Source organism: Phacochoerus africanus, chromosome 1, assembly GCF_016906955.1.
Source record: "Phacochoerus africanus isolate WHEZ1 chromosome 1, ROS_Pafr_v1, whole genome shotgun sequence".
NCBI lineage: Eukaryota > Metazoa > Chordata > Mammalia > Artiodactyla > Suidae > Phacochoerus > Phacochoerus africanus.
This window is the reverse complement of record NC_062544.1, coordinates 114,717,287-114,979,279: the sequence shown is the minus strand read 5'-3', so window position 1 is coordinate 114,979,279 and position 261,993 is coordinate 114,717,287. Positions and strand designations below refer to the sequence as shown.

At 52.7% G+C, this 261,993-nt stretch overlaps 9 protein-coding genes across 21 annotated transcripts; 4 read left to right on the top strand and 5 right to left on the bottom strand.

Moving 5' to 3' along the window:
• Positions 1-412: 412 nt before the first annotated feature.
• On the top strand, positions 413-21,069 carry NT5DC2 (5'-nucleotidase domain containing 2). Its single transcript, XM_047776311.1, has 14 exons — positions 413-751; positions 16,371-16,555; positions 16,709-16,783; positions 17,050-17,105; positions 17,242-17,335; positions 17,549-17,677; positions 17,789-17,849; positions 17,933-18,035; positions 18,152-18,253; positions 18,442-18,523; positions 20,190-20,276; positions 20,364-20,504; positions 20,585-20,649; positions 20,730-21,069. Exons 1-14 carry the CDS (start codon positions 427-429, stop codon positions 20,989-20,991), a joined length of 1,767 nt encoding a protein of 588 aa, XP_047632267.1. The 5' UTR covers positions 413-426; the 3' UTR covers positions 20,992-21,069.
• STAB1 (stabilin 1) lies at positions 20,966-48,749 on the bottom strand. Of its 2 annotated transcripts, none has more exons than XM_047776226.1 (71): positions 48,658-48,749; positions 47,982-48,134; positions 47,737-47,841; positions 43,562-43,698; positions 43,132-43,247; positions 42,864-42,949; positions 42,723-42,792; positions 42,268-42,363; positions 41,859-41,969; positions 41,405-41,601; positions 41,055-41,185; positions 40,761-40,888; positions 40,389-40,468; positions 40,027-40,164; positions 39,748-39,888; positions 39,546-39,608; positions 39,134-39,247; positions 39,004-39,057; positions 38,689-38,769; positions 38,139-38,297; positions 37,654-37,716; positions 37,323-37,418; positions 36,985-37,071; positions 36,087-36,198; positions 35,429-35,615; positions 35,236-35,329; positions 34,968-35,126; positions 33,588-33,683; positions 32,565-32,660; positions 32,386-32,433; positions 32,132-32,262; positions 31,851-31,962; positions 31,354-31,431; positions 31,167-31,265; positions 30,938-31,036; positions 30,670-30,801; positions 30,311-30,439; positions 30,092-30,148; positions 29,664-29,747; positions 28,983-29,178; positions 28,767-28,862; positions 28,630-28,675; positions 28,456-28,532; positions 28,143-28,268; positions 27,878-27,951; positions 27,650-27,724; positions 27,284-27,406; positions 26,928-26,975; positions 26,640-26,717; positions 26,374-26,520; positions 25,899-26,039; positions 25,737-25,796; positions 25,235-25,411; positions 25,065-25,151; positions 24,805-24,954; positions 24,648-24,704; positions 24,360-24,561; positions 23,918-24,067; positions 23,721-23,825; positions 23,468-23,575; positions 23,194-23,387; positions 22,954-23,098; positions 22,737-22,870; positions 22,483-22,648; positions 22,292-22,401; positions 22,077-22,196; positions 21,846-21,995; positions 21,662-21,766; positions 21,431-21,577; positions 21,238-21,354; positions 20,966-21,155 (listed from the first exon to the last, which is right to left on the bottom strand). In XM_047776226.1, the coding sequence occupies exons 2-71, from the start codon at positions 47,997-47,999 to the stop codon at positions 21,099-21,101; spliced, it is 7,752 nt and encodes a 2,583-aa protein (XP_047632182.1). In that variant the 5' UTR covers positions 48,000-48,134; positions 48,658-48,749; the 3' UTR covers positions 20,966-21,098. The 2 variants fall into 2 exon arrangements, with proteins under 2 accessions (XP_047632182.1, XP_047632188.1); XM_047776232.1 differs by having other exon boundaries at positions 21,431-21,574; positions 48,658-48,748.
• A 1,293-nt stretch (positions 48,750-50,042) lies between these two features.
• NISCH (nischarin) lies at positions 50,043-85,018 on the bottom strand. Of its 8 annotated transcripts, none has more exons than XM_047776245.1 (21): positions 84,863-85,017; positions 82,720-82,803; positions 81,813-81,995; positions 72,474-72,522; positions 71,308-71,471; positions 70,842-70,937; positions 69,196-69,291; positions 67,819-67,971; positions 66,957-67,025; positions 66,262-66,447; positions 65,976-66,104; positions 64,732-64,845; positions 64,293-64,404; positions 59,297-59,421; positions 58,141-58,190; positions 55,855-57,276; positions 53,484-53,880; positions 52,859-53,015; positions 52,324-52,452; positions 51,630-51,791; positions 50,043-51,245 (listed from the first exon to the last, which is right to left on the bottom strand). In XM_047776245.1, the coding sequence occupies exons 1-21, from the start codon at positions 84,956-84,958 to the stop codon at positions 50,635-50,637; spliced, it is 4,584 nt and encodes a 1,527-aa protein (XP_047632201.1). In that variant the 5' UTR covers positions 84,959-85,017; the 3' UTR covers positions 50,043-50,634. The 8 variants fall into 8 exon arrangements, 5 of the variants coding, with proteins under 5 accessions (XP_047632201.1, XP_047632212.1, XP_047632234.1 ...); XM_047776256.1 differs by having other exon boundaries at positions 53,484-53,874; XR_007134413.1 differs by lacking the exons at positions 50,043-51,245; positions 51,630-51,791; positions 52,324-52,452; positions 52,859-53,015 and adding an exon at positions 54,013-54,892 and having other exon boundaries at positions 53,772-53,874; positions 84,863-85,018.
• A 1,503-nt stretch (positions 85,019-86,521) lies between these two features.
• Positions 86,522-89,466, top strand: TNNC1 (troponin C1, slow skeletal and cardiac type). The gene is made up of 6 exons (XM_047754463.1): positions 86,522-86,599; positions 88,021-88,051; positions 88,268-88,414; positions 88,695-88,809; positions 89,035-89,171; positions 89,255-89,466. Exons 1-6 carry the CDS (start codon positions 86,576-86,578, stop codon positions 89,284-89,286), a joined length of 486 nt encoding a protein of 161 aa, XP_047610419.1. The 5' UTR covers positions 86,522-86,575; the 3' UTR covers positions 89,287-89,466.
• Positions 89,467-95,167: 5,701 nt separating this feature from the next.
• Positions 95,168-106,711, top strand: SEMA3G (semaphorin 3G). Its single transcript, XM_047776214.1, has 16 exons — positions 95,168-95,368; positions 97,088-97,248; positions 97,359-97,421; positions 97,609-97,728; positions 98,000-98,090; positions 98,221-98,337; positions 98,556-98,701; positions 98,914-99,028; positions 99,121-99,190; positions 99,465-99,609; positions 99,899-100,130; positions 100,213-100,301; positions 100,925-100,966; positions 101,706-101,934; positions 102,423-102,562; positions 103,877-106,711. Exons 1-16 carry the CDS (start codon positions 95,260-95,262, stop codon positions 104,321-104,323), a joined length of 2,316 nt encoding a protein of 771 aa, XP_047632170.1. The 5' UTR covers positions 95,168-95,259; the 3' UTR covers positions 104,324-106,711.
• Positions 106,712-115,223: 8,512 nt separating this feature from the next.
• On the bottom strand, positions 115,224-128,231 carry PHF7 (PHD finger protein 7). 2 transcript variants are annotated; one of them, XM_047776190.1, is made up of 11 exons: positions 127,522-128,231; positions 126,235-126,346; positions 125,469-125,521; positions 124,217-124,308; positions 118,907-119,008; positions 118,406-118,530; positions 117,785-117,944; positions 117,111-117,217; positions 116,558-116,674; positions 115,999-116,123; positions 115,224-115,787 (listed from the first exon to the last, which is right to left on the bottom strand). In XM_047776190.1, exons 2-11 carry the CDS (start codon positions 126,276-126,278, stop codon positions 115,558-115,560), a joined length of 1,155 nt encoding a protein of 384 aa, XP_047632146.1. In that variant the 5' UTR covers positions 126,279-126,346; positions 127,522-128,231; the 3' UTR covers positions 115,224-115,557. The 2 variants fall into 2 exon arrangements, with proteins under 2 accessions (XP_047632146.1, XP_047632155.1); XM_047776199.1 differs by lacking the exon at positions 126,235-126,346.
• Positions 128,232-128,475: 244 nt separating this feature from the next.
• BAP1 (BRCA1 associated protein 1) lies at positions 128,476-137,394 on the top strand. 2 transcript variants are annotated; one of them, XM_047776157.1, is made up of 17 exons: positions 128,476-128,662; positions 128,761-128,790; positions 128,900-128,954; positions 129,937-130,069; positions 130,741-130,860; positions 131,171-131,232; positions 131,314-131,456; positions 131,719-131,797; positions 132,272-132,395; positions 132,684-132,831; positions 133,335-133,519; positions 133,949-134,082; positions 134,534-135,012; positions 135,127-135,287; positions 135,560-135,652; positions 135,785-135,857; positions 136,074-137,394. In XM_047776157.1, exons 1-17 carry the CDS (start codon positions 128,626-128,628, stop codon positions 136,205-136,207), a joined length of 2,190 nt encoding a protein of 729 aa, XP_047632113.1. In that variant the 5' UTR covers positions 128,476-128,625; the 3' UTR covers positions 136,208-137,394. The 2 variants fall into 2 exon arrangements, with proteins under 2 accessions (XP_047632113.1, XP_047632122.1); XM_047776166.1 differs by lacking the exons at positions 128,476-128,662; positions 129,937-130,069 and having other exon boundaries at positions 128,755-128,790.
• Positions 137,395-137,817: 423 nt separating this feature from the next.
• DNAH1 (dynein axonemal heavy chain 1) lies at positions 137,818-217,473 on the bottom strand. The gene is made up of 77 exons (XM_047776179.1): positions 216,811-217,473; positions 215,738-215,810; positions 213,394-213,568; positions 212,143-212,299; positions 211,089-211,221; positions 208,588-208,749; positions 207,774-208,026; positions 188,938-189,095; positions 187,488-187,699; positions 186,622-186,920; positions 185,045-185,195; positions 184,112-184,305; positions 183,793-184,018; positions 183,185-183,304; positions 182,730-182,812; positions 181,578-181,719; positions 180,943-181,098; positions 180,307-180,505; positions 179,975-180,228; positions 179,197-179,409; positions 177,503-177,667; positions 176,414-176,535; positions 176,176-176,281; positions 175,217-175,396; positions 174,420-174,560; positions 173,647-173,810; positions 173,299-173,412; positions 172,343-172,531; positions 171,708-171,813; positions 170,936-171,049; positions 170,355-170,504; positions 168,796-168,882; positions 168,515-168,701; positions 166,083-166,174; positions 165,736-165,890; positions 164,437-164,614; positions 163,394-163,588; positions 163,185-163,304; positions 162,784-162,942; positions 162,520-162,627; positions 161,360-161,500; positions 161,077-161,237; positions 160,546-160,703; positions 159,809-159,982; positions 158,985-159,023; positions 156,346-156,524; positions 155,156-155,386; positions 154,244-154,440; positions 153,656-153,791; positions 152,534-152,742; positions 152,154-152,325; positions 151,703-151,894; positions 151,205-151,315; positions 150,794-150,979; positions 150,191-150,382; positions 148,801-148,968; positions 148,523-148,714; positions 148,225-148,356; positions 147,645-147,770; positions 146,913-147,032; positions 146,644-146,793; positions 146,362-146,522; positions 145,297-145,522; positions 144,986-145,181; positions 144,513-144,664; positions 143,661-143,857; positions 143,269-143,413; positions 142,864-143,022; positions 142,648-142,779; positions 141,345-141,515; positions 141,068-141,247; positions 140,822-140,998; positions 140,022-140,192; positions 139,738-139,868; positions 139,069-139,420; positions 138,539-138,773; positions 137,818-137,990 (listed from the first exon to the last, which is right to left on the bottom strand). The coding sequence occupies exons 1-77, from the start codon at positions 217,144-217,146 to the stop codon at positions 137,869-137,871; spliced, it is 12,801 nt and encodes a 4,266-aa protein (XP_047632135.1). The 5' UTR covers positions 217,147-217,473; the 3' UTR covers positions 137,818-137,868.
• A 26,941-nt stretch (positions 217,474-244,414) lies between these two features.
• On the bottom strand, positions 244,415-250,996 carry GLYCTK (glycerate kinase). Of its 3 annotated transcripts, none has more exons than XM_047776128.1 (5): positions 250,815-250,996; positions 247,064-247,485; positions 246,674-246,825; positions 245,913-246,088; positions 244,415-245,650 (listed from the first exon to the last, which is right to left on the bottom strand). In XM_047776128.1, the coding sequence occupies exons 2-5, from the start codon at positions 247,438-247,440 to the stop codon at positions 244,784-244,786; spliced, it is 1,572 nt and encodes a 523-aa protein (XP_047632084.1). In that variant the 5' UTR covers positions 247,441-247,485; positions 250,815-250,996; the 3' UTR covers positions 244,415-244,783. The 3 variants fall into 3 exon arrangements, with proteins under 3 accessions (XP_047632084.1, XP_047632101.1, XP_047632092.1); XM_047776145.1 differs by having other exon boundaries at positions 247,064-247,481; XM_047776136.1 differs by lacking the exon at positions 250,815-250,996 and adding an exon at positions 248,517-248,590.
• Positions 250,997-261,993: the final 10,997 nt, after the last annotated feature.

Below are 261,993 nucleotides of genomic sequence, written 5' to 3'. Positions count from 1 at the left end.
GGGCAGAGTCAGTCATTGGCAGGAGGCTGGGAACAGGACCTCTACTGCAGGACTGGGGGGAGGGGGGGGAATCTAAGGTCAGGAGGACAGGAGGTGGGGGAAGGGGCAGAAGGACCTGGGAGCCGAGGAGGAAAAAGACCAGGGACCAGGGTGGACTCGCCGCTCTCCGGCCTTCTCCTCTCTGAGCCCAGGTCGTCCGGAGACTCGCGGGGCCTCCCGGGAGGAGAGCAGAAGAAGCTGCCATCGCTGTAGTAGACACCGAAGCGGGGGGGGGGGGGGGCTCGGAGTCCTCCTCCGCCGCGCCGGGGACTGGGGGAGGGGGCGGGGGAGCCCGCCCCGCCCTGCCCAGGACCTCCCGCCCCCTGGGCCGAGGGGCGCACCCATTGGCCGCTGGGCTCTGGGCGCCGCGCCCATTGGCCCGCTGCGATGAGAAGCACGCGGCCACCGTGGCGGGCGCGCAGTCAGACGGCGGTGGACTGGACGGAGCGCCGAGGGCTGTGCGGGCGGCGCGCAGCGGGCATGGCGGGTGCCGGCTTGCGGGCGGCTGCTCGGCGCTACCTGCCGCGCCGAGACCACGGCGGGCCGCGAGCCGCCTCGTCCTCGCCCTCCTGCCCTGGCTGCGGCCCCCCGGGTCCCGGCGTCCACTGCCCGGGCGTCCCGCGCTCCACGCCCTCCCCGGCGCCCGCGGGCGCTGCCGAACCTAGTGCGCACCTGTGGGCTCGATACCAGGACATGCGAAGACTGGTGCACGGTGAGTGAGCCAAAGCGGGACGAGCTTCGGGGGTGTAGCCCGAGGGACGGCACACGCGCGCCGGGAGGACGGACAAACAGATCGAGCGCCTGGGCGCCGCTCCTCGGGTGAAGCGCCCTGGTAGGGCTCGCCAGGGCCACGGAGCTTCAAGGCCAGGCAGCTCTTCTGGAGGAACCGCGGCGGGTGGTCCTGGGGGCCTCCGGGGACGCCCCGACGACTTGAAGCGGGCGGGCGCGAGGTTCCTCACGACGCCGGGTCGGCAGGAGCTCGGGGTTCTCCGAGCAGCCGCCGGAAGGCGAGGCCCCGCGGTCTTTCCTCAGGGTCCCGCCTGCTGGGAGACGGCTGCGGAAACGCCCCCAACCTCTTGTTCTCTTCGGGGCCCTTAGTTGGGGCGGGAGTACCGCAGACAAAGCCAGCCAGCCGACCGGCGGCGCTGGCCAGAGCGGGCTCCTGGCAACTCCAGACCTAAGGGTGGCGACTAGGCTCTTCGGACCCTCTGGAATCCAGCGGTCTTAGCCCAGGAAGGGAAGGTGTTGTTTGGAGAAAGACATCAAGTCGCCCCAGTCCCCTGGAATACAGAAAGGTTGCTGCTTCCTTGACCAGGGCGCTTACTCCTCTGTCCTCTCTCCCTCAGCGAACCAGGCAGATGAGGCCCCAGGGCACCCTGGTGAGGCCAGAGGGCTGAAAGGGCTGAATATTTGCCCTGGACTCGGGGGCCCTGTCTGCAGCAGACAGATGTCCTCGGGTCTTGGTCCTATCACTGACCAGCTGGGTGGCGCTCTGCAAGCCTCGTTTCTCTCATACCCTCAGCGTCATACCCTCAGTGTCCTAGGGCCCCTGTTACAGAGCTGTGGTGATGACTTGGAAAGAGTCAGACCAAGAAGGAAGAGGGGAACTTCCAGGGGAGCCCCTCAGGGGTGACGTGGCTTTCATTGGCTAATGAGACAGAGTAGTCGTATCTGGAAGATTCCAACTGCCTGAAGGATAGATTTTGCTCCAGCTGTGGGGAGACCTGGGAGTGGTGGGTGGACATGACTCCCCTCTTGAGAAACTGAAGGCAGAATAAAGCCCCTGAAAAATGGTGATTTTGAAGCCTTTGAGCCTTTATCAGGACCCCCACTCCTCCAGTGGACAGGGCACACCTGTGGTACTAATTAAGGAGATGTCGCTGGGCCTGGGGAAGACCCTCTGTAGAGCAGCTTGAGAAGCCTGCCTTGTAGGCATTGGGAGGGAAGTCTAGTGGGGTTTGTCATTCAGACCCCACCTGGATCTTCAGGTCTTCACAGAGACAACCCCTGCCCCCCAGGTTCCTCTTTTTTTTATTTTTTTGCAATTAAAGTATAGTTTATTTACAATGTTGTGTCATTGTAATTTCTGCTGTACAGCAAAGTGACTCATTCTTTTCTTTTCTTTTTTTTTTTTTTAGGGCTGCTCTTGTGTCATATGAAAGTTCCCAGGCTTAGGGGTCAAGTCAGAGCTACAACTGCTGGCTTACACCACAGCCACAGCAACGTCAGATCCTTAACCCACTGAGCAAGATCAGGGATCAAACCCACAATGTTCTCATTGATACTAGTCGGGTTCGTAATTGATGAGCCACCATAGGAACTCTTTATTCTTTTAATATATACATGTATGTGATTTTTCCATTAAGGTCTGTCCCAGGAGATTAGACATAGTTCCCTGTGCTATATAGTAGGACCTTGTTTATCCATTTTAATGTAATAGTTTGCATCAACTAACCACAAACTCCCAGTCCACCACACTTCCTCCCCCATCTTTGGCAACCACAGGTCTCTTCTCTGTTTGTTAATCTGTCTCTTTTATAGTCATGTTCATTTGTGCCATATTTTAGGTTCCACATATAAGTGATATCATATGGTATTTGTCTTTCTCTTTCTGACTTACTTAGTATGAGAGTCTCTAGTTGCATCCGTGTTGCTGTAAATGCATTATTCTGTGCTTTTTTATGGCTGAATAGTATTCCATTGTGTGTGTACCACATCTTAATTCATTCATCTGTTGATGCACGTTTAGTTTGTTTCCATATCCTGGCTATTATGAATAGTGTTGCTGTGAACATAGGCGTGCATGTATCTTTTTGAATTACAATTTTGACCAGATATATGACCAGGAGTGGGATTACTGGGTCATATGGTAATTATATTTTTTGTTTTCCATAGTGATTGTATCACCTTACAGTGCAGAAAGGTTCCCTTTTTTCCATATCCTATCCAGCATTTGTTAGTTGTAGGCTTTTTGTTTTGTTTTGTTTTTTTGGCCACGTGTATGGCATTAGAAGTTCCCATGCCAGGGATCAAACCCAGGAGTTCCGTTTTGGCACAGCAAAAACGAATCCAAATAATATCCATGAGGATGTGGGTTCGATCCCTGGCCTTGCTTAGTGGGTTAAGGATCTGAGGTTGCTGTGAGCTGTGGTGTAGGTCACAGATGTGACTCAGATCTGACCTTGTTGTGGCTGTGGTGTAGGCTGGTAGCTGTAGCTCCGATGCGACCTCTAGCCTGGGAACTTCCATATACTACAACTGTGGCCCTAAAAAGGCAAAAAAAAGTGGGGAGGGGAATCAAACCCATGGGACATATGCCACTGCTGCAGCTACCCTGGATCCTTAACCTTCTGTGCCCAATTGAGAACTCCTGTAAACCTTTTCATAATGGCCATTCCAACCTGTGTGAGGTGTTATCTCATTGTAGTTTTGATTTACATTTCTCTAATAATTAGTGATGTTGAGCATCTTTTCAGGTGCCTAATGGATATCTTTATGTCTTCTTTAGAGAAATGTCTTTTGTTTCGTTTTGTCTTTTGTCTTTTTAGGGCTGCCCCCACAGCATATGGAGGTTCCCAGGCTAGGGGTCTAATTGGAGCTGCAGCTTCCAGCCTACAACACAGCCACAGCAATGCCAGATCCACGCTGTGTCTGCGACCTACACCACAGCTCATGGCAACACTGGATCCTTAACCCACTGAGTGAGGCCAGGGATTGAACCTGTAACCTCATGGTTGCTAGTCGAATTTGGAGAAATGTCCATTTAGGTCTTCTGCCTATTTTTCAATTGGGTAGTTTGTTTTTTGGTTGTTGAGTTATATGAGTTGTTTGTATATTTTAGAGATTAAGCCCTTGTTGGATGCATCATTTCCAAATATTTTCTTTCATTCCATAGGTTTTCTTTGCAGGTTTTTTTGGTTTTTTTATAGTTTCCTTTGCTGTGCAAAAGCTTGTAAGTTTGATTAGGTCCCATTTGTTTATTTTTTGTTTTATATCTATTGCCTTGGAAGAACAACCTACAAAAACATTTGTAGGATTAAGTTAGAAAATGTTTTGCCTATGTTCTCTTCTAGGAGTTTTATGGTATCTTGTATTATGTTTAAGCCATTTTGAGTTTATTTTTGTGCATGGTGTGAGGGTGTGTTCTAATTTCATTGATTTACATGCAGCTGTCCAATTTTCCTAGCACCACTTGCTGAAGAGACTGTCTTTCCCATTTTATATCCTTGTCTTCTTTGTCAAAGATTGTCTGTAGGTGTCTAGGTTTATTTCTGGGCTCTATACTGTTCCAGTGATCTGTATGTCTGTTTTTGTGCCAATACCACACTTTTTTTCTTTACTTTAAATTTATTATAGTTCATTTACAGTGTTCTGTCAATTTCTGCTGTACAGTCGAGTGACCCAGCTTATACCTATAAATACAATCTTTCTCTCACATTATCCTCCATCATGTTCCATCACAAGTGATTAGATATAGTTCCCTGTGCTATACAGCAGGATCTCATTGCTTATCCACTCTACATGCAATAGTTTACATCTACTAACCCCACACTCCCTAGTCCATCCCACTCCCTCTCCCTCCCCCTTGGCAACCACAAGTCTCTTCTCCATGTCCATGAGTTTGTTTCTTTTCTAAAGATAGGTTTATTTGTGCCATATATTAGATTCCAGATGTAAGTGATATCATATGGTATTTGACTTTCTCACTTCACTTAGTATGAGACTCTCTAGTTCCATCTGTGTTGCTGCAAGTGGCGTCATTTTGTTCTTTTTTGTGTCTGAGTAGTATTCCATTGTGTATATGTACCACATCTTAATCCATTCATCTCTCAATGGACACACTTAGGTTGTTTCCATGCCTTGGCTATTGTGAATAGTGCTGCAGTGAACATAAAGGTGCATGTATCTTTTTCAGTTCAAGTTTTGTCTGGGTATATGCCCAGGAGTGGAATCATATGGTAGTTGTATATTTAGTTTTCTGAGGAAACTCCATACTGTTTTCCATTGTGGTTGTGCCAATTTACATTCCCACCGACAGTGAAGGAGGGTGCCCTTTTTCTCCACAGCCTCTCCAGCATTTGTTGTTTGTAGACTTGTTGATGGTGGCCATTCTGACCGGTGTGAGGTGGTACCTCATTGTACTTTTGATTTGCATTTGTCTGATCATTAGTGTGCCTGTTGGCCATCTATATGTGTTCTTTAGAGAAATGTCTATTCAGGTCTTCTGCCCATTTTTCAGTTGGGTAGTTTGGGTTTTTCGTTGTTGAGTTGTATAAGTTGTTCGTATATTTTGGCGATAAAGCCCTTGTTGGTTTCATCATTTGAAACTATTTCCTCCCATTCCATAGGTTGTCTTTCTGGTTTTTTGGGGGGCTGAGTTGTTTTTTGTTTGTTTTTGTTTTGTTTTTTGTTGGTTGGTTTTTCTGTTGGTTTCCTTTGCTGTGCAAAAGCTTGTTTGATTAGGTCCCATTGGTTTATTTCTGTTTTTATTTCTATTGCTTTCAGAGACTGACCTAAGAAAACATTTGTATGGTTGTTGTCAGAGAATGTGTCCCTTCTGTTCTTTTCTAGGAGTTTTATGGTATCTTGTCTTATGTTTAAGTCTTTAATAAACCATTTTGAGTTTCTTTTTGTGCATGGTGTGAAGGTGTGTTCCAGTTTCACGATTTACATGCAGCTGTCCAGTTTTGCCAGCACCACTTGCTGAAGAGACTGTCTTTTTCCCATTTTTGATTCTTGCCCCCTTTGTCAAAGATTAATTGACAGTAGGTGTCTGGGTGTATTTCTGGGTTCTCTATTCTATTCCATTGGTCTGTATGTCTGTTTTTGTACCAGTACCACACTGTAGCTTTGTAATATTGTCTGAAGTCTGGGAGAGTTATGCCTCCTGCTTGTTTTTTGTCCCTCAGAATTGCTTTGGCAATTGTGGGTCTTTCATGGTTCCATATAAATTTTTGGATTTTTCTAGTTCTGTGGAAAGTGTCATGGCTAATTTGATAGGGATTGCATTGAATCTGTAGATTGCTTTAGGTAATATGGCCATTTTAATGATATTAATTATTCCATTCCAGGAGCATGGAATATCGTCCCATTTTTTTGAATCCTCTTTAATTTCTTTGATTAATGTTTTATAGTTCTCAGCATAAAGTCCTTCACGTCCTTGGTCAGGTTTATTCCTAGGTATTTAATTTTGGGGGGTGCAATTTTAAAAGGTATTTTTGTATTCCTTTTTTCTAACATTTCATTGTTAGTATACAGAATTGCGACAGATTTCTGAGTGTTAATCTTGTATCATGCTACTTTGCTGAATTTGCTGATCATTTCAAGTAGTTTCTGTGTGGAGTCCTTAGGGTTTTCTATATATATATAGTATCATGTTATCTGTATAGAGTGACAATTTTACCTCTTCCCTTCCAGTGTGGATACCTTTTATTTCTTTTATCTGATTGCTGTGGCTAGGACTATGTTGAATAAAAGTGGTAAGAGTAGGCATCCTTGTCTTGCTCTAGATTTGAGCAGGAAGGCTTTCAGCTTTTCTCTGTGGAGTACCGTATTGGCTGAGACTTTGTTATAAATGGCTTTTATTATGTTAAGGTAGTTCCCTCTATACCCATTTTGGTAAGAATTTTTATAATGAACAGAAGTTGGGTTTTGCCAGATGCTTTTTCTGCATCTTTTGAGATCATGTGGTTTATGGCATTGATTGATTTGCATATGTTGAACCATCCTTGTGAACTTGGGATGAATCCCACTTGGTCATGGTGTATGATCTTTTTTATATGTGGCTGGATTCAGTTGGCTAAATTTTTTCAGAGTTTTTGTGTCTGTGTTCATCAAAGATATTGGCCTATAATTTTCTTTTTGGTAGTATCTTTGTCTGATTTTAGTATTAGGGTGATGATGGCTTCATGGAATGTCTTTGGGATTATCCCTCTTCTTTGGCCTTTTGGAAAAGTTTAAGAAGGATGGATATAAGTTCTCCTTTGTATGTTTGGTAGAATTCGCCTGTGAAGCCATCTGGTCCTGGACTTTTGTTTGTAGGGAGTGTTTTTATTACATGTTCAATTTCATTTCTAGTGATAGGTCTGTTCAGTTGATCTATTTCTTCTTGATTCAGTTTTGATGGGCTGTATGTCTCTAGAAAGTTGTCCATTTCTTCTTGGTTGTCAGATTTGTTGGCATGTATTTGTTCATAGTATTCTCTTATGGGTTTTTTGTTTTGTTTTGTTTTTGTTTTTGTTTTTCTACAGCATCTGTTATTTCTCCTTTTTCATTTCTTATTTGATTTGAGTTCTTTCTCTGTTCTTCTTGGTGAGTCTGGCCAGAGGTTTGTTTATCCTTTCAAAGAACCAGCTCTTGGTTTTATTGATTTTTTTTTCCTCTCTGATCTTTATGATTTTCTTCCTTCTACTGACTCTTAGGTTTTGTTTGTTGTTCCTTTTCTAATTCTTTTAGGTGGTTAAGTTGTTGATTTGAGATTTTTCTTCTTTTCTGAGGCTGGCCTGTATCACTATGAACTTCCCTCTAAGAATTGCTTTGCAGGGGAGTTCCCGTCGTGGCACAGTGGTTAACGAATCCGACTAGGAACCATGAGGTTGCGGGTTCGATCCCTGCCCTTGCTCAGTGGGTTAACGATCCGGCGTTGCCGTGAGCTGTGGTGTAGGTTGCAGACGCGGCTCGGATCCCACGTTGCTGTGGCTCTGGCGTAGGCCGGTGGCTACAGCTCCCATTCAACCCCTATCCTGGGAACCTCCATATGCTGCGGGAGCAGCCCCAAAAATAGCAACAACAACAACAAAAAGACCAAAAAAAAAAAAAGAACTGCTTTGCAGCATCCCATAGATTTTTGAATGGTTGTGTTTTCATTATCATTTGTATCAAGACTTTTTTTTTTGTCTTTTTGTTGTTGTTGTTGCTATTTCTTGGGCCGCTCCCGCAGCATATGGAGGTTCCCAGGCTAGGGGTTGAATGGGAGCTGTAGCCACCGGCCTACGCCAGAGCCACAGCAACGTGGGATCCGAGCCACGTCTGCAACCTACACCACAGCTCACAGCAACGCCGGATCGTTAACCCACTGAGCAAGGGCAGGGATCGAACCCGCAACCTCATGGTTCCTAGTCGGATTCGTTAACCACTGCGCCACGACGGGAACTCCTCAAGACATTTTTTAATTTCCCTTTTGATTTCCTCATTGACCCATTGGTTTTTTAGTAGCATGTTATTTAGTCTCCAAGTAGTCAGCTTTTTCTTGTTTCTTTTCCTTGGTTGATTTCTAGTTTCATACCATTGTGGTCAGAAAAGATACTTGAAATCATTTCTGTACTCTTAAATTTGTTGGGGTTAGTTTTGTGCCCTAGTACGTGGTCAGTCCTTGAGAATGTTCCATGTGCACTTGAAGAAAAGTTATATTCTCCTTTTTTTTTTTGGATGTAATGTCCTGAAAATGTAAATTAAATCTAACTGTTCTATTGTGTCATTTAGTATCTCTGTTGCCTTATTGATTTTCTGTCTAGAAGAGCTGTCTTTTTTTTTTTTTTTTGTCTTTTCTAGGGCTGCTGCTGTGGCATATAGAGGTTCCCAGGCTAGGGTTCGAATCAGAGTTGTAGCCACCGGCCTACACCAGAGCCACGGCAACACAGGATCCAAGCCAAGTCTGCAATCTACACCACAGCTCACAGCAACTCCTGATCATTAATCTACTGAGCAAGGCCAGGGATAGAACCTTCAACTTCATGGTTCCTAGTCAGATTCATTAATCACTGAGCCAATGTGGGAATTCCTGAAAGAGCTGTCTCTTGATGTGAGTGGTGTGTTAAAGTCTCCTACTATTATTGTGTTCCCATCATTTTCTCCTTCTATGTCTTTTTGTGTGTGTTGTGTGTATTTGGGTGCTCCTTTGTTAGGGGTATATATATTGACAAGTGTAATATCCTCCTGAATTGGTCCTTTTATCATTAAATGTGTTCTTCATTGTCTTCCTTTCTTTAATTTGTCTTTCTTTATGGCCTTTGTTTTAAAGTCTGTTTTGTCTGATATGAATATTGCAACTCCTGCTTTCCTGTCTTTTCCATTCACATGAAATATCTTTTTCCCTCCCCTCACTTTTTCTTTTCTTTTTTTTTTTTTTGTCTTTTGTCTTTTGTCTTTTTGGGCTGCACCTGCTGCATATGGAGGTTCCCAGGCTAGGGGTCCACTTGGAGCTGTAGCTGCCAGCCTGCACCACAGCCATAGGAACACCAGATCAAAGCCACATCTGCAACCCACACCACATCAATGCTAGATCCCCAACCCCCTGAGTGAGGCCAGGGATCGGACCCTCAACCTCATGGTTCCTAGTTGGATTCGTTTCCGCTATGCCACAACAGGAACTCCTCTTTTTTTTTTCTTTTTCTTTTTGTCATTTTAGGGCCCCACCCATGGCATTTGGAAATTCCTAGACTAGGGATTGAATTGGAGCTGTAGCTGCCAGCCTATACTATAGGGTTTTCTATATATAGTATGTCATCTGTATAGAGTGACAGTTTTATCTCTTCCCTTCCAATTTGGATACCTTTTATTTCTTTCTTCTATCTGATTGCTGTGGCTAGGACTTCCAGTACTATGTTGAATAAAAGTGGTGAGAGTGGGCATCCTTGTCTTGTTCCAAATTTTATCAGGAAGGCTTTCAGCTTTTCTCCATTGAGTATTATATTGGGCGTGGGTTTGTCATAAATGGCTTTTATTATATATTCCTTCTATACCCACTTGGGTAAGAGTTTTTCCTTTTTTTTTTTTTTTTTTGGTGACCCCATGGCATATGGAATTCCTGGGCCAGGGATCAGATCTGCGCCACAGTTGTGACTTACACTGCAACTGCAGCAGCACCAGATCCTTAACCCACTGTGCCAGGCTAGGGAAGGTATAGAACCTGCATCTCATGGCTCCAGAGACACGACCAATCCCATTGTGCCACAGTGGGAACTCTGGTAAGAGTTTTTGTCTTGAATGGATACTGAATTTTGTGAAATGCTTTTTCTGCATCCATTGAGATGATCATGTGGTTTTTTACTTTTTTTTTTTTGGTTAATGTGTATTACATTGATTGATTTGCATATGTTGAACCACCCCTGTGAACTTGGGATGAATCCCATTTGGATGAGGAGGATGATCTTTTTTGCGTTATATATGTTATTGGATTCAGATTGCTAGAATTTTGTTGAGAATTTTTGCATCTGTGTTCATCAAAGATATTGGCCTGTAGTTTTCTTTTTTGCTGTTATTTTTGTCTGTCTGTTTTTGGTATTTAGGGAGATGATGGCTTTATAGAATGTCTTTGAGAGTGTTTCTTCCTCTTCAATCTTTTGGAAAAGTTTGAGAAGGAATGGTATAAAGTTCTTCTTTGTATCTTTGGTAGAATTCACCACAGAGCCATCTGGAACCGTGTTTTAGGGAGTATTATTATTATTACATATTGTATCTTCTAATGATCAGTTATCCAGATTATCTATTTCTTCTTGATTTAATTTTGATGGACTGTATGTTTCTAGAGAGTTGTCCATTTCTTCTAGGTTATCAAATTTGTTGTCATATAATTGTTCATAGTATTGTCCTATGTTTTGTTTTGTTTTGTTGAATTTTTGCTGTGTCCATTGAGATTGCTCCTTTTTCATTTCTGATTTTTGTTTATATGGGTTCTCTCTCTCTTTTCTCCTTGGTGAACCTGGCCAGAGGTTTGTCGATTTTGTTTATTATCCTTTCAAAGTACCAGTTCTTGGTTTTATTGATTTTTTTTTCTGTTATTGTTGTAATCTCTGTTTTATTTCCTCTCTGATCTTTATGATTTCCTTCCTTCTGCTGACTTTAGGTTTTATTTGTTCTATTTCTAACTCTTCTAGGTGGTAGGTTGGGTTGTTTATTTGAGATTTTTTCTTGTTTTGTTAAGAAAGATCTGAACTTCCCTCCAAGAACTCCTTTTGCAGCATCCTGTAGATTTTTGAATGGTTGTGTTTTCATTGTCATTTGTCTCAAGGTTTGTTTTTGTTTTTTGGGTTTTTTTGTTTTGTTTTGGCCTGGGCCCAGAGCCGGGGATCAAATTTATGCCACAGCAGTGACCCAAGCCACTGTGCTATCATTGCTAGATTTCTAACCTGTTGTGCCACAAGGGAACTCCTTGTTTCAGGGTATTTTTTTTAATTTCCTTTTTTATTTCTTCCATGATCCTTTGTTATTTTGTTTTTTCTTTTTGGCTCTCCTGAGCCATATGGAGTTCCCAGGCCAGGGGTCAGATCTGTCCTGGCATCACAGAGACACTGCCAATTCAGTTTCACCACAGCAGGAACTCCCCATTGTTTTTTTAAAATAGCATGTTGTTTAGTGTTCATGTGGTCATTTTTTTTTTCTCATTTCTTTTTTGTGGTTAATTTCTAGTTTCATGCCGTTTTGGTTAGAGAAGATTATTGGAATAATTTATTTATTTATTTATTTATTTATTTTGTCTTTTTTGTTGTTGTTGTTGTTGTTGTTGTTGCTATTTCTTGGGCTGCTCCCACAGCATACGGAGGTTCCCAGGCTAGGGGTTGAATCGGAGCTGTAGCCACCGGCCTACGCCAGAGCCACAGCAACGTGGGATCCGAGCCGCGTCTGCAACCTACACCACAGCTCACGGCAACGCCGGATCGTTAACCCACTGAGCAAGGGCAGGGACCGAACCCACAACCTCATGGTTCCCAGTCGGATTCGTTAACCACTGCGCCAGGACGGGAACTCTTGGAATAATTTCTATATTCAAATTTGTGGAATTTAGTTTTGTGCCCTAGTATATGGTCAATCCTAGAGAATGTTCCATGTGCATTTGAAGCAAAAAATGTATATTCTGCTTTTTTTTTGATAGAATGTCCTAAACACGTCGATTAAGTCTGTTCTGTTGTGTCATTTAGTATCCCTGTTGTCTTTTCTGTTTTAGAAGATCTGTCCATTGATGTGAGTGGGCTGTGAAAGTCTCCTACTATTATTATATTCCCATCCATTTCTCCTTTTATGTCTGTTAGTATTTGTTTTATGTATTTGGGTGCTTCTATATTAAGTCCATTTATGTTGATGAGTGTAAAATCCTCTTCTTGTATTGATCCTTTTGTCATTATTGAGTGTCCTTTATCTTTCTTAACAGTTTTGTGGTGTTTTGTTTTTGTTTTTGTTTTGTTTTGTTTTGTTTTTGTCTTTTTAGGGCCCCAACTGCAGTATATGGAGGTTCCCAGGCTAGGGGGTCTAATCGGAGCTACAACTGCCAGCCTCCACCACAGCTCACAGCCATGCCAGATCCTTAACCCACTGAGTGCGGCCGGGGATCAAACCCGCAACCTCTTGCTTCCTAGTCAGATTTGTTTCTGCTGCACCACAACGGGAACTCCATGTTTTTTGGTTTTAGTTTGCTTGTTTTTTTTTTTGTTTTTGCTCATCCTTGGCACATGGAAGGGTGAGGAAACCCATTCTACATTTGTGACCTTTGCCACAGCTATGGTGGCATGGCTGGATCCTTAACCTGCTGGGCCACAAGGCAGCATCCTCTTCATGGTCTTTGTTTTAAAGTCTGTCTTGTCTGAGATGAGTATTGCAGCTGCCATTTTTTCATTTTTGTTCATATGAAATATTTTTTCCCATCCCTTCACTTTCAATCTTTGTGTTTCCTTTGCCCCGAGGTGGGTCTCTTGTAGACAGCATATTTGAGGCTCTTGTTTTTTTTGTCTAGTCTGTGACTATGTGTTTTGATTAGAATTTTCAGTCCAGTGACATTTACAGTAATCATTGATACATGTATAATTATTGCCATTTTAAATTTTCTTTTCCAGTTGACTCTGTTTCTTCTTTGCTCCTTTCTTTTGTGTTTTGTGGTGTTATTTCTTTTTGTCCTTTTTTTCTTTTTCTTTTTTTGCTGCACCTGTGACATGTGGAAGTTCTTGTGCCGGGGAATTGCAGCCATGCCACAGCAGTGACCAGAGTTTCTGCAGTGACACTGCCAGATCCTTAACCCACTGCACCACAGGGGAACTGATGATGTTTTTAATTTTATTCTTGTGTTCTCTTCTCTTTGTTTTTTTGTGAATCTTTTGTGGGTTTGATTTGTGGTTGCCTTGTTTTTCAAGTATGCTTTATCTGCTTGCTTTAGACTAAGTCATATAATCTCATGGATGTTCTTTTTAAAAAAGTGTACATTTTTTTTCTCTCCTTCCCCATATTTTTTGATTTGAGTGACCTTTTTTTTACATGTCCATGTTTATCCTTTTGCTTTGCCTTGTGTTTATCATCCCTTTCACAAATAGTTTTTTCTTTTCTTTTTGATCTGTGTACTGGCTTGTTACTTTCCAGTTGTCATTTCCTCCTTCCTGTGTCTTCTTGCTTCTTTTCTCTTTAGAGGAGACCTTTCTTCTTTTTTTGGCTGCATCTATGGCAGGTGGAAGTTCCCAGACCAGGTATCAAACCTGTGCCACAGTTGTCGCCTATGCCACAGCTGCAGTGGTTGTCAGATCCTTAACCCACTGAGCCACAAGGGAACTTCTAGAGAAGACCTTTCAGTATTTCTTTTAGAATTTTATTATTGCTGTATTCTTTTTGCTTATCTGAGAAATTCTTTCTTCTCCTTTTTTAAATGATAATCTTAGAGTTCCCATTGTGGCTAAGCGGGTTAAGAACCCAGCATTGTGTCCTTGAGGATACAGGTCTGATCCCTGGCCTCACTCAGTGGGTTAAGGATCTGACATTGTCACAAGATGAGGCGTATGTTGCAGATGGGCTGGGGTCCATTGTTGCCATGGCTGTGATGTAGGCCAGCAGCTGTATCTCTGACCAACCCCTAGCCTGAGAACTTCCATATGCCATAGGTGCAGCCATAAAAAGAGAAAGGAAAAAAGAAAATAATGATAATCTTGCTGGGTTGAGTATTCTCAGTGGTAGGTTTTTCCCTTTCAGAATTTTTTTTTTTTTTTAAATTTCTTCTCCCCTGCCCCCTCATGGCATATGGGATTCCTGGCCAGGGCTCAGCCCTGAGCTGTAGTTGCAACCTATACCGCAGCTGCAGCAATGCCAGATTCTTTTACCCACCATGCCACACATCTGCAGTGACCCAAGCTGCTGCATTCGGATTCTTAACCCACTGTGTCATGGCAGGAACTCATCCACGAGCTCCTTTTGATGTGTTAAGGGCAGAGTCATTTCCAAGATGCCATGATGAGTGCTAGTATTGACCAGTCTTGCACCCCTGGGTTGTAACTCTCCCTCTGGCTGAGTTTTCTTGGAGGAGATAGCTGATGCCTGTGGGCAAAACTTTGTCAGGGAGCCAGGCCACAGGCTACCCCCTCCCCTCTAGCCTCACTGTGGTGACACTGGAAGGGTAGGCCAAGGGGCAAAATGATTGAGGCAGGTGGGGTGACCCAATTTTAAATCTTAGCTCCAGAGCCTACTGCTAAACAGTTTAGAGCAAGTGACTTCACCTCCCTGTGTTCCAGTTTCTTCCTCTGGATGATGGAGGAATGTGTCACCACTTTGTAGTACTGGAGTGGCTGTTAGAGTAAGAAGAGCCTCTGAGGCAAACAGCAGCAGCTGGAAGGATGGCCCCCATAAGTGACTCTCATGGTTGCCACGGGGAGGAGTTGGCCTAGAACCTGGAATCTTGGGAAGGCCTGAAAGCTGGGGGTCTAGACAGTGAAAACCAGTGAACTTGGGAGGCTAGTGTGGGTACGAGGCCTGTCTCCTTCCCTGGCCCTGTGCACCAGCACAGCCCTGTGGAAGAAACTGGGTCCTTGTGGCCAGTGGAGCTGTGGTTTTCTCAGTATGGAAGCTGGGTCAGGAGTCCAGGCCTGCAGGCTGCTTCCTCATCCTGCTTTGTTCCTAGGCAGACTGTCCATCCCTCTGGGCATCCTCAGTGACAGAGGCCAAAGCCTGGATTTGGCCAGAACGCAGTGCGAGCAAAGGGCTGCACTGCCAGGCATAGCCCTCCCCTCCTGTGGAGCTACTGGACTACCAGGAGTCATGGTTGGCACCCAGGAACTCAGGACCATAGGAAAGGACATCTCAGAAGCATCTCCCTAGAGGGCTGAAGTCAGCTGTGTCTCAGGTGCGCCCAAGCGAGCAGTGTTCTCTCTGCACTGAAGCAGCTGCTCTGCCAGGCCTAGGGCCACCAGAGGAACCAGCCACACCTGTTATCCCACCCACACTTTGCACTTGTCTCCAAAGGAAAGGGGGTAGGGGTGGAGCCGGTGTTCAGAAGGGACCTCTGTGGTGAATGCCTGCTGCATGGCCAAAGGCTTCTGCCTTAAGGTCACGACTAGTTGTGGCTGAGACAGAAATTCCCTGCGGGGCTTGCAGTATTTGGGCCTCAGCCACAGACAAGAGGTCACAAGAATGGGGCCACCCGGAGCCCCTGCAAGAAAGTGCCCTGTGTGTGCACCTAGTCTTACTTGCTCCCTTCTCCGTGCAACCCATTTCCTCGAGGGAAACTAGGGACAAGAAGATGTGTGTTCCAGAGGTGCATTGCCCATTTAATCCTACATTTGTTGCAGGTGCAGAGTGAGGGTGCTTCCCCAAGCATGTTCTATATAACCCACTTAATTAATTCTCTAGGTTGCTACTATTACTCCCCTTTTAGAGATAAGGAAACTGAGGCCCAAAAGAAGAGTTGATTTTTCCAAGGTCAAAGCCATGAGAGGGAGGACTTGGTCTGGTCTCTGACCTCAAAGCCCATGCCCTTTCTCCATCCACCTCCCCTGCTGCACAGACGGGGAAACCAGGGCAGATGAGCTTGGGACTCCTCAGCCCCTCAGGAGCAGCCAAGAGCTTGGGGCGCCTATGACTGCATCCTCAGAGGGGAGCAGCCTGGGTAATGGCCCAGAACCCGACATCACATGTCCCCGACGCTTGTCGTAATTAGCAATGTTCCCTGGCTAGAGGCAGCAAATGTCATTATGTGGACTTGGTGGCAGCCGAAATCTGATTAGAGGGGCCTCACTATGAGGGCTGTGGCAGGTGCACAGAACTGGGAGCCTGAGCAGCAGAGGAGCTGCCCAATTCCTTCCCACCCGATAATGTTCCTAAGTTCTAACCCCAGCTTCAGGCCAGGTGGAAAGGATCAGAGCATAACCAGGTGTCCGATGGGGCTTATGAGAGCCTGGAGGAGACAAAGCTCAGAGCAACTGGTGGGCTGCAGGTGATGATATAACCCAGGATCCATAGGGTCCTTTCCTCACCCATGTCACTGAGTGAGCCACCTCTGAGCCTCTGTTTGACCTTCTGCTGCATGGAGCTGACAGTACCCACCTAGGGTGTTTCATGATCCTCATCACACTTGAACTTCCTTTCTCTAGACCTCCTGCCCCCTGAGGTCTGCAGTCTCCTGAACCCAGCAGCCATTTATGCCAACAACGAGATCAGCCTGCAAGATGTCGAAGTCTATGGCTTTGACTACGACTACACCCTGGCCCAGTATGCAGACACACTGCACCCGGAGATCTTCAACGCTGCCCGTGACATCCTGATTGAGCACTACAAGGTAAGGGTAGACAGGCAGGGGACCCAGCTTGGCCTAATGCCAGACTGGAATCACAGGGCTCCTCTGGTGTCTGAATTGACCCCCTGAGGCAGCTGCCAGCCAGCAGGTCTGGCAGTGTCGCTGGCTCAGGCCGGGCCTGATTTCCCCCAACAGTACCCAGAAGGGATTCGGAAGTATGACTATAACCCCAGCTTTGCCATCCGTGGCCTCCACTACGACATTCAAAAGGTGAGTAGCTAGACCACTGACTCTCCCTGGCTCCTCCTAACTGGATATGTATTGGAGCTACTTCCTTAGCACCCCCACCTCCTTTGGGGGGGAGGTCCCTTCATCTTTCTACTCCCTTGGCCTCAAAGCTCTAAGCTTCCTCTTGGTATGCATGTGATGCCCTTGGTATCATCCAGGTTAGGGTCTCAGCGTTTAGGGGAATAGGCTGGTTAGAGCCAGTGCAGAGTCCTTCCCCATTGCCCATTCTGCTCCCTTGTTGCCCGCAGAGTCTTCTGATGAAGATTGATGCCTTCCATTATGTGCAACTAGGGACGGCCTACAGGTCAGTGCTCATTCTGCCTGACCCCACTCCAGCCCACTGCTCCACTCCACACTGTCCCACCTTGCCCCACTGTTCCCTACACTGTGGCCTGGGCTCAGGACCACTTTGGACTGGTGATATCTGTGCATCCATGCAGGGGCCTCCAACCTGTGCCAGACGAAGAGGTGATCGACCTTTATGGGGGCACCCAGCACATCCCACTGTACCAGATGAGTGGCTTCTATGGCAAGGTACTCACTCCATCTGCAGATGCCCAGAGCAGTCAGCTCAGTGACCCTGCTATGGGTGCTGCCTCCCTGGAAGGCAGTGCCCACATCCTGGTGGGCAGCCCTGACCCACAGACTGCATGCCTCCACTGGTGTCCCAAGACAGATTCCGAGCCCTTGGTCTCCAGAGCTGATGGTGGGGCTGGAGGGGTGGCTGAGTCAGTGGTCCCTCCCCAGGGTCCCTCCATCAAGCAGTTCATGGACATCTTCTCGCTGCCAGAGATGGCACTGCTCTCCTGCGTGGTGGACCACTTCCTGGGCCATGGCCTGGAGTTTGACCAAGCACACCTCTACAAGGACGTGACGGTGAGGACACTAGGCCTGCCTCCCAGGGCAACGGGGAGTGTGAAGTCCAGCCACAGTGGGGCAGGTCCCCCTGGCTCCACTGTGCTCTCACTGTCCCCCAACTGCCCCCAGGATGCCATTCGAGATGTGCACGTGAAGGGCCTTATGTACCAGTGGATCGAGCGGGATATGGGTAAGAGAGAACAGACACCCTGCTGTGGCCTGCCTGAGCAGGGGACAAGGCTGGCCCTCACATACCCGTCTCCGCCCCATTAGAGAAGTACATCCTGCGAGGGGATGAGACATTCGCTGTCCTGAACCGCCTGGTGGCCCATGGGAAGCAACTGTTCCTCATCACCAACAGTCCTTTCAGCTTTGTGTGAGTCCCGTCCACAGTAGGAGGAGAGAGCAGGGCAGGGGCCCAGAGCGGGCGGCAGGCCTGGAGCCTCCCTCAGATACCTAACACCTGTCCCGCTCTGTCCCACCTCTGCCCAGGGACAAGGGGATGCGGCACATGGTCGGTCCCGACTGGCGCCAACTCTTCGACGTGGTCATTGTCCAGGCGGACAAGCCCAGCTTCTTCACTGACCGGCGCAAGTATGGGCCTGGCAGGGGCGATGGGCCCTGGGAGCAGGGACTAGCCTCTGCTTGCTGCCTTGTGTGCTTGGGGTGGGGACACCCCCTTGCTGGTAGGCAGCCCCCATGAACAGGTGGGCCTTTGCAGAGTGGGTGGTTCTGCTGCAGCCTGGAAATCAGGCCCTTTCCCACTCCCACCCCCCCGCCAGGCCTTTCAGAAAACTCGATGAGAAAGGCTCACTGCATTGGGACCGTATCACCCGCCTGGAGAAGGGCAAGATCTATCGACAGGTGAGAACCATTTAGGTGGGAATTGTACTGGGCGGGGGCCCCAGGCTGTGGAAGGGCAGCTGCACAAATTCTTGGGCCCTGACCAGCCATCACACATCTACTGTGGATCTGTCCCTTCACAAGAAGTGGCTCCCAGGACTGAGGCCCAGGCAGTGTCCAGGGCCTGGCCCAGTCACATGGCTGTGTGCCATGCTTTCCTCATCTGTAAAAGAGGTGTAATACTCTACTTGAGTGATGGTGTAAAGCTCTTAGATTGGGCGGAGGTTTGCTAAAGGCACAGTTAAATGGCCCTATTTTCATCTGGGGCTGAGCACTCTGCTGCAGCCAGCCAGCCTGGCTGGGGCTTCTGTGCTGAACTGATGCAGGGGCTCCTCACAGGCCTCTGGGGAGACCCCGTTTCCTGGCTGGCTAGCAAGATGAGGAGGGGCCTCGTGCTGGGGGAGAGGGATTCGATGGCTGTGAGTCGTAGGTGATTAAGGCATTTGGCTCTGGATGGAATGCAGAAATCCTGGCTGGGTGGGGCTTCTTGGGAGATAAGGGTTCCAGAAGCTGGGGGGAGGTAGCCACAGGGAGCAGAGGCCTGCAAGCAGTAACCCCAGCCCTTCCCTTCTGCCCGCTGCTCAGCCTCCCGCCCTGCTGGGCCCGAACTATCCGTGGCTCCCCTGGGTGCAGACCTTCCCCTCGGTGCTGAGGGCGATGCTCTCCTTTGTCTTGGATGAGTGAGCCTGAGGAAGGTCATGCACCTCTGTGGGAACAAGTGTCTTTCTCTTCTTTGGCAGGTTTTAGCCTGTTCTTTTTGCCTCATGATCTGCACTTTCATTGTGTACTTCGTTCTCATCTTTCTTTGCTTTCCCCTCTCCCGTTCCTGGAACCTCAGGCTCCTCCTGCCTGACTTGGCATCTGCATCACAAGATCTTTTCTCTTGGCACGTTTTCAGGGTTCTGCCCCCTCATTATTCCCTCTTCTGCCAGGTCCCCTACTCCTCAGCCTCTCCATTTGGACTTGTTTAAACAATGAAGTCCTCCACCTGTTTTTCCTGTGGTGTTCATCTTCCCAAGCCTCTTGCATGTACAGAATGCTCTAGTAGCTCCTTTTTGCTGGGTGTATTTTCTTCTCGCTTTTGGGCTCTGGGTTTTTGCCCTGGAGCTGCTGTACTTCCTGCACTCCCCCTTCCTCTGTTTCTGCTCCCCTGCCAGCTTTCTCTGCTGTGTTTGGGCCTGGTGTTTTCATCTTTTCTCCAGCTTTGGTGCACAAGGGGCAGCCAGCCTCACAGTAAGGTCTGCCATTGGTCTGCTGGGTCCCTCTGGGTTCAGGCTGGGGAGGCTGCTTACTTTAGGGCCTTGGGGGTCACAGCTGCAGTTTGTTTCCCACAGAGCGGACTCAATCCCCAGCTTGGGGTGGGTGTGAGGCCCTGGGGAGGGGAGGCCCAGGGCACCAGGCCTGCAGGAGACCTTCCTGTGGCGGGCAGACCCCCTTCCTGAGTGTGAGGGGAGGTAGCAGGGGTCAGAGCCCAAAGGGGACAGTGAGGCCATGGGAAAGGGCAGCCCAGCATCTGGCTGGAACGACCTCACTGCCTCTGGGGAACGGGAAAAACCGGTGGAGAACAGCCCCATGGAAGCCCCCTCGGCACTCTGGGCTTAGTGCTGTCCTCACTACCTCTCCCCAGGGAAACCTGTTCGACTTCCTGCGCCTGACAGAATGGCGGGGCCCCCGTGTGCTCTACTTCGGAGACCATCTCTACAGTGACCTGGCGGTGAGGGAGGCATGGCCACAGCGGGGAGGAGAGTGGAGGGGGCTCTTCTCGTTGGCGGTGAGCCGTGACCTCCACCCTGCCCCCCAGGATCTCATGCTGCGCCACGGCTGGCGCACGGGTGCCATCATCCCTGAGCTAGAGCGCGAGATCCGCATTATCAACACGGAGCAATACATGCACTCGCTGACGTGGCAGCAGGCGCTCACCGGACTGCTGGAGCGCATGCAGGTGCGGGCTGGCGGGTGTCTGGCGGGAGGGATGGTGCTGCTCCTGGCCACGCACAGCAGCGTGCACCTCATCTCCCCCAGACCTACCAGGACGCCGAGTCACGGCAGGTGCTGGCCACCTGGATGAAGGAGCGGCAGGAACTGAGGTGAGTGGTGGGGCCTGGGCAGGAGTCCCAGTCCCCTCAGAAGCCCACCTCGAGTGCTGTGTGTGTGTCTTCCTCCCAAGGTGCATCACCAAGGCGCTGTTTAACGCTCAGTTTGGGAGCATCTTCCGCACCTTCCACAACCCCACCTACTTCTCACGGCGCCTGGTGCGCTTCTCCGACCTCTACATGGCCTCCCTCAGCTGCCTGCTCAACTACCGCGTGGACTTCACCTTCTACCCCCGCCGCACGCCCCTGCAGCACGAGGCACCACTCTGGATGGACCAGCTCTGCACGGGCTGCATGAAGACGCCCTTCCTCGGGGACATGGCCCACATCCGCTGAGGGCACCTTTATTATCTGGACGAGGCCCAGCCCCTTCAGTCCCGCCCACTCTGGGCAATAAAAGCCGTCTCCCTCCTGCTTGTGCCTCTGCTTCAGCCCAGACTGCGTCACTTGACTGTGAGGGTCCTCTGGGTGTCGGGGAAGTCCTCCTCCAGGAGCGAGTCCTGCAGGGAGGACTGTTTGTTAGTGGCTGGACTGAGACTGGGCCCTGGGGCCCTCTCCCAACCCCCTGAGCCCCACACTCACATCAAAGGGCTCACAGAAGGCATCCTGGCTACCAAAGACCGGGTTGGGGACAGTGACCAAGGTTGGGCTGGTCCCTTCCTGGCATGGGGAGAAGTCATCAGCATCGTTGTCTTCCTCCTGCGGAGAGAGGTGAGTAGTGAGAATCTCCAGCAGCCGGGACCCCACAATTCCCTCAGCCCCTGGCCCAGCCTACCTGGAAGGCAGAGAAGCCAAAGCCTGTGGCCCTGCCTCGCGCACGGAGGTAGAGGGCTCCGGCTACCAGACCAAGCAGCGCTCCCGCAGCTAACACAGCCCCCACGCCTGCTGCCACGGGTGGGGCCTCAGCGGCCACCACTGCCTGCTGCCAACAGAGAGCATTAGGGATCTGGCCAGAGCGCTCCCCTCGCCCCTTGCCAGATGCTCTGCCCACCTCTGGCCAACTCACAGGCTGTGGGGGTGCCAGGAGGGGGCTGGCCAGAGCGTGGATGATGCCATTGAAGGCCATGATGTCCCATGCAATGACATGGCTAACGACAACTGCCCCTGGGACCTGTAGGGAGAGCAGTCAGTCAGGCCCAGAGGGAAGTGAGGGCTGGGGCCAGTAGAGGAGGGGCAGCCACCAGACTTACCACATGAGCCCAAGAACCATTGTCAGGGCCCACGTCACTGATGACAAGGCTGAGGCCCGAGTGGGCAGGAAGCAAGGAACCCTGGCTGGCGTTGGTGCTCAGGAAGGTGGTGTTGGAGGCATGCAGCTCCAGGTCTGGGCCGCTCAGCGTCTGAAGGCAAGCAAAGCCAAGGTCTGTTGGCCCGGGACAGCCACAGGGAGCAGAGTTGGGCTCGGTACCCCTGCTAGTTACCATGTTGTCCACAAAGCCTTCGTTGACAGGGACGAAGAGTGTCTTGTAGGTGAGCTCGTCGTCCAAGAAGTCCAAGAACTCAAGACCCCTGGGGGTGGCATTGGCATAGCCCAGTAGCATCTGGTAAGATGGGGAAACAGGTTTGTGGGTGGGCTCTCTCCCCAGAAATCCCAGCTGCCCCACACCCATGGTACTGAGCCTGAGCTCCTGCACACCCCGTAGAAGGTGGAGAAGTTGGCGGTGGTAGCCAGTACATCAAGCAGCTTCCCGTTGCATACACTGATTCCATCACCCACGAAGCCATCGAGGCATCGGCAGGCTACATCTGTGGGAAAGGCAGCTCAGTGAGTCAGGGCGTCGGTCAGAAGAGGCAGAACAAAGAGTGGGGCTGTGGGGGTGACTGCACCTTGTACGCGGTAGCAGTAGGCGTCCCAGCGCTCTGACAGGTTCACCCGGGCACCCAGGCTGACCACGCCTACCTGACCCTCACCACAGTCAGCAGTGGGGAAAATGACAGGGTGGGCAGCCGAGCCATTGGCCAGCCAGCCCACGAGGCAGAGGTGGAAGCCCAGCTGTAGGGACACAAGTGGATACTGAGACGCAAGGCCCAACTCTAGGGGTCGCCATAGGTGTGGCTCAGGACTCCTGGGCCCCACGCACCTTCTGGGCAGCAGAGAGCTGAGGGAGAGAAGCAAGAACAGCTCCCTGGGCCCCACAAGCTGCCTCAGCCTCTGAGAAGTTCAGGCCATAAGGGCCACTGGAGGCCTGGAGGTGGAAAACACCCGCACGTTTCTCTGCAAAAGGGAGGGACGCACAGTCAGCGAGGCGGCAGCAGCGAGGAAGAGCTGGGGTGCGGGGCGGGGGCAAGGAAGCACACCTTGGAAGTGCAGGTCAGTGCACACGGCATCCCTGTGACAAGGTGGTGGCCGGTCTAGGCAGCGGTCCACGGGTGGCTCAGGCTCCTCCAGACACTGCAGCCCGTCACCCACATAGCCAACATGGCACACACAGCGCCGCACATTCTGGAATGGGAGGCCAGGTGGGTGCCATTCAGGGACTGGGGCCAGCTACTCTGGGGGCCCCCACCACCCAGCTACCTGGCGTCCCGCCTGCTCACCGGCCCAGTGATCAGACAGTCAGCATGCTCGCTGCAGCCACCATGGTGGCCATCCTCACAGGGGTTGCGGGCCCGGCAGCTCCAGCCGTCACCCTCGTAGTTGGGCAGGCAGGTGCACGTGACCACTGTGCCTGCCTGGCTGCAGTGAGCATGCTCACTGCAGCCACCGTGCCCATCCTGGCACAGGTCCACCACTGGAGGCAGAGAGAGGGTGGTTAGGACAGGAGGGGAGGGTGGGGGGCCTCCTGCCTCAAGTCCCTGCCCAGCTGCTCACCTGTGCAAGTGCGGCCATCCCCTTCATAGCCCAGGCTACACTCACAGCTGTTGCCCACTCGGCACACGGCCTGGGGTGCGCAGGGTGGGGCACACACAGGCTTCAGCTCTGTCCCCAGGGCCCACCCCACATATCCAGGTTAGTGGCTACCCTCCTGGGCCCCCTCCCACCTGAGTGTGCAGCTGGGGCCCCCACTGGTGTGTGCATGTGTATACAAGTGGGCAGGGTGAGCACAAGGACAAGGCTCACTTACCCAGCTGCACCTCGCAGTGTGGCCCAGTCCAGCCCTCATCGCAGAAGCAGGAGCCAGAGCCCCCCAGGCCATCATCACAGTGGCCATGGGAGGTGCAGTTGCAGGCTGGGAAGAGGGACGAGCAGCAGAGGATGGTGTTGGTACATGGGCCAAGGAAGAGGAGCAGGGTGGAGCAGGGTGGGGGCAGGACAGCCTACCTTGGCAAAGGGGCCCAAAGGCACCTGGGGCACAGAGCTCACATGCTGTCCCAGCAAACCCCAAATGGCACCTACATTTCCCGCTGCCGCTCATGCCGTCCACACAATCACCATGGTTACTGCAGGGGCTGCTGGCACCACCAGGGCAAGCTAGCAGATGGGGTGGGGCTGAGTGAAGTGGGACTGGGGACTCTCATCAGGAACCCACACATGCATCGCCAGCCTAGCTACACTGCCCATCCTCCACCCAGTGGCAGCCAAGGCTCTTGAAACAGCAGCAGCCCACCCAAGTCCCCATGCCCCCGGTACACCCCACCAGCTCCTGTACCATCTACACACACACACACACACACCCCCGACCATCCCAGCTCCCCCTCTGAAGCACAATCTCCAGAACTGTGCCCTTGGCCACCAGCAGCATCTGTAGCCTCAGGACACTCACCTCGACACTCACTGCCATAGTGACCAGGGCAGCAGCTGGGCTTCCAGGTGGTGGTGACACAGTTGCGATAGCAGCCCCTACCCAGACCTTGGGGCTGACCCCAGTGGCTGGACCGGCTCCAAACCCTGCGTAGTGCCAGGGAGTGCAGCGGAGGGGCTGTCCAGAACTTGGAGAAGTAGGGCCGGCAGGCCTCAGGGCTGCCCTGGGCCAAGAGGAGGCAGGCAGCAAACTTGAGCTTGGTGGGCCCTGGGCTCTGCTCCAACCCCCACCCAGTTCCCAGCCCCTTACCTGCTCCTTGGAGCCCTCAGGACAGGGGGGTTCCAGCCCACAAATGCTGCAAACCTTCTGAAAGGAAGGGAGGCCAGCACCGCAAGGTCAAGCAGATAGACAGAACAGGTGGGCCTAGGCCCCAGCCCATGCACCTCCAGCCTGTAGCCTCCCTCACCAGCCACAGAGGCCGAGTCTCAAAGCTGTCACAGCGGGCTCCAAGGCCAGGTGGCTCCAGCAGCTGGTCGATGCCATAAGCTAGGCCACCTTCAAAGGGCAGGTGCCGCTGCACAATTCGGGCATCCTCCTCTCCCACCATGAGCTCACCCTGCAGGAGGAGGACACAAGATGCGTGGAGGTCACAGGTGTACTGCAGCTCCTCCCACCCCCAGACACTGCCTCCTGCTTCCCTCACTCGAGCTTTCTCCTCAGACTCACCGGCCGGGCACGGCTGCAGGAGAAGGAGATGGGGGTCCCATGCATGGTGCGCAGTGGGCCCAGGTTGGGCAGGTCAGATGCCAAGGCCTGAGCAGATGAAGCCATGGTTGGAGCTTGGTGAGCAGGTTGAGTGGCAGACAGTGGGGGCCATGGTCTGGGGGTGTACCCACCGCAACATTGCGGATCACGTGGCCCCGCAGAATGGCTGCCAGCTTGTCACGATGGTCCTCGTGGTACAGCCAGACCTGGCGATCAGGAGGCAATGCCCGCAGGGCGGAGTCTGTGGGCCACAGCATTGTAAGAGGCCTATGGGATGAATCTTGAAGCAGGGGTAGGAGGCCAGCCATCTGGTGGGACAGAGGTGTGGTAGTCACAGCCCAGTCAGAGGCTGGTGGGCTGACGGAGCGGGCTGGACCCCAGAGACCAGAAAGGGCTCCAGGCACCTTCCCACCAGCCACACTGCTCTGTAGCCATCCCAGACCGAAAGGCACACATGCATGTTCTCAGGTAGCAGGCACACATAATCACACCCTTGTGCTCACTGGGAGGCTCACGCACACAAATACGGCCAGTGCACAGACAGGTGAGCACGCTCATTGACAGGCACCCTCAAACACATACCCACACGTGCACATATGCACACACTGAAAGGCTCACACATAGCAGCAGTACCGTCACAAGGCCACTGAAGATCTTGTAACCGAAGCTCTCGGCGGCAGCAGTGACGTTTCTCTGGGGACAGGTGCCCGTGAGCAGTGAGGTCAGGTGGGTAGTGAGGATTCCAGGCCCCCAGCTGCCTGCCTTCCAGTTCCCGGGCCCACACCCAGGTCATACCCGTGGGATCAGGGCAGTATCCGGCTCCCAGTGCAGGACTTGGGGCGGCAGCAGTACACGGTCAATGAAATGCAGGACACCATTCACTGCTTCCTGGTCGCTGCTCACCACTCGAGCGAAGTCATTGATGTATATGCTGCCCTGGAGGTGGGCCCAGGACCAAATGTAGCCAATTGATGGGGGATGCAAGTGGGGCTGAGGTGGGGGCAGAGTCTATGGTGCAGGGTCAAGGCAGAGGGCAGGTCTCCCCTCCTGCCCAGAGAAAGAGCATGAAGTCCTGAGCCCCAGACGGAGGAGGCTAGAGTAGCCTGTGGGATCCAGGATCAGACTCATGTCCACCTCAGTGAAGTCGGCCCTGGCCCCGGGAAGGTGAGAGGTCTTACAGGCATGGGGACAGGACACAGACGTGGGCCTGGGAAGCAACTGAGTCCTGGGTCTGTGGACTGCCCATGGCAGGGGTGGGGCCCAGGCCCACCTCCCTCTCACTGAAGCGCAGCGGGTGCCCCGAGAGTGTGGTGGCATAGCCCTCTTCCAGCAGCTCTTGGCTTCGCAACTGCCGGCAACCAACCACGTGGTAGCGGAACACAAGCTGGCGATTGGCACGAATTCGGGCCATCTCATCCTGGAGTGGAAGTCATGAGGGTACAAGGGTGACCCAACGGTCACCTCAGTCCAGGCAGTGCCCACCCCACACCTCCAAATGCCCAGCCCTCCCTACCCTTGCTCTGGGATCTGGATTACCTGTGACAGATTGGTCATTAGATCAGCATGTGGCACAAAGATTGTGAAAGGCCCATCCCCCTTGAGCTCTTTGTATTCCTGGCAGGAGAGGGAAATGGCTTCAGTGGAAGAAGGACAACCTGGGACCAACTCGAGACTTCTACTAATCTTCTGGGAAAGACCCGGGCTCTGAGAAACTCTGGCCGGCACTCTGACCAAATGAAAATTTCAAGGTCCAGAGACAGAAGGGATGTGCTGGTCAGAGAGGCCAGGCTGGACCAAAGGTGTGGAGGCCAACTGGTCACTCACCAGGAGGTAGAGACTGAAGAAGGAGGCTTGCTTGTCCCGAAGGAGCTCCTAGGGAAGGGGAGGCAAGGATCAGCTCAGGTTTTGGTTGGCCCCCATTCAGGGCTGGTACCTGTCCCAGCACCTGTAGCCCAATTTTCGGCCAAGGCAGAGATGAGGAAAGGAAAGCCAGGCTGGTCTGAGCTGAGGTCAGGATTGGGTTCATGGACCATAGTTGGGTCAGTCCCAGGTGGAGTCAGAGGTCAGGCTGAAGTCACGGTCAGGCCAGGATCAGGATCCAGTCTGGGGTCTTAACCAATATCAAGGGTCATGACCAAGGCTGGGTCAGGAGGTCAGGAGTCCTACTTGGGCATCATTACCAGGCCAACTCGGGCACGGCAGGTGAAGCCATCACCCACAGTGTGGGCTGCGTCGCAGGTACACGTCCTCTGGCCATCCCCTGTGCTTTTGCACACAGCATGGAGACTGCAGCCTCCGTTGTTCTGAGGCAGGGACAGAAGAGAGAGACATCAGGGACTCTTCTGCTCCAACCAGCCCTGGTGGAGGCGTTGTGAAGTTCCCTACCCAACCCCCCGAAGTCTTCTTTCCTACTAATCAGTTAGACCTGAACTTGTTGGGAGGGTGACTCAACCTTCAGAGCCAAGACCCTGCTGGGGGTGAGGAAGGCTGGTTCCTGCCTCAGTATCCTCCCCCTGTGAAGCTGGGTGGGACTTGGGGGGTCTGACCTGGGAGCAAGGGTCCAGGAGATCACATGTCTGGATGCCGTCCCCACTGTAACCCTCACGGCAGCTGCAGGAGACCTGTCCCAAATCCTAATCAGTGGGGCTGCTGGGACTCAAGAGTGGGCCAGCACCCTGGGCAGAAGGAGCACCTTCTTCCTGGGCCTGGTCTGAGGAGGGCCACACCCTATGAGGGAATGGCATGGCCCCAGGGTCCAGCTCTGCTGTGCTTACCTGCTGGGGGCCTGTGGGGATACAATCGGCATGCTTGTGGCAGCCCCCGTGGCGGATGAGACAGCTGTTAGCCTCTGGAGGAAGAGACATGGGGATGAGAGGTGGCCCTCAGTGGGCCCTGTCATTCTTCTGTCCATCCGGGTGTTCAGCCCCTCGTCCATCAGCCCCGCAGCCCTGTGTACTCCCCAGCCCTTCCTGTTCTAGCTCTGATCTCTGAAGCCAGACCCTGAGCCCCAGGTCCACCCCAGCGGGGGCCCAGCCTCACCCTGGCATATCTCCCCGTCGCCCGTGTAGCCATCCCAGCAGGTACATGTCCGCTGGCCAGGGGCCACGTTGGTGCAGTTGGCATGGGGGGAGCAGCCCCCATGGTCCTGGGCACAGAGGTCCACCTCTAGGGGTAGACAATCCCAGGGAGTTATGAACAGCAGATGTGGGTCAGAGTGGGGCCAGGCGAGGAGGACGTGGGAGGAAGGGGAAGCGACAGGGATAGAGACTGGACCTCGAGGGAGTGGGGAGGGCTCTGTGGGGAAAGCCACCCCCAAATTCCAGAGGGGCCCGGGGCAGCAGTGTGGCTGGACCTGAACAGTAGGTGCCGTTGCCCAAGTATCCTGCAGCACAGACGCAGGTGGGGGCGGCAGCCGAGTCCTGAAGGCAGCTGGGAGGGACGTCACGGCTTAGTCTATCTGCCCAGCCCTTGCCTCCATCCTGGTCCCCCATCCCCTTGCCCACCTGGCCAGGCTGAGCTCACTCACTTGGCATTGGGGTCACACTTCTGTGGGCACTGAGGGCCAGTGATTTCTGTGGGGTAGGAGGATGGTTCTGACCATTTGGACCAAGGAAGCGTCTCCCCAGGAATCAACCGCCTCTCCCCACTGGAGTCACTCCTCACCCTGGTCACAGCGAATGCCTTGCCAACCCACGTTACAGACACAACTTCCATCCCCTCGAAGCCCCTCCTGGCACAGCCCGTGGGCACAGTTGCACACTGGGAACAGAACAACAGAGGAGAGAAGTTACCCAGTGCCTGTCCCACCTCTGCCACAGTGTCTCTACGCCTGCCGTCCTTGGCCGGCTTGCCCCCATCCCTGCCCCCTCCCATCCTCACCTCCGGTGCAGTTAGGCCCATAGCGGCCCAGCTCACACATCTCGCAGGCTGTTCCATGGAAGCCCTCATGGCAGCGGCACTCCCCACTGCCCAGGACCCTGTCCTGGCACTGCCCGTGGCCCGAGCACACACCACCCAGACCCCCTGGGCACGGTTCACACAGTGTGCCAAAGAAGCCAGGGCAGCAGTCAGGCACCTGCGGGGAGGGGTGTAGGGAGGGGCCGGGCAAAAGGACAGACATCAGGGGCAGGGAAGGGGTGGGGGGTCAGGGGAAGGGCATCTTGGGGCCACAGAACAAAGCAAGTGGGACGCAGGCACGTGGAGGCGGCCTTCTTCAAGCCTGCCCATGGCAGGGGTGATGAAACAGACCCCACAGGGAGGGGCAGAGCTGAGCCCCGCTGATGCCCCCAGGGCTTGGTGGACAGTGTCAGCTCCAAGGTGAGCCCCTTTCTCTCTCTTCCCATACCCGCTCCCTGGAGGCATGGCCACAGGGACAAATGCTGGCCGCTCTGACCTCAGATCTCTCCTTTCCCCTTCCTCCAGGCTTTTGCTTCCCTGGATGCATCAGAGTCCCAGCCCTGCCTCTGCCCTTGAAGCCTAATCTGGGCTTCTGCCCTGGGCCCCCACTCCCACCTTCTCTCTGGTCAAAGGCTTGGGGCTGGGGGTTGCTTCAGGGCAAACCTGGATCTTCCTGGCACATGTGTAAGAACAGCCCCGGGAGAAGGAGTAGCCAGATCGATAGACACAGCTCTTTTTGGGGGTGTCCTGGAAATGGGGACAGGCAGGACTCAGCCAGTGGCTTAAGTAGGGCAAAGGCAGTGAATGGGGGGGATGGACAGACTACAGGTATCAGTGGATAAGACAGAAGAGCAAGAGAGGAAAAGGGTCAAGGAACGACCAGGACGGGTCTGAGGAGAGCGAGGGCAGGACCCAGGCGTAGGCCCAGGCCACTGGTCTCAGTGAGGCCTCCTCTGGGCAGACCTGGGCCTCATCCAGGGAAGTCAAGTGGCCCACGCTGTTCCAGGTGCCCATGCCTGGGTGAGCAGAGCTGGGCCCTGGGAGTTCGAAAGCAGGTGAAGCAAGGAGGGGATGTGCTAAGCCCGCCTCACCTCCAGCTTGTAGCCCTTATTGCAGCGGAACTTCCGAGTGCAGCTGACACATTTCTCCTGAGGGGGAGGGCAGGGCATCAGAGGGTCCTGAGGTGGGGGTCTCCAGACCCACCAGGGCCAGCTAAACAGCACTCCCACCAAGTGCCCCTCCCTCCAGCCAGGCCAGCCTGCACCTCCAGCTCTTAACTCCCCAACTGTGTACCCCCCCCCACCTCTTACCCGCAGGGCCTCTGCATGGCTGTGCAGGCAGCGGCTTGAGCTCACGTTTAGGACCCCCGACAGGCCGAACAGGGAGCGGCCAGGAGCCTCCAGCACAGGGCCTTCCAAAGGCACGTGGTTCACCTCAGGCTGTGGGGAGGGCAGGAGGCTGAACCACCCCCACCACCACCCCTGCCCCTTGGGGCTACAGGCCAGGGAGACACCCCAGGCCTGGGGTATCTCCATGGACCAGGGGCTCCCATGATGGGCAGACCCTGGAGCAGAGGTAGGAGGCCCCCAGGTGGCGAAACTAAAGACAAGGGATATTCAAGAGCAGGGTGCCTGGGGAAGGGTCTCCTTGGCTGCCTCCCTACACCAACCTCGCTGCTATGGTTGTAGAAGACAAGCCAGTGGGCGGGGCCCAGGAGGGAGTTTCGGTGTCCCCCCCTCCGCAGGGCCTCCATGGAGAGCGCCTCCCCCAGGATCACGTGGTGACGCACTGCGTCAGCATCCTGGAGCAGGAAGGAGAATCTCAGGGGCTGCAGGACTACCAAGTGCCCTGGACAGTGTGTCCGCTGCTGCGTCCCTTTGCCATGGGATGGGGGGCTCACCCTCCCCCCATGGGGGCCCCCATCCTCGCGATCTCACCAGGTTGCTGCTATTGGCCTGGGCTTCCAGAGAGCGGTTGGTTGGCACGAAGATGGTGTAAGCAGTGGCAGCCTCGATCTGGGGTACCAGCCTGTGGCGCTGGGGGCAGGGGCAGGCGTCACAGATGGGCATGATGGCCCTCAGTCCTGACCCCAGGAGCCAGCAGCTCTGACCTCACCTGGGGAGGGGGCCCCCGACCAGGCACTCCCTCCTCTCCCCTCGCCCTTACCTGCAGCAGCTCCCGGAACAGGTGGAAGGCAGGCACGGAGTCCAGCTGCTGCAGCAACCCCTGCCCACCCAGCACATCCCCTCTTGGAGGCAGTAAGACCTGGCACAGAGCATTGGGGCTGGTCAGTATGTCCTTGCCTCTGGGCCTGCCTGATAAGTTTTCTGCACACACAGCCTTCTGGCCATACCTGACTGAGGATGTGGAGGACACCGTTGGTGGCAAGGAGGTCAGCCACATCCACGCTGGCGTTCTGCACCCAGACCCTCTGGAAAGCAGCAGGCAGGGTTCAGGTGGACACAGGTAGACACTTAAGAGTGGGTGTAGTACCAATAGAGAGGCTGCTGGGCACACGGGCACCCAGCCTGACCCAGACACCTTCAGACTCAGGACCTACCAGATGGGCACACAGACCCTCCCTAGGGCCCACACATGAAAGAGACAGGTGTGCACATGCAGACAAAGATGGACAGACAGCCCCTGGCAGGGCAGTCACTCTGGCCCACAGACACTGCCCAGCAGCATGTGTGTTGTGAGCATACCCTCTGACCTTAGCCCTGGGCACGGCAAGGGTACCTGATCTCATCCCCTGGGACCCCAGGCTGCGAAGCCCGCAGCCACTCGAGCCCCCCAGCCCCAGCCTCAGCCCCATATGGTCCCTTCTTCTGCCCAGAGTTCACCACATACCCCGCTGATGTTGCGGATCTCCCAGCGCAGGGTGGGGCTCAGGGTGGCTACACTCTGCCCGTCCAGCCGGGCCAGCTCCTCCTCAGAGAGGGCGCCCTGGAGAAAATGGGCCCTGAGGGGGCCCAGTTTAGAGGGGCCGTGGAACCAGGTTAGTGTAACCTACAGAGACCCCTGGAACTGGGCTCCATCCCAAAGGGTGGATGCATGCTAGGCTGAGAACCTCAAGGGAGGGGCTGGTCTCACATGAAAGCCCCTCCCACAGCCCAGCCCCAGCAGCGCACCTGACCAGTTGTGGCAGCATCCTTGGCTGCAGCCAGAAAGCCTGGTCCTCAGGGCTAAGCCTACTGATGGCAGATTCGGAGGGCACCAGGGCTGTGACTCGGCTGTCAGCAGGAAGAGTGATGCCGGCCCCCTGTGCACAATGTGCAGGGGGACAGGAGTGATGAAGTCACCTCTCCCAGCCTCCAGGTCTGCCCCCAGCCCCCAGCCCGTGGAGCTATTACGTGGCCTCCTGGGTTTGAGCCCCCAGTCCTACCTTGATCCACTGATAGAAGACAGAGAAGTGGGCATTTGCCTCCAACTCCTGAGAGGAGGGAAAAATCTGACATCACAGTCCAGGGACAAACTTGAGTCCCCTCCCACCAGGACCCTGAGGACAGCCCCTTCCCACGAAGACATGGCAGTGCTCCTCTGCAAGCATAAGGAACCACTCACCTGGAATATGTTTCCATAGCAGCTGAAGCCATCACCCCCATAGCCAGGGGGGCATGTGCAGACCCGCTGACCTCCCCCCACTGCCCTGCAGGTGGCCTGTGGTTGGGGGGGGGCAGAGAGACACAGCTTCCATTCAGCACCCATGTGGCAAGTGGGACAGCACACATCCTCCATCTCCCTGTTCACCCTGGCCCCTCCTCCTGCTGTCTGCCTGTCCGGCTACCCCTCCCCACCATCTGTCTCTCCATCCATCCAGTCCCTATGCACGTTCCTCCTTTGCTGTCCCTGGCCCTGCTCTCCAACACCACTGAGCATCTGACATGAGTTACCCCCACCCTGTATGACAGGGGACTCAGAGAAGCCCAGGGTGTGTGGGAGCACCCAGGAGGCCCTGGGCCCCCAGGAGAGGCCTGAACTAAGAGCAGGAGGAGCCCAAGATGCCATGAAGGAGGCCTTCTGGAATACACAGGCAGAGGGGTGGCAGTGTTAGAGCAGAGGGAGGTCAGGGACAGCAAGGAGTTTGGAGCAGCTGGAGGAACATGAGTCAGGGGTGGGGGGCAGGGGCTGGGGCCTCATAAGGAGGAACAAAAGCTCTGTCCTGTGGGTGAGCAGGTGACAGGTTTGGTCTTGAGGTTTAGAAAGATCTCAATCCCGGAGTTCCCATCATGGTGCAGCGGAAATGAATCCGACTAGGAAACATGAGGTTGCAGATTCAATCCCTGGCCTCGCTCAGGGGGTTAAGGATCCGGCATTGCTGTGAGCTGTGGTGTAGGTTGAAGACGCAGCTCGGATCCCGCATTGCTGTGGCTCTGGCATAGGATAGCGGCTACAGCTCTGATTAGACCCCTAGCCTGGGAACCTCCATATGCCTCAGGTGCAGCCCTAAAAGGACAAAAGACAAAAGACAAAAAAAAAAAAAAAAAAGAAAGAAAGATCCCAATCCCGACCAGAGACGGGGACAGTGCTGCAGCTGAGGCCTATCCCTGAAGGCTCCCCTGGGCCCAGAGCCCGCTCCCTGCTCACCAGGTCATGGCAGCCTCCGTTGCCTGCCCGGCAGGGGTCAATGGGACTGCACATGTAGCCATCCCCTGCGAATCCCAGCTTGCAGGTGCACCGGCTCTGGAGAGGATGGGGAGCAGAGGGCTTCATCTCACCAGAGGCACGAAACCTCTTCCTCGTCCACTGCTCAGCTCTCGATGGGCGCATTTCCCTTGGAAGGCCTGCTCAGACCCCAGAGGCGTTCCCCCCAGCCCCACTCTTGGAGCTTCATGTTCTAGACATGTTGACTGAGGCCCTTAGGGGAGGCGGCTCCTGGGAGGAGTCCGAGGCAAGGAGACATCCTTGGAGACACGGCACCACTTGGCTCTCAGACCTGAGCCCTGCCAGGCTGTTGAGGTCAGCCGTGTGTGGCGAGTGGGCAGGTTTTGCCAAGGCCAGCCCCAGGGATGGTGCTCGGATCCCACCTCCAAGCCCACCAGCCACCCCGCTTGGCTGTCCTGGTCCCGCCCGCTCAATGCCAGTGTCCCTGGGCTTGTCCACCCTGGAGGTGAGCCAAGAGTAAGACTCTCGCATCTCAGTGGCCCCTCTTTGCATGCTGGGACATTTCCACCTCCTTATTCCACCTCAGGTCTGCACTTTAAAGCTCCTGATGCACTCGCAACACCAGCTCTCAAGCCCATCTGAGTTCTCACGGCTGAGGCCCCAAGGCCGGTGTGCTGGGCCATCATGGAGCAGGAAGACAGGGAGCCCCGCAGGTCCCTGTACAGGCCTGGGCCACGTGGAGGCTGACCCTGAGCCAGTCAGATTCCTAAGTGTGTATTAGCTTCTTCAATGCCAGCCCATCCTCTGGCTCATCAGGCCTGATGGGCTGCATGTGGAAGGCTCCAGGGTCTAAGATCCTGTGACTCGAGTCTGAACACAGAGCTCCATGAGTCTAAAGATTTGAGGAAATCACTCCCCTTGGATAGGGGTCTCTCTCTGCTTTGCTCAGTATTGAATTCCTAAATCTCAGTAGCAACTAGTACATAACAGGTGCTCAGTGACATGTGGGAAACCAGCCAGTGTGTGAATGTGCTGTCAGCAGCCAGTGGCCGCAGTGGCCACTTAGAGCAGAGAACTCGTAGATTCTCGGTTAGGAGAGTCCACATCACTGAGAGATAGGAGTCACAGCCTTAGACTGGCACTGGCACATGGCTTCCTTTACAACTATTGTGACCTTCACGTTGCTTCCAGCACCTATCCGCTACTTCCAGACTGTACAGTATTTCAGGGCTGGATGTTCATTTGTGTCTGATGTTTGAGACCTTGAGCTTGAGATCTTGGAGTGGACATTCCTAGAGTCACATGGGCTCAGGAGAGAGTCCCCCACCCCACCTTGCTCTCTTGGGGTCCCTTGCACCTCACCTGCCCGGGACCCACATAGCTGCAGAGGGCGTCAGCATGGCAGCCGCCTCGCACATCCAGCTCACACTCGTTGATGGCCACGCAGACACGACCATCCCCACTCCAGCCTTTGTTGCAGGTGCAGTGGTGGGTTCCCTGGGCCCCAGGGACACACTGAGCCTGTGAGAGCCACAGACGCAAGACTCAGTTCTGCCAGGGGCAGGCAGAGGACAAGGGAGTCCCACCTCTCACCCCTGGGTGGGGACATCAGGGAAGGGGCCAGACTGACATTCTCCGAGCATCCGCCCCTGTCTGGGCGGGAGCAGGGGTGGATGGGTGTGCAGGAAAAGCCGTCGCCCTCAAAGCCATCGACACAGAGACACCTGGGGGGTGCATGAGGAGCCTCGATGAGCCTCTGGAAGCTCAGCGCAAACTGACAAGCACGGTCACGCACAGGGCAGGGAAGACATGTGCACACTTACCTGGCAACACCCCCCTGGTTAACACAGCGGGCCAGCGGATGGCACTGCTGGGCCTGTTCTGTGGGCCCACAGTTCATCATGGACTCATTGCAGAAGCGACCACCGAAGCCCGGGGCACATGTGCCATGCTGGCACACACCCCCACTGCCTGGACGGTTGTCACATAGACCATGGACACAGCCGCAGTCTGCAGGAAGATGAAGCAGGGAAACTGAGGCAGGGGCAGGGCTGGCTAGGAGCCCGGATGCAGCTGGGCACCACTAGCAATGGGGCAGCCAGGATAGATTTGACTGCAGGGTCACAAAATCAAAGGTTGTCCCAGACTGGATGGGTGAAAGGAAGCCATGAGAGGGCATTCACTATGTCATGTCACCTTATTCTACCTGCCCTGCTCCCAGCACCACCATCAAGAAGTTCTTCTGTGTGTCTGACCCAAATCCTGTATGCTTTCTATTAAGCTGAGGTTTTCTTCCTGGCATGAGCGAAGGAGACATTTACTTCTGTTTCCAAAACCTTCTTCATGACCACTGGCCTTAACCCTTTCTCCTGAGGCTCTATTTCCCTTCTTGGGAGTCCCCAGCTCCTGCCACCCCCCCCCACCCCCCACCAAACAGACCCTTTTTCTCCCTGGCAGGGAACATGGACCAGGACCACTCACCTTCCTGGCACTGAACTCCATGTTTGTTTGGGTTCGAACAGATATGGCAGGCGACACCCTTGTAGTCTGGGAAGCAGAGGCAGGCCCCATTGCCCTGGACCCCATCACTGCACTGGGGGTGGCCAAGAGGCAGGATCAGTCACAGGGAGGGGATTATCCACATCCTCTCCCCCAACACCCCCTTCTCTCCCCACAGGCTGACTCTGACTCTCTTCCCCTGGAAGAGACCTTCCAAATCACTATTGCTGCCAAAGAACCAGTGCTTAAAAGGCATCTGGTCCTGCAGGTTTCACAGGTGACTTCTGTTTAACCCAGAGACAGGTAACTCCTTTGTCCTTCCATAGCCAGATGCTAGAGCAACCCTCATATTACAAAGTGGCAAAAACACAACACAAAAGAAAACTACTGACAAATAGCCTTTATAAAAATAGATGTAACAATGTATTAATTAATTATTAATTATATTTAATTAATTAATTATTTCTAATTAAAATAGTAAAAATGAAAGTTCCTTTTGCAGCTTAGTAGGTTAAGCATCTGAAATAGTGTCAGTGAGGATGCAGGTTAGATCCCTGGCCTTGCTCAGTGGGTTAAAGATCTGGTGTTGCTGTGGTGTATGTGGCAGACTTGGCTTGGATCTGGCATTGCTGTGGTTGTGGTGCAGGCCTCAGCTGCAGCTCTAATTCGCCCCCTAACCTGGGAACTTCCATATGCCATAGGTGTAACTGTAAAAACAAAAAAAAATAAATAGACATAATTTGGTCCAATTTCCATGTCAAGATGTGAAGAACCCGAGGCTAGAGGCAGGCTTTGCTCAGACACAGAGCCAGTCACCGGCCAACTCAGGAAGGAGCACTTGTTGCCCCCATCCCTCACCCCAGGGAAGAAGGAAACTCACATTGCCTTGGCCATAGCAGGGGTTGGAGAAGCCCCCAGGACACTGTGCACAGTCAGGTCCAAAAAACCCTTTGCAGCAGCCAGGTTTCTATAAGAGAGAACACATCTAAGGATCTGTCCGGAGCCATGCCATACCTCCTGGCCAGGCTGCTTCTGCTCCCTGGTCCAAGGTCTAGAGCAAGGGGGTGGGTGAGGCCCCTCTGACACCCCTTCTCTACCACTGATGTGCAGCACAGCTCTTGGAGGATGGCAGCCCGCCCAGCCCCAGTCTGGGGATCCCAGAGGAGAAGCAAGTGCCCCAGGGCCCCAGGGGGGTGAGTGCCCCGTGCCCAGGCTCACCAGGATGGTCTGGTTGCAATAGTGGGCACAGCCCTTCTTCAGGACGTTGAGTCCGGTAGGGTCATGGATGTAGACACACTCCTCAGGGGAGATGTCCTAGGTGGGCGGTGCCAGGCTGGTCAGCAGGCATGGCTCCCAGGCTGGTCCCCTTCACCAGGCAGCCCTGGTCAAGGGACCTCAGCCCCCTGGGCCCAGCACTCCCACTGTCAGTGGGGCTGAGCCTCCGGGTCCAGCCAAGCCTCCCAGCCCTGCTTCCCCACCCTGGCATAGGGCAGAAAACTTGCTGGGCAGCCAGGAGTCAGCCCCAAGGGCTGGGCCAAGGGATGCTCACCAGCTTCGTGCTGTTGGGGGGGCACATGCTGGTGTTCAGGGCTTGGCAGTCCACACAGGAGCCCTGGGTGGGGCAGGGGAGCAGGGAAAAGGGTGAATCATGGTTTATTTATTCAGCAAACACTAAGGAATTGGCACTGAGCTAACGCCTGAAGTCTGGGAAGGAGTCAGCTCAGGACCAGGGGATGGTGTTCCAGGCAGAGGAAACAGCACAGGCAAAGCCCTGTGGTGGGAGAGCATCATGGGAGAGCAGCACAGGCCTGGGCAGGGAGGCTGGGGACAGGGCTGGAGATGCAGGAGTGATGGCAAAGGGACAATCAGTAGGACTACTGACGGCTGGCTGTGGGGCATCTAGGTGGAACCGTGGGGAATGCGCCCGAGCCCCAGAGCCACCACCAGCCCACCCACTCACTTGGGGAGAACGGAAAAAGCCCTCCGCCCCCGGGAAGATGAGCTCACACAAGGAGGGCTGGGGTCTCGTCTCACCGCCACGACCTTGTGCTGCTCCTCGTTGCAGATCTTGGGCAGGATGGGCAGGATGGTGGGGGGCAGCAGGATGCCCTCCAGCATGTGGATCACACCGTTGGCAGCCAGCACATCCACTCTCCGTAGTGGGACGCCCTCAGGTCCCAGCAGGATGCGTCCCTGTAGCAGAGCCCAGCGTGCATCCTTGGTCTGGCCCCCATCTCTACACTCCGTGTGCTGTCGAAGGCCCAGCCCGCCAGCTACCTCTTCTTCCCTCTCCCTGACAACATCTCCTGCTCTGGCAGAACCAGCTGCCTCCACACTCTGACCCATGTGTTTATGCCGTGTGGAACCCCCCCTCCCCCGTGTGCTCACCCTCCTTCTCTTTGGAGCCCTCCCAGCTTGCTGGGCCCCAAGAGAAGGATTCGATCTATGCCTGCTCCCACATGACCCCACCAAGGCTTGCCCACTGCAGGGCTTGGGGAGCGAAGATGGGTCCAAAAGATGCTCAGCACCTGGCTGGTCATCTCCAGCCCCTCCAGTGGTCCATCCCAGGTGCTGTGATGCTCACCTCCTCAGAAATGTTCACAGCCAGGACCTGGTTTGCCATGGTGAGGACACGGCCCTTGGAGATGAGCTTCTCAACAGTCAGCTAGGTGGAGGAGAGGGTGGCTTAGACCGGGTACTGGCCACAGCACTGGGGCCACTCCCAGTCCTGCCCAGGGGACTTGTAGCTACTGGCTTAGTCCCCAGGCTCTCCTCTGCACTATAAGACTCCAGATAGGTGTGGAGAGGAGAAGGGATCCCTGGAAAGATTGGAACACATAAACCCTCTCATAGCCTAGCAGCAGGTGCAAGCCAGCCCCCCTCCCACAGGACCTCTCACCTGGCCGTGGCTGTAAACGTGGTACCTCACGAGCTCCTGCAGTTTGGAGAGACCCTGACAGGAGAGAGCGCTGGGCTGCTAGAAGCTCTGGTGCCCCATATCCCCAGCCCCTTCTCCCCAGAAAGCTTACCGCCGTGAAGAGGTAGACCAGGCGGCCATCCCGCAAGCCATCCACTGCCTCATTGCTGGGGGCAAAGACTGTGAAGGGCCCAGGCCCATCCAGGAAAGAGGGCAGCCCACAGTTCTGTGGTGGTGAGAAGGCGACTCAGGGGGCTCCGTGGCCAGCCGCCACCTCTGAGCCCTGCCTGGGCCCTGCAGCCCTTAGTCCCCAGGGAAGCCCCACCAGTGTAAGTGGGAGACACTGGCAATAGGTTCATGCTGCCACAGAGCCTCAGGATGGTGACGGGTAGGTTCTAGGATGGATGTGTGGGCAAAGGCCTGTGCTAATGCAGAAGCCCAGATCACTGAGGGTCAAATTCTGGACAATGAGGGGATCCTGGCCCCAGAGATCAGATGGGCTAGGACCTTTCCCTGAGACTCACCTCAAGGATGGTTTCAAACCGGGAGAAGGCCTCGGTGGAGGCAAGGATCTGGCTGATGGTCCTCTGTAGGAGGGGACAAGCATGAGGGCCCCAGAGGGGAAGGAGCTGTGCTCCAGCCCCGGCCCAGACTGCCTCTTGGAACTCAGTGGATGTCAGAGGCCACCCAGAGGCAACGGGCAGGGAGGGGAGGGCACCAGCTTACCGTGGGGTCCTCAGGGAGCTCCGGTGGGGGCTGCCACCGCAGGGCAGTGACCATGTGGAAGACGCCGTTGGCTGCTGGGTAGTTGGCTTTGTGGATGGTGAATGTCTGCTGGGGCTGGTCTTTGTACTGGTAGGTGTATTTCTGCCGAGACATGAGACCTCTGGCTCGGACTGCAAATGCCCACACTTGACCAGAGTCCCACCTTCACACCCACTTTGTCCAGGCTGTGCTCCCCACCCCTGTGACTCCTCTGGCCCCCAGGCTGAGGTCCCTGCTTACCCTGAAGCGGTTGAAAGTGACTGTGATCTCCTGCCCAGCCAGTGTCCACCACGTGCGTGTAGACCGGGTCCCTGATTCCTCTAGCAGGTGCTGCCCTGGGATGATGTGCTGTCTACAGAGCTTCTGGGCAAGGGAGGCCTGCGGGCGCAAGGGGGCTGGGGTGTCGAGTGGGCCCAGGATAGGCAGTCCGCTTCAGGCCACGCTGCCTGAGCAACAGAGGAGACAGGTGGCTTCCCAGGCCTCAGTCCCCCGGGGTGTTTACTGGGGTGGAGAGGGGGGTGGTTAACAGCCCTGAAGCCTGGGGCTGGGGCAAGGGAGGAGGCCAGAGCTAGAGGCCAGCTCCTCGAAAGGCAGGGCCTCACGTTTATGGTCCTGGAGGATATGGACGGCGCCAGCACGGTGAATGGGCCCGAAGTGGTGAGGATCTCCCGGCAGCCCTTGTCTGGAGGCAGGAGAGGGTGCATCAGAATGGGTCTGGGGAGGCCCTCAGGCTTCAGTTTTGGGTTTTGGAGGAGTTGGGGTAGGGGTGTCGGCTCTAGATCTAGGGTAAAAGGGGACATCAGGATCTGGGGGACTAGTTCCCACCTTCATCATGAACCCCATCACAGCCCATTCTCTGCATCCACTGCTCTTGGGCAGAGAAACAAGGCATCTCTGGAGCGTCAGCCCCTCCAACCCTGCCAACAATGCTGGGGCCAAGGGGCAGATCTCAGGCAGGTGGTGGGGTCACACACCCAGCATGTCGAGGGTCACTCTCAGCCGCAGGAACATCATGTTTATCTGGCTGGCCTTCTGCACCTCATGGAGCAGGTGTCCGTAGCAGGCACGCCCATCCCCCACCTCGCCCTCCTTGCACACGCAGCTAGGGGCATGGGTAGATCTGGTGAGGGCAGGGGGCGTGGCCAGGCTCCCCATCCTGGCCCTCACCCACCATCCCCACAGGGCCCTTGAGGTGCACACATTTGTCCCTGCCCAGCCCACCCTTTCTGCTCTGTCCCCGGTGCCCAGCCTGAGGCCCCTATGCCCACCTGGTTGTTCCATCAGGGGTCACCTGGCAGGTGGCTGACCGGTCACAGGAATAGGGGAAGCAGTAGGCAAAGCAGCCGGCGGAGGGATTGTTGTTGATGCTGACCAGGCCCGGCTTACATGAGCAGGAGACCTGGGCCACCCAGCAGGGGCAGGAGGGTGGCAGCACATCCATGAGAATCATGGCATCTGCCACATCCACAGAGCTCTGCTGGGCCCCCACATCCGCCCTCCCAGAAGAGGGCTGTCATCCACTTCCCATTTTACAAATGAGGCAGCTGAACTCCTGGGAGGCCCATGACTTGCCTAGTGGTGAACTGTGGGGCAGGCCCAGCCCAGGGCCCCAGCTCACCTGGCCTGGCCTCCAGTACAGGCATAGGGTGGAGTTGCTGGGGCAGCCACCATTGTTGGTGATGCATGGGTCCTGGGGCATACACACTGTTCCATCACCATAGTAGTTCTCAGGGCAGCGACACTCTGCCTGCCCCCTGGGGCTCACAGAGCACTGGGCAATGGTAGAGCAGGGCGATGACCGGCAAGGGTCAAGGGCTGTCAGGGCAGAGAGCGAGCCCCAGTGAGCCGGGCGCCCAGCAGCCCCATCTTCTCCACAGCCTCCAACCAGGAGGGCCAAAAATGGGGTGAGCAAGATGATCTAGACCTTGGGGACAGGCCCTATTCCCCACCCTCTGGGACAGTTCTCCCTGCCTATAAATAGTAAGCTCTCACTGTTTTGCTGGCTTAAAAAGATGTCCTCCCAGCGCCTGCTCCTCCTGAGCTGGGCTCTGGCCTCTAGGTCATAGACATACCTTCACATTTGCTGCCCTGCTGGGTGTAGCCAGGCAGGCAGCGGCAGGTGGGGGCCTCAGCAGAGCACTGGGAGTTCTGGGGACAGTTCAGGGCTTGGCAGACGGGCAGCTCTGAATAGAGAAGGGAGAGTAATGAGGCAGCTCCAAGTCCCAGGTTGGGGAGGAACGCAGGAGTGAAGATGCCCTGCCCAATTTGCTGTGTCTCTGGCCAGGGCTCCACCCTCTCTGGGCCTCTGGCCAGCAAAGGTTCCAGAGTCATCTTCTTCCTGACAAGCAGCTATGTGCCTATCATACTTTGAAAGAAATTAAGCTGCAAGCAGAGGCCATGCTGAGGCTCGGGTTCCATCCATCCAGCCAGCCTCTCCTGCCCTGGCCACTGCCAAGACCTGCTACCCCAGCAGCTGCTCACCTTGGTCACAGCGGGGTCCAGTGTATCCAGCAAAGCACAGGCAGCTGCCATCCCCGAGCGGGCCATTGAGGCACACGCCATGCACACAGCTGCACACTGGGAGGGACAAGCAGGGAGAGGTGGGAACCTAGCCTCACCCAGAGGCACATGGGGACATTGAGTCCCGGCCCTCTGCATTCCCAGAATGTAGTTCCAGCAGGCACAACCTCAAGAACACAGAGTTGTGATGTAGGACCACAGGGGTGGGGGGACCCAAGGGGAGGCATCTGGCCTGGCCTAGGAGTCCAGGGAGGCCCCCAAGGTTGGCATGTGCAAGGGCTGGAGGTGTGTCCCTAGAGGGGAAGTGTAGGCTGAATAGCTGGAAGGGAGTCTGGGAGGGGCTGGTTATAGGGACTGGGTCCCTGCTGGTCCCCAGGTGGGTGCTGGCTGCTCCCTCCTGCCCCACTGGTGCTCACCCAACTGGCAGTCAGGCCCGAACCGGTTGGGGTCTCTACACTCCTGACAGGCTGAGCCACTGAAGTTTTCCTGGCAGAGGGACGCACCAAGTCAGTGCAGCCCCTCCACGGCCTCCCACCCTGGCCCTGCTGGGCCCTTACCTGGCACACGCAGGTCCCATTCCTGTCTATGCCGTCCAGGCAAGTCCCATGGCCGTGGCACGGGGTCTCAGCACCCCCAGGGCACTCTGTGGATACCCCCAGAACTCAGCTCTGCCCCAAGAACTCTCAATTCACCTGACCCCAGTAGCTCTGGGCAGGGCCCTCCCCCGACCAACTTGGTCCCTCCCCTGGGGGTAGCCAGAGCCAGGTGGCCAAACTGTGCCAGTTGAAGGGGAACACAGGTGGCCTGTGGGACCCTCCCCTGTACCATAGCACTGGGACCCCCAGTAGCCAGGGCAGCAGGCCTTCTGAACCACGTCCTTCCAGCACTCCAGGCTACAGCCGCTCATGGACAACAAAGAGTCCCCCAGCTGCACCTCGTATCTGGGGACAGAAGACAGGCAGGGTGATAGGAGGGGCTGTCCTCTGCCCCATGCCCCGTGGTCTCCCCACACTGGGTTCCCGGGCTCTTACTCTCCCCTCCCTCCTCTCTGCCTGGTCCACAGCAGACACCCAATGAACACCCTTTGCCCCGTACCCTTCTGCTCCTTCCTCCCTGCCTGTCTCTCCCATGGGAGGGGCCAGCCGAGATGCGGATGAGACTCCCTGCCCCACTCCCCAGGCCCGCCAGGCTCTCCTAGCTGCCTTCCACCCCACAAGATGCCCCTGGAAGCCACAAGGATGGGGTGGGTCCCCACCGGCAGTCCTGTGAGATCTTCTCTGGGAACTCCCGAAGCCAGCCCGAGGGACACACCCGCTTCTTGATGGCAGGGCACGGGGTGCAGGGTATACGCGTGACCAGCTTGGTCTTCACATCGCAGCGTCGGGACCTCACCTGGCCACATGTGGGGTTTGGAGTGAGGGGCCTGTGCTCCTTGCAGAGTCCTGACTCTCTTGATGCAGCGAGGCCTAGCACCCCTCTCCCCGCCTTGGTTTCCTGCCTACTCAGCAGGATACAGTGAGGACAGGGGGGAATTTGCCTCTCATAGGCCATCCTTGCCACAGCGTGGCCCTATGTCCACAGCCACGTACCTCTGCCCAGGCCACCACCTGCCTTCTGATGGGAAGAGAATCTGGCCCTTCTGTTCCTCCCCAGCCCAACTGAATCCTGGGTGGGTGGCCCTTGTCCACAGCCACCCAGGAACTTGAACCTAGACTCAACCTAGTGCTCATGTTCACTTTTCATTTAAAAGTCCACACCAAGTGACAGGCTGACACTGTTTGGGAGAACATGGCAAGGCCATCCTCCATCCTTGGGAACAAGCAAGATGTGGACTTTGGCCACGTACCATGGGGCTGGCTCTCTGCTCTGAGCATATCCCCATCTCACTGCCAAATGATCCCCTCGGCCGGCCCAGGGCCCTCTCTGCTGCCCCATGGTCAGAAACCCAGACACCAGGCCCAAGACCCCAAGGCTGGCCTGCACGAGCGGGCATGAGTTTAGGCCAAGCAGTCACATTCTCTGAGCCCTTGTCCAGGCCTGGCCCACAGTCCCACATGCCAGCCAGAACCCATGGGTCCACTGCCAATCACTGGATGGGGAGTACTGGCTGTGAGGGGGCTGAGAGGTCTCAGGGGGCTTCCTGCGGGGGGGTGACAATTGAGTTGGGACCAAAAGGATGCATGAGAATTGGGCAGGGGCAGTGCTCCCACCAGAGGGGACAGGAGAGGCAAAGGCCAGGAAGTTCGAAGGAGAAAACGGCCGTGTGCGACGGGGCAGAGACAGCTGAGGAGAGGCTGGAGAGGGGATGGTGGTAAGGCCAGTGAGGGGTGCTGAAATCAGAGAGGCCCTAGGACTCGGAAAACAGGGGTAGGGCAGGGGGAGAGATGGTGACCTGAGAGCCAAGAAAGCCCTGGGCCTTCTGTCCCACTGGCTGGCCTGTCACAGCTCCACCAAGCCCACCATCACTGAGGCTACCATTATGGCAGCAAAGTCCCAATAAGCTATAGCACTGACCCTGAAGGGGACAGAAGCTAAATTCCTGGTTGTCAGTGGGAGAAAAGGCCACAGGAAAGTGCCTTTTGATGAGAGGTTTTGTGGGCTTGCGGCACAGCCCGGAAAAGCTGACAAGCTCTTATTTAAAAAATGCTGAGCACACTCTGCTCCAAGGGAGGTGAACTCAGAACATCTCTTTCCTAGAACCCAGCCACAGATGTACGACTCTCACGGCAAGAGAAAAGGAGAAATAATGCCTCGACACTTTATTTTGGCATGTGGGCCCCAGGGTCTCTCTCCATTACTGTGATTTGGGCTTTTCCGCTCATGCCTTTGTGGTCTGCAAAGAGGGAAGTTGCTGTGGGCAGCTTCGGGCTGAGCTGTGAGGCTACGCGCTGTGGCCCCACAGCTGAGCCAGGGAGTCACTAGGAAGTTGAGTAACTCCAGGGCCAGGCAGCTGCTGGCTTAGAGCAAAGCTTCAGCCGGCTCCCCTGAGGACCACCTGGCCAGCCAGCCAGAGCTGCCAGTGCCATCACTAGTGGCCCGGGGACCAGCTCTCAGAGGAACATTGGTCAGACTTGGATAAGGGCTCGAGGCAGTGAGAGAGCCCTGTCCTCACTCTTGGGCAGAGTCAGGGAGTTCCATCAAGTCGTGGGTGAGTTAAGGGCATGGGAGGAAGTTGTAGCCTTGTGCCCTGTGGTGGGGTGGACGTTCACAAGGTGCTGCACCTGCAAAGTGCACAAGATGGCTGCACAATGAGTGGCCAAATTGTATTCCTCTCTGGGGACCTCCCTGGAAGTGGGCACTCAGGCCCCTTTGCCCGGTGGCCTAAGAGCACCAGGCCCAGCCCACAACCTCACAGCTAGTCCTGATTAAGCCTGGATCCCGACCAAGGGCTGAATCAGATCTCCACCTTCCCTAAGGCACCTTGGGAACTGTCTGAGCCAGGGGGTTGCTGCCCACTCCCTGCCCTAATTCAGAATTGACTTTACAACACCAGCTCCCCACAGAGACACTGCTGGGGAAGTTGACGAGGCACAAAATGTTAAACCTGTTGTGAGAAGGTGGAAGAAATTCTCCCAAGCTGGGGTCCAGAACCCATACTTCCTCAGAGAGGAAGGGACCCCCAAACTACTTCCCCTTGCCCTGGATCAATGCCCCTCTCCCTTCAAACCTCAGCTTGAGACCACAGGCTCCATAAGCAGCAGCTCACACCTAGCAGAGGAGGTGCCTGGTGAAAAACTGTTGAATGGACAGGTGTTAAGTACCCCTCCTCCAAGAAGCCTTCCCTGCTTATATTCCCTGAAACGTCCTGTGTATGGATTCTGCTCTTCACCGGCTGTGGGACCCAGCAGTCATCCCCTTCCCTCAGAGCCTTAGTTTCCTAATGTTTGCAGTGGGTCTCACCTGACACAAAGTGCTGGGAGTGCTGAGGGACTGAGGGATTGTGAGGGGAGGCTGGCGTTGCTGTGTCCCTGACAGGGACCTGGGACCCTCTTCTCTGGCCCAGGCTGGATGAGTCCCAGCCCCAGAATGCAGACTTAGGTGGTCAGAGCCAAAGGTCTCCAACAACAACAAATCCCTGACCAGAACATGAGGAGGTGGCCTTCGAAATTCCCTTGCATTGTACCTATGACAAAACTGAGGCAGGGAGGGAGCAGAAACCACCTGCGGGGCTTAGCACAGCCTGAAGCCTTCGGCTATTCCACCATCACTGCCACTTTTTCAGCCTCAGATCTGCCTGTCCCCAACCCTGACCTGGCCCTGAAATTCTGGTAAGGGCCTTGTCCCTGCCCCTTCCCTGAGGGACCATAAAGAGGATGAGACAGCACCCAATGGTGGCACACGGCCTGAGTCCCTGTGTTTGTTCTGTCTGGTAGTGGGATCCTGGGCAAGTCCTTTCCTTCTCTGGACCTCAGTCCACCATCAGCAATGTGGGGACAGTAGCAGCTGCCCAGAGTATCAGATGAACTTGGCCTTAAAGGAGAGGATCCTTCAGGCGGAGGCAGGACCCAGCCTGGTGATAGTGGATAGTGAGTCCAAACCTTGGATGGGAGGCTCCTCCAGAAACTCCAGTTGGGACAGTGACCCTACTGTGGGAATTGGGTGGATCTGCAGACAGATCCAGGCAGACTGGAGGGGGCTGGCTTACATGGACCTGAGAGCCGCACACCCAGACCCTGTCCAGGCCTCCCTTGTGGCCAATGGGGAATTGCAGACAGTGGTCCAGAGCGTGGCTCCAGAGTGGAAACGACTTGCCCCTATCATCCTTGGGCCTTGGCTTCTTCAGGCAGAGAACAATAGGGCCCCATTCTCAGGGGCCAGAATGATTTCAGGGGATAATGTCAGGTGTGCCCAGCTGTCCGCTTGATAAACAGCAGCTCTTGGGCTCGAGGGCATTATTGCTGGCTCTTGTTTGCCCAGAGGGCCTGGGGGTGAGTGGACCCCCGCCTCCTCTGGGCACCCTTGGGGCAGGACACAGGCACACATGCACACACACATGTAGCATGCCCACCCAGTGTCCACATGAGCCTCTTGATTTGTCAGTCCTGTGAGGGCTGGGGTGACCACATCTCCTATCTCCAGCCAGGGTGAACTGGACTGCAGTGTGGGCAGGGAGATGGACCTGGCTCTGTACCTTACCCTGTCCTTGGGCTGGGGAGCTCTGGGATGGCTGCCCCCATGTCACCTGGCTGGCTAGCCGGACACAGAGGAGGGCAGGCTGACACATCCTTGCCACCCCAAGTGGCGAGACACAGACCTCAGCCTGAGGAGGTGGGCACAAGAGCCCAGCCCTCTGTCCAGCTCAGAGGAGGTCAGACAAGAACCATCTGTGTCCCCAGCCCCGCATCTGATCTGGACATGCTCCCTCCCTGCTCCCACCACTGGCCAGGAGGTCCTGGATACCACGGCCGCCTGCGACAAGCTCACACTCACCTTCTGCCCCATGATGAAGCTGGATACTGCCAGGAAGAGGGCCAGGAAGCCGAGCAGGAGGCGGCTCCGGGGCCCGGCCATGATTGGTGGTGGCTGGCTGGCTTGCTGTGTAGGACAGAGTCAGGGTGGCCAGTGTGAGGAATGAGCTTGAGGAAGCAGGAACAGTGTGGGCAGGCGGGGCGGAGTGGGCAGGCGCTTTAAAAGCAGTCAGGAGGCCCCGCCAGCTCCCCCCGACAGGAACCCACCAGGATTTCCTCCTGCATATCAGCAGGCTGCAGGCTGAAGGGAAGGTGCTGGCCACTGACCCCCACATGGATGCCTGGGCCCTGCTTGGAGCTTCCTGGCCCAGGACCTTCCTCCTGGCATCACAGCCTCCGAGCCCATCATTATCCACAAGCCTGCGGGATATCAGAGGTTGTGAAGAACGTTCCAGTGTAGATGCAAACAACTCCCCACTTCAAGCACCTGAAAGCCCAGGGTGTTTCATTCAGAGGCTCTGGAGTGAGGGTGGGGATAGGTTCTGAGGGTTGGTGGGGGGGAGGGGGCCCCGGAATCAAGTGTGTCTGCTTCCACCTTTCCAGCTGCTGAGGGCTCTCAGAGGCCTCTGAATCCCTGCTAGCCTCTGTGCCAAGTAGACACCCATCAGACTGCTCCTTCTCTCCCCTGTCCTGCTCGGCCTTCACTGCCGCCGGATGCCCATCCCCATTGTGTTCCCCTGCTGCCCATCTGCCCCAACTCATTCTCCACTCTGCCCTGAGGCTTCCCCCTGCACTCTGGACCCCACTCTGTGCCAGGCTGGCCCCTCTGCCCTCATTGCCTGCTCCCCCACCCCCACTCTGCTCCACCACACGGGCCTTCCTACTCCCTAACCACAGAGTGAGCTCCCTAGGTGCTTTTGCCCCAGATCCTCATAGGACTCACCACAAGGTCCAGGTTAAAGTTCTCCAGCCTTCGCCTTCTCGTAGCACTGGCCACCAGCCGGCACTGGTTTAGTTTATTTTCTGTCTCCCGCTGGAATGTCAGCTAAGGGAGAGCAGGGACAGTGATTGGCTGGTTCACACAGATTTGTGGGATGGATGAATGAAGGGAGTTACTTTTATTATTCTGTTACCAATGGGGAAACGGAGGCTCAGAGGGAACTAGGGAATTCTCCTAAGATTGCTTAACCAGAGTTAACTCCAATCCCAGTTCTGCTGCCTGAAGGGCACCCCGCCCCTGACTACACTGCACAGACTCTCCCCATTAGGTCCTGTCCTCACGACCCCTCTAGGCTGGGGTCGGCTATTATATGCTGAGGGCTGGAGGGCCTGGGAGCAGGAGTCCGTCTAATAGGTGAGGCCTATGTGCAGTGGACCTCGACTCTGGTCTATAAATCCGCATTTGTCAATGACATGACTGAGATGGAAACAGGGAGATGGCCATTTGTACAGGCCTTTGATAAAGGCCTGATTGGGGGCAGGCTTATCACTGTCCCCTCCCCCACCAGCTGAGGGGCATGGAGCTGGTCTTTGAGAGCTGGCTGGGGGTGTGTGGATAGGGAAACCGTTCTCTTGGTGGTACCCCCCCGCCCCAAGCTTTCCTCCAGGCCAGGATTCCCTTTCTGCTGCCACCAAGGGCAAACTGAGGAGAGGCAGGCCTGGGATCTGGGTTAGCTAGCCACTTCCCGTCCCCCAAATGGCCCTGCAGCCTTAGGGCCCAAGGCTCCTGACTGGGCCAGGATGAAAGAGAGGCAAGTGAGCCTCAGAAGCCCTGCTGTGGAGGGCAGGAACGGGTTGAGGAAGGATGGGGCACAGAGGCTGGCTCCTAAAGAAATCCTACATCCTACCTTAGCTGGGCTCCCTGAGACAACAATCTCTCAGGACAAGGAACCCAGACACGGACGGCACAGGGCACTCCTCCCCACACTCCAGCCCTGGGGCCACCTCCCTGTAGGCTTTTCCCCCTGCAGGCAGACCTCACAGAGTAAGCTATCCCAGGCTCCAGGCCTAAGCCTCACAGCAGGCCCAGGTGTGAAGGTGGCAGGGCAGCAGCCAGTGTGCCAGGTATGCCTGAGGAGCTTCATGCCCCTTGTTTGCCCTGAGGCTCTGGGTTTAGCCCTGGCCCAGCATGGCCCTTTCCCTGTCCCAGGTTCCAGTGACACCGATTCCGCATCTGGCCCTGGGAGAGCCACATACTTTCCCTTCATCTCCTCCTCCCTCCTTGCCTTCCCGCAATATCTCACCTTCTTGATGGCACCCTCTCTCTCACCACGCTCTGCCCAGTGCCCTGCTGGGACCCCAGTGGCCCTTGAAATAAAAGAGCCAGACTGTGTCAAACTTGGCTTTATGGAATAGAGAAAATAGGCAACAGGAATCACACTTGGGGCTGGCAGCTGTAGGTCCCCTACCCCCAGCCCTCTCAGCCTCAAGGCCTGGGGGACTCCTGCCCCACAGGGCTCTCATTCCCACTTGTCTGGTCCCGGAGAGGCTTCCCCTTTGGAAAACTGCACAGGGCAGGAGCTTTCAATGTGCACTGTGCGGCCAGCTTCATAATTAGCAGCAGGTGCCCACAATGACAACAACAGTAACAAGACGACTTGACATCTCAGGAAAGGACGTGTAAAAGAGTAATCCAGAACCACGGTGCAACGTTAACAACAGTCCCACGACAGAAGATACGACACTGGTGTGCCCGGCCACGTGGCACCAGGGACAGACAGATCCACGGGAAGCTGATGGTACCCGGAGACCCTGGAGGGGCCGGCACTTTCACTCTCAAGACAGAACCAATTGAACACACAGTTCACATTCTCTGGGAGGACAGTCAAATGAAGGTACCAAGAGAGAAGAAAACATTTTTAAAAGAACAAAGAAAGCCTCCTTTCCCGCCCTGAGTGGACACCAGGCCAGACACGGTGAGCTAGCCAGTGAGTTCCACGGGCAGCTCCCGGCCGCACAGAGCCTCCCACTGGCGGGCTAACAGCGAGATGAGCTTCTCGCGGCTCTCAGCGCTAGGGATGAACACTTGCCACTGGACCTCGCGGCCCTGGCCAGCTCTGGCTGGGCCCCCTGGCTCCTCCCCAAAGTGGTCCAGGGTGACGCTGCCCATGAGGTCGTGGCCCTGAACATCATCAAAGACCAGGGTGAGGGCCTGCGGGTATGTCTGGTAGCCCATGAGCACGCGGTCCAGGTCCCGGACGCGGCGGCCATCATCCAGTCGGTACCGGTCCCTCTGTGGAGGCTCCTTGGCGAACTCGGGCAGCGGGTAGTGGACGAAGTCCTCATCCAGAAGGAAGATCTCGGCGCTGGTGAGCAGCAATGTCTTGGGGCGCAGCAGGCCCCTACAGCGCCCAGGTAGTGGCATGCCCACCTGGAAAGCTTGCACGTACAGCAGGATGCTGAGGCCCGGTGCCTTCTCTGGGTCAGCCATCTTCTGGGCCACAGTGAACGTCAGGTCCCCGATCTCCTCCTCACTGGGGTAGGTGAACTTGACGCGGCTCGAGTGGATCAGCTCGTAGTTCTCCACTTTTCCTGCAGAGAGATGCCAGTGGGGCTGGAGCCTGGAACTGGCCTGTGGTGAGGCTGGGAGCACCAGTGGCCCCAAGCCACCCAGAGGCAGCAGCAAGAGCTGAGTGTCTGTCAGAAGCAGGAGAGAGGGCTCCAATCCCCCATATTTAGGCAGAGACCCGCAGGCCAGCAGCTGAGACCAGAGTGGAGTGGACACTGAGAAGCACCCACTGGATGGCTGTGGATTTGGTGGCATGGGGAAGTTCACGGAAAACCCTAGTGACTTAGCATGAAAAGAGACAAAGAGGAGAGACAGAAGCAGAGATGGGGCCGGGGCACAGAGAGGTTGCTCTAGGGCCTGCTACTGCTCTCAGGGTTGGCCAGGAGACCCAAGCTGGGTGGGGGTACCTGTGGTCTTGTTTCCAAACTCAGAGTAGAAGTCTTTGTCGACAGGCTCAGGAGAGGGTGTGCGTTCTAGCAGGGACAGCACAGCCATGACGTGCTGGAGGAAGCAGTGTGTCAGGTAGCTGTCCCGCGTCAAGCATGTAACCACCTGCGCCGGGGAGGAACCTGTGGAAGAAAGGCCAGTCACGGCTGCAGGCTGCTGCTCCCCCAGCCCCCGTCCCTGCCCCTGGAGCCACCTCTAGTCTCTAGCAGATCAGCCTGGACCTGCAGACCACAGAGCAAGGGCCGGGAGGGCCCATGTGGGAAAGTAGCATGGGGTCTGGGGAGATGGCCATTTCTCAAGCCGGAAGGGTTGTGACATTTCTCTGGAAGGGGATACAGAGGCATCAGGGAAAGAGCTTAGCTTTCTCTCTTCAGGAAGTATGAGTCAGAAACATCCTGCCCATAAGCCCAGGGCCCACTCTGCCCTGCCTGCCCAGCACTTCACTGCCTCTGCCCCCGGCCTCCCGCTCCGAGTCCTGGGGGGTGAGTTCTGCACTCTCAGCAGTTCCTGAAGCTGCTTCCTCCCACTCTGGTGAACTGGCTTGTGAACAAAGAGATAACTCTGCCTGCGATAATGCACCCCTATAGGACGATGGAAGCCCACTGGAGACACTGGCCTTCACCCAAGACAGGACAAAGCACAGCAGTCACTCACCAGTCAGCCGGAAATACTGGTCGAAAAGCCCAACGTTGACTGTCTGCAGGTCGCTGAGTTTTAAAACAAAGCACTGGGAGATGTGGAATGGACTGTTGTTGTAGTCGGTGTTTTTCTGATGCCAGAAATCTGTGATGGAGAGAAAGGGACTGAATGTGGTTGTGCTGGGTGAGCAGCTGCCTTGAGCAGGACTGGGTCCCCCCTGATTGGCCTGAGGCATGGTGTGGAGCCACCACCATTTCTATGCACAGAAGACCTCGTGTGCTGGAGTCACCGGGATCCCTAAGACAGGCCACTGGTTAGAGCTCTCACTGAGGCCCCGGGGGCAGAGGCTGCCTAGCCCCTCCTCAATGTGGCTAGTTCCTGGGCACTCACCAGACCCTGGCTGGGTGTGTTCATGCCTGGCCTCACTTCCCAAGAGCTTGAGAAAAGTGCTGTCACATACCCCCTTCCCCAGAAAAGAGATTCTCAGCCTGTGCAGTCAAATCACTGTCCCCTCAGAGCCCCGTCTGTCTGCTCAGGCCCTGGTGCCTACCCTGCAGCGGCTCAGAAAAGTAGCGGCGGAGGCCGTCATGCAGCACAAAGTACACAGCCTTGGTGGAGAGCAGCACGCAGGCTGTCACCTCCAGCCCCGGGGTCTGGTAGAACACCACTGATGACCACAGGAGGTGTCGCAGCTCCTCATTTTCCACCTAGACACAGATGAGGTCGGTCAGGGCCTGCAGGAGAGCAGGGTGGCCAGGGCCCCCTCCTCTGCCAGCCCCACCACCCAGGAACCTATCCGTCCCAGGGAAGAGCCCACAGCCTTGGATGGGGAGACATGGGACCTCCACTGCATCTTGATGTATTTATAAACTTGTCAGCAAAGAGGAGGTGAGGGGTGGGAGAGGGGTGTGCTGTGGGGTCTGCCTCAGGCCTGAGGCTAGGAATGGAGCAGAGGGTGACAGTGATGCAGGGGACAACTGGCCAGGGGAGGGCAGCCCAAGTTCTCCCTACTCAGGTCCTCCAAGCTGTCAATAGCTGAAGCTGGCTGCAAAGCCAGCACAGAGAGGTCTGGGAACCTGGGGCTGGCCTCGAGGCAAGCCTGCCACGGCCCCAGGACAACCATGCCACCTTCCTCCACACACACACCAGCCAGTGAGATGCACGCTGGGCCCTACCTCAGCAACGCTGTTGTGGAAGAACTCGACGACGGCACTCCCCTGCAGACTGGCAATGTGCTGGAGGGACGGGCAGGCAGGCAGGTGCGAGGGAATCTGATTCTCCTCCGACATGGACTGGATCAGGCGTTCACTTGGGTACTGGGCAGGGGCCTCAGCTTGTGCTGTGCCCTCTGCTAGGGCCGGGACTGAGGCCCCTGCTGAGGCCTCTGCTGGGGTCTCCTCTGAGGCAGAAGCCTCTGTGGGGGCCTCTGGCAGGACCAAAGCTGGCTCTGAGGCCTCCGCTGGAGCTGGGATCTTTGCCAGGCCTGGGGCCTCTGCTGGGGCCAGAGCTGGGACTGGACCTGGGGCTGGAACTTCTTCCAGGGCCTCCTGGAGATGCTGGTCATCGCTGCATCTCCCAATCCCCCAAGAAATACCAGATTAACACACAGGCTCCAATTGGAGGTTCCCATCCCATGTGTCACCTCAGAGTGTAAAGGGAACGGATACACTACACATCACCTCTGGGGTCATCTGGGAATCTCACCTTGGTTCCTTATGGGAAGAGCAAACAGCAGAGGGAAAATGCCTGGGCCCTTTCTCCTGAGATGGAGATGGCAACATGGGGCAAGGCTGAGATAGACACGTCTGACCCATGGACTCAAAAATCATTTTGAGGAGTTTCCGTCGTGGCAAAAAAAAGACCAAAAAAAAAAAAATCATTTTGAGGTGGTGGTAAAGGTGTCAGAAATGCCATTTCAGAGGCCAGAACACAGACCAAGGTCCCCAGGGTTGGAACCTGGAGACCCACAGAGGTCAGAAGCAAAAACTCTAATTGCTTCTCAGTTTGCTTTGGGAGCCTCCTCAGGGGGCCCACGATCTCACACCACTGCAGGTGGCCACATAGCATTTCCCTGGTCTGTTCCAAACACGGATGAAACAATGCTCCAAAGGAACCCTCATGAAGGTTGGGGGCTCCCTGCAATCAGCTACACTCCTATGTGCCCAGGCTCATGTTAGTGGAGAGTCTTAGATGTTGTCCTCTCAACTGGACACTCTGGCTGTTGAAAGAGATCCCTGGGCTCCTGATCTTGCACTGGGTCCAAACCCCCAAGCCTTCTGAGCACTCCTCCTGCTGTCCTGGAGCAGAGATGCATGCAGCCCCCACTGAGGGCAGGGTCCATCCAGGCTTGGGGTGGCAGGGAACCTGAGACAAAGCCTCTTCATAGAAGTTGGGAGATGCGGAGAGGGCCCTGCAAGGCCACCTCTGGCATAGCACCTGGAGGCATCAGGGTTCTCTACGGAGGGCATGGCACTTGTGCTAGGCATAAGAAGGGCCCCTGGTTCAGCCAGGAAGAGGCTGGAACAACAGCCAGATCTGGGAGCAACAGCTGAGGGGCTGGGTTGAGGAAGAAGGCTGGCAGGCCCTGTAAGAAGAGAGTCTCCACTGTCCTCTGTCCTCTGCCCACCAGAACAGAAGACTGCGTCTTATGGGGCAGGAAAGCTGATAAATGAAGGGCTTTCTTGCCCAGGTGGGGAAGCCCCAGCATATGTCAAGCTGGTGGCAGTGCTAAGAGAAAGGGGCATCCTCAAGGGCAAAGGGCCCTCCTTGAGCCCCAGGCAGAAGTGAACTCTGGGTGTGACCATGGCCCCCCATAGGCCACTATACTCCAACCCCAGGTGGCCCTGAGGGAAGCCAGGCTCAGGTGGCAGAGGGAGAGGCAGGGTAAGGAGAGGAGTGCGAGCAAGAACAGGACAGGGCTATTAATTGCTCCCTCCCTGCACCTCAGTCTCCCCTCAGAAGAAAGGGAGCTCTGCAAGAAGGAACCACTTGGTCACACACTCAGACCTTGCTGCTCTCAGCCAACAGGTTCCTTTGGAGGGAACTCATAAAATTACACACACAGAGGGCCCCTGAGCACTCCAGGTCTTCCTGAGAGGGGGCGTGTGGCTCACCAAAGGGTAAGGCTTGGAGCTAGGATCAGAGGCTAGTGGTGTCTGAAGCAGCCCCCCAGCCTGCAGAGCCAGCTGTGGGATTCCAAGCCCAGGAGGAGGGGTGTGGGTGATACTAGAGGTCGTGCTTAGGCTCAGTGTAAAGGGTCAGGCAAAGTGGGAGCAGGAACCTTGGCATCCAGCCACACAGGGCTCTAAGTGGCACAGAACTGGGCCAGCCCAGCTTTGTGGAAACACAGCTTTCCTGGGCCTCTCCTGAAGCCTGGGGAGACAAGCAACAGCCCATCATCCAGCCTGAGGGAGGTAAGGGCAACACCGAGCAGGGTCAGGAGCTGAGGAGAAGATGCAAGAAATCTGCTTGGGTGAGTGGTCTCAGACATGGTGCATACATCAGCCTCCTGCCCCATGGCCCCCAAGAGCCTGTGCTTGGTCTCACCTGGCCCTACCCTCTGTGGGCTGGCCATCCGCGAGGGGGCTCTGAGGCCTGCCCCCGGTCGCAGGGGTCTTGGCGATGACCACGGTCTTCAGGTCCTGCAGTGAGGCTCGCAGCTGGTTGTAGATTCGCAGAAAATGGAACTTCTCGTGGGGCAGCACAAAGATGGCAGTGACAAAGCGGTAGCCCACCAGCAGCTCGAGCACATGGCCATCAGCGAAGGCGCCCCGTGGCTGTGTGCAGCTGCGTGTGGGGTCCAGCAGCACGGTGGAGAGCGGCACACGGCTGAGCTTGAAGCTGTTGCGGTTGCGACAGTTGTGGGTGCCGCGGTTGGGCATGGGGTTGAAGTCGGCCTTGATGACGTTGAGGTGCTGGGGTGTGAGCAGCAACCAGTAGGGGATGGCGGCGGACTTGACCGCCTCAGAGGGGGCACAGCAGGAGCGCCGCACGGCTGAGCAGAGCGTGCAGCTTGCCCACTCGATGTTGCCCGAGTAGTCCCCGGCAGCTGTCTGCACCATGCGCTTGTCACTGTAGACCAGGTAGACGGGGAAGCAGCCTTGGCTGCGCTCCTGGCAGCCACCCGCCACTTTGTAGAAGGTGAGCAGCTGGCGCAGGAACTCCTGCAGGCTGGTGTGGCTGCCATAGAGCACGGGGCTGCACAGCATGGCCATGTGTTGTGGTGCGAAACACGAGCGCAGGTCAGCGTGGAACTCGTGCAGGTTGGTGGCATCTGAAATGATGAAGAGCGTGTTCTCACTGTGCCGCACCTTGAGCACCAAGCACAGCTCCGGCATGAGGAAGCCGAACTCGGTGAGGTCGCCATGCGGGAAGCAGAACACAAAGCGCAGGGAGGAGAGGATGTGCTGGCTGCTGCCCCTGGACTCCTGGTGCGGGATCTCGAAGACCGCAATGCCAAAGTCTGTGAGCACGAGGCAGGCGGCGAACTGGCGGATACTGCCCTGCACATGGATCAGGAAGCACCAGAGCACCTTGAGGATGCGGATGTGCTCCAGCAGGAAGTCCTCATCTGCGCCTAGGGCCCACTCCAGAGCCAGCCTCTCCTCCTCGCCCTCCTCGCCCTCCTCCTCCTCCTCCTCTTCCTCCTCTTCCTCCTCTTCCTCTCCTGGCCCACCCTCCTCCTCTTCCTCCACGTCCGGGGGCCCCATTTCGAAGTAGCGGTTCTCGGCAACATCCTCCTCCTCCTCTTCCTCCTCCTCCTCGCCCTGCTCGCCTCGGCCCTCCTCTCGCTGGTTGGCAGCCTCGATCCAAGCAGGCAGCTGCCGCTCAATGGCTTGCCGGATGAGCGTGCTCAGGCGCTGGATGAAGTCCTGGTTGGTAGCAGTGTAGCCAATGCAGGTGAAGGGCAGAAAGATGATCTGGCCGGAACCAGGCACCACCTGGACCTCTGGCTCTGAGTGCTCCGGGCTGTGCAGGGAGAGGCCAGGTCAGTGACATGCTCGGCTGGGACACCCCCAACTCCCACACTGGGATCCTGCTGTTGTTCCCTGGCTCCAAAGAACCAACCCATGGGTCTCCCAAGCCTCCCAAACAGCCAAGCCTGCTTCTAGCACAAGTACCCTGCTGGGGAGCAAAGGTGCTGGAAAGCTGGGGCCACCACACTCCCAGGGCCCAGATCGCAGGCATCCAGAGCAATCCTATCCATGTCACAAGGAATTCTCAGTCCTCAGATGCTGGCCAGAAGCCCCAAAGGCAGTGAGTATTCAAAAGCCTGGACTCATTCGCCAATTCCCTTCAGGGGCGCCCAGGGGCCTTCACGAGTAAGAGGGGTGGGGAGTGTGGGGAGTGGGCTGGGGGTGGAGGGGTCTTAAGGACTTTCACATCTAAATTCAAGCTCCCATTAGCCACTACTGTCCTTGTGAAAAAGGGTATGGAGAATGAGGCGGGGAACCTCTTCTGTACTAGATCAGAATAAACACTTGAGACTTTAAGGGTCACTCTACCCATATCAACTCCTCCGTGCCCCCCCCCTCTTTAAAAATGGAACAATCTTTTTAGCTCACAGGCTATACAAAATAGGTAGTGCACCAAAATGGTCTTGGTCTGCTGATTCCTAGTATAGGATAATACATATTGTCAAAGCAAAGTTTAGGGATTAGACCTTGGAAACAGACCAGAGCCCATTCCATCTGTGTTTGTTTATTTAAAGGAAGAAATAGTTCTGGAGAACCTCCGTGGAACTGATTTTTACCAAAATCTTTGTTACCACTAGTCAACAGATGAGTGTGTGCAGAAGGCCCAGCATGCCTTCCGCCACAGCCTCTTCCTTACCTTGCACCACCAACAGCCCCCGGCACATCCCTTATCTCATCGCAAAGTGCCTGTGAGAGAAGGAAACTCAGTCATTCTCTGGCATAAATGGGGTGCCGGGCCCTGAGCCAGGTGTCCCACCCTCCCTCATGGCCCTGCGGGAGGTTCCTCATCATCCCCACATTCCACCCTGGGGTGGATTCTGGAGCCTGAAGAGGCAGAGAGACTCACCCAGACATCCTGCTAGCGCACAGCAGGGCTGATCCACATGGGTCTGTCTACACTCCTGGCCCCTGGGCCAGAGCCTTTCACCCCTCTGCAGTTCAGCCTGTGCCTCTGGGTCTGGCATCCCAGGGAATCCACATGGACCATCTACCAAGTTACTAACTGGGCAGGAGAGGACACAGCGAGCAGAGCAGGACACACTCTGTACAGTGCCTGGCAAGCCCCCCACCCCAGTGGTCTCTGGACAGTGGGGAAGACCTGGGGCTTGAGAGCTTCCTACTGTGACCTGAGGAAGGGAAGGGAGAGTGCTGTGAAGTCCCGAGACAGAGGGAGGACTCTGCCCACTGTCCTGATGCCACATGGCCATGACACTGTGTTGATGAACAGAGACAGGGCTGGGGAGGCCCAGGCACGAAGCACACTCCCTGCGCACACAGCAAATGAGCCCCTCACACCACACATCATGCCACCTTCCTCTCTTCCCAAGACACAGAAAGCAGCTCAGGGACCCTCAGCAGCAGCCAGAGAGGAGGTCCCAGAGTCACGTCGTGTTCTAGACTACCAGGGAGACGTGCAGGAATGGGCAAAATAGCCCAGGGGTGCCAGGCAGCAGGACAGAAACTCCTGATGGGTTTGGAACCCAAACAAGCTCCCCCGCGACACGGCCTTTTGAACTGCTTTCCCCACGGAGTATGTTCACTTGCACTAAAGGTCATCTAGCTTGCCTCCCAAGGCCCAGTGAGAGGAAACTGCCTACTCCCATCAGCCCAGAGAAAGAGATGGAGAGACAGATGATAACTGAGCAAAGATGCTTAACCACAAAGCAGGGCACACCAAGCACTGGTTGCATCTGCCACAACTCCACCCAGGCCACCTCCCACTTCCAGAGAGCCTTAGGCAGAAGAGGTGGCTGCAGAGGTAACCAACCCCCAGAAGCAGGAGAGGATGTTACCTGTCCCGCAGGGATGGACTCCAAGGAATCGGAGCAGCCCCGGGCAATGGGCCGGTCCTCGGGAGTCAGACTGTCTGTGGATGAGAGGCTGCTGGCCAGGGCCTCCTCTTGCACGAACATGATTCCTGGAAGACGGGGGCAGGCAGGTGGGGCAGGCAGGGCAGGGAAAGCAGCCATTCAACAATTGGGGCTGGGACCTTGGGCTACTGGCATGGCTGGGGGCTAGTCAGACCCCCAAACCCAGCCACATGGATTACAGAAGAAAAAGTTAAACCTGAAATCTTAAAATAAGTAGAAGAACAAATGACTGCTTATCTCATCTTAGGGTAAAAAGGGACTTTCTGAGCCTAAATCCAAAGGAAGAAACTACACAAAAAATAAACTTCGCAGAGTTCCTATTGTGGCTCAGCAGAAACGAACCTGCCTAGTATCCATGAGGACTCGGGTTTGACCCTGGCCTCGCTCAGCTGGTTAAGGATCCGGGGTTGCCATGAGCTGTGGTGTAGGTCTCAGATGTGGCTCTGATCTGGCGTTGCTGTGGCTGTGGTGCAGGCTGGCAGCTGCAGCTCTGATTCAACCCCTAGCGTGGGAACTTCCATATGCCGCAAGTATGGCCCTAAAAAGCAAAAAAAGAAAAAGAAAAAGCAAAAAAAGGAAAACAAAAACACTTCTAAGTAAAATAAGAAACCTAAGATAAATCAAAATCAGATGAAATAAGAAAAAAAATCCTTGCAATGTTTGACTTTTAATCTATAAAAACACTCTTTAGAGATCCCCAAGGTATGGGGGGAGAAATCCCATTTGGAGACTGCAAAGAATGAACAAACATTCCACCAAAGAATGGCCAATGGACGTAACACACAATACAAGCTCAACCTCCTGAGCCATCAAAGAAGGGCCAAGTTTTGCCTCCTACTCTGCCAAAGGTCAGACTGTGTGGCCTAACCCGGCAGAGGCAAGCACTGGGGTGTGAGCAACCCTGCCCTACAGAGAGCAGTTTGGCAATATGTCCAAGAGCCTTAAACACGTTCACTCCGAGAGCCTCTTCCTGGGGAAATGGTTGAAGGCCCACCCCCAAATCCCTGACATGCCTACAGAGTTTCAGAGTCACAGGGGCACCAGATGCCTCGGAAGGCTGGGCCTTCTCGGAGGCTCTGGTTTTCTCCAGGGCTGGTGAGGATGACCCATGCCCAGCTTCTCAAAGGACACACTCCACCGGCCCTCCCCTGGACAGCACATTCTGATTCATGTACCCCTGAAACACGTGACGTTTTTAAAGCTTCTTGAGGCTGTTTTATGAATACAGCTCCTCTGGGGCCATTACTTCGCTCATTTTCTAGAATGGTTGAGGCTAAAGCCTTTTTTTTTTTTTTTTTTTGTCTTTTTGCTATTTCTTGGGCCGCTCCTGCGGCATATGGAGGTTCCCAGGCTAGGGGTCGAATCGGAGCTGTAGCCACCGGCCTACGCCAGAGCCACAGCAACGCGGGATCTGAGCCGCGTCTGCAACCTACACCACAGCTCACGGCAACACTGGATCATTAACCCACTGAGCAGGGGCAGGGACCGAACCCACAACCTCATGGTTTCTAGTCGGACCCGTCAACCACTGCGCCACGACGGGAACTCCTAAAGCCTTTTTTAAAACTTTCTCCTGAATGCAGTCGGCTAGATGAATGCTGGGCTTCAACTCCATTTTACAGATATCTGGAGTAGCCCAGGGCTTTGCCTCCACAGCCTGGCTTTACCACCAGTCATCGAAGCCCAATAAAATGACTCAGAGCCCCAGAGGTCACAGACCCTTGCTGAGCTCAGCTGCTGCCGAGGGACAGGACAACTCACACAGCCCAGGGGCTGGGCGGGCAGGTGGCTCAAGCCCAGACAGCCCTGAGGGCAAAGCAGCTGGGGTCATGCGCAGTAGGAAGGGCGGCAGGCACACAGGCACACAGTAGGCAGGACACATGCTGTTCTCTCCTGGAATCCACTCCCCTGCCCTCCCATGCTCAATCCTACTATCCCTTGAGATTCACCTTGAATAGGAGTTCCTATTGTGGCTCAGTGGTTAACGAATCCGACTAGGACCCATGAGGTTGTGAGTTTGATCCCTGGCCTTGCTCAGTGGGTTAAGGATCCAGAGTTGCTGTGAGCTGTGGTATAGGTTGCAGACGTGGCTCGGATCCCACGTTGCTGTGGCTGTGGTGTAGGCTGGCAGCTACAGCTCTGATTAGACCCCTAGCTTGGGAACCTCCATATGCCAAGGGTGTGGCACTAGGAAAGACAAATAAATAAATAAATAAAAAGATTCACCTGGCATACTACCTCCACAAAGCCCTCTCGACCTCTCTCCCTTCCACAAATGTGCCAAACGTTCTGCCCACTCTCCCTCGGGCACATAGGTCAACTTCACAAGAAGCCTCAAGTTCTTCAGGGGCCCTGTCCTGGTCATCTTGAAACCCTCCAATTAGGATGCAGGGAGGAAGCCCTTACCTCCGATGGACCAGGAGCAGCACTAAGCGCTTCCCTAGCAATAGTTCATGCGCAGCCGCCCCCACCGCTGTTATTTACCACAGTTCATCAAATCTAAGATGCATAGACGTGGTGCCATCTTGGTCTTAGCAGGTATCCATGGAAGGCTTTCACACAACTTCATCACGAATAGCAGCTGGCTGAGAGTGACTACGGGATGCCACTGACTGAAAGATGCATCTCAATTTCAGAGAGGTCACAAGGTGGGAAGTATGTGCATCTTAGAATCGATGAAGTAGGGTAGAGGAAAAAGAGCTTCCTGAGGCTACAAGGTGCCTGAGGGAACAAGGTCAGGGAAGCTGGGATGCAAACTCGGGTGACCTAGCCTAGGCGCTTGCTCCTCACCACTTCTCTAGAGCCTCCTCTCAGCCCCTAGACCTAGCTGGAGAATCAACTCTGGCATTTCACACATCACCCCCTGTGGCCACAACCCTCCATGGTTCCAACAAGCTGGCTAACAGCTCCTGAGCTGACCAGAGGCCTAGTGTTTGCTGGACAGCGCTTCCTCCAGGCAGGCCCCCAGAGGCCCAGTTTATTCACAAGTTTGTTTACTCCTACAGAATCAGGCTGGGAACAAAGCTGCTCCCCCCAGGGAGAAATCCTTGTCCATCCAAGCAAGATTCAGTAGCATAGGGCTGAATACAAACATCTGTGGATTCCTCCACATTAGTGAGAAAGAGCAACATTTTCCTGTCACTAACTGCCCCCCCCCACCCAAGCCCTGTTTGGAGCTGAGGAAATGTGGACAGGGACAGTCTTTCTGCTTCCTTCCTGGACCGGGGTCTGTACAAACAAGTGGTCAGAAAGGGCCACTCAGAGGACAGGACAGGAGACATGAGAATGCTTAGATGGGGGCCCAACCTTCGTTGTTTCTCACAAAAAGGAAAGAGATGTGCACACAGAGACATCCAGTGCAGCTTTATTCATAAGAGGTGCAAATCTGGAGACAACGTCTAAATGTCCAGGAATAGGAAAGGGGAAGACTACAGTGAGCCACTCTGTGTCATGTCCCCAGGAGCAGGACAGTGAGGAAGCAGGGCTGAGGCCTGAGTCTGGCTGGTGCAGCTGCAGCCTCGGGGCCGGATGCCTCATGTGCTGCCTGCAGCTGGCTGGTCCACTTACATACTCACTCGCCCCTTGACTAACAAACGCTGACTGAGAACTGGCGGGTCCCTGGCCTCTGGGACCAGCCGTGCCTCCCTGTCCCGAGCCTCATCATGCTGTTCCCCTGCAGGCCCCCAAGTGCTGTGACAGGCAGCGTGGGGCTGCTGGGTCCCCGAAGGGCTCTGGTCCTGCAGCAGCAGACAGGGTCAGGGAAGTGTCTTCACAGTGACACAAACCCCCTCCCCTTTAATGTAAAAGAGTAAAACTGAGCTTTCTCGGTCAAGAGTGTTACAAAAGCAATCAGATGACTACTCCAGCACTAATGTCACTGTCTGTCCTCAGGAAGTCTCATTCTTGCCTCACGGTTGGAACCCTGGGGTGCTGTCCTGTGGCAGGCTCTCTGCCTCAACCCCGTGCTCCTCCCTTCTCAGCCAGCCTTCCTCTCTTGGATGCAGCGGCTGCAACGTACTTCAGACCACCCCTTAATCACACACGTTAATGTTTGTCACATCCCATGTTTTGCTAGCATAAGTAGTACTGCAGTGAGCATTGCACCTCCCCCTGCCCCTTATCTTCTGCTAAGATAAAATCCCCACCAGTGGGGTTATCAGGTCCAGGGGAAGGAATGTTTTTCTGGCTCTTGAAACATAGGGTCAAACTGTTTTCCCAAGACCTCACACCAAGTTCTCCATCTCCAGGAGCCCGGGCGGGCGGCGTTCTTTCCTGTGTGTCCCGAGCCTCGGCTCCACTTGGGACGGCACACCCTCCCCTCTTCCGTGGGGGCCGGGCCAGCAGTCACTCATGGGACCTGCTTCACTCACTCATCTCCGAGGATGCCTGGGTTCAGAGGTGAAAGCCCTTTGAAAACGCTAAGACAATGGGTGGGTGAAGGGGATTTGTCTTCCATGGGTCCATGGACAGCCCATCTCAGCCCCACCAACAAGGGCTGAGGGCCACCGTGATGAGGCAAGCTCCCCATACAGGGATCGGGGCTCCCAACCTTGGGAAGTAACAAAGCCTGGCTTCCCATTAACAAGAAGCCAGCCTGGCCACACTGCCTGCAGGGAGTGGGGTCCTTATAGGCCAGCAACCCTGAGCCTATTTACAGAACACACCCCACGGTACCCTAGAGGAACTAGATATGGGTGTCAGAGCAATTGGAAGTCCTTGCTAAGCAAATGACAGAAATCAAGCCAGGCACTCAGGCCATGTGCCACCCTGAGCAGCTGGTGTGTAGACAGCAACGTGCCCTCCCTGTACCTGAACCCTATAGGGGATAGGTGCCGGCATCTCTCCCCAACCCCAGCCCAGCCAGGGCCCCAGGCAGGGCATGTGGGGCTCTGCTAGGCAGAAACATACACACGATTACCTTGGTTGGAGAGAATAGGCTGGGGCAGGGAGGCTGAGGTGGGAGCCACGGTGGGAGGGGAGCCACTGGGTCTGATGCAGGGGGCAGCAGAGAGCCTGGAATCCTCACCGACCTGAGGAGGAGTGCTTGAGTCAGACCGGGAGAGAAGAGGAAGATGCAGAACCGAACTCAACAGAGCTGGAGATGTGAGAAGCTCAGAAACCTCAGTGCCGGGCAAGGAGATCTCCATTAGCCCTTAGCAAGCCCCCGTGGCAGGTCCTATCATCAGCCCCATCTCACGTTTGAGAAGAAAAGGACGTGACCTGCCCAACATCATGCAGCCTAGAAGGGGTGCAGCCAGGACTCCATGGGTCCTTCCAGGCCCAGCTCTCCACAAGCCAGCTCCTCCCTGGGCTGGCTCCTTAATGCCTGTCCTCCCACCTCCCACGCAAAGACTCACCTTCTTCTCAGTGTTGCTTAGTTTGGACTTGACCTCCTTGGCTTTCTGAATCGCTTTTAGCACTTCCACTGTGTCCAACTCCTTCTCTGTGGTCACTGTGTTGTCCAGACAGACCTACAGTGACCAGAAAGTGGCTATCAGTGTAGGGGCTGGCAAGCACACAGGAATCAGAATGGTGGGGTCCTGCCAAGGTGTGGGCCAGGCCCCTCAGGATATAGGACACCATGGAGGCTCAGCCTGCTGGGAGGCAGGCTCACCACCCACAGAAATGACCTGGGGGCTCCTTGGAGAGGCCTGGGGAGGTCTCACACTGTCTTGCCTGTCTCTGGGAGTCCCTCTCTAAGAAGGGAAGGCAGGACTGCAAGGTCCACTGAGAAGGCCTCTCAGGTGGCGGGGTGTGGGGGAAGATGGTGCCTTGAACTAAGCCTCCAATTATGGTGGAACTCAGATCTGCAAAGAGCAAGAGAAAGGTCTTCTGGGCTGGGGAACCAGGAGGGCAAAGGTATAGGAAGCAGGCAGGAAGGCAAACACCCCACCTGCAAACACAGGGCGGGAGCTATGGGCCAGGAGGCATTGAGGGTGGCAGTGGGGGCAGCAGTGCAGTCAAATGAGGGAAGGTCTCGATGGCCTGGGAGTTGGGGAGAGGAATAGGAGGTGACATCCTGTGAATGTTGCCCTGGTGACAGTGTGAAGAAAGGGGCACTTGTGGCTGAAAAGAGATGGAGGGTGGTGGTGGGGGAAGATACAAACAGACTTCCAGTTACCTTCTGGCCTGGGATTTGGGGTGAGTAGGGGAGGGCCTGCTCAAGGCTGAGGAGACGAGTGAACAGAGGAGGACCTATTACGTTGGTGAGTGGTGGATGGCCATGCTGCAGGTGGCAGATACTGGGTTGGGTGACACTGGCCAAGGTGGGCAAACCCTTCAGGTCAGTAGTCAGAATGAATGGCCAGGCACTGTCCAGGAAATGCGATTAAGTGTCTTATTCCTGACCCCTGCCTTTAATAAACATTACTCTTTAACAGGTTGCAGACAGTCCCTCCACACCTCAGGCTGTGTTTGTTGGTTTGTGCGGTGCACCCCCAAGCCTGAAGCTCTGACAGATATAAGGGAAGCCTACTGGGGAATCATAGCAGCCAGTGGCCCCCTGTAGGAAAGGAGTGAGGAAGCCTTCTCCCAGGGAGGCAGCCGACTTGCCAACATCAGTGGACAATGCCTTGACCCACCTGGTGCCCGAGCAGCTTACCTCAGACGCCCGCTCTCCAAACTGAGCCAGCACCTTGGTCCGGTAGTCTGGGATGATGCTCAGAGGGTTGTTCAGCAGAGCCACGTGCTCCAGACACGGGAGGCTGCCAATGCTCCTGACCTCCTCCATCTGCAAGGCATACCCAGCGTCCCCTCTTTTAACACTTCAGCTACATGACCACAGACCTGACAGCCATGAGACAAGTCAAGCCTACCGTTCTCCCTAAAGCGATAAATGCCAAGGCCCAGCTATCCCACACCCAAGACCCTCTTGGGATGTGACTTACCTGCTCGATTCTGTTGTTGCTGAGATCCAAGTTGACCAGAGAGTAGAGCTTGTGCAGGCCACGCAGACTCCCCAGGAGGTTGCCCGCCAGGTTCAGGGTCTTAATGTTGCCCAGTTTGGTGTGAACGCCTTCCAAGGAGGAGAGCTTATTGTAGGACAGGTCCAGGTGCACAAGGTTATATAGGTGCTACAGCGGCAGGAAAACAGGGTGAAATAGTTCAGGTCAAGGCTCCAAAGAAAGGGGATGAACATGGAGGGTATGATGAACAACCAGTTCCACATATCGGCTCTGTCCCCTCTGACAGTTATTTGGAAGGGAAATCCTCCTTTCCTGCATGTCACACACAGTGGCACCCCCACCCAAGGGTAGGCGTGGGCTATAAAACGAGGCTGTGTTCATGATGGAGGCACATCATCTCCCATCTGCTCAATTTGTATCCACACATCTTTTCTAATTCTTGGGAACTAAAGCAATGATTTTGCTGTGCATTACTGGGATCCTCCAGGGAAAGGCAGCAGCCCCTGCCTTTGCAAACCTCTGGTGCACCCAGACCTCTCAAGGGCCTATGAGAGAAACCCCAGAGGATGGCCAAAGGCCCAAGGCTGCATCTGTCTCCTAAATCCTGCAAGAATGGTGGTGGTGGGGGGATCATGAGAAGCATGAAGGCAACGATGGTTTCCAATGACATGAATTACCTGCAGATTATCCACAACTAGCACTCCATTGTGACTCAGATCCAGGAACTCAATCTTTGGAATAAGTTTCTTGTGGAGAAAAAAAAGACATAATCTGCTATTACCCTAGGAGGCTAGACCCTACGTGGCCCCTGCGCATGGTGGACAGACATCTTAGGATGCTTCCTCCTGGCCACCACTTCTGGGCTGGGCACTTATGCAGGGTCCCTGATGTGACACCTACCAGTGCCCACCCAGCAGCATGTCCTCAGGAGCACACAGGGACTCCAGTGCTAACCAAGTGTTCTTTTTATGGAACATTTGGCTTGTAAAAAGGACCAACAGCAAGGTCGCAGGCAGAAGGAAGTGTATCCTTCTTCAACCCCACCCACATCCCTCGAGAGGCACAAATACATGAATCACACCCCTACTGCCCAAATACCGTCTGGATGTCACTCTTACCCAGGCACATCTGGAACCTATGGACTGATTTTTCTATTCCACTCCCTCGGGAATGAATTTCACCACTTACTGTGTTTCTGTTCTATCAAAAAGTACATGTAATTTTTTATTTTGGCCACCCCCATGGTATGTAGAAGTTCCCGGGCCAGGGACTGAATCGCCCCACTGCAGCAAGCGGAGCCACATTAGTGACAATCCCTGACCCTTAACCTGCTAGGCTACCAAGGAACTCCAAAAGCACATGCAATTAATATGCTTCATTTGTTCTAAGTACTATTTCACCTAGTTTTAATAATTCCATTTTGAAATAAAAAATTACAGGCAATGCACAGAGCACTGGATACAGGTTTTCAGTGGTCCTTCTAAAAAAGCCAGGCTAAAAACCCAGCCCTAGAGTCTGGTCAGGCTGTGGAGAGCGTACCACAGACTCGTCGATCTCGGAGATGCTGTTGTGACTCAAGTCCAGAGCAGTCAGCGCCTGCCATGTGGGGATGATGGCAGTCACAGGGCCCTCCAGGGCTGCCCCTGCTGGCTCCCACTCATCAAATTCTGAGGCTTCAGGAACAAGGACTTCCTGTGTAAGAACATCTGGTGAGCACCACACGTGGGCCTGCATGCAACACTGACTGGGAACACAATCATTGCAAAATTTCAGGAAGGGCTGGAGCATATTTAGTATGTGGAAGTGATCTTGCATTAAAATGCTGCTTTGGTTCATATGTCTTGAAATGATTGTGAAATAACTGAAGAGCTTAGGAACATAACAGCCACTTGGAATATATTCTGGCCCTGCTTTAGGAGCAAATGCTTTTCCAGCTCACAAGACCTTTTGTTATATGGTGATGTCTTTTCTGGCTTAAATCTTAAGAGGCTGAAGGTCAGAATTTGCAGTGTTTCCAGGCAACTGTGCTTTACAAGCTGGCACTGTGGTCCCTACAGCGGACCATAAGTCCTTTAACCATTACTTCACAGGGTAAAATCCAGCAGCACTGAGGCAGGGGAGCAGCATGGAGCACAGGGCACCATCCGAGGGGAGGGAGGCAGAACTCCTCATTTTGACTCCTGATGCCCTTGGATAAACCCTCTCCTCTCTCAATGAATTATCTTGGGCTTCGTGAGCCAGGAAGCAGGGAGTGCCTCCGAGAGGGGTGAAGCTGCTTGTAAGCCTCCTTCTTTCAGCCAGTAGCCTCAAGAGAAAAACTTCACCAAAGCCAAATCAAGCACTGTGAGTACTGCCAAGTAGCACTAGGTTTCTTTCTATATCTAGAGAAGAATTTTAACATCATTAAGATGCAATTAGTAAAAAGGTAAAGAGAAGAAACCTCTTACATTCTCAGTTTGAGTATTCCTGTCACTGACATACAGACAACAGGGCCCGACATACACAACCTTGCCTGTGACTTTAAGTCCACTAAGAATAAAGTAGGAACAAGTGCTAAGCCAGGCCTTTTCACACCAAGAGAAACATTTCTATGAATCCACTTAATACACTGTTCTGCTGCTTGTCACTGCTAAACAATTTAGCAAAAATCAATAACTTTTTGGGGGGCAGGGGAGGATTACTCAGTTCCTTAAAATCTCTTATCAGTGTTGATTTTTGATGAAGATGTGGACTGAAGTGTCCCAGGGACTGTCAAGCACTGGGAGGTCCCACGTGAATGGATGGCCGCCCCAGGGGAAGGTCCGGCCTCTGGGTCCTGAGAGACTGCAGCAGTATTCACATGATCCTCAGTGGGAGGGACAGTGCAGGACCCTGGCCCTCAGATGGAGCCCTGGGCAGGTCACAGGTGGAGCCTACCTTCATGGAGGTTGCTGAGAAGCAGACGCTCATTGTGGCTAAGGTGGGCTTTGATGAGACCAGCCCCCGGATGTGCTTGGCATCACAGTGACTTATCTGGAATGAGGAAGAGCTGTGTCTCAGAAACCGCATTGATGGAGTTCCCATCGTGGTGCAGTGGTTAATGAATCTGACTAGGAACCATGAGGTTGCGGGTTCGATCCCTGGCCTTGCTCAGCGGGTTAAGGATCTGGCGTTGCCGAGAGCTGTGCTGTGGGTCGCAGACGCGCTTGGATCCCGCATTGCTGTGGCTCTGGCGTAGGCCAGAGGCTACAGCTGATTCACCCCTAGCCTGGGAACCTCCCACATGCCCCGGGAGCGGCTCAAGAAAAGGCAAAAAGACAAAAAAAGGAAAAAAAGAAAAAAGAAATGGCATTGCTGCTCAGTTTCTTTCTATACCTAGAGAAGAATTTTAACCAGAAGTCCTGGGAAGTAGGTGTTTACGATTCACGCGCAGATGGAGCACAACCATCGGTGACCCCAAATACTTCGAGGCAGGAGGTAACTCAAACCCTAAGTTTCTCTTTCTCCCAATTTTTCGTGTTAACTAAACATTCCCTGAAATAGCTTGTAAGACAGTGGGCTCGTGACTACCATGCATTCCATTTTTTCTGAAGGGCTGCTTGGGGCTTGGTGGGTAGACAGAAAACTAAGGCCAGGACACCAGAGCTGGAGAGTGAGGGGCCTCTGCAACTTCACTGCCTTGCTGCATTGGCCTTGGCAGCCCTGCAGGCCAAAGCACCCTCTGCATCCTCCCTCGAGCCACCTGCCTAAGAGCTCACAGATGTGGACTCCATCTGGTGGAGCCTTGGCCTGCCCAGCCAAGTACTCCTCTAACTCCCAGCCACTACTCGCCTGTGCTGGTCAAGGCACAAATTCCCATCAAGGGAAGGGTCCTCAAGGTCTCTGAGACAAGCCGAGCATGCTGCAGTGAGACTTGCCTTAATTCAGATCCTAGCTTCCCCCTCATTAACTGTGCGATCCTGACCAAACTTCCTCACTTTCCTAAGCTTCAGTTTCGTCAACTATAAAACAGGAATGTAAGTGCCCATTTCACACAGCTGCTGAGAAGATTCCATCAAGGTGTGTACATCAGACTTGGGGCACAGGAATAAAACACAAAGCCATACTTGAGAAATCGATGCATTTCAAGAATGGTATCAAAACTGGCATTGTGAACACAGGTCTTTACTAGTGAGTACTACAAATTATTTCTTGTTAGATGTAGGCATGCCAGAGAGCAGAGAACCCTCCAAACCCTCTGTGGATTTGCCCTGGGAGACAGAGACTTGGAATTTGCTCTGTTAGGTCCTCAGGAGGGCTTCCTAGCACTTCAACTTAAATAACGAGGTGGCCCAGAAGGAGTTGGGCACTGTTGCTCCCTCCTGTCCAAATGCTGCAGGGGTGGGGTCATGCAGACCAGCCAAGAGCAACAGAGGCTTCTCTTTCTCTGACTTCAGATGGGCCTTACTCACCTAAATGGAATCTGCCACATACTGACAAAAAAGCAACAGTGCCTTCAATTAAATATAGACACAAAACATCAGGAACATCCCGTAGTCACAGATAGGATAGTCAGAAGCATCCTACACAGGGCTGGGCCTTACCTCAACCTGATGAAGAGACTTGAATATTGACAGATCAAAAGGCAGGTGCTGCTCCTGAATGTTGCTGGTCCCAAAAGGTCCTTCTGTGCCAGAAACCTACAGCCAAATTAATGACTTAAATCAGGGATGCTTCTGCAACCACTTTCTACCCATGTTTACAGAACAGTGCTGCAGCATCTACCAAACCCCACTTGAAGCTTTGTCAGGTTGTGTGAGGCATTCTGGGTATGTACTCTCACTCACCACTTCCAGTCAACAAAGCAGGCTAAAGCCAAGGTTTAAAACAAGGGAAACATTGGATCATGACTGCCCCCTGGTGCTCACAGCCAGAAGCACAGTGCCAAGATCATTAAACATTGCCTTCCTTCCCCCAGGACCTATACAGTCTCCACACACACACCTCCAGGCAAGAAACTGCATGCCCATGACTGAGCAACCTTCCAAGACCAAGCTGCCCCAGCTTTACCTTAAGGTACTTAAGGCGACAGGTGAAGTCCAGGATGTGCCCCAGGTCAGTCTTGGCATCCCCACTGGCGCACGTGGGCTTTCCCTGCTGCAGCTGCTCAGTGACCGCATAGAGCTGCAGGGGCCCGATGGCAAAGACCTCACCGGCCCCCAGGAGCTGTTCTCCTGCAACAGCCACACCCCAAGGGGTGAGCACTGGGCCCCGGCCCCATCCCTGATGTGTGGCCAGAGCAACTGTCCACTGGGCAAACAGTGAACAAGCACTTAGCCAGTGCCCATTATGTGTATGTACCACGTCAGGATGAAGCCGGAGCCCTGAACGCATATAAGCAGCCACCCTCTTGAGCTGATGGGCCCACAGTAGACCCAGAACATGTGATTACAAAGGAGGGAAGGGCCTCGGGAATGTACAGCTGGGAAGCCTCTCTGAGGTGAGGCCAAGTTACAATCTGAGGCACTTGGCCAGGAGAAAGCTGATGCAGGCAGCCCTGTGGACAATGGGCAAGGCTGCAGCCTCCAAGATGTGGACGTCTTGAGGTTAGGCGAAGCCTATGGTGCCAGCATAGTGCAGGGCCTGAGAGCAGGATGGGGTTCTGAGCCAGACACACTGGCATTTGGCCCTCACTCTGCTCCTTCCAACCATATACCCTCTGGCAAGTAACTGGGCCTCTTATCCTCAGGGTCCTTTTCTGCACCTCCTGGGGGGAAGCAGTAAGATGCAAACACAAGGCTAGCTTCCAAGCACTTACTGCATCTTAGCTACTGCTACTGTGCTCTCTGGAAGGGTTGTGACCCAAAGTCAGCTTCTGTTCACTATCTGAACCCTTTCAGGTAAGGACAAACCCGGAGCAAGAGGGCAGCATGCCACTACCTTCCAGAACTCTACCATAACGCCCTGGAATAGATCCTGAGTCTGGGGCCAGCCCCTGAAACAGGAATCTGGGGGTTCTAAGGCGAAGGACCCAGCTCCTCAGACCTGCAGAGCAGGTAGGTGGTCAGGCGTGGCTGAAGATCAGGTCAAAGGATTTGGGTCCCAGGGAGGTGGGCCCTGGCTAGAACTTACTTGGCACAGAGCACCTGATGGAGTTCTGTGCCACTCTGAGCCCCTGGTCACCTACAGAGCTAGGCAACTTACACCCAGTATTTCAAGGTCCCTGGGCCATATACCTTTTTCAAAAAGCTCCTCAGCCAGTGCTGCAGTGATGCCATTAATCTCCTGCAGAGGAAAAAAAACAAACAAAACAAAACCCACAGTCAGGAAGTCCACCAGCTCCTAGTCACCAAGACTTGTACATTCCCTGCTATCTATCCCATCTGCTATTGCAATGCCAGCTCTCCAGAAAGTGAAACAAAATGGAGAGAATAAAATCTACAATGATTCAAGATTCTCAGAGAGGGAAACAGTATTTCCAGTTACATGGACATTTGACATATCTCTTCAGAAGCAGAAGTGGGAGCTCCTGGCCTGGCTCAGCGGAAACGAGTGTGAGTAGCATCCATGTAGATTTGATCCCTGGCCTCTTTCAGTGGGTTAAGGATCCAGCGTTGCCATGAGCTGTGGTATAGGTCACAGACATGGCTTGAATCTGGTGTTGCTGTGGCTGTGCCTGGGGGCTACAACCCCTAGCCTGGGAACCTCCATATGCCAAAGGTGCAGCCCTAAAAAAAGGAGAAGGGAACATGGAGTTCCCTTGTGGTGTATCGGTGGGCACTGCTGTGGTGCTGGTTTGATCCCTGGCCCTTCTACATGCCACAGCACGGCAAAAAAAAAAAAAAAGAAAGAAAGAGAGAGAGAGAACAAGCACCATCAGTACTTGCCAAGCCCAGGAGGAGGCTGTGGTAGAGGCAGTCCTGTTTCTTCTGGAAAAGAAGCTCCCATCAACCTGGTGGGGGAAAGGGCCGCCCCGGAGCTAACCCTCCCTGAGTGACTGACATAATATTCCTGTTTCATAGCTGTCTTAGGAAAGAGTGAGCAGCCATTCTCTTCCTGTGGTCATCCTTCCAAGCCTTGCAACAGTATGACTAGGCTGAGGGTGACCAGAAAGAGGCAAGGATGGATTTCCTTTGAGAGTGATGGGATGAAGGGGGCACAATAAGAACAAGACTTCAGTCACATGAACAGTTAATGTGCTGGAGTCTTATTTCACTCTAACGGCCAGAGCACTCCCTACAGAGGGGCTCACTCAATCCTCTCAACGCCCTAGGTGAGCAAGCCATTATCTTGAATCTTGTTTCATGCACACAAACTGAAGTGGAAAGGTCCTACAATCCTCAATTTTACATGGCTAGAAACTAGCAAAGCCACACTCCCAAGCACTTGGCCTTGAAACCCCTCTCTGTACACATGCACCTCAGTATTTCAGTGGTGTAACCATGGGGTTCTTACACCACATCCTGCAGGTAAGAACTGTAACTAGATGACAAGATGTTCGTAAACAAGTCCAGATGGAGGCTGCACAATTACCTCAGGAATCTCTCTGCCACCAGGACACTCAATCCACATGTTTACAGGACTTGAAAGGCACCACGTTGCAAGAGACAGGGTGTCCTTTTTCTGTTTTTCTTTCTGCTGTTTGTCTCTTCCTCACCTTTTTACATAATGAATACTATTTTTTGGCCGCACTCATGACATGTGGAAGTTCCCAGACCAGGGTTCGAACCCGTGCCACAGCAGTGACCATGCTGGATCCTTTAACTGCTGCACCACCAGATATTTTAAAGGTTGTTTTTATGCTGGAAATAATCTTCTCCCTATCTGCATATGCCTTTACCTGTGTTCACAGCATTCTGACAGAGAGGTTTGTCAAGTTTACACCGTTTAATCTGTGATTCTTTTCCTTTGCGACTTCTCAATCTTTACCCCCAAGATTATAGAAACATCCCCCTAATTTCTTCTTTTAGTTATCTGGACACCCCCCCCAAATGTGTTTATTTCTTTCATCTGCTTGAAATTCATTTTATATACAGTATGAGAATAACACCCACTTCTTCCCACAAATGAACAAAAAGCCAAAGGGAGAAAAATGAGCCAACACAGCTCCAGCATTAAGAGATTTAGGCCTTTCAGTCTGGCAAGATGCAGGGTCAAATGTAAAAGGGCCACCAGAGGGGCAAGGCAGGCTCTGCACCGAAGAGGGCTCCAGCTAATGACAGAAGAAGCCATGAGTTCGCTGGAAATTCAACTTGTTTCCTGCAACTTAAACTCAATTACATTTTCCTTGGCTGCTTTGAAGAATTGAAGATCAGTGAGACCTTGGAATGATCCACGGTCTCATTTCTCTATCTACACTTTTAAGAACCAAGCCCTGTCTCCAAATCAGCACTTCCCCATCTTGGCTGCAGGCTGAATCGCCTGGAGAGCCTTGACAAATACAGATTCCTGAGAGGATCCCAGGAGCTACCCATCTGCACCCACTTCAAGTCCCCAAAGGTAGCTCCTCAGCCTCTCCAACCCCATTGGTGACAATGGGGCTCCTAGAAAGTCTCACATGGACAAATGGCTCCCTGCCCACCCTTAGTACTCAACAAGTCTCACCCTCTGAGTTACACTTCTTCAGGCAGCTGGCGTCAACGCCAGCCCTGCTCAGGAGATAGAACTGGAATTTCCCCAAGACAGGAAGCTAAGAGATAGTGAGAGCCAAGGGCTCATGCTAAGCAGGACACAGGTTTTCACTTCCAGAGCAATCTAAAAAACACACAATGTAACAATTTCTTCCCCCCCTCTTGGGCCCCAGGAAGTGTGCCCTGCTGCAACAGTATCTACTTAGTTTCTCAGGCTGATCTTCTTCACCTTGGGAGACTGAACAAACAAAGAAATGCCTCAGCCCCCAAATGGAGGTCCATGGTCCCTTTAGAGAAGCATTTTGTTTGCCTCCTCGGGGTGCTCTGGCTGAACTGTGGCCTTGTGTGCAAAGGTAAGCAGAGTCGGGCCTCCCTGAGCCCTCTATCAGGAGGAGACGAGCTCAGTAGGCCCCAGTCTAAGCTCCTGCAGATTCTGCCCAGAGGTTACCTGTGGGTGACACCACACACACACTCCACCCAATCCGTGCTGAAGGGACTTAAAGTGCTTCAGGGTGCCACAGATATCTGAACTGCAATGCATTAAAACAAATAAACATGCAACCGACAAGGGCTTAATCTCTAGAATATATAAACAACTTATACAACCCAACAGCAAAAAAGCCAATCAATCAATGGAAAAATGGGCAAAAGACCTGAATAGACTGTTCTCCAAAGAAGATATACAGATGGCCAACAAACACATGAAAAATTGCTCAACATCGCTGGTTATAAGAGAAATGCAAATCAAAACTACCATGAGATATCACCTCACACCAGTCAGAATGGCCATCATTAATAAATCCACAAATAACAAGTGCTGGAGGGGCTGTGGAGAAAAGGGAACCCTCCTGCACTGTTGGTGGGAATGTAAACTGCCACTATGGAGAACAGTTTGGAGATACCTTAGAAATCTATACATAGAACTTCCATATGACCCCGCAATCCCACTCTTGGGCATCTATCCAGACAAAACTCTCCTTAAAAGAGACACGTGCACCCGCATGTTCATTGCAGCACTATTCACAATAGCCAAGACATGGAAACAACCCAAATGTCCATCGACAGAGGATTGGATTTGGAAGATGTGGTATATATACACAATGGAATACTACTCAGCCATAAAAAAGAATGACATAATGCCATTTGCAGCAACATGGATGGACCTAGAGAATCTCATACTGAGTGAAATGAGCCAGAAAGACAAAGACAAATACCATATGATATCACTTATAACTGGAATCTAATATCCAGCACAAATGAACATCTCCTCAGAAAAGAAAATCATGGACTTGGAGAAGAGACTTGTGGCTGCCTGATGGGAGGGGGAGGGAGTGGGAGGGATCGGGAGCTTGGGCTTATCAGACACAACTTAGATTAGATTTACAAGGAGATCCTGCTGAATAGCATTGAGAACTTTGTCTAGATACTCATGTTGCAACAGAAGAAAGGCTGGGGGAAAAATGTAATTGTAATGTATACATGTAAGGATAACCTGACCCTCTTGCTGTCCAGTGGGAAAAGAAAAAAAAAAAAAAAAAAAACAAAACAAATAAACAATGACAAAAACCCAAAACCATTTCTTCATACTTCAGAAATCTTTTCAATTAAATAAAAACAATTAGCTATGTTTAAAAACTTCAACACCTACCCCTAACATGTCTCAGACCAGTCAGTCACCTGCCAGGATCATGTGTTGGTTTGCAGCCTTGGGCAGCGATGTGAGCTGCACACACAAACGCACCATGGACTAGTACGGCTGTTCTAATGATCTGAACAGGTCACAATCAAGTGCACCTTGCAGCACAGATGCCTGCTCAGTGAATAACCCCAGGCTAGCCTGATACTCCTGCTTGGCACTTGCTCAAGCACAGAGTATGTATCAGTGGGACATTAACAACGTACTCCATTACAATTCACTGTGTGGTTTACACAAACACGGTAAGGGTTGGGAGTCCTTTTATGACTTTTATTTCATGCCTGTAATGAGGCATTCTAATAAAGTCAGGTGCCTAATTTGCATAACAATTCCCCATTGAGAGATTCAAGCTTAAACTTTGGCTGAAGAGAGCTCCAAGACTGAAAATAAGTTGCAATGATACCTGTTATCATTTACAGTATCTGTACTTTGCAACAAAAAGAAATGAGGGCTACAAATGCAAAGGCTGCCTTTAAGATGGTAACAATTCTTTGGTAACAGTTCTATCTCCTGATTTCAAATTTCAAAAAGTGCCTTTGTTCTAGCTAGCTAGCTTTAAAATAAGAAAAAGATATAAATGCCACTGATGATAAGAAGTGAGTGCCTTTCCTCACTAAGACAGCCTATACTGCTAGGGACCTGGTGAGCCCCCACCATGGGCCTGCTGCTCTTCTAGGCCCTTCACCTTCACTCCTACAATCCTCAAAGGCCTGGGTCATCACCCTCCAGATCACGAGAGGAATTGGGACACAGAGAGGTTAAATGACTGCCTTTGGAATGAACTGTCAGGAAGCAGCAGGGCTGGGAGACAAACTCAGCTTTGCCTGCCTTCTGAGTCCACTATTAGACATCCTGCCCCAAAGTGATGTGCTGGAGGTCTCTATAGGCTTCTGCTTCACTGAATTTGAAAACCTCTGCTCTCAAGGTTCTGGGATAAGGTCTGTCCCTCAGGGTGCTGCAAGAGTATCAGGGCACAGCCATTCGGAGGGAGACAGCACAGCAGGACAGGGCCGAGGTGTGCCCTCTCATTGCAACCCAGGGCTGCAATGGCACTGAACACCCCATCTCAGTCGGCTGGGGAGAGAAGTGGTATTTTCTCCCTTGCCATTAAAATCCACACTGCCCAAGAATGAAATTGGACCTCAACCTCACATCATACACAAAAATTCACTTAAAATGGATGAGAGACCTAAATATAAGAGCTAATATTGGGAGTTCCCACTGTGGCTCATCGGTAACGAACCCGACTATGTCCGTGAGGGTGCAGGTCTGATCCCGGTTCGCTCAGTGGATTAAGGCTCCAGCATTGCCATGAGCTGTGGTGTAGGTCACAGACTCGGCTTGGATCCTGCATTTCTGTGGCTGTGGTGTAGGCCGGCAGCTGTAGTTCCAATTGGACCCCTAGCCTGGGAACCTCTATATGCTGCCGGTGTGGCCTTAAAAAGCAAAAAAGAGATAAAAAGAAAGAAAGGCAGGAAGGCAGGCAGAAAGAAAGAAAGAGAGAGAGAAAGAAAGAAAAGCACAGCTCTGGAGTTCCCATTGTGGCTCAGCGGTTGACAAATCTGACTAGTATCCATGAGGACGTAGGTTCGATCCCTGGCCTTGCTCAGTGGGTTAAGGATGGGGTGTTGCTGTGAGCTGTGGTATAGGTCAAAGACGCAGCTTGGATCCTGAGTTGCTGTGGCTGTGCTGTAGCCTGGCAACTGCAGGTCTGAGTCAACCCCTAGCCTGGGAACCTCCATATGCCACAGATGCAGACCTAAAAAGCAAAAAAAGAAAAAAGAAAAGAAAGAAAAGAAAACCACAGCTGCAAATCTCTGCAACCTTGGTTTAGGCAATGGTTTCTTAGATATGACAGCAAAAACACAAGCAACCAAAGGAAAAAAATAGACAAACTTCATCAAAATATTCAAATAATACTATCAGGAAAATGAAGACAATCCACACAACTGGAGAAAATATTTGCATATTATTTCTGCTAACGGTCTAATATCCTGAGTTTATAAAGAACTCCAACTCAACAACAAAAAGAAACCTTATCTTTGAAGTACAAAGGATTTGAATATACATCTCCAAAGAAGATATGCAAGTAACCAATAAGCATGTGAAAAGAAGCTCAACATTATTAGTCATTAGCCAAATGCAAATCAAAATCACAATGAGATACCACTTTACACTCACCCAAAAAACTGGACAGTAACAAGTGTTGGCAAGGATGTGGGGACATGAGAACTTATACACTGCTTGTGGGAGTGTAAAACGGTGTAGCTGCTATGGAAAAAAATGTGTCCGTTCCGCAAATAAAGTTACCATAAAACCCAGCAATTCTACTCCTAGTATATACCCAACAGAATCGAAAATAAAGGTCTACACAAAAATTTATATATGAATGTTCAGAGCCGCGTTACTCACAAAAGCTAAAGTGGAAACAAGCTAAATGTGCAACTGATAAATGATAAACAAAATGTGGTGTACCCAAACAGTAAAATATTATTCAGCCATAAAAGGACTTAAGTAGTGATTTATGTTGCAATATGAATGGACCTTGAAAATACTATGCTAAGTGAAAGAAGCCCAGCCACAAAAAGTCACATATTGTAAGATTCCATTTATACGAAATGTCCAGAATAAGCAAATCCATGGAGACAGAAAGTACATTAGTGATTGCTGATGGGTAAGCAGTTCCTTATTCGGGTGATGAATGTTCTGGAATTAGATAATGGTGACGGATGCACAACTTTATTAATATACCAAGAGCTAAGGACTTGTACACTTTAAAAGAGTGCACTTTATGGCAAATTATATCTCAATTAAAAAAAATCCACTTCAGCCAAACAGGGTTCCCTGGGTCCATCTTGTGTAATGTCAGCCCCACAAGAGCTGGAGCATGTTGGGAACAATTTCAGAGAGGACAATAATGGTGCAAAGGTGACCATAAACATTCCTTAAGGGTTCCCAAACTGTAAAAAAGGCTGACAAATCTTCTGGGCCCTCTTCGTCCAAAATCATTTGAAGATCTAATCTAGTGTTTCTCAATCAGGTACAATTTGTCCCTCAGGGGGATATGTGGCAGCATGCGGAGAGGTTTTTTGGTTGTTACAGCCTGGAGGTAAGGTAATGGGGGCTGCTACTGGCATCTAGGAGGAAGAGGCCAGAGATGCTGCTTAACATTGCACAGAACAGCCCCCACACAATTGTCCAGCCCAAAATGTCAACAGTACCATCGCTGAGAAACCCTGATTTAGTTTAATGAGTCAATTATTTTTTCTAAACCTTAAATTTTTATAAATCAGAGGCCCTTTTGATAACAGCCATTTCAAGTATGTCCAAACTGCTCCAAGCAATAAAGCCTGCCCTAAACAGAACCACAGATGTGGGGTAGGCCCTAGGCCAATCTCAGGCAAACCTATCTCAGAAGAGCAGTTCAGGCCTTTCCATGTTCAGAGACAGCGAGGAGATCGCCTCAAAGGCCCAGGTTTTAAGCAGTGAATTCTATTTGCGAAGGGCTATTTATCAGGTCTTATCCTTAAATAGCTAATCAAAGCTTTCTTAAAGTACAATTTCTTAAAATACTAACCAGTTAGGTTCATCTGAAAGACTCACATAAGGAACGGACATTTTTTTTTTCCTAAGGAAAGAAAACATAAAAACAAAACAAAACAAAACAAAAAACCCCACAAGAGTTCCCATTGTGGTGCAGCGGAAATGAATCTGACTAGGAACCATGAGGTTGCGGGTTTGATCCCTGGGCTCACTCAGTGGGTTAAGGATCCGGGGTTGCCATGAGCTGTGGTGTAGGTCGCAGACGTGGCTCGGATCTGGCATTGGTGTGGCTGTGGTATAGGCCAGCAGCTACAGCTCAGATTTGACCCCTAGCCTGGGAACCTCCATATGCCACGGGTACAGCCCTAAAAAAGCAAAAAACAAAAGCCCACAAAAAGTACAACAGGAAACTACTGCTAACCCCAAATATCACTGGCATATGCCAAATGAAATCCAAAGATATATACACAAATATCCCACTTATAAATGCCACCTTTTTCTTCACATGGCCCCTCCAAGCCGAGCCCACTGCTAGCACTATCACCAAATTTCCAGGCTCCTTCTAATACTTGAAGAAAGGTTCAGCTGTCTTATTCTGATAACACCTCAAGACAGTTACCTGTTGAGCAAGCCTGGGCCTTTAAGACCACAACCCAGAGGTCCCTTCCGAAAGGGACTGGATTTTTTTCCCCATTGTCATCACATAAAGAGGCAATTAAATGTAAATCATCCAAAAATCTATCACCCAGAGACAACTACTCCTAGTATTTCGACATATAACCTTATAGGATTTTCCTAGACAAATACATTCATACATTTTTTTTTTTAATAAAAATGGGACCATATCCTTCATAACATTTTCTGGCCTGCTCTTTTCATATTGTAATATTCTCATTTTCCTATGTCAACAAATCCACAGCTACACTGTCATTTCTCTAGCAGCAATAATACTCAATTACATGGTTGCACCCTTTAATTTTTTTTAAGTCACCTCCTGTTGAGCTTTTGTCTTCAGTATCTCATTATAATCCTGGAATTACTACATCTGTACCCATAACTTTTTCTCAGTTTCCCAATTTTTCCCTTTTGAGTCAATTCTCAGAAATGAAATTGATGGCTTTTTAATGTTTTGGTTTCACACCGCCAAACTTCCCTCCTTGAAGTGTGACAATGCACCCTGTCACAAGCAGCCCATGAAAGTTGTCCCTCCATCCAGAAGAGAGTCCAGAGCTGCCCTGAGACATAAACTTCCACCGGAGGAAGTCATCTATCCTCACTCAGCACCCCTGGACTCTGATGATGCCCTAAGATGGCAATATTCTGCCAACACATACGACCTCCTAATGAGTCTTGAACCAGGAACCAGCAACTCAACAGTCTATGCCAGGTGTCAGTTGTTTCCAACCTGACCCCATCCATTTGGATGGAAACCTTGTTCAAACACCCACCAGCTGTTTTTGCTCAAAAAAATACCTTGTGGTGGAGGAAAACGTGGCCATAGCCAGTCAGCCTGATGTAACACATATCTGCTGATGAACATGCTTCTGCCCATACTCCAACACCGCTAAGGATGTTCCTCCATCTCCTAACCTAAGGGTCAAACTCCAGCCTACCTTTCCTTAAAGCTGAGGTCTACAAGGATTTGCTGCTGGGAGCTTTAGCGGTTGTGGGGTTGCAGGCGAAGAGAAAACCTGAGAGGAACTTACGTAGAAGTGGAAATGCAAGAAGTGGGCCAGCACTCGAGGGGCCACATCAGGGAAGGTGGCCAGGAGTGTCTGGAGGTAGACCTCCAGATCCTTCTCCCTCTTTTCCACCAAGCTCCTCGAGTTTTTCCCAATTATCTTTTTGGGCGGAAGCAGACTTTTATCAATCTTCTTCTCTGCAACAAGCTGTAAGAAAGCATAAGCACATCAACCACTGACCAAGAGGGACTGTAATTGAGCTAGGCCAACACAAGCTGCCTGAGGGCAGGTGCTTGTTATGACTTCCACAGCCCCCTGGGCAGTTGTATCAGGATTAGTGAACCAACTAGTGCACCTGGGATCTGTCAGCAAGTTCAATTAGCACTAGAAACACCCATTGAATTAGGAAAGAGGAGCTCCATCTTCGAGACATTCAGGAAAAAGAATACCTGTGGGTCTCTAAAATCACCATCTTTTCCAAGCCAGAAAGAAACCCAATCAGAGCGGTGGCCTATCTTTAAGACACTCGTGATAAACAACCCAGAAAAAGGCAGCTCTTGCCAAAAACAAAGAAATGGAATCACAGCCAGATATTAAAGCACAGGTTCTCGAATAGGTATAGTCAGGTGGAACAAGTTCAAACCTGTTCCCTCCCCAGGAAGCTGTCCTGGCACCTCACATCCAAACTAGGACTGGCAATCTTAAAACTGAAGTTAAAATTTGTTCTTTGAGCACTGCCTCATGCAAGGGTTGGACTCCCAGGATCTAACAGGTTTTTTTTGGTTTTTTTTTCAGTTACATTAATAAACTGTTTATTAATGTAACTGGCACGGAGCCTGTTTTGCCCTAAAACCAATGCATGGCACAATGGGGACTTGGCCTAGAAGCCCCCCAAGGCCTCAGACACAGGACCCCAGTTCTCAAGGGTTACCTTTTCATGTAGGTCATGGAAATCACTGTAGCGGTGCTTGACTGTCCATTCATGGCTCCCATCAGTGACTTGGATGATGTAAACCTAAAAGGGAAAACCGACAGCCCTTGCCTAGCTAGCAACAAGAAGTCCCTGACCCCTACTGAGAAAGCAGGGCTCCCTCTCAGCCTCTTCCACAGCCCTAGAACTGGATCTGGCAGGCACACTGGATAAATGTGAGTTCTATCCAACAGTGAGGGACGGAAAAGGTGGCCATTATACTGAGCCATCTCTTTTGTTTTTTAACTCCAACTTTCATGTAATTCAAAGCCCAATCCAATCTGAGCTGCAGGCAAAGAAGGCCATTTCCTCTAAGGGAGACAAAACAGGGTCAGGTTTGGCAGCACCAGCTTTTCTGCTATAATTCTTTCCCAGGTGCTCTGCATATATCCTGGAAGCAAGTCCTTTTCCAGTGCTCTCAGCTGTGGATTCATGTTCATGGCTGTTATTTCTGCTGCTGAGCTAGGAGTCAAGGCACTAAGAAGCTGAGGGGAGGGTGGCAGAGAACGGTGATAGACAATCAAGCCCTAACAGAAAAGAAACGGGTCTTGGAGTCAAGGAAGATCTGGGTTCAGAATCAGGTTCTGGCATTTCTTGGCTATGGTTTATGTATGTCACTTACGTAAGTGGCTGAGAGCCTAAGTTCTCCCTGAGCTTCAGTTCCTCCATCTTAAAATCTGGTCGATTTAAGAATCAAATAAGATAATGCATTCAAAATGCTTTATATAAGGCCTGACATGTAGCAAGTGTTCAACCAAAGGTAGGTGCATTAATATTCAACTCAGCATACCCGGACAAAAGGACACAAATCGGTATGGTCAGTCTAGGTCACCATCTCCCTGACAACCATTCAGAGGAGGGACTCAGCCCTGCGGAATAAGGAGAGCTTTCTGGAGCTTATCCTCCAACTGAATGCAGTGGCTGCACGACTGCCGGCCAGGCATCAACTCAGAGACCTCAACTTTCACCTGGATGAGGACCCCTGGTCCTAGGGTCCCGCCCCTCTCTGAAGCAAGCAGGGAAGGGGGAGGAGAAAGTAATCAACTCAGCCTAAGAATCCATGGAGGAGCAGCCATTTCTCCAGGGCCTGCCTGTTGCTACAAAATTAGTCCCCAGCCTCTCTACCCAGCCTGGCAGTTTCCATCCCCTCCCTCCAGTACAGGAAAGAATGACCCTGGAGGAGGGTTAGGATGAGGTCCAAAGGGATGGGGCCAAAGCCCCCCACATACTTCCCATCTTCCAGGAACAAAAGACAGGAGTCTGGGAGGTGCTCAGATGCTCAGTCCCTGCCAGGCAGCCAACCTGGCCTGTAGGCCAGGTGCCCAATCCCATCCAGACCCAGGAGGGCCTCCAACTCATCACAGTCTGGAACCTGCCCCCTTTGCTGTCCTCCATCAACCCCGTAGCTCTGAAGTGTGCGTGGGCAGTTTACAGCACCAACTCACCCCCATAATCCAAAGCCATGAAGATCCCTAAGGTTCCCCGGTTTTAAGCTTTCAGCCCTGAGCCACCCCTTCAATTGCCGGTGTCTAGGCTCCACCCTTACCCCATTTTTGTTTCTGCCAGAGCCCCAAGGAACCTGAGCCCCCCTTCACTTTTAGAGCAAATCTCAACTGCAACCTCAGGCCTCCCACATCAAGGCCCCGTCTCCTCCGCCCCGGCCCGCAAGGCCCTGACCCTTTCTGTAGATTTCATCCATCAGAGACCCTTTCCCTAATTCCCCTCCTTCCAGACCCCTTGTCACGTCCTCCCAGGCCGGCGCCTCTCAAGGCCTAGAAGATCTAGAGGGACCGCCGCCTCAACCCGACTCCTGTCTTCCGCAGACCCCCTTTATCCTCTAATCTTTCCCCAACCCTAGCCTGCTTTTCTAAACGCGTACACTTCCCAGGCCCCCTCCCTGGGCCCCACCCCAGGACCCTCTTTCCCTAACTGCAGGGCCCAGGGTCCTTCCCCAGATTCCGCTATTCCAGGTCCCCACTTCAAAATCGCAGTCCCCCACCTCCTCCTCTTCAGATGCTGGGCCCAGATCCCCTCCCCAACCTCCCAACTCTGAAATCGGTTCCAGCCGCCACCCCTAGTTCAGGCACCGGGGCCCTCGGCACACCGTATACGTGTCCACGAGCTCAGAGCCCACGACGCGAGCCTCCTTGGCCGGCTCGGCCTCCGGTTCGGGCCCGAAGCTGCGCGCCGCGGCCGCCATGTTCCGGGCTCGGTCGCCGCCGCCGCCCGGCGCAGACTGGCAGCAGCAGGGGGCGGGGTCAGCGTCCCACCGCCCCCCGACGGCCCCCGCACCCGCCCCCGCTGCTCACCGAGCAGCCATCTTGGCCCGGCCGCCTCCTCGCGCCCCGCCCAGCTCCGCCCCTCGCGCGTAATTGACAGCAGCTGCCAATGGCGCGCGTGCGCAGGCTGCCCGGGACAGTCCACTTGCGTAATCTGTACCTGCCTGGCCCCGCCCGCCGCGCTCCTAGCAGCCGGGGGGAAACTGAGGCTCCGGGCGGGCGGGAACTGCTCTGGGAATTGCCAGTCAGGGCCCAGGAAGGAAGGACCAATGGCCCCGCACCTTCCGGCGTACCTGAAGCAAGTCACTGCTTCGCTTGGTCTCAGTTTCCTTCTCCAGAAAAGAGGCAGTGGTTACCTCTCACCTTGCTCTTGGGCTCATTCCCAGTTGAGCACGAGAAGGCTAAAGGAGAAGAAAAATTTGGGCTTAGAGTGCAAGCAGGACAGAATAACTGTGTCAGTTCTTAACCTCTTCAAGACTCAGATCTATGTCACATGGGCTTCCAGAGAACTGAGTGGGCTAGTCCACGCAAATGCCTGGCAGGCAAGGCAGGGAGCTGGTGTGAGTTCTGCGAGAAGGTGTTGAGTTAGGTGGAAGCAATGGCTATGTGCTGGCCATCTGGCACAAGACCCCCGCTGGTGTTCTACTAGAGCTCAAAATGAGGGGGCGATAGATTGACTCCGGACCCAGGAACTGCAGTGCTGGAGCGCAGGCAGAGAAGGAGCCTTAACCCAGGGGAAGACCCAGATCTAGAAGAGAGAGGTGGTAAACCAACTGCAGGGGGACAGTCTTACACAGATGGGGCATCTGTAGGTGAATTTGTGGAATGACTGATTGAATGCAGTCAAGCCCATAGCTAGTACTTCTCTCCCTGGGGAGATGAGAGGTCTCAGGCAGGGCTTCTCTGGCACCCTTGGCAGAAAGGCTCCAGCCCATACTCTCCTGAGGTAGGTCAGTGCCTTCCTTCTCCACCAGTACCACAGCACCGTACTCTGAGCTTGGCATTCGAGGCTTCTCTGAGGGTTCTGCTCTCCCACCCTCTGCTTATATAGTGCTGCCCCTGCTCCAGAGAGGTTTAACCTAAGTTAGGAGCTGCCACCTCAGCCAGACCTCAAGCAAGTCCTTCCAGGAGCCTCACCTATTCCCTTGGTTGGATAGGGGTTGAGCTGCTGTGTATAGGGGCCTCACCTCTGGGGCAGACAGGAGCTGCAGTATAGTGGGCCCCAGGCGAGGCCCCTGTACACAGCTCCCATCTGTCCTGGGCTTATGTTTTCATTTTTTCAAAAAACTTTTCTGGAGAGTCCCTGGGGAGATGGAGGACAGAGGGAGAGAGACCTGGTCCTTATAGCCCTTCATCTTCTCCTTGCCCTGGGCGGAGGACACAGGGACTCAGGCCAGTGTGAGATCACCAGGTCCAGGGGAGGGAGTGGAGGATACGGCAGGCAGGGGTGGGCTGGGCCGGGAATGTGGCGGGGCAGGGCTATTTAAGCCGAGGGCCGCTGCTGGCAACCTCAGCAGCCTGCCCTGTGAGCCGCCAGTATGGATGACATCTACAAGGCTGCGGTGAGGGATGGGCCTGGGCAGGGCTGGGGTGGTGGGCCCACAGGGGGCTCATTCAGCTCATGATGGGGGCAACGTCACCTGAAGGAGATGGTGGGAATCCAGGCCCTCAGGGGCTGGTGGGGCTGGCATTCCAGGGTGTGGAAGGGGTGAGGAGTTTAGGGTCTGTGGGTAGCTGTCAGGGTGGGTGGAGGAAGATGTCGCAGCTTTGGCATCATGTCTGCCCCTGTCTCCAAATGTCTCTAGTCTATGTCACTGGTCTCTGGACTTTTGCTGTTTCTAGTCTCTTTCCATCTCTTTGTCCCTTCCAAGTTCTCCCTCTGAGGCTCTGTTGCTGTTTCCCTGTCCCCACCTCCCCCACTGCTACCCCTCATATTCTGCTTCTCACATGTCCACAATCCCCCACCCCCTCCAGCCCCTTGGCTGGCTGCAGATGCTGTGGAGAGTGGGATAGGGGTTGTGAGGAGGGGGCTGGAGAGCTGGAATCCTGAGCTGGAGAAGGGGCTCTGAAGTTTAAGGCAGGCAGGGAGGGACTGGGCATGGGGGTGGGGAGCTCGGAAGAAGGAACAGAGAGCTGAGGCCCCAGCCCCCATCCAGCTTGGCAGGCTCCGGATCAGCGGCTTAGCCAGGGGTAAGGGCTGGAGGGTGGTCACTTCAGGTCCCTGCAGGGCCCACTGAGGGGCTTCAGATGTGATTCCATGCCAGCAGGGGGGTGTGTTACTGACCTCCTCCCACCGTAGAGACAAGGACATCTGACATGGACAGCTGCTCCCAGGGGAACCCCTCCCTCAGCCCGGGGAAAGGAAGGGGGTGCTTCTGCCTATTCTGCAGGAGTCCATGGAGCTGGGGGGGCAGTCCTCCACCCCATGCCCATACAAGGCCTGGCGGGGCTGGGAACTAATTTTGGCTCCTGAGGCTCCAGCAGGCCAGGGGGCTAGATAACGCTGCCCCACCCCCTGCATGCCAGAGTCCCCAGAACAATCACCAGGTTTAACTTTGTCCCCCGTTAAAAATAGCCCAGTGGCCACCCCGGTCAGGTTACAGTGGGTGGCTTTGCCTAGCCCCACTTTGATTTTATTGTCCCAACCTGAGGGACAGCTGTCTCTTGGGCCACCCAGCTTGGGTTTCAGCCGGGGGTTGGGGGTGGGGTGGGGAGGGCGATGACTATTGTTACTCAGGGTCACCTTGGTCCTGGAAGGGGTTCCCACCTGTCACCCTGGCCCTGAGCCCAGTCTCAGTGAGGCTAGCCGGGTCACCTCAGGGCTTTGGGGGGCAGGGAGGGAGAACTGAGGCCTCTTCTGCTCCGTGACCTGGGAATGGCCTACCTCTTCCTGGCTTTAGTCTTCCCAGCTATGGAATGGGTTGATTTCCTCCACAGCAGCGAAGGCCTGAGCCTGAGTCCTGAGACCTCTTTTCCTCTCTAGGTAGAGCAGCTGACAGAAGAGCAGAAAAATGGTGAGTGCCCAAACACGCATGTAGGGGAACAGCAGGGCTGGGCTGGGGAGTAGGAGGACCCCAGGCTGGAGGCCAGAGGCCAGAGTCCCTCTCTCTCTGACTTCAGATGTCAGAGGGAAGTGGGTAGGTTAACAGGTGGAACTAGAGGTCTGACCTTCCAGGTTTCTGGCTGTTGAGCCCTGGCCGCTCTGTTTCTCCTCTTCCCCTACTGGACAGAGTTCAAGGCAGCCTTTGACATCTTCGTGCTGGGCGCCGAGGATGGCTGCATCAGCACCAAGGAGCTGGGCAAAGTGATGAGGATGCTGGGCCAGAACCCCACACCTGAGGAACTGCAGGAGATGATTGACGAGGTGGATGAAGACGGTGAGCCCCCTCCCCTCCCCACCCAGCCCCAAACCCATAGCACCCCCAGCTCACTGGGACCCTGAATCCTGGATTGCTACTTATTACTCTGTGTCCTTAAAGGAGATCTTTAGCCTCTCTGAACCTCAGCCGTCTCATGTATAAAATGGGCCCAAGGACCACACAGGCCTCACAGAGTTAGTGTGAGGATGCAGTGAGAGCACTGGGGTCTAGTGTCAAGGGCAGTGCCAGCCATTCTGACCATCCTTCTCTAATGGCTGTGCCACACCCCTCCCTCCAGGGAGTGGCACAGTGGACTTCGATGAGTTCTTGGTCATGATGGTTCGGTGCATGAAGGATGACAGCAAAGGAAAGTCTGAGGAGGAGCTTTCTGACCTCTTCCGCATGTTTGACAAGTGAGTGTATGACCCTTGACCTCTGACCCTAACCCTAGCAGAGCTGGGGAGAGGGGGACAGTCTTGTGACCTCAAGGCCTCAGTCTCCCATTCTGTACAGTGAGGGAATGGGATGCGCCACCTCCCAGTGGCCCTCCCCTGCCTCCCGGGGTCATGAGCAGGGCTGCCTCTTCCCCTCTCTGTGCCCCCATCACGGGCTCTGAGGCTCCCCTCACCCATTGGCAGAAACGCTGATGGCTATATCGACCTGGAGGAGCTGAAGATAATGCTTCAGGCGACAGGTGAGACCATCACAGAGGATGACATCGAGGAGCTCATGAAAGATGGTGACAAGAACAATGATGGTCGCATTGACTATGACGGTGAGTGGGGGTGAACTGAATCCCTGCTGCCAAGAGGCCAGCACCCAGCCACCTCTGACCTATGCTCGCCCCTCTCTCTGCAGAATTCCTGGAGTTCATGAAGGGGGTGGAGTAAACACCGACCTTCGTTCAGAGCTGCCTGTACCACCTTCCAACTCCAGCCCAGCCCCGGGGTTGTGGGCAGGGAGCCAGAGTCCCCAGGATATGAATTTGGGTATTGCTTGACCACAGGCCCTCCCTGACTACCTTACCCAGCCCTGTCCTAGAGAATGCAAATAAAGCCCTGCTCCTTGGAGCCTGGTGCCTGGCTTCCATTCATGACTCTTCACTAGGGTCTACTCCTGCCGCAGCAGTTTCCTTCCCCGTCCCAGACCCTAACCACCCTTGCACACTGCCTTCTGCAGGAGGGGCTGGATTAGATCAGAGACTACCACATTCCGTGCCCCACTGTCTCTTTTCTATAACTGCTGGTGCCCCAGCCCCACCTCCAGCAATTCCACATCTGAAGGCTGTGATGGCCCAGGAATCTGTATTTCACAGGCCCCGTCAGGGCCATAGTTTTGGTCAGCCAGTTGGCAGGCAGGGATCCACTACTTGGAGACAGAAGTCACTGCAGCACAGCAGCCCCAGCCCTTCCTCGGTTCTGGTTGGGGAGAAGCAGAGCACATGGGAGCTCAGCTGGCCTGCAGCTCCAGGCCATCTGCCCACTCAGTTGGATTTCCTGCTGGCGGCATTGGCTTAAGGGACCGAGGGGCATATCTTCTACTCTGCCTCCCCTTGGCCATTTGACAGGTGGGGCCCAGAGAGGCTCCGGGCCTGTCAAGGTCATGCAGTGAGCCTGGGAAGAGCAGAGCCACCTGGCTCCCCAGCCGAGGACTCTGTCTGATGGACCAGGTCCAGATGGGCATGATTTCTAGTTACCATGAACTTCATCAGCTGCAGCAGCCCACTTTTCCTCCCTGACAGGGAATAGATGCAGAGGGCCTGGTGGCTCTCAGCCTAGTGGGGGCACCCAGGCCAGAACTATAGACAGAATAGTGAAACTGGCCTTGGGGAGGTAGAGGACTGCAAGGAAGTGGAGGTGTCAGCAGTGGTGCTTGCAAGAGGGACAGCTGCCACTGTGCCTAGGCTGCAGCCAGAATGTCAGCAGCTGTCCGTGCTCCACCCAGCCACTCCACAGCCTCTGCACCTGTGCCCCAGCCTTGGCATTCCCCAGACAGGCCCAACATTCCAGAGACGGTCTTGGAATTCTGGAGATGCCTCCAGTGGAGGTCAGAGCTGGCAGTAGCTGCCTGATGCCTAGAGAGACCAGGGGTCCCCTAAATCCTGGCTTCAGGAGCTGGAAAACTCAAGGACCTACATATACACCCAGGAATGATGACACTTCAGAAGAGGAGGCAGTGGCTACTGTGGGTGCCACCACCTGCCAGGATACCATTCCGGGGTTTAGTCACATGCATATTCTGTGTCCAGCACTGGCTGAATGCTGAGATCCTCAGTCCCAGTCCCTAATTTTATGGAATTGATAGTAGACTCAGGAAGACAAAGAGGGAGAGGAGTGCACTGAAGAAACCCGCATAGTGTTGGAATGGATTGTAGAAGTGTGCTGGCCATGACATAGAATGGTCTAGGAAGGCTTCCTAGAGGAGGTGGCACTGAATCTCCTCCACTTCCTGGAGGAGATCTGAATCAGCCACAGGAATCAGCCACAGAAGGGCACGGGAAAAGACTGCAGCTTTGCAGGAGTGGAAAGGCAGCACTGGGCCGGTTGCCAGGCCTTGGCAACTTTAGGGTGAGAGGTCTGGTGGCCCTTAGCGCAGTGGGGAGAGAAGGGTGGAGGAAGGTACACAGATTGAGGGCATGTTTTGGAACTAGAATGGATAGAACTCACTGGAGGATTGAATGGGATGTGTGAGAAAGGAAGGAGTCGAAGTCGAAACTGCCATCTCCAAAAGATAGGAGAGACTGGGGGGTCGGGGCACAAGTTTGGCAGTGGAATATTGGGAAATGGAGGTTCCTCCTTTCCTTTTGACTTTTTTTTTTAACAGTTCTTAACTTTTCATTTTGAAATTCTAGACTTTCAAAAATAGCACAAACTCCCACTTATACTTCACAAGAGCTTCCTCAAATGTTAATGTCTTAAATACCCACAGGAAAAGATCAAACCCAGGAAATTAACACTGATGCACAACTACTAACTCACCTGCCAACCTCCTTCAGATTTGTCAGTTGCCCTATGAAGTTCTCTTTCTGGACCAGGATCCAACCCATGATCCTACACTGCGTCTTGTCGTCCCATTCCCTTACTCTCCTCTGATCTGTTTCTCAGTCTTTCCTTACCTTTAATGACCCTGACGCTATAGAATTGTGCAGGCCAGTTATTTTGTAGAATCTAATGAGATTTGGATTTGCCTGGTGTTTCCTGAGGACTCAATTCAGGTTATGTAATCACAGGAGAGATGGAAGGTCCTTTGTCATTGTCAAAGTCGAGATACCTCTGGGACAGGTTGGTGGGGACATCAGAGCGAGGCTAGAGCTAAGCAAGAGGGCGGAGGAAGGGCTATGAAGTCAGGTGTCATCAGAGTAAGAAGTGCCTTCCCAGCCCTGGTGCTGGAGGAGGCCCCTAGGGAGAGGGTGTGTAGGGAGAGACGGCCCAGGACTGGGCACTGGGAATCCCACCTGGGCAATCTGGGTGGGGGGAGAAGTGGCCAGTGGGGTGGGAGAGAACCTGGGTGAGTGTGGGGCCTCTGGACCCAGGAGGGAAGGAAGGAGGCATTGCAGTCAGCTGATGGATGCTCATGGAGCTGGGGAGCTTTGAGGCCTTGTGTCCAACTTGGTCATCTGGACACGAGGGTTTCACTGGAGTGGTGGGGTGGGAGTGCAACTAAAAGGACCAAAGAAGTAAGGCAAGGTAAATGGGAGATGGCAAGTGCAGACAGCACTGGTGAATTTTTGCAGACACTCAGGGAACAGAGAAATGGGCTGGAGCTAAGGAGAGATGTGGGGTCCAGGGAAGCGCACTTGATGATAGGAGCAACCTAGTGAAACTGAGCAAGGGGTGAAGCGAGATTCAGGGGCAAAGCTGCAGAGGGTGAGTGGCTGGGGTCTCTGGGAGTGTGTCTGGGGCATGGTCATAGCTCTGGGACTGGACCCAAGCTGGGCAGGGAGAAAGGGTTGGCTCGAAAGGGAGGGGAGAATTGCAGCAGCGGGGACACTGAGCACAGGAGGTGGGATCAGAGGAGGGATGTTCTGAATGGGATGCTGAAAGTCATGTCATCGTTGGTGGTGACATGGAGAATGAGTGGCTGAGGTGGGAAAAGGAGGACAAGGGCCTCAGAAGCTGAGGGCACCCAGGGGATGTGAGATCCTGATGGGATTGGGGAAGAAGAAAAAGCCCCCAAGAGTTAGGCCCTCTGCAAACAAAACGGAGGATAACTGGGCCAGCTACAAAAAGGGTGCAAGGAGGGTGGCTGGCTGGTACCTTAAAGATAAGGGTCCACAAGTAGGAAGCTCTTTGACACTTTCCCAATATCTCTGTTCCAGAATGAGGTTGGTGGGGGAGGGACTAAGGACATCTATTCCTTCCAGTGATGCCAACCCCAGAGTTCTGGGCTGGACCCTTTCACATGCCTACCTGGGGCACCTGGTACATGACAATACACATCACCATGTACACCACCAAGGGCTGACAAGCTCCAACTAGCACATGGTACTGCATTCTCCTGCACACATCACCCAATTCTAACTGTTTTGCTATGTTCAATCCTCTCCACTTCTTCTGGGCTATGTCATCCTTTGCCTAGATAGTATTTCTTTCATGAAGCCCGCCTTGTCTTCCTCCATAAGAAGCAACCACTGGAGCATCTCCCACTGCCCCTGCCTCTTCATATTAGGGGTTGCCTTGTTACTGCCTGCTATCCCAAGAGTCTGTGCTGTGTACCTGTACCTATCACAAGGGCCTGACAAAGCAGGCAGTTTTGGGGCCTCCTGCAATTCCCACTTTGTCCATTAGATGGCACAAGATGTCTGTGGCTGGGCCCACTGATCCCAGCAATCAGAGGGACCCTTGGGAGTCTTTTCCCCACCAATAGCCCCAAGCAGAGATCTTTACCAAAGGACGATCCATACCCCTTTCCAGACTGGGAAAGAGGCCCAGAAAGGAAGAGTATCTGCCCAAGGCTGCATGACAAGTTTAGAACTGGGGGTCCTAACCTCTGGCACAGGCTGCTTTTTGCAGCGTGGAGTAGTCTGTACCCACATGCTGCTCCAGGAGACCTGAGCCTCCCCTGCAGCCCTAGCTGGAGGCCTGGCTGAGCTTAGATCCCCAGGGTGATCTGGAAGTTCTGAGAAGTTTTTGGGTCTACCGCCCACAGCTGCTGGCCACATGCTGGTTGAGAGGCTGTCCAGCTGAATCTCTAGCCAGACATTGACTCCCAGCCCAGTCTATAGGCTGAAACATCTCTCCAGGGAGATGGATGCAGAAGGCCCAGGATGTGATCACTATCACGGCAGCCCCTGCACAAGTACTCCTCTAAAGTTTATAGAGCCTTTTATAACCAAGGTGGCTGGTCCCTGACTCGGCAAGGAGACTGAGACCCAGAGAGGGAAGGGCCTTGGCCAAGGTTCTTTGGGGATACATGCCCAATCCCAGGTCAGGAGGCATGTATGTGTTGAGGAGAGATGGGGACCAGGAGACAGGGTTCAAATCGCTGGGTCTTCCTCATGTTAACTCAAAGGGCTGATCTATTTCCCTTTTAGGAATGAGATAGGAAGGGAGGTGGGGGTCCTAGGACCCTCCGGAGCCTAAGAAGCAAAAGAGAGACTCAGAATGGGGCAGGACTGAGCAGGACCTGTTCTCAGGCTGCTATGTGGCCTGGTCCACATCCTTCACTCTCTGCTGCCCCATTTCCTAATCATCATTATCATTTGAGGGCTCAGCCTGGCCCATCTGGGAGGCCTAACTTGCAGGAGTTTCCAGAATCCTGGGAACACCAATTTCAATATCTCAAGGTTGAAATCTTAGCACCCAGGGCTACTGGGGTCTGCATGTAGGAATCTGGAATGGGGTAGAGTGGCAACTGTGGAGGGTAGAAATAGGGCCAGTTTTGGTGGGGTGGGGGAGAGGTCTCCTCACTTGCCCTTATTCAGCCCTTTAGCCTCATCCCCCCTTGTCCCCCTTCTATGACTCTCCTGTTCCTTTGTTCAGAGCTCAGAGCAGAGGGAGTAGGGGTATGAGCACCTTCCCTCCACCATCACTCTGGAGGAATCATAGGGGTAGGGTCTATGGGCAGAAGGGGATTCTGGGAAGAACCCACCTCTCACCCGGTGACACCCTGGGCCCTGAGGCTCTGGGAGGACTGGAGGGCTGAGGGAAGCAGGGCAATGGGGGTCTCCCTTGTATGGGGTAAAACCTGTCCCCTGCCCCAGCCTGGAGGCCAGAAAGGAACAGGTCTGGTAGAGAAGTCTGAGCATTCATCTCTTGCCAATTTCACATCTGTGAAGTGTGGCCAGGCCTCAAGCCCCCATCCAAAATGCAGAGCCCCTTGGGCTGGAATGACTTCCCCAAGGCAAATTGGGCCCTACCAGGGGAGTTGTGAAGCCAGGCCAAGACTTCAGGGGGCTGGACCCTTGGGACCTAGGCCCAGAATCAGTTTGCGGGGGGCTCTATCATGAGCACTGGAGGGGCAAGGAGCAAAGGAGAGCCCAGCTAGAGCCCCATCCAGCCCATCAACCTCTGATCTCTAATCTTTCTTCCAGGCTATTTCCTCCCTCAACAGTTTGCAAGAGCTTGGGGTCTTGCGTTTGTAGACATTTCTGCATAACCCACCCACACCCCAGCTGGGAAAGAGTCTCCCCAGTGAGGAACCAGCCATTCTGACACAGGCATCATAGGGCAAGGAGGAGAGAAGCTGCAGGTGGACAGCGGCAGGGCTCCTGCCCCCTCCCTCTTCCTCCCCGCCTTCCCTGCCTGGGACTGGGTGGAGCCGCCGCCTTATAAGTGGCAGGCCTGGCGGCAACAGAGCAAACTACAACCAGCGGCAGGACCGAGGGCAGCTGTCCAAGTAGCGTGGTGCCCCTGGTTCCCCGCATGGCCCCCTCAGCCTGGGCCATCTGCTGCCTCCTGGGGGGCCTCCTGCTCCACGGAGGCAGTCCCAGCCCTGGCCCCAGCGTGCCCCGCCTGCGGCTCTCCTACCGAGGTAGGGCAGTGTGTACCCTGTGTGTGTGCGTGTCTTGGGGGGTGGGGGGGGCTGCACCCTGGGAGACTCCAGCCATGGGGCCCCCGGCAGCCCCAAGCAGTCTGTTCTGCCAGCCAAAGGGATACGGTCACTCCCTGCACAGCCCTTGGGAAGGACTTTAATCATTCCCCACGGGCGGTGTGGTGCTCCCAGCTGGCCGCCAGAGGCAGGAGCCAGGGAGGAAGGCAGGGGGAAGGGGACAGGTCCTGGAAGAGGGGCCAGGGTGAAGACAGGAGAGAGACACACAGGGGGGAAAACCTGAGGGGGCAACTGAGACAAGAAGTGAGACCTCAGTAGAGATGGGGAGGGGGCAGAGGGGGCAGGTCTGGAGGCTCTGTCTGCAAGCAGCCGTGCTTCTTGCCCAGGGCAGACAGTGGGAGAGAGAGCGGCATCCTGTCCCTCTATCTGCCCTACAGTGGGGTCTCTCACCCTATCTCCACAGCCTCAGTCCCCTCCTGCCTCTAGCAGCCCACTTTGCAACGCTGGCCGTTCCTCCTCCCCTCCATCCAAGAGGCTCTTCAAAGCCTACCTTCTTTGCCCATCCTGGCCCAGGAGGTTCCTCTGCAGATCTAACCTGATCCGCTGTGCTGCAGCTGGCACAGGCCTTCTCTGATTTCGTGGAAATGGTCCCTGAGACACAAGCTCTCCACAGATATTTCTTGGGGAAACCAGATGGGTGATCACCTTCCCCGGGAACCCTTGTCTAAGGTGGGGAGACCCAGGCCTGCTCTGGAGTGTTTGAGTGGGGAGACATGGCTCTGCTCCAGAGAGTTCGAAGGGATTTGGGGAAGGGAGATGTGGACTACCCTGTGACTGGGGGTGGGGGTAGTCAGACTACAAGAAAAGGCCCAAATAGGGCCAATCCCCCTACAAAGTACTTTCAGCCATGGAGGTCTTCCTAGAAGAGGCTGTTAATGAATTGGGGAATAGAGTGGGTGCTGGGACAAGGATGACCTTCCCCAGATTGGCCATCACCCCTTCCCACCACCTCCTGCTGCCTGCCCTTGTACACCCAACTACCTAGCTGGACCCCAAGGACCTATTTCAGGATCCCTACCTCCTGGGATCATCATCTCCAGACAGCCACCCTCATCCCCAGGGGCTGGGTGGGCAGCATCTATGGAGGAGAAAACCCTCTTTATCCACTTCCATGGCCTGGAGCTTAGAGATCCACCTGGCCATACCTGGCCTCTCCTACACCCAGGCCTTAGCCACATGTTCCCTGCTGGGAACGCTCTCCCCTGCCTGTCTGCCTGTCCCACTGAGTCAGTCTCGCACGCTGCTCAGACCACCCACTCTTCCTCCAGGCTCTCCCAGCACTTCATCCAGCTTGCTGCCATAAGTGCCGCCCATGGAGTCATCTTCCTTGGGGACTGGGTTGGGCACAGATGGGCAAGTAGGAAGGAGACGTTAACTGAAGACCAGAGGGTCAAGGAGTGGAGGGGGAGGGGGGCAGGCCCCTGGGTGGGCTGGGCGGGGTGGGAGGCTCAGAGGCCCCCTCTCCCACCCACCCCCAGGAGTCATTTCCCAGAAGCTCTCCAGCAGTCCTGTGGATGCAAACTTTTTCCAGATGTGAGTGTGTGTGGAGGGTGACTGCGCAGCTGGGACCCTTCACCTCCACACATTGGCTGGAGAATGGGCTGAGCAGTAAGCCCTGATCCCCTCCTCACCCCCTCCTAGACCTCCTTTCTGTCAACCGCTCTGCCATCTTTCTGGGTCCTCGGGGCTCCCTGGACCTTCGGGCCCTGTACTTGGATGAGTACCGGGACCGCCTGTTTCTGGGCGGCCGAGATGCCATCTACTCTCTGCGGCTGGACCAGGCATGGCCAGATGCCCGGGAGGTGAGCTGGGCTGAAGGGGAAGTGGGTCTAAGGGCTAGGCAACTCTGGATGGGAGGCCAGCTGGGGAAACTGAGGCTGTGAGGTCAGTGGTCAGCCAGGCTGTGTTTCAGGTCCTGTGGCCACCGCAGCCAGGACAGAGGGAGGAGTGTGTTCGCAAGGGAAGAGATCCTCTGGTGAGTGCTGTTGAGTGACTGCCCCCACCCTAACCTAATGCCCAGGCCCTGAGTCCCAGGAGAGCTTGGGGATGCTCCCTAGGTGCCTGTGCTGGGGACACTTGGAGCAGATCTTGAAGACTCTTGATGGTCTTGAAGAATGTGCCCCCACACTCGGTCCATCTCCTCCCCTCCCCTCCCCCCTCAGGTGGAGTGCGCCAACTTTGTGCGGGTGCTGCAGCCCCACAACCGGACTCACCTGTTGGCCTGTGGCACTGGTGCCTTCCAACCCACCTGCGCTCTCATTGCCGTTGGGCATCGTGGGGAGGTGAGCCAGATGGCCCCACAAGGGATTGGGAAGCAGTGACATTTCCTCCCTGCTGCCTGAACATTCCCCATTGAGCCTGGGTCAGGACAGAGGGGCTAGACACTGAAAGGCGCCTTTGTGGTGGAGCTGACCCTGCTGGCAAGGCTCTGAATGAGGGCGCCTTCTGCTCACCCCCACTCTCCAGCTGCACGCAATGGCTATTCCCTAGGAGAGGGCTGGTGCCCCTGTCTTAGGTGACACCTCTCCCTCCCATCCTCCCTCCCTTTCCCAGCATGTGCTCCATCTTGAGCCCTACAGTGTAGAAAGTGGGCGGGGGAGGTGCCCGCACGAGCCCAGCCGTCCCTTCGCCAGCACCTTTGTAGGTGAGTGATGCCCAGGCCAAGGCAGATGTGGCAAGGGTGGGAGCTGGCTCATGTCATTGGGAAGCGGGGGGGGACCCAGGTCCAGGGCCTGGCCTTACTCCCCTGACTGTGCCCCCAACCCTCACCCCAGGTGGGGAACTATACACGGGCCTCAATGCTGACTTCCTGGGGCGAGAGGCCATGATCTTCCGGAGTGGGGGTCCCCGGCCGGCCTTGCGTTCTGACTCTGACCAGAACCTTCTGCACGGTGAGCCCAGGGGTCTGCCCCGGGAACTGGCAGTGAGGCGGAGGAACTGACTCTGGAGCAGAGACCAGAAGGGTGGCTCATCCCCACTCCTCTGCCTGGGACTTCAGCCTCCAATGGGGTCCCTGTGCCCCTTCCCCTCCTCATTGGTTCGCCTCCACCAAACCCCCCTTCCCTTCTGTTTGAGGGCCCTGCACCAGCTTCATCCTCTCACCTTCTAGATCCCCGGTTTGTAATGGCCGCCCGGATCCCTGACAACTCTGACCAGGACGATGACAAGGTGTACTTCTTCTTCTCGGAGACTGTCCCCTCACCCGATGGGGGCCCGAGCCGAGTCACTGTCAGCCGCGTGGGCCGCGTCTGCATGGTAAGAGCTGTGGAAGGGGCAGTGAGGTTCAAATCCTGGCCGTACCCACCTTCCCAGACCTGTCCCCCATCCTGCACTGGCCCCCCGCAGCAGCAGGGAACCAAGGCAAGGGTGTGGAGCTGACATCCAGGCCGCTCCCCAAGGGTGAGGGTGGAGGAGCAGGAGGAGGGGCCCGTCGTCAGGGCCCATGCTGACTGGCCCCCACCCCCCAGAATGACATGGGCGGCCAGCGGGTGTTGGTGAACAAATGGAGCACCTTCCTCAAGGCCAGGCTGCTCTGCTCGGTGCCTGGCCCTGGCGGTGCTGAGACCCACTTCAACCAACTGGGTAAGGGCGTGGCCAGGGCAGGTTGGCTGTGGGCTGGGGAGGGCTCAGGGCCAGTGAGTAGGGGGCATTGGTGGTGGCCTTCTGTCTCCCAGAGGATGTGTTCCTGCTGTGGCCCAGCGCAGGGAAGAGCCTGGAGGTGTACGCTCTGTTCAGCATGGTCAGGTGGGCTTCCCCTCACCCCTACCCCAGGCCCATCTCTGCACCCCCCAGCCTCCTCTGTTGAGCCTCTGCCTTCATTTCCCAGCCTCCCCATGGGCGCCATCTCTGTCCCTGACTCAGTGACACCATGGCTGTATTCGCTGCCTGGATGTCCTTGTTTTCAGGTCTCTGCTGACTGCAGGCACCATCATCCTCCGTCCTACGTAGAGAACCAAGCTGCCCCCTTCCTGCCTGTGACAGCCACCCTAGCCTGACTGTCCCTGTTCGTCCTCTGCAGTACTGTGTTCCAGGGCTACGCCGTCTGCGTGTACCACATGGCAGATATCTGGGAAGTCTTCAAGGGGCCCTTTGCCCACCAAGATGGTCCCCAGCACCAGTGGGGGCCCTATGGGGGCAAGGTGCCCTTTCCCCGCCCTGGCATGGTGAGTAGTTGGCTGGGACAGAGCAGGGTGTGTAGATGCTAGGAGGGGCTCCACCAGGGGATAGGACTGTGACCGCCTGCAGCCCCAGGGCAGCAACTGAGCTGGGCTCCAGAGGACCTGGGCGGGGCCGGGAGGGAAGCTGAGCCTGACCACATTGAGGAGTCTCTTCTACAATGAGAGCAGTCCCTGCGAGGCTGGCGTGCCCAGCCAATGAGGCCTAGAAACAGACTGGGGTGGGGAATGTGCCATCCCAGGGAGCTTCAGGTACTCCCTTTGCCACTACCCTCAGTGCCCCAGCAAGATGACCTCACAGCCAGGACGACCCTTTGGCAGCACCAAGGATTACCCGGATGAGGTGCTGCAGTTTGCCCGAGCCCACCCACTCATGTTCCGGCCTGTGCGTCCCTGGCGGGACCGCCCTGTCCTTGTCAAAACCCACCTGGCCCAGCAGCTGCGTCAGATCGTTGTGGACCGTGTAGAGGCTGAGGATGGGACATATGATGTCATCTTCCTGGGGACCGGTGGGTGGCCTGGGGCTGGGGAGGTTTGCAGGGACCCAGACTGTCCCTTCCTCTCCCACTGACCCCTCCCACCCTGCCCCAGACTCTGGTTCTGTGCTCAAGGTCATCGCCCTCCAGGAGGGTTCTGCTGAGCCTGAGGAAGTGGTTCTGGAGGAGCTCCAGGTGTTTAAGGTGAGTTGGGGGCCTGATAGGAAAGGACCCCCTCAAATTCAACCCCGGGTGGAGGCCTGACTATGAGGAAGCAGCAGCAAAGTGCGAGAGGGAGATGGGCCTGTCTTTACTGAACCTGCCATCAGTGGGGAGGGGAAGTGATGGCGCCCCCTGCTGCAGAGGCCTTGCTGATGCTATTAATTGATGGTGGGCCTGGAGACACCTATCTGTGAGCTGCGATTTGGGGGACCTAGAGAGGGATGGCTGAGGAGATTGTCCCTTGACAAAGCCCTGCCAAGCTCAAGTCCTAGTGAGATCCCAAGTCCCCAGAGGGTTCTGTTGGCCCCTTTAGAGGGTTAGACAGCAAGTCTGTTGTGTGTCCCACATGGATGGGTGATTTGAGACAGCTGCCTCACTGCTGGGGACCAGGGCTGCGGAGGGGACACTGGGGCTTTGTGCTTTTAGTTAAGTCTTGGAGGCCAGTCAGGGCAAGGGGACTCTTTTAATGACCTGACATGTGGGAAAGACTGTCTGGCCTTAATTGCCAGAGAGTGCACTGACCTGGGAGAAAGGTGGCCTCCACCGAGAGGCTAGAGGAGGCCGAGAGCAGGGTTACAGGGAAGGTCTTGCTTCTTCTTCCCCAGGTGCCAACACCCATCACTGAGATGGAGATCTCTGTCAAAAGGGTAAGAGCAGCTGCCGTGGCTCCCTACTGCTCCAGCTTCCCCACCAGCTCCCAGAGTTTCCCTGAGGGCTGCTGTTGTCTAACCAAAAGCCAAGTCATGGCAGGCCCTGGGGCTGCCTGATTAGGCTCTGCAAGGAGGGTTGAAAGTCCAGCTGGGAGCTGAGATTCCCATGCAAGAAACCAGGGAGGGGGTGGGGCAGTGGGAGGCCCCAAGTAAATGAGCCTGTGTTCAGATAGGGGGAGATACACAAAGGCCATTATTCCTCAGGGGAGACAAAAATGTGCTTGAAAACAAAATCCAAATTTTAAATCAAATAGGGGAGTCACTTTTTAGAGGTCGGCTGTGTGTCCTTTTGTGAGGGGCAAAATCTCCTCCAACTTCATCTGCCCCAGTTTATCTTGGAGTAAATCTTGTCTTTCTACTGGGATTCCTTAAAGCACAGAGCTCATCTCTAAGGTCAGAGGCAAGGCAGGATAAAGGCCATTGGGTAGAGGGCCAAGGTCAGCTGCAGGGAGGGTCTGGAGAAGCCCCTTAGAGGAAAGACTCCAGGTGTGCCTCATCCCCTCCACGCCCTAACAGGATCTGATGTAGATCAGGTGAGCTTCTGGGAATGCACCCAAGAGGTTCTGGAAGACTCTTAAAAATAGCAGGGGTCTCAGGAAAGCCAAGGTGGCTGAGAGTCCAGCTGCTTCTAGGTGGAGCACAGACTCACCTTGGGCTCCCTCTCTGTCTCTCTCAGCAAATGCTGTATGTGGGCTCGAGGCTGGGAGTGGCCCAGTTGCAGCTGCACCAGTGTGAGACCTATGGCAGTGCCTGTGCAGAGTGCTGCCTGGCCAGGGACCCGTACTGTGCGTGGGACGGTTCCTCTTGCACCCGCTACCGGCCTGGCACCAGCAAGCGCCGGATCCGCCGGCAGGATATCCGTCACGGCAACCCTGCCCTGCAGTGCCTGGGCCAGACCCAGGACGGTGAGTGGTGACAGGCATGGGGGCGCCAGCGGGGCTCTCACATGGCCCCCACTCACCCCAGTGGCCTGGCATTGATCCCGTGAAGTGTGGCTTCAGGCCACTCCTCTAGTAAGCACTCCTCTTCAGGCCCACCATCATTTAGAAGCATCAGCAAGGCCTCTGCAGCAGGGGGCGCCATCACTTCCCCTCCCCACTGATGGCAGGTTCAGTAAAGACAGGCCCATCTCCCTCTCGCACTTTGCTGCTGCTTCCTCATAGTCAGGCCTCCACCCAGGGTTGGATTTGAGGAGGTCCTTTCCTATCAGTTTTCCCTTGTGTGCAGCTCCTGTCCATATGCAGGTGTAGGATCTTTGGGCAGAGTGAGCTGCTTGGGGGGATTGATAGACCCCCCAGTTCCCTGTCATATTTGTGGGGGTTTCTGGGCTGTCAGTCGGTGGTCCTGGGGGTCCTCCAGTTCCTGAGCTGAGGCCACCTCCAAATCCCTCCAGAGGAAGCTGCGGGACTTGTGGCAGCCACCACGGTCTACGGCACAGAGCACAACAGCACCTTCCTAGAATGCCTGCCCAAGTCCCCCCAGGCCACCGTGCACTGGTTCTTGCAGAGTCGGGGGGATGAGGGACCCAACCAGGTGAGTGAGGATCCTGCCTCCAGCTTGCATGTGTCCTGAGGTCCCACCCCTCCCTAAACCCCAAGCTCCAGGAATGGACTCTGGGGGGAACCTGCCAAGATCAACTTAAGAAAAGTATGCGTTAAGCTCATGGGGTGCCCATAGGGAGGTGCCCCTGTTCCTGCCATCTGGGAACACCCAGGCCAGATGTGGTAGAACTGCTCCAGTGACAGGGAGCCCACACACTCCCAGGTAATGAGCTGAGCTCTATCTGAGAGGGGATAGCTGAGATGGAAGGGAGGGCAGGGGGTCTGAGCTGGTCAGGAAGACCCCCATGCTTACATATATGGCTAGTCTTTGAAAGAGTCTCTTTCCCAGGGATTCCTCCTCTGCCCTAGGCCCAGACTCCTGACCACTGGTTCTCGCGTGCGCGCGCGCGCACACACACACACACACACACTCACACACACACACACACACTCTGCATGGTCCCATACTCCCTCCCTGGAGTCCAGCTGTCTGCCTAGACTCTCTCCTCCCCTATCCAGAAAGCCTGTCAACCCCAGAGATGGCTTCAGTCTGGGGTCTGAGGCTGGCGTGGGTGGGACAGGGTGAAGAACTGTTCTCAAGCTGCTCCCACGGGGCAGGGAAGGGAAGGGAGCGGGTTCATTATAGGAGGGGCTCTCCTTCCAGCTTGGGAAGTGGGGGAGGCCAGCCCTGGGCCAGCTGTTGGGCTGGGCACTGAGAAGACTCCCCCAGGGGGCCAGGGAAGCCATGAGATGGAGTTACACAACACTCACCACCCAAGCAGTGCAGCCTCAGTGTACACACATGTGGACTAAAGCCCAGACAGGGTCCAGGCCACAGACGGGGCTGGATCAGAACCGTGTCCCCACCTCCTACACTGTAATGGGGCTGTGGGCCCTGCACTTCAGGAGGCGCGAACAACGGAGACAAAGACAGGGAGAGTCCTGTGTGTGTGTGTGTAAAGTGGAAGGCAGTTCGGGTCCTGGGGCCAGAGTAATAGCCCATAAATACTCTTTAACTTACTCTGTTCCCTGTGAATGTGTGCTAGGGTCCCCCAAGGCCAAGGTAGGGGTCCCGGGTGACTAGGGGAGAAGCCAGTCAAATCTTGAGAAGCTCCCTTTGGAGGCCCTATCCTGGGTGAGGCCCTGCCTGCCAGTAGCTCATAGTCGAGGAAGCTGAGCCTGCCAAACTACTAGGAAGGGGAGAATGAGCACCGAGATGGCAAAATTTGGATATGCAGGTAGCAGAGAAGTTGAAGGTGGAGGCCCTGCTTCGTGGCCTGCTCATGCCTTCCCACACCCTCAACAGGTAAAGACAGATGAGCGTATCCTGCAAACAGAACAGGGGCTGCTGTTCCGCAGGCTCAACCGCCTGGATGCGGGCACCTACACCTGCATGACGCTGGAGCATGGCTTCTCCCAGGTGGTGGTCCGCCTGGCTCTGGAGGTGATTGTGGCTACCCAGCTCGACACTCTGTTTCCCCGGGGGCTGAGGCCAGAGGAGCCTGCAACCCGGGAAGGCCTGGCCTCCACCCCCTCCAAGGCCTGGTATAAGGATATCTTGCAGCTCATCGGCTTTGCCAACCTGCCCCGGGTGGATGAGTACTGTGAGCGTGTGTGGTGCCCCTCCCGCAGCCGGAGCCGCAGCAAACAGGCCAAGGGCAAGAACTGGGTGGGGCTGGAGCTAGGCAAGAAGGTGAAGAGCCGGGTGCAGGCCGAGCGCAACCGGACGCCCCGGGAAGTGGAGGCCACATAAAAGACAGAGGAGGAGGGGTGGTCGGGATGGGCCGAGTGGCCAGCAGCAGCCCCCAGCATCTCCCACCCACCCAGCTAGGAGAGAGGGGGGCCAACATGCCTGATTGCCTCTGAGAGATGGGAATCTTTATCCCCAGATGCCTAACAGGCCACCCACAGGATAGGCTGGGCCTGATGGAGAGCCCTGTGTCCTAGCCTGTTCCCTGCCTCTCTGCTCTCCATCCCAGGCTAGAGCCAGCACCCTTTGGCTGCTGGAAACCCCAGTGGGCCTGCTATTTGTTCTCAAACAAGGCCCCCAGCACACATTTCTGCTTGTGCCTGGAGGCGAGAGGGCTGGGTGGTTCTTACCCAGTCCGCAGAACATTGGCAATTCTGAGTGGCCCTCACAGTGGGTGTGTGGGTGCTTCTGAAGAGGTGTTGGGGCAGGGGGCCTTCAGGAAGCTGAGGACAGTAGAAGTTGCCTATAAGCAAGCACCGGTCAGGAAGACCTACCCTGACTGAGGTGGGGAGGGAAAGCGGAGGCACCGAGAAGGTGGAACAAAAAGACCCCCCTCACACTTTGTGCCCTTATATCTTACCTTGGTGGATCCTTCCACTGCCCAACACCTCTTCTCCATCTCAGAATTACAGAAGCATAGGCTGCCAGAGGTCCCTGGGTCTGGTCTGGACCTCAGGCCCCACTTCATAGATGAAAGGGGTAGGGACATCACACAGCCTGACTTCCCTTCCCCAGGCCCAGGCCCTGGAACTTCCAGGCTGGGTTTCCTGGGTTTTCCAGGGTTCCTGGAAGGTGGGCCAGGCCCACAGCTCCCAATGGAATCTCCCTTGCCCACCATCAGGGTCTCCGTGCTGTTGAGTGGGGAGGAGGTGGATTCTAGGAGTGCATTATCCCCCATCTCTATGGACTAGAGCTAGAGAGGGGGGAGCTTTGGGAAGTGTGGGGGTGGTTGGAGGGGTGGGCTGTCTTAGGGCAGTGCAAGCTTGCCCACAGCCTGGGAGGATGGGATGAGGCAGCTTTGTGAGCAAGCTGCAGGAGCACGGCAGAGCTTTGCCTAGGAGACCCTAGAGGATTGAGACTTTTGAGATGGGAGAGGGTGGAAGACCCTAGGACGGGTTAGGGGACTCAAGGTCAGGCATTCTCAAGGACCGAAGAAGGCATCTCTTGGCCCAGGGGCCAGATGTTTCCCACTCTGGGATCTTTGGTTTCTGCTAAATAAGACTTTGTTATGGATGGTTCATTTATGAAGTATTTTTTCTTTTAAGGGAAAAAAAATGTAGGGGCAAGTGCTAAGTCCTGCTGTTTCTTGCGGTGAGTCTCAGGTGGCCAGGATGCATTCTGTCTGGGTGTGTAGGGAGGTGTTTTTGCCATCAGCAGTAATGTGTTCCTTGGGCTGGGGAGCACAAAGGGGGAGGAGGAGAACTAAATGAAAAGTTGCTCCCAGCCTGCATATGAACAAGTCAATGACGCACAAAACTGACAGGAAGGAGACAAGAGCATCAGGTTCCAGATTCCCTCCATTAAACACCAAGATGAAAGAAGGAGGAAAAAACAGATATAAAGCAAGACAGGGCTTCCTGCCCCCACTGAACTCAAACGCAGACCTTGTCTGCCTTGGATTTGACCGAGCCCCTGCATCCCCCCACCCCTTCCAGGGAACTCCAGTTCCCTGGCAATAGAAATAGAAATCCCCCATCTGCACAGAGAGTGAGCCAGAAGCACCGAGATAAACCTGACAGCACTTTGGGAAGCCATTGGCCTGGGGTGGTTGCGGCTGGGATGTCAGCAGAGGAGAAGAGGACCCTGGGGAGGGGCGGGGAGAAGAGGTAGGAGGAGATAGAGGCCATGGAAGAGGATGGGGAGAGAGCTTAGAGCCCCAGCAATGGGCGTCAGAGATGCAGCCAGTTCTGCCCTTCTATCCCAGGAAGAAGCAACCAGGCCCCACAGTGGCCTCTAGGCTGGGCCCAGGCATGGCCAGCTCCAGGCAGGCTCCTCTGGGGAAGTTACTCTGGAAAATGGAGGGAGAAGGAGTTAAAAACAAGGGACACCTGCACTTGGAAAATTATGGCCACTTCTACTGATCGCCATCCCATACCCCATGGTACTGTGTAGTATTCACTCCTGGAAATGCCTCTGTGTGTGAATTCTATTTTTGTATTCATATGTTGAGATGCGTTTTGTGATTTCTCTGTCTTCAAAGCACACTTCTTATAATTACTATTGCTCTTTTAATTGTCCACACCGCCCCAGAGCGGTGGTGCGGACAATGCAGTGGTTTACCAAACCACCTACAAGGAAAGGGATAAGGTTAATATTTATATGGCATAATTACATCATTATTGTATCTGTGTATTTCTGTAATAAATTGGTGCCATGTGTGTGAGCTGGAAATGAAGAGCCTTCCCTGTCCTTTCCTGGAGAAATTACCCTGGTGGTATTTTCTAGAAGGGAAGGAGACAGGTATCAGGGGAAGGAAGGAGTCAGAGGGCTTTGCCTATAAAGCTGGAATTGCTTATTAAATTAGGAAAATCCTGTCCCTTGAGCTTCTGAGACTTCTTGGAACTTCAGGAAGGTTTTGAGCCAGGAAAAAAAAAAAAAATGCTGGCAAAGGGCAGCTGGGCATGTAGGCAGCCCTGCTCCTTTTTCACAATAACACTTGACTTTGTGACAGCAACACTTGGCCAGGCGCCTGTCTCCATCAGCCACATACCAATGTGTATTAAGGGCACTGTGCTCTTGCCTGGGGAGCCAGGCTGTGCTGTGGGAGCTGCAGCTTTGGGAGAGGAGGGGGAGCCCCAGAGTCTGGCCAGCTGGGCATGCTGCAGGACGCGCCTCTCCCCCAGCCCCCACTCCCTGTGACATCATGCTCCCCGCCCACAGAGCAGACTCCACTGGTGCTAGATGGAGGTGGGAAAAGGCTGGGGTGCTTTAAAAATGGGTGGGGTATCACCCCACCTCACCTGGGAGACCAGCCTCTAGCTGGCATGGGCCCCTCAATCCCTGCTACAGACTAGAGGGCTTAACAGGTTAGTCATCAGTCCCAACTTGCAGCCTGGGCCCTGGAGTGGCCCCCGGCTTTCACCCTCTGGACCATGCAGAAGCACCCAGGCCTGGCAGAAGGTGAAAGCTTATTGCCCAGCCCCGAGCCATCCTCACCCAATCTGAGAAGCATCATTAGAGTACCTCTTAGTGCTGAGTGCTCAGCTGGGAAGGTGTGGGAATGTGACCTCATAGCCCCCTTCTCCCCAGGGTGCCCTGTATCTCTGCTCCCACATCACCACCACCCACACCATGAAGACCCTTTGGGCCTGAACTTCCCCCTGCCCCTCACTCCCCTTCTCGCCTCCCATCTCCAGCCCTATTTCCTGCCTCAGGGGTTTCACACTATCTTCCTCTCCCAGCTTTTTCCTCTAGGTCTCATACTCCTCCTGGTCTTTGGGCCTCTTTCATGATTTCCTGAACAGATTTAGAGCTGGAAAGGGGCTTAAGAAAGGGACTAGTCAAATGTTTTCCAAAATGGCATCCTTTGGAACAACTGTCCCATGAGATCCTCAATATGGTCAAATAAACAAGGGATTTTTACCCCCTTAACCCCCATGGAGCTATGCACTGCCTGCTTGCTTGCCCTGGGAAAACCCTGAGGAGCCCACAGTGATCTCTTGGTGATTTGCATGCCTACTAACATGCTACATGATCCTCCAAAACATGGTCCTCTATCCCTTTTTTTCCCATGGAATGGTTATCATCTCATGTTTCTAATGTTTTGAAGAGCATACTTTGGGAAAATGTTGGTTAGATTAATTCCCTCCCTTGGCATGTGAGATTAATTTATTAATCTCTGCCTTTGATGCCTGTAAACTCTAGAGACCCTGACTTCCAAGATGGAACAGCCACATCTTTGTTTTCCATGGCCAGCACCTAAGCAGGACCTGCTACCCAAGCCGCCAGTCTGCTCTCCCTTGGGTTTGGACTCTGCCCTGCCTCTAGGTCCTGTTCTCCCACACCCAGCCTGCCTTCCCAGCCCACTTCCTGCTCCCCCTGTGTCTGGCATGGTCCTCTGTGGAGGGCTAGCGTTCAACCCCAAGTCTGTGGCTGTCCCTCAGTCCAAAAGACTAGTTTCTAAGGAAGGGCTGGGGCAAGATGGGGGCAGAATAAGGGAGGAAAACAGCCCTTTTCACTTTATCAAATGGCTTCCGTGCTTCCTTTGCATTTGGTGAAGCCTGGTCAGGTCCCAGATACCCCTAGAATCCCCCAACTGCAGGAGTGGACAGGCACCAGTCATCAGGAACCAGGCTTGCCTCCTGCCAGGTTATCTTCTCTGTGGGCTGGCAAGAGCCCAGATGCACCTAGAGCCAGGCGGGTCTCAAAGAACTTCTTATATGCCTCTGCTGGTCCAGCAAACAGAGGCGTCTCCAGACAGCCATGTCTCCTTCTTAGAACTATCGAACAGTTGCTCAAAAACAGCCCAGTTTTCACCAAAGTTAAGGAACCACCCCAGCCTCACCCAAGTCCTGGTCTACAGAGCCTCCAGCATGGAGAAAGTTGAACACACACCAAGATTAAATCCCCAGGGATTTCTGAGATTACAAACTTGGCCCTGGTGTTCAGAAAGAATGAATGGGTGGAGCTAGGTTTGTATATTATACCTGATAAGGAGCTCAAGGATTGTTGGGCCCCCACCCAGGCTCCTCTTCCGGACTCACCCACCCTCCTGGTACACAGGAGATGAAGTAACAGCAGCTGTGGCCCTGTGCCCAGTTCAAGCCTGCCTTCGCGTGGGTACCACTGCTGGGCCCCTCTCTGTTTGAGGCTGTGTCCTTAATGAAGCCTTTCACTTTCCCCACTGGGTTGTCATTAATGCAGCCTTTAAAAAAAAATCATTCTCTGCTGAGGATGGGAAATGCTGCACAGTCTCTGGGGAGGCCTCATAAAGGATGCCCACCCTCATCACCCCAGGCCTCCAGCAGTCAGGGTTTCTGTTACAAGGACTCAGGTGACCAAGCTTGACCTCTCTCCCCCAGGGAAGAAGATGACTGGAGTGCACCCTAATCCATCCCAAGGTGGTGTGTTTCACTGCCAAGAATATCCCACTGTGGAGAGACCAGGGCAAGGGGACAGTGTGGGCTAGACAGGATTCCAAAGTGAATCCACAGAGGCCTGGAGCAGAGTCCAGGTGGCTGCCATCAAATGGAGAAGGCAGTATTAGGGACACAAGAAGCCCAGATTTGCCTGTTGGGAGGACAAGGGGGGCTCTGCTCTGACAGATAAAGGTAGAGAAGAATGACGTGGCAGACCAGCAGCTTGCTTTATGGGCATGACCTCATCTGTTCACTGCTTACCCCCCCTCCACCACCTGCCCCCAGCTGATAAGAATCTGGTGCTGTTTCCTGTAGTCCAAGGGTCTCAGACAATGGTGTGAACGGCTGGCTCTACTGGAAAGGACATTGTTCAGGGAAGAAAAAAAAAAAAAAAAAAAAAAACCCACCAGCACAAAGCCAGGGCAGGACCTGTCTAAATGTAAGGGCCTGTTTACAAATCTATGATTTCCAAGTGGAGAGATACAATGGGGAATTGTTTCTGGTGAGGCTAGAGTCCCCTCCAGAGTACTCCTGGGGGTTGGGGATGGCTTTGATGGCCCAGACAGATCTCAGATGCTCTGTGAGGGACAGACACTGATGGCGTATATGCCTTCCTGTTTATCAGAGGGGCACTTCAGGGAAAGCTCAAGGGACAAGTTTATACCAAAGACGAGAGGGATGAACTCCTGGCCTCACTCCCTCTACAGGGGCCTCACACTCTCACACTGCTCAGGGAGCCCAGGGCTAGAGGTGGTGTGCCAGAAAGAAAAAGTGAGATTATTTTCTGAAAGATATCAACTCTTTAGTTTATGGCTCCCCCTGCCATGTTGCTTTTTAGAAAAATGTACAAGGCACGAGACTCTTGCAAATAGCCAGCCCCTCTGGAATGGGGCCCCCTGGTTTAGTTAGGGAGCCTTCTCACACCTAGGAACCCCTGTGATGCTGCAACTCACTTCCAGCCAGCCTGGGAGCACAGGGAGCTGACAATGTATCCCTGGGGCAAGACCAATGGAGGTGCTTTATCTCATAGCAACCACCCACCCTGCCCACAAGAGGTTAGAGCCTTTGAACCACCAACCAAAAGCCCTGATGTCAGAGCATGTGTCGTGCATTGGGGGTGAGCAAGAGGCTGGGGCAGAAGAGAAACAGAACCATATCACCCATTCTCCTTGGGACTGGCAGTCCCCATTTTTAGGGGTAAGAGGAGGGCAGTAAGGATTAGGAGGATCACTTCGGGTTTAGAGAGACCAGAAGGCAGTCTGAGGATCTGACCTCTGATAGAAGTGTCATTAGTAACTTTTATACTAATATTTAAGTACAACAGGAGCATAACTTATGAGTAAACTTGAAGGATGTGTTTAGAATAAGTGAAGAGCAGTAAATCCCGTGCAATCCCCAAACAGAAGCATGCTTTCATGGGCCTTTTTTGGCTTTCCAAGTCAAAACAGTTATAATCTTCTTTCTCAACATGCTCAGAGTGCCCTCTGGTGTTTTGACAGTAAAACAACAATCATATAAACGCAAGGTTTGAGCACTTCCAACCATGCAGTAGACATAAAACTGCCTCTGAATGTGGGGTCCCAAGTCAGACACCATGAGGGGGAGAAAGGTCAATAAGACAGACATGTCCCTTCTCTTTCCAGTCTAGTGGGAGAGACAATCATGGGACCAGATGAAGAATGAAGCAAGCTATAATAGGGGTATAAGCAGAGCTCAGGGAGAGTGCCTAGGAATGAAGAAGTGGCCCTCGCGCTGGATTCATCATGCCGAGGGTGGAGGTTATGGCTCTCCAGGCTGCACATCTCATGCTCTTTCCAGGGCAGCCACGGCAGAGTGCCGGTGGTTGGGGTATCCTAGGAGATGCAGCCATATGTGTGGGGTCACATTTGCGGAAGGCCTTAGATGTTCATCTCAGTGGGGGCCATCTTGAGTAAAGAGCTAGCAGATGTTTTATGGTAATTAGCAGTTGGGGAGAGGGTGGACATGTCAGCAAAGCGAGTAGATATAGGAAACCAGGCAGAGAAAAGGCTTTTGTTACAGTCCTGTGAGGCACAGGGGTCTGAGCTGAGCATTGGCAGTGGGATGAAGAGGAAAGCAAACATTTGAAAAACAGTTAAAATGACAAGAAAGACGTGGTTGAAGAGAAGGAGAAACGTGAGATTCTGAGGTTCCTGGCCTTAGTTCATAGTTTCCACAACAGTAAGGATTAGAGGAAGGGGAGCAGGTCCTTTGGGGAATTCTTATTTAACATCTATCCCTACCCTCCCCAAGTGCACTATTTGTTCCAGGTCCTAGGCTATAAAATGGTACTTAATTCTTTTTAATTTTTCTTCCTTTTTCAGCTGTACCAACTGCAAATGGAAGTTCCCAGGTTAGGGATCAAATCCTCAGCTGCAACCTACACCACAGCTGAAGTAACACTGGATCCTTAACCCGGTGCTCCACATTGGGAACTCCATGGCAGTTAATTCTAATAGACACATCATTTGTGAAAACAGATACCTAAAATATACAAGAAGAACCCAAGGCATTTTGTAGTGCTAAAAAATAAAGAAGTGCTCAAAACCAGACCAAACCAAAACATAGAAAATAGTACCACGTGAAAAAGAAGTCCCCAAGGCCAATGCTAGAACAATCTGAGCAATAAAATATGGTAGAACTGAATTATAACCCAAAGTATAATATACATATCCGTGAGTCCATCCTGATACAAATGATTGAATAAATAAATAAGTGGGATAAGACAAATAAATCTCCCACACAGATTTCCAAATAACACATGAAGCTACTCTCCTTAAAGAGGGAGGGAGTATAGATTCCCAGTTATTAATCGTAGGATACACAGAGTGATTTCTTTCCAAAATTTACAGAATGGAAAGTGGGGTGGGGGGTGGGGAGAGTAACTTTTCTCTTTCTAGAAAAACTTGATAAATACCAACTTGGCCAGATAAACAAGATCAACTTCAACAGTGATGTCATGTTGATCGTATGTAACTTCAACTTGATGGAATGAAAGTGGCACTTTACCTGTGTGGTCTTCCTCCCTCAAACCCATAACTCCAGTCTAATCATAAGAAAAACATCAGACAAATCCCAACTGAGGCACTCTACAAAATAGCTGACCAGTACTCCTCACAACTGTCAAGGTCATCAAAGACAAGGAAAATCTGACAAATTGTTAGATCCAGGAGGGACCTATAGACAAGGACTCAATGCAGTGCAGTATCCTGGATGGGCTCCTAGAACAGAAAAAAAAGACATTAGGTAAAAACTGGGGAAATGTGAATAAAGTATGGACCTTATTTATTTAATATAATGTATCAGTACTGGTTCATTAATTGTGACAAATGTGCCATACTGATGCAAGATTAACAATGAGGGAAATTGGGCCTAGGATATGTGGGCACTCTGCAGTATCTTCACAATTTTTCTGTAAATCAAAAACTATCCTTAATTAAAAGTTTAAGAAAAAAGCCCAGAGTGGAGAATGACTGATTAGGCACAGATGAAGAAGAGAACATTTCAAAGTTGGGCTTTCTAGCCTATAAGAATGGGGTTAGCTATTACCATCAATGGAAAGTAAGGGTACACTGATTAAGAAATAATTTAAAGGGATGTATGCACACACGTGCACTACTAGTTACCAACTGCACAAAGAGATTGGGCAACTGAACGTCCAGGTGACAAAATGCACCCCTGCCACCAGCTCTCCCTCCCACCCACTGCAGCTGGAGTCCAGATGGCACTGCTAGGAGGCTACTACTTTCAAGTCCACTACTTGAGTAGCATACACGTGGACTCTTTTTAAAGAGAAAGATACTACCTCAGATGTTGGCGACCCAAGTTATAGGAACACAAAAAGAAATCAGTCAATTTTGGAAATATCTTTCAGTTGTGAATTATCACGCAAGAGTTGAGGCTTCCTGCTAGATAACAAGGGGAACTATATCTAATCACCTATGATGGAACATGATAGAGGATAATGTGAAAAAAAGAATGGCTATATGTATAACTGGGTCACTTTTCTGTACAGCAGAAATTGCCATAGCACTGTAAATCAACTACAATAAAAAAAAAAAGAGTTGAGGCTTTAAGGAAAGTAAAATATTGTTTTTGAAATGAAAACCTACCATTTTAAAAACTCTCTTGCCATTTGCAGAGCTCTGACAGTGTCCTTGGATATCCAGGTTAGGAAGCACAGCACAGAGTCACCAAACCCATGGGAGAAAAAAATGAAGAAAAAAGGCCTAGTCATGGGGAGCCCTGTGATAGCTGTGCAGTGTGCACACGCAAGATGCAGCTAGCTCAGGAGTAGGCTCTAGGAGGCAGATCTTTCAGAAAAGAAGTGCCCTTGAGAGTGATCTGGTACTCAGCTTATGAGAAAATTTGTATTTTCAGACAACTGATCATGTGAAACATTTGGGAAGAATTAGCCATAGGTATAGTAAATTGATCAAATAAAAAGAGAGACAGGTATTTATTTAAGGGAAAAAACAATGTAAAGAAAAGGAAAGATAATCATAGCATATTGAGCTTAGCTCAATAGTAAAGATCATTTACAGAGTCATAAAAAACCCTGAAGATTAATTTAACAAAAACTGTGATGCAATTATGAAAGACAGAGAGAATGCAAATGGGAAGGTTTTGTTTGTTTGCTTTTTTAGGGCCACACCTGTGGCATGTGGAGGTTCCCAGGCTAGGGGTAGATTCAGAGCTATAGCTGCTGCCCTATGCCACAGCCACAGCAACACCAAATCCAAGCTGCATCTGTGACCTACACCACAGCCCACAGCAATGCCAGATCCTTAAATAACCCACTGAGTGAGGCCAGGGATCGAACCCGAAACCTCATGATTCCTAGTTGGATTTGTTTCCCCTGAACCACAACGGGAACTCCAGGAAGGTTTTAAAGATGCTAGACCTTTATGTAACATAATAGATCTAAGATTAATCTATGAAGAAATGACTAAGAGAGTGGAAAGTAGTTGCTTTTAGGGAGGAGGAATGGGGGTAGGAAAAGGTAAGCCAAGAGAATATTTTTCATTATGATTCTTTTAGCACTTCTTGATTTCTTTTTAAAGTATTACTTTGTCCTCCCCCCACCCCCTGTGATTCTAAGTTAATCTGGTCAAAACCAAAGGTGATCACACATTCAGATGTAAGTCTTGAGAGGTCAGCAACATTTGAATCAAGAATCCCGTCCTCTGCCATCAGTGACAGTGACTCAGTGAGACCCTGAGAACTCAGTATCCGGCAATAGTTCTGAGTTTCCCCCACTGATCCAAATCCCACAAATCATTAAAAACAAACAAATGTGCAATGGATTCTATTCAGTTTCTCCTGAGACCTTCTGCCAGATTCCTATCCTAGCTGCCTTGCTCTCTTACCTGACCTGGAGATGCTTGAGCCACCAGAAGGGAGGGTTTGAGTGGAGATGTCTTCACTCATACTGGGAGGTATGCTGAAGACCAGGTCACCTGGAGTGAGTGGAGCCCATTCTGCCCCATGCGAGCATGGCAGTCCCTGGCCTGTTTGAGTCCAGGGTCTCAAGCCTTGCAATAGTGGCCTATTTTCAGTCCAGTGTGGACAGCTTTGATGGCTCGTCTTCCTGATGAGATCCTGTGTGTTTATTTGTACAACAATGAAATCTGTGTCCCCATAAAGTTGGCTTCCCTCCAGAGCTACATGTCTTAAGTTGAAAGTTCTACTTTTAATTCACTGAATTTTATAGGTGAGAAAGGTAGATTTTCCTTTCCCTCGCTCTACCCTCCAGATTTCTTAGTATGCTAGATAAATTCCAGAGTGAATTTATAAGGAGACACCAATGGAGAGAAAAACCTTTATTTGCATAATAACAAACATGGGTAAAGAACCAGATTAAGGTGGGAGAACCTCGGTGGAAAAAAAAGAGAAGAAAGGGCCCTCTGGGAATAGGGCAGAAAGAGCAGAGTTGCTCCCATAGCCACAAACACATCCCACAATTGGCATCACAATTCTGTTCTGTCCTACGTCTCCTGGGACTTCTCTTTCCTTGGTTCAGAGTCTGACTGCTGGCCCCCTTTCCTTGTCTCACAGTCCCAAAGTGCTCCCTCCCCCAGATCTGATGGAGGAGCATGGCTTCATACCCAAATGTGCTTGTTAGCAACTACTCAGAAACTGTTACTTGGGTTTTTTGCAGCACTTAATGATTTTGACGCCCTTGGATTTCCAGGAGTGGCCCCCCCTCCTGTGACCAGAGGACTCTGGTTTTTCTAATAAGGTAGGTCCTGGCCAATCAGTCCAAGAAGGGCCCGGATTCTCTTCCAGGCTGGTGTCTCTGCAGAAATGTTCCCTGGACTGGAAGGTGCTGCTGCAACAGGGCATGTCACCTGAGTTTTCAGGTGTGTAGTCTGTGGTGAAAGAAAGGTGGGAGAGAAAAACTTGCCCCTCTGTCTCTCTCCCAGGCGCAGGTCCTTAAGCCCCTCCCCAGCTGCTTCCCTTCCCAAACTAAAGTACTAACTAAAAGTCCCACCTGGTAATACTCTCTCCTACTTTCCCAGGCACCACAAGTCCCCTGAGCCTGACCCCGGTTCTTAGACCAGACCATCCCTCCAGACCCACCTGTGGCTTCAGCAGAAGGTGCACACTCCTTGCACTCCCATTTCTTACAGTTGGATCTGAGAGAGGAGCAGTCCCTATGGGTTCCATGGGAGCCGCATGTAGTACAGAGAATGAGGCGCCACCTCCTAGAGGAAGAGCCACGGGAGGGTCATGGGACAAACATACCACTAACTACCACTCTCAGGATGTTCGCTGCAGGCCAGGCCTCTGTTCAGGGCTCCCTAGAAAGTTTTCACTGCACATTTTACCAGAAACAGAGGTGTGGCTGAGTGCTGATTCTAGGACCTGTGGTCAGGTACAGCCACTCACAAGGTAGATTTGGGAAGGAACTTGCCCTGAGTGTCTCTCCACTGGGCACAAGTAGAGCAGACCCTGCAGAGAAACCTTTTCACTTATACATGAGTGAGTCCCAAGCTGGTCAAGAGGGACTTGGCAACTGTGTTCACCCTGAGGTCTGTAGGGTGACAAAGGCAATTTCCTTGCACCTAATAATTGTGTCAAGCTCTAACTCTAAATTGGCCCTGATGAGAAACCTTTCAAGGTAGAAGGCTTTCCTTACCCTTCGTCCTCAAAGCTGTCTCTGCCTTGTTCATACAGACAGATGGGGGCATCACAATGCTGATAGCGCTGATACAACTCTGAGAAAGCCCCTGGCTCGAGTTCCCAGGCAGCATCTCTGCAGTGGGAGAAGAAACAGTAAGGGACATATGATCCATTGGGAAAACTTCTGTCTATCTGGGAGCATCTCGGAAGAACTCAAGCTAGCACAGCAAAAGAGTTCAGTAGGCTGCCTGAATGCTGTCGTGAGTGGCCTGGCAGAGGAAGAGGGTGGAAGCAGATGAGTGGAACGGGGGGTTCCTTAGCTCCACACTGGCATTTAAGAACCCAAGGAACTCTGACTGCCAAAGCACCTTTTTCAGAAACATGCTAACCACCACCCCCACTTCCCATCCTCCTCTTTATAATTGAAAAGCTCTCCCTCTACCCTTCCCTCTTCACTATAAGCCTCTGCTGCTTCTTCATTCTCTGAACTATCCTCACACTCACTTTCTCTCTAGGAATCTAGGCAACCCAATCCCTGGCTCAATTCCTGCTGTAGAGGTTCCCACTACCTGTCTGGAATATGAATTCCCATTCTTAGCATTTCTTGAGGAAACTCATCTCGATTGTTGCACTGTGGACACTTGAAGAAATGCTTTGCTGATGTGTGGGCATATTTCTGAAAGAGAAGCATGGAAGAGTTTTGTATCCATAAAAGCACTACCTATGATCACCTTCTTTCACTCCCACCCTCATCTCACAAAGAGAATGTTGCTAAGAGGGCGTGACTGAGGGTTATGGGCCAAGGAATTTTGATGGGCTAGTGTGAGAGCTGCAAATCCAGGTGTCAGACCAGGGACCAAAAGCTCAAGAGAGCACACAGGAGTGCCTCAGCTGTCATCTCCAGCCATGGGACCTGGTAGTGCTTGACCCAGTGGTGGTCAAGCATCCGGATACATGTTTCCCTTTCCTTCAATTCGAGGTAGCATGGCTGATTTTGAGGCTACTTGACGCGTTCTAGGATGAGCTCATTTGCTCTAGCCATCCTGAAGATTTTGTTCAGTCTAAATCTTATGAATAAGGTCCTACAGGTCAAGGATGACCAGAGACTGGGCTGACTTTCCTCTGGAACCAGCACTGCATACAGTCCTCCGGCACACACACACATGCTGGGATTGCCTGAGCATTCCCAGGGTGCTCAGAACTGAGACAATAGGGAAGGCCCCCAGCACAGAGAAAGCCCCACCTGTATGCACTTGCGGTGGTAGATAGTTTGACTACAACACGGGCTCTGGATGTTTTCAACACTTGCTTGGGATAAGTCTTCACAACACAAGACGCAGCTTTCCTCCCCCATGTTTCCCCGTTGGATATTCTGTGTTGGGCGATGTTTCCCACAAAATGATCTGTGGCAGAGTAAATAGATTCAGTTTCTGGTTTGTCATTGATGCAGTTTTCCAGCTGTCCAGCTTAGGAAGGGCAATCAACCACACAGGCCGTGCCCAGTGAACTTCCAGGCTCATGGGGAAGAGGAGGAGCAGAGTGAAGAAGAGCCACATGCCTTCTCCCAGCTGCTTTCCCACTGAGCAAAGCTCTGGGGACTATCTCCACAGCCTCCTGTTCCTGAAAGCCCCACTTAGTTCTGAGCAGCTAAGATCCCCAGCTGTTTGTAATTTAAGGAGGGGATGGGAAGCAAGAAGTAATCCCTGTGAAATTGCCAAGTCAAGACACTGTTACTCATCACTGAATGAAGGGACAGAGTCTCTAATGAATCGAAAAAGGCCTGTGAAAACTGGACTCTGATTTCATTAGATGCTAAATAACAAGTTGCAAAAGAGCAGGCTAACTTTCCCCCTTCATTACTCACTTGTACTCTCCAAAAAATTGTGAAAGGCAACCCCTTTCTTGGCCACAAGGAAGATGGAAGTTTCTGACGCAATGATCCTTCTGGCAGTTGATGGCAGCTCCCTTTTTCTTACACACAAAGCAGATCTGCAAATGAGATCCCAGGCAGTGCTCAGGGCCCCAAGACAGACAGACAGATAGAAATTCTGTGGCACATAGTTCCATGGGATGGAAATTCTTTGAAGCAATGCCCATTCCTCTTCCTCATTGGACTTAAAAGCTCTAGGGCATGCTGAAGCTGAGCTACGAGCAGCACTGAATTCTTTTTTGTTTGCTCAGGATGTTGCTCCCTCTCCTTATGTTAAGTACTATACCCTCGAGAAGCGTGGAAATTAAGAGAAGGACTAGTTGGGAAATCCAAGAGTCCTTTGACTTTTGAACTAGGAACTAGCGAAAAGAACAGAAACAGGGGTGATGAGAGAAGTGTGAGAAGAGGCCCACCCCAAGGTCTCCCATTTCTAACCTTCCTAGAAGCCCGGGCTGCCTCCTTTTTGATGTCTTCAGGCAGGAATCCATGGAAACCTCTATTGGACTGGCCCCTCTGAGGCAGCTTGCTAGATAGGATCTAGAGGGGCAGCAGAACCAGGCTGTCAACAGTGATGATAACTGAAACAGTGCAGTAAGGTGAGGAGGATGACAGGGTAAGGGAGCTAAGAAATATAACTTGGTGGAGTATACATGCAATTATTGGGTCATTTACTTAACAAAGGCTTTAAGTGCTTTTTAAACATTAACTCATATAATCCTCATAAAAACCTTAAGAGGTAGGTACTATTATCACCTCATTTTATGGGAGAGATTACATGACTGGCTCCAGAACCTCAGAACTCCAGAAGCTGGGCCCCTACCCACCTTTGTGCTACACTGCCTCTCATTTACTGAAAACTGCTTTTGTGTGCTGAGCACTTGGAGAAACATTCCCTGTGTATTGATTCATTTTCTGCTCACCACAACCTTGGGATACAGGTGCCATTGTGATCCTCATCTTAGAGATGCCACTGAGGTGTAGTGCGGCTGCAGTCACACAGCAAGGAAGCGACAGAGCTGCATCCACATCTGGGCCCACATGAACCCACTCTCTCCCCACCCGCTGTACTGCCTGCCCTGCCTCTCCATGCAGAGTAAATACTCTTCTCAGAGTATACTCTCCACAGAAATGGAAATGGGACTTTAAAATCTCCTGACTATAGTCATTCTACCTTATAAAGAAAGGGGAGGAATTGAATTTTTCTTTAAAAACACACTTTAAAGGATTTTTGTTTCAGAAAAGCCTCCAAAGCAGAGTTTAGAATGGGAATTCAAGGGAAAAGAAGCTAACCTGTTATGTACCCATGATAATGAAGGTGTACATACTTTGGAGGAACATCACACTTGAGTCCCATCCCAAGAAGCTTCCAAAAATTTTAAGGAAGCTGCTGGACTTGCTGCAGCAATTATGTGTAATGAGTAACGGGGGCTGAGGTTATTTTCCATTATAGAAAAAATGACTGTACAAGGTTGATAACTTGAGGATACTTGGTTATAGCCATATACTTCCAATTAGGCTTAAAACTTATCTATTTTAACACTGTCTCAGAGCTTTAGGACTACATTAATGATTTCTATTTACACCTGTGGGTGTTATTAATGTTTTCTGCAATGAGCATGTATAATTTCTACAAGAAGAAAGATCAGTAGTGAAAGATTAAAAACAATCTACATGTCCTTTAATAGGAAGGTTTTTTTTTTCCCCTTTTATGGCCACATCTGTGGCATATGGAAGTTCCCAGGCTAGGGATCGAGTTGGAGCTGCAGCTGAGGCAACACTGGATCCAAGCCGCATCTACGATCTATGCTGCAGCTTGCAGCAATGCTGGATCCTTAATCCGCTGAGCAAGGCCAGGGATTGAACTCGCATCCTCTCAGAGACTACATTGGGTCTTTAGCCTACTGAACCACAATAGGAACTCCTAATAGGAGTTTAATACTTTTTGGCACACCTATAACATGGAATACTAATTAACCATTTTAAAAAAACTAAGAAAATGGCACAACATTATAAATCTATACTTCAATAAAACTTTAAAAAATGAAAGAAAAAAAAAAACCCCAAAAACCCTAGACTGCAGTTCCTGTGGTTTAGTGGTTAAGGATCCAGCATTGTCACTGCTGTGGCAAAGGTACAATCCCTGACCCGGGAACATCCATATTCCATGGGTGCAACTAAAACACACACACACACACACACACATGCACGAACTAGATCAATATGTTCTATATGGCTGGAGTTCCCTTCGTGGCTCAGTGGTTAACAAACCCAACTAGGATCCATGAGGATGTGGGTTCGATCCCTGGCCTCGCTCAGTGGGTTACAGATCCGGTGCTGCCGTGAGCTGTGGTGTAGGTCACAGACGTGGCTCAGATCCCACATTGCTGTGGCTGTGATGTAGGCTGGCAGCTGGAGCTCCAATTCGATCCCTAGCCTGGGAAACCTCCATATGCTGTAGGTGCGGCCCTAAAAAGCAAAAAAAAAAAAAAAAAAGTTCTATATGGAAAGATCTCTGTAAGTATATGAAGTTTAAAAAAGTAAAATACAAAACACTGTGTATAGTACATGTTTATTTTTATGTTAAAATGTATATGCTTACATATGCATTGAAATTAAACAAGACCTAACAGCAAAACAAAATAGGACTTAGAAGAGCAAAAAATCACAGACCACTCTTTCTCACAAGCACAGATATAAAAATGAAACAAAATATTGAATCCAGCACCATGTAAAAAGAATAGCACATCATGACCAGAGTTTGTACCAGAAATGCAAGGTTAGTTTAACATTATCCAAGTAATGTAACAGACCACATTAACAAAATGAGAAAAATCTCAATCATCTCAACAGGTGCAGAAAAAACATTTGACAAAATTCAGCACACATTCATAATACCCTCAGCAAATTAGAAATGAAAGAGAATTTTCCCAGTCTGATGAAAATCATCTAAGAAAAACCTCCAGGTAATGTACATCATATCTTAACAGTAAAAATTGGAATCTGTCCTCTAATGTTAGGAACAAAACAGGATATCACTCATATAACTTCTATTCAATACTAGACTGAAGGTCTCAGCTATTATAATAAAGCAAGAAGAAGAATTAAAAGACATAAAGATTGGAAAGAAATAAGTAGAACTGCCTTTACTTACACGTGATTGTGTACACAAAAAATTCTAAAGCATTTACCAAAAAAATTTTAAATAAAAACAACCACTGAACTAGTAAGTGAATTTAACAAGGTTGCAGATACAAAATCAATATACAAAAATAAGCTGCATTTTTATATTCCAGCAACAAACTTGAAAATGAATTTTGAAAATACCACATATAATGGCATAAAAATCAAAATATTTAGGAATACATTTAACAAAATATGTGTAAGACTTCTTCACTAAAAAACTGCTGAGATAAATTTTAAAAGGCCCAAATAAACGGAGAAATATAACATGTCTATGGATTGGAAGATTCAATATTGTGTCAATTCTTCCCAATTGATCTTTAAATTCAATGTAATCCAAATCACTATCCCAACAGATTTTTTTTAAAAGAAAAATATGAAATTTATATAGAAAAGGAAAGCACCTGATAGCGAAAACAATATTGGAAAATACTGCAGAACTTACCCTATTTAATTTCAAGACACTGTAAAGCCACAATCATCAAAATAGTGTGGTAGTAGTATAAGGATCAACACACAGATCAATAACGTAAAATAGATCAACCACATCCATAGGTGGTCAATTAATTTTGACAAAGGCACAGAGGTAATTCAAGGCACAGACAAAAAAGATTTATAGAGAAACACAAACAAGCACTAACCATAAGAGGAAAAATTGATAAACTGGACTTCCATCAAAATTAAAAACTTCTGTTCTTCGAAGACATCATTAAGAAAACAAAAAGACAAATCACAGACTGGGAGAAAACAGTCACAGCCACAATACACATAACTGAAAAAGGATTTGTAGCCTTGAAAATATAAAGAGCGCTTATAACTCAGTAAGACATAACAACCCAACTTTTAAAATGGGCAAAATATTTGTATAGACACTTCATGAATGAAAATATATGTGGGGCTAGTAGATGCAAACTATTGCTTTTGGATTGGATAAGCAATGAGATCCTGCTGTACAGTGCAGGGAAATATATCTAATCACTTGTGATGGAGGATAATGTGAAAAAAAGAATGTATATAAATGTATAACTGGGTCACTTTGCTGTACAGCAGAAATTGACATTGTAAATCAACTATAAAAATTTTAAAAAAGAAAATATGTGACTGGCCAATAAGCACACAAAAAGAAGCTCAACATTTTAGGTCATCAGAAAAATGCAAATTAAAACCACAATGAGATACTAATATACAACTAGTAGAATGGCTAAAATTAGGAGAACTAAACATATCAAGTTTGGACAAGAACATTGTGCAAATAGAAATCTCATAAATTGCTAGCGGGAGTATAAACTGGTACAACCACTCGTGGAAAATGATTTTGCAACTTCACATAAATTTAAACATAAAGTTAGTAATTCCACTTTTTTTTTTGTCTTTTTGCCATTTCTTGGGCCGCTCCCACGGCATATGGAGGTTCCCAGGCTAGGGGTCGAATCAGAGCTGTAGCCACTGGCCTACACCAGAGCCACAGCAATGCAGGATCCGAGCAGCATCTGCGACCTACACCACAGCTCATGGCAACGCTGGATCCTTAAGCCACTGAGCAAGGCCAGGGATTGAACCCACAACCTCATGGTTCCTAGTCGGATTCCTTGACCACTGAGCCACGACGGGAACTCCACTAATTCCACTTTTAGACATTTGCCCAAAAAGAAGTGAAAACATGTGGTAATAAAAAACTTGTATATGAATGTTAGTAGTGGCTTTATTCATAAAAGCCCCCAAATGGAAATAATTCAAATATCCAATCAGCAGAGGGATAAATAAGCAAAGTATATTAATACAACAGAATACTACTAGGGAGTAAAAAGGCACAAGCTACCTATTCAGGCAACATGGATTAATTTTCAAAACACTGTATTGAGTGAAAAAAGCCAGACACAAAAGAGTACAAATTATTTATGGTTTCATTTATATTAAGTATAAGAATAGGCAAAAGTAATCTATTGATCAGAAAAAAAAAGTAATTATCTCTGAGGGAATTGACTGGAAAAGGGTAGAAGGGAGCTTTCTGGGGTGATAGAAGTATTTATTTCAATTGGGACAGTGTTTACAAGGGGATAGTGTTTACATATGAGTTTATCAAAACTCACCAAACTGATAATACTTAAAATGGGTACATTCTATAGCATGCAAATTGCACCTAATCAAAAAGAATATTGAGAAAAATAACTGGAAGGACTGTTGATAGCATTTGCTTCTGGGGAGAGGGAGAAGGCATTGGGAATATTGTTATGGCAGGAAACTTTTTATTGTACATATTGTGTACTGTTAGGATTTTACATACATTATTTTTTTTTTTTTGGCTGACCCACAGCATGAGAAAGTCCTGGAGCCAGGGAGTGAACTCTTGCCACAGCTGAGACCAGAGTCATAGCAGTGACAACACTGGATCCTTAACCCACTGTGCCACCAAGGGAACTCCAACAGTTAGATTTTTAATGAAAAAAGCTATTAAGAAAAACAAGCAAATGGGGCAATGGATCTGAGGCTGAATGCAAAAACAGAGTATACAAACTGTACAGCAAAGCTATAGGACATTCAAAGCAAAGGGGACCATATACTCACAAGACAGAAATAATGCACACTGAGATTGTCTTTCTGAAGAAATTCCCCTAATTTTTCAGGATCCCCAGGTTCTCGAAGGCATAGCCGGCAAACTGGAAGAGAGAATGTTAAGTATTCATTTGTGGGGAGTTCCTGTCCTGGCTTAGTGATAAATGAACCCAACTTGTATCCATGAGGATGTGGGTTAGATCCCTGGCCTCATTCAGTGGGTTAAGGATCCGGCATTGCGGTGAGCTGCAGTGTAGGTGACAGATGCGGCTCGGTTCTTGTGGTGTTGTGCTGTGGCACAGGGTGGCACAGCTGCAGCTCCGATTTGATCCCTAGCCTGGGAACCTCCATATGCCTTGGGTGCAGCCCTAAAAAGACTTTAAAAAAATGCATTTGGGGAGTTCCTGTCGTGGCGCAGTGGTTAACGAATCCGACTAGGAACCATGAGGTTGTGGGTTCGGTCCCTGCCCTTGCTCAGTGGGTTAACGATCCGGCGTTGCCGTGAGCTGTGGTGTAGGTTGCAGACGCGGCTCGGATCCCGCGTTGCTGTGGCTCTGGCATAGGCCAGTGGCTACAGCTACGATTCAACCCCTAGCCTGGGAACCTCCATATGCCGAGGGAGGGGCCCAAGAAATAGCAACAACAACAACAACAATAACAACAACAAAAAGACAAAAAAAATGCATTTGGGATTGTAACTATTACACTACGTACAAGGAGGAGTAGAGTACTGAGAAAAGTCATTATGACAAGGAGGAGGTTGGGATGAAGTGTTATTTGACATCAGTTAGGCTTTTATATAATTTTAGCCATATCTGAAGGAGTTAGCTGCACCGGTTCACTTCATATACTTCTATCTCAGGTGGCTTTCATTAACTTGTTTCTTGAACTTTGGACATGACATTTAAAAATTACAGGAGATCCCACTGTGGCAGTGGGTTAAGGATCCAGCACTGTCTCCATTGCAGTGCAGGTCACTACTGAGGTGCAGGTTTGATCCCTGGCCCAGTGCAGCGGATTAAGAATCCGGCGTTGCCAAGCAGGGGCATAGGTCAAAGCTGTAGCTCAGATTCAGTCCCTGGCTAGGAACTTCCATATGCCGTGGGTGTGGCCAAAAAAAGAAATTACAGACCTTGAGTTTTCCAGGATCCTAGAGATTCTGGGAAGGAACTGACAGTGAGAGGATCAAGTTTACTGCCCTACAGAGGTGGCCTTTACTAAGGTCAGGAGGCAGCAGTCGAACAGAATATCCAGTCTTTCTTACCAGGCCCTGAAGAAGGCTTCCTCTGGGTTACCCTCCTTGTCTTGGCAGGTTTTCTATACAAGAGATGGAATAAGTACAAGGTAGTCTTTAAGGATTCTGTTGACACTTCTTGTAACATTTCCCTCAAAATGCCACTGATGGGTCTGATGAAGGACCAAAATAGCTAAAGGCTAAGGCATCAGTTTTCTTTTTCTCTTTCATATTTTTTAAAAGCACAAAACATATCCTTTAACTTAACACTGAATTATGTGAGATTATAGCCATCTTTCTCTTCAAGTACTTGTGCTGCCTATGTTGAATGAATGCACGAGCAAACCCCCTTTTATCCTTTTACCATTTCTACTTTTAGCTACCTTGAATCCCAGGTGGTACCAAGTTCACAAAACATTATAAAATGATACTAAAATCTACTAAGAGTCTCCTTTTTCTAAGCAATATTCTTCTTTCTTTATAAGCGTTAATCCAATGGATCTACAGAATGCTCTAAAAAGTAGGTGCTATTATTGCGTATTTTCCAGATGAGGCCTAAAGAAATGAAGTGACCTGTCCCCTAGTTAGCAAGTGTTAAGAGCCAGGATATGAATCTAGGCAGTAGGGACAGCCCTGGGAGGAGAGGTTATTGGATAGCGTCCAGGAGACGACTGGTGTGTGCTTCTGCACTAACCAACCCTAGCCTCCATGACCATGCAAAGTGGACAGAAAGGGAAGCATATACTACAGGCCACCGGACAATTGTCCCCAAACTCCCTTATGGTGCCTACTCTACCTCAATCTTTGAAGTTTCTTCTTCTTTTCTTTTATAGTCTTCATTCGCTACTGCCTCTCTCTCCTATCTTGAATCTTCTACACTATAATGAGGACAATACAGGATCTTCCAGCTATAAATATAAACAAGTCAGCAATTAAACCTATAGTTGGTTATCAAGTTCCACAGGGTCAAAGCAACAGTGCACTTCACCTTCCCATCCATGTGATGGAATAAAAGGGACCCACCCAGTATCAATGCTATAAAGAGCCGGTAATTATTAAATCTTGCCAAGAACTGTTCTGGGCATTTTACATTTAACTCACAAAAATCCCTTGCAATAGGTACCATTTTATCCCCATTTTCCAGATGAGGAGACTGAGGCACAGAAAGGTCACAGAGAGGCACTTGCTCAAGATCAGTTACTGCTATCGCAGAGCCAAATGAGAACTTGGAATTATTGCTTGAACTGGCTAAATGGCTGTGTGTGCCTAGTAAATGCCTGAGGTAGCACTCAGGAAAAACAGCTCCTTTTTCCCCCAGGTATGGGTGCCTTAATTCTGCCCAGAAAAAGTTAGATTAGATAGCACTTTCCTAGGAAAAGGAGCCTCTGGGATTTTGGTTACCCAAAGCAAGAACTCCCTCTAGTGAGAGACAACAATGACAAGTTATCCCTTGGCTCCTACCACTTTTCACCAGGCTCAAATGGTCACTGAGGTTTGGCCTATTTTCAACCTTCCTCTAGATCTGAGCCAAGGGTAAAAGGCCCCAAAGTGGAGAAGACACCCTGCCACTCCTCCTCCCACCAATGTCAGCTGATTACAAATTCACTTCAAATTCACAGTTTGTATTGGTTATACAAACCAAGGTGGAAATCCCTGAATGGCAAGCAGGATAAAAGAAATAAAATCCACTCCTACGAAGGAAGGACTGTGTCTACTCAAAGGAGAGAAGGACAGCATTTCTTAAGAGAGCTGAGTGAATCAGGTCACTCCAGGAACATACACTCCGCATCCATGTCCTCAGAGCACAGCTGGAGAACATGAACATCTTTAGGGACCACTATTCTGCACAAACTAGTTACTCCTCAGGCAACTAGCTGTTCAGAAAACTAAGGCTCCATGTCCTCTTCTAATCCACGAGTGCCACTTGCATTGGTAAATGCTATTTGATGGCTTCTTACTCAACAAAAGCCCTTAGACAGACTGGAAGAGGAGAAAGAAGGGTGTGCACTAGGGGATCCACTTGGCTATTGTGCAAGTCCCAGTAACTGGGGGAGTCCCGCACATCTAGCAATAGAAATAAAACCTTGAAACTTCAGTTCTTTGCATCGCTGGACAAGACGTTCCTTGAATGGGATTCTGAGCACACTGGTAGTTACAGGAAGACGCAACAATCTTCAAAGCTTGTGATGAGAGAGGTTGCAGATGCCGGCTTCCACAAGCTGCTCAGTCCGAGGTTTGCTACCGAGCGGATGCTCCCTTGAAACGGTGACCAAATTGTTTCACTGGCTAAGTGCTGGGTAAAAGCTTGTTGAAAAAATTAAAAATAAATAAGCGTGTTCGGCCCCGCCGCCGCAAGAATAAACAATGGTTTATTTGGAAAATACGTATCGGTGTGGCCACAAGCGGCCCCCGGAGGTAACAGCCGGAGAAGGGGCTCAAGGAGCATCCCATAGATGCCGGACCAGGCTCATGTCGCGCCTGCCGGGCGGCTGGTACGGGGCCGGGCCGGAGGTCGCCTCCGCCGCTTGCTCCTCACGGTAGCACACCGGCTGCAGCTACCGGCCGGGGCCGCTCGCCCAGCTGTCGCCGAGGGAGCCGCTGTCCTGGAGCTTTATTCGTTGTCACAAGCCGTGGTTGCTACCTCACGGGCGGCCGCCCCGCGCGATGACTGCGCGGGCGAAGGGGGCGAGTGCGCAAACGAGAGCCGGGTCACGCGGACTGTAACCCAGGGAAACTGCGTCCAAGGGGACCACCGCTGCACTGACCGTTGGCAAGGAAGGATCGCTAACGGCCGCGAGCTAACGGCCGCGCGCCCGCCCCGCCCCTGCTTCTCGCGCCACCTGCGTACCCGCCCCGCCCCCTCCGCTCGGCCCCGCCCCATCTCGCCCCGCCTTTTCCTCGCGCGCCTCTGGTACTCAACACCGCCCTCGCTCCTCCCCTTCCTCTTGCCCCACCCTCCCGCGCAAGCGCCGGCGTCTGGAGTCGAAATCGCGGAAGACGAGCTCAGAAGCGGGGTGGAGACCGTCGCGCCGTGGTGACGTATGCCGCCGGCGCGGGCGGGTGACGCGGCAGGGCCCGTTGTCTGTGTGGGGGGCTAGGAGCCCCGGGGGCGGCGGGGGGCTCCCGGCGGGGGCGGCAGTGGGTCGGGGGGCCTGGACATGGCGCTGAGGGGCCGCCCCGCGGGAAGATGAATAAGGGCTGGCTGGAGCTGGAGAGCGACCCTGGTGAGGAGGGGACTGGGCAGGCCGGGAGCTGGGGAGGCCGGGTGGGTCCGGGATGCGCCTTTCTGACTACCACCCGCTCTTCTTGTCGCTCCACCCAGGCCTCTTCACCCTCCTGGTGGAAGATTTTGGTAAGAGCCTCTCCTACCCGCCAGTTCTGGGCTGTGGGGGCCCACTCCTGCGCCCTTGCTCCATAGCCAGGGGCTGCCCTTCCCGACTTATTTTCTTCCCTGATCGCAGGTGTCAAAGGGGTGCAGGTGGAGGAGATCTATGACCTTCAGAGCAAATGCCAGGGGTGAGTGGCTTGGCGCCAGGGCCGCCCCTTACACCCCAAGGGCTAGGGAGGGGCCCGGGAGAGAGTGCGCCTCAAGGAAGGGAGTACCAGTAGCCCCAGTTTGTAAAATCTCATATAAGGAAGCATCCCTCCTCTTTGGGTGTCCTCCTGATGAAGCCAGTACTGCATTTTTGTTTCCCCCAGTTTTCCCTCAGTACTTCCCTTTGGATGGTAGCCTCTTTCCCCCAGTTCAATTCCTAACGTCTTTTGGAATAAATTTAGTTGCTCTTTTGACTTTCCTGCCAGAAACCCCACTCGCTTGACCTAGGTCATATGTTGCCTTTTTGTGCAGCTGTAATTTATTACTGCTTTAATGTGCTCGTGTGCCAGTGGTTTTAATCCCCACATAGGGGTCTCGTCTAGATTGGCTGGTGTGTGACATCTGACAAGGCATCTTTCTGGGTGACCATCTTCAGGGTCTTGTCTTGGTGGTTCTGTAGAATAGAGGTGTGGAGGAACAGCTACAGTGACTAAACGGAGAAGTCTGCTTTTATTTCGCAGGAAAGAAGGGACTGATACGGGTTTTCATTTACTTCCCTGACAGCACTGGGGCTTGGGCCCTGGGCTTCACAAGTGTGAATCAGTGTTTAAATTCCTCATCACATTTTTTTGTTCTAGCCTTACCATCTGTTGCCGCCTGGTCCTGGGCCATTGGTTCCAGTTTTTCTTTTCTTATCCCAGAACTGTATACTTTATAAGGATACTGGATGGACTCCTGGAGCACCACAGCCAGAAGCTGATACTTGACTGCCTCCAGTGGGCTTCTGGGGAGTGAGGGCTCAGAGCCACTTTTGGCATTGCTGGGAAGAAGCCAAGGGAGAGATGGGATCACAAGACAGGCACCTGAGTAGTAATGTGGTGCAAAGGAATAGGGAAGAGGAAAGGGGGTACAGATTGCCTTCCACCATTTGACTGGTCTAGCTCTATGCCTTACTTTCCCCAGCCCTGTGTATGGATTCATCTTCCTGTTCAAATGGATCGAAGAACGCCGATCCCGTCGCAAGGTCTCTACCTTGGTGGATGATACATCTGTGATTGATGATGATATTGTGAATAACATGTTCTTTGCCCACCAGGTCTGCTGGGCTCTGTGTTCTTTCTGGAGGGTGGGGTGCTATCATTTTCTTCACTTGGAAGGTGGGGGAAGGCAGAAGGAGGAGATAGGCAGACACCATAGGTGGTGGTTACAGAAGTCCCTTGGTAGAAGGAACTGAGCTCTTATTCATAAAAAATGGGGGGCCTCGGGAGTTCCCTTTGTGGAACATTGGAAATGAATCTGACTGGTATCCGTGAGGATGAGGGTTTGATTCCTGGCCTCGCTCAGTGGGTTGGGGGTCCAGTGTTTCCGTGAGCTGTGACGTAGGTTGCAGATGTGGCTCAGATCCCACGTTGCTGTGGCTGTGGTGTAGGCCAGAAGCTGTAGCTTCAATTCGACCCCTAGCCTGGGAACTTGTATATGCCGTGGGTATGGCCCAAAAAAGCAAAAAAACAAAACAACAACAACAACAAAAAAAACGGGGGTGGGGGTCGGGGGAGCCTTTTTAGGACAGGGTGGTGTCTGAGTCCATTCTCCATGTCCCCTGACAACTGATGGGTAATTAGGTGAATGAACAAATACTGGGTAAAGATGAGGGGAGTTGGTGAGGATTGTCCAGATATGGCTGTCCCTCTCTGGGTCCCCATTTCTGATGAGTATGGGTTTGGGATGAGGGATGCTGTGTATGGGTGACTGTTCCTTGTTTCACAGCTGATCCCCAACTCTTGTGCCACTCATGCCCTGCTGAGTGTGCTCCTGAACTGCAGCAGTGTGGACCTGGGGCCTACCCTGAGTCGCATGAAGGACTTCACCAAAGGCTTCAGCCCTGAGGTAGGCTGCAGTGCCTTAATCCTCCTTCATAGCTGGCTAGGTAGAGCCACTGGTAATGTTACCACATAGCGCTTTGCACTGTGAGGCTTTTCCCTTTTCAGACCATATTTATGTTACATTTGACTGGTGAATTAGTCATGTAAAGCAGTTTTTTTTAAGGCCCATCTTTTGGGGGCTCCAGAGTCAGGAGAGTCCACCTGTGTTTCTTCAAGTTCTTGGAATGCCTCTAGGCCTGCTCTCCTGAGCTCTGTTTCCCACCCAAGACCTACCTAGAAGTTGCTCTGATGTGATCTTATTTTCTTCCTTCCAGAGCAAAGGATATGCAATTGGCAATGCTCCGGAGCTGGCCAAGGCACATAATAGCCATGCCAGGTGTGTGGGAACTTGGGAGCTGATGGGGTGGGGGTGAGGAAGAGTTGTCCCATTCTGGGCACTGACTGTGTCCTTTCCCAGGCCCGAGCCACGCCACCTCCCTGAGAAGCAGAATGGCCTTAGTGCAGTGCGGACCATGGAGGCATTCCACTTTGTCAGCTATGTGCCTATCACAGGCCGGCTTTTTGAGCTCGATGGGCTGAAGGTCTACCCCATTGACCATGGTAGGCAGCCTGAGTTGGGGGCCTATTGGGTTTTTCTGCTCACCTCCTAAGGAGTTGGGGTTCAGGGTCCTCAGGTACTTGGGACCCAGTGGCAGGGGGTGGGTCTTGAGAGCATCTGGTTCTGGCTGGATGGCACTGTGCACTGCATTGTCTGATGAGCCCCTGATTCTCTGGCTCAACTGCTCTCCATCCTCTTTCCCTCTCCTGGCCTGCCCAAACTCAGGGCTTCCCACCTTCTGACTCCACATCTTGGTTTCCCCAGGGCCCTGGGGGGAGGATGAGGAATGGACAGACAAGGCCCGGCGGGTCATCATGGAGCGTATCGGCCTTGCCACTGCAGGGTAAGAGTCCTGTGCCCCCGCTACCCTTTGGAGCTGTGCCCCTGTTGGGAGGCATGCAGAAGAGGGAACCAAGGCACAGAAAGGCCAGATAGCTTGTGCACGGCCACATGATGAATCTGACAAGATCAGGATTGGATTTTGGGCTCCCAACTTCTTGCCCTGTTTCTCCCTGGGCTGCATGTCTCCTGTTTCAGGATTGGCTGGGGAGGGATGGCCTTGCTGGAACCTCGAGTGGCCCCGGTTTGCTGGCTCACTTCCTGACAGGCCCCTCACATAGCTCATTGGAGGGCACCAGCACAGGTGCCTAGTGCACATGGCCAGCTGCTTTCTGTCTGTTGCAGGGGGTGGGGGTGGGGGGATGGCTGTACCTGTGGCTGCAGGTATGACTTCAGGGAGCCCTGCCAGGATCTCTGCCTTAACCTAATGGTGGGGCCAGGGCAAGAGCTGCTCTCATGGCCATGACTGTGACTGCAGGGAGCCCTACCATGACATCCGCTTCAACCTGATGGCGGTGGTGCCTGACCGCAGGATCAAGTATGAGGCCAGGCTGCATGTGCTGAAGGTGAACCGTCAGACAATACTGGAGTCGCTGCAGCAGGTGGATACCCCTCCTGGTCCCTGTCCAGCCCAGCCACCCTCTCCTTCCCTCCACTGGAGCATCTGTCTCTTATTCTTGTGGATCTGGGCTTCAATTACCCACTCCTATCCTTTGTTCCCTTTGTGGTAAAGGTGGGACTTGGCATGAGGAAGGGGAGAATAGCTTCTTAAACGAGGTTTGACTGTTTTGTTTCCCTTTGGGTGAATGGGTAGAGCCAAGGCTCTCAGCTCTCCAGGGTAGAAGCTAGGGTCTGCCTTCACGCCTCTGCGCCTTGGATTTTGTCTTCAGCTGATTAGGGTAACCCAGCCAGAGCTGATTCAAACCCACAAGTCTCAAGAGTCACAGTTGCCTGAAGAGTCCAAACCAGTCAGCAGCAAGTCCCCGCTTTCGGTGGAAGCAAACAGGGCCTCAGTGGCCTCTGAGGGCACTCACACAGGTACTGGTGGGGGGTTTGGAGCCGCTCGCAGGCCTAAGAGTCATCCCCTCATAGCTCGACATGGGAGACCCAAGCAGAGCAAGTCTTTTTCTGTGGAGGCACCTGGGCAGTCACTCAGAGGCTTCTACAGGAGGCATGAAGCCTGCTGCTTGCAGCTCTCTCCCTATGGAACATGGAGGAAGAGCAGTCCTTCCCTAAAGAAAGGCACCTGTAAAGGGCTGCCATTACTACTGGCCCCCAAGCCTTCTCTCCAATGTATATTCCCTTTCTGCTTTTCTCTAGAGGATTTTTTCTTTTTACTCCTTTTTTTCATCTCTCCTTCTGTCTCACCATGGGCCCATGACTTAGAGCTTTTGCTGACTCCCAACGTATCAGCTGTCTCAGCTGTTCTCTGGAAAGGTAACGGGAGCAGTGCTGTGTCCCAGGACTGGGGAGACCGTCAACAGGACAGCTTTGCTTGAGGGTCAGGCTGAAAGGCCTGCCTGTGCTCCCCGCCTTCTCAGATGGTGTGGAGGAAGTGGCTGGTTCATGCCCACAAGCCCTGACCCACAGCCCTCCCAGCAAACCCAAGCTGATGGTGAAGCCTCCAGGGAGCAGCCTCAATGGGGTTCCCCCCAACCCCACTCCGATTGTCCAGCGGCTGCCAGCCTTTCTGGACAATCACAACTATGCCAAGTCCCCCATGCAGGTAAGCTAGGAGGGTTTCCTCCAGGACTCTTGAGGGGTGGCAACAGGCAGTTTCCTCAGGGGATTCATTGGGGATTACCCTCTATCCAGGCCTAGGTAACCAGGTTCCTTTGTCTGAAATTCAGAAGGTTAGGGGTTTGGGGAGGCAGAGAGAGCTCCTGACTTTAAATTCACGTACACAATTCTGGAGCCAGATGTTTAGGGTGTGGCATTAAGATCAACTCCATGGGTTGGGCTCTACTGGCAAAATAAATGCAGGTGTCTCAGGCACTCTGTGTCATTTCAAAGTGTCACATAGGCAGTAGTATGGATGGGCTCTGGAGCACCTGGACTCAACCTGGGGAGCCATGTTGGCTCTCTGGCTGTGGGTCCCGTGCCCAGCTTGGGCTGACTGGCCGCTGCTCATGGCTGCCCTGGGTCTCTGCTCCAGGAGGAGGAAGACCTGGCAGCAGGCGTGGGCCGCAGCCGAGTTCCAATCCGCCCACCCCAGCAGTATTCAGACGATGAGGATGACTATGAGGATGACGAGGAGGATGACATGCAGAATACCAACTCCGCCATCAGGTCAGCCCTGGCTCTGTAAGGCTGGAGGCTGAGTGCTGCCGATCCTATCTTGAATCTTTCAGCCCTGTGAATACCCTTCAGCAAATAACGCTGAACTGCTGAGTGTGGGGCCTGGGGGAGGCTGACATGAAGGGGCTGACTCTGGGTCCCACGAAGATTTTGGAGGGCTTGGGGGAAGGCAGACATCAAAGCATGTCTTGTTGGGAGATGGCCTTGAAAGATGAAGCAGGGATGGAGGAGATGGGGTAGGGGTATCTTTTAGAAGGCCAGAGGGAGGCAGCTGGAGTAGAGGAGCTGACCTTTGAGGATCCCTGGCTGCAGCTATCTGAGCTCAGGGTGCCGGAACTGCAAGGTCAGTCCCTGGAGGCCAGGATGTGTTAGGTCATTCTGGACACGGCTCGGTGTGGTCATCTGGACCATTCCCTGGCTCACCTCTCCTTGGGCCCCACAGGTATAAGCGAAAGGGTCCAGGGAAGCCAGGGCCATTGAGTGGCTCTGGAGATGGGCAGCTCTCCGTGCTGCAGCCCAACACCATCAACGTCTTAGCTGAGAAGCTCAAAGAATCTCAGAAAGACCTGTCCATTCCTCTGTCCATCAAGACGAGCAGCGGGGCTGGGAGTCCGGCTGTGGCAGTGCCCACACACTCGCAGCCCTCACCCACCCCCAGCAATGAGAGCACAGACACAGCCTCTGAGATTGGCAGTGCTTTCAATTCACCACTGCGCTCGCCCATCCGCTCGGCCAACCCCACGCGGCCGTCTAGCCCCGTCACCTCCCACATCTCCAAGGTGCTGTTTGGAGAGGACGACAGCTTGCTGCGTGTTGACTGCATACGCTACAATCGCGCTGTACGTGACCTGGGTCCTGTTATAAGCACGGGCCTGCTGCACCTGGCTGAGGATGGCGTGCTGAGTCCCCTAGCACTGACAGGTGGGCCTTGGGCCAGCTCACTGGCCTCTTGATGGCATGCTAAGGAGGGTGGTGGCCAAGTGACCACCAAGTGTCCTGTGCTCTGATGGGTCTTCTCATGACTTCTCTTCCCAGAGAGTGGGAAGGGTTCCTCCCCTTCTGTCAGACTGAGCCAAAGCAGCCATGGGTCTGGCAGCCCGGAGGAGAAGGACGTGGTAGAAGCTATGGATGGCAGAGAGAAGCCTGGGTTGGTCAGGCCTGGCGAGCCTTTGAGTGGGGAGAAGTATTCACCCAAGGTAAGACCCTCTGTGACCTTCTCTTCTAATCCTGACCAGGGAAGGGCCTAGGACACTGCTGCCCAGGTGCTGGGTTCCTAGTTGGAATTTTGGTGTAAAGGGTAGTGGCTGAATCCAAGTGCCAGTTAGCCTGTCTGGACTGTGTAGTGGCAGGGGGCCTCAGTGGGCTCCAGGGCCTCTGCCTGCTTGTCCTTGTCCCTAGCTGCCTCCTGGAAGGGGGGCTTTGGCGCTGGCCATTCTCCTTCATGGGTGCAACTGCTGGGTCTTGGCAGGAGCTGCTGGCATTGCTGAAGTGTGTGGAAGCTGAGATCGCAAACTATGAGGCCTGCCTCAAGGAAGAAGTGGAGAAGAGGAAGAAGTTCAAGGTGGGCCCTCTCTCCAGGTGCTGGTCCTCCACCTGCCTGTCTTCCCAGAGGTGCAACCTGCTGGGGTCAGCTGGTGGCTGCTCTAGGTAGATGTCTGCAATGTCCTCATGTCCTCCTTCTTCTTTCTCACAGATTGACGACCAGAGAAGGACTCACAACTACGATGAGTTCATCTGCACCTTCATCTCCATGCTGGCTCAGGAAGGTGAGGGGTCTCCCTTCTGCATTTTACCCGGCATGCCTTGCTCAGAGCTATGGCCCTCAGGCCTCTTCTTTCAGGCTTCTCTCAGAGCCTGAGGAGACTGTGGTCTCAGGGAGGGCAGAAGGAGCCTCAGCTCCTGGACTAAGGCTGTGGCCAATGGAGGGAGTAGCTGTTGGGCATCCACCACCCATCTGCTCAAAGGCCTGCGCCTCTCCTCAGGCATGCTGGCCAACCTAGTGGAGCAGAACATCTCAGTGCGGCGGCGCCAGGGCGTCAGCATTGGTCGGCTCCACAAGCAGCGGAAGCCCGACCGGCGGAAACGGTCACGCCCCTACAAAGCCAAGCGCCAGTGAGGACTGCTGGCCCTGACCCTGCCACCTGCTCTTGCCGCGTGGCCCTCACCAGGGCTCCTTCCCTGCCCCAGTCCCCCTCTTCCCAGTATTACCGAATAGTTCCGGTCACAGAGCCCAGACTCTGGGAATGGGAGCCAGGCTGGGATTCTCTGCGTTCAGTGCTCTGGAAGCAGCAGCTGGAGCTGGGGCACAGTGAGGTGCTGCAGCCTCCTCCACAGCTGGCTGTGGAGCGGTAGGACCTGGCCTTTCTGCCTGGGCAGCAGAATACATATATTTTACCTACAGAGACATCTATTTTTCTGGGCTCTAACCCATCTTGCCACCACTGTGTTGCATAGTCAGCTTCCTGACTCTGCATTCTCACCTAACAGGTGTCATCCTGGAGAGCTGGGGTCACTCCTACAGGGTCAAAGCTGGGGGCCTGGTTGGGCAGTGGGCCCTCTGCTCTCGCCCCTGTTGTGATGAGGTCAGGTCTGCTCTTCACTCCTGGGAGAGCTCCAAACTCAGGGACCCGGCTGCTGGGCTAGACTGGGAGTGCGGTGTCCCAGCAGGGTATGAGCAGCCTGTTGTGTGCCCTTGACCTGAGCAGAGAGAAGTGTTTGAGCTGTGTGGTGGCCTGTAAACTTCCTGGTTCCGGCAGGCTTGTCCAGACTGCTCTCTGTGGCAGGCCCTGGGCTCTTTTGTCTTCAGTGTTGTGGCCCTGGCAAGTGGCCTGCCTTGGGCTCCTGGGGTCTATCCCTGGGGCTCAGAGGAGCCCCTTGCCCAGCCCCTCAGTATTACCGTGTCTCCCTCCTCTTTGGGGCAGTAGAGACAGGGGTGCTGGCGGGAAGCTGGCACCACTCAGCTCTCCTTGCTGTGCCAGCTTTCTCAGTCTCTGCAAGGCACTCAGGGTGGGGGACAGCAGGACCAGGACAACCAGTTGGAGCCCCCCATGTTCCCAGGGGGCATGATGCCAAGGGCTAATGGGCCCAGCACTGCCTCTAGAGCTTGGGCCCCAAATGTGGCCTTGTGGCTTCTGTCATGTGGCTTTGAAGGTGATCCAAGCAGGCCCCTTATCTGTACATAGTGACCTGGGGTAGTTGGCGGCTGACAGGCATGGCAGCTGCCTCTCTACGCTAAATGTAACGCAACCCTTCTGGCCCCTGTAAATATTGGATCAATGAATGAATAAAACTCCTAAGAAATGAGCCCACCTGTGCTTGCTGGCCTGTGGTTTATAGGTTAGGCTGTGTCAGGAGTGAGGACCTAATCAGACCTCCTGGGTCCAAGGCCCTGTGTGTGACCAAAAGGCTATGGAATCTCAAGAGTTGTGTGCAAGGTGCACTTTGGGAGGCGAGGGCCATGGGTTTCACCAGAGCTGATGGCTTTGCAACCTGGTGGAGGAGGCAGGGCTGCCTCTAGTCCTGCCTGGTGTGCTGACCCTGGAGAGGCCCTGGGACCCTTGCAGGGCTTATATCTCTCTTCCCTTGTTCCATTTGGACAGGTCCAGTAGGTCAAAGCTGCTATCTCTGCCACTTCTCCCCACTAATCACATTCTCTCGTGAGGCCACTGCAGCCTCCTCACGGTTTCCCTGGCAGAAGGAGCCCGATGTAAGCAGCTAAGGCTCAGCTGGACTGCTCATGAAATCAAACTTTAATGGCCTCAGCTTTTCTGTCTGGGTCTAGTAATCCAGGGCACAGATGAGGGCCACACCACGCTTTATCCAGTGTCGCTGGGGCTGGTCGGTGGGGATTTCCACAGCAATGACGTAGTTAGTAGAGTGGCCTGTGGTTGAGAGTGTTCCTGGAGCAGGCAAGGGGGGGGGGGGGTTAAATTGTCTGCTTCACCTAGTGCAGGACCAGGGTATAAAGAAAGGCAGTAGAATTGGTTGAGTGAGCTTGGGACAAGGAGGGGGACCTGACCCAAGAGGACGCCTGTCTGGCAGGTGTGGCCAAAGCTCAGGTCTGCCCTGGGTTATTGCACTGACAAGGACGGGAGCAGAAGAGTTGATGCCCCTGCTCATTCACTGCTAAAGCCAGCCTGGCCCCACCTCCTTCCAGGCCTCATGAATCTCCACTGGCCAGGGTGGGTTTCCCAGGACCCAAGATAGGTCTGCTGAGGGAGTCAAGAGGATGGTGAGCTCAGGGGCCACCCCCAATGAGCCCAGCCCCTGGGTATCACCCTGCCTGTTGCTGGCCCAGCTCTGGCCTGGCCTGGTCAGATCTCAGGAGTGCTGACTGACCTCCATTAGCCAGCCCATTCAGCTAGCCTGGGTTGGCCTAAGTTGGCCTGAGCTGGCTTGACCCTGGGCCCCCACCTGTGGTGTAGGCGTCCTTCCCCAGGCCCCATACCAGCACGGGTCAGCGTCTTGTAGATGGGGCAGAGGTAGAAGTCCTGGTCCTGGGCCTTGCGGTTGGGCGTTGGCAGGAGCCAGATAACAGCCATCTCTGTATATAGCTCCTTGGGCCGAGACTCAGCCAGCTGGAAGGCCAGAGGGTCCCATCGGGCACCTTCCAGGAAGAGTCCATGGATGAAGCACCCCTCTTTGGGCCTTGTCTTGATCTCTGACACTGATGGGCGCATCACCTGTGGTGGGCACACAGATGCCCCGCACATATAACCACCCAGAATCTGAGTTAGGATTTGGGTCAGGAGGCAACAGACTTGCCTCCTGCCACCAGCCGTTTTAGCTGGTAGCCTACAGTCTGCACCCTGCTCCTAGGGAATTCCCTGGGATTTATCTTTTCTGGCCCGGGTCTTTCTATCCCACAACTCCTGCTCAGGATTCCCAGGTTCTGCCAGCCAGCTGTGGCCTCAGTACCCCTCCTGCCTGGGCCACACCCCAGCCTGTCACCTGACCTGGCCCTGGCTATGTCCAGACCTTGAAATCGAAGGAGATGGTGTCAATGGAGATGACAGACTTGCGGGCATAGTTTTGCAGAGTGCCTGTCAGAAAAGCCTGGGGGAAGAAGAAGCCGCTGATCCAGAAAACAGCAGGGATACCCCCCTGGATCCAGGCCTGCAGGAAGTCCAGGCGCTGTAGCAGGTCCATGACCCATGAGGACAGTGGTTTGAGCGATGGGTAGGCCTTGGCATTCCAGAGCTCAGGCACAGTGTTGTTGTACAGGCTGGCAGACATCAGCTCTAGCTGCGAGGACATAACCACCAGCCCCTTGAGTGCCTTGAGCAGGTCTCTCAGTGTCTGTGTGACCACTTGCAGCAGCCGATTGTACCTGTGGAGTCAGTGGCAAGGAGGAAGGCAGTGGTCTGGGCTGTGTGGCCGTATCCACACTCCCCAGTTGTAGGCCATAGACAGAAAAATGATAGCAGGACATAAGGGCTAGAGCATAGAGCTGGGTGGAGTACCAGTGACCTTAGGTTGCTTAATCTTTTGGGGCCTTGGTTTACTCCTCTGTAAAACGGGAATAATAAAAATGTGGTTGAGTTAAAGGATGGGTTTATAGCACTTGGTGTGGCTGGCACTTGGCCCATGGTAGCTCTTGCTGTGACTTCTCTATGGCCTGGGGGCCCGCTGACTTGAGGGGATTACCGAATGACCTCCTGAACTAGCACCGTGTTCATTGACTCCTCATACAGCACAGGGTACTTGGTCATCACCAACTGCAAGTTGATGGGCTCAGGCACTTTGAGCAGAACGTTCTGGGCTATATCCTCCACTATCTGTGGGGGCAAAGGGACACATCAGGGCTGGTCCCCCTGAACCCATGCAGGATTCTACATTCACACAGTTTCTTCCCACAGGGGAGCAGGCGGGATGGTGGATAGGAAACTGGCCCTCCCAACTGCTGGGCTCCTTCTCCTGCTGCCACTGACCTCTTCCCGGCTCTGGCCTCCTGCAGAAGATGATTTGGGTTGCAGCTGGACGATGGTGCCAAGCAGGGTGTAGGTCTCATTCTGGGCGAAGGTGATATTGGCATTGTCATGCAGGCCAAAGATCTCAGGCATGTCGTTGAGTGGCAGGCTCTTGATGTAGGTGAGGTAGCCCTGGGGGAATAGGAGGGCCTGGACTGAAGCCCCTGCCCTGCTCTTCCCACAGCCTGTGGAGTGGCCCTCCAACTGAGCACATCTCCTCCTCATCACCCCTGGTTGCAACCTTTACACATCTTCCTCTTACCCTTGGGATGCCATGGCCTCTGCTCCCTCCTAGCCCACTTCTCCCTGTCACCCAGCTCCCTGCTTCTTCATTCTGCTGCTCAAACCTGTCACAGCCCCTCCTATCATGAGCCCTTTACACTGCTGATCTGTACTCTGGGGTGCCCTACACAGCCCCTGCCTGTTCCTCACACATCTCAGCTGAAGCATCATTTCCTTAGGGAGCTCTCCCTCACTGTGATCTGGACTGGTTACCACCTCACTGCCTGGCAGTCTCAGAGGAGCTGCACCACCTCACAGAATAAGTACTCTTCAGGCAGGGGCTGAGAGGCTGGAGTTCTCCCCACTCCCCTGCCCCCCCACAGAACCTGAGCTCCAGGGCCATCTTTGTGGGATGGATCGACCAATGAACAGGAGCTACTGGTGGGCAGGAACCACACCTCCTAGCACCCAGATGTTCACAGCACCCCAGGACCCCAGCCTGGCAGGCTGACTGGGGCATGGCCGCAGTGTGTACTCACGTTGAGGTCGTAGGTGGGGTGGATCTGGTGGTAGATGCCCGAGGCGCTGTAGCTGTGCTCTGGTAAGAGCACGGTAGGGCTGTAGAAGTCTTCCAGGATGTTCATGATGCAGCGGCGGTCCCAGTCATCAGTAACGCGGCCTCCATAGTTGATCTCCCCTGCTGTGTACTTGAGGACCTACAGAGGGGGTGGGTGAGGCCCCCTGCAACAGCCCAGCTCCCCACCCCCAGCTGGTCCCCAGCCCACCTTGTAGGGGATGTGGTCATACTCATCTAGGAACATCTTGAGCTGGCTGATGCAGATGCGCAGGTCCCCGTCTGTGAACTCGTAGGGGATATTGAAGCCCAGCGGCCCAAACTTACGACGTTCCAGGGCATTCCCATGGAACAAACACAGAGATAGAAGCAGGGACTTGAACTCCATCACCTGCAGGAAGTGGAGGGTTGGGGAGAAGGGGAACACATGAGGGGTGGAGATGGAGGTAGGACAGGTAAGGGTGGGGCATATGCCAAGTGTGTCTCACTTTGTGACAAGAGTTGAGGAAGTCATCACTCAGGTTGCTGTAGGACTTGAGCAGGTTGGCCTTGACCCCTCGCGGTGGCTCAATGGTCATCTTGGAGCCATTCTGCAGGATGGACACTGGGAACTTGTTGCTGGGTAAGCTGGTGAGCCACAGGCGGAAGTCCCGGTGCACCTGGTGGCCACGCCCCACATGAGCACTGAGACCCAGGGGCTCTGCCCCAATGCCAGGCTCCTTTTGACCCAAGGACCCTGGCCCACCCTCAGCCTGACTCCATCCCTGGATTGGGCCAGGCTAGGCTACACCACACTTAGCCACTGGTTAAGAATATGGGCTTCTGGAGTTCCCGTCGTGGCGCAGTGGTTAATAAATCCAACTAGGAACCATGAGGTTGCGGTTTCGATCCCTGGCCTTGCTCAGTGGATTAAAGATCTGGCGTTGCCGTGAGCTGTGTATAGGCTGCAGACACGGCTCAGATTCCGCGTTGCTGTGGCTCTGGTGTAGGCCAGCGGCTACAGCTCCGATTCAACCCCTAGCCTGAGAACCTCCATATGCCATAGAAGCGGCCCAAGAAATGGCAAAAAGACAAAAAAAAAAAAAAATATGGGCTTCAGAGTTCCCATCGTGGCTCAGTGGAAATGAATCTGACTAGCGTCCATGAGGACTCAGGTTCAATCCCAGCCTTGCTCAGTGGGTTGAGGATCTGGCATTGCTGTGAGCTGTGGTATAGGTCACAGATGCAGCTCGGATCCTGTGTTGCTGTGGCTGTGGTGTAGGCCAGCAGCTACAGCTCTGATTCAACCCCTAGCCTGGGAACCTCCATATGCCATGGGTGTGGCCCTAAAAAGACTAAACAAAACAAAACAACATGGGCTTTGCAGAGTTCCTGTTGTGGCTCAGCGGGTTAAGGACCCAGTGTTATCTTTGTGAGAATTGGGGTTTGATCCCTGGCTTCACTCAGTGGGTTAAGGATCCAGCATTGTTGCAGCTGTGACAGATGGCAGCTGCAGTTCCATATTGACCCCTGTAACTTCATGTGCTGCAGGTCCAGCCACAAAAAGAAAAAAGAATACGGGCTTCAGCAAGTCCCAGAGTCACCAGTTTGTGCTGGGTGGCCTTGGGAAAGGGTCACTGGTAACAATAACTTGGAGAACCACTGGGAAGATGAATCTAGTCGATGCATGTTTTATATATATCACTTTCTGAGCACCCTCTGTGTGCCTGGGGCTGGGCTGAGTGCTCTGTGGGACCATCTCATTTAGCCTCATCAGTCCTGGATGGATGTGCTGGTATGCCCTTGGCGCACCTTATCGGGGTTGATGTGCTCGATGAGGCGCTCCAGGGCTGGCATCCAGCTGGGTGCCAGGTGGCAGTTCTGGAAGAAGACCCACTTGCCTCTCTCTATAGAGCTGCGCATCATGGCTTCCGCCCGAGGACCCTGTGGGGGCGGGAGCACGGAGTGATGGGGGACCAGCTGGCCCACCCTGCCAGCTCCCTCCTCCCACCCCTACCCTGCCTTTACCTGGCCCTGGCCCAGGGAGATGGCAGAGAGCTTCTTGGAAAACTTCATCTCTTCAGCAAACTTGTAGAGGTCAGCAGCGGGGTCGGTGCCAGGAGACAGCACGAAGATGAGGGGTGTGGTGGAGTTGGAGTCTTTGAATACCACCGACAGGTTAGCTGTCTGCAGGGCAGGAGAGATGCTAGGGCCACCTAGAGCTTCTCGTCAGGGGCAGGGGATCAGGGCAAAGGAGGGGGATCCTGGGAGCCACAGAGAGGCTTCCTGGTGGGGACTGGAATCTCCCAGAGTGTTTTGGGGGTGGCTAGGGGTCCTGGCTTGACCAAGGCTGCAGAGTGGTCCATCCAGGTGCAGCCAGGATCCTGGGACTCAGGGTGAGGATTAGCCCAGGCGCTGGCTGACAGCACTTACTTGGGGCTCAATGAAGCGTGGCTCCAGGTTGGTGGCCACAAAGTCCTGCATGGCATTGGTAACCTTGTCCCCACGGAGGCAGCGGAGGACCAGCAGCTTCTGGAACTGGTCCAGGTACTGGTCCCAGATGCCAGGCAAGGGCTCCCTGCAACAGTGCCCATGTCCCCCTGAGAGCTGCCCTGTGGGAGGGCACTGGCCACAGGGCCTCTGCTGGCTGGACAGCAGGGAAGAGTGAGGAGTCCAGAGGTACATGGCCAGGGGCACGAAAGAAATGTAGCCACAGCTACAGGGCAACCCTAGGTGGCCCCTCAGAGAAGGCTCCAGGGCAGGCCTATCCCTGGGTCTCACCCCCTCGATGCGCCCACCCTGCTGGGCCCTGGGCCCCAGCTCACCGGTGGGGCTCAGGGCTGTCAAATATGGCCCGGAATTCTGACAGGTGCTTCACGAAGTCAAGGGCGAAGGAGGAGAAGGCCGGCAGGTTGGAGAGCGCCAGGATATCCCGCCAGGCCCGGTCTGACAGCCAGTCCAGGGCAGGGTTCTCACTCATGACCGGGACAGAGCCACCAGACAGGAGGTAGCGCCACTCACTCTGGCAAGGCACAGGGGAGGCTGGCACCCAGGCCCTGAGGCCTGCCTACAGCGCTCCACCCAGCACTGCCTCTCCTACCATCCTTAGCCAGAGGAATGGCATACCCCTGTGGGTGGGAGTTGGACAGGTCTGGGTTAGTATTACATCTTCACCTTTTCCTGGCTGTGTGACCTCAGGCAAAGGATTTGACCTCTCTGGGCCTCTGGTTCCTCATGCAGAAAGTAGGAAGAATCAAAATTCTGCTTCTCAGGGGTTTCATGGAGGTAGGTAAGAGGGTAGCCGTGAACCCAGTGCCGTGCACACAGTGGGGCTCAAGCAGTGGTGGCTGTCACTATCTGGGCAGTGCTTTCCAAAGCACCACAAAACACCTGGGCTCATGAGACCACGAGCTGGGAGGCTCAGGACCATCTCTGCACTCACTAGCACACAAGGCTCTAAGAAGGCCTGTGCAGAGGACCTGTGGGGCTACAGTGAAGCCAGGGCCTTCTGGCTGTTTTTAAGCAAGGTACTAGGTTTCCCGAGGCCTCTGCCCCTCTGCTCTTGCTGTGTCCTAAAGCCTGGCCTTCCCTTTCCTTCTACCCTGTATTCCTGGCAACAGACAACTCCTCAGGCAGTCTGTCCTGGGTGGCTTTGCAGCCGCCGCTGCATCACACACCTGGTTGATCTTGCCCTCGTTCATCATGATGCGAGCACACAGCAGGAAGGCGAACATCAGCTTGTGCTTCTCAAAGAGGCTGCGGCAGACGTTGCTGTAGAGGTTGTAGGTCAGGTAGCGATTGATATTGGTGATGCGCTTCTTCAGGTTGTCTGTGGGCAGAGGGATGATGGCAGTGCAGGGGAAAGGGAGAGAAGCAAGATCTCTGGGGCCCAGCCCAGCCAGTTTCCCCAGCAGCCACAGGTGCAGTCTGGCCATCCTCTTGGGGCACTTAAAATTCCTGGAAATGGGCTCTGAGGAGGGTAGGAGGGGCATGTGTATTCTTACATAGTGTGAGTTTGACAAGGGTGTGTACAAGTGAACGAATGAGTCCATGTGTGTGCACTCGCTGTGGCAATGTGTCCAGGTGTGCCACATTTGTGCCGGGGGGAGCCTGGTGTTTGTGTCAACATGTGCACCTGTGCCAGGACTACCTGCCCTCTCTGAGTTGGCAATGCCTGAGAGGAAGATGTTGAGAAACCACTCGAGGGAGTACTGGTACATGGGGTCCACGTTGGCTAGGTCGGACACGCAGAAGAAGAGGATCTGGGTGCGGACGGCCACGGGAATGTACTCCATGCGTGTGAGGTCAATGTCCTTCTCTGTCTGCTCTGCAATCCTGACCTTGGCCTGGGGGTACAGTAGTGGATGCTAGTCAGGCCCAGAAGGCAGAGGTGGGTGTGGACAGGGGTCAGGCCGGGATAGGTGGAGAGAGGCAGGCAGGGGTGGATAGGCAGTTACCAACCTGTATCTCAGCAGCTTTCATCTTGGAAGCCTCTAGCACCTTGATAAGTTCCATGTCATCCACAGGGTTGCCCTCAGAGGAGCTGAGCCGATACAAGATCTGGTCTTCAATGTCCTTCAGCTCCTGGTGCATCTTGGCATTACTGACAATCAGCTGGTTCTTGGCTTCTTCCAGGTCAGGCCGCTCCTCAGCCACTACCTGGCCCAGCAGCTGGTCCTCTAGGCCACTGCCAGAGGCAGAGGACACTATGTCTATAATACCTGCTGGGCCCTCAAGGGCCTGCCTTTAGCCTGCTCACTTATCTACCTGTGCTCCTGGGGCTCCAAAAGCCCAGCATCCCTGCTGGTGTCAGCCTGGGAGGCCTAGCCTCTATCACAGGCTGCGGGGCTAAGGCAGAGCCTGGCTTCAAAGTGACCAGTTCTCAGTGAGACTTCAAGTGGCAGCCCAGAATCCCAGTAGGGGTCAGGCACTTGAACATGTGAGCTGCTGGGGGTCTCTGAAAAACTCCCTGTCAGCCGAAAGGTGCTGTGGGTGGCATGGAGGGACAGGCCTTAAGGGTGTTTTCACCCCCTGGCCTGGGGAGAGGTTCACGATGGCCACTGGCATGGAGGCCTTAGCGTCTGTGTGGGTGGCCAGCCAAAGCCATATTGCCTGAGCTCAGGGAAGCAAGGACAGAAAAGAGGGCTTGGGTACTGGGAGACAGAGTATGCCCCACTTAGGACTCCAAGACAGCTCTGGGGGTGAGTGCACGAGGGCCTGCGAGTGCTGAGCTGAGGGGAAAGGGTAGCCAGAGGAGGTGGGGCTATGCTGGCTAGGGAGGCTGAGAGAGGGAGTCTTAACCAGGGATCAGGATGAGCTGGGGGAAAGGGTTCTTTGGTGGAATGGTGGCAAGTAAAGGGAGTTGGTGGAGGGGCTAGAAAGGCCTGGAATGCAGAGTGCCTGGGAGGAAGCTGGCAGTCTCTCTGAGGGGGAAACTCACTGAGTCCTGGCCTGGGGGTGGGAGAGGGGCAGCCAGGCAGGCTGAGGCAGAGCTGATGTTTGGGGGGCCTGTGGCTGAGGGCTTACCTGGGGGACAGGGTGAAGTTGATGAGGGTGAGTTTGGTGGAGATCTCAGGCGTGTAGTGTGGGTTGGGCAGCTTGGTGGTGATGTACATCCTGAAGTCTTCATGGTAGGGGATCACCGTGTCGCCCAGCCTCAGCACAGTGTTTCCCTGCTGCTTGTATGTCTGTGGTGGGTAGGATGGGCAAGCGCCATGGGCTGGGCTTCACAGTGAGGCAGGGGAAGGGAGTGGCCCTCACCCTGCCTGGGTGGACAGGGCCCCCACACCTCTGCCACTGCGGGCCCACCTGCTTGAGCAGCACAGGCTCCAAGGCAGGATCCAGCTCCTCGCCCACGTTCTCTAGAAGACAGGGCTTGCCAAAGCGGATGGCATTCTCCATGCTGCGCAGGAAGTCTCGATCGCTCAGCTTGAACACGTCCAGCCCACTGTCCTTCTCCTGTGGGCACAGGGGGTGGGTGGAGGCCATGGAGGCTGAGAGCCAGCCTGAGGCTCAGCGAGTCCCCCTGCCCCTAAGCCCCGCTGGGTGAGGTGGTGGCACCCGGCCAATGGCCTCACCATGTTCTTGATCCATTTGTTGGCCTGGCTCTGAGGGTCAATGAAGTGGGTCCAGCGCTGGGAGAACTGGTTGATGACCCCATTCTCCACTGACAGCGTGTCGTTGGGGAGGCCAGAGATCTATGAGGCACTGGACTGGGTCAGAGGTCTCACACAAGCAGGGTCTGCTGCCCCCAACCTGGTGCTTTGGCTGTGTCTCCCCTCTCTGTATTTCACCCCTTGGGGGCCAGTGCACAAGGTCTCAGCCCCCAGGATCTGTCTCCCTCCTAATGGCTGTTTCTGACACCCCCGCTTCACAGGCCTCTTGTTCTTCTTGCCTGTTGAGTCTTCGCTCGGTCAGACCATCTTCATGGAGCCAGTGAAGCCCATCCACCCTCCTGTCCTATGTTTACATTCAGCCTCTGCCTACAACCTCTTGGGTCTCGCCTTGTCCCAGCTCTACCTGTCCTCTGGGGTCTAACTCAGACACGACTTCTCAACCCTCACTCTGGACACTGCTCTCTCACCCCACTCCCATGCTTACAGGCATCCCTTGAACTCTCTGCCCAGGAAGCCAGCACCTCAGCTTTCTCCTCCCCTCCCCACCACCCTCTGACTGGCCCTGGGCGGGTTCAGGGGAGGCATCTCTGAGCAGCCCCAGGAAAGAAGGTGGGAGGGAGGCAGGAGGCTCCTGGCCCAGCCTGGACTGAACTGCAAGCCCAGCCCAACTGCTCTAGCTCCCCGGGTGGGCACCTGCCACGAGCGTATCTTCACAGGGTTCCCCAGCGTCCCGATGAGCGTGGGCTCCAAGGTGTGCGGGACATGGTGGGTGGTGAGCTGCTTGATCCAGCTATCGTAGAGCACTGTGCGGTATTGGCCCTGGGGAGATGCCAGACTCAGGGCCAGCATACCATGACAGTCGAGATGCCCTCCCACTTCCCTTGTCCCACTGTACTCAGCATGCACACAAAGGTCAGAGTTCAGATGTGGAGATGGCTGCCTGAGCTCTAGTTCCCCTTTGGGGAGCATCCCAGCCTCCATAATCCTCAGCCCTTGATCTGTGTGGAGCAAGAGTAATGACAGCAATGCCCACCCATCAGGGTAGCCGTGAGAACTGAATGAGATGAGCACAGCAAGCCTGGAAGTGTGGGCTCGTACCTCTAGCCTGTTTTGTGGCTGTTTTGTGTGCTGCCATATTCCCAGTGCTCAGAATAGTACCTGGCTCAGACAGGGCACCTGATAAGTGCTTGTTGGATGAGTGAGTGACAAAAGGGCCACCCTCAGGTTACCCTTGTGGAGGTGAGGTCTCCAGGCAGGGCTGGGGGCTCCTTACCGTGAAGGGGCCCAGGTAGGCCACAAAGCCAGCAGCCACCAGCACATCTCCGACGATGTTGTCAAGCATATGTTGCAGGTTCTCCACCGTCTCCTGCCAGCGCACCCTTTCGTCTGATAGCCCGTTGATGAGCTGCAGGGGCAGCCCAGGGGATGGGCTCTGGGAGGCTGGGCTGGGGAACTGGGTGTCCCTGCCCCACACAGTCGTTGAGGTGTTCCCCCCTCCCGACCACCCAGGTCTCTCTAGCCTGTCATGGGTGGGCAGGGTCCACAAGCCCTCTCCAGAGGGGTGCTCGCACCTTGTCGGCACGGCCCAGCCGCTGCTCACACTGCTCACACTTCAGCTCCAGCTCCTCCTTCTTGGCAACGCATTCTCGGTACTTGGCCTGCATTGTGGCAATGCCATCCTCCACCTCGTGCAGGCGCTGCTTCGCCTCCTCCAGGATCCTCTGTGTCACCTCCAGATCATCCTGGGCCTCCCGCAGGGCTTGCTGTGGGCAGAGGATGCAGGGTCAGCTTACCTGGTGCCAGGGAGCCCATGCCCCCCTCCCTCGCCCTGGGTCTACCCGGCCCTCACCCGCTTGGGTTCCACAGTCTTAGCCACGAAATGGTACTTGTGCATGGCGCGCACCCACTGGCAGATGGAGGTGCAGGCCTTAGACACCTTGGCAATGGCAGCTGGCTGGAACTCTTCATTGTCAATGTATGGCTGGATGGCTTTGATCACCACATCCCCAATGTTGTCCTGGGAATGGGATCGTGGGCTCAGGGCTGCTTCCCAGGGAGGACTGAGAAAGCTCTTTGGGCAGCGGGGCCCACTGAGGGACGCCCTGGTCCTGCCTCTATGTCCCATGCAAGCCTCAGTAGAGGTGTCTTCCCTAGGGAATAAACACTTCCCAGAAAGGCTGGCAGAAGAGGAACTTCCCTGTTCTAGGATGTCGAATAATACATTACCATCAGAGATTTCTTTCTCAAGAAATGCCACGGCCCCAAAATCTGATAATACACAGGCCGCATTTAAAAAGTAACAAAGGCTACTTCCTGGTTGGTGTGAAGAAGAGTGAATGGTTTTGATGTCCAACCAGAACCAAGTGTAATAAGGGTGATTCAAGTGTAATAACCCCCATCCTGAGAGCCCATCATACCCTTGGGGCTCTTATCCTAATCTGGGAGAATCTAACTCTGTTGTTCAGGATGAGCCCAGGAATCTGCATTGTTGAAGAGCTCCCCAAGGTCAGAACTTGGGACCAGGGGATCCTGGTACTGGCTGTGAACTTCCCAATTTGGACTCAATTAGAGGGCTGGGGAAGGCCATCAGAGCCCAGCTGCCACTGAGAGGAGCCATTGCCTCTACCTTTCCAGTGAAGCCTGGGATGTGCCCAGAGCTCAAACATTACCACGTGGCAGTAGGGGGTGGGCCTGTGAGGGACTAATTTCTGGGCTGGAGAGGAGAGCTCCAGGAGGGCTGTGGGCTCCAGGCTGACCTAACTGTAAGTAGCCCCGTGAGAGCACACACCCATGGATACTGAGAGCCCCAGACAGACAGGAAGACAGGAAGACAGAAATCCAGAGACAGGTGCTAAAGTGTTGAAGCTGAGGGAAAGGAAAAATGCATGAGTAGTCAGTGAAGGTCTTGGCCAGGTCATGGGGGTCACAGAGAGGAAAGGGCTGGAGAGAGAATCTCCAGGCTGCAGAGCCTGAGAGTGACAGTGGGTGACGACCTATGGGCACAGGAGCCTTCCCAGGTCCTGATTTCCTCAATATCCATCTGTTGGTGGTCTGTTGCCCTCACTAGCTGGAGAGCTCTTCTGGGCCAGGATCTGGTCCTGTCAGCTCTGTGGCCACAGAACTGTGTGTGTTGCAGGCAGAGGGAGAGGGGACAGAGGCCCCAGTGCTGGTGGGAGGACCCTGCCCAGCTGGGTCCTGCCCTCCCTCCCTCCCAGCTGGCCAGTGCCTGGCACGCTCACCTTGTCAAACTTGAAGAGGCTCTCCAGGAAGCGGCCAGGGTCCTGCAGCAGCCCTTTGCCAGGCTCCCAGTAGTCATCCACCTTGGAGCCAGGCTTCTCTCCTGGGACCTTCTTGGGCTTGATGCCCTTCATGATGCACACAGCCTCTATGACCAGCTTCACACCAGGGGGTGGCCGCTGCATGGCACGCACCTGTAGGCCAGACCAAGAGTGGGGAAGGGGGAGGTCCACCACGGAATGGGTACCCCTGGGAAGGGACAGCCACCAGACAGGGTGGGCCCCACTAAGCACTGCAGACCAAGAATACACCCAGGAATCATCCAAGGTCTGCCTTAGCCTGTGGTAACTACAGCTCTCCCATGTATCCACGCCTGGTCACAAGGTCCTGGACACTCATTTCTCAGGGCCAAAAGCCCTCCTTGTGCACCTTCCAGGGCCCTGGAGGCTGGAACAAGGAGATAAGGGCAGGAAGCTGGGTTCAAGCTCTAGTTCTGCTCTCACCTCTTGACACATGACTCTCAAGAGATGTATAGAGGGAGGGCCTAGGAGCCAGGACCCAAGAGGGCACCATGGAGGGATGCTGAGAGATGCCTAGCCACCCACCTCAGTCACATCATTCTTGTTGAGGTTGCGCAAACTGGCCAGGGCTGCGTCCAGGGCTGGCAGAGCCTCATCCAAATCCTTCTGGGCATCGTCAGCAATAGCTTGTGCCTTCCTAGCCTTCTCATTGGCCTTGATCTCCTCTGCTTGCACTGAATTCCGGGTCTCCTCAGCAATGGTTGTGTCCACCTGAGGACCAGAGGCAGGGAGTGCCCAGTGGTGGCCAGTGTCAGGGACAGGTGTGCCCTCCTCCCCTTTCCCCTTCTGAGTCTGCCTCTCGAGAATGAAGGAAATGAGGGTTGGGATGCCCCATTCTCCAAAGACTCTCAGCTGTGACAGCCTGTGGAGATCTGGGGGTGATAGCATCCTCAGACACTGTCAGCCATCAGGGAGGGGGCCCCGGAGCACCCCAACCTTGATCTGCTCCATGGTGATTGCAGTGTCCTTGGCAGCCTCCTCCAACAGGGGGCGCATAATCTCCAGCTCCTCCTGCATCTTGGCCACGTCCTCTGAAGTGTGCAGCAGCTGAAGGGTCGGGGGCAGAGAGAGGTGTGACAGGGACCTAAGAGAAAGAGCTGGGCCTGGAGGGGGCAGGGGAGAGGGCCCTGCAGGGCCACCTTCATTCACAAGTGAGATGCTCTGGTGGGCAGCTTCAGAGGCCCCCAGGTTGCCTAGTGGACCCCAGAGGAAAAGAACAGTCAGTCCCCTAAAAATCTTTGGCATGACCTGCTTTGGCCTTGCCTTTGGCCAGCAGCTTTTGCTCTCTAGGTAAGGGAAGAGGACACCCATTTAAACACTGTGGGCTACCAATGAAAAGGCAGGGCTAGTCCTCCAGGGTCAGGGCTGAAACAGAATGGGCAGAACCACGACAGGCACATAGGCCATTGCCCACAAGTCCCTATCCAAGCCCACCTTGTCGAGGCCACTCTTCATGCGGTTCTTGGCGGTTTTCAGCTCCTGTTTCTTCTGCCCAATGAGGATGGAAAAAATATTGAGCAGCTCCAGGTAGCTCTTGGGGGTTACATAGTTGTGGCGTGCCAGCTCAGCCAGGTATTGAACACACTTCTTGGCCACCGACTGGTGGATATACACACAAACCTGAATCTGTGGGGAAGGAGACGACTGATGCGAGCCTTGTAAAGCCCCTAGAAAAGATGGTGCCCTTGAAACCGCTTCAGCCTGACAACCCAGTGGTGTTCCCATTATACAGATGAGGAAACCAAGGCTTAGGCAGGTAAAGCTGTCTGTCGAAAGGCTTATTGTCAGTGGGAGGCCCAGGACTCTCACCCAGCAGGCCTAGGTGACCCCAAGCCTGAACCTAAACAGTTCTCCCCACGGGCTTCCTCCTCACCAAGATACCTACCAGTCCTTCAGTTACTTTGGGGGTGGCTTCCAGATCTGGGATGTCGTTCAGGAACGTGGTAGCCACAGACTCCAGGGCCTGTGTCGGCCACTCATTAAACCAGTCGATGGTACAGCAGTTGACCAGGGAGGGGAACTGCCTCAGGCGAGCTCGGAAGACCTCTCCAATGGGGCTGGGGTCGGGGCAGGGTGGGGGGTCCAAATTAGGCCCTGAGACGCTGACTTACACCCCTAGGAACCCAGGACCTGGGGCCATTCCACAGCCTTGTGGTGTGGCAGCCAGGACACAACACAGCAACCTCGAACAAGTAGCCCGCTGGCAGGCCCAGGTGCACCCTCGCCCAACCTGCCATCCCCGTGAAGCTGGGATGGCACATGTACCTCATGCATAGCACCATGTGGATGTTGCTGCGCACGCGCCCGGTGTAGGCAACCATGAGGTTGGCCCTGGTGGGCTGCAGGCCCTGCTCCTGGATGTAGGGCCGCATGGTGTTGACAATCTGGTCCTGCTCATCCAAATTGTAGAGGTTGGGGATGTCACCAGAGCTCAGGACATTGTTAATGTCCTCCAGGAAGGACTCGTTCTTGATCTAGGAAGATGGGGATGGAGGATCTGAGCCTTGAGGGTGGCCCCTGGGTGTTGGGCTCTGTGACCATGGTCTCACTGGACCTTCATAGCACCCTATTGTGCAGACCATGCCGCTAAGGCTCAGAGAGGCCCAGGGTCACACAAGTGAGCCTCAGGTCATGGTCTAGAACTCACCCCTAGGCCTGCCCCACTCCCAAGACTCTGAACATCACAGCTGGGCTGTGGAAGGGCCCTGGATCCTGTGTGGGAGATGCAGCATCTTCTTCCTCACTTGCCAGGCCTCAGTTGACTGATAGGAGGAAACCAGGTCACAGACAGAAACGTATCCTTGCCCATCTCATATGGCCAGTGCCGCAGGACAACCTCAGTTGCCTATGTGAGAGCAGCCTGAGGGCAGGAGCAAGGCTGGGAACAGGGGGACTCCTGACCAGGGCGGGGCTTCTGGGGCTTCAGCTTTGGCCCAACCCTGACAGCCAGGTTTAAGCTCTGCTCTATTTGTCTTGAGGCCCCAGACCCACAGCCTCTCCTTTCAGACCTGGGCAGAGGCCTCACACCTAGGGAGTTTCAGAGGGAGCAGCCCCAAAAGGAGAAGCTGTGGGCATAGCACTTTGGGCACATTTCCTGTAGTCCTTGAAGTGGGAAGCTGTTGACTAGTAAGTGTGGTCCCACTTGTGGTCAGCCATGGTGCCAGTGGCCTTCTTTACCTTTGGGTAAAGATATATGCCCCTCAGCTCTGATAGGCCAGGTTTAGCCCCATCCCTGCCCCCAACCCTGGTCCCAGATGTTCCTCCCAAGAGCCACCCTAAGTGATATTGACCTGGAGATGAAGGACTGAACACTTTGCAGGATGCTGCACTGAGGTGAGTTGTAGCCAGCCCACCCTGGACCCCACCCACTGCCAATGGCAGCAGCACCTGGGTATCTGAGAACAGGAAGGTGATGGGCAGATTGTGCAGGCCAGCCTTGAGCAAGACCTTCTTGATATCATCGCGCCACTCCATCATGCCATAGTTCTTGGAGAGCTCAATTTGGAAGCACTCATACTCGGCCCTGGAGATAGGTGTTTGGTGAAGCCAGAGCTTTAGACCAACACTGAGGGGCTGGTGGTACCCACATCTCTCCCCAGCCATCTGAAATCTTGTTCCCATCATAGGCATACCTGCAGACTCTCCCGGCCCTGAACCCACTCCCTCACCTCCAGACCTTTGCTAAAACTGCTCCTTCGGTCTAGAAGGCCCTTTCCCTTCCATACTCCCAGCTTTGATTCAAAAAGAAGGCCCAAGACCACCTCCTCTAGAAATCCTTATGGATGCCTGCAGCTACCCTCTTCTCCCTGCAGCATCACAGGGCACTGGGGCGGCCTCTCCTTGGAGACCAGATTCCACTCCCAGACCTTTCAGAAGCCCATGGGCTCCGTGGGTCTGCCACAGGGTGGAACCTGGACGGAACTAACAGTTATGCCACTGGCCACCCACTGCCCAGCACACCCTGGGTGCCCTCACATGTGCGAGGCCAGCCGTGTGAGGGAGCTGCGACCGCTGCCGCCCACCCCCAACAGGAGTGCATTGCCTAGCGCCTGGCGCAGGGTGCGGCTGATGCGGCAGATGTGGCTCATGGCGTCCATGAAGAGTACTAGCTTCAGCTTGGCTGTGTTGATCTGGTTGTAGTCCTCCATGTACTCTTCAATCACATGCATCATCTGGGGGGCCGGGCATGGGAGAGATAGGTTCTCTCTCTGTCCCTGTGCACCATGCCCCAACAGGGAGAGTGCCCCCTCACACAGCCAGCCCTCCTCCTCTGCGCAGGTGGGGTGTTGGGCCTTCAGAGGCATGTCTGGGAGTTCTCCTGTGGCTCAGGGAGTTAAGGATCCTGTGTTGTCACTGCAATGGCTAGGGTTGCTGCTGTGGTATGAGTTTGATCCCTGGCCCAGGGAACTTCCACATGCCATGGGTCAGCCAAAAAAAAAAAAAAAAGAGGCAGGTCCTCCTGAAGGAGCCTGAGGGTTAGGGTCAGAGACCTGTCTGCTCCCTTGGGGATTACCAGGATGTACCAACCTGGGAAACAGGAGAGGATGTGTGTGGGGAGAAACTACCAGGAGGCCCACTCTCTCCAGCCTCATCCTGCCACCCTGGATCTGGACTCTCTGAGGACGATAGCCCCTCGCTCGGGCATAGCATGCCCCTGTTTACAGAGCCAGTCTCAGATGAACTATAGGCTTGTCCTCAGGGCCTACTGCACCCATTTGACAGGTGAGGAAATAGGGACTCGAGAGGCAACTGCTGGCCTGAAGTCCCTGCCCTGGCCTTCTAAACCAGAGTCTGACCCTCTGGTTGTAGCACAGTGGTCTCCTAGCAGTGGCCACAGAGGGCTGGGGTCCCAGGGAGTCAGGGGTTGGGTCCCAGCAGGCCCCTCACCTTCTTCTCATTGGTGATGAGCTCATAGGACTTGATGTCAGAGCCTGGTGACATGAAGTCCCCGTAGAGGATGGGCTGGAAGGGGCAGACCTCTTGGAAGGCCACCTCCCACTGCTCCATGTGGCTCTCCAGGAGTGTGTCAAACCAGCCTCGGTCCTCCTCGTTCACCAGGCGGTCACGAAACACACGGCAGCTCTCATGGTACCACAGGCGCAGCAGTTGCACCTTGTCCTGCAGCCGCCCCAGCGTCAATGCCCACCCTCAGCCCTGCAACCTCAGCCACCAGGGGCCTCTCCCACCAAGACCCGGCCAGGGCCCTGCATGGCTGCTGACCAATGGAGGGTGGAGTCCACACGCTGCAGCCTAGGCCTCTCTACCCCCAGCCGGCCAAGGGGTCCCCATAGCTTCCCAAACTCCAAGTCTGAAAGGAACACCTGATTTTCCTTATACATCTGACACCCCACATCTAACCATTTGCCAAGCCTGTTACTTGACCCCCACATCCCCTCTGACTCTCCTGCCATCCCCGTCTCTGTTGCCAGCACCTCTCCCTGATGACGAGAGCACCCTGAGGAAGGCTTAAAGCTCTTCTCTCAACCCCTTTGGCCACAGCTGAGCAGGGCCAGGGCTGGCGTCTGTTCTGTTTACCTGACCCCTTGCCGCTGGGCTCCATGCACACTGACTCCTCCATTCCCCATCCCCAAATGCAAATCTACCCCCTGTCCCCCACCCCTGCTCCCATCTCCTTCCAGACACTCTCCCTCTGCAGCCCACAGAGCCTTCCCCAGCGCCTGCCCAGGGTACCTGACACTGCTCCCCACTATACTTCCTGCTCCTTCCAGCCAGTGCCTTTGGCTCCTAGAAGGCATTCTACTCACTCTTCCCCCAGTCTTCTCACCCCAGGGCTTCCATCAGGAACCCTTCCTCCCTCAACTTGCCCTGGCTCCTGCTTTTGTGTGACCCCACCACAGCCACTGTTCTAGGCATGGATTTCACCTGCAAGATGGGACTTAGCTGCATGGAGGCAAGGCTCCTGGGGGTTTGGCACCAGCCTCAACGTCCCCAGCTCCCTGCCCCAGGGTCTGGCCAGAGCAAGGCTAGAGAGTGTTTGGGCAGGAGCCCAGGGAGGACTCTGAGGGCAGTGGGGACACACTGCTGGACACTGGGGAGGGGGTTCACGAGGTCCTCACCTCGACCTTGGCTGGGTCAGCCATGAGCATACCCTGGAAGACCTTGGAGAGGTCCCTCAGGTTGAAGGTGTAGTGGGACTTGGCTGGGGTGGGCAGCAGCTGGGAGGTGATGGTAGAGTACACCTTAATGGTAGCTTCCACAAGGGGGTCCGTGAAGTGGGCGATGTTGGGGGCTCCGGCTATGGGAACAGGAGAGTGGGCCTGGGTCACACTGGTGGGAGCTCCCTGTACAGCCCCTGCAGATCCAATGCTATGTTCTCCGCAGATGCCTCTCCCCCAGCCTGCATCCTTGGATTCTACCCATGCTGCAGTCCTTTTGGATGCCACCTCCCCCACAAGGTCTTCCTGACGTCCCCCACCTTGGGGTGAGGACTCTCTCACATGGGGGTCCCCTTTTTACATCCTCATTACTGACATAGCCTGTCCATGTGTTGGGGCACTGGGACATGTTCATGGAATTGGGGACAATAATAGGGTCAGTGATGGGTAAAGCCCTTACTGCCTTGCCCTAAGGGTCATGTCCCAGACCTGGAATGTACCACTCTGAGACATATAAGGGGAGGGTTGCATGGCCCACACAGGGTTCAGGAGGACACCACATGGACGTGGAAGTCTGTAGCTTAGCTGTGATCTTGGGAACTCACCACCCCTTGCATTTTCACCACTAACACAACCTATTTCCTTGTGCTTTGAAAACTATCCAATTCTTTGCTAGTAACCAAAATACTGTCAGTGAGATTTTGGGGCAGAGGCAGCCCCCAAAAGAGGGGAAAAAAGCAAAGAAGGGACAGTAGGACTCATCTGTTAATACAGGGGCAAGTGCAGGGCACAGAGGGCAGCCCTGGCAGACACGCTCCTCACCCCACAAGTCGACATTCTTGTGGGGAGACAGACTGACCAGACTGACAGTAGATGGGGGATGGAAAATGTGCGGAGAGAACTGTGAAGAGAGCGAAGTTGGGGGATTTGACATAAACAGGGGCGAGGCCTCGCTGAGGAGGGCACTCAGGCAGAGGCCTGAAGCCATGAGGTGCCAGCAGGCCCAGAACTGCAGGAGGTACTCCAGAGAGGGCATCTCCAGGGTGAAGGCCCTAAGGTGGGTCCATCTGGAGGGTTAATGACCAGCAGGGGGAGGTGAGAGCAGAGAAGTGACAAGGTGTGCCCACCACTGTCAGGACCTGGACACCCTTCTGCAAGAGAGGTGGAGTGTGATCTGATTTAGCATTTGAATGGGTCCCTGGGGTTCCGAGTGGTGGATGGGTGGGACCTACAGACTGACAGCCGCTGGGGGTGAAGAAAAAAGCAGGGAGTCCAGGGAGAGGGGCTGCTGCAGTGGCTTGTGAGTGAGGATGGAGCACTGGCTGGGGAGGTCAGCAGTGTGATTCAGGGTGGGTTCTGGAGGGACAGCCAGCAGGATGTCCTGACAGAGGAGAGACAGACAGACAGAGAGAGGGGAGTCCAGATATTACCAAGGCCCTCATCCAGAGAGAGGAGAGTGGAAGGATGGAGTGGCCATCACCTGAGATGAATAAGGCATCAGGTGCTGGTGGGCCCAGGGTTCAGGAGAGAGGTCTGAAGATGCAGGCTTGGGTGGTGTCTGCACTAAGATGGGGTTGAATGCCAGGACAGGATGATGTTGTCCAAGCAGAGTGTGGAGAGAGGGGAGAGGCTGAGAGCAAGCCTCCATCAATCTAGAATAGCAACTGGGAGGAGGAAGGGTGACTCCCACAGAGAGCCAAGGGCCCAGGGAAGGTGAGAACCAGCTGAACTTTGGTTTGGACATACCAGGCTGCTGGTGACAAGAGCCCTCTCAGGGGACTGGTGGGCTCAAGGGAAGGTGGGAGGGAGGGCTGGTGCCTGTAGGAGGAGAAAACGCTCTTGAGGAGTTCTGTGTCAAGGAGACATAGAAATGGAGCAAAGGCTGGGGGCAGGGAGGGGCCAAGAGGGGGCTTGTTTTGTGTTTTGTTCTTAAGGTGGGAGAAACTGGAGTGTGTCTGCACACTGATGGAGGCCCAGTGGAGAAGAGACTACTGGTGTCAGGGCCTGTCAAGCAGACAATAGGGGATAGGACACAGGCCTAAGAGGAGGGCTTGGCCTCACGCAGGAGCAGAGAAGTCCATTCCCAGGAACAGGAGAGAAGAGAGGACTCAGGGGACCTGGGTGCAGATCGGCAATGATATGGAGGCCTAAATAGGTCTGGAGTGCTCGGTCACCCTGCTACGAATGGCAGATCCACTACCACATGAGGGACGCCTGACTCCAGCTCTAGTCACTCCTAGCTCTCAGGTTCAGAGAGGGCCAGCTCTTTTGGGAGCCTCTGCTTCTTCATACACGGGGGGTTTGTTGGATTCCCTTATTCATTCCTACAATGTTCACTGACTCTCTTCTACAATGGGTCAGATACTAACCCAGGCACTGAAGGACTGACCAGCCATATAATGGGTGAATGAGCCTATATAGGCTGTTGGTGCCTGGGCTAAGCTTGGCTCTAGCAGTGGCCCGAGGTCCCTTCAGGAGCCTGAAGATGGTTCACTGTGGGCCCCGGGACCCAGCCTCAGCTACATCCAACTGGAGTCCAGGGCTTGCCCTGGAACTAGTGGCCCCAGGCCCTCCCAGGCCCTGCCCAGGCCTGCACTTACGCACGGGCTCCCGGTAACTCTTTTCTCCGAGGAGTCCATCTAGAGGGTTGAGAGAGAGACACGGGGCTCCAAGTTAGGCGGGCCCCCTGCTGCCCACCTTGGCTGGCTGTGCCAAGCTGGGCAGCCCCAAAGCAACCACTGACCACCACACTGCCCTCCTCAGAGCTATATGGCCCCCACTCCCAAACTGGGTATGGAGGCCAGTTCTGGCCTCCAGCCTCCAAGGGAAGGCCAGGCCAGTTCAGAGGAGGAAAAGCCCGACTCCTAGCACTCACCACCTGGCATGGCCCCAAGTGGAGTTCAAAGATCAGTGTTTGTGTTAGGTGGGAAGTGGACTGTTGGGGAAAGACTGCACCGTGGGGCAGACTTTTCTGCAAGCACCATGGAAGATCTGGGTCATTTTCTTTATTCTATCTTGTAGCTTTTCCTGATTTACAAAAGTAACATCCTTCCCTTAGCATTTCTAACATATACGTGTGTCCTTATGGGTGAATGCATATGTGTGTGTGTGTGTATAAATCATATATTCAGCAGTTACCACACACAGGCCTCACGTTAGATGTTCTACATACAACATCTTACTTATTTAACTTTCACAGCTTGGGATGGTGGGCACTAATATTATCACCCATTTTACAGATGAAGAAACTAAGGCTCAGTTTCTTCATGAATTGGCCAAAGGTAACACGACTGAGTTAAGGGTGAAGCCGGGGCTAAGGTCAGTGGTTCAGCCACTAAACCCTGGATAGAGCTGCCCAGCTATAGCTTACCTCACCTGGGCTTCTGCCTTAGCCATGGCCTCCCCACTCTGGCCCAACACTCACCCATCCAGCTGCCCAGGATGGTGGAAAAGATGCGCTTCTTGCTGACCTCGTCCATCTCAGCAAATGACAGGTAGTTGAAGTGGCGAGTCAGCCGTGGGGTGATGGCATTCCTGCCTCCCCCTGGGGGGCCCATGGCACAGACAAAGTTGATATCCACCAGATTCTTGAAGGCTCCTGGAGTGGGTGGGGGCAGGAAGTCAGAAAGCCCTGCCTGGGGCCACAGTTAAGACTTATGTGGGCCCTGGGCACTTCTGCCTTTATGGGCCTCCTCCTCCATTAAAAAAAATACTAAAAATTATGCTTTAGGAGTTCCTGTCATGGCTCAGCGGAAACGAATCTGACTAGTATCCATGAGGATGCAGGTTTGATCCCTGGCCCTGCTAAGTGGGTTAAGAATCTGGTGTTGCCATGAGCTGTGGTATAGGTCACAGATATGGCTCTGATCTGGCATTGCTGTGGCTGTGGTGTAGGGTGGCAGCTGCAGCTCCAATTCAACCCCTAGCCTGGGAACCTCCATATGCTGCGGGTGCAGCCCTAAAAAGACAAAAAATTATACTTTACAAGAGTATTGGTACATAGACAAATATGTTATTACACCTTTTAAATGTTCTTTGATCTAATCCCCCCTGATTTTAAAAGAAATCAAAACATCTCTGTGCACTCTCCATGAGTCCTGTAAGCCCTGTACCCACTGTGCCTAATGGGTGAGGCACCCGGCCCTGCCAGCCAGCACGCACCGATGATCTTGCGGTCATACCAGCCACCATGGTCCATCCACTGGCGCAACAGCTCAATGGGTGGCTGGGCACCATAGGTCTCCAGGGCTGGCATGTTCAGGTCATCAATGAAGAAGATGAAGTTGCGTCCCAGGGGTGGCCCAAACACACCCTTCCGCCTGCAGGGAGGGGCTGTGTGAGCCCAGCAGCCATGGGCACCAGGTCCTCAGGGAATCTGGGGTGGCAGGATGGCAGCTCCACCTCCAGGAAGCCACCGCTAATTTTAGCCTCCCCAGAATTGCTTTTGAGCGGCTCCCTGTCCCATGCTGAGCATCCTGGGACATCACACCTGGTTGCTCCAGGCAGCCAACAACTGAGTGCCCAGCCAGGGGAGAGCACCCACAAAAGAGCTCAGCAGGAATTCCTGAGGGCAAAAGGCTCCAGAGCAATCTGCAAGGCAGCCCAGGGCCCACCTGGGAGGAGAGGGCAGACAGCAGTTGGCTGAGCCAGGCTGGGGGACATGGGGACCCAGGAAGGAACAAGGGTGCCTGCCTCTTGTCCAGTTTGCTGTCAATGAGGTCCTGGGTTTGGTTGGCTGAGGTGCGGGCAGAGAAGGTGAGGAAGTGGCTGATGTATTCCAGTGGCAGGTTCTTGAGGAGCTTGTTGGAGATGGTAAGGGTCTTCCCTGTGCCCGTCGGCCCGATGCACAGCACCTAGGAGAGCAAGGGTCCCGGGTCAGAGCGCTCTCACAGGCCCAGCGTAGGAGCCACCACCCAGTCTATGAGGGAGGCCTGCCTTGGTGTGGGGTGAGGCAGGGCGTGACAGGGATACTCACAGGCTTGTGGTTGGTGAGGAGCATGTCTAGCAGGTACGACATCTGCACAGTGTCCATGGTAGGCACGATGATGTGGCAGTAGTTGGTATCTGGCATCATGGTGAACAAAGATGAGGAGTCCATCCACTTCACCCAGGTGACCTGGAACCACAGGTGGCACAGGGGTGAGCCTTGAACCTCTCAATGTCCCACCCCTTGCCAAGTGCACCAGGAGGGCAAGGAGCTGCAGTGCAGGGCCTTAGCAAGAGGGTCTAGGCAAGGGACTGCTTCCAGTATAAATAGGAAGCTCCATGCTCCACTTTCTGCACAGGCTGGGGCAGTCCCAGAACCAACCACTGGGAAGAGGGGGCTCTGCACACAGATGCTGAAGTGAAGGCTTCCCTGCATCCAGCTGCCTCCACTGGGGGCCAGTCCTTGGGCCTCTGCATGAGTGAAATGCTCTGGGAACCAGACAACTCTTTGTTTAGTCTAAATTACACAAGCGTGTGGGGACCGGCACCATGGGGCTGGGAACACCTGGATGCTAAGAGGTCACCTGGCCCATCTCCCCTCCATCCCCACCTGCAGGAATCCTTTCACCCACGGCCCTGACTCAACTTGCAGACCTACCCTGATGGGGAGGTCAAACCAGCATGTCCACCGGGACAGTACTGATGGTTAGACTCAAATGTGCCCTGTGAGACCCCTGGAAGGACCCTGTGTGGTGACCATCTCTCTCTGGCCCCTCTTCCTTCTGGACTGATCCTCATGGAGCCCTTGCTGGCTAAGAGGAGGGATGGGGACAATAAGCTTCCTCCCCTACCCTTGGGGAGCCCAGCCCCTGGGCCAATGGTGCTTTTAAGTAGAACCAGGTTGATTAATCCCTAGGTACAGCATCCTTATGGGGGAGGCAGTGCTCTGAGTTGGGAACAGAGGCACTCTAACATCTCCCAGTCCCAGGTTCAAGTCCAGCTCTGCCACTGACTAGCTTGGTATACTGTTCTGAGCCTCAATTTCATTTGGGAAATGGGTCTGTGAAGACTCGTGAGATGATGCAAATTACCCTAGCCTGAGACCTGTGGCCATCAAAGTGGCCTCATCTCTGTAGTCATTCATCAAGGATAGCCACCACACAGGGGGCCCTCCCTGTCCTGTCCCCAGGGGGGCAGGCCTGCAGTCACCTGCTTGCCCTCCTCATCATCTTCCTCATTGTCGTCAGTGCTGCTGATGCCGCCATCCTCCAGCCTATAATCAAACACCAGCCCCTCTTCTGGAAAGGGCAAGGTCAGCTGCAAGGGGCCGGGGGAGAACCAGGCAGTGAGGCCCTGTAGCTTGTGTGGCTACTTGTCCCTGGGGGCCTGGGCCTGGGGGAGGCCCAGAACACCCAGTATTCAGCACACACATCCCAAATCTTGGAGCCCAGCCCGGGGGCTGCCGCCTCTCACGTTTTCTAGCTTCATCTTGATCCTGAGCCAGTGGCTGAAGCTGATACGGCTGGTGCTGTCCCCTGTGGCGCCCACACTCCAGATCAGGGAGAAGATGAACCAGGGCTCAATCAGCTCTGGAATGCGACTCAGCTTTTCAGGAGGTATTTTTTTGAGGCCCTGGGGACAGAAGCCAAACAGAACAGGGTGGCTGGAGGAAGCCAGGGGTGGGGGCATCCCTTGGCCTCTGCCTCCCAGTTTTGCATCTGTAGCAGACTAGATGGGGTGTCCTGTGACTCATGTGAGTCAATCCGCGTTTCCCTTCCTGGAAGCTGGACTTGGGATTCAGGGCCCTCAGGCAGCCTAGGCAAGGAGAGAGGGATTAGAAGGAGCAGGCCCCTGCCCACTGCTCAGAACTGCACCTCTTTAGGCCGAAAGGGCTTGAAGAAGCAGTCCAGCAGCTTGAGGAGACTCATGGTCAGGTTGCTGTTGGTTGAGGTGATCACCTCCTTCACTGAGGACCGGACAAAAGCGATGGATCCCTGGAGGGAGGGACACCTTGTAGCTCTCGTGACTGGTGACCATGGTACCCTGCTGCCCACCTGAGCTGGCACAATGTGGCCTCACTCACCTCCAAGAAGCTGACAAAGAGGGCCTTGAACTGCTCCTCAAAGGGCTTGAGTAAAGCAGGGAGACGCCTCAGCCAGCACTCGACAAAAGGCATGAGCCCCAGGATGCTGGGCTCCAGGTACACCATGCCACAGCGGGACACTGTGGCTGGGGAAGCCACCGCCAGGTCCTGCACCTCAAACATCATGGTCATCACCTGACACCAAGATGAACTGCATGAGTGGGCTAGCTGCCAGCACCCAGGGCTGGGAAAAGGGCACAGGGCCGTGGGGAGGGGTTGCCCATTCTGCAACAGTGGGCAGGTCACGGGGCAAATGATGGGCCAGGAAGAGTGCAGGGGCGGGGGCGAAACCAAGAACCCCTTGGCCCTCGGCTGATAACCTAGCCCTTGCTGGGCCCTTGAGGAAGGGTCTAAGTCAGGAGATTCCTGGGAGTCCTCTGGCCAGTCTGGGGTCAGGGCATTTTGGGGTCCTTGGAGCCCTGGGAAAATCTGCTGGGAACTGTGTGCTCTGCTCCAGAGCCTTGCACCTGTATACATGGACACAGGATGGCATTGACCATTAGTCGTTCTCAGGAGATTGGCTGCTCTTATGCCCAAGCAATACCCCTCTTTCTCTGAGAACTTCCCCTCATACCAGGCGGGTGTTCCTATGGCCAGGTCTGTACCACCTGTCCCCCAGGCTCCAGCCACAGTGCCAGGATGCCTGACCCAGACTGGGCTGATATGGCTGCAGGTGGGCCTGGAAGGCACAAGGCAGCATCAAGCAGGAGCTGTGAGGTAGTCGTCACCACCGTGGCCCTGGGCTCAGACCATCACAGAAAGTGGGGCTGTCAGAACGGCAGCACAAGGGGCTGCACGGGACTGGCTTGAGGTACAGGGGCCTGGGGACAGGGAGGGCACTGGGAGCTGGCTCTTGGGAGGGTTGTGGAAAATGCCCAAGAGGCAGCGGGGCCCTGAGAGGGATGGATGAAGCGGGGCAAGGCTTGGCCTCTGGGCCCACCCAGCTGCGGAGGCGAGCAGGGCCAGTGGACAGGTGGACACACCTCTGTGAGCTTGATGATCTCCCCAGAGCTGAGGCACAGCTTCTTGTTGTCGTCCAGCACCGTGTTCATGTTCTCAATCCAGACGGCATCCACTGGCCCGTCGAACATGTACCACTTCTTATTGGTGTCGGAGGCGATGGCCCCCGCCCGGATGAGGGAGGAGAAGATCCCATCTGTCCTGCAGCCACGAGGGAGGACAGGGCTGCAGGTGCCGGGGAGGCAGGGGGGTGAGCACAGCTGGCTCCCAGGGACACCTGGATCTAGGCAGGCCCTTCTCTGCTTTTATTTTTCCTTATTCAATTCTTCACTCATTTAAAAGTTATAGTAGGAAAACTGAACTTTTTGGTATGATATAATGAAAACATGTGCTTATATTCTCTCCCTGCTGATCCTCATGAAATTATATTAAAGGTAGATGAAACGTAGTATCTCCAAAAGAAAAGGAAGATGAGAGAGGAGACAACAAAGAAAGAGAGGTCCAATGGTCCCAGAAGATGAACAGAGGTGGAGAAGGCTTAAGTGACCTTCAGAGAAAGCAGGGTTGTGAGATATATCTAGAACCCAGTAAGGCTCAGATTTCAGAGGAACCAAATGCCAGGGAATGGGGTGGGTAGGGGGGCATTTTTCTGTTCTGACCCCCAGGTTTCCATCCACCCACACAAGAGCCTGGAGTGGGTATGAGTGAGATCCTTTTTCAGAAATGAAGAAAGCAGGACAGGCCTACAACCGGAAAAGTGGGTGACTGCCTGTCTCCAGTATTCATCCCCCCAGTGGGTTTCCAAGACACTGGGACCGAGCAGACACCTCATCAGGAGACTGAAGACTTCTCTGGAGAGACAGGACAGCCCTCAGGTGCTGATGTGTGTGTAGGTGGTGGTGAGGGCTCTACCCTGCTGCCTTCTCCCAGCTCAACACATTTCCCCGAAAATTCACACCTCAGCCCAGGAGCTAAGGCCTGGAGAAGGGCCGCCAGCTTCTCATGGGGTACTGACAACAGTCAGCATTTACTAGGCGCTTGGCAGGTGCCACACTGTCCCAGGCATCTTCCACGTGTTAAGTTCATTTTCTTCTTACCATAACAATGGAGTCACTTTTATCCCCACTTTGCAGATGAGGCCCCCAGGGGTAAGGTGGGTCACTCCGTGAGGAAGGTTGTGGTGGGTAGAGTCCCAGGCATTTGGGCTCCAGGGCCAGAGCTCCCGATCTTCCACTCAGCTAGGGGAGGGAAGGGGCCCATGGCCCACAGCCTGCAGAGGTCTGGAAGCAGGGCAGTCCCTGGAGGGCTCTGGGCCCACTCACCACTCATGAGTGAGCAGGTCAAACTCCCCATATAGCTGGCCCATCGTGATGGACTTGGGGTTGAGCACGTAGTAGTTGACAGCCTCATACACACCACCACTGATGGAAGGCTGCCCTTTCAGCGATGTCATGGCGGCCGCCAGGACCCTGTAACACTGGAGAAACAGGCCAGAGTGAGCCTCCCAGCTCCCCAGAGAGCAAGGCTAGAGTGGACTGTGGGCCACGAGAGGGCAGGAGGGATACTCTAAAGGCCAAGGAGGTACAATGGGGGCCAAGTCCTCTATTCAGGCCACACTGCTGTCAGCCCACTCTCTGGACACTGGGCTGCTCAGCTTGGCTCCACTTACATTACTCTTGCCAGAGCCAGTGGGTCCAACGAGCATGAGGCCGTGCCGCACCACCGTGGTCTCGTAGAGCTGGATGCACTTGGTCAGGAAGCCTGGAGGGACATGGCAGGGAGACCCAGGGGTCAGAGTAAGGGCTAGGATCCTGGCTCTGCCACCAGCTTGCTGTGTGACCTCAGGTGGATTACCTCATTCCCTGAGCCGCGGTGTCATCTGTAAAATGGGGATAGCAGGAGTACCTACCTCACAGGTAGAGACAGTTGAAGCCCTGAGCACAGAGCCAGCACAGTGTAGGAATTCTCTGCTAAAGGCCAGCCATGACTTCCACTGTGATAATTACTCCCTAACGTCACTTTGGCCCAAGAGTGGGGGTCAGTGGAGCTATGCAGGTCTGGGGGGGTCCATGCTAAAGGACAAGATCCAGTTACTTGGTGATGGCAAATATGACCCTGAGAGACAAAGAGTTTGAGACTTCATTCAACACATCTGCTGGGGCCTGGGGGGCCGAGGGGGCCTGAGAGCTGCAGGTGGAAAGAAGAATAGTGGAAGGCATGGGGGCCAGGCCTTGGGGACAGCCTTGTAGCATGAGCGCATCAGGCCGCTGGATGGGACCCCCTGTGAGCAGGGTGGCTAGATGTCACTTTCTGGAGAAGCACCCCTCCCCCACTCCACAAAGGACCAACTGAAAGGGCCTGGGAAGACAGGAAAGAGCAACTAGGCCTGGGCTGTGGGCACAAGAGTTCAAGCTTCATGACTGGCCATGCAATGGCTGGGCTGAGACACCCACCTTTTATCAGAGAAGAGGGTGGGGTCAGGGAGAGACTGTCAGAAGATGGCATTCTCCAGAACCCCTCCAGCTGTGTGGCACCTCTGTAACAAGCCTGTTCAAGGAGGGCCCAGACGCTCCCTCACGCCACTTTGATAAATGTTGCCAGCGCTGTGACTATACAAGGTGTGGGAGCAGGTCCCACAGGTGGGAGCAACATGCTTTGCCTATGGGTGGGGCCCTTCCTCCAAAAGAGGAGAGGGTTGGCCGGCATGAGGTGGAGCAGGGCTGTGGACAGGCCACAACTCACCATCTTCCCCATATCAAGACAGCAAACATCAAGCAGGTCAGGATGGGGCAAAGGAGAGCCTCCATCAGGGAGGAGCAAGGCCGAGGGTGTGGTCCAAGATGTGACACTTCCTTACCTAAGGAAGGGGGGCTATAGCAAAAGGCCTGGGGGAGAGGCAACACCTGGTCCCTACTGTGAAAGCATAAGCAACATACATACTGCCTTGATCCCAGATTCCTGATGCAGAGCTCCTCAAACTCTTGTAAGTAGGGGTGCTAGAAAAAACTTCTTTTCCAATTTCCAGTCTTCCTGACACAGAACTCCTAATTGTGTAATCTCCTGAGTGTTAGGAACATTGTGTTCTAATGAAACCAACTCTTGGTGGGGAACTCCTTAGGAGGGAGCTGGTCACCAGAAAGGCCAATGATGAGAAGCTTGGATCTTTCAGGCCCATTCTCACTCTCTGGAGATGGGAGAGAGGCTGGAAGTGAAGTTAACTGATCATGCCTGCATGATGGATCCTCCCAAAAAGTCTCAAAAGTTTAAGGGTTTGTAGAGTTTCCAGATTGGGGAACATATCCACATGCTAGAGGGGTCTCACCCCAACTCCATGGAGATGGATCTCTCTATATATATCTCTTCATCTGGATGTTTATCTATACCCTTGATCACATCTTTATTATACAATAAACCAACAAATGTACATGTCTCCCCGAGTTCTGTGAGCCATCTTAGAAAATGATCAAGGCTTAGGAGGGGGTCATGGGAACCTCTAATTTGAAGCCAAGAAGGACAGAAGCTGAGGGTAAACTGGGGCCCCAGTACTTGCGCCTGGTGTCTGAAGTGGTAGTAGTCTGTGGGACTGAGCCCTTAGCCTGTAGGTTCTGTGCTAACTCTGATGAATGTCAGGATTGTTGAACAGTAGAACACCCAGCTGTGTCCAAGAACGGTTAAGTGTAGGGAAAAAATGCACACAGCTGGTGTCAGAAGTGTTGAATGTACGAATGAAGGAACGAGTTTTTTCCCAGACTCCCAGCACCTGACACGTCCCAGTATGGACGGACTAGGGCATCTGTGCTGCCTGTGGACAGAACCTACAGGCTAAGGGCTCAGTCCCACAAGACTGCTCCCACTTTAGACACCAGGTGCAAGTACTGGGGCCCCAGTTTACCCTCAGCTTCTGTCCTTCTTGGCTTCAAATTAGAGGTTCTCATGACCCCCTCCTAAGCCTTGATCATTTTCTCCTAAGCTGGGCAGAGAGCCCCAGCCTACACCACACTTGCCAGGCATGAGGGAACCTAAGGCTGAACTGCGAGCCTGGGGTGGCTGGACCCAGCCCTCCTCCGGCCCCCACAGGCCTGGGCCAGGGCAGGGGCTCACCGTCCACGTCCTTGAGGTTGTACTTCTCGCAGGTCCTGCGGATGGCCTTGTCTAGGATGCCGTAGTCAGTCTCGTCCTCCTTGATGGTGGGGAACAGGTCGGACACGATTCCAGAGAAGAGCTTGAGGTCCTCCTGCAGGAACTTGGGCACATTCACATCTCGGATGGCCCGGAGGCAAATCAGCTCCTGCAGCAGAGGCCCAGTTCAGATGCCCTTCCAGATGCCCCCAAGGCCCCCCCCTCCCAGATGCTGCCCGGGCACCTCTCTGGCTGCAGCTCACCTCGTTCATGCTGGGGTTTTCTCGTTTCAGGTTCCCAGCAGCTGAGATCACAGTCTTCACAGCTCTCATCCCGAAGTCATAGTGATCCTATCACCATCATGCAGGAGGAGGGATGGGCGGGCACTGTCCCTCTCAGAGTTTCTGTCTGGAACACTCTGCCTCCCACCTGGTACCTGGCTGTGCCTCCTGGCCTAGCTTGCAGACGAAAGTGTCACTTCCCCTGCAGGCTATCTGCACCCACCTACCTGCCCCGCCTGGGCCAGGTGCCCCTTTCAGGCTCCCCTGCTGCCCTCCACTTCGCCGCCCCAGAAGGCCTCTCTCTTTTCCAGGTTATTCATCCTGCATCCCTGTTTGACTCTTGGCCCTTGAGAGTGAGGAGTCTGCCTTGGTCACAGCTCAATCCCTGTAGTCCAAGCACAGTGCCAAGGGCAGGGCAGCACTCAAATTTTTTTTTTTTTCCCCAAAAAGGGAATGAAGGAGTTTCCTCTCTCAGCTTCATTCTAACATTAATCATATCTCTCCAGACCCACCCTTTTGGCTACGACATCATGGCCTTTCCCGCTTTAGCTGCTGGCTCTGTTCTTCTCCGTTACAGAGCAGGTGTGTTGGAAATAGTTAAACTTATAATTTTTTCCCACAGTGCCAGATCATGAAAGCTATATTTGGACCTGACCCACAGACCAACACACTTCCCAGAAATCTTGGACTTAGAGCTGGATGAAGAGACTGGGCTTGGCTTTGGGTCATCAGCCCTTGAGAAGGGGTGAGCACATTACTGAACCATGTGGGGATAGTTGCTCTAAAAGGTAGGGGGGAACATTTTTGACAGTGGATGGTTGGAAAGGAGGTTGTGTGGAGGTGAGGGCACCATGGTGCGCTGTGGTGACAGCTGGTGTTTTTCCCAGTAACTGACTGCTCCTCTAGCCGATGGGCTTCAGTGGACCCCACCTGGCCGAAGGCAGTATGGTCCCCTAGGCCACAGTTGATGGGTGTTCCTGTGTGAAAAGGTCACCTAGAGAGAGCCCATTAGAGTGACACCAGGAACTTTTTCTGGAGCCGTTAAACTAGGCTGATAGTGTGTAAGCCCAGAGTTGGGATTCATCTCTGCCACTGCAAAGGGTGGCGAAGGGGCTGCCTGATAATGGAGCCAAACAGGAAAACTCACCCACCAGTGCCTGTACCAATAGCATCTGCCCCTAAAACCTGGGTTCAGCTTACTGAGGGGAAGGCTCTGGTGTTGGGAGGCTCTGGTGGAGGGGGCTGGCTGTCCCACTCTGGTCCCACAAATCCTAGGTACACTTGCTCCATAGCCTTGGGTGGTGTGGCTCTTGGTCGCTTACCGGTTGACCCTCCCTTGCACCTGAACTAGCCCAGTTGGGCATCTGTTCCAGGCTCCTGTTCTAGCTCCCCTGTGCACTGCATAAGCCTGACTAGGCTCTGAGCTGCTAGGACCTCGGTGTCCTCAGCTGAGAAATGGGGATGTGATTATTATCTCCTAGGGTTGCTGGGGGCAGGCAGCAGCTCCCAAGCCCTAGAACCTGGTTGAGGCAGGACCTCACCTGGGAACTGAGCTGCTCGGAGGAAAGCTTGAAGGTGGTTGTGATCTTCTTGGCTAGCACACTGGCCTCGTTGAAGCCAAAGGAATAAAGGGAGATCTCAGCAATCATGGCATAATCCGGAACCATCATGGCCACGGGCCGGAAGAGCGCCTGGGGCATGAGGTATATACGTGAACAGTGGGGCCAACCTCCCTTCCCAGAGCACCACCTGCTCTCTGGACTGTCTGGTCCTCTGAAGTTGGCTCCACTGCCCTCCTCCCACTGAGTCTTGGCTCCTCCCTGTGCTATGCCCGCCATGGCTAAAGCTTATACTCCCCTGTAAGTGGATCCTTCAGTCTATTAGAAACTGGTCCTTTGTATGGACTTGAACCTGCCCCTTACCTTCCCCCAAGCCCTGAGGACAAGCCTGCAGCCTCCTCTCCATGGCTGGGGATGTGCCTCAAGATCTCTGGGCAGGTGGGCTACCTTGGGGCATCCCAGTCCCTGATGTCCAGCAGTTGTATGTCTTGGCCTGAGTGCTTTAGCATCTCTAAGCCCAGTGCCATCAACATCTTCCTGGAGCAACCCAGACCTAAACTCACCTTTAGGTTATCAGGCAGCTCAGTGCGGCCAGCATATCCTGGGTTCATGGTGATAAACACTGCACAGGACGGCACGAGTGGGATCTCGACGCCTTCAAACATGAAGCGGTCCACCTACGTGGGCGGGGAGGGCTTAGCTCACTGCCCCATCCTCTGGTTGGTCCCCCTCATCTGCCTTCAGATGCTATAGCTGGTCAGCTTATATTGGACCCCTGACCACAAGTTGGCCCCTCTCTCAAGATCTGGCTTAAGACCTCTGGTTCCAGAGGCTACCTGTGGCCTCCCATGTCCCAGCTCCCTGAAGCCTTCACACATCTGCTTTCCTCTCCTTCCACCCCCACTTCCAACACTGGGCAAGCTTAGCTCTGACTTGGACCCATGGGTGGGTTGGGGTTGGAGCACCTGCCAACCTCCTAGGTCTTGTCCCCAGAAGACCTCTGGCTACCCTGAACAAAACTTGAAGCACAAATGGCTGAGGGTTCCCATCAGGGTCAGGGTGTGGGGAGAGACCACTTCGCCTACTGCAGCTTAGTCTGGGAGCTATACCCAGAGTGGGGTTAGGATATGGGGTTCCCTGACTGGCTACAAAAGTGCCCCTGAGACGGCTCTGCTAGGGGGAGGGGTGCCCAATACCCTAGGAAATGAGAGAGGCCGGGCTAAGAGCAGGCCAGGGTGGGGAGTCACAGGGCAACATGGGCAGGGCAGGTACGACTGAAGTGAAAAGGTGGTAAGATGCAGGAGGTGTGGAGGCGGGGCACCGCCAGAGGCTCACCCGCTGTTGCTGTGCCTTCTGGATGGTGGTGATCTGCTGTGCCACCACAGATAGCACCTCGATATCAATGCGATTAAACTCATCGAAGCAGGCCCACGCCCCAGAACTAAGCAAGGGGAGAACATGGGGGGATATGAACCTCCCAGGACCTCCTAGACCCCCCTCTGACTCTGCTAGAGGAAGCCCTCAACGGCATCAACCACAATCCTGCTGCCCACCACCCATCCCAACACCCTCCAGGGGCCTAGTTTTTTTTTTTTTTTGTCATTTCTTGGGCCGCTCCCGCGACACATGGAGGTTCCCAGGCTAGGGGTCGAATCGGAGCTGTAGCCACTGGCCTACGCCAGAGCCACAGCAACGCGGGATCCGAGCTGCGTCTGCAACCTACACCACAGTTCACAGCAACGCCAGATTGTTAACCCACTGAGCAAGGGCAGGGACCGAACCCGCAACCTCATGGTTCCTAGTCGGATTCGTTAACAACTGCTCCACGACGGGAACTCCGGGCCTAGCTTTTGACTCCTGTTATCCCATCCCATCCCCTCCAGCATCCTGTGAGGCTCCTCCAGAACACTGTCCCCGGGAGAGTTCACCCTTCCTGCCTTGTCCTGTGCCACCCGCACACCTAGCCTCACCTGGCCAGGCCCTTGAAGAACTTGCCCATGGCCATGAAGTCAAGCTGGTCGGAGCAGTTGAACACAACGGTCTGGATGGCCAAGGCCTTGCCCAGGTCTTTGGTGGTCTCAGTTTTCCCTGTGCCAGCTGGGCCAGCTGGGGCACCCCCAAACTTGAGGTGCAAGGCCCCAGTCAGGGTCAGATAGCACCTGCAGGAGTGAGAGGAGGTGGGCATGGGCCGTGCGCCTTCCTCAGGAGTCCCACAGACATTAAGGGAGAGAGTTCCCCCTCACACAGTCTTCAGCCCTGTGGAAATGCAGCTCCTGCTCCTCCCCATTCTTTGGGCCCCAGGTGTGCTCAGCCCTGGCTGCTGAGGTCAGGACTGGGGCCCTTGGCCACCTGACCAGTGCTCTCCCATCCCATTCCATGGCCCGCAGTGCGTGGCTCAGGAACCTGCCAGGATTCTAGCCTGTGGCCACACTTCCCTACCTTTCCTCAAAACACAATCTGAAAATACAGCTGCTACTAAATACAAGCAAAAGACAGGGAAAGACATGGCTTTAGAAAAGAAGTGTTCACTTTATAAAGGGATTTGCCCATTATTTCTCTCAAGATCAATTCCTCTGGCATGTTGAAAGGAGGATCTGACTGATAAAAATCAGTAGAGCCCACACCCGTTAGATCCTTACTAAGCACCACATACATGCTAAGAGCTTTACACATCAGCTCATGAAACTCCCATGACCCCCTTGAGGCTGCAGAGGAAACGTGAGACACAGAGAAATTGAGCCACTTACTCAGGGTCACTCAGCCCATGATGGGTGGAGCCGGTTTTAAACCCCAAGCCCAGATTCCTAGGCGTTGATGGACTGATTCATCATGGACTGACTATGCCCTGTGAGCCCCAGACTCCTGGGCTAGCCAGAGCTGGAGGGAGGGCCCCAGTGTTGGAGGGTGTGTGGGGAGGGGTGCTCACCTGTCTGTGAGGGGTGTGATCACCAGCCTCCCACTGTTGCCTAGGTACTCGTAGCCATAGATGAACTCGGCATTCACAGCCCGGATGTACAGGTTGTTATTCATCCAGTAGTACCTGGCATTGTAGGGAGATGGGTTCCCAAGCCATGCGGACCACTGGGCCGAGTATGTGGTCAAGGAGAGGCAGTTCTTTTGAGGAATGAGAGCACCAAGGCACCCCACCCAGTCTGCCCCAGGGCCTCAAGGGCAGGGATCAGCCTACTGTCGTTGACTCCCCACCCTCCCCCAGACATTCCTGCTGCTGCTCGGGTCCTGGGCGTGGCTGGACCAGGGGCACCTGTGTCCTCACCTCAGCTGCGAGATCCACTCAAAGTCATTCACACTGACCACATTCTCCTGGATAAGCTTGTTCACCACATCCTTGGCATGGACCTCGATGACAATTAGCGCAGACAGCACGGCTCGCTGCATGCGGGACAGCTTCCCCCGCACCAGTGCCACCAGGTCACTGAGCTGCAGGAGTTGGGGGACACAATCAGGAATGGGCAGGGCCATTTAGCTGGCAGGTTTCCCCTATCTTGCACAGAGGGTAGGCTTCCGCCAGGAACAACCCCTCTATCCTGGGGGCTTCTGATGGTCTGGATAGGGTGCAGGGACTGGATGGGGGAGGGCGGGCAGGACATTTGCCATGTGGGAAGTCTGGCAGGGAAGTGAATCAAAATAGAGGCACACACATGGCATCTGCTTCCCGGCCATGTAGTATCAAGTGCCAGGTGGTGGGGCCTGGTGAGGGCTTGAGGATGGAGTGTGGTGAAGAGCTGGTGCACAGGGCAAAGGCAGGCTGAGGAATAGCCCAGGAGGGTTCCAGGTCCAGGTATGAGGCCCCCACCCTGACCTTTGGGAGAGGGCACCTAACTGGCCTTAGAGCACCCCTCAAAGCCCCCATCCCTCCCACTGGTAGCTGGTCATCAGACATTCATTTCAGGGGTATGTGACCTTCTAGTCTGGCTCCAACCCCAGGCCTCTTCCAGGATCAGTAAAGGACAAAGGTCCTGGAGGGACTGGGCTCTCCCAGGTGTGGGGTTTTCATGGGGAACAGATGGTGAGCCCCTGGAGTCCCACCTGCCGGGAGAGCTGGGGGAACAGCCGGGTACTGAGGTTGCTGGCCTCCAGGGCCTCTTCCACCTCCATGGTCCAGTAGGTCTGGCACCCGGCGATGGTCACCTGGCCAGGCCAGTTCAGAACCCACTGAGTCCTGAGCATCTGGGGAGATAACACAGGCAGAACTGACCCAGGAAGCTGGCGGCCTTGATCCTGCACACCTTATCCCCCTTAAATGTCATCTGCGTTTCTGGGCTTAAGTTGTTAATTCCACCTCAAAAGCAGAGAAGCCATTAAGCTCTGGGCCTCTTGGGACTGGACAGAATCATCATTTCCTCAGCAGAGGAGACAGGGAAGCAGAGGGATGGGCATCCAGGACTGAAGAACATACAGTCCTGGGTTCAAATCCTGACAGCCATCTGCAAATCACATGCCCTTTGGGCAGGAAACATCTCTCAGCTGAACTTGTAGGATAAGGCTTAACCCCCAGAACAGCTACTGATTGTGGGGCTGAATAGTAATGTAGGTGATTCTGGCCCAGGGCCTGGCACACAGTGAGTGTCTAAAACCTAAGAACAGCAACTCATTATCACTAGGAACAAGCCTCACTTTTTGGAGGGTATTCCCTAATTCCTCCCTGAGCAGACCCCCAAGGAGCACTGTCCCCAAAGACCCTCCAGCAGCAGTCAAGCCTGTAGCCTGAGGAGGAGGCAGGCAGGCAGCCCAGTCCCCGGGATGGAGGGGAGGCCCTGAGAAAGGAGCAAATGAAAGGATGAGCAGGTTCAGAGGTTGCGCTGGGGGTGGGGGGCGTGGCTCACCGTGGGGTAGGCCTTGATGGCCCTCTCAATGATGTCCCGCACGCTGGCCTTCATGCTGTGCTCCACCTCCCGCAGCCAGTCCTCCACGTTGTTGGATGGGTAGATGGAAAAGGACAGCTGTACCTCCTCACCCTCCGCTGAGTACATATGTGTGATCTGCAGGTCCTCCTGGAATAGCAGCTGTGGGAAGGGGGCAGCAAGAGGGGGGTTACCCCTGGTGTACCTGGGGGCCCTGCCCACCACAGACCCAGCAGCGCTCACCCCCCCCCCTTTTTTTTTTCTTTTTAGGGCTGCACCTGAGGCACATGGAAGTTCCCAGGCTAGGGCTCAGGTGGAGCTACAGCTGCTGTCCTACACCACGCCCACAGCCACACTAGATCTGAGCCGTGTCTGTGACCTATACCACAGCTCATGGAAATGCCAGATCCTTAACCCACTGAGCAAGGCCGGGGATTGAACCCTCATCCTCATGGATACTAGTCAGGTTCGTTACTGCTGAGCCACAAGGGGAACTCCTTCCCTCCACCTTTGGAAGAGAGTGCTGCCTCACTGGGCCTTCCTGACTGCTCATGGTCAGGATGGGGCTGCTTTGTCTCCAGCTGTGACCCAGCCCACTTGGAGAAGGAAGCGAAGCCTGCTCTGCCTAGCCCCATCCTGTGCAGGCCTCTGTGGCCCCCCTTGTAGATGAAGACAAGGGGAGTTAGGAGCCTCTGGCCTCAGGGGTTTCTCAGCTTAGTTAGCACCTCTGTGTATTGGGGGACAGGGCTCCCCTGCATGAGTTCGGAGCCAAGGGCTCCCAACCCTGACTCAAGGATTCTGCAGCTGACTTTCCTCCCATGGGCCCCAAATATGTCTCCAAGGCCCAGGAATCTCACTTGCCACCTCATTTCCTGTTAAAAAGACTTGGGGTAAGAGAGGAGGGGTGCTCTTGGCCCTGAATCCCTGGCCTAGTTACCCACCTGAGCAATGTTCTCGAAGCACTTACGCAGGTGGGGCTGCACAGCTGTGGGGTCTTTTGTCTGAGACAAGATCTCAAGTAGCTCATCATCAGACAGAAAGTAGAACCTGCCAGGGAACATCAATGAGGCAGTGCCTCAGGAGGCCCCTAGGTCCCAGCCATCCTAGGACCCCTGACATCCCTGCACCCCAGCCTTGCGGGCAGGCGCCAAGAGTGGGCATGGGCCCTGTGGTGCCCACCTGGGGAAGGCGCTCCGCTTGGTCTCCAAGTACTCGCTGAGGCTCTTCTGCACCATGTCCAGCAGCTTGTTGCAATCCCGCAGGCTGTCCAGCAGCCTCTGGTCAGAGCACACGTTGATCACCTGTGTGGCCCGGGTCAGAGAGAAACTGGAAGTGAGCACGGTCTGACCGGAAACTGGCAAAGTGGGCTCAGAGAGCACCCATGCCACCTAGAGACACTCAGTGGGGCCTGGGAAGGGATGAGGGCAGGAAAACAGCCCCAAGCCAAGGGCAACGTGCAACACTCCCATCAGCTCCACAGAAAAAACATCTATGGTCAAAAAATCTAGAGCTGGAGTTCCCATTGTGGCTCAGGAGTAACAAACCTGACTAGTATCTATGAAGATGTAGGGATTTTTGTTTTGTTTTGTGTTGTGTTTTTAGGGCCATAGCTTCGGCATATGGATGTTCCCAGGCTAGGGCTCGAATCACAGCTACAGCTGCCGGCTACAGCCACAGCCACGCCAGATTCGAGCCTCTTCTGCAACCTACATCGCAGCTCATGGCAACTCTGGATCCTTAACCCACTGAGTAAGACCAGGGATTGAACCTGCTTCCTCATGGATACTAGTCAGATTTCTTACCGCTAAACCATAAAGAGAACTCCCTATGAGGATGTAGGTTTGACCTCTGGCCTCGCTCAATGGATTAAGGATTCCACACTGCTGTGGCTGTGGCTGTGGCCAGCATCTGCAGCTCCAATTTGACCCCTGGAACTGGGAACTTCCATATGCTGTGGGTGCAGCCCTAAAAAGACCAAAAAACAAAAAACAAACATACAAACAAAAAACAGGGTTAATCAAAGCCGAGGAATTTGATTTGCTATAGGACTTGTCAGGGCCTTAAAAATACTGTAAATCTCCAAAAGGAAAACCATCAAGTCTTGCGTTTCTAAGGCATGTCTTTCAAGACTGGAGAGCCCACTCAGGGGCACACAGGCCAAAATCAAAGCCTTGGACTTGTCCTCCAGTCTTTCTTGTTCAGGGGGAGATGAGACCAAGAGGCTCCCTGGTGGCCCCAGCTGCCCCTCCCATCCCGGTGTGAGCTCACCTCCCGGTTCTCATAGGCATTCCTCATGACCTTCCTCCAGATCCTCTCCATTGTCTGATAGCGCTTGCTCTCCACTGGCAACTGGCGGTTGATGTCTTCAGAGCTGAAGATGGGCTCCAGGTAGAGCCAAGCCCGCTGACAGTTCAGCCACTCCTCCAGCACCTCCTGGACAGGGCATGGACTATCAGGGCCTGGGGTCCAAGTTGGGTCCTGTCCTCCATGACCTAGACATTTTATCTCAACAGAGTTCTATGCAGACCACTGGGCACCAGAGCCAACGTATGTGGGGAAATTTCTAGATGGTACTCTCAGCCACAGTACTCCAGGGAACAAAGAGACTGCATGGATGCCTGCCCTTTGGAGAAACCCCAAATCCCCCACAGGATGCCCAAGATTCCAACAGAGCAGGGAAGCTGTTCTTTCCCAGGAGAAAACAATGCCCAAAAGAGAAAATCCTGAAATAGCAAGGTTAAAGCCCAATGCATGGAAGACAGAACCAGTCTCCTTTCCTGGGAGGACTCTGGGTCTCTGACCCCGGGATTCTTTGAGGTGCACTGGGACTTGAGCTTGAGATACCTAAAATACCCTAAAATATCAGTCCAAGAGTAAGACTTCTTCAAAACAAGGCACTTCCCCCTCTTCCTCTAAATTCCACTTTCCATATTTATCTCTCATCTTTTGCTATCAGTGCAAACTCATTCATTCATTTGTCCATTCTCTTCTTCACAAGATGTGTGCTGTGGCCAACTCTGTGTCAGACCCAGGTCAGGCCCATTTGGGCACCAGGAGAAACAGAGAACAGGGTGTGGTCCCTGCCCTTGAGGAGCCCACAGTCCACAATACAGCCAGTTGTGCCTCTAATCACCAAGGGCCCAGCATGTGTGATGGGCTCTGTAAGAGGCATCAACAAGGGCCTCAGTGAGAATAGCTTGCAGTCAGGTGTGGGGGAATCAGTGAAGGCTGCTTGATGCTGAGCCCTGTAGGAGATGGAACTCCAGGTAGAGAGGACAGAGTGAACAAAGGATAGAGACCCAGGGACAAAGCTGACAACTTCAGCCATCTATGGATGACCCAAGGAACATAGGCAAGCCCTTCTTATTCAGCTTCCGGCCTTTGGTGGAAGTTACTGAAGAGCACCCAGGAAGGCCCAGGAAAGGGGCTCCTGGAATCACACCAGTAGGCCTGGCCCTGGGACTGACAACTGGGGCTCTGCAGATAGCCCCAGCCACTGGCCTTAAAGGCTCTGAAGAGCCACAGTCCCCAGTGCCCTGGCACCCTCACCCCAAGCCAGCTTCAAATGAGACAGAGTGGGAAGCTCAGGACTGAATGCGAGAGAATGTTGAGGGCCTCATGGTATCCAGCCCAGAAAGTCCTGAGTCTGGAGGTCCTAGTTGTCCTAAGGCCAGGCACCACTTCAGGGGTCTGCAGGCAGCTCTCATGCATCCCTCCTCAGCCTCAGCTTTGTACCAAACACTGGCCCCACCCCTATGTGCTAAACTGCCTCTTCAGGCAGCTAAACCTCAGACCCATTCTAGTCCCTTTCCCTTAAGTGAGGGGCCTGTCAGAGAGCCAGGAGCCATGCACACCTGGGCAAGGCACTTCACTGCTTCCAGCCCACCCAGACACCATGAAGAGCAACTTTGGGACAGAGTGCTGCAAGGGTCGGGGAGTGGGGGAGGACAGGAAGGGCCCACCTGGGTCAGCTTCAGCTTGTTCTCCCAGGAGTTGATGCGCTGCTCAAAGGGCTTCTTGTAGGGTGAAAAGGACATGCTCTGGGTCATAACGATGTGATCATCGAGCAATTGCGAGGCCTCGTCTGGGCTCTTGAGGATGTAGGTCTCTGTCTCTTTGTAGGGCATCACATTGAACAAGATTGTGGACCACTCCTTCTCCATCTTGTCCAGTGCCTGGAGTGGGAAAGAGTCAAAGCTGGGCCCGGGAAGGAGCTGGTCTACACTGTCTGAGCAGCACTGAGCATGGCCAGCTCTGCCTGGCCATGACCTTTACTCAAGGACCCTCTCCAAACTCTCACCTTCTCTGGTCAGCAAAACCCCCATGGGCCCTCGTCGGAATCCAAGGCTAACTCATTCTCACATGTGGTGCATGTGTAAGGCGTGCATGTACACACACACGGTGGTAGGAGGCTAGGTGCTGGTGAGGAGCCCTGGTTCCACTTCCCAGCTATGTCACCCTGGCCAGTCGCTGAACCTCTCTGAGCCTTAATTTGCTCATCTGTTAAATGAGGCTAATGCTCTCAGCACCTTCCTAAGAGAGGAAGTAACTTGAAAGGAGTAAGTGAGTAACAACAGGGATAGTGGACACTGCCAAGCACCTCACATACATTGTTAACCCATTTAAGAGGATGCACCTCAAGCTCTGGTCCTGGTGAATGACCCCAGGATGGGCTTTCCTCTCCCCACAACATTGGGCAGCTCACAGGTGGGGCAGCTGGGCCTGCTAGTGGCTGCCCACCTGCTCAATGGTGTACTCCTTGCCGGCCACCTCAGCCACCTTGCTGATGCTCTCAATGTGGTCCTGCAGGTTCATCTCGAGGCAGCGAGCGAAGGTCAGATTGGCCTTGGGTCTGACATTAATGTTGATCTCATTGGACAGCATATCCCAGTGCCGGTTCCTCATGCCAGGGTTGCGCAGCCCCTGGATCAGCGGGATGTATGGCTTGAACTCTTCAATGCGTGCCCGGATGTCTAAGGCCACTTCCTGGCAGGCTGTGGGCAGGGCAGGCAGGGGTGAGAGGCTGCTGGCACAGGCCAGGCAGGAGGGCACGGGCTGGCTGGGCTGCCTACCTGGGATGTCCTTGAACTGCTTCACACACTTGTGCATGGTCTTAAAGGACTCGATGACATTCTTTTCCAGCTGCTCAGCATCAATGGCTGACAGGGGGTCATTCATCCAGCTCTCAGACCAACGAAGCCAGTCAGAAGCAGTGGTCCAGAGGTCCAGATAGGGCTGGAACTCCTTCACCATCCTGGAGAGATTGTCATACTGCACAGAGGAGCCAAAGCTGTGTTGGGGTGCGCCCCAGTCTCTCTCCAGAGCTGTGTTGGGGTGCCCCAGTCTCTCTCCACTGCTCCTTATTGGGCTCCCTCCCTGCTTCTGAATGCTCTCCCAGATCCTGTCCCCATGGACTCAGGCCTGGCCTCCCTTCTTCCTTCCCCCAATGGGCTCTGGGCTCTGAGTGGCTGAGCAAGGCCTGCACTGAGCCTCCTTCCTTGTGCCTGGGTCCAGCCAGCCTCCTCATCCTGAGGGCCAGGGGTGGGTCAGCTCCTCTCTGCAGCCTGCTCAGACCTGCCATCCAAATGCCAGGGCCCTGCTACCTAGCCGCTGGCTTCAGATGTGGCTGCAAATGCCAGAGGCTCCCCCTTGAGCCCTTCTCAGGGCTGGGGGTGGGGAGCAGGGCAGCATGCCACGGGGAGGCCTACATTGGTAATGGGCAAGCCAAAGATGCGCTCGCGGTTGTTGTAGAGCATCGCCAGCTGCTGGCAGTCCTTCAGCTGCTTCTTGACCCGCCGCACCTCATTGGCAATCTCGTGTGCACGTGCAATCTCCACATGGACAGAGAAGCCAGCTACCACCAGCTGTGGGCCAAAAAGCAAGGGGTCAGAAGTTTCTGTGGCCCCACCCATGCCCACACATCCCCACACAAAATATCTCCCAAGATCCACAGGGGGTATCAACATCTTCCAGTTCAGAGAGGACTTTCTTCTTCCGCAATGAGTGGTTCCTGTCACAGGCAGCTGACCACCCCGTTAACACAGCAAGGTCAGAGGGAGACCCAGTGCTGTGAACGCTGTGCCCATTACCCACTGGAGCACGAGGACATAACAGAAGAGTTGAGGCTCTTTGCTGCCCCTATTTTTTCCTGGAACTTGCTGCCCAAGCACCTCTCTGGCCTTTCAGTTCGTTATTTAGTCACTTGTTCATTTGTCAAACAACTAAACATTGACACAGAACCTCCTGACTGCAAGGGGTCTGGCCTGGCCCAGGAGGGGTAGAGGGGTGGGGGTGGGGGCTGGGTATAAAGCTGGTCCCAGCAGAACCTTTAGCTCAGCCCTACCTGCAGCCCTTCCAGCTTCTCCTGGAAGTTGTTCTGGTCCATGATCTGGATTTTGCGGAATTTCTCCTCATCTTCGATGTGTTGCTGCCGCACTATCTCAATCTGCCCAAGGATCTTAGCGGGCCAGTTGCTGGCAGCCCATCTGGATGGGGAAGGGGGAAGGTCACACTGAAATCACAGGGTGGGCAGGCCACAGTGAAGGGGAGAGTGAGGGACCTGGGCAGCAGCTGCAGTAGCTGGGACTGCATAACTAGGAAGCAGAGGTGAGTCGGAAGGCAGCCGCTGCCACTGCCACAGTGTGGGGCTGCCTGGCAGGAGAAGCAGTCCCCACCCTGAGATTGTGGGCAGCATATAGGGAGATGCACACCCAATGTGCCCAGTGCAGTGACAGGACAGGGAAGGAATGGTGCCCAAAACAAGAGAAACAATCCTGAGTTCCCCTGGTCTGGAGGGGCCTCATCTCAGATGAGGCAAAGTGACAGCTTCTAGCATGCATTTCCTTGGTGCCCTGCCAGGGCCACCAGATGAACTCCCTTTGCCTGGCTGACAGAGGGGTCCTGTGGGTTTCAGGGATTCTGCCTACAGCTGGCTTAGGGCTACAGATCCTGGGGGCCACCAACCTGAACACCAGGATGTCCCATTAAGGCAGGTACCTTGGGACTCCTGGGCAGGGCTCCCAGAGGACAGTGCCCATCACTCAGCCCCAGTGACCCCCAGTCTGTAAGACAGGCTGGGAAGGGCATCTCTTAGGCAGTCCCAACCTAAGGCTGTTTCCCATGAGGCTCTTGAGCTGGGTGGGGACAAGTAACCCCCTCCCCCATCACAGATCACCCACCAGGCTGAGTGTTGCCTTCTCTCCATGCTCCCAAGGACCCCCAAAGGCCCCAACCACAAATAAGGGGATCCTAGGCCCAGTGAACATGTGCATGTCACGTCGATGATGGGACAGAGAACGGAGATAGCGTAGGGGGCAGCAGGGTCCTTAGACCAAGAGGCCCAAATGATTTCCTTCTGCCCAATGCCCACCTGGCCTGTGTGGAGTTGAGGCCTCGGACATCTTGGCAGGACATTTCTGCTGTGGCCGCAGAGCCTGCAGCCACATTGGCTCAATACCTACCCCCACCCCCACCTCTTGCTATCCACCCCACTCACTTGTCATTGAAGTCATCTGTGCTGAGGTTGTAAAAGAATTCGTCCATGACCTGGTAGTCATCCATGACCTTCACAATCCGCTCCTGCATATATAAGCAGTGAGGAGAACTATGTGTGCCTGGGGCATGGGAGGATAACTAGGACCAGGCTCCCCAAAGGGGTAGGGTGCTAGGAAGAGGCTGCTCTCTTCCAGAGAGGGGAGGCCTGGGCAGGCAGAGGAGGTATTGGGTATAAAGTCAGCATTGGGCTCAGGGCTCCAAAGGCCGTGGCCAACACACCCCGAACCTCCATACCCTCCACCCTCTTGACCTCCCAGACAGCATAGCTCTGAATCCCCCTCATGCACCCGGCCTTATAATCCTGCAAGCCCACCAGTCTTCTGTGTGTCTACCTTACTCCTAGCCTCTAGGACCCTGCCTGTCCCCAGCCCCCCAGCCCCCATGTGCCTGCCTTACCTCCAGCCCCACCAGCTTCTCCGGGATGCCCTTCATCCACTCACGAAGCTCCGCCAGCTCTTCAATGCTGTTGGGCTTCTCGTAGATCTTGCGGCTGATGCTACGGAACTCTTCACAGATCTGGCAGGAGGGAGAGGGTGCTGGGGAGTCTGTAAGCCCCTCTCTTGCCTTCCCTAGGGCCTGCTCATCATCCTTGGTCCAAGTGTCCTCCCACTTGGGGGGGACTGTCCCCACTCCACTACACCCTGCAGTGCATTCCAAGAAGGGATGCTGTCAGCCAACTCACTGGGGAGCTGAGGGTCACCCAGTGCATTTCCACCTCCCCAGCCTCCTGCACCTGTACACCATCAGCTCTGCAAAATGATACATCTCAAGGTGACCTTCGTGAGAGCTTCCCAGGTCTTTACAAGTCCAGGGAAAAAGATAGCAGCCCCCACCTCCTGGGACCTCCCATAAGACTCCTGGCAGGGCTGAGGCAGGGTGACTTCCAGACCCTTCCATGGGCCTGACAGTCTGCAGACACCCCTGAGCCTTGCTTGTGGGAGCTCACTGTGTGTGCACTGGTGTGAGTTGGTGTAGTCACTGGGGCCAAGCAGGTGGGCACTTACATCATCCACCTCCTTGTGCAGGTTCTTGGCCAGGATGTCCAGCATGGATGTGGCCAGGGCCTTGCGCTTCTTGGACAGGCTCTGCTTGACATTGTCAACATTGATGTAAAAGGGTCCGATGATGATGCTGCTGGGCAGTGAGCTGTCCAGGATCTCTTTCTCCTGCAGGTGGGTGAGCACCACCCCCCGCACCTCCTCAGCCGATGGGCACTGTGTCTGGAAGGCCCTGTAGACAGCAGGTATCCACGAGGAGCAGGGGATGGTAAGAGGGTGGGTGGAGGTCACAGAGACACATGGACATGCTCAAACACATACGTACTTGAGGAAGGTGGCAACATCATTGTTGTTCAGCTCCAGGTACCTTCTGTACTCCTTGGCGTAGGCCTGGAGTGGGATCATGGCCTTGCGCAGAGCATTGGCAATGACGGCCCGCAGCTCCTCCACCAGCGGCTCATGAAGCCCCACTGACTCCAGCAGGGGGTCGCCACTGATGAAGATATCCTCCATCACCAGCTGCAGAGCAAAGAGAGAGGGGCGCAGAACTGGATGAGCCACAGGGCAAACAGACAGAGGGGCTAGAATGTGATCCAAAGAATGAGTGGGCAGCAGTGTGGCCAAGCACACAGAGAGCATGGTGGGGCCAGGGGGAGAGGGTCTGCTGCCATGTCTCTTAGATGGGATGGTAGAGTAATACAAGCAGGAAATCCCATGAGGCCCCCCCAAAGCAGCATGTTCCTCCGCCTTGCCTGGCTCAGCCCCCGTGCCAATGGGGCAGCCAGGTCGTGATGACTCTGACTGATCAGCAAGGGAGACAGAGGTCACTGGGGTTCCAGAGGGTCTTGGGCCTGGGGTGGTGAGCCATGCTGTGGTGATGATTGAGAACTATTGAGAAAGGGTCCCGGGAGAGGAGGCTGGTCTATGTCTACATCTTGAGCAGAAGAGAGAGGTCAGGGGCTAGCATCAAGTTAGCAGACCTGGCTGTGGCAGGGGAGGGTGAGCAAGCCTAGTTGAAACCATAGGTGTGATCCTTAGCAGCTATGTGACCTTGGGCTAAACTTTTCTAAGCCTCATCTACAAAACGGGGGTGTTAATGGCTCCCAGTTCAGTTTATGGTGAGGATTAAATGAGCTGTTCAGGAATGAGAGGGCTGAGCACACTGCCGGGCTGGTGGGAGGCCTGTGATAAAGTTTAACTGCTGTGTCACTGAGGCAGCACCTGGCACAAGTGCCCAGCCCTCAAAGTGCCACTGTACCTTTTCCAGCTGGGGCACTGCATGGGTGGCCAGGATGCCCTTGTCAAAGAGGTTGAGCAGAGAAGTCTCAAACTGCTCCAGCGGCGTACTGTAGTGCACCCCTGAGCTGTCCAGCACCAGGTCCACGATGAACAGGGGGTTCTTGCGGGGCCTGTGGGGGCAGTGGCCGGGCGGACAGTGGGCAAGGGCCTGAAGAGGTCTGCATACAGGAGGTCCAGCCCCTGCCCTGGTGGCCAGCAGGATGGCTCTCAACTTCTCCACACATGAAACTTGCCTCTGCTCCCCTCCCAGAAAGCTCCAAGTTACCAGAGAGGAAGACCCAGACCAGCCAAACAGGCTTCTCCATTCCTGCCACTTGCCCATAGGCCCATGGGCACCAGGGAGAAGGAGAACCTCTGCATGGTCCTGAGGTCATAAGGTACGTTGCCCAGACCCTGGGCACTTGTGGTGCCCACACTCTCCCTGGAAGCCCACCATCCTTGGCTCCATGCAACGACCTCCAAGCCTGGGTCCCAGCCAAGCATCCCCAAACCACACTCTGGATTGCCAATCACCCACCACCCTGACCTCAAATGGGCATCTCAGACGCTCCATGTCCCCTGACTCCCACCAGCCACCCACCCACCAGGGCTTGGTCAACTCCAGGAGTCAGCCATGTCTCCTCCCCTGCCCTCCTCCTGCTAGATGTCCTCCTGCAGCCAAACCCAAATCCTGCCCTAAATCTGCCCCATCCAGACCCTGTCACCTCTTGTCTCAACAATGACAAGAGTCTTAAGTCTGACTTCTCTTTGTGGGGCTTACTTTGTGGGAGGGCCTCACTTGCCCCCACAAATCCAGAGCAGAGTTTTGAACTGTAATTCAGATGGTTTCTCCCTGCTGATGACTGAGGACGACCCTTAAAATAAACCCAGGCCCCAACCAAGACCCCAAGAAGCTCTGCACAATCTGGCCTGGTCCCTGCAACCCTCTTCCACGTCGTCCTGATCAGCCCTCCCTGCCCTCCTCACTCCAGCTGCAGCTGCCAGCCTTTCTTTCCTTGACGGACCCAAGTCCTATCTCCCTTCTGTGTCATGCATTGGTCCCTCCACCTGGTACCTCTGCCCCAGCAACTCCTCATGGCTACTTTCCTCTTGTGCTCAGTTCTTGGCTCAGATGCCACATTCACCCTGACCCCCTGGCAAGGCACCCCACCCCCGTCTGTCACAGCCCTTGGCAAGATCAGCAATGATTGTGTCTTATTTATTTGCTTGCTGTCTGTGCCCATATGAGAGCAAGGGCTGTGCCCCTCTTGTTCCCCTAGAACCCTGCTTGGTTTATGGCAAGTGCTCAAAAAACATTTCTCAGCTAAGGAGCTCAGTGGCTGACTGAGATATGGAGGTCACCACAAGACTTGCCAGTTAGAGCTAGTGGAATATTCCCCAGCAAATGGGGCAGGAGCCAGGCTCCCCCTGGCATCCAGGACCCCACAGTGCTGGGCCCCCAACTCTGGCTGCCCTGGTCCCCCCACCCTGCACTGCCCTAGCCACCAGCACCTGGCAAGGAACAGTTTTGGTGCCTTCTGCCTAGCTGGGCCCCACCTGTAGGGGCTATTTATGAAGTCCTCGCCCCAGACCATGTCATTGGTACAATCGAGCACACTGCAGCAGGTATCACTGATGAACTGGGAGAAGTTGGTGAGCGAGTCCTGCACCAGGAAGCGCAGCGTGTCCTGCAGTATGTACTTGAGCAGCTCCATCAGCTTGCGCAGCTTCGACATGAGGTACACCTCCCAGTTGGTCTCGTAGAGGTTGTACCAGCCCTTGCTCATGTCACGCAGGCTGCTGCGCATGGCCACCTTGAGTGTGCTGATCCAGGTGTCCTTGAGGAACATCTGCACCTGCAGAGGCCACAGGTGGTCACCCGGGGGTCCCACTGGCCTCAGCCTCCTCACTCAGGGACTGTCTAGACTCAGATGACCATGGAAGGATCTCCTCTGACCCCAGCTTACTGCCAAGTCCTGCCAACAAATGCCCCCTGTGACCTCCTGCAGACCAGGGCTGCTCAGAGGAGGGAGGGACAGAGGGGCTGCAAAACAGGGCTTTCCTCCAGCCAAGGGAGAGACACAGAGGCACAGAGACAGAGGCAGAAAGAGAGACCAAGGCCCAGAGTGGAGCAGAGAGGAGGAGCTTTCCTCCTAGGCTGGCTGGTGTCTGTCTTCCAAGACCAGGAGTCTGCTTCAGAGGCCACCAGTGTTGGGAGAGAAAATGACTTCAAGATGAACCATCCCTCTTGGCTCCTGTCACAGCCTCCCACAAGGTCTAAAAAGAGGCAAGACCTGGTTTTAAGGAAAGGAGGGGCTCTCTAACAGCCGAGCCACCCCAGGCCTCCTGAGGCTGCTGGCTGTGGAGCTGGGCTCCGAGGCCATGACTGGCTGCTGCCCCCTGTGCCCTAGATGCCCACACACCTGGGAGAAGGTCTGTGACTGGATCTGCTCAAATTCTTCCAGACGGCTGTACTTGGAGAGGCTTGAGTGAAAGAGGGACATGGCAGTCACCTTGTTGCACTCAGCCCGCACCTTGCTGAGGGCTGTGATGACCTCCGACCGCGTAAGCAGGGACACAAAGGTGAAGTCCGCCTTCTGTTCCCGGAAAGGGTATTTGGGGACACTCACCAGCCCTGTGGGGGTTGGGGCCGAGGGCCAAGGTCAGGTCGGCCTTGGATGTACCAGGGGTCGTCGGGATGGATCTACAGGGGGTTGATGGAGGGAACAACTCCTGCCTCTTCCCTAGAAGAGATGCCCATGTCCCCGGAACCCCTCCTCCCCAACGGCCTAACTGGGGACCCCATGGCCCTGCAGTGAGGTGCCCACTCTCGGGTAGATAAACAAATTCCTCCCAGGTTCCTCTGGGTCACAGCGCCCTTTGAGGTGGGTAAGAACCGTGGGCATACAACCCTGCACACAACCCTGGGGCCCATGTGGGGCCTGCCCTGGAGCACCAAGAAAGGAAGGCACAGGCCCCAGGGCCCTGGAAATGCCCATGGCCTCACCTCACCCCACCCCAGCTTCCTGGGCAACTCACACACATGGAAGCTGTGGCAGGGTTCAGGGAGCTTAAAGTAAAGAGCTCTGAGACTCGGTCTTCCACATGTCAAATGGGGCTGCAGGAATGGCAACTTGCTCTTGCTACTGGAAGAAGAGAGGACTCCATGTCCTTAGGCCAGAGAATCAGAGCTCTTTCATCTACTTTGGACAAATGCTTTCCTTGCCCACACTTCCCCCTGCTGCTTCCACACCACTCACAATACTTTTTTTTTTTTTTTTTGGCTGCACCTGGGACATATAGAAGTTCCCAGGCTGGGATCAAATCTTGGATCCATGCCACAGTTGCTGTAACACCATGTTTTTAACCCACTGTGCCACAATGGCAACTCCGAGACTACTATTTTTAAAAGAGCCTTAAAAAGAAAAACAAACAAACAAACAAAAAAAAACAGAAATTCCCGTCGTGGCACAGTGGTTAACGAATCTGACTAGGAACCATGAGGTTGCTGGTTCGATCCCTGGCCTTGCTCAGTGGGTTAAGGATCCGGTTTTGCCGTGAGCTGTGATGTAGGTCTCAGATGCAGCTGGGATCCCGCATTGCTGAGACTGTGGTGTAGGCCGGCAGCTACGGCTCTGATTGGACCCCTATCCCGGGAACCTCCATATGCCATGGTTGCGGCCCTAGAAAATATTTAAAAAAAAAAAAAAAGAGCCTTCTTCCATCCCAGCCCATCCACACACCCCACCCCTCCACCCCCACTCTCCAGGCAGGTGGGAAAGGGGGATGAATGCTGGAGACAGGGGAGGTGAATGTTGGTTTATGGTCCCAGAGGGAGAGGCCATGGGCCCACATTTGTCCAGCCACCATCACCTTGTGTGGGCACCTTCTCCTCCTCCTTCTCAGGCAGGGTCACGTAGGAGAATGTCTCAGGCTTGGAGGAGACAATTTTGTCAAAGGTGATCTTGTTCATACTGCGCTCATAGTCCAGGTTCACTTCTCTGCAGAGGTTGCTGAGGTGTTCCAGAACCCTGTCCATGGCGACAGGAGAGGGTGGAGTCAGGGGGCTCCATGAACCCTGCCACCGCCACACTGCAGGCTGGCCGGGTCCCAGGCTCTACTCTGCAGACTTGAGGACATGAGTTTGGGGCATCCACTCTGCATTCATGTGCACACCTCCTCCTGGGCCCCAGGCCCTATCGTGACTGTCTCATGCTACCCACTACCCACATCACATCAGTCCCTGAATCTGCCCATTTTGCTTCTCGCTTCTCATTGTCAGGCTCTTAACACAGCCTAGAAATCCATCTCATCCCTCAAACCTGGAAAAGGCTGTTTCTCACCTTCTGTGTAAAGCCACGACACGGCTTCCACTCCAGAGGGATTACTAACTGCCTCATATCTCACCCTGAAGTCAGAAGCCATCAGACAGGAACCTCATCGCTCACCCTCAGATCCACAGGCCCATTTTCCAGATGCTCCTTTCCCCACAGTAGAAGATACACCCATCAGAGCCTCCCTTGGAGTTGAGCTCCACCCACTCTGCCTCTTTTCAGCCACCTCCGTCCTCCATCCTTCCTGCCAGGTCCGTCCCAGTGGCCCACACACACGCCAGTGTCTTCCACCATTAGAAAGGGTACCCTGGTTGCACGTCCTCCTATGAATTTTCCATCCCTTCTTGTCCCTTTATGGCAAAGCGGGTGCTCTCCTCCCCCTCACCTCTTCTCTCCTCCCCCACCTCCAAGGCACATCATCCAATCCAGTGGTAGCCATCCTCATCTCACTGGACACCCAGAAATTTGACTTGATGACTCTCATCTCTCCCTGCAGCTATCTTCACAGGACTCCTAGGACACCTTCTGCTGGTTCTTCCTTGCCTCCCTGACTTCTACATGTTGGCCTGTCCCAGGACTCAGCCCTGAAGTCCTTCCTCTGCTCTAGCCCTTCCCCTTCTCCTCAGGCAGCCCACCTGGTCCTTCGATTCCCTGAGAACCAGCAAGTCTCCCCAGCATATCTACTGCCCACTCAGCATCACCCCTGGGGTGGGGGTGGGGTCTCACCACACGCAAGGCCAAGCCTCTCTCTCTGCCCCTGCCTAGTCCCAGCCTCTGTCATCACACTCAGCAGCATAAGGCACCCAAGCCAAACCGGGTGAGCCCTGTTGCCTCCTCCTCTGCTGCTTATGCATTTGGCACATTTGACCACAAGCAGATCTCATTGGCTCCATCTCCAAAGAAACTCCAAATGTATCTACTTCTTCCCTACTCCTCAGCCACTGCCCTGGCCCCAGCCACTACCATCATCTCCAGCCTGGATGATACTGTTAGTCTCCTCACTGACCACGGTGCCCTCCCCTCTTGCCCCCTTACAACCCATTCTCCACGTGACAGGAACACAGAAGATATTTTAAACATGTAGGGGAGTTCCCTGGTGCACTACTGGTTAGGATTTGGTGTTCTCACTGCTGTGGTCAAATTCAATCCCTGGTCTAGGAAATGATATCCCACACTAAGCCACTGCACACCAAGGCCAAAATTAATTAAACACCTAAATGGCTTAGGCCCGTCCTCTGCTCAAAGCCCTCCACAGGGCGTGCTCTTTGTCACCACCTGCATAATGATGCCCAGCCCCCTTCTGCAACATCTCCCAGGCTACTTTGCCCTCTCTGCTCCATTCCAGCCACAGTGACCCATAATGCTCCTCATGACCCCCAAATGTGTCCCCACCTCCCAGATTCAGCACTGTTTTCCCCTCAACCAGAATCCTCTTTTCCCCTTACATCATTTGCCTCACCTCAAAGTTTTACCCTGGTGAGGCCTCCTCTCACCACCTGATATAAGCAGCTTTTCTGAGATATCTCTGCTTCCTTCCCTCCCTCTGCTGTCACAGTACCCATCAGAATCCCAGTCACCCAGATTATTCACTGCCTGTCTTCCTGGCTGGCCTGAGAGCCAGGCGGGGGCCCTTTGTTGGGGGTGCTCACCGCTGTGCCCCAGTCCTGGTACAAGATGTGTACCTGCCACACAAATGGCTGGCAGCCTGTTGGATGTCCACTGCCTCCTAATTGCACCTCACTTTTTGTTGTAGAATTTGTTCCTTTCTCGCTGGACTCAGGAGAAGATGAAGCATCCCCAGCTGCAGGGGTACACCATCTCAACTAGTCTATGCTGATCCCGGTGGGGTTTGTCCCAACTGTATTTATTTAGGAGTGATGACATCCAGTTATGACTGACTGACAACTGATGCAGAGCTAAAGAATCATGCCACTTGTCCTGTCTCCCTCAGGACAAACTCTGTGGTGTCACTCATGCTCCAGAGTTCCCCATGGGGTTGCAGAGGCTAGACTTCTCCTGAAATTCCAACTCTGCCTGGCCACCTCCTCCATCATATCCTGCCAGCTTCACTCCGTTATAGACCCTCCTGGGAGGACCTCATCCAAAAACCACATGTACACAAACCTCCCCAAAAGGCTCTGCTTCTAAGGACTCCAATCCACACAGAACTTGATGGACTGTGGGCCATGCACCTCTGCAAGTGCTGCTGCCATCCTCCCTGAAGGCAAAGCCAGCACACACCAGAGACAGAGCGAGCCCTGAAGTCCAAGCTGGGACGTCCTGCACTGGATTTCTTCTTACAGGTAAAGTAGCGAATTTCCCTGTTTTTTAAACCAATCTAAGCCTAGGATCTTTGTAACTTATAGCCAAAGAGATACGAACTGATATAAAACTTAAGCGATAGAATTCTAGACAACCAAGATAATGGAGGCTATATCAGTCCACCCTCCCAGTACATTCTTAAAAGGGAAGGAAAAGAAAGAAAATCAAGAACAAAGAACATTACCCACATTCATACCTTTAGCATAACTAGAATAAAGAAAATGCCCTGGAGTTCCTGTTGTGGCACAGTGGTTAACAAATCCGACTAGGAACCATGAGGTTGCGAGTTCGATCCCTGCCCTCGCTCAGTGGGTTAAGGATCCGGCATTGCCGTGAGCTGTGGTGTAGGTTGCAGATGCGGCTCGGATCCCGCGTTGCTGTGGCTCTGGCATAGGCCGGCGGTTATAGCTCCGATTAGACCCCTAGCCTGGGAACATCCATATGCCGCAGGAGCTGCCCAAGAAATGGCAAAAAGACAACAAAAGAAAAAGAAAAAGAAAGAAAATGCCCAAGGTTACACTATCTTTAACTAGAAAAATAAACATCAACTCCCAGTACACTCTCTCTCCCACTACAGCTCTAAGACTTCATGGAGAACAAGAGCAGTCTGAGAAAAACTGTGCAGAAGAGGGGATTATGGTAGACCCAAGGTTGCTCTAAAATCTTTTCAGAAAGAGAAGGTCTCTCCTAACAGTAAAAATACTGAAGGACGGTCCTGGTAAATGAGAACACGTGCTACAGGCAAGGGACTTAGCTGCATGCATTCAAGGTAGCACTCTCTGAAAGGCATGACTTATGAGGGAGAAGTAAAAGGGAATAAGAGTCCTCTGGAGATTGGAGGGTGAGGGAGAAAGAAGCAAAAATGAAAATTAGAGTCCTGCGAGATAAGAGGACACACAACTAGTCCCCCCAACGCGCATGCGCGCGCGCGCGCGCGCGCGCACACACACACACACACACACACACACACACAGAGCCATTTTTTTCTTTTTAAATAAATGAGTTCACTGCACTAACAGAAGAGGGCACCCTGGAACTAGAAAAGTAGACTACATTTATATAAAGCTACTATAAGAAAAACAATTGATGAAAATTCTTACCTACCCTTAAAAAAAAGACAAAGCAGAATAAAACTAACACAATACTTAAAACTGAACTAAATCTCTTCAAGGTTTTTGGGCATATGAAAAAAAAAGAGAAATAAGCAAATAACAGGAAGAAAAGAAAATATTGAATTGGACTCAGGGAGAAAAAAAATGGAAATTATCTCATGAAGGAAAGCTGAACTGCAAAGTATCCAAGGAAGAATCAATTCAAATTTAAAAAGGTAATAAAATACATTGAAAAAAGTTAAGAATATAAGCAAGAGAATGAAAATGAGAAAAAGAAGAAACAGAAAAGGATCAGAAAGTAGGTGAACTGGAAATAGGCAAAATGGGAGTTCTTTGGTAGCTCAGAAGGTTTAGGATCCAATGTTGTAACTGCAGTGGCTTGGGTCACTGCTGTGGCATGGGTCCAGTCCCTGGCCCCAGGTCTCCTGCATGCTGCAGGCTGGCCAAATTAAGAGAAAAAAAAAATAGGCAAAGAAGAAGCAACATGTTAAGATAAATAGATAGATAGATAGATAGGGACATACAAATAGATACAATGTAATCTCTGATGAAGAGAAACAAAACAATAGATACTTAAAACTATAATTCAAGAATATATTTCAGAAATAAAAGAATATCTGAATCTACATATTTAAAAGGGCCACTGTGGGAGTACCCATGATGGCTCAGCAGTATAGAACCTGACTAGTATCCATGAGGAAATCGTTTGAGCCCAACCTCACTCAATGGGTTAAGGGATCCAGCATTGCTATGGCTGTGGTGTAGGCCAGCAGCTGTAGCTCATATTCAACCCCTAGCCTGGAAACTTACAAGGGGAAGGAGATTTAGACTGACATCAGATGTCTCCAAAGCAACATAAAAAATTAGGCAACAAGAGAATAGCTTTAAAATAAAAAATAGGAGTTCCTGTCATGGCTCAGTGGTTAACAAATCTAACTAGGAACCATGAGGTTGCAGGTTCAGTCCCTGACCTCATTCAGTGGGTTAAGGATCCAGCGTTGCCCTGAGCTGTGGTGTAGGTCACAGATGTGGCTCGGATCTGGCATTGCTGTGGCTGTGGTGAAGGCCAGCAGCTGCAGCTCCGATTCGATCCCTAGCCCGTGAACCTCCATATGCCATGAGTGCAGCCCTAAAAAGACAAAAATAAATAAATAAATAAATACATAAGTAAATAAATAATAAAAAACCCTCAAGAGGAGTTCCCATCATGGCGCAGTGGTTAACGAATCCGACTAGGAACCATGAGGTTTCGGGTTCGGTCCCTGCCCTTGCTCAGTGGGTTAACGATCCGGCGTTGCCGTGAGCTGTGGTGTAGGTTACAGACGCGGCTCGGATCCTGCGTTGCTGTGGCTCTGGCGTAGGCCGGTGGCTACAGCTCCGATTGGACCCCTAGCCTGGGAACCTCTATATGCCGTGAGAGCGGCCCAAGAAATAGCAAAAAGACAAAAAAAAAAACCCTCAAGAAATAAAAGTATAAACTAAGATTCTTATATCCAGTCATGTTGTACTTCAAGTTTTAAACATGCAAGAAATCTAGGAACATTATATCCTTAAGTCCTTTATGAGGAATCTACTAGAAGAGGAGCTCCAACCAACCAAGAGATTGATGCGGTTCAGGATACAATACCCAAATATGGTACTTTGGCAGAGAATGTTCTAAGCTGAAGGAATCAGAAAAAGGGCAGGTGCAGGAAGGATTCTCTGGCTTTCCACTGAAGCAGGTCATTAGACTGTGTGAGGAAAGGGACAGCCATAGCTCCTAGATGGAGTGAGGCCAAGAGAAACCAGAATGAACAGGCCTTGCTCAGGTTCCCCCAGGTTACTCACTTAGGTCATATCCTTTTCTCCTATCACATTTCCCATTCTTTCCATTCTTCATCAAACCTAGCCTAAAATGCTTAGACCTCTTTGGGTCTTCATTTTCTTATGAATGCTCCCATGTCACATGAAACTTATATTAAATACATTTGAATGTTTTTCTCTTGTTTATCTGTCTTTTGTCACAGAGCCCCAGCCAAGAACCTAGGATAAAAGGAAAAAGATTTCTGCCCTCTCCTACAAGATGAGAGAGGAGACTTCAGGAAAAAGGCTCACACATGTAATATTGTAGATTTAATATTAACAATAAGATAGAGAAGAATATTATGTTAAAATATTAAGTAGATGAGTTCCCTGGTGGCTCAGCAGGTTAAGGATCTGGCTCTGTCACTGCTGTGGCTTGAGTCACTACTGTGGCCCAGGTTCAATCCCTGGCCCCAGAACTTATACATGCCACAGACATGACAAAAAACAAAAACAAACAAACAAAAAAACTGAGTAGAAAGAGGCAAATAAAAATGGGAGGAAAAAGAATGAGGAATATAAAACAAGATCAAGTACCTTTGCATAGGAAATAGGAAGAGGTTAGAGGACATATAAAAATGGACAAAGTAGATAGACAAAGGTTAAATAAGGAAGCAGGGGATTAAGAGCACTACAAAAAAAAAAAAAGGCACAAAATATACGACTGAAATAAAGATACTGGGAGTTTCCATTGTGGCTTAACTGGTTATAACTATTATCTGTAAGGATGCAGCTTTGATCCCTGGCCTCACTCAGTGGGTTAAGGATCCAGCATTGCTGTGAGCTGTGGTGTAGGTCACAGATGTGGCTTGGATCGCATGTTGCTGTAGCTATGGCATAGGACAGAAGCTGCAGCTCTGATTCAACTCCTAGCCTGGGAATTTCCATATACCGCAGGGTGGGTTGTGGGATGGAAATCCTGTGAAATTGGATTGTGATGACCATTATACAACTACAGATGTGATAAAATAAATAAATAAATGTCACACATCAAAAATAAATAAATAAATAAAGGAAAATAAAGATATAGATTGTCCTAAATGCTGTCAATGAAAAAAAATATTGCCTGCCATATCAGTAAACAAAGGATGTTCCAAACATCAAGCCATCACCTCACAGTGGTAAGGCCCTGAAGGAACTCAGGATGGGAACAGGATGCTTGCCATCTAGTGGTCAGCTGCTGCAACCAACCCCAGACAGTGCACACAGAAGAGACCCAAGATGAGAAAGCCAAGGGTACTGGCCCCAGAGTGCTGAGGTGCTTATCAAAGGAAGGATTTCATGAGCACAGACTCCTGCAACTTCCCATTCATAGATAAGTGCTAAATTCCTTAACTTGAGATGTCTGGTTTTCTTTAATTAACAGTAATTTTTTGACATTCTGACTACCTTGTCCTTGTTGCAAAAACTAACATATATCCTGGCTCCTCACTTACCTCTTTGGAAAAGTCCCTTAGATCTAGCTGAGAAGCTGTGTCCCAGGCTTAAGTCCTCAGTTTTGCCCACCAAGTAAAACATAACTCTCACCTTTTAAGTTGTGCATTTTTTGCAGTCAACAATACCAAAAGAAATTTAAAAAGTAAAAGAAAAAAGAAAACACATTTTATAGAAAAACACAGAATTGTATTGTAATACTCATAATACTATTAATATGAAATAATATGACAGTACTGAGATCAAACATTAGTCATGTCAATAAAAATAAATGAGATTAACACACTTCTTGAAGGAAAAATATTTTTTTCTTCTTTGATACCCACACCCAAGGCATGTGGAAGTTCCTGGGCCAGGGATAAAACCCATGCCACAGCAGTGACCTGAGCCACTGCAGTAGCAATGCCGGATCCCTAATACACTGAGCCACAAGGGAACGCCAAGAAAAACATTTTAAATTTGATTCACAAAGTAAAACTGCTGATAACAAGAGACCTATCTAAAACAAACTACTTTAGTATGACTGGGTCACTTTTTTCTATAGCAGAATTCATCACAGCCTTGTTAAATTAATTGTACTCCAATAAACCTTTTTTTAAAATAAATCAATAAAACAAAGTACTTTAGAAGGGCTAAAAAAAAGATGGATGGGTAAAGATATATCAGGAAAATGAAAACAACAAAAAAGCCAGGTTATGATTCTGATAGCAAACAAAGAAAAATTCAGATCAAAAAAGAATTAGGAAGATGGCGGAGGAGTAAGACATGGCGCTCACCTTCTCCCACAAACGCGTCAAAAAAAAAACATCCACATGTAGAATGATTCACACAGAACATCTACTGAATGCTGGCAGAAGACCTTAAACATCCAAAAAAGGCAAGAAACACTCCACATAACTGGGCAGAACAAAAGGGGGGGAAAAAGAGAGAGAGAAGAGAAAAAAGGAATCAGGATAGGACCAACACTCCTGAGAGGAGCTGTGAAAGAGCTCACCCACACCCTGGGAAGCCACCTACCTGATGGGGAGATGAGCCAAGAAGGAGGGACCTCAAACCCTCAGAAAAAAGCACAGCTGCTGGACTGAGGAAGGCAAAGCAGAGAGAGAACTGCACAGACCATCAGTACCACAGCCCCCGGACACCACAGCCTGAGACGCTGGGGAAGGTACTGAGTGCCCTAGATCAGTTCTAGGGAAAGTACTAGGATTGTCTGAGAGGGCTAGGGTTGGCTGTGTGGAGAGAGCCTGAGGGGCTAGGGAGCAGTGTGCCACAGGCTGGGAATCAGAGTGCCTCAGCCAAGGGAACCCCGGAGGAGGCCTGGGCCCGCAGAAACAAGGCGCCGTTGTTGAGGAGGGCGAGAAGAGGAAGGGCCCATCACCATGGGAATATCTTTCTCTGCACATGCGTGGGCTGGGAATTCCCACTGTTGGTGGGAATGTAAATTGGTACAACCACCATGGAAAACCAGGATGGAAGTACCTCAGAAAACTAAATATAGAACTGTCATATGATCCAGCAATCCCATTCCTGGGCATATATCCAAACAAAACTTTCATTCAAAAAGATACATGTTTGCCTATGTGCATTGCAGTGCTTGTCACAATACCAAGACATGGAAAAAACTTAAATGTCTATTGACAGATGAATGGATTAAGATGTGGTACACAATGGAGTACTACTCAGCCATAAAAAAGAACAAAATAATGCCATTTGCAGCAACATGGATGGAACTAGAGATTCTCATACTATGTGAAGTAAGTTAGAGCAAGACAAATACCACATATCACTTATGTGGAATCTAATATATGGCACAAATCAACCTATCTGCAGAAAAGAAACAAGCTGATGGACATGGAGAACAGACTTGTGGTTGCCAAGGTATGGGGTATCAGTGGGATGGACTGGGACTTTAGGGGTTAGGAGATGCAAACTATTTTATTTGGTGTGGATAAGCAATGGGGTCCTGCTGTATAGCACAGGGAACTACATCCACTTATGATGGAACAGGGTGGAGGATAATGTGAGAAAAAGAATATATATATATACATATACATATATATGTGTATATATATATATATATACACATATATATATATAACTGGGTCACTTTATTGTATAGCAGAAATTGACAGAACATTGTAAATCAAGTATAATTTTTTTAAAAAGCATTAAACCTGGAGTTCCCTTGTGGCACAGCAGGTTAAGGATCTGGCATTGTCACTGCAGCAGCTCTGGACACTGCTATGGCGCGGGTTTGATCCTTGGCCTGGGAACTTCCATGTGTTGCAGGTGCAGCCAAAAACAAAAAAAAAATTACACCTGATCAAGGATACTTTTTAATGCTAAAAGCCACAATGCATTATGATAATATTACACACTACTCTCAGTGGACAAGAATAAGTAGAGAGATACAAGTTGCAAAGAACATAATCACTATGGAATACATGTCTATGTAAAACTTTTGCACCTTAATAATAGGAATATACTTCTTCTCAAGTGCAAATGGAACATTCACAAACGTGATTATATACTGTCACAAAGAAAACATCAGCAAGTACTATATAGTAGAAATATTATAAATAACACTCTCTGATTCTGATCGCAATACAACAAAACTAGAGGAGTTCCTGTCGTGGCGCAGTGGTTAACGAATCCGACTAGGAACCATTAGGTTGCGGGTTCGATCCCTGCCCTTGCTCAGTGGGTTGACGATCCGGCGTCGCCGTGAGCTGTGGTGTAGGTTGCAGACACGGCTCGGATCCCATGTTGCTGTGGCTCTGGTGTAGGCCGGCGGCTATAGCTCCGATTCAACCCCTAGCCTGGGAACCTCCATATGCCACAAGAGCAGCCCAAGAAAATGGCAAAAAGACAAAAAAAATAAATAAAAATAAAAAACTAGAAACCTTTTCCTTTTTTTTATTTCTGTGTCTGCAGCATGCAGAAGTTCCACTGCACCACCAGTGGACTTCCAAATAGAAATTATTAACAACACATTTTAACAAGTCCTTTCCATATGGAATTTTTTTTTTTTTTTGTCTTTTTGCCATTTCTTGGGCCGCTCTTGTGGCATATGGAGGTTCCCAGGCTAGGGGTCAAATCGGAGCTGTAGCCGCCAGCCTACGCCAGAGCCACAGCAACTCGGGATCTGAACTGCGTCTGTGACCTACACTACAGCTCAGGGCAATGCAGGATCCTTAGCCCACTGAGCAAGGGCAGGGATCGAACTCGCAACCTAATGGTTCCTAGTCGGATTTGTTAACCACTGCACCACAACGGGAATTCCCTCCATATGGAAAATTTTAAAACCTTATATTAACTTTTTAATGAGATGGGAAATAAAAAAATAAATTTTTGGAATTAAAAAAACGAAATACTACATATTGGAATCTGCAGACTACTGGTTTGTTTTTGTTTGTTTGTTTGTTTGTTTGTTTGTTGGCTTTTTAGGGTTGTACTCGCAGCATATGTAGGTTCCAAGGCTAGGGGTCGAACTGGAGCTGTAGGCGCTGGCCTATGCCACAGTCACAGCAACAATAGATCCAAGCTGCATCTGCAATCCACACCACAGCTCACAGTAACTCTGGATCCTTAACCCACTCACTGAGGCCAGGGATCAAACTTGCGTCCTCATGGATACTAGTCAGATTCGTTTTCACTGAACCACAACAGGAACTCCTAGACTACTGTATTTTTAAAGCAGTTATCAGAAGAAAAGTCATAGCCTTAAACACATTTATCAACAAGAATGTAAATAAATGAATTAAACTCCTAGCACCTAAAAACAAAAAAGAAACTAAAAACATAACAAAACATAAGCAAAAGAAGGTATAAGGAAGAAAATAATAAAAATTAAAATATAAATTAATGAGGTAAATTTTGGAACAATCAAATTAATAGATCTAAATCCTTTTCTGGAGTTCCCGCTGTAGCACAGCGGAAACCAATCCGACTAGGAACCACAAGGTTGTGGGTTTGATCCCTGGCCACACTCAGTGGGCTAAGGATCCGGCATTGCTGTGAGCTGTGGTGTAGACTGGCAGCTGCAGCTCCGATTCATCCCCTAGCCTGGGAACCTCCATATGCCACAGGTGCAGCCCTAAAAGACAAAAACAAATAAAATAAAATAAATCCTTTTTTTTTTTTGTCTTTTTGCTATTTCTTGGGCCACTCTCACGGCATATGGAGGTTCCCAGGCTAGGGGTCTAATCGGAGCTGTGGCCACCAGCCTACGCCAGAGCCACAGCAATGCGGGATCCGAGCCGCGTCTGCAACCTACACCACAGCTCACGGCAACACCGGATCGTTAACCCACTGAGCAAGGGCAGGGATCGAACCCGCAACCTCATGGTTCCTAGTCGGATTTGTTAACCACTGCGCCACGATGGGAACTCCCCCTTTTTTTTTTCTTTCTTTCCTTTTTAGGGCCGTACCCATGGCATATGGAAGTTCCCAGGCTAGGGGTCCATTTGGAGCTACATCTGCCAGCCTACACCACAGCCACAGCAATGTGGGATCTGAGCTGTGTCCACAACCTACACCACAGCTCACGCCAACTCTGGATCCTTAACCCACTGAGCAAGGCTGGGGATTGAACCTGCATCCTCATGGATCCATCGGGTTTGTTAACTGCTGAGCCATGAAGTGAACTCCAAAATATGACATTTTTTAAATCAAAAAACCAAACCACATGTTTCTTAATAAAGTTAAAAAGAGAGAGGGAAAGCATTACTCAACAAAATAACAAGGGGAAGACAACATTAACATGAGTATAATTTTAAATCATATTTAAAATTTTTATGCACGTCTACTTTAAAATCTAGGTAACATGGATAATTTTCTAGAGAAAAAAGAAAGACTGAATAGACCAACTTCTATAGAAAAGTAGATATGGAGTTCCCGTCGTGGCACAGTGGTTAACAAATCCGACTAGGAACCATGAGGTTGCAGGTTCGATCCCTGCCCTTGCTCAGTGGGTTATAACGATCCAGCGTTGCCGTGAGCTGTGGTGTAGGTTGCAGACGCGGTTCGGATCCTGAGTTGCTGTGGCTCTGGCATAGGCTGGTGGCTACAGCTCCGATTCAATCCCTAGCCTGGGAACCTCCATATGCTGCGGGAGTGGCCCAAGAAATAGCAAAAAGACAAAAAAAAAAAAAAGAAAAGTAGATAAAGTTATAGAAAAACCAAAAAACACTCCGTGTTCAAATGGTTTTGCAAGAGAATGATCTGATAGCCTTAATGCAACATAAATTGTTGCAGAGTATTGAATATGATGGAAAATGTTGAAATTCTCTATATGAAGCAAGTATAACTTTGCTTAAAACCTGTTAAAAACAGTACCCAAAAAAATACAGACCAGCATCACACATCAATGTCAAAGTCCTAAATAGCATTTAACTGACAGAATTTAATACCACATTAAAAGATGATGTGCCCATGGACAAGAGGGATTTATTAAAGTATTGCAAGATTGTTTCAATATTAGGAAATCGATTAATATAATTCAGCATGATAAAAGATGTGAGGAGACAAAAATATGATTATCTCCACTGGTAAAAAGCTGTGACCAAAAAATTCAAGAACATAGCTATCATAGAGTTCCCATCGTGGCTCAGTGGTTAAAGAACCCAACTAGCATCTATGAGGATGTGGGTTCGATCCCTGGGCTTGCTCAGTGGGTTAAGGATCTGGTGTTGCTGTAAGCTGTGATGCTGTGGTGTAGGTGGCAGATGCACACAAGGCTTGGATCCTGTGTTGCTGTGGCTGTGGTGCAGGCCAGCAGCTACAGCTCTGATTCGATCCTAGACTGGGAACCTCCATATGCTGAGGGTGCAGCCCTTAAAAAAAAAGAAAAAGAAAAGAAAATAGGTATCAATGGATACATTCTTAAATAAAGCTAGCATTTTCTTAAGGGGAGAACACTAGAGGTATTTCCACTAATATTAAGAACACAGTAAGGATGGTTACCATCTCCACTGCTAGTCAATATTGTACTGTAAGTATTAGAAAATGCAATTACATAAGAGAAGTAATTGGAGGAATAAGAGTAGGAAAATAAGTAAAACTACCTCTATTTACAGGTAGTGTGCACTTAGCTCTAGAGAATCAACAATAAACTCAAACATTAATTTTAATAAGGTAACAGCATATAAATTAGCTTAAAGAAATCGAGACATTATAGTGAAGAAAGCCTATTTATAATAGCAACAAAGAAAATAAAATACTTAATGAGGAGCATGTGAAATCTATATAAAAAAAGGTTTAAAGAACTTCTGAAAGACACACAAATAGATTTAAACAAATGAATGACCATCCCTTGTCCTTGGATAGAAAAATTCAGGATCTTAAAGATGTCAGCTATACCCAAGGTAATTTAAAAATGTAATGCAATCCTAGTAAAAATACCAAGAATTTTTTAAAAATACTAAAGCTCACATAGGGAAATAAGTAGGCAAAATCTCTGCCAAAATCCCAACTTTTGGAGTTCCCATCACAGCTCATCGGTAACAAATCTGACTAGTATCCATGAGGATGTGGGTTCAATCCCTAGCCTCACTCAGTGGGTTAAGGATCTGACATTGCCATAAGCTGTGGCATAGTTCGCAGACATGGCTCAGATCCTATGTTGCTGTGGCTGTGGCGTAGGCTGGCAGCTATAGCTCCGATTTGACCCCTAGCCTGGGGACTTCCCAAATGCCGCCAAGAGCGGCCCTAAAAAAAAAAAAAAAAAATCCCAACTTTGTTTTTGGGTTTTTTTTGGCAGGAATAGAAAAATCCATCTCAAATTTCATATGGACTCTCAAGGGACCCCAAAAGCCAAAACACTCAAAAAAGAACAAAGTGGGAAGACACACAACACAAATTCAAAACTTACTACAAAGCTACAGTAATAAAAACAGTATGATACTAGCATAAAGAAACACTGGCAGACCAATGGAAAAGAAAAGAGAACCCAGAAATAAACCCTTGTACACATATAGTCAAATGATTTTCAACAAGGAGCCAAACCATTCAATTGGGAAAATACAGCCTTTTCATCATATCGTACTAGGAAAACTGGATATTCACTTGCAAAAGAATGAAGTTGGATTCTTACCTAAGACTATATACAAAAGTTAACTCAAAATGGATCCAAGATCTGAACATAAGAGCTAAAACTGTAAGATTCTTTTTTTCTTTTTTTTTTTTTTTTTGCCATTTCTTGGGCCACTCCCACGGCATATGAAGGTTCCCAGACTAGAGGTCCAATCAGAGCTGTAGTCACCAGCCTACGCCAGAGCCACAGCAACTGGGGATCCGAGCCACGTCTGCGACCTACACCACAGCTCACAGCAACGCCGGATCGTCAACCCACTGAGCAAGGGCAGGGATCGAACCCACAACCTCATGGTTCCTAGTCGGATTCTTTAACCACTGCGCCACGACGGGAACTCCGAAAACTGTAAAATTCTTAAAAGAACACCTGGGGGAAAGCTTCATGACATTGGATTTGGTGGTTATTTCTTATACAAGACTCCAAAGGCATAGGCAATAAAAAAAAGTAGAGGAGCTCCTGTCATGGCTCAGCAGAAAAGAATCTGACAAGAATCCATGAGGATGAAGGTTCACTCCCTGGCCTAACTCAGTGGGTTAAGGATCTGGCATTGCTATGAACTGTGGTGTAGCTTGAATCCCACATTGATGTGACTGTGGTGTAGGCCAGCGGCTGCAGCTCTGATACGACCCCTAGCCTTAGAACCTCCATATACTGCAGGTGCAACCCTAAAGAGACCAAAAAGGAATTCCCGTTATGGCTCCAGCGGTTAATGAACCCGAATAGCATCCATGAGGACATGGGTTCATCCCTGGCTTCGCTCAGTGGGTTAAGGATCCCGCATTGCCGTGAGCTGTGGTGTAGGTCACAGAGGCGGCTCAGATCCCAAATTGCTGTAGCTCTGGCATAGACTGGCTGCTACAGCTCTGATTGGATCCCTAGCCTGGAAACTCCATATGCCGTGGGTATGGAACTAAAGAGACGAAAAAAAAAAAAAAAGGAAAGAAAAGAAAAGACAGACAAATTGGACTTTACCAAAATGAAAAACTCTGCCTAGTCACAATATCAACAGAATAAAAAGGCAACCCATGGAATGGGAGAAATATCTACAAATCATATATCTCATGAGGGATTAATATCCAGAATATACAACGACTCCTAAAATTCAACAAGAAAAAACAAACAACTGGATTCAAATATAGGCAAAGAATTTGATTAAACACTACTCCAAAGAACACACAAATAACCTATAAGCACATAAAAAATGCTCAACATTGCTAATCATTTGGAAAATGCAAATAAAAATCATGATGAGATACCAATTCACATCACTAGGATGGCTATTATAAAGAAAAAAACTTAGAAAATAACAAGTGTCAATGAGGATATGGGGAAATTTGAACGCTTGTGCCTTGCTTGTGGGAATATAAAATGGTGCGGCTGCTATAGAAAACAGGATGGTGTTTTCCAAAAAAATTAAAAATAGGGCTTTTTTGGAGCTCCCTCGGTGGTCATCTACAAGGAGAAATTTGATAATAAGCATCATCCTGAAGCATCTGGGTCCTAGCATCTTGTACATCACAAATTCGGGACCCACATAAACAGTTCCCAGTTTTTCATCTACACTACCAAGACCAAGTGGTTGGGTGGCAAGCACATGGTTTTTGGCAAGGTAAAAGAGGGCATGAATAGTGGGCAAACCATGGAGTGCCTTGGGTCCAGGAGTAGCAAGACCAGAAGAAGCTCACCATTGCTGACTGCGGATAACTAATCAATTAGACTAGTATTTTAACCACTACACCACTCCTTCTTCCATCTGCTCATAATAACCTATAACCTTTGTGCTCTCACTTCAGTTTTTGGGGGCTCCATGCTTTTCTTATCCCCCCCCCCCGAGTCTAGGGGGATTACAAAGTTTATCATTATGAAATAAAAAGTAAACAACAAAAATACAATTACCATATGATCTAGTAATTCCATTGTGAGTTTATATCCAAAAGAATAGAAAGCAGGGAAATGACGAGATCTTTGTTCACCCATGTTCACAGCAGCATTATTCACAATAGTCAAAAAAAGGGAGCAATCAAGTGTCCATTAGCAGATGAGTGGATACGAGTTCCTGTTGTGGCTCAGCGGGTTACAAACCTAACTAGCATCCACGAGGATGCATGTTTGATCCCTAGCCTCGCTCAGTGGGTTAAGGATCCTGCATTGCCATGAGCTGTGGTGTAGGTTGAAGACATGGCTTGGATCCCCAGTTGCTGTGGCTGTGGTGTAAGCCTACGGTTGCAGCTCCAATTCAACCCCAGCCTGGGAGGCTCCATATGCCTAGGGTGGGGCTCTAAAAAGGCCAAAAAAAAAAAAAGCAGATGAATAGATAAACAAAATATGGTGTATATATATATATATATATATATATACACAATGGAATATTGTTCAACACAGATGATACTAGAAGACATTAGCTAGGTGAAAGAAGTTGCAAAAGAACAAGTACTGTGTGAGTCTATGAATATGAGCTATTCAGGGTAGTCAAATTTACAGAGACACAAAGTAGAATGGTGATTGCCAGGGGCTGAGGGAGAGGGGAATAGGGTCTTATATTTAACGGGTAAAGAGTTTCACTTTGGGATGGTGAACCTTCTGCGGGTGAATGGTAGTGATGGCTGGACAGCAATGTGGATGTACACTTAGAAAAGGGTAAAATGGTGAATTTTATATTATGTATATTTTACCACAATTTTTAAAAATAAGTAATTAAAACAAACAAAAAACATGCAAGAATTGCCAGGAAAATACTGAAAGCGAAAAGCTGCACAGGGGGACTGACCCTACAAGACATTACAACACACTGTAAAACATCTAAAATTAAAACTGTAGTAAAAGTACATAAATAGACAAACAGAACAGTGGAATAGCACAGAAACTGAAGGATTCCTCAAGTACGTTTGGAAATTAGTACACAATAAAGGTGGCATCTCAAATCACCAGGTCAAAGATGGAGGTTTCAATAAATGCTGAAAAATCATTTAATAAATGCTAGTTAGTCATTTGGAAAAAGATAAAATTGGATCTGGCGTTGTTGCAGTGGCTTGAGTCACTGCTGTGGTGCAGGTTCGATCCTTGGCCCAGGAATTTCCACATGCCACAAGAGTGGCCAAAAAAAAAAAAAAAAAAGGGCAAAATGCAAAAGAATGTCTATAGTGTGATATTCCTCATGTAAGAAGGTGGATAGGAAAATATACATGAAAATATCATTGGTACAAAGAGAAATAAAGAAAGGATAAACCAGAAATGAATGATACTGTTTACATATGGGCATATGGTGGGAACAAAGGGGAAAACATAGGAGTTGTGGATAGGATAGAATGAATGGGGGTGAAAAGTGACAAATCTCCGAGTGTGCCTTTTTGAGTAATATACATTAGTGAGTATATTTTATATATGTGTTTATATATGTACCACATAGAGAAAGAAATACATATACATGTATATATACTCTCTATATATTAATATATAATGTATGCATATTATATTATAAATATGTTATAATATAAAATACATATATTATATATATATTATACATATATTTTCTGTATATTCTTATATAAATTTATAAAACAAATAGCTCATTAAATGAGTATGTCCCACTAAACTGGGTGGGAAGAACTAAATCAAGTGACTTTTTTTTTTAGGGCCTCACCCACAGCATATGCAAGTATCCAGATTAGGGGTCAAATAGGAGCTGTAACCACAGGCCTACACCACAGTCACAGCAACGCCAGATCTGAGCCATGTCTGCAACCTACACCACAGCTCATGGCAACATCAGATCCTTAACCTACTGAGTGATGCCAGGGATCAAACCCACATCCTCATGGATCCTGGTAGGGTTTGTTACCACTGAGCCACAACGGCAACTTCCCAAGTAGTTTTTGAACATAGTATTTGGACTATTTGCCCCCAGGATAAGGAGAAAAAGAAAACTAAAGAATTAAGTCTATTTAGTACAGTTTTTCCTCTATATGCCATGGGGTGGCCAAAAAAAAAAAAACAAAAAAGGACACAGGAATCACCCCAAAAAGGCTCCCACTGGCCAAATCTTTGGACAATTTGAGCATCAGAATTAAAAGAGATAGTAACAGGTTATAACCTTTGAAAAAAATTAAGAATCCATGAATTGGAGTTCCCATTATATCTCAGCAGTAACAAACCTAACTAGTATCCATGAGGAGGATGTGGGCTTGATCCCTGACCTCACTCAGTGGGTTAAGGATCTGGTATTGCTGTGAGCTGTAGTATAGGTCGCAGATATGGCTGGGATCCTGAGTTGCTGTGGCTGTGGTGTAGGCCTGCAGATACAGCTCTGATTCAACCCCTAGCCTGAAACTTCCATATACTGCTGCTACCACAGCCTTAAAAAAAAAAAAAAAAAAAAAAAAAAAAACCAGAGAGATCTGGGGATGGACTAGAAATTGTTTAGGGCCCAAGAAGTCCCAAGTGAATGCCAAGACAACCCCAAACAGATGAGCATGGAGAGAGCACACCCTTCCATGGGCAGCATTACTTCCCCACTGGACAGCCCCCTGGAGGAGGCACCACCTGGGCATGGGGAAGGGTCTGGGTGGCACTCACGATGGCCCTTTGCGCATCCGAGGTGTGCTCATGGCCCACTGCTTGATCTTGCTCAGGCTCTGCTCACTGATGAGCCGTTGGCCCTCGGAGGGCATGCAGTCCACGTAGAGGTTGTATAGCAGCAGTGCCTCCGTGTTCTTGCGCAGGGCATTGGCCTGGACCACACGTTGCGTGAACACACGTGGGTCCTCAGCACAAAAGAGAAGCTGGATCCTTGGCACCCAGTACTGGCAGATCAGGAGAGGTGGCCTTCCTGGGGTCGGGTGGGAGGGATAAAGGTCATGCAGTGAGGCAAAAGGACTTAATTCCAGCCTGGCTCTGTCACTGATGCATGGTAGCCCTGAGCAAATAACCCCATCATGTCTGTGAAATGGGTGTGACAACACTCCCTGACCTGCCCATGTCACAGGTTGTCATGAATGGATGTATAAGTCCTTTATAAACTCTAAAAAGCCGTGCAGAGAGAAGGAGTTATACTGAGGTGACTATACAAGTGCCCATTCCTGAATGCCACACCCAGGGCAGACATCACTAAATGATGGGCCTTAGGGTCCTTCTCAACATGACACTAAAAGCAGCACTATCAGCTGCTCAGAGGTAGCCTATCATATAATGCCCAATTGCCCTTCCTGGGGTCTCTGAGTGACGGGTCTTCTGGTTCTCACTGGTTGAGGGACAGACAGCTATAGGACAAACATGGCAAGGGGAATTCACCTGAGCTGGCTCTGCCCTGAGCAGAAGTTGGCCTCAGTCACAGGCCAGGCCAGGGCCTGAGTTGGGGGTTCTGCCTAAAACCAGGGCAGAGAGCTCATACCTTCAGCCGTGATTCCTCCATTCAGGATAGGCTTCCCCATCTCATCTCGCACCAAACCACCCTCATCTGTTTTGTGCACCAGGTACAGCTTCTTCTCCTTGTCGTAGTCCAGGACACCGACATTGCACCATGTGTATATAAGCTTCTGACTCTTGGGATCCTCTGAAACAGGAGGGGAGCCCACCAGTGCTCCCTGCCATGGGGCAGTAACGGGCCCCTCTGCATGTAGACAGTGGGTGCTAGGAAAGGTCTCAATGGCCACTAGTTTGGCCTCTCTCCCACCAGGCTGACCCCTGGCCCTGGCTCCAGCAGAGCTAGGGGCCTGCTTCCTCTCAGCTGACCTGGTCTCTGCAGAACCCCTGACAGCAGGAGGAACCAGAAGGACCAGGCCTGCCTGCACTGATGCTCTGCATGACGCCATCAAGGCAGTGGAAGACACAGGCCAACAGCACTGGGACAGGAGTTAGGAAAGCCCCAAGCAAAGAGAGTCCTGTTGAGGACCTAGGTGTAAAACTCATCGTGTCTGAGCTGGACCCCTTCAAGGTGACCAAGGCTGAGAGAAGCCCTTAGGCTGGATGAGGCAGATGAGCTCCCAGGCCCTTCACTTCAGGGCAGGACAGGGTAGAAAATTGCTTCCCTGCCAAGGCCTCAAAGTGGGCCTCAGGGCTTCTTTGGTCAGGATGGGCCTCCCACCCACTCTCTGGGCTAAAGCCTTTGACTATTTCTCCAACTCACCTCATGCCATTGCCCCCTCACTCATTCCTCTCCAGCCACAGGGGATGTCTGGCTATTCCTATGATGTTAGAGCTTGCTCCTGCCTCAAGGCCTTAGCTTTGGCTGTGCTCTCTGCCTGGAAGAGTCTTCTCCCAGGTCACCTGGATGCTGGCTTGTTCCCTGCTCAAGTGACTTCTCCTTGGAGAAGCATCTCTGCCTAAGACAGCACCTTTGCCCCAGGCACTCTCTGACCTGTTACCCTGTTTGTGTCTCTCACAGAGCCTAAAGTCGTATTACTCCTCACCTAGAATTCTGAGTAAATGCTCCCATGACGGATGCCAGATAAATGAGCAAAGGCAGTTGCTATGGTATATAGCTCACTGGCTTTGGTTCTGTTTTGCTCTTCCCTTCTCTTCCTAATTGTTTCCTCTTTTGAAACTGTTCACCTTGTCTTGACTCAACTTAGAGGAAAAGATGGCACAAGAAGTCCCCAGCAGAAAACAGAAGTCTCTGGCAGAAATGCTCCCAGCCGGTCCCTCCTCCCACTGATGCTAAGGCCCAGGGCTGGGAGTATGAAGGGGCGACAGCAGACATACTTCCAGGATGCTGCTATATGGTGCCTTTAAGGTTAATGCAGCCCAAGCCTTCTGGTTTTATTACCAGGAATTAGAGACCTGGGAACAATTGAGTTAAATTATTTTTGTAATTAAGTCCGAAGTAAAGGAAACATTCTGGGTTTCTTGTCTAGTTCAGAGAAATTGATTCCAGCATTAACATGTTTTTAAATCGAAACATAAACTTACATCTTGCACAATGGACTCACTGAGAGCCCCCTGGTGGCTGCGCAGTCTGAAGACCAGCAAGGCTCTCACAGTCCTATCTCCCACCTGGATGCTGGCCCACTGGGCCCACTCCCCACTCCACGGCGGCATAGCCATGCAAATGCAGGAAGTAGAGCGGCCCTCAGCCCTGCACAGGAGGACAGCCACCTCCAACCCCCTGACCCCGACCTTCCCAGGATGCCTACACAGAGACTAGGCACGCAGACCTGTGTGGCAGCCGTGGAAGGTCAGCCTGGCACTGCTCCCAACAGCAGCAAACTGGAGAGAGCTTCCATGACCCCCAGGGCAAAGCCGGAGGCAAAGGAGAGGCAGACACAGACATGGGTAAGATGTGGCAAATCTGTGTGACATCAGTGAGAGGCTATTCATGTGGGTATGCTAGCGGTTGTGAATGGGTAACAGTAGGCGTATGTGTGGTGAAAATGTGCAACTGTATTTGTGTGTGAGGGATGGTGGGTGAGTGTGGCAGAGTGCTTGTGAATGTGTGAGTTTGCAGGCAAGTATGTGTGAGTGAGTGTGTGATAGCATATGTGTTGTCCATGCAGCAGTGAAAGCCATTTACAGCTGGAGCAGTGGGGATTTCAGGGTGATGGGATGGAAGGGCTTGAATTGGATTCCTCATACACATTTGAATATGTCTAATAAGTTGGCATATTTTTATTACCAATAAATCAAAGACTTTTTTTAATATTAGACACCATCCAGCTAACCGTCCATGAGGGTCCCTTCCCCAGCCTAACCATCCATGTCATCCCTGGTCCCTGCACTTCCTTCTATGTAGCCAGCCTGTTGGCCTGTTTTCCAGCTGGGATGCCTTCAAAAGGTGAGGCCCACCTCCCATGGTTGAGGCCCCAGGGCAGCCTAGGAGTCTATGGCTGGGCTGCTGCCAAGACAGGATGGTACAGACCAAGATCCTATTCCCTCACTCTCACTAGCCCTGCTCACCATGCCCCAGGAAGTCATCAGTGGGCAGGAGGGCTTTTCCAGGGACGGGTTTCCTGTTCTGAGACCCTGGCTCCAAACCCATGTTGATCCACTCGCTGGGGGTCCGGCAATCAAACTCCTCATTGTCAAATACCTGGAAGAAAGCAGCAGATGCCAGGAGGAGGCAGCCCACCCCAGGTGGGCCTGAGTGGACTGGACATGCCAGAGGGTAGGGGGCCTGAATAGGCTCTTCCCAGATACAACAGCTGAAGATTGGGGTCCAGGGGGCTGAGTGCCTCCTCTGCTGCTCATAGGGAGTCTGTGTGTTCTGGCTTTTTGAAACACTGTCCGCCCAAGGTTCAAGGTGAGGTTCAGGCAGAGGGCCACATGGGGACTCAGAGCAGGTTAGGGGCTCTCTCTCCCACTAGCCAGAATCATCCAGCTCAGGTCCAAGGGAAGAAGTGGTCCTTGCACTTTCCTGAGCCCCGACCCAGACTCGAAAACAATGGAGACCCAGGTTGTCAGGAGGCCATCCTTAGAGTGACATGCATCTGGATTCAACTCTGCCTCCCCACAGGGACCACCAGGCAAGGGCTATTCAGGGCCATGGAAAGGAAGGGCAGGGAGGGAATGCAAAGCAGAGCAGGCTACACCCTCCTTCTCCTCCCTGTACTCGGTTTCCCCATTGGTACCCCAAAGGAGCTACGATAGTGCCCTCCTCCACTGTAGGTCTCCCCACCCCAGTGACCCCAGAGCCCACAGTCAGGAAGAAATGCACACTACTCCACAGACTAAATAGGCTGCTTCTTCATGTCGTGGGTGGGGTGGGGACAGAGATCATGTACACAGGCTTCCCAGGCTCCCAGGGAAGAAGTCAAGAATTAGCATACCAAGGGTCCTGGGGCTCCTGCCCCAGCCTAGGATGCTCAAAACCCAAGGAGCAGGGGCAGCACTCTGATTACACAGTCGTCCTGTTTGACAAGTGAGTGCTTATGATTGCCATGGGATCCCCTTTTGAGTTTGACCCCTCAGCTGGGATCTGCGACCACCAGCCCTCCGTGGAACTTGGACTCACTTTCAGTGGGAGATAGATGGGGAAGAGCGGGTCATGACCCTGCTCGATCGTCTGGGGGTGGTGGGGGTCTGGGTGCCTGGGCATGAGCTTGTCGGAGTTGATGCCCTCACTGGCCAGCAACTGCTCGATATCCAGGCTCAGGTATAGCCGCTTCTTCCTGGCCGAGGGAGACAAGGGGATCTCATGACAGCTCAGCTCATGTGATGTGGCTTCATGAGGGTCAGCAAGGGCCCACAGAGTTGAGGTGCTAGCAGTGTGGCCCAGGGACCCCTCCAGAGCCTTCTACTCCTCTGGGACTTATCAGGAAATGCTGTCCTGGTGTCCTGCAACCCAACTGCCCTTCTATCCTGCCTGGCAGCTCTACCACATTGCCTTAAACGCCACCTGACCCGATTGCATAGCAAGGAAAGCATTTTGTTTCTATTAAGAAACCAAAGGGCTAGGAGTTTGTTTGTGGCACAGCAGGTTCAGGATCTGGCATCATCACTGTGGCAGATGAGGTCACTCCTGTGGCATGAGCCTGATCCCTGACCTGGGAACTTCCATATGCCGTGAGTGTGGCCAAAAAAAAAAGAGGAGCTCCTGTCATGGCTCGGCAGGTTAAGAATCCAACTAGTATACATGAGAATGCAGGTTCAGTCCCTGGCCTTGTTCAGTGGGTTAAAAGATCCGATGTTATCACAAGCTGCAGTGTAGGTCGCAGATGTGGCTTCAGATCTGGCAACGGCAGCTCCTATTTGACCCCTAGCCTAGGAACTTCCATAAGCCGCAGGTGTGGCCCTAAAAAGACAAAAAAGAAAAAAAAAAAGAAAAGAAAAGAAAATAAACAAACCAAAAGTCTAAAAGATTTCATTTGCTTTTTTTTTAGGGCCTCACTCGTGGCATATGGAGGTTCCCAGGCTAGGGGTCAAATCAGAGCTGTAGCTGCTAACCTACACAAGAGCCACAGCAACGCAGGATCCGAAACTTGTCTGCATCTGCCAACCTACACCACAGCTCACAGCAACACCGGATCCTTATCCACTGAGCAAGGCCAGGGATGGAAACTGCAACCTATGGTTCCTAGTCGGATTCGTTTCTGCTGCACCACAATGGGAACTCCTAGATTTTATTTGAATGCTTGCACAAGACCCATCTTAGTAACTTCTGCCATGAGTATGGTCACTAGTTTCCTAATGTCCCTCACTCCCCGAGGTGAGGCGGACACCACCTCCCAGAGGACAGGCCCTCCCACAGCACCCCCAGCCATACCTCTCGATCTCAATCTTGCGAGGGCACTGGCCCGGCAGCACCATGAAGGGCACCTGCACCTTAGGCTCATAGGCCTGCAGCGGGAAGTCAGTCTGGGTGAGCAGCTTGGTGGTGGACCCAAAGCGCTGATGCTCCAGGCACTCTTCAAAGTCCTCTGGAACCTCAAAGCTTCTCACTGCAGGCAGGGGCAGGAGCAGGAGCTGCAGGGTCTCAGACTGGAGCCCAACAACCACTAGACACAGAACTAGGCAGGTACCAGGTGTGCACACTTTAGGGCATGGAAAGCTCAGAGTTAGCCTGTGGCCAGGCAGTGGCAGGAGAAGCCAGGTATAGACCAGGCACCCAAGGGATCTTGAGTTTGGAGAACAGTGGCCTCTAGAAGGTCTGTTTTGGTCCTGCTCTTCCTGCCCAAAGCCAGCATGCTCAGCCATTCCCCTATGTGCTGCCCACAACCCTGGTGCCAGTGGCCTTTGCTCAAGCCAGATGCTAAATTCAACTACCATCAAGGATGATAGCTGGACAGGAAGGCAAAGTGGTAGCTCCCTGCTTGTCTGGGATGGATTTCTACCAACCCCTACCCCAGAGGCTCTCCCAAGCATCTCAGAGTCTGAATGCCATTCACTCACTGGGATTGTTTTCAGACTCAAGACATTCTGGATACTATAGGGATGGCTGGCATTGCCACCCTGCCCCCATGGGGCCCTCAAGTCACAGAAGGGCCACCCCCTCAAACAGGCCTCCATTCCAGGACTGAGGACAGAGGAGATGTGGAGAAAGACATCCTGATAGGGTGACATTCCAGCTTCTCAGGGCTTAGGAAAGTCCCAGGCAAACCAAGACCATAGAAGCAGGAAGGGGGTGCAGGAAAATGCTTTAGGAGATGAGACATTTCCCAGAGCCTGAGCAGGCTCTAAACAGCTCAGTGACAGCCCCTAACCCCCTTCCCTGAGAGGCCCTAGTGACCCGCTCCATGGGCCTCACATCTCTGGAGTCAAGATGCAGTCACACCACAGGACAGCCCACTTTAGGGGTACCCACTGGGGCTCTACAGAAGCTTCCAGAGGTTCAGCAGAAGCCATCCACCTTCAGCTAAGCTAGCTCTCTTACTAGAGCTGTCAGGTACTACCAAAAAGGCCTGACCCAGAAGGCAGTTTTCAGATCCCTAATCATCCATCTGCCCTTGAGCCTCTGGGTCCTTAACACATTCCACACTCAGGACTATGAAATTCTGGGCCTGGGCCTGCATTTCAGGAGCCAAGAAGGAGTGAGAGTGAGGATAGCAAAGCAGGGCTCCCAACCCTGCTGAACCATGAGCCCAGGCCTCTGGTTAGCCAAGAACCCTGACTGTCACCACCCTGTGGCCCTTTGGGGCTACTTTTGCTCATGCAGGTGGGCCTATACAGCTGCTGACCATCCTTCTCTTCATGCAGGTGGGGCTGTACAGCTGCTGACCATCCCACCCCACCCTCCATAGTAGGGGCACCATTCCCAGCTCCAACACAGCCCTTATCTGTGACTTGTAACCACAGACCTTCTGAGCTATAAATCTTGTGAAACTGTTGCCCACAATAGGCTGGCCCCTCACTGCACAAATGCACGTAGATGTGATGTTTCCTGCGCCGCTTTTAGGGATTCACACACCCCCAAGAGGCACATAGGCCCCCAAAAGACTAATCTGGACAGTGCCAGCACAGGGCCAGGGCTCTCCCAGGGGTAGAGTGGAAGAGAAGACAGCTGGGACCATAGAGCACCTGTGCCCCATGGAAGGGGGCATCCTGTCTGCCAGCCAGCCAGGATGGCCCCATCCAGCTCACTGTCTCTCCTGGAACCACTCCTCCCTCCCCTCTACCACTGCAGACTGCCCCATGCCCTGAAGACTTGCCCAGACCTTCCAAGACTCATCACGGAGCCTGGGAGAAGTTGCCCCTTCCCATCTTCTGCAAAGATCTCCGGGGCACCCAGTTCTAGATGCTGCAGCCTGGGCTGGGTTACAACTCAGATACTGTCCTGGCCTCCCACAAGCGCACATTCCAGGGGAGGCTGAAAACATTCATGTCAATGCCCTACTGTCCCCAGCCAAGCCGAGGTAACTGAGGCCCTGGCCTTCAGCCCCAGAGCACCACAGTGCCCTTGTCACATCCACTCTGCCAAGAGTAACGATTGGGCAGCTGTGCTTCACTGAGCACTCACCGTGAGCTGGGCCCTTGCACAGCACCTTGTCTCCTGTTATTCCCATTTTATAGCTGAGGAAACTGAGACCCTCAACTTAGAGAAGACAATCTCCCTAAAGCCAGAGGCCCTGCCTCTAAAGGCTCCCACCCACTCAGCCCTCCTGGGTACTGACCTTTTGGGGTGAACTTGTCAAGGTCAGCCTGCCGCAGGAGGTCCTGGGTCATGCAGGGGCCACGACACACTTCCTGAAACCAAACCCCAGAGCCCTGAGGGAGCGTAAACATCTCAAGGACAGGCAGGACCTGGAGGGCCCCCAAGGCCACCGGGAAGCACCACAGGGGCCCAGGGACAGGGAAGGATTAGGGAAGAAGAATTTGTGCAATTCCTCATTCAAAGGCCACAGCAGGTGACCAACTGTGGTCATCTGGGATGACTCTGGCCTGACCCCATTCTGGTCATGCACAGCTCCCCTCCTCACTCTGAGAATACCCATGGCGTGCATCCAGGGGCTGAGCCACAAGACAGGTATGGTAAGGCCAGCAAGTGTCTCTGTGTCTTCTTCCACTGCCAAGGGCACTCTGGCACCCCCAATGTAGTGGGTAAGAGTGGATCCTCACCCTATCTCTCTTGGCCCCTCCCCTGCCTAAAACCTTCCTAAGGCTGTCCAGGACCTTTGTGGCTCTTTGAATTCCCCCCTGTTTTTAATCCCTTCTCCATCCTCCCCCACCCTCCATCTCTCCCCTCATATTTCTACCTTCTTCTTCCACATGGGCCATGACCTCTGTCAGGGGCCTCAAGTGTTTGTACCTTCTGTTCTCCCTACCCAGAACACTCCCTCCAGCCCCAATCTCACACGGCAAACTCACAGCTATCTCGTAGATCTCAGCAGTACACCCCCTTGTCCAAGGACTCCTTCCCCATCCAGAGCTGGCGGGGGGAGGGGATTCCCCACCAAAGCCACTGCCCCATGACAACAGGGATATGCATGTCTCATCCTCACTGTCAACAGGCTTAGCCCAGGGCCTGTCACACAGCAGGTGCTCAGTAATGAATTGTTGAATGCATGGACAGAGATGGATGGTCAGAAGGATGGGCAGATGGAAAAATGCTAGACTGACAGATGGATGGACAAAGGGATAAGTGAACATGGATGGATGGATGGACACAATTGGACAGATGAAAGGAAATTCAAATGGAATCCACAAGGAAGGGTCAGGCTTGGTAGGGTATGGCTGTCACACTCACCCCAAGTTTATCCAAGCTTCCAGGGCTGAGAATGTCAGAGTAGAACCCACGCTGCTTCATCACGGGGTACTTCTTATCAGTGCCTGTCAAGGGCAACTTCCGGGGCTGCCCCAAGTCTGAGGGTATGGGTGTGGCCAGAGGCAGGGGTAAAGGTGGGGTCTTAGGATCAGGGCTTAGAGGAAGCTTCTCTGACCCAGATTCCAGTCCCAGAAAGATCTTCCCCAGTTTATGCTCTAGGTCTCTCAGATTGCACTCTTGGCCTGCAAGAATACCGCTGCACTCTGGGCCCTGAGGGGTCTTTCCTGGGCTGTAGCCTTCTCTGTTAGGCCGTTCCATGATGCTTCTCAGTGATGTCTGAGCCAGAGGTCCTAGGAGGAGATACTGGTGTCACTGGGCTCTTGCCAGCCTCTGCTCAGTTCCCAGAGCCACCAGGATACAGGGATGCCTAGTCTGCCACCCCACAAGCTCCAGCCCCCCACCCCCATGTGGATAACAGAGGGAGGAAGTGCTCTCCTAGACAGATACACAGTGCAGGAAGGTTCCTCCCAGGAGACAGCATGGCCTTCCCTGGATGCTGCATGTGAGAAATGAGACCCCAGAGTCAGGCACTGAATGCTCTACAGACACGCCCACCCCGGCGCATCCTCTGTACTCTGTTTCTGAGCCCTCCCCCCCACGTTAGACAGCAAGGCCTGGCTTCTCACAAAAGGAGTAAGGAGGGAGACCCAGAGCTTGCTCACTCAGTGAAGGGCCCTGCTTGGTTTTACCCAAAATAACTTTCAGCCAGAGGCAGCCTCAGTGCCCTCCCCCCACTCAGTCTTGCCAGACTGCCCTGATTCCCCAGCGCAGGGCCCTGCATCCCCCACCCATGCCCATCTCTCCTACCCACCCCAAGACCTAGGGGACTAAATCGCCTCCCCAGAGGGACCCTGACCTGTTGGCTCACGGATCTCTCTGCCAGCAACAGAAAGATATTCATCCACCCTGCCTCTCTTAGACCAGCTGATGAAACTACACCCCCTGTCTCCCCAAAGGGAACAGCAGATGCACCACTGGATTGCATGTACATCCCAAGGACAAGGGTTTGCAGGGTCATTATTGCAGGGCAAGCAATCCCTTGCCAAACCACTGCTGTTTTTGACTGCCTCCAAATGCATCACTGGGGGAAACCTTTGGTCGGGGAAGCATTATAAGAAATTGCACAAGGTTATGAGGTTGAAGAGGTTTGCATGCAATGCCAGTGCAAAAATTAAAAGGGAGTCAGTCTGGAGTTCCCGTTGTGGCTCAGCAGGTTAAGAAACTGACTAGTATCCATGAGAATGTGAGTTCAATCCCTGGCCTCACTCAGTGGGTTAAGGATCCAGCATTGCCACAAGCTGTGTCATGGGCCACAGATGTGGCTCAGATCCAGTGTTGTTGTGGCTGTTGCATAGGCCAGCAGGTGCAGCTCCAATTCAACCCCAGGAAGCCTGGGAACTTCCATATATCACAAGTGCAGCCTTACAAAAAAAAGGGGGGTGGGGGGAGTCAGTCTAAAATTACCTCAATACCATCTTACTTGACAAAAGGAAATAGAGGCCTGGCCCAAGCAAGGCTCCCTCCCCTGCTCTGTCCCATTCTCTCCCCAGCCCCACCTTCCATCCCCACCACACACACTGGGACAAAGCAGCCAGGAGCTGTGGTACAGGCTGCTCTTTTAGCTGAGTGTTCTGTTCTCCATTATCTCCATTTTAGCCATGTGGTGGGACTGGCCAGTTCAGGCTCTGTTGGATCACAGCAGGGAAATCTTGCCTGGTCTGACCTGAAGGGTGGGTAGGCAACAGGACTGCCTGTGGCAAAGCTACCCAAGCAGTACTGAAGCAGCCTGCAGCTTCTGAGTCCATTTCTAAGAAAGGGGTAGTGAGCTGGCAAGACTGCTTGAGAGTATGAAGCACAGATGGAATCCGGCAGGAAGTCCCATGCTCTCAGGCCAAAGGCTGACCAGCTTCCTGCCAGTCAAGCACATTCCACCAGAACTCTGCTCCCTGAATCTACTCCCTAGTGGCCATCTGCCTCCCAGGGCAGGTGCTGAAAATGATGCTGAACCTGGCCCACCTGTCTGACAGTCACTTCCCAGAGCACCCTAAAAGACAAAGGACCAACTGGGGCTCAGCCCCATCGTGGCAGCAAGCCCACAGATGTTTGCTTCATCTTTAAAGAAAATCACCAAACAGAAAGAGCAGGTCTTGGAGAGACCAGCCCCCAGCCCCACAAGAAGCCATTCCATTCCCTGGTCTCCAGGGCTCTCAGATGGGCTTGAATATGCTTGGCTATTTCCTGGTGTGTTATAAGACTGGCAGAGATTACAGATGGAGAAGCATCCAAGAAACTGCAGTGTTGCTGGGGGCAAAAGGCACTGGGCTAGATGGACACAGATGACCAGGAGTATATGATCCTCAAAACTGGTACTACTAGAATCACCAATCCACAACCAAGGAAACTAAATTCCAGGAGTCAAGAAACCCGGAAAAGACACACAGCCAAGAACTGGCAGAACCAGAATGGAAACTGAGGTCTCCACCTCTGGCTCACCCAAAGGTCTATGTCCTTAGCACCACAACAGTAATTCTCAACAGTGGGCCAAGGAGCCCTGAGGTTCTGCAAGGTGAGTGTCCACCCCTGATTCAATAAAGACCCTGGACCTTTACCTATTTCACATACTAGGGTTCTGTGTAAGGTCTCATTTGACAAATGGATCTGTGGCTTAAGAAATCTTGGAAGTCTCTGCCCTTGTTGGGGCTATGTGGCAAACAATACTTGGTGACAATAACCCCCACAGGCTTGGGGTGCTCTCCACCTTTTTGGAGCAATCACCTGATGTGACCTCCTCTATGTTCCCACAGCTGTCTGAGCGTGTTCTCACGCTCCCTCCAGTGAGCACATATTATATGTGCACATCAGGCACACCTGGGCACAAAGGCTGCAGATGCAACCATTTTCAAGTGACAATGATCTCTGGAATCTCAATACTTAGCAGGGGACTGGCATGGGTTTGGCAATGGTACATGCCTAGAAAACATTTGGCAAATGACTGTGCTAGTGAATGAATGAGGTAAGCAAAAAAAAGGAAGTTGATCTCCGTAACCCCTGTGAGACAGGTGCAGCAGTACCCTGCCATTTATAGATGGGGAAGAGAGAGAAGGATCAAGATGGCGGAGCAGATGGGGACTTCGAGGCTGAGGAGGATTAGAATCATGGCTCTCCCTGCTTGGTCCTCCCACAGGCAGGGGAGAAGGCTACATTCTCAGCATAGGGGTGTGGCAAAAAAAAAAAAACCACAAAAAACAAACAAAAAAACAGGACTTATCTGCAAAGTTGGGGTTTGTTTTTTTTTTTCTTTTTTGTCTTTTTGCCATTTATTGGGCTGCTCCCGTGGCATATGGAGGTTCCCAGGTTAGGGAATCAGAGCATGCCAGAGCCACAGCAACGCAGGATCCTTAACCTGCTGAGCAAGGCCAGGGATCAAACCCGCAACCGCATGGTTCCTAGTTAGATTCATTAACCACCGAGCCACGACAGGAACTCCCTGCAAAATTATTTAAAAGTGCACTCCACTCCCTCCCACCTGTCAAGGTGGAGAAAGGGCACAAAGGTTAGTGGACAGGGATATGGACCCTGGGCCAGGAGGGCGTCCTCTTTCCTGTGCACTCGCTCTCTGAGCCTTATCAAGGTCCACCTGAAGGCGTTCGCCCCACCATCCCTTGGGCTCACCGACTTACTGACTTACCCCTACCGATCTACCGACCTACCGGCTCCACCACAAGATGTGGATCTGGAGGCCCGTCTCTAGGGTGAGACGCTGGGCCGGTTGCTAAGGGGCGGGACCATCTGGCACGGCTAGAGGCAACTTCCGGCAGTGAACCTCTACAGTCCCTCGCCGGTCTCCCCTACACAAGCCCAGACTTGGTTCCTCCCGTCCGACTCAAGGCTTCCAGTACCGGGGTTGGGCCGCTTCCTGGGCGGGTTGGGGGCGGGTTGCGGGTGGGCGGGGATAGTGTCAACTCTCTAGGCTCTCAAATCCGAGCTCCATTAACCAACCACCTCCCCTCCCACACTATACTAGGGACTGAGACAAAACAGCCCAGTGCTGTTTTCAAAGTGCGGCAATTTTTATTGAATCCTAGTTAAAAGAAAAAAAGAAAAAAAAAAAGATAAAACGATGTCGATAATATGAGAATAATTGGGGAAAGTTTGTCTTTAAGTCCCAGCTACCAGACCGATGGTCGGGTCACTGTAGAAAGAGTCACTTCTGTGATCCAGGAGACACACACATCTGCAGCTCCTCCTCAGCCCTCCTCCGGATGGGCAGTGGATGGCGTGCGTGCCCATCTGCTCTAAAATCTGGCATGGGATCAGGCTTGGATCCTCCTTCCTGTCCTGGATGCTGAATTCTTGTTAATTTCTCAGATGTGATAATGATATTATGGTTATATAGGAGACTGTCTTTGTCTTAGCTGATGTGAGCTAAAGAACTTAAGGGCAAAAGATAAGATGTCTTCCTATCACATAATTTGGCAAAATTTATGTATAACTATATAGAGAGAAGAAATAAAGCCAAAGTGGCCTGATACCAACGATTGGAAAATCTAAAAGTTTACAGATGCCCACTGTATTTACTAGTCTTTCCATTTTTTCTATAAGGAAAAGAGGTGGGTTACAAACCAAAAGAAAATGTAAAAATCATCCCTCACCCTGAGAACCCCTTCTGAGAACTGGCCCCATTTCCTAGAAGGGAAAAACTAAGGATTAGTAAGACTGGCTTGTACTGTGGGGGCTGGGGGGCATGGTAGGACCTGATGATCGTTATGTAAATGCCCAATTTTTTTTTTCTTTTTAGGGATGCGCCTGAGGCATACAGAGGTTCCCAGGCTAGGGGTCAAATTGGAGCTGTAGCTGCTGGCCTACACCACAGTTCACGGCAACACCGGCTCCTTAACCCACTGAGCAAAGCCAGGGATTGAAACTGCATCCTTGGGGATACTAGTCAGATTCATAACCTGCTGAGCTACAATGGGAACTCTGTAAATGCCCTATTTTATTCGACATTTTAGTAATGCAGGCTTGATGCCCTGCCTGTGCTGGGGACTAAGTGTCTAGATTTGAACTGGACCCTGTCCCTACTATAAAATATCTGCTAAGAGGGAGAGAGCCAGAGAGACCAGGCCACAAAGAACCCAGAGGCAGAATACAAACTGTGACTAGGGATAGCAATTCAGCTTTTGCATTGGCTTCTGCTTCCTCTGTCCAAAACATCTCTCTCCACTAACTCCTATTCATCCTTAAGACCCAATGCTGGTGCAACATTTCCTGAGCCTGAACCATGGTTTACTTTGCTTTCCTTGTTGGCATTCACACAGTAGTTACTTGTTGACCATCAAAAAAGGAAGGATAGTATATGAGAGGCATTGAAGGCAAGGGTGGCCACAGCTCTCCAAGGGGACAGAGAGACCTAAAACTCTATTCTGGGCAGCCTGGCTCCTCTGAAGCCCTGGGGATAGGCTGTGTAGCCTGGTCAGCCTGTGGATAGGCACCCGCTTCCCCAGTTTTCTCTGGCACCTCCTACACTGGGTACAGCTGTCCAAAAAGCTGCACTACCCATCCAATTTCCAGGGCAACATCAACCCATGGTGGGACGTCAGGGATGACAGGGACCAAGCCCTAATCTTGGAAAGTTACCAAGCAACACTCTGGTTTGGTGACATCATAGGGGCCGTGGCTTCTGGACAGATGGACAGGCCACTGTGGAAAGGGTCCACTCTCAGGAGACCTAGCTCACAGTCACTCACCCTTTACTACACAATAGCCCCTGCTGTGTCTCTTAGCTGGAGGTGGGCCTGAGTGTCAAGGACCATGGGCTGCTGCTTCCCCCACCAGCCCCACCTTGCACCCCTACAGGTATGGGTAGTGGGTGTGATTTTCTCCCTCCTCAGCAGGGGACTGTGGGTCAGTCCCTGCTCTCCTGGATCTCAAGGGCCCAGCCTCAAATGCCATCTTTTCCAGTGGTTAGGCATGGGTTCAGGCTCTGGTCTTCCTGCCCTACCCCAAAGGCCACCAAGTCTACCAGTTCCCTGGGAGAGGAACAAGGAGCTGAGCCATGGACCCCACCCTGGGCTCCTGCCCCTCCTGTGGTGGGAGGACAGTCTTTTGCCCCATATGTGCCGGAAAGGAGCTCAACCTCACTCTCGTTGAAATAGGGAGAGACTGGGTTCCTGAAAGAGTTTAAGGGTGGGTGAGTGAGGCTCTCTATCCATCTCTGGTGGGCTGGAAGCTCAGGGCTTGCACAGACAAGCTGCTAAATGTGCCCTCGCCCAGGCCCATGCCTTTGGGCAAGGGGCCTGAGGGGCATGGCAGGCCTGGGCCCCCTCCCCTGTGCTTCTTGCTGGCAGTACTGAGGCTGCAAGGAGGGCTTCTCTAGCTGCAGACATGAATGCCCTTTGTAAATGGGTGGCAGAATAGGCCCTTCATGTGGCCGGCCAGCCAGCCAGCTGGAACGAAGGATGACAGGCATCGAGACCAGGTAGCTGGAGCTCCCCACTCTCCTCCTTCCCCCAACCCCGCCAGCCTCTTGGGCCCCAGGAATTCCCTGTGGTTTGTTAGTCCAGTAAGTAGCTCTGAGCTGCTGCCATGAGAAAGCAGTCACAGGCATGGAGGGTATGAGAGGGAGGGCTGGGCCAGCACTGAGGCTCACCTTCCCCCCAGGCCTCCCCGGACCCTCCCCTCTCTGCCATTGGCCAGCTGGCCTCAGCAGCTCTGACCAGTATTTTCTCTGATGAATAAAAATGGAGACAAATTAACTCTCCTTTCATCCACATGGTCAGTTTGAAAGACAAGACCCTGAAGCCCAGAGCGGGGGAGGAGGAGTGGAAAGGAGTCCCTGGGGGGCTGGAGGATTGAGGACCAGTCAGCCATGAATGCTCAGCCCTCATCCCAGCCCCCAGTCCAAATCCACTCCCCCATGAATTCATACGGAGCTTCCCAGATGGAATCTCCTCCTTTTGGTTGTTGTTGTTGTTGTTGTTGTTGTTTGCCACTTCTCTTCTCATGTTGGGATATACCTCCTCAAGAAGCCCTCCCTGATTGCCTCAGCCCACAGAATACACTCACAGCCTCCTCAGGGGACTAGAGCCAGTACCACCTCGTAGGCAACCATGTAATGGCCACTATTATATCCCCCAACCAAAAGGTGAGCTTGAGTGGTGGGGACCAGGGTGCTGCTTTTCCCAGCAATTCTGCCAGCTCCATCTATCCTGGAAGGACCCAAGGAAATGACTAGGAGACAGAACAACCCACATCAGGCCATTACTCTGAAGACAGTAGCCAACTGTCACCCAGCTGCCCATGACCACACTTCACACCCTCTTCCCCAGCCTCCCTGCTTCCTCTGACCTGTAATTCCAGACCACTCCAGAGTCCAGGATGCTGGGGTTCTGCTCACAAGGAGCAGTGGCCAGGAGGGGTCTCCACCAGGGCCTATCTTCCTGGCCCAAAACTCCAGGCCCTAAGGGGTCCAAAGAGCTGTGGAGAGCCGTTTATCATAATTAGGCTCTGCATGCCTCTGTTTTCCCCTCAGCTCCAAGCGACACAGTCAGCATCGACTGAGCAATCTCATGGCAGTGAGTGGCCTCATCATCTCACCCAATGACTCACCAAGTACTCCCACCCTGCCCTTCAGGGTAGCCTGAGTTTTCTGAGTCTGGGGACCAGACTGCCATTCTGACCTGTAGTCCACTTCTAGAAACATCTATGATAAGATCAGGAGGCCTGGGTTCTGCTGCTAACTCACCAGGCAAGTCTCTTCTCTTGCCAGGCCTCAGTTTTCCCATCCACACATTGGGAAACACAAATCTGGCCCAGCCCTGCACCTGGGCCCCCTGTACAGAATGGTCTGAGGGACACCAGACTGTTACCCTACCCTAAATACTTCCATTCTTGGCAAAAGCTTTGCCCTTGCCAGACCTTGGGAGGAAGTGTGTAAGCAACTGGACAGGTCAGTAAGGATGGTTTGTTCAAGAGAGGAAGTTCCTCAGTAACAGAGAGGTGGGGCCCTCTGTAATTAGTGGCAATGGCCTAGGGGTGTTCAAACAGCCAGAGTGGCAGCTGGAGCTGGCAGTCTCCTTGGCAACCTGCTCCCACACTCCATGTCAGCAAACTGAGGTAACCAGAGGGAAGAGGCCTCACTCAAGGTCGCTGCAGAGCAGGATGGGAGCCTGGGCTGTCCTGCAGGCTGTAGGGAGCCTAGAATGTAGGCCACAAGACAAAGACCAGTGGCCACAGGCATCCCTCCCTTTCCAGGACAGGGTCATCTTCCAGAGCTTCCCACTCCTCCTGTCCCCTTGTCCCTCCTCCATTCCAGCATCTGGTTGTAGGGTATCAGAGAGCCAGACACTGAGAGTTCCTAGGAACTCTGTGTTCCCACCTGAACTGACTGTTGGAGCACTTGAAACCCCCAGGGCCATTCTCTGGCACCTTTCACTCTCCCTGTGTCCCTGCCCCCGAGTCCTCTTTCCCTGATACTCCTGACAGGCCACTCAAGAAACTGGCACTGATAAGTCCCCTGCCCGACTCCCCTGTACCCATGAGGGGCCTCTGGAAATGTCAACTCCACCTCTAAACTGTGATTCTGAAGTATGCAGGAAGCATTCAGGGCTCCATGTGGTCTAATAGAGGTGGCCCTGAGAGTGTGACTCAGGACAGCCCACTTCCCTCTCCAACCTAGCTGTCCACCCTGACCCAGTTCTGGGGGGCCTCAGATTTGCTTCCAAGCAGAAGGAAACTTACTCTCAGAGGCCCTGAGGGCAGGAATGATTGCTCCCATTTTACAGGTGAGGAAATTGAGGTCCTGGATTGGAGGCCTTGTCATGGGCCAGATCAGGCACAGCTAGCTGGGCAACATGCCCAGGGCCCTCCCTGTCACCCCTCCTGGTTCTACAGCCCCTCCTGGCTGGCCCTCAGAGCAGGCAGCTGGGCCTGGGAATGGGCAGGGAGTGCCTTGGGGAGGGCGCCCTGGGCTAAGGAGCAGGTGTGGTGGGAGGGCAGCAGGTGCAAGATAATGGGGCCACCAGGGGAGGCCTGGGGAGCAGGTGCTGCCATGGGGGTGGGGGGTGAGGCTGTCATTGTTCACCGGCCCTGGTGGGCCCCGAGCAGGAGGGGCATCCCTATGAGCCCCTGGGCCACCCTGGCTCATGCTCAGAGGTCGTCCAGATGCCTGGGCTCAGGCACATGGCCAAGCCCCTCCCCTGGGTCCCAGCAACCAGCCAGGTTACCATGACAACCATTACTTTCATCCCTGTCCCTTTGTCTGGTCACGGTCCAGCTTTTGTGACCAAGCCATAAATGGGGGGTGGGGAGAAGGGGGCCTTGCCTCGGACACACTCAGCTGGGGTAGAGTTGTGAACCCGAGGCAGAGGGAGCTGGAGGGCAGGTCAAAGAAAATGGGAAAAGCTGAGTTTTGCCAGCCATTAGCCCCTCCTGGATGCTGACTGCACCCTCAGAGCAGGGTCTGCAGGCCTGGGAGTTACCTGGGCCCCAGGCCCTCCTGCTCCCTCCCCGTGCCTCATTTCCCCACCTGTGAATGGGCCACTTCTCTCTCCTGGTGCAGTATGGCTCTGGGAGGCAAAAGAGTGTGACTGAACCAGGTTGATAACTTCCCTGTACAACTAGGGAAACTATGGCACAGCACCAAGCTCTGGATCATGCTGGATCACCCCACAGAGAGCATGAGGCAGAGTCAGGCCTACTGGGGACCCAGGACCGCAAGCCATCAGGCTCCTAAACAAAATGGCAAATTGAGCCCACAGTTGACCCTCCTCCTGACAGCCCTCCTCTGGGGAGGAGCAGAGCCACCAGGACTTGGCAGGGATGGGAGCAGACTGTGGCGGCCCAGGCCCCCCCAGCTGTGTGACTGTTAGCAAGTCCCTTCTCCTAGAACCGTCTATAAAATAAATGGGGGTGCTAGAGTAACAGGGAGCCCTCCCGGCCAGAGCTGGGATGAGAATGAAGGTGCACTCTGCACAAAGCCATCTCCTTGCCAATCTCACAAACACTTCACATCTTCTGCTCCCAGTATCACCCCGGCCTGCCCAGAGGACTTCACATTCCCATGTGTCCACCCTGCTGCCCTGCTCTGGGCCTTCACTCCTGTGGTCCCTCCCCTGCGGCGCTCTTCCCCCTCGCACAGGAATCCGCACAGGAATCCGGAAATTACCAGGAGTTACAGAGCATGAATGCTGTTTCAATCTACAGGAATCCCCTAGAGACATGCTCTGATGTTCAATAGGGAACCCTGAGCAGGAGCAAAGGATGTTCCTAGGATGCACACATGGCTCCAGGATGGCCCTCACAGGAGGAGGATAGCAGGACAGCTTTAGAGACTAGGCTGTAGGGACTTTTGTCCTTCCTTCCTGGGCTGGCTCTTCTGATCTTTGAGGGGCTCCTGCAAGTCTCCTGGCCCAAGCTCACCACCCCAGTCTTGTGGGGGAGGCATCTGGGCACCCCCACAATAAACAGTACAACGCTGAAAGTTTGGAGTGAGCCTCTGTTGGGTCGGCCACCTTCCATGGGATCTGGGGCTCCCTCTGCAGGACCCTCAGGCTCAGGACAGGCTCCTGCCACCAGGGAAGCCCCAGAGATATGACAGGGGCTTGTCATATCTTGTTGATGTGCCCCAGAGACACCTGCAGGCAGACACCTCAGCCAGGGTAGATCTGCACCCCACTTCTCAGCTACCACCGGTCCCCTGAATGAGAGACATGGCCTCTCCTGCAGCCAGAGAGAACACTGAGCAGAGAAGTGATTCAAAACAGCAGGGCCCCAGCCCCACAACTCAACACAGCTCAGATATCTCAAGACAATGTCACTTCCTCTTGCCATGAACATCTTCCTCTGGGATTAGCTCTTCGTCTGTGCTAGATGTGAGACGGGGCGGCAGTGGTGTCTACTACCTGAGGCCATTAGGTAGGTGCCGGGGCCTGGGCTGAGGCTGCACCAGTGGGCTTCCCAGGCCAGGAGGAGGACAGTATCCATCTCTGTAGTTATTCATTGATGCCACAGGTTAAGAAGGCATTATTGAGGAACTGGTATGTGTCATGAGGTTTATACATCATGTCATTTAATCCTTGCACCAGCCCTAGAAGGTGGTGGCAAGTTTTGTTTCCCCTTTTACAGGTGCTCCAAAACATTGCCATGCCGATAGCCACCCATCATGGGCCAGAGCTGGAATTTCATCCACCTGTGGGTGGATCCCAGGACTGAACTTTGCCCTGTAGCCTCCCTGCTCGAGGACTTTGGGGAGTACCGATTCTGGAGAGGGGATTTTAACTAGCAGAGGGAACACTGCACTGGAAGTGGGTTGTTGCACAAGTGGAGAGGGCACTGCTCTGGAGGTGTTGTGGGAGGAGGGGCAGCTTGGGGAAGCTTAGAGATGTTAATTTTAGGAAGGAGGATCAGCAGACCAACCTGAGAGGTGGGGAAAGGGAGGAGGGCATAGCTGAGGCCACTATTAGGTAGAAGACAGTGCAAGGCACATTTGGGCTCAGGGTCAATAATTTTGTATAAAGGCCCAAGCCAGGGGACTGGGCTATCCAGGTGGCAGGGAGTGCCCTGTCCTGAGAGGCATGCAAGGAGAAGCCAGATACGTGTCCTTAGCCAAAGTATGTGAGACACTAAGGTATGGATCTCAGCCCACCCCAGCCCTTGAGGGTGCAGAAAAGGTAGCACCTCCCAGTTAGGGGGTGAAGGATGGAGGGAGACACACTGCCCAGAACCGCCACCCCCCGCCCCATTGCCCCATCTCCAAGAATGGCTTCTACTTTCCAGGTTATGGGTTAGTGAGAAGTTTCAGAGGACCACAGACAGGGCACAGGTAGAAACACAACATGCCAGCAAGTACCCCAAATTTTGTATCCCAGGCACTTCACCCACCTCCTCCTTGTCTGATCCCTGTGGGGACATTTCAGAGCTCAGTCCCACTCCCAGGGCCTCTCCCAAGGGAACTGACAGCTCTTCTTTCCCCACCCCTCACACCCAACCAGTGCACCAAGCCCTGTCTGTTCTGCTCCTCAACAGCCCTCAGCTCTATCCCCTCCTCTCCACATCCACAGCCATGACCCTGGCTTCCACCTCCCTGGCTTCCCAGCCACCAGCCAGCAGTTACTAGTTCCCCCTATCCAGCAGTCCTGCTTAGATTCCTCCATGGCCCCCTTGGTCCTCCCAGACCCGTCCCCCCCTCCTCACCACTTGACACTTTATGCTGCCCTCTGGCCAGAGAGGGGTGCTTTAGCTCCTGGCACATACCAGGTGCCTGCCCACTCCTCACCTAGATCATATTCACTGAAGCTCAGGCACCTTTCTTCCCACATCTGGGTTAAACACCCCTGTGCTCCCATAGCCATGACAAAACTGTGGCCCTGGCTATTAATGTGTCTGCCTCCTCAGAGGGACCAAAGGCGCCATGGGGCAGGATCTAATCTGTCTCGCCCAGGCTTGCATCCCCAGCCCCAGGCTTGCTGCCTAGCACAGAGGAGACGCTCAGTAAGCAACAGCCAAATGGATGAATGAAAGAGTGTGGCCAGGGCTGGAAGCGCTGTCCTACACAGGCGTGTCCTCGGGGTCAGATGGGTATAGAAGCTCTGGCAAGAAGGGGGCTCAGGGGTGGATTTCCCATTGTGGCTCAGTGGTAATGAACCCATCTAGCATCCATGAGGATGCGGATTTAATCCCTGGCCTTGCTCAGTGGGTTAAGGATCCAGCATTGCCCTGAGCTGTGGTATAGCTTGCAGACACGGTTCATGTCCCAAGTTGCTGTAGCTGTAGACTGGCAGCTGCAGCTCCAATTCAACCCCTAGCCTGAGAACTTCCATATGCTGTGGGTTTGGTCCTAGGAAGCAAAAAAAAAAAAAAAGTGGGCCCCAGGAGATGTCTGGGGCAGGAGACCAAGCCAGCCATTCCTTTGCAGGGGACCCCGGTCTTGTATGGTCCCATTCCTGTCCTGAACAGCAAAGTGGGAGCATCTCAAAGAGATACACATCTATCAGAAAAGGACAGTAATTGGGGCTTCAAACCAAAGGGAGAGGGTGATTTAGGTGGCATCCTAGAGGTCTCACCCACTGCCTCTGAGGCACATCTTCCCTTTCAGCTAAGTCTTCCTGCGGACCACCATGGGTGTGGGGGAATTCAAAGGACCAGGCACGGTGCCCCCACCCCACTCACCTGGAGGGGAGGATGCCTGTTGGTGGCTTTGTACAACCCCCAAGCCCAACCCTCTAACCTCCATGAAGAGAGTAAGCAAGTCTAAGAGAAGGTTTGAGAGGCTGTTTGAGAGGAAGGGGCCTCTGGGCTTGGCTGACCTTAAACCTCCAGCTTCTGCTCTCTGTGGGTGGTCGTGGGCCAGCCTGGCTGCTTCACGCCCCTCCCAGTTCAATGGCTGCCTCCTGGACTCCCTGGCAGGCTTCCAGGCCTCAGAGGAAGCCACCATCTCTGCCGCCACCATTTACCGCTGCTACCACTGCTGCTGTGAAAATGCAATTACAGCAAACAGCCGCTGCCTCACTTGAGCCGAGCTATCCACACCTGGAACTAATTAACTTAATTAGGCCTTAATGAGCTACACTGGTCGGAGGGCCTATTTTTACTTAATTATCCCCTAATGTGCTTGGCATGGAGGAGTAGATCCAGGAGGACGGATTTGGCGGTGGCAGCCACCTCCTCTCCCTGCAGAAGGGATGCCCAGGAGTCATGACTGTTGGCCAGGAGTGAGCCCCAAAGAGCTGAGAGTCTGGGAGGCAGGGGGAGGCAGGGGTCATGGGCCACACCTGTGGGAACAGCGCCCTTCCCCCAGCCCATCATGCTGGCTGCCCGCCTCAGCTGACACTGAAGCCACATGGGAGAGTGGGGGCTCAGCCCAAGCATATTGCCCTGTTAGGATCTTCCACATCGTACCTGCCTGACACTGTTCTCATTTTCTTGTCTCCCACTAGAGTATAGGTTCCACGAAGGCAAGAATTTCATCTATATTGGTCCTTACTGAATCCCTAGCCTAGAACACTATATGCCTGGCATATAGTATGGACATTTGGTTAAGGATGTTGAAGGAATGCCTTGAGCTTCCCATAAACAGCCAGAGTCACCAGCCCCTTCCTCGAGCTCCCCAGAGCCCACCCAGACACCTCACACCTGAGGACGACATCCCCAGAGCCTCCCAGCTTCTGCTCACATTGGTCCTACCCCCTGAAGTCCATCCTCTGTTGGCTGAAATCCTTGCCTGCCCCAGGCCCCGAAGGTACTGTGTCTCCTGACTGGTGAGGGAGAGAGTCGAGACTCCTACCTGTTTAACTTGGCTCTTCCTGGAACTTATCTCTGCCTACATTTTGGAGGACACTCCTTGGGGATGGGCCTGTCTGAACCTGAGGTGATAAGCCCCTGGAAATGGTGACCCTCACCTCAGCCTGCCTGTCATTCCCCATTTAACCCCAGTAGCCAGGCCCAAGGTGGGTGGCCCATAGTCAGCAACTAACAAACAAGTTGGCCTCACTTTGAATGTATGGCTCTGGACCCAGGGAAGGGCTTGGAAGAGAGCAAAGTCCAGCCAGTGAGGGGTATTACCTATAAGACAGGACACCATTGAGAGGAAGGTCTAGGAGGGCCCCCAGAGCCCAGGCCTCCCAGACAGAATTCCTCAGCTCAGAAGGGCAGCGGGCCCAGCCTGGGGCAATTGAAATTGCCAGTCAGAACCATCTCCCGAGGGACCTTGACCCCCAGCAGGGCAGAGGTGGGACATAAAGGGGAGGGACAACTATAATCAATGTAATTTGGAGGGAGGGAAGACAGACGTCATGTTCCTTGGGTCCCACCTCCCCAGGGACTCTGGAAAGTCCCAGGATGTCTGAGATCATGGACTCTCCATTTAAACAGGGAAACCGAGGCCTAAGAGAGAGGATCTCCCTGTCAATACGTGGTGCTGGGAAAACTAGACAGCCACATGTAAAAGAATGAAATTAGAACACTTCCCAACACCATACACAAAAATAAACTCAAAATGGATTAAAGACCTAAATATAAGGCCAGATACTATAAAACTCTTAGAGGAAAACATAGGCCACTCTCCAACATAAACCACAGCAGTATCTCCTCAGATTCACCTCCTAGAGTAATGACCACAAAAATGAAAATAAACAAATGGGACTTAATTAAATTTAAAAGTTTCTGCACAACAAAGGAAACCCTAAACAAAATGAAAAGACAGAATGGGAGAAAATATTTGCAAGTGAAGTGACTAACAAGGGATTAACCTCCAAAATTTATAAACACCCCCACCAAAAAATGGGCAAAAAACCTAAACAAACAGTTCTCCAAAGAAGACATACAGATAGCCAAAAAATACATGAAATGGTGTTCAACATCACTAAAATTATCAGAGAGATGCAAATCAAAACCACTATAGGGTACCACCTTACACCAGCCAGAAAAGCCATCATCAAAAAGTCTATAAACAATAAGTGCTGGAGAGGGTGTGGAGAAAAGGGAACCCTATTACACTATTGGTGGGAATGTACATTGGTGCAACCACTGTGGAAAACAGTATGGAGATTCTTCAGAAAACTAAAAAGAGAATTACCATTTGATCCAGCAATCCCCTTGGACATCTATCCCGAGAAAACCATGACTCCATACATGTATTCCAATGTTCATTGCAGCACTATATACAATAGCCAAGACACGGAAACAACCTAAATGTCCATCGACAGAGGAGTGGATCAAGAAGATGTGGTACATAAACATAGTGGAATATTACTCAGTCATTAAAAAGAAAGAAATAATGGTGTTTACAGCAACATGGACGGACCTAGCAGTTATCATGCTAAGTGGAGTTAGCCAGACAGTGAGACACCTATATCAAATGCTATCACCATCATGTGGAATCTGAAAAAAGGACACAATGAACTTCTTTGCAGAACAGATGCTGACTCACAGACTGAAAAACTTATGGTTTCCAAATGAGACAGGTTGGGGAATGAGGGGATGTGCTGGAGGTTTGGGATGGAAATGACATCTAATTTGATTGTTGTGCAATTATAAATGTAATTGAGTAATAAAAATTTTATAAAAATAAAAAATTTTAGGGAGTTCCCGTCACGGCTCAGTGGTTAACAAATCCGACTAGTGAGGTTGCGGGTTCCATCCCTGGCCTCGCTCAGTGGGTTAAGGATCCAGTGTTGCCGTGAGCTGTGGTGTAGGTTGCAGGCGCGGCTCAGATCCCGCGTTGCTGTGGCTCTGGCGTAGGCCGGTGGCTACAGCTCTGATTCGACCCCTAGCCCGGGAACCTCCATATGCCGTGGGAGCGGCCCAAAGAAATAGCAAAAAAAAAAAAAAAAAAATAGACAAAAGAGAGAGAGAGAGGATCTTCCCAGGAGACCCAGCCAGGCAAGGAATAGAGTTGCTGGGGCCTGATTTTGGTTCTCACAGCACTTCTTTTTCCCCCTTTTTTTTTTTTTTTTTTTTTAGGGCCACACCCACAGCATACAGAAGTTCCCAGGCTAGGGGTCAAAACGGAGACATAGCCCCTGGCCTTCGCCACAGGTACAGTCACAGCCATGCCAGATCTGAGCCACATCTGCAACCTACGCCATAGCTTGAGGCAATGCCAGATGCCTAACCCACTTAGCGAGGCCAGGGATCAAACCCAAATCCTCATGGATACTAGTCAGGTTCTTAACAGAGCCCTGGCTGTCAGGGGCAGCAATGCCCATCTGTGATGAGAAAGACTGGGTCAGGGATGCCCTTAGCCCTGGAAACTGCCTTTCTGCCCCCACCGATTCTCTTGTCCTAGACGCTCTGTCAGCCGCTGGCAGTCACTTCCCCCCGCCCCCACAGACACACAGCGGCTTCTGCCAGCCTCCTTCCCAAGCAGAGGCAGCTGCTGCAGCCTCCATGCTGGAACAAAAATTGAATGAGCATTTTCACAATGTTGCTTCCCACTGATGGCTCCTAATTGCATGTTGAAGCCATGCGATGGAGCCCAACTTACGCTAATTATGGCATTACCCTAATTAAGTAAATACTGTATGTGCTAATTGGCTGAAATCTCCTTGGGGGGAATGGGTGAGGGGAGAATGCCCATGTCCCCTGGGCTTTCACATGGATGGATGGGCTGGGGCTAATGGATTCAGGGGAGGGGGGCATCCCTGCCTCAGTTTGGCAGGCGCTATGGTCACCCAAGTGGGACTCAGGGAGGACCCTCGGCCACAGCCCTGAACAAGCCCACCCATGCTCCAGAGGAGGAAGCAGAAGGTGCTGGACAGGTGGTCCAAGACCCAGGCTTTGACCTGCCTTTGCCCTGACAGGCTGATGATCTTTTTTTTTTTTTTTTTTGTCTTTTTGCTATTTCTTGGGCCGCTCCTGTGGCACATGGAGGTTCCCAGGCTAGGGGTCGAATCGGAGCTGTAGCCACCAGCCTACGCCAGAGCCACAGCAACGTGGGATCCGAGCCATGCCTGCAACCTACACCACAGCTCACGGCAACGCCGGATCGTTAACCCACTGAGCAAGGGCAGGGATCGAACCCGCAACCTCATGGTTCCTAGTCAGATTCGTCAACCACTGCGCCACGACAGGAACTCCGAGGGTGGTGATCTTAAAGAAACTTCTTCCTCTCTCCACTGGGTACCCTTGCCCAGCCCCCACCTCAATCAGCCCAGAGCCTATGGAACCTCAGGCATACTGAGCACGGTGGCATTAGAGGGACCCAATGACCATGAAGGACTAACCAAGCCACCGTCATCCATCTATGGGACATCAGTTACATGCCCGACCTGGGGCAGCCAGGAGGGAGGAAGGAATAGGCCCTGGGGAAAGCACCAGTGTGAGCCAGCAAAGGAATAAACAGGGCTGACATGTAAAATGGAAGACAGTCTGAGGAAGTCTGAAAGTCTGAAAGTCTTCCTAGGGGAAGAGGACTTCACCTACGAGAGAGGAGAGAGAGAGAGAGGAAACTGGGGCCTCAGAGCTCAGATCATCTTTCAAGGAGTGATTTTTTTTTTTTTTCCTAATGCCAAACTTTTTTTTTTCTTTTTAGGACTGCACCTGTGTGGCATATGGGAGTTCCCAGGCTCAGGGCTGAATCAGAGCTGCAACTACCAGCCTCTGCCTCAGCCACAGCAATACCAGATCCCTAACCCACTGAGCAAGACCAAACATCCTCATGGATACTAGTCGGGTTCTTTTTTTTTTTTTTTTTTGTCTTTTTGCAATTTCTTGGGCCGCTCCCGAGGCATATGGCAGGTTCCCAGGCTAGGAGTCTAATTGGAACTGTAGCCGCCAGCCTACGCCAGAGCCACAGCAACACAGGATCCGAGCCGCGTCTGCGACCCACACCACAGCTCATGGCAATGCCAGATCGTTAACCCACTGAGCAAGGGCAGGGATCAAACCCGCAACCTCATGGTTCCTAGTCGGATTTGTTAACCACTGAGCCAAGACGGGAACTCCCTAGTCGGGTTCTTAACCCACTGAGCCATAACAGGAAATCCCTGTGCCAGACTTTTTAACCATAACCAGATGGGGGTTGGAGAGATAAGAGAGCAGCCATCTGAAGGAGAGCCCCAAGATGGAACTCCAGTGCACTTGGGGCTCTGGAGGACACAGAAGGAATGCCAGCCCTGTGTCAGACAGTCATGTAAGCCCCAGTCTGATCAGAACCCTCATCCTGCACTAAGCTGATCACCATGGACCACCTGTCAAGCAGGGGCCCCCATCCCTACTCTGTCTCTCATGAGGCTGTGAGGAGGGTCCCAAAGGCGAGAGTTTGAGGCCTCAGCACTGGAACTGGGGCCTCTATCAGCCGGGTCTTCTAAAGCCCAGGGCCAGGCAGTGCCCAGTCTGGCGAGCGTGCCCAGGTGCTACAGTGTGGGCTTTCCTGTTCTCCCAGCTCCACCCCACCCGTCTGCTGCCACCTCCATAGACATATGCTGCAGCTCCATGCCGAGCAAACACCACATGCTCACTTTGGTGGGCAACGGCTCCCTGCCTCTCAGGCTGGAGGAAAGGAAAAATGAAAGGGATGAGGAGCCTAACTCTGAACCAGCACAATTGTCAAGGTGGCCTTGGCCAGGCCCCTCCAGCCCCCAGGCCTCAGGCTCTCAATGGATGATTCCCTCTCATGCACTGCCTGTCCCAAGCCTTCACTCACTCCACACAACATGGTCTGGGCTCCCCTACACTGGCTCCAAGAGACAGAAACAAATAAGAAACCATCCTTTTAGCCATAACATCTGCAACTTACTCTCAAATGCCTCAGGAAAAAAGTATGTATAACTAGGAGTTCCCATTGTGGCTCAGTGGGTTAAGAATCTAACTAGTATACATAAAGATGTGGGTTCAAACCCTGGCCTCAATCAGTAGGTTAAAGGATCCAGCATTGCCTCAAGCTGCACTGTAGGTTGCAGATGGGGCTTAGATCTTACATTGTTGTGGCTGTGGTACAGGCTGGCAGCTGCAGCTCTGATTCAACCTCTAGCCCAGGAACTTCCATATGCTACAGGTGTGGCCCTAAAAAGAAAAAGAAAAACAGGAGTTCCCGTTGTGGCTCAGTGGTTAACAAACCTGTCTAGTAACCATGAGGATGTGGGTTCAATCCCTGGCCTTGCTCAGAGGGTTAAGGATCCAGCATTGCCATGAGCTGTGGTATAGGTCTTGGATCCTGTGTTGCTGTGGCTGTGGTATACGACAGCAGCTATAGCTCCAATTAGACCCCTGGCCTGGGAACCTCTATATGCCGCAGGTGCGGCCCTAAAAAGACAAAGAAAAGAAAAACAATTACATATAACTATACACACACATACAGAGCAAATACATATATAGGGAGGGAAGCAAGTAAGGCAAAATATTAACAATAGTTGGAGCTCCCGCTGTGGTGCAATGGGATCGATGACATCTTGGGAGTGCTGGGACGCAGGTTCAATCCCTGGCCCAGCACAGTGGGTTAAGGATCCAGTGTTGCTGCAGCTGTAGCTTAGGTTGCAACTGTGGCTCAGATCTAATCCCTGGCCTGGGAATTCCATATGTTGCTGGGCAGCCAAAAAAAAAAAATTAAATATAATTGAAATGGCAAGAGGGAGTCTTATACTATTCTTATTCTGACAACTCTTCTGTAAGTTTATAATTATTTCTAAATAAAAAGTAGAAGGAGACTAGGGAGGAAGGAAGGTCCTTTTCCTTTTATGGGATCCCAGGCTACTGGAAGAGGCATCTGGACCAGTGGCAGCCACGTTGATGTGGCCCTCTTTGGTGGGGCCAGGAGGGCTTCCCTAAGGAGGTGGAGGGAGTTGGGCTAAGCAGAGTCTCAGGGCATCTAGCTCTTACCCTTCCATGCAGCGGGGGATGGAGGCTGACTCTCCCCCTCTCCTTGTCACAGATTTAGGCAAGCCCATGCTTGCTCCTCTTCCCCTTCTCTCCAGAGAAAGATGGTATGCAGACTTTGTTTTTTATCTTTGGGCCACACCCACAGTATGGGGAAGTTCCTGGGCCAGGGATCGAATCTGCACCTCAGCAGTGATGCCAGATCCTTTACCTGCTATGCCACAAGGGAACTCCTGCTGGACTTTCTATAAGGAGTCTCCAGGGAGACAAGAAGGGGAACTTTCCTTGGTCAGAAGGCTTAGGAGGGCTTCCTGTGCCTCTAAGCATGAGAGTACACTTCAACAGCCCAAGGCGCCATGCCCGGGACTAGAGAGGGATGGGATGGCTCTGGTCAAGGCCACCCTACCTCCCCTGCTCCCCACAGCACTAACAGAGACTTGTGCCCCAGCAGCCCAAGCTGACTTCCCTGGTGCCCTTGCCTGTCACAGCAGCACTTGGCAGCAGGAGAGTAGCAGGGGGGAAGTGGTTCATTATTCCATCCTTCATTAGGTCTGCATTAGGCAGCCCAAGAATCGAGGGGCGTGCAGAAGGAGGTCTCTGCTTTAGATGGGCCTGTAAAGCGGCTGCAGCTCTGGACCCACCCCCTGCAGCCTCCTTCCCAACTCACCCCCTCCCTACCCCTGCTTCCCAACTCCCTTCATTCTCATTCCTCCCCTTCCCCATTGTGCCTACCATCCTCCCCACCTCCCTTGGGGCCCCAAATGCTCTTCCCTAAAAGGGAACTCCCTCTACCAAGTTCTCAGTCCAGGCTTTGGACCCCACCAAACACCCCTCCCCCAAAGAGACAATGACACCAGCATCCTGATGTGTGGTCAGTCAAGGCAAAAGAAGGGGACCCCTGCCTGCTCCCACTGCCCATCCTCTCTCCTCGACCTCAGACTGCCACCTCAGAGCCTGGACTGCCCCAGAGTGGACCTGCCTCCATTCAAGAGATTCTGTCCCAGACACTCCAGACTGCGGCACCCAGAGGTCAGCAGGGGCCGGTTACTCCATTTGGACACCTTTGTTCTTCTTTCGCCTTTGTCCCTGGCCCGTCCTCCCAGCCAGCCCACAACCCAGTGCCTTAGCCCTCGCCTGGCGGCTCGCCTCTCCCTCCCATTCCTTTTAGTGGCCTTTTGCCCATTCAAGTACCAAAGCCTGGCACGGGACAGGGGTGGGGCCCCTCTGCCCACCCAGCCCAGCCCCCAGCCTACTGCCTGCTGCCTGTGGCCTCCTCTCTTGCCCACACCCCCCTGACTTGCCCCACATCCCGCCCTCTAACAATCTCCCCACTCTAGGTCTGGCTCCCTCACCCCCTCCGCCCCCTCCCCATTTCCTCTTTCCTCTTTCCTTGGCCCTCCAGTCCCTGGAAGTCAGGCTTTCTCTCCCTCTGCATGGCCTCTTCCCCTCCCCTCCCCTCTCCTCTCTCATCCTCTCCCTTCTCTCTTCCCCCTCCAGTCTCCACTCCTTCGCCTGCTCACTCACCCTCTCCCTCTCCCGCTGCCCCCCTCTCTCTCTCCCACCTCTTTGTTTCAGCTGAGAACCGGCTCCTCGGGACAGTTCCCACACTGCAGTGCCTCTGGTGAGGAGACAGCGCCACCGAGGTGAGCTGGGGGATCGGGCACCGCCAGGCGGGCAGCCGGAGCTCCGGGGGGCGGGCAGGTGGGGAGACCAGGCAGTCCAGTCCACCGCTTCGCTGCCCAGGGTGGTAGGAGCAGCAGTCAGAGTGCCGATTTCAGATTCTCCTGTGGTCAGCTGGAGCCGAGGACAGAGGGGCAACCAGCTGGCTGCAGGGTCAAAGCTCGTCAGGAGCTGGCAGGCTCTGTCCCTCCCCTGGCTCCTGGCGTCTGTGGGTGGCCCTTGGATAAGGGAGACCCTCAGAGAGACCTGACTGGACAAGCGGGAGCTGAGCTGCCCAGAAGTGCCATCCCTAAAGGTCTAAGTGAATGCCCAGTCCTAGAGTCCAGGGCTCTGGACCCTGCCTCTGGCTGGGCTGTGGCTTTGAGGTTGCTGAGCAGCAGCAGCCAAGCTGTCCGTGAGGCTGTGACCCCAACAAGTACCTGTTCCTGAGGCGGGGTGGGGTTGCTGATCTGGGAGGTGCTGGACTGCTCCCACTGCCCAGGTCGGGGGCTGTGGGCAGAGAAGGAGAGCTCTGCCCTGTGCTACAGGCTGGTTGCTTTCATCCCAAGCTACTGACCACCAGACCCACAGAACCACATGGAGGAGGGACACTCCCTACCCTAGGGGTCTCTGACCAGCTCCCCCCAGACAGGGTCCCCAGGACAGCTTTACCCAGAGTTGCAATCAGTAGGTATTCACGTGGGAGCCCAGATGTTCAGGCGGTCAGCTTTCTCGGGTGAACTGAGCAGGAAAGGGAGGAATGCCTTGGGGTGTGGGGGCAGCTGGGAGAGGACAGGTGGAGACAGAGCCCTGGATCTTGAGTGGGACTACAAGTGCGATGACTGGAGATGACCCAGGGCTACTCGGAGAACCAGAGACCTGATGCTGGGAGGGTGGGTGAGAGTGGAGAGAAGGGGGAAAAGCCGGTGCCAGGGGCCCCGCCCCCTTCTCAGCTAGAGCTGGAGATGTAGAGACAGAGCTGGATGGGAAGAGTGTGCTACTCACACTTCCCCAGAGAGGCGAGCAGGGAGGCTCCACAGGCTGCCAGAGGAGGAGCAGGAAAGGCCAGGAGTGTGGGGGAAGGATTGGGGGATTCCTAGTGGGGGTGCATCTTAGGAGCCAGCCCTGGTTATCTGGCTAAGGCAGGGCCAGATTCTACAGCTCCACAAACCCCCAGGAGCCAGCAATGGACAAAATCATGATGGGTGGTGATCCCATGAGGCAGAGCTGCTAGGGCCACTTGTCCCCCTAGGACTGGGCAGATGGGGCCCTTGTTTCTGGGGGCCAACTCTCCCTGGCCCTCTTCCCTGGCCAGAGCCTCCTCCTGAAAGCTAGCAACACCACCTTCTAGATGGAGCAACATATCCGGGGCGGGGGGTGGAGGCAGACCAGAGATCCCCAAGCCAGGGCAGCCTGAGCTGAGAAAATGCAAGCCCAAAGCCTCAGCTAGTCCCCTGGTTGCCAGGGAAGGGTTGACCTTCAGACATCCTGGTCTCAGGGAGAAAGACCATCCTTCCCAGCCTGGGTACAGCTCACCTCAGCTCTGTGGCCCTCTCAAGCTGCAGCCTGCTTGGGCCATTGGCTTCCCCACCACTCAGGGTGTGTCAGTGTCCCCTCCACGCCCACCCCACCCAGTCCCCGGCACACCATACTCCTCTCACCTGGCTAGAGACTGTTGGCCTGCAGACAGGCAAAGCCTCTCCCTCCCTCACCCCCCAGCCTGATGAGGCCCCTCACACATGATCCAAAACCAGAGGAACTGGGCTCAATACCCATTTTTTTTGAGCCCTCAGGGGGCTCTCTCCCAGGGTAGATCAGCTTCCTCTAGCTCCAAATGATCCCACCACTGGCTCAGTGACCTCCCAGGGCACTGTGCACCCCAGCAGCCATTAAAGACACGAATACCACACCCTCTGCCACTGCCAGTCCAGTGCCAGAGGGCATCAGTCACTCGTTCTGCCTCAGTGAGTGAGCACCAAGGCCTCACTAGCTCAATGCTGGCCCTGCCTGGAAGAAAGGGGCCTCCCTAGGCCAAGAACTCCCTGAGCTTCTCCTTGGACAAGGCCAATACCTCTCCCTTTGCTCCCTCTGTCCCTGAGTCCCCTTCCACAGAGCTTTCCTACCCACATCCATCTGCTACCAGCACTCCCAAGAGAGGTAAGCAGGACAAGGATGTTGCCCCATTAAATAGGGTGGAAAGCCAAGGCCTGGAGAAAGGAAGGTGGCATGACCAGGATAGGGACCTAGGACTTGAGTCCCACTCCAGGGCTCCTTCCAGATCTTTTAGCTGCCACCCTGGTGAGAGCCTGCAAGAGGGTGAGATACCTATGCTCGTCAAAGTCCACCGCTGCCCAGCATTTCTGCCCCCAAATCCCCATGCCCTGATGACATTCCCAGTGACAGAGGTTACTGCCAGGGGTGTTTGATCCAGGGCTTCCAGCTTTGGTTCCAAAGTGGGCATCCAGAGAGTTGCCTGGGCTGGCCAGAGCCTACCAGGGTGGGGCTGCAGAGGGGCATGCAGAGGGGTTCTCGAGCCTGGTGATGCACACTCTCCCACCTGCAGCACTCTTTCCCCACGCCCCCTCATGGTAAGGAAGCCTCGGCATCAAAGTCCTAAGACAGCCTCCTGGCATCACTTGCCTCATGGGGCTTGCCACCATTGTCAGTGTGAAGTGCAGCCCTTTCAGCCAGGCATGCAAGGCCCTTTGCCAGTTGGCCTCTGCCAAGTCTTTATGGTCTCCTTGCTGAAATTGTATCACCATCTCCCCCCACATTCTAATCACACCTAACTGTGTGTGCCCCCATCCCAGGATGGAGCAGAGCACAGCCCAGAGGCCCACTCAGTGACTGTTTGTGGGTTGAACTGGATACACACATGCCCACACATGTCCGAGTGTGCACACACACACACGTCCCCACACATGTCCCTAAGTGCACACACACAGATGTGCACGTGGATGGAGACACACACCCTTGTGCAAAGGCTACCTCCCAACCGAGAGTGGCTTTCTGTCAAATCACACACACAACAAAGCCATGAAATCTAAGCCAAGAGCGAAGGACAAAGCTGTTCTGAGGACCCCTAGAGAGGCCAAGTGTGGTCATGTCACCATCCCCAGGTTCTTGATGAGGCAGCAGGGAGGCAGGAGTGGGTCCCTGGGTCTGGGTGAACCCTGGCCAGGCCCCAGGGTCTCTGAGCCCCAGAGGCTAGGCAGGGGATGGTCAGGCAGATCCCAATCAGGTTCTCATGCTGGTTCTGTGGCACCCTTGCTGAGCAGCCCCAGACAAGCTACCTTCCCTCTCTGTTTTATAAAACAAAGGGATTTGGATTAGCAGACACCAACGGCTGGCCAGGCCCATTGCCCATCTGCTCTCAGTTCATGCTAAGTGCAGAAAATGGAAGGATCCCTGAAGGCAGTAGGCAGGGAAAGTTTCTGGGGATGGAGATGAGGTAGGAACAAAGACAGCAGGAATCCAAGCAAGGAGAGACAGATGTCAAGAGTCACGGAATAGGCACAGTTATCATAACCCATAATTGACATTTACGAAGCAAAAGTCGTACTGAACACTCACCATGTAGGCTTCATCTCATATTTTCATCTAGATGGCAGCCAGATATAGCCTTTCTCATCTTGAGGTTACCAAATGGGCAAGACTAATGAGTTAGGTAAAATCTCCCAGCCCCCACGAACACATGCACAGGTCAGGGACCAAGGTGCCACAGGTGTAGCCTCCGGCAAGACCTCACCCACACCCAACCCCATCAGCAGACACATAAGCAGCCTGGTGCACAGGGAGCAGCAGAGCCCCTGGGCTGAGGAGCTCTGTGTGCTCACACAGATGCATTCCCACTCCTGGATGCCAACACCAACACCGGCATGTCATATACCACCACGTGCACACAGGCACACACTGGGGACATGGCACACAGGTCCTCTGCCACAGTCAGAGCCCTCCTTTCCCATTCTTGCTGGGAACTTGACACCTAGTACTAACACTCACGCGCTTGAGGGCAAGGATGGAAGTAGGGACAGGGCATATCTAGAGGTTACCAGAGGATCACAAGGGCACAGGCAGGGCCATGTGGGGACAGTACCCCCTAAGACAATGATTTCCCCACCACCACCTCCCATCAGTACGAACCCCCTGCCAGGACAGAAGGAAAGGAAAGAAAGTGGAGCCCCGCATCACATAGAGCTGGGAATTTCCTTTTTCCCTAAATCCCCCTGGCCCCCAGGGCCCTGCTCACCTCCCGCCCATCCCTAGCCCACCAGGAACCATCTGCAATCTGCACTGTCCAGAGCTCAAGTGGAGAAGAGAGGGGCTTCTCAGGGGCAGGGCATGCCAGCCCTGATCCAGAGCCCCTCACACCCTCAGAGAGCACGGCCAGGGTGGAGGAGGGGGCCAGCAGGAGCAGCCCCAGGCCTCGCTGTTCTCTATGGCTTTTTATTCCTATGTGATTCTACTGCTCATTCATATAGGGATTGGAGCCGTGGCGCACGGCGGGGACAGCCAGCGGAGGGCTGGGACACTTAGCAAGGGGGCCCAAGGAGAGCCAGGATAGCTTCCTTCCCTCTCCCAGTGCAGGCTGCTAGCCTGGTCAAGGGAACCCCTCAACTCTTGCACCCCTCCCCATTGGCCTCTTCCCCACCAGGTGTAGAGGGGTAGGGGCAAGGGGCTACTGGACCCCATCACTGCTCTGACCCATCACCATAGCACTGGAGACCCTACTGCAGGCTGGCACCAAGAACTGGACTGTGTCTCCAGAATGGCTAAACAACCTGCAGGTGTTCAGCCTGGGAAAATGGGCCTGACACAAGGAAATGAGGCCCAGTGTCCTGAGTGGCCAGGGGTAGCCCCTGGAAATCCAGGGGGTAGCTCAAACGAAGTAAGTACTGTCTCTGCCTAAGGGTTGTCCCAAGACAGAAAGGAGTATGCTTACTGGTGGCAGGCAGTAAGTATACGCCCAGCGAGGCATACAGCAGAGGGTGGACAGACCTGGCAGGGATGCCACAGGGGAGAGTGACAGCTGGACAGGTGGCCAGTCCTTCCTGGACCCCAGGGACTGACATCCTTAGGCCGTCCTCCTGGGGATCTCTGCTCACCCACATCAAACTCATTGGGAGCCAGATTCAAGCCTCCCAGGCTGCTGTTTAAGTGAAACACATGCCCTGCAGAGAAGGGTACAGGGAACTCCAGCTGGGGCTGCTGCCTGACACTGCTCCCATTTCTCAGCCGCTCCCTGCTAGGCTTTGCTCTAAAGAAAGATGAACTGAGAACCAGAGTGTGGTCCTTTTTTTTTTTTTTTTTTTTGCTTTTTAGGGCCGCACCTGTGGCATATGTAGGTTCCCAGTCTAGGGGCTAAATCAGAGCTACAGCTGCCAGCCACAGCCATAGCCACACCAGATCCAAGCCACATCTGCAACCCACACCACAGCTCACTGCTGTGAGCTGGATCCTTAACCCACTGAGCGAGGCCAGGGATCAAACGCACACCCTCGTGGTTCCTAGTCGGATTTCTTTCCCCTGATCCACGGATAGTAACTCTTTTTTTTTTTTTTTTTTTTGGTGTGGTCCTTTTTATTTTCAGTCCTCCTTGCTTCACGCCACAGAAGAAACAGGGGCAGGAGCTGAGCAGGGGGCTGCCTGGGGGAGAAGACTGGGAACAGCAAACTGGCCCAGGGCTTGTCCTGGTCCTCAGGGATACCTGCTGCCATGGCTGGAAGTAGGAGTGGATGAGCGTCCCCATCTGCCTTCTGGTTGGGAAATAAGACACACAGGCCCTGGGTCTGGGAGGTGAGGGCAACCAAGCAGCCAGGACCAAGGTGAAGAGAGGCTGTAAAGCTTGGTGAGGCCCTGGGGACAAACCCTGGTCTGCTCTAGGATGCCGCCCCGCAGACCTCCTGTAGGTTCCTAAAATGTGACCTCACCGAGGCCGCAGGAACAGGAGGTGGGCATCCATGACATTAGTGCCCGTCAGCCCCGTGTGCAGCAGATGTGCCCCACCCTGGAAGCGGCAGAAGAAGGTATATGAGTCATTGTGGGCCAGGAAGGCAGCCACATCCAGACCCTCGGCAACGGCCTGGCTGGCAAGCTCAGGCCTAACCCAGGCCCCAGCTGCTTCTGTGGGCCCATCCTGCCCATCAGTGCCACCACTCAAAAACAGCACATCAATAGGCTCTAATGGCCACTGTCCCAGCTCCACTCCAACACGCAGGGCCAGTTCCTGGTTCCGGCCACCCTTGCCTGAGCCCTGCAACTGCACTGTGGGCTCGCCACCAGCCAGCAAGCAAACTGGCCCCTGAGCTCCCACCACAGCTTCCAGGGCCTCCTTCAGATGCAAATCTGGGAGCTGGAGCTGGGCCGCCAGTTCATAGAGTTGTTTATCCTCCTCTACAGAGGTTCTAGCCGCAGGCATGGTGAGGCAGGCTCCAGCCACTCGGGCCAGCAGCCCATAGAACTGGGCCACATTTTTCACATCACCCTGTATGGCTGTGCTCAGCACCACAGCCTTATAACCCAGTGCCTCAGCCTGCTTCTGAGCCTCAGCCAGTGCCAGTGCATTGGAGCCAATGATCACATTGAGGACATGACCACAGGCATGTGGTCCATGGGGGTCAGAGTCAGCCCGAGCCAGCACAGTTTTCACAGAACGTGGCAGAGCAGCACGAAGGCCATAACGATTGAGGATGTGCAGGCAATCTTGCACACTGTGGACGCTGGCCACAGTGGGGCCGCTGGCAATCACCTCCACAGGGTCTCCCACCACATCGGACAGAATCAGGCTCACCACCTGGGGAAGGGTCACAGAAGCAAGGCTCAGTCCCACCTGGTCCTTGCCCCAAAGCCCATGACGACAAATCGTCTCCGTCCATCCACACGCCCTCACACCACCCAGAGCATCTCCTTGCCCACTTCTCACCCCTCTCAAGTGAGTGTGCAGAACACTCGGCCTTATGAACTCCTGCACCATGCCTCTGCCTTACATCTCCCTGGCACACGTGGACTTGGCTCCACCTGCCCAGGCCTGTCTGGGGAAGAAGGGACCCACACACCTGAGCAGGGTAGGCAGCCTGAGCCAGCCCCCCACCCTTGAGCTGGGACAAGGCCTTCCGGATGGTGTTCAGCTCCTGGATGTTGGCTCCACGGGCTGCCAGCAGCTTGGTTAGTTTCTGCTTCTCCTCCAGTGTGACAGGCGGGATGGGGGCGGGCAGCAGGGCCGATCCCCCACCTGCAGAGATAGTGAAGACCTCAAGCAGAGGGGATGGGTGGCAAAGGAACTTCCCCACCAGGAGAGCAGACCAGCAGTGCCTATCTTAGGGAAGTGGAGGCTAGAAAGGTGGGGTTAGGGTGCCCCCATGTGGGCATATAGAGTATGTGTGCACAGTCACCACACCCTGGGCACCTGAGGGTGAACCCTGCCTTGCAGTAGCCCAAGTCCCAGCAGACAATGGAAGAACTATTCTTTTAGAGCTTGGGAAGGGAGCAGACCTGGAAGGGACACCAGAGGACCACAGAGGGGGCTCTGAGGGAGGTAGAGAACGAATTTCTAGCTCTGGGTGACAATGGTACACACACAGCAACAAGAGAGATATTTTCCCTGCAAGGCCCTGAGTGAGATGCTCCCTGGGTGCCCTCTCATGATTCCCCAACAAGATCAGTTGAGAGGAAGACCCCACCGGCTCAGGGGAGGCCACCAAGGAGTCAGCCATCCAGGATCTCTACTGCCTCCCTTTCTCTGTGACCTTGGTTCAGACCAATGGTCTCTTGGTCTGATATCTGGAACCCATCTCCCCAGCCAAGCTAGCACCCACACCTGAGATGAGTACAAGCAGCAGGTCATCAGCTGTGAGGCCTTCGGCCAGCTGTCGGATGGCCAGCGCAGCCCGCAGCGCATCCCGGTCCGGGAGGTTGTCTTCCGCACCCTCGAATACCTGGACACGGCTATGGGGCTTCAGCAGCATCTCTCTGAAGGGAGAGAGAATGGAGAGCAAGAGATGGGGTGGGTTCCTCTTCCCACCTGAATTTCCAGATATACAGGTAAAGAGACATGAAGAAGGGTGCCCTCTGACAACCACGTGCAGCCAGGCCATACCCAGAAGAAAATAGAAGCTGGTGAAGGAAGGAGGCCCCGATCCAACCTGAGTCTGGGCCCAGGTTCCTCTCCAGATGGATAGTGGGGAGTAACCCTCCCAAGGCTCCTTACTGTTTGCCAGCATGCTCCATGGCAGCACGGATCCCCCTGGGCACGCTGATCACTCCCTGCACGAGATGCTGGCCTAGTAGCTCCTCAGCTGCAGCTGCCATGCCCAGCACAGCCTTGCCAAAACCCACCAGGTAGAGGTTCTGCCGCAGCTGAAAGCTCCGGTCCCGCACTTTCAGCTGCCCACTGTCAGGATCCAAGGACAGTGCCCGCTGCAGCATGGGACCTGGCAGCATGGCACCCACGGTGCTCTCAAATATTTGCCGTGCCTGCTCTTCCAGGGCCATGCCACTGGCCAGCCGGATCAATGGGCACCCCCAGAGGAGTGGGCGCGAGGGGGCTCGGGCGAAGTGACGCAGGACCTGCAGGACTATAGCCATGCCCCACTGCTCCTGCTTTCAGCACCACCTGGAACCCATGGCTGCCTAGGGGAAAGAAAGCACTAGTGAGACCGTTGCAAGGCCAGAGACAGGAGGCTGCCCCCAGCCACAGCTCTGAGGGCTCAGACCCAGTGGACCCCACAGCTGCTGCTTCAAGAATGGGCCATCTGCCAGTCCAAGGGGACTTCCTAAGGCCTTCAGTGGCCTGATGGCACGCCAGTCTTCAGAGCCCAGGCCTGCCACCCAACCACGTCCTCCTCTTCTGCAGGTCACACGCCAGCCCTCTGGACACTCTGCCCCAAGTCCAAAGGTCCTGTTGGCTGAGCCCTCCTCCAGATCGTGCTGAGAGTTAATCATTCACAGGGGAGCAATTACTAACAGTGGGCTCCTGAGGCACCCCTTTTCCACCTCCTGCACTTCTGAGCCTCACCCCCCTGGTACTCCTTCCTTGCCTCTTTACCACTTCTGTATAAGGCTGCTGGCTGTCCCACTAACTTGACCTCAAGCCCAGTGACCTCCAGCCTGCTCTATTTCATTAGCTCATAGCCCTGGGATGGGGAGCCTGGTAAGGCTAGATCTGTATAAGGAGGCTGTAGGTTTGCCAGGACACTGATAGGCATGCCTAGAATGCATCCACAGGGCAACAGGCAGGCCCAGAGGCACATAGACTGAAGAATTCTAGCACTCGGGGTCAATCCTTCAAGAGGTTCAGGTTCAAAACAGCAGTCGCAGCAAAGTCTGGCTCATAGTAAAACCTTGAAGAAGTCTTGAGACACCACATGGCCACAGGTACCATGGGGCCCAATCTGTTGGACAGAAAAGGATGCCCTTCCACCTACATGGTCAGACCCACCCCTGCTGAACACATGACTTTTGGCTCTGACACAACCAGTCTTGGGTCACACCACCCGCAGAGGTGAGAGCCATGTGGCTGGAGCAGGCAAAGGCCAAGCTCCCACAGCTGAGGCCAAGTAGTCGTTTTCCCCACTGGGCACAGTAAAGGCTAAAGAAGTCTTGAGGTGAAGGTCAAGAGGCCGCAGAGGAGTTTAGGGACAATAAAGTCCCAAAGAGCTCACCTCGAGAAAGGCATTACTGGAATGTGCATTGTGGCTCAGCAGTTTAAGAACCTAACATAGTGTCGTGACGATGATGGTTAGATCCCTGGCTTCACTCAGTGGGCTAAGTATCCAGCATTGCTGCAAACTGTGTTGTAGGTCGCAGATGTGGCTTGGATCTGGTATTGCTATGGCTGTGGTGTAGGCCTGCAGCTGCAGCTTCAATTTGACCTCTAGCCCAGAAACTTCCATATGCCGCAGGTGTGGCTGTGACAAAGGAAAAAAAAGATATTATTGGAGTTCCAGCTGTGATGCAGCAGGTTAAGGATCCTGTGTTGACAGAGGCATAGGTCACAGCTGCAGCTCAGATTCCATCTTGCCTGGGAATTTCCATATGCTACAGATACAACAGAAAAAAAAAAAAGGCATTACTTTAATAAATGCCCACCATAAATGCTGACAGCTGACTGCAGCAGCAAGTGTGGACAGAGCAAGAGAAAGGGGCTGGGAATCAGGCTCCAGATCCACCACAAGGACAGCTCGATTTCTCTCATGGGGCCTCATGTGTAAAAAGAAAAGTGGAATGAGATTAAGACTAATAGTCTCCCCTGCACATCTCTGGACTCTCTGAAGCTGTCCACTGTTAACAATGGAACCCAAACATCATCTTATCCCACACTCAAAACACCCGGCAGGAGTTCCCATCATGGCTCAGGAGAAACGAATCTGACACTAGCATCCATGCAGACACAGGTTGGATCCGTGGCCTTGCTCAGTGGGTTAAGGATCCGATGTTGCTGTGAACTGTGGTGTAAGTCACAGACATGGCTTGGATGTGGCATTGCTGTGGCTGTGGCAGACAGCTACAGCTCTGATTTGACCCCTAGCCTGGGAACCTGAACTTCGGGTGCAGCCCTAAAAAGACAAAAACAAAAAATAAAAAACAACCTGTCAGGAGTTCCTGCCCTGAAGCCCTGCATCCTCATGGTTACAGCAGGGGTTTGTTAACACCGAGCCGCCATGAGCACTCCTTTTTTTTTTTTTTTTTTGCCACGACCACAGCATGAGGAAATTCCTGGGCCAGAGATGGAATCCATGCCACAGCCACAACTAGAGCCCCTGCAAGTGGCAACGCCTGGATCCTTAACCTGCTGAATCTGACTGCAGCAGCTCTGGTTGCTCATACAGGCAGGTTCGATCCTGGCCTGGTGCAGTAAAGGATCCTGCATCGCCACAGCTGCAGCATATTCAATCTCTGGCCAGGGAAGGAGGGAGGGGAGGGAGGAAGGAAAGAAACAAAAAGCAAAAAAACCTGGCAACTTCTAGCCTTCAGCCATTTAGCCTACATGAAGCTCAGCTTTCCCGTAAGAGAACCAAGCATGCCCCAGATCAGCTGTGAAAGGCAACACAAAGGGATCCAAAATGGGCCCAGCTGTGGCCTAGGACCTCTGGGGCTGGGCCATTAGAATTAGAGGTAAAACCCCCTTGGCATGTAGCAATAGCTGATTTTTCAGCCTGGGTGAACTTTGTACCAGTTTCTCTGATGGATAGGGGCCTAGAGGATCCCAGCCCAGGGCAGGGGGAGCCCAAGACTAAGGTAGCTAGATAAAGTACAAGTCACTCAGTTAAATTTGAATTTCAGATAAACAAGTAGTTTGTTAAATGTAAGAACCTCCATACCATGTTGGGGACATACCTATACTAAAAAATTTTTATTATTTGTCTTTTTAGGGCCCCACCCACCGCGTACTGACGTTCCCAGGCGAGGGATCCAATCGGAGCTGTAACTGCCACCCTACACCAATTGTTACAGCAATGCCAAATTCTCCGAGCTGCTTCTGCAATCTTTGCCACAGCTCCCGGCAACTCGGGATCCTTAATCCACTGAGTGAGGCCAGGGATCCAACCTGCGTCCTCATGGATACTAGCTTAGCCACCACCGGAACTCCTTTTTTTTTTTTTTTTTGGCCTCAACAGGAGCCTGTGGAAATTCCCGGACCAAGGGTGGAACCCACGCCACAGCAGCGACTAGAGCCGCTGCAAGGGGCAACGCCCAGATCCTTAACCCGCTGAACCACAAAGGAACCCTTAAAAACTTATCTGTTGTTCATCTGAAATTCGAATTTAATTACACGCCCTGCCTTTTTATTTGCAAAACCCAGCAACTCAACTCGTGACAACGCCTCTCCTAAAACCCCCAGCGATCCTGCGCAAAACCCGGAAATACTGAGCAGACCCGCCTCGAGTCCTCCCCCCACTAAGCGGGGCTGGAGCCCTTTCCTCCTTCGCCTGTCCGCCCAGCCCCGGAAATGACGTTACCCTGGGGCCGAGGCCTCAGGCCAAGACGAAGGAAATGGCTGCCGCGTAACGTCCAGTAGTGACCCGAGAAATAAAGGGCAGCAACCGCCGTCACCAAGCCCAAGGTACCCGTTGGCCCTGGCGGTGCGGGCTTTACTGCCCCACAGCTCCAGGCCGCGGATCCCACCCTTCGTGACCGGAAGTCCCCCCAGGGGGCGGGGCGGAATCCGGAACTTTTAGTGCGTGGGGCGGGGTTGGGACTTCTTGGGAGAGCTGCTGGAGGATCCGGAGTGGGATCTTGGATCGGGGTTTTGGCTCATCATTGACCGACTATATCCCCGGCTGAAGGCACTTTCAGACTTCAGTGTCTTCATCTCCACAGTGGAATAATAATCCCCACTTCACCGACTGCTGTAATCCGTCCCCCTCCTTTATTCTGTATTATCCCATCAGTCTCAAATCATTCCGACCTACTGTTAGGTGCCAGGCACTGGACTAATCAAGCGGGAGGAAAAATCACTCCACACAACCCATCCACTCTGGCGCCATATTAAGTCATCCTTTCCCCTCACCGCTGTTATTCCACAATTCTCCGGTTACCCTTTCTCCCTTGGGCGACCAAATCACAGCTCCAACTCAGCAAGAGAGTTCTGCCTCGTGGTTCCCGAACACACAGGCAGTGTGTAAACACAAAAGATCTTAGGCCTCCCACGGAGTCCCCGCACTCACCCTGAGCCTGGCTTGTTACCTTCCCTTATACAAAAAGACAATTCCTGGAGTTCCCCTAGTGGCTCAGCTGTAGCTAACGGACTAGTATCAATGAGGACGCAGGTTCCATCCCCGGCCTCACTCAGTGGGTTAAAGATCCCGCTTTTCTGTGGCTGTGGCATAGGCCCACCGCTACAGCTCCAATTCAACCCCTAGCCTGGGAACCTCCATATGCCCCGGTGCGGACTTTAAAAAAAAAAAAAAGGTGCAGAAGGGTACATTGTTGTTACTAATGTTTTCTTCGGGAGAAATGCTTTTATTCATTCCTCCAACACTCAAGAAACGTTTCCTGAGTGCCTTCTAGGTGGACCAAACCCTCTGTCTAGCTGCTGGGATGAGTAAGAAGTGGTACTCTTAGTTAGGAAATTTCTGCTTTTGTAATTACATTCCGACAGTGCTGCGGGCCAGAAGAGGGGGTATAAATTTGAACATCCTCTCATTATTTAGTCCCAGACTCTCATAAACAGACACCATTTACTGTGCCAGTGCTGTTATATCAGACTGTTAGCAGGAGATATATTATCTTTTTCTTTTTAGTCTTTTTGCCATTTCTTGGGCCGCTCCCGCGGCACATGGGGGCTCCCAGGCTAGGGGTCGAATTGGAGCTGTAGCCACCAGCCTATGCAAGAGCCACAGCAACATGGGGATCCAAGCCTCGTCTGCGACCAACACCATAGCTCACAGCAACGCTGGATCCTCAAACCACTGAGCAAGGCCAGGGATCAAACCCGCAACCTCATGGTTGCTAGTTGGATTCATCAACCACTGCAGCACAAAGGGAACTCCTATATCCATTTTTTTAATCCCCATCCCACCCTACAGCTATTCACAAGATGCATTTAAAGATAAGGTTTTGTTATACTGTAAAAGAACAGAGACCATTCCAACAGAGAAAAAAAGCCAAATTAGGAGTCTTTATTACTGGCCAGGGCCACACACTGCCTAAAAGAGTGCCTAAAAGAGTGTGAAGCCACGAACAAAGAAACGGACCGCGCGTTCATAAAAGCAAACTTACATCCAGGTTGGGAGGGGGTACGCATGCCTAAGAAGGGGTGCAGAAGCAAAGCAGTGGGTTAAGTTATTTTAAACCTTAACTAGTAATAGTGTTTAGGTTAAATAGTAACGATTTAGGGTAAGAGCTGTATTTCCTGACTTCAAGCAGGCAGCTTATGCTGGAGTCAAAGAGGTGGTTAGATGAGTAACCATGTAGCAACTGCAGTTCTCCTTATCAGCTAACCTTGTTCTCTAAGGAAGGGGCAGCTGCCAGAGACTAAGGTGCCCAGCTGCTTACATGACACCGGCGCTGTGGAATGTCAACAAGGCCCAAGCTTATGTCCTTCAGTTTAGATTCACACTGGACTGTGAGCTCCTAGAAGGTGGTAACTTGGTCTGATTAATATTTGCGTTTCCACTGCCTTGCATAGGACCAGACACAAATACAAGCTGGGATTTTTTCTCTTTTTAATGAGTTAACGAGAGAGAAATGCTCAGCTACAAAGTGCTGCAGATCCTAGGTGGAAGGGATTTCACAAAAGGGAAAGAGATCATGGTGAGTGGAAGTAGAAAACTTCAAGAGGAAGTGGAATTTGGGCCCAAGAAAACAGGCTTATCAGAATGCTTAAACATACCTTGATAGTAGGTGCACTTTGGCAATAAATAGTAACGTCAAAATGTGACAAGCTGTGTTCCCATTGTGGCTCCTCAAGTTAAGAACAAGACTATGGAGTTCCCGTTGTGGCGCAGTGGTTAACGGATCCGACTAGGAACCATGAGGTTGCGGGTTCGATCCCTGCCCTTGCTCAGTGGGTTAACAATCCGGCGTTGCCATGAGCTATGGTGTAGGTTGCAGACGCGGCTCGGATCCCACGTTGCTGTGGCTCTGTCGTAGGCCGGTGGCTATAGCTCCGATTAGACCCCTAGCCTGGGAACCTCCATATGCCGCGGGAGTGGCCCAAGAAATAGCAAAAAGACAAAAAAATAAAATAAAGAACAAGACTAGTATCCATGAGGATGTGGGTTCAGTCTCTGGCCTTGCTCAGTGGGTTAAAGAATCCACCGTTGCTGCAAGCTTCGGCCATAGGTCAAGGATGTGGCTTGGATCTGGCATTGCTATGGCTGAGGCATAAGCTGGCAGCTTTGGCTCCAATTTGACCTCTAGTCTGGGACCCTCCATATGCCGTGGGTGTGGCCCTAAAAAGACAAAAAAAAGAAAGAAAGAAAGAAAGAAAGAAAGAAAGAAAGAAAGAAAGAAAGAAAGAAAGAAAGAAAAGAAATGTGACAAGCAACTTCAGTCCAAGAAAATAATTGGTTAGGTGGGCAAAGATGGTGCAAGGGAAGAAAAAAATTTTTCCTCTATTCTCTGAGGTTCATTGACTGAGGCTCTACAAATTAAACTGACAAATGACAGATTAACAGGAGAAAAAAGTTCATCTCAGGAGTTCCTATTGTGGCCCAGCAGGTTAAGAACTCGACTAGCATCCATGAGGATGCAGATGTGATCCCTGGCCTTGCCCAGTGGGTTAAGGATCACAAATTGCCCTGAGCTGTGGCATAGGTCACAGACACTGCTCCAACCCTGCGTTGCTGTGGCTGTGGTATAGGCCAGGAGCTGCAACTCTGATTTGACCCCTACCTGGGAAGTTCCATATGCCATAGGTGCAGACCTAAAAAGAAAAAAAAAAAAGTTGATTTTATATGGATAGGTGGACCCTCACAGAAATGAAGTGAAAACCCCCAAAAAGCCATTAGGCCTGTGAGCTTATATAGCATTTTTAACAAAGAATGATCAGTTTTGGAGATGTGACAAGGCAAAAGGGGTATGAGCTTCTCAGTACATTGTGGGAAAGTAAATATATGGGGGAAACTAATGGAAAATAAAGATTGCTGAGGTAATTTGCAGAGATTTATCTCAGTTTTGGCTCCCCGTCTCCTGGTGTGGGGAGGGCACCTTTCTCAAAACCAGTCTTCCCTAAAACTGAGTTCTCTTACCAAGTTTGTGATTAATCTCTCCATCCAAAACTTTATTCCTTTTCTTGTCTCCTCTGACCTCAGTTCCTTTCTTGTCCTCTTTGACCACAATCCTGTGCTAACTGAACACTATCAACTAGAGTCAGATGACTAAAATTGCTGTTGTAGAAACCATCATTAACATACAAATTCAGGGAGTTCCCTTCGTGGCTCAGTGGTTAACAAATCCGACTAGAAACCATGAAGTTGTGGGTTCGGTCCCTGCCCTTGCTCAGTGGGTTAAGGATCCTGCGTTGCTGTGGCTGTGGTGTAGGCCAGCGGCCGTAGCTCCAATTCGACCCCTAGCCTGGGAACCTCCATATGCTGCGGGAGCGGCCCTAGAAAAGGCAAAAAGACCGAAAAAAAAAATGCAAATTCAGATTGTTTCTCCAGGGCAAATGAACTAACAGGCTCCCAAGCCTGGCCAGAGAACTGTAAACCAGAGACATCATGGCTCCTGAAAATATGATTAAGATAAGCTACAGAAATGTCCCAGAACAATCTTTAATCCCAGCTTCTTTGTTCTTTCCCTTTAAAAATATCCCTAACTCAGAGACCAAGTTGGACTCGATCTGAGACTTATCTCCCACTCCCTTGCTTGGCGCCGTGCAATGGACCCTTACTTTGCTATAAACACACTCTGTCAGAGTTTGGCTTTTTGCGCCAGGGCACACAAGACCTTGCTCCCTAACTCTCACAGGAAATTAATGCCCTGCTTTTCGGTAGAAAGGAGGAGGGAATTACTGTTTTCTATATTCCTTCAGCTCAAAATAATTCTCATGCCAAAGTGGCATATTTGGGAGTTTGCATTGTGGCTCAGTGGTAACAAATCTGACTAGTATCCATGAGGATGTAGGTTCAATCGCTGGCCTCGCTCAGTGGGTTAAGGATTTGGCATTGCCATGAGCTGTAGTGTAGATCACAGATGGGGCTCTGATCCCGAGTTGCTGTGGCTGTGATATAGACTGCCAGCTGCAGCTCCGATTTGACCCCTAGCCTGGGAACTTCCTTATGCTGCAGGTGCGGCCCTGAAAAGACAAAAAAAAAAAAAGTGACATGTTTGGGTGTGGTATATTCTGATCCCCTTTGATGGACATGAAGAGATCTTCAGCCCAGAGGTTTTATGAGTATAAAGCAATCTAGAAGTTCCCTGGTTGCCTAGTGGTTAAGGATCCAGCATTGTCACTCCTGTGGTGTAGGATCAATCCTTGGCCCAGGAATTTTTGTATGCCGCGGGTGCAGCCAAAAAATAATTAATAAAAATAAGGCAATGTAAACCTCCATTGAGAAGTTCCTGCAGTGGTGCAACGGGATTGGCAGCATCTCTAGAGCACTAGGATCTCTATCCCTGGCCCAGCACAGTGAGTTAAGGACCCAGCATTGCCACAGTTGTGGCATAGGTCACAGCAGCTGTGGCTTGGATTCAATCTCTGGCCTTGAGGTAGGAGATAGATGGGCTCCAGGATAGACAATTACAACTAGCCTCTAGTTTACACTTCCGGAGGCAGGAGATAGATGGGCTCCGGGATAAACATTTATAACCAGCCACCTATCTATACTTCAAGATAGAAATAACAACAGGCACAAGGTAAATAACTGGTACTTGCCCTCTCTGTACTTGTTAAACAGTGGTAATAACAGGGTCAAAAGAGAGGCTAAGTCCTGCTTGGGCAAAAGACCAGTCACATACTTCCCATCCTCGGGGTCAGGGAGACCCCAACTACACATGCATAGAGAGACCCCTCTGGATCAAAAAGGGAGGGGACACCAGGCCATAATAAATCTAGAGAAACTTCCCACCATGCCTTGCCTTAGAATCCATCCTGGCCAAAAGATAGGTACACAGATTGGGGAGGACCCTGGGTCTGGTCAGAGGTGAAAGGCAGAACAAGAGAATTGGCCAAAGGATAATAATGGCTTGGAAGTACTATCCTAAATAAGTGATTTAAATCACACCTCTGGGAGCTCCCATCATGGCTCGGTGGTAACGAACCCAACTAGTATCCATGAGGACCAGGGTTCCATCTCTGACCTTGCTCAGTGGGTTAAATTAAGGATCTGGTGTTACTGGGAGCTGTGGTGTAGGTCGAAGACTCAACTCGGATCCCAGGTTGTGGCTGTGGTGTAGGCCAGCAGCTACAGCTCCAAGTCAACCCCTAGCCTGGGAACTTGCATACGCCTAGGGGGCAGCCCTAAAAAGCACAAAGAAAAGAAAAGAAAAGAAAAGAAAAAAAAACTCGTCTCTGGCCAGCTCCTAATTGAGGGGAGCTGTCTTCAACCTTACTCCTCCTTTGTATGTGTATTATTGCTTTGCTTCTGCCTTAGATAAAATAGACTAATTCTCTGTAGCTCTCCCACATGTTGTACTGTGCTTCTAACAATAAGCTTTGTACCTGTTTTTACAGTCTTTGCCTCCTTGAAACATTGTTACATTCAACAGGAGGCAAGAATGACAGAAGTTCTGCTTCTGGCCTCTAGCTGGTCTAGTAGCTAGGATTCTTGGTTTTCATCCAGACTGCCCATGTTCAATTCCTGAGCAGATAATTAAGATTTTGCTTCAAGTCATCACTCACTGCTATCTCTACAAAATCAGCCTGGGAACTTCATATGTCTGGGATGAGGCCAAATAAATAGTAAACTTTTGTTGTTGTTGTTTTTTGTTTGGTTGGTTGGTTTTTGGGTTTTTTGGGGGGAGGCTGGATTTTTTTGTTTTTTAAATAGTAATCTTTTGATGTTCAACTACCTGGGGGTTTGGGGGTTTTCTGGAGGGGAAGATGTTGTGGTCTCTGCATGCGAGTGGAAAAAGAATTTTCCGGACTTAAACCAAGGTGTAGAAAAGACAAGTTTATTGAGGCAAGAGACACTGTTAACACAGTGAGCAAACTTCCTGATAATCAGGGAGAGCTGATTATCTCTCAACTCTTGGGGCATGGTTGTATCTGTTTTTATAACCCAAAGAAAAAGGAGTGTGAGGAGTGATTTTGTCATACACCTTTTGACCTGCTGATTGGTTGGGGAAGAATGGGGTCTTCTGATACACTTGCTGGTTGGTTGGGGAAGGATGGGGTCTTTAACTACACTTGCTGTTTAGTTGGGTGTATATGTTGCCCCCAAAGGGGCAGAGTGAGAAGTGGGCCTCATACCTTTCCTAGTAGGGGGCAGGAAGGAGTAGGCCAAGTTGGTGGGGTGGGTAGGTCCTCAGGACATTGTAACAATGACAGCGAAACAAGTGGGATGATAAGGGCCTGGCAATTCTTTTATTTATTTATTTATTTATTTTTGTCTTTTTGCCTTTTCTAGGGCTGCTTCCCTCGGCATATGGATGTTCCCAGGCTAGGGGTGAATCAGCTGTAGCTGCTGGCCTAAGCCAGAGCCGCAGCAACTCAGAATCCGAGCTGCATCTTCGACCTACACCACAGCTCACGGCAACGCCGGGTCCTTAACCCACTGAGCAAGGCCAGGGATCAAACCCGAAACCTCATGTTTCCTAGTCGGATTCATTAACCACTGCACCACGACGGAAGCTCCGGGTCTGGCAATTCTTATCTCAGCTGGAGGCTTTTTGAGTTGTATTTCCTTGGAGAAGCCTTGAAGTCCCACAGGAGAGGTGCAAAGTTTCTATATATCTTGGCTCTTCCCTTACCTCTTTGGAACGGTCTCTCAGATCTATCTGAGAGGCTATCTCCCAGGCTTAAGTCCTCAGTATATTCACCAAATAAAACATAATTCTCAGCTCTTAGACTGTACTTTTTTTTTTTAGTCAACAAGTTTGTAACAATATTGAAAAGGTCAAAAACATTTTGCTGTTTGAATTCACAAACTCAGGAGAGTCTTGTGCACTAATCAATACCACAAATCGGGAGAACAAAGCAGAAAGCTGCTTCCACGAAGAGAAATTCTCTGCATCAGTCTTGGGTTTCTGTGGTGGGGCAGATTTTTATTTCATTAGTTCATGTGGCTTCTAGGGTCCCCCTCCTTTGTTGCATTTTAATTGTGACTGCACAGAGGCAAATAATAGTAAGAATTCAGGACTAGCAGGAAATGTAATCCTGATTTAGAACCAAAAATAAAAATAGTGAATATTGTCGTGCTCTGCGCACATGGGTCCAAAAGAAGATTTTTCCGGATTCAAAGTAAAGTAAAGAAAAGACAAGTTTACTGAGGCAAGATGCTGTTATTAGAATGGACCAACTTCTTAATAATCAAGGAGAGCTTACCCAGATCTTGCGGTCCTGTCAGTTTTTATAACCCAGGGAGAGGAGAGATTTTTGTGATATACATGCTGACCTGCTGATTGGTTGGGAAAGAGGGGTCTTAGTTGGGAGCTGGGAGCTTACAAGGGCCCTATAAGGGCTGGGTGAGGAGTGGGCCACATACCTTTCCTAGTAGGGGGCAGGAAGGAGTAGGCCACGTTGCTCTATATGGAAGACGGGCATTACAATAAGGATCTGGTAATTCCTGTTTTAGCCAGAGGCTTTGAGTTCAACCTCCTTGAAGGGGCCTTGAAGCCCAGCAAATAAGAATGTGTTCATACTTTTCTCTAATAAGGTAAACTCAGTTTGGTTACTTTAACCTGAAAAGTAGTATGAATTATAGTGCATTCATAAGAGAACCTATAAAAATCTCTGCCACCTAAAAATCCACCATGAAAATAAAGCAGTATTTTTTTTTTTTTTTAAATGCAAAACCTGAGCTAAGCCAGGGGGTGTCTGTCATCAACTCCAAACTAGAGACAGTGACCTTGAGGGGTGGGGAGCTCTGCTGGGTCATTTGTCCTCGACATCCTGCACCTTGGGGCTCAGACTCCTCTTTTTTACCTTTCAGCCCCTAACACCTCATGGAGTTTGCACCGAGGAGTAGAAGAGCTCCCTTGAGGGGCTGCGGGAGTCAGCGCTGCAGTGAGTTTTTAGGAGCCCCTTCTCTCACCGCCCCACTCCTCCCACCCTGCCTTTGTCTCTGCTGGGCACTTCTCCAGGGCAGACCCAAGGCAGGGTGCTGTAGGGGCCCAGAGTTCTAGTGAAGGAAAATGTTGTAAAAGGTTGCTCAGTGGGAGAAAGAGGGTCAAGCAGTCCAGAGACAGGTTTAGATTGGAGCTGTCTTAAGTAAAGGCTGTTAAACACCCTAGAGCTATTTTTCTTGAAAGGAGGGGTGGGGGAGAATACAAACAAGCACCAGGAAGCAGCTCACTTGTGACTGAAGAGGGCTGCTAAAGCAGTGTAGGTTGGGGTGGCAGAAAGGACTTTTAAGCCTTTTCAAATGGTTCTACAGTTAAAGAGGCAGAGGCTCTATGGGTCTAGGCAGTTCTTCCTGGCTCTGGGCAGTCTAAGCTTATCTGGGAAGGTCCCATCCCTTCCTTCCAGAACAAGACGGCATTGTTTACCAACAATGGACTTTGTTAAATGTGACAATTATCTACTCTTTGCAGTGGAAACAGAGCTGGAGCCTTCCAGTCCAGAAACACAATGTAAATCCAGACTCTAGTGGTTACGGGCTGCATGACCTTGGGAAAGTTACCTAACCTCTCATAACCTCAGTCTTCATCAATAAAATGGGGTTAAGAGCTTTAAACAATGTGTTTAGAGTGCACACAGAAAGGCTCACGGTTGTGGCTGGGCCAGCTTTACAGCTATGTCACCTGGGGAGTCACACACGGAACCGAAGTCAGAAGGGCCCTGAACTTGACTAAATATTCTGCTCTTGCTGTCTTGCAATTCTTAACTTTTTTGAAGAGGGGTCCATGTTTTTATTTTGTACTGGGTCTGCAAATTATGTAGTCGGTCCTGCTACCAGGCAAAGGAGGCCATCCTTTTGAAACTGAGCAGGACCCCGGGGACTCCCAGGTACAAATCCTTTCTGTGTCCCCCATTTCTTGCTTACAGAATAGGTTTCAGCCTTCCCTGCTAGTCCCTGAGTTCCAAAGGGCAGGTTCAAATAGCTACTAATCAGGGAATGGAGGGGATGCAGAAAAGGGGAGGACCAGACTAGAACTAAAAACGCAGCCTGGGTGCAGGGTCCTAGTTCCAGCCTTAAGGGTTTCACAAACCATATCTTTGAGCTCTTCCGGAGAGCTAAAACTCCCAACAAATGAAAGATGTTAACTACTTGATGAAGCACTCTTCATTCCAGAGAGGTCACCGTTTGATAACCTGGAAAATTGAAGCTTATCCCCACCTGAGGCCAGATTAAAGGAATGCAGACCCTGCGCATACCCTGATCTTTATCAGCAACCCCGCCCTTGAACCATTGATATAAAACTCTCTAACTCTTCCCTGACCGACCGCCACCCACGTAGAGAAACTCAGTTTTGCAGGCATGAATCTTCGGTGTTCTCCTTTGCCTAGCAAAGCAATACAGCTGTTCTTTTCTACTTCACCCCAAACTCTGTCTCTGAAATTAAATTAGGAGTCCAGTGCATGGAGACAGCAAGAGACCTGTTTTGAAAAGACGATATATTTGTTTAAGTCACTTTAAACTGCATGAAATGTAGAAATTTAACAAATGAGCCAATCCCAATCTTAGTATGGTAATCATTTCACATTTTTATATAAGTGTATCAAGTCATCATGTTGTACACCTTAAACTTGACCCAGTGTTATATGTCAATTATATCACAATAAAGCTCAGGAAAAAAAAAAAGAAAGAAAAGAAAAGAAAAACCATGTCCAACTAGCTTAAACAATAAGGAAAAGTTCTTTCACATAACAAGGGATCTCAAGGTAGAATGGCTTTAGTGTTGGCTAAATAGTTCACGATGACCCTGTGTTACTTTCCTAGAGCTATCATAGGAAAGTCACCCAAACTGGATGGCTTAAAACAATAGAATTTTGTTGTCTCACAGTTCTGGAGCCGAGTAGTATAAAATCAGGTTGTCAAGCAGTGTTAGAATACAAGAGGCCAAAGACCAAGGACTGTGAGATCTCAAGCAAGTTTATTGACCAGAAAAGTGTCCAGGAGCACAAAGTCAAGAGGAGACTCAGGCTCACTGCCCGACAGCAAGGGGCTTTTTCTTTCTTGTCTGTCTTTCTTTCTTTTCTTTCTTTCTTTCTTTCTTTCTTTCTTTCTTTCTTTCTTTCTTTCTTTCTTTCTTTCTTTCTTTCTTTCTTCCTTTCTTCCTTTCTTCCTTTCTTCCTTTCTTCCTTTCTTCCTTTCTTCCTTTCTTCCTTTCTTCCTTCCTTTCGTCTTTCCTTCCTTCCTTCCTTCCTTCCTTCCTTCCTTCCTTTCTTGTCTTTTTGCCATTTATTGGGCCGCTCCCCTGGCATATGGAGAAACTCAGTTTTGCAGGAACCATGAGGAACCATGAGGTTGGGGGTTCAATCCCTGGCCTTGCTCGGTGGGTTAAAGATCTGGCGTTGCTGTGAGCTGTGGCGTATGTTGCAGACTTGGGCTTGGATCCCACATTGCTGTGGTTCTGGTGTAGGCCGGCGGC

Bases quoted from the DNA above. Each gene is read 5' to 3' on its own strand.
- TNNC1 (XM_047754463.1), top strand. From the start codon at position 86,576: ATGGATGACATCTACAAGGCTGCG. The intron at 88,052-88,267 runs GTGAGTGCCCAA...CCTACTGGACAG, and splicing joins GACAGAAGAGCAGAAAAATG to AGTTCAAGGCAGCCTTTGAC. The intron at 88,415-88,694 runs GTGAGCCCCCTC...CCCTCCCTCCAG, and splicing joins TGACGAGGTGGATGAAGACG to GGAGTGGCACAGTGGACTTC.
- SEMA3G (XM_047776214.1), top strand. From the start codon at position 95,260: ATGGCCCCCTCAGCCTGGGCCATCTGCTGCCTCCTGGGGGGCCTCCTG. The intron at 99,191-99,464 runs GTGGGCTTCCCC...CGTCCTCTGCAG, and splicing joins GCTCTGTTCAGCATGGTCAG to TACTGTGTTCCAGGGCTACG. The intron at 100,967-101,705 runs GTAAGAGCAGCT...TGTCTCTCTCAG, and splicing joins TGGAGATCTCTGTCAAAAGG to CAAATGCTGTATGTGGGCTC.
- NISCH (XM_047776245.1), bottom strand. From the start codon at position 84,958: ATGGCGGCCGCGGCGCGCAGCTTCGGGCCCGAACCGGAGGCCGAGCCG. The intron at 82,804-84,862 runs GTGTGCCGAGGG...TTTCCCTTTTAG, and splicing joins AGCTCGTGGACACGTATACG to GTTTACATCATCCAAGTCAC. The intron at 59,422-64,292 runs GTAATCGTGTGT...CCCGTCTTCCAG, and splicing joins GCCTATTCTCTCCAACCAAG to GAATCATGTTCGTGCAAGAG.
- STAB1 (XM_047776226.1), bottom strand. The intron at 40,165-40,388 runs GTGAGGCCCTGC...TTGCGCCCGCAG, and splicing joins TATCCTCCAGGACCATAAAC to GCCTCCCTTGCCCAGAAGCT. The intron at 26,040-26,373 runs GTGGGCCTGGGC...GCCCACCTCCAG, and splicing joins TGCGCTTCAGTGAGAGGGAG to GGCAGCATATACATCAATGA.
- BAP1 (XM_047776157.1), top strand. From the start codon at position 128,626: ATGAATAAGGGCTGGCTGGAGCTGGAGAGCGACCCTG. The intron at 135,653-135,784 runs GTGGGCCCTCTC...TCTTTCTCACAG, and splicing joins AGAAGAGGAAGAAGTTCAAG to ATTGACGACCAGAGAAGGAC. The intron at 135,858-136,073 runs GTGAGGGGTCTC...GCCTCTCCTCAG, and splicing joins CTCCATGCTGGCTCAGGAAG to GCATGCTGGCCAACCTAGTG.
- PHF7 (XM_047776190.1), bottom strand. From the start codon at position 126,278: ATGAAGACTATAAAAGAAAAGAAGAAGAAACTTCAAAGATTGAG. The intron at 125,522-126,234 runs GTAGAGTAGGCA...TCTCTTGTATAG, and splicing joins AAGAAACTTCAAAGATTGAG to AAAACCTGCCAAGACAAGGA. The intron at 116,675-117,110 runs GTAGTGGGAACC...CTCCCACTGCAG, and splicing joins GGAATTCATATTCCAGACAG to AGATGCTGCCTGGGAACTCG.
- DNAH1 (XM_047776179.1), bottom strand. From the start codon at position 217,146: ATGGAACGGCCTAACAGAGAAGGCTACAGCCCAGGAAAGACCCCTCAG. The intron at 177,668-179,196 runs GTGGGCCCTTCC...TGCCCTGTCCAG, and splicing joins ACAAGCTGAAGCTGACCCAG to GAGGTGCTGGAGGAGTGGCT. The intron at 148,715-148,800 runs GTGAGGGCCGGG...CTCTGCCCACAG, and splicing joins AGACTGTGGAACCCAAGCGG to CAAGCCCTGCGGGAGGCCCA.
- NT5DC2 (XM_047776311.1), top strand. From the start codon at position 427: ATGAGAAGCACGCGGCCACCGTGGCGGGCGCGCAGTCAGACGGCGGTG. The intron at 16,784-17,049 runs GTGAGTAGCTAG...TGTTGCCCGCAG, and splicing joins TCCACTACGACATTCAAAAG to AGTCTTCTGATGAAGATTGA. The intron at 17,336-17,548 runs GTACTCACTCCA...GTCCCTCCCCAG, and splicing joins TGAGTGGCTTCTATGGCAAG to GGTCCCTCCATCAAGCAGTT.
- GLYCTK (XM_047776128.1), bottom strand. From the start codon at position 247,440: ATGGCTATAGTCCTGCAGGTCCTGCGTCACTTCGCCCGAGCCCCCTCG. The intron at 246,826-247,063 runs GTAAGGAGCCTT...CTCTCCCTTCAG, and splicing joins ATGGAGCATGCTGGCAAACA to AGAGATGCTGCTGAAGCCCC. The intron at 246,089-246,673 runs GTGTGGGTGCTA...CTATCTCTGCAG, and splicing joins GCTGCTTGTACTCATCTCAG to GTGGGGGATCGGCCCTGCTG.